At 38.6% G+C, this 286826-nt stretch overlaps 6 protein-coding genes and 1 long non-coding RNA gene across 21 annotated transcripts; 3 read left to right on the forward strand and 4 right to left on the reverse strand.

Moving 5' to 3' along the window:
- Nucleotides 1-56965: 56965 nt before the first annotated feature.
- On the reverse strand, nucleotides 56966-123111 carry LOC125697346 (uncharacterized). Of its 3 annotated transcripts, XR_007378763.1 has the most exons (5): nucleotides 123029-123111; nucleotides 99938-100041; nucleotides 97595-97710; nucleotides 58864-58948; nucleotides 56966-57048 (listed from the first exon to the last, which is right to left on the reverse strand). It is a non-coding gene; the product is annotated as an uncharacterized LOC125697346 (long non-coding RNA). The 3 variants fall into 3 exon arrangements; XR_007378761.1 differs by lacking the exons at nucleotides 97595-97710; nucleotides 99938-100041; nucleotides 123029-123111 and adding an exon at nucleotides 59123-59218; XR_007378762.1 differs by lacking the exons at nucleotides 97595-97710; nucleotides 99938-100041; nucleotides 123029-123111 and adding an exon at nucleotides 59035-59142.
- On the forward strand, nucleotides 122359-186455 carry LOC125697344 (SPHK1 interactor, AKAP domain containing). Of its 5 annotated transcripts, none has more exons than XM_048954406.1 (12): nucleotides 122359-122571; nucleotides 139130-139232; nucleotides 146241-146351; nucleotides 163514-163573; nucleotides 167346-167480; nucleotides 169450-169705; nucleotides 169982-173693; nucleotides 176766-176945; nucleotides 178766-178852; nucleotides 180872-180924; nucleotides 181012-181196; nucleotides 184278-186455. In XM_048954406.1, the coding sequence occupies exons 1-12, from the start codon at nucleotides 122531-122533 to the stop codon at nucleotides 184419-184421; spliced, it is 5067 nt and encodes a 1688-aa protein (XP_048810363.1). In that variant the 5' UTR covers nucleotides 122359-122530; the 3' UTR covers nucleotides 184422-186455. The 5 variants fall into 5 exon arrangements, with proteins under 5 accessions (XP_048810363.1, XP_048810364.1, XP_048810365.1 ...); XM_048954407.1 differs by having other exon boundaries at nucleotides 169985-173693; XM_048954408.1 differs by lacking the exon at nucleotides 122359-122571 and adding an exon at nucleotides 122720-122822.
- Nucleotides 186456-189277: 2822 nt separating this feature from the next.
- Nucleotides 189278-207360, reverse strand: DAW1 (dynein assembly factor with WD repeats 1). 2 transcript variants are annotated; one of them, XM_048954801.1, is made up of 13 exons: nucleotides 207286-207360; nucleotides 206542-206614; nucleotides 203718-203862; nucleotides 200359-200417; nucleotides 199595-199717; nucleotides 198110-198209; nucleotides 197714-197821; nucleotides 196509-196615; nucleotides 194300-194402; nucleotides 192786-192900; nucleotides 191882-191958; nucleotides 190502-190664; nucleotides 189278-189858 (listed from the first exon to the last, which is right to left on the reverse strand). In XM_048954801.1, exons 1-13 carry the CDS (start codon nucleotides 207323-207325, stop codon nucleotides 189824-189826), a joined length of 1248 nt encoding a protein of 415 aa, XP_048810758.1. In that variant the 5' UTR covers nucleotides 207326-207360; the 3' UTR covers nucleotides 189278-189823. The 2 variants fall into 2 exon arrangements, with proteins under 2 accessions (XP_048810758.1, XP_048810757.1); XM_048954800.1 differs by lacking the exon at nucleotides 189278-189858 and adding an exon at nucleotides 189884-190158.
- Nucleotides 207361-216154: 8794 nt separating this feature from the next.
- CCL20 (C-C motif chemokine ligand 20) lies at nucleotides 216155-218207 on the reverse strand. The gene is made up of 4 exons (XM_048954404.1): nucleotides 218091-218207; nucleotides 217724-217838; nucleotides 216932-217009; nucleotides 216155-216631 (listed from the first exon to the last, which is right to left on the reverse strand). Exons 1-4 carry the CDS (start codon nucleotides 218170-218172, stop codon nucleotides 216604-216606), a joined length of 303 nt encoding a protein of 100 aa, XP_048810361.1. The 5' UTR covers nucleotides 218173-218207; the 3' UTR covers nucleotides 216155-216603.
- A 10134-nt stretch (nucleotides 218208-228341) lies between these two features.
- On the forward strand, nucleotides 228342-236543 carry LOC125697341 (thiamine transporter 2-like). The gene is made up of 7 exons (XM_048954402.1): nucleotides 228342-228482; nucleotides 230740-230782; nucleotides 230914-231096; nucleotides 231385-232201; nucleotides 233662-233854; nucleotides 234980-235121; nucleotides 236358-236543. Exons 3-7 carry the CDS (start codon nucleotides 230947-230949, stop codon nucleotides 236535-236537), a joined length of 1482 nt encoding a protein of 493 aa, XP_048810359.1. The 5' UTR covers nucleotides 228342-228482; nucleotides 230740-230782; nucleotides 230914-230946; the 3' UTR covers nucleotides 236538-236543.
- A 70-nt stretch (nucleotides 236544-236613) lies between these two features.
- On the forward strand, nucleotides 236614-249925 carry LOC125697342 (thiamine transporter 2-like). Its single transcript, XM_048954403.1, has 6 exons — nucleotides 236614-236724; nucleotides 239499-239666; nucleotides 242735-243551; nucleotides 245157-245349; nucleotides 245820-245961; nucleotides 246710-249925. Exons 2-6 carry the CDS (start codon nucleotides 239517-239519, stop codon nucleotides 246830-246832), a joined length of 1425 nt encoding a protein of 474 aa, XP_048810360.1. The 5' UTR covers nucleotides 236614-236724; nucleotides 239499-239516; the 3' UTR covers nucleotides 246833-249925.
- A 119-nt stretch (nucleotides 249926-250044) lies between these two features.
- Nucleotides 250045-286565, reverse strand: AGFG1 (ArfGAP with FG repeats 1). Of its 8 annotated transcripts, none has more exons than XM_048954395.1 (15): nucleotides 286291-286564; nucleotides 278191-278284; nucleotides 267477-267592; nucleotides 266779-266941; nucleotides 265631-265787; nucleotides 261693-261812; nucleotides 261012-261083; nucleotides 259871-260080; nucleotides 257565-257748; nucleotides 256817-256896; nucleotides 256463-256555; nucleotides 254184-254231; nucleotides 252691-252846; nucleotides 251208-251299; nucleotides 250045-250843 (listed from the first exon to the last, which is right to left on the reverse strand). In XM_048954395.1, the coding sequence occupies exons 1-15, from the start codon at nucleotides 286455-286457 to the stop codon at nucleotides 250784-250786; spliced, it is 1812 nt and encodes a 603-aa protein (XP_048810352.1). In that variant the 5' UTR covers nucleotides 286458-286564; the 3' UTR covers nucleotides 250045-250783. The 8 variants fall into 8 exon arrangements, with proteins under 8 accessions (XP_048810352.1, XP_048810351.1, XP_048810354.1 ...); XM_048954394.1 differs by having other exon boundaries at nucleotides 252691-252849; XM_048954397.1 differs by lacking the exon at nucleotides 254184-254231.
- Nucleotides 286566-286826: the final 261 nt, after the last annotated feature.

A 286826-nucleotide genomic window follows, 5' to 3' on the forward strand; every position in this document is an offset into this window, starting at 1 on the left:
ACAATTCAGACAGTCCTGCTGGCTTCAGATGTGACTACTTTTGCATTCAAATTCCTGAATGAATCAGGCCCTTAATCTGCATATATTAAACAAATTACATTCTACATTAGGGAACTCTGAGGACTTGCACAATTATCTATTATGGCAATATTTAAGTTATTGTCAATGAAACAGATAGCTTAATACATGCGTAAAACACAGAGCTTCACAACTCATACAAGAGCAGTACAAAAATGTTTCTGTAGCAACAGAAATTTTAGTTGCAGATTTTATAATATCATGGAATAAGCATTTCTGAAAGATTATTCATCAATGGAAATGTGATGTGATTTTATCTGATTTTTCTGCAGATGTCATCACTATTTGCTTTAATAGCTTCACAGCATTATACATCACTGAATAAAATTAATTTTAATGAGCTGTCACAAAGGATATTTTAACTATTTGGGAAATTTAAAATGCTTCCAAAAAGTCCCGTGCAAAGTGCAGACAAAAGGTGAAATTATTTTCTCTCTCTTTTTTTTTTATTTTTAAAGTGCATTTTGACAGTTATCTGAGGTAATGCAACAATTCCAGGGCCTTAAATAGTTAACCTGAAGGGCTACACATTGCATCCACAAGTGGCAGGGGGCAAAAAAATTTAAGACAGAACTTAGAATTTTTATCTGCTCTGTAAAGCTTTTTTATTTTTTCAGAATTGCTCCCATTATAGTAGACCTGACCCCAGAACACATGGAAAGCACAAGCCATGTGGTGGCTTAGCTTTACATAGCCCCACTTACTTCAGTAAGAAATTCAGAATCTGAGGAACAATTTTCACATGGATGATGATTGAAGAGTCTCAATTCCCTTAGTCCATAAAAGCTGAAGAAATGTTATTCTAAATCAAAGGAATTTTCCCTTGGGCTTGTCAGAACTCTCCTTGCTGTCAATTCTACAGGCACAGAGTTCACTGAAGTCCTGTTTGAAACACTGTCACAATCTTCTTATCATCACCAAGTTCTGCATTCTAAAATAAGTTAACAGTACTTATTAATAAGGTAATAAGCATTGGACCTGGCTGGACCGAAATGGCCTAACAAGCCGATTTCCTAGTAAAGTAATGCTTCCACAAGATGCCTAGGTCTGTCCTTGCCATTTCTGTGCTGAATTAATTGACAGACTGTCAAGATCCTGGTATAAGTGTGTCCTAGAAGGATGCACAGCTGGGACCTAGAGCTGGGGAGAAACATCAGAAAAAGCTCTGCTTTTTCTTATCACTAGTTGTTCTTCTACTTTGCTGAAGTTATTTCTATGTGACATTAATTATCCAAGAGGTTTGTATCGCTAAGTAGATCTGCGTTATTTTTTGGAAGAAGGCAGAAGTTGACCTGAGAGCTGAGGGATTTGCAGGCAATTATTTTTCAGAAATTAGATTTCATTAGTTATTCAAGAAACACGCTAACCATAAAAGAGACGAGAGCACTATGTGGAGAGAGACATAGCAAACCATAGTGTTCCTCAGGGTAATACATCTGGAGTCCCCAGATGATAGCTAACACAGTCAACTCAGAACTCCCACTGATCTAGGGGGACTCCAATACTCAGTAATAATACTTGTGATACTTCTCACTTTTTCAAAGAATCAAGAAATAGTTCTTTTCTGAGGCAGTGTTTCTCTTTGTATCTGTGTTATTCCTCATTCTGTAATGAATACAAAGTAGTTACTGTAAAACACTGAATGATTTATAGGTTATTCTGATCCATGATTTAGCACTTCTCAAGGCAAATAAACTTTATATAGAAAAAAAAGCCATTGCTCGAAATATTATTTCAAAGAACCTAAATCAAACTGCTCTTCTTTAATAGGATGCGGAACTTGCTCAGCATCAAAGTTATCTTTCGTTGAAGATTACTTAAAAGCAGGGAAGAGATTTGCTAAGCAAATCTACTGTATCTACACATATCAAGACAAAAGAATCCCTGAGGAGCCCAGAGCTGAACTGAAAACCATCTTTAAATACTTCACTGAACTTTTAGGATGCCAGGCCTCTGAGGTACCGTCTGCCTTTAGTAGCAGGTTGGAATGCTCACACCTTTACAGGCAGAATTTAAGGCTCCTTTTTTTTCCTCTCAGGATTAACATTCCATGTTAGCATTCATAACATACTGCTGGGACTACTCATGTCCCTATCCAATACCTGTTTCCTCCTCAAATCTTGCTCCTGGCCACCAGACTCATGTACTCCTTGTCCAAGCACAACTACAGCTTCTCCTGACTCCAAGCAAGCCTCCTAGAAGTGAGGGTTGCTGTCAAAACTCCAGAGCATTTCACTTGCCAATTAACTCCACCATTCTTGATTTTGGAAGAAGCTGCACTTAGTTTGCAACTTTAAGACATAAAGAAGACAAAACAGACAGAAATGACATCCAACAGTTCATGTTTCTACCTGTGCTACTTCTAAGTAATTTTTTTTTTTTTAACCTCAATTTTATGTATTTTTGAGAAGGCTGCCTTAAATCTCTCCTATGTATTTTAGGAGCAAAATTTATTTCAATGTATTAAAGATTTTTTTTCCTGCTTGTACAGGCAATAAATTTAGTGCTACAGTGCTAACTGTATAAGTGTGTGATACACTAGGTAAGCGTATCACCACTATAAAACAAGTATTAAGACTTCTCAGCTTTTTTACAGTTCACTGTTGTTGTTACACACTGTTTTTATGCACTGCTGAATAGCCATAAGGAAATAAAATCTAATATAAAAAAAAGAATTTACTGAAGTGGTTCTTTTCTGCCTGTTTTTTCCTCTTTTTTTGCCCACCACATTCTTGTTATTTTTTAATTTTACTTTTTCTTAATATAGAAACACACTTATAATTTGCAAAAAAATATAGCTGGAAAATTCCAGGAGCCATTGCACAAGAATTCAAACTTTGGAAACTTTTTATTTCTTGAATAACAGAAAGCAGGAGGTGGAGTTTCCAGCACAGCAGTAACTGCTACAGCACTTCTAACAACAGTACTTTCTAGCTCTGATCCATGCAAGAGCCTACCTGCAAAGAGGACGCTCAATTCCAAAATTACTATTTAAATAATTACGGCAACAGAAGTGAATTACAAGTATACTGCAAACTAAAGGAAAATACATATGCAAAAAATGGTTTTTATCCTACAGTTTCCAGTGCAGAGCTCTTGCAACGTCCTCTGCTAGAAAACAAACAAAAAAAACCTAACAATCATTCACTCCAATATGATAGAGCCTACTCTTCATCTGCTCAGAAATCCTCCTCATCTGACTTCCATTTAATCACATTTGAAAATAACAAAAGCTTTATGTACTGTAAGAGACACATCTACAACCTCAAAATAAGTTGTTTGCATTGAATGACTAAAGACTACATCAAAATAACTATTTCATTCTGTGTGGTTTTTTGCTGCGTTTCTCTAGTGCTACTCTGCAGTAGAGAATGTGTTAAATATATGGCCAAGGCTTCAGAAAATCAGCATTCAGAAACCTGTGATGAAACCTTCAATTTTTCCTTGGAGTTACATAGCTTAGTATGCAGCCATATTGCAGTTGGAATATTAACAATTCTGTATGAATTGATGCAGAAAAGAACCAGTAATTGTTTTAAAAAAAAAAAATCCATTAAAATGTCTGTAAGTGAACTATGAGTTGCTAAAATAACAACTGACTACACAACAGAGCTGGTTGATGAGCTGCAAATCCATGAGGAATGGACTGATAGCTGGAAATGGGCTTCACCTTCAGTTTCCATTATTGTTGGCCTTAAATTACTGTGTGGTTGGTTTAGGCTCATTTCTATTCCATTTGTTTACTTCAGAGAGTCAAAATAGTAGAAAAAGCTAACGAATGTTTAAACTGTAGCATTAGGTAATTACTATGAAGAAAAACGTACACAATAAGAGTCAAGATGGGAAAAACTGGTTACTTTAAGGTATGTTAATTTTTACTGAGGTTCATTTTCATGAATGAAAGAAAACTCAAACAGAACTTCAGTGAAGAATGAGCTTGCAAGCCTGCATGCTATTACAGATCTTCAGGGCTACATTAAATATTTGCATGTGGTATAGAGAGACACGGAGAATTAAAGACGTAATTCAGCTATTAAATATGATCAACATATTTTCATTAAATTCAAACACAACAACTTACAAAATACTGCATTTCATCAGCAAGGGTCTAAGCAAATAAAAGTTTCCCTTTTTGCAATCTTTGTTGTTAGAGGAGCTTTATAACATATTCTGGAAGACTGGATGTATGTTTAAGACCTGAGGATATCACTTTTGCTGACCCAAAACTTCCATAGACGTGGGAGGTGGATTTTCTTGCTATGCCTGGTGTTGGAATGGGATCTTTTTCTGACATTTGTCTTCACTGCCTAGTTAAATACCCAGGTGATTTCTTGTTAACTTTAATAAAAAGCCACACAGAAGGCAACGCACAGGTAAGTGCAACTATAGAAACTATATATATATATATCTCTTGTGAAAGTTCAAGTGCTACTTCTTTCTTTATAACATAACAAAATTGCTCTTCTATGTACTTTCCCCATTAACAGGGAGAAAAAAAAATGCCTATTGCTTTTTTTGAACTTCAGGAAACAGTGGAGGATGAAAAGTATTCACCAAGTATCTCTTTGGCAAATCATGAAAATATCTGTCAGCTGGTGCTGATACAATGACCAGTCTTCACTGGCAGACAATTAAAATGAAAGGTTCTCAGCCTAATTGCTTTTGAGCGTAAGAAGAAGAAAGATCAAGTTAAGAGGATTGGAAACATCACCCAAAGTCTCTTTGCTGCTAAGTTAAATCCATACTACCAAAGAAAATGATTACTGTTACCTGCCAAAATCTATGAATTAATTTTATTCCTGGTGAATCTCCTGTTTTCACTGATACTGCATGGAAAGTATTCTGGGTACAGCAGATTTTTTTTTCCTCGGAACTCAGGGACAATGGAACTGCAGAAGCATGTTGAGTCTTGGTACCTCCAAAATAATGGAGGCAAATGGCAAAATAATGGCAAACTGACAAAAGTAAATCCTACCCTTTTCCATTCCCTATGATTCAGTAAGCCACAACATAAGCAGTTATTGACTTCTGCTAAGATAAATATTGAATCTTAATGACTAAAATCTAAGCAAGATAAAATGGTCTTAATATTTCTTTGGGTAAATAAATTCTACCCACACTTTGGCAGCCATGACTATAATGAAGAATATTTTTGAAATTAAAAAAAAAAACCACTGATTTTTTTTTTTTCTTCAGATGCAGTGGGATTTGACTGAAGCTTTAACAACTTCAGGAAAAGAGGGGAAAACCTCTATAGTTAAATAACAGTTAAGCATATAAGGATCTATTGCAAATTCAACCTGGTTTAGAGTCAGATCTACAAGAGGATTTTGTAAAAAGAAAGTTTGTTAGCATCCACATGCCAAATCAGTATACATTGAAGAGAGAGATGGTGATGCCAGAAAAAACTCACTCCTTCACTGGACTCTGGTTGCAGTTAATGTACATTGTAACCAGGTATTCATCCTTGACCTGAGCTCACATTAACTTCTGCAAGTTTATCGTAACAACAATCAACACAGCCTCTGGCTGAAATTTAAATAAGTACAGACTTCAATTGAAAAGTTGTGTATGCTGCATAACTAGTCTTTAGTATGCCCTTGTGCTCCTCTGCACTTGAGCCTCTTCAGTAGTCAAATTAAGTAACTGCATGGGAAAACCCTTCTGATTAATAAATAAATCTGCAGAAGGAACGTACTTCAGCCTTCCATTCACTTATGTATTTTCAGGTTGCTTTACATAGATCATGGCAGTTTGTTTTGCAGAGGTCTTGTTCACACACTAAGGACTAGTCCAGACAAGGTAGTCCAGCATGATAGTCCATGTATGGTGAACTGTTTTTTCTTGTAATTACAGACAGCTTTGAGAGCCTCTGTAAACTTGCTTGCTCACAAGTGCCATGGAAAGATTTTTTTAAAGGAGTTTTTAGGTTTTCGATTGAGTTTTCTCGCCCCTCTTCAGCCTGGTGGCTCATTGGCCCACATCATTATTTTTATGGGCCTGTGTGGGTGTACAGCTATTTTTGCCCAAATCGTGACTGGACTGTTTGTGGGCTTAAAGGCAGGCAATTAGTTACACTTCTGTCCCTTGAGTTTCCTGAAGCTAAGAAGGGAAAAGCTGGCAGGAAAAAAATACACTTTGAATGAAGGATAAGAACTATTTTTACTTGCAACCTATTATATTTTAAACAAACGAACACTGATCTGCTTTTGATTTCACAAACAAGATGGCTTGAAATTAAGTTAAAACTGTCACTGACTTTCTTTATTTCTTTCTAACATCTGTCTTGTGTTTGAATTGCAAAGGCAGTTCTGATAAAGCCAAGAAGGTTATTGTGCACCTATTAAAAGTGTTAAAAAAAACCTGCAGATTTTTGTGTGCATGTCCTCTTCATAGCAGAAAATAAGAATTTAAAAATAAAAGCAACCTAATAAATGGAGAAAGATGGTTAGACGTTCTTTACTTCTCTAAAACTGCTTTTCTTTACCTGTCTGTATAATGTGGAATATTTTGAATGTTTACATGTCTTGCAGAGCATTAGAACTGTATAGTTGGTTTTTTTTCTCCCTCAGAAATGCAGATATTGCAGATTAAAAGAGAAATTTCATATAATGAGTTTTATTCAGCACACATCACTTCTCCCCACTGTCAGGTGGAATTAAGTTGAGGCATACATGTCCTATGCTGGCTTCTAAATTTGGAAAATCTGAATCTTTCTTTCAGTTACAGATGCTCTGCTTCTTAACATCACTGCTAAGATTACATACTGCAGTTCAGAGAGGAAGGTATCACAACAACCATTTCCTCTCCCCTGGAACAGGCTGTTCTCATCTGTTTCACACACAAAAGATTCTAATTTACTGCTTACCCCAGATGCCCTGCTGCTTATCCCTCATTTCATCTTCTCTGGACTCTGAAGAACATAGTAGTCATTTAATAAACGATGATCTATGGGGCTGACATGAAACATATTGCTATAGTGGATTAGCAAAAGTATTTATTGTTTGGAGGGAATCAACAGAACAAGATTCTTCGATGCTAAAGCCACCTTCACTGACACCCAGCCAGTCCCCAAGCGATGGCCATCTTAGAAGACAAAACTCTCATTCACTTCTTCTTCTACCCCAGCATGATGTTATAGAGCACCAGCAGAATATCCTTTTGAGCTATTCAAGTCTGCTTTCCCAGCTGTCTTCCCATTGTACTTGCTTACTCTCAGACTACACACTGTAGAGGTAGAGGGAGAAACACTGATCTTGGGCAAGCACTGCTGAATAATAAAAAAACACTGGTGTCTTATCAACAGCTTCAGCCACAAATCCAAACCACAGAACCACATGAGCTGTAATGGGAAAAAGTTAACTCTGTTCCACTCAAGCCCAGAACACTTGAGCTGCATGCCTTTCATAAAGATCATTTATTCTATTCTAGGAAAGTACAGATATGAAAAACTCTTTCAATAAACCAAAGCTCCACTTAAAAGCTGAAGAGCAAGGGGAGTTTATCTTCTCCAGGGACATAAAGCCAGTAGCAGTCAGAAAGCAGGGCCCTCACCAGCACATCTTACAAAGTAGGAATATGAAGTATGAAAGGAGCATTGATTGCAATATTTGGATGAATTAACATAGATTGGTTTCCTGCAGATCTTGTGAAAAAGAGAATAAAGGAAGGCAGGCTGCCCTCAACATTGAGAGCTAGGGAAAGCTTTTGCAAAAATAGTTTTATTATCTTAAATGTAAAGGCATTTGTGACATCAACAAAAGGAAGGGAGAGAAAGCTTAACAGGCAATCCCAGCATCCAGACCTCATCTTAACAGCCAGTCTTAGGAACAGGAATTAGACTAGAGGACATATTTTTTTCCTATTATAGAATTTCTGAAAATAATTGACCACATTGTTGGCAATTTTCTGTAAACAGATAAATACTTTGTGTTGATTTGACCTCATGCAAGGAACTTCAATGTGATTTTCCACATTCCTCCTTAATTGTCTGCACTGCACACCATAAAGTTGCATGGACATTACAAGAAGTGCTGAAGAAAAATTTGAGCTCTATCCAAGTGTAATACAAAGCTAATGAGTCCACCACTGATCTATAATCCAGCACCTTTGAGATCATTTTACATGCAGTTATTTAAAAAACAATCAAACATGTTTTATAGCAGTTTACTTAGTTTCAACATTTAATTTTTATAAAGCTCTTCGCTAATTGTTCCTCCATCTATTCTCATTATTTTGTAGCTTTAAAAAGCCCATTTAATCCTCAGACGTCTTTCTGAATATAGAGAACCACCATGTCTGTGCTCCATGCTCACCAGAGATACTGGTGTCTTTCTTACGGCACCAATAATCTGAAACCTATAGCTCAACACAGACTTATTAGAAGTCTGTTCCAGATACAAATGAGCAGCCTGGAAATAAAAAACAACATTGTTTCCTTCCTCTGAAAGGCACAAATCTATATTCATTTGTATGGCCGTGTATTGTTCACTTTTTCTAATTTCCAGCAGCAGGAATAGTGTATTAGCAGGGCTCCATGGGCTGTGTTGACCATTCAGTTGCAAATGTTCTGTCATAACATTTATTTCTTCAACATGCTGACTCTTAAACATACTGAAATTTCTACAGAAGCTCCAAGAAGAACTACTTGCAGAAGCTACTGAAATGAGCTTTCCTTTTTTTCCTTAGTTTGGTATTGGAATGAATACAAAAAATGATTGATAGAAATAGCACAGGGCTTATTTTAATTTTGTCTTCAATACAGCAAGATAGTTCTGATTTTAAGTAGTATTTTATATGCCTATTTTTAAAAATCCCCAAGTAAAAAGTAGTTACTTTGAAAAAAGATTTAAAAAAAAAAACAACAACAGAACCAATACATACATAGAGAAGGTTATCAAGCTATGATTAGATTTATAGAACTTCAGAATTTGAGATGATTTCTGCAATGTTCCTCACGTGATGCTGTCCTTTGCAACTAAGTGTAACTTCTGACTCCATGTCTCTACTTAAATAGAATGGAGGTGACTAAGTATAAGAACTTCTTCATATCAGTTATTAGCAGTATTTATCAGATGCTTTTATGAACCTATTTCTGCCAGCACAACATTCTAACCATTTTTAACTGGGACACTGACCTTTTTTCTTCTGAGAACTAATCTGTATAGCAAAGGGCAATTACAGTCCACTTTTAAAAATGGTTTGTGCTCAACATTGATGAAAAAGCTATACAGCAGATAAAAATTAGATTTACCATTTCATCGCCATCGCTCTCTCAGAAGAATCAGGAATCAGTTCATTTCGCTGGGCCGAGTTCTACTGCTCAGAGTTAAGAATTTATGTTTATACCAGTGGGAATGATATGTGGTAACAACTGTGAAATTAGCTATAGTTATTATCTACTTTTGTCTCTCTCATTGTCAATGCTGCCAATCCTAAACTTTTTGCTCGGATCATTACACCACGTTGTTGTAGATAAACCTGCAACTTCCTTAGATGCAGGAAATTTGGAAGTCTGATTTTCAAATGCAAGTTTGTAATTGAAGGCAACAGGTGCCACAGCAAGCCAAAAATCTCTTCTGAAACATACAGCAGCCTTTGAGAAACACTTCTGACAGCAACCTAAAGATCCTGCAGCTATGGGCTGACGAGTCTCCATCAGGCCATACTGACATGACCCAAAGCCCTCCCAGGACTCTAGCTCCTATTCTTAAAATCCCAGTGCCCATCAGGCAGAGCACACTGAAAGTCATCAGCACCTTTATAAACACAGCTTTTTTACTCTTCATTAATTTCTTCAAAATCTACAAGGATTTAGAGGGTCTCGAATCTTTGCAGTTACCTTGTAAGGATTTGGGGATATGGTGTCTGTTTTTCTCCAAATTTCAGAGAGGGACACAGGATTCGTAGGGTGTGAGTTTTATAAATATACACATTTAAGGTTGAATATTATATCCACCTGCCATTTCCTTCATTTTCTTTTTTACTATTTTTACTCTACTGAATTCCTACTGAAAGGAGAAATGTCTCTTTAATTTAGACTTGACATTACAGGTTAATATTTCTGTCCCTTGATGGAGCACAGACAAAAGCTGTTTGAAAACATATCATAAGAGGCTGCAGTCTAGACAAGAAGATAGCATGGGCAATGAAACGTGACCCAAAGGAATCCAGCACTGCATTCAATACCATTTGGAAATGACAAAGAACTTTCAGATGTCTTGATGTGAACAAAGTGTCCCTTTTGCACTGGAAATACAGAGCGTAATATGCCACTGGTATTTTATGTTGGTGCTAATGTATGTTATATTTTCATTTGATCTAAACATTCAATAGTACCAGAATTCATTGCATGAATTTCTGTTGCCCTAATAGACCAAACAGAATCAAGGCAGAAATAAATACATTTCTCCCTTTTACACAGTGCAGTAGTGAAAAAGAAATGTTGGTTATGACAAAGATAATATTTGATGTGAAAGGAGGAAGAAAGTTTGAACTGTTCTAGCCCACTCTTTCCTGATTTACATGTATACACACACGCAGTAACAACATTCTTCTTGCCTTTACGGATCTATTTTCAGCACAAGATTTCATTCCTGTTTAGTGCTACCACTGTGTCCTTATTATCTCTCAGTTCTGATGAACATGAAAAAAAGTAACAAAGACTAATAACTTTGATAGGGATATTAAATTATATGCTTCTGCCTTAAGCCAATCTCTAATGATTAAAGACAAATAATATGCAACAGATGAGAACAGATCATATCTTTCAGCAGAAGAGAACAAATCTTACTCTGAAAGACACTGCGAATTTCCTTCATTTTTTTTTCCTGGGAATGACAAGTAGGACTGAAGAACTCTGCTTTCATCATCTGTAGCTGTGCATTGCTACAATGAACTGGCATGGTGAGATGCGTTAGAGACACAGAGATACATAGACCAGAATAAAGGCAGACAGAGAAAGAAAGATAATTTCAAGTCCATTTTTCAAAAAGAAGCTTTACACTAAAGATTAAATTCAGATACTTGCTAACGTAAGCTTCCAGTCTGCAGGTGCTGGTAAGAACTCGAACATGCCTCAGGCAGTCACACTCAACACTAAATTCAATGACACCTGTATACCACAGATGCTTGCACACCAGCAATGACAGACACGTTTTACATCAGCCAAAATTCAGAGCTCTGAACTTATTCCACAGCTTGACTTTCACACTCTCCACTTCTTTCATACTTACTGAATAACAAAACAAAACAAAACTGCCTTAGTTTTAAATTAATCACATTGAGTTGATATTAGAAAAATGATTATCTTCCATTTTTGATCAGGCCAGAAGCAAGCATTTTTCAGTAAATTTCCCCTCTGTCTTCTACTCTCCCACAGTGCAAATGAGCTGATTAGGGTAAGCAAAACATTCAACAGCACTATGAAAACAAATCCAGTGAGTCTTCTAGACAGCCTTCAGTCAGCAACATCTTACATGACCACAGTAAAATCTACCAGGATCCCCAACAGGGTCATTGCAATTAAAACCTATTACAAATATAAAAGCACCTTTTTTATTTATGGCCAAAGCTATGACGTGTTTTGCCTGTAGCATAAATGAGGAAAGTACGAATTCAACAAGTATAACAGTATCTTGCTAAAACTAAGCGATTCCAACATTATAAAAACAAAATACTATTTTGCTAAGTTTCTCATTATCCTCCATTCTGTAATAAGAGAAAGGCTTCCTAGAAGTGAAAGGAGATTTTTGGAAGATTTTACGATTCTTAACAGACAAGAAAAAAAAAAAGCATAGAATTATCATCCAGTACTGTAATTATCCCAAAAATACCTTTGAAAGACAGCACTTTCACAGTGCCCAAGGAGACTCAATTATGTGCTTTTGGAACTGCTGGGTCAAAAGAGTATTGTTATCTTCAGCAATTACTAGAGGCAATGATTTAATCCCCTTAATAAAATTCTTAATGTTCAAAAATGCCCTGCCAAAGGAATTATCTTATGTCAATGTGATTAAAGTCAAATTTTTCACTGTTATTTACTACAGTAAATTAAATGTGAAGACGAAGGAAAAAAATCCTCACGTAACAAGCTAATTTCAAGGAAATTAAAGAATTAACAGATTTTTAAGCTTATTAAGATCTAAAACTAACTTGGAAACTCAGAAAAATCACTAATTCAAAATTCCTACTCCCACCACAAAGGCATGAAATACTTTCCTTTAAATGAGAAAAATTGATAATGATTTCAATATTTTGGAGCTCACTAGACATTCCTGTAGTCCATATACATTCACATTAAACTCTTTGAAAAAGTTATACTATACGTCCAAGTACAAAGCAGCAAAGAATTTAAAGGCCTGCACCTTGTTAAAAACTAGATTGGAAATTAATAGCATCATTACACATCGCTGCACAGACATTCTTTCCCCTTCAGTTTTGTAAATGTAATTTGTGCTCATTTCAGATTCTCAAAGTGTGCCCTTCCTGGGATGCAGTGGTGTTGATTTGTGATGGGTTGTGTTATGTGCTGCTGTAGCAGTTTACCTTGCTGACATTCCTTCCAGTACAATCTACAAGACCTCACGGAAGATCAGAATCATTTTGTCAGGTAAATCAAATCAATAGCTAGCTTATAAATACACACCAAGGGATTTAAGTGACTGAGTTTCAGACAGCGCTCTCTGAATGAAACATTCTCTTTCCTGGACTTTCTGCTTGTTGAGCACAGTATTGAGAGTGACCAGGAAAGATTTCGGGATGAGTGAAATTCTAATAGAAAATAAAATCATTACAAATGTCTATATATTTTCAGGTCCAGATACAAAACTACAGGCATGATGGCTTGTAGTACCCAGCAAGTTATACAACCTGTGATGATCACACATGCAAAGTTCCACAGAGACCAGACACACTGTTCTGTCCATTATGTCAAACCTGGAACAGGTGAATTGAGTTCAGATACCACATGTATCATTTCCTTTTCCAGCTTGAAGTTTTAGATTATTTTTAAGACATGCCTGGCTGCTTTGCCTTCCAGTCATTGGCTTTTTTGAAAAAGCATCAGCTGAACATGTCCCACAACTACAGAGTATATTAAACTGATGAATCAAACCCAGCTTGCAACCATGAACAGCAAGACTTGTTAAATTCTCAGCCTTACAAAAATCTGTAACCACTTCCAATTCAAATGCACACCCACCTCACACTAAAAGCAGGTAATGATCACCCCATTTGTTTCATTCAAACACATCAGGATTTACACAGGATTAAATCATATCACAAGGAACTTGATTGAGACCATACTGACTTGCACATCTTCAGAGCATGGATTGTATTGCAGACAACTCCTCTGAAGGAACTGCTACTGTGTGGAAAAAGTGTTCTCCACTCCGACACAAGTACAGAGCTGCACTGTCGCAGAACCTTTTCAGAACTGGTTTACAACTTAAATGTGTTAAATCTAAGCAGTGAGATAAACAGACAGATAGACACAGGCAACATACAAAAGGCTTAAAATCCTAATTGTAAGAAAAGTCCTTATAAGAAAAACAGCAGATACAGAAGCTTTGAGGATTTTACTTTCCTACTAGTGGCTTCATCTCCCCTATCAATTTACTTTCAAAGAAAAAACTCACAAAAATCTCTGGAACGTATTAGTTCAATGCATTTGCCTCATCACCAAGGCCAATTAGCACTTCTTCATTATCACTTCTTATGATCTTCTTTTACTGCCATTCCAAACAACAAACATCATAACTGAAGATACTTTCAGACTTTCGAGTCATAAGTGAAATGAAAAATGAATATTATTCAATATAACCACAATGGAATTAAGTGGACAGAATAGGTGGGGCCTTCTGAAAACTCAAAAAGCTTTATTGTTGAATCAGTTTTTGTTTTCCCTGCAACAATGATACATAGAAAAGAAACAATCTCACCTGACATATAAAGACAAGTTTCCCTGCACTGAGGTCCTTTTGTCCCAGAAAGGAAGATTAGACCTAGATAATTAAATGTGCAATTTGCTGCAGCTACTAGGAGGAATGACAGCGCACTGAAATTACCATTTGCAGAGACCTCATCATCTTGAGAAAAGAGCCGCACGTTTATAAGTGGTTCATCCCCAGAAGATTTATCACAAGTGATGAGGAAATAACTGAAACTATTTGCCAGAATATCCTAAATAAGCGAGTTTCTTACATTTTAAAGACTTCAGTATCACACCAGCTATGCTTAGTGAAACGAGATCACGCTAACCACTGTTAGAAAATCATGACTTTCTCAGAAAAATTAGAAGTATATTCAGTAAAAAAGTTACTTATAAGTTGGAACTCAACTTCTGATGTAGAGCTTGGCCCAGAGCACAGCAGAGAGCAGAGCTGTCCCAGCCCTGCAGCCAGCAGTTCAAACCAGCTCCACACTTCCAGCACCGTTGTGCTGCAGCCAAAGGTACTCAGCCTATTCCTGCTGAAAGCAATTCAAGCAGTCCAACTATACACCTCTTCAGCTCTAATACACCAGAAGCCACTTGGCTGAAGGTGTAATTGGTAATACAGCCAGCACTGAAATAGTAACTAAGCTGTTAACACTCACTGACATCCTTACCTATTGAAACAGATGAGCTAAATCCTGCAGACACAGAGGGAAGAGCCTTTAGTGTCACAATGAAGAGCAGATTAGTTGCTACACTGAGTGAAAAGACTGCTGGTCCCAAGCTCCCAAGTGACCGCTGCCCATCCTCTACCTGCTCCAACAGGTCAAAATCCATTTAACTAAATGCACTTGAGAAGGGTTTGGTTTTTTTTAAAATATATATTAGCAAAATGGTAGCTAGAATCTTTTGATTCAGATGCAAGAGGAGCAGACATAACAGCAGAGACCACCACCCCTGTGGGAGCAGCAGTTGTGGTCCAGCTCACAGCTCTCAGGACCAAGCATACTGCTTGCCTTGCACTCTTCTTAGTGAGCTACAGGCACAAGAACTCCCACATCCAGAGAAAAGAAAGAGAAATAACTAGCCAAGGAGGAAGGCACACTCCAAAGGGCTCAGTGATTATGCAGATAAGATGCATTTATTTCCCTTTCTACTTTACAGTTCAGATATAAACGAGAGCCATTACTGAACACAGCTCTTGTCAAAATACTCTCCCTAAGTCTTTATTTCCATCTTCTGTATCTATTTCCAGCGTGCATTAAAATAAATTGGGTTCATTGGCACCAACTGCTCTGATCTCTAACTAATGCTACTTTCACATCTGAAAATAGCTCAAGTTTATTTATAGCAATGTTTTGTCTAACAAACTGCTGATGTCAACCAACATTGTACAAAAAGAATCAATGACCAGGCCTAGATTGTTTTCAACTATAGACAAAAAAGTTTGACAAGGCTGATGATAAATCAGGATGACTACGCAAGAAAGCCTCTGGAATGTACTGGCACTTCAATTTTATTAAGAAATTATAAGCAGCCTTGAGGAATAATGTTTCCATATGACAGCTGTGCTGTGGAAGGGGGGTGTGCATTTTGATTATAAGAGCTGTCTTCACACCAGCTTGCTTCAGATCTTCAACATTCAAACCTTGTACTTCATGGCTGAAACGGCACGGATACTGAAAGTTCCGTTGCCATCCCAGCCCAATAGCAACAGTTAGACCTGTCCTATATCTTCTGTGTAGCCACAACAAAAAAGAAATTGTTATTTTTTGGGATATTAAGATATTTCAAGAATTCAGTAGCTACATTTAGAAATCATTTACAGAAGTAAATAGTACTATCATTTTCTGTGGAAAGTTTTTTAAATCTTCAATATTTTCCCTCCTAATAGCTCAGTTTCAACACAGAATTCTGCCTTTCTGTGCCATGGCTAGCACCAGAGAGCATTTTTTCTGATTAAATCAGGAAACTCCTGATGATTACTGATTCATTTTGTAGAAGTTCTTAAGTATATCAAAAAAATCAGATCTCACTTTAAGAAATGATTGTTTTCACCTAGACAGAATTCCCTTTACCAGTGCCACTGCACAATTTGGGGTGACAATAAAACATAATAAATTCAACAGTTTAGTTCATTTTAAAAGTCTGAGCAAAGTCAAACACCGGAGGTGTCCCAGAGTGTAAAAACAAAGGGAAGATGCTTATCTTGGAGCCCTCAGAAGGAACTTCTTTTTGTGCAGTACCTTCACAATCCATTACGCCCATCTGAAGCTCCAAAACCATCTCTAACATAAAGGCAAAATCAGAAAGCCTTAACTCTTTATCTTTGATTCTTCCCCCCCCCCCCCCCCCACACACACACACAGAGTCAGTTTAGAGCTAGTTTGAAGATACCAAGCATACCATCTCCAGTCAGAACAGCTTATCAAGTGCCCCATCATATGAGTACAGCATCATGGCACCCGGTCACCAGTTCTGTGTCATTCTATCACATGGATCTAGCAGTAAAAGCAAAGAAGTAACTCACAGATGCTATTTACAGCTTGTGACACCATAAAAGATGTAAGCAGTGGTCTGGGTTAAGTGAACAGAGTCTGACTCTATTAGGTCAGGCTGATGTGTGCACAGTGACCCACAAAAAAAAAAAAAAAAAGAACCGAATGCTGTTGAGTCTATGGTGCATGTATTTTTCCTTCAAATTAACAATTCCACATTTCTCCACATCTACATATCAATGACTGATCCCTTGCTGCTAAAGTAACCTTGAATATACATACAGCATTAAGCAAAGGAAAATTAAATGCATTTTGAGAGTGTGGTAACACAGCAGCTCATCAACTTAGCATACAGGAAATGCTCACATCAGTGAGAAATCCTTTAATAACATTGAACAAGATTAAGCATTAAACCAGGGATGAAAGGGTATGGTAATGCTTATCTACAACTTAAAAATGGAGATGCTAACTTCAACTCAGCACTACCAAACAGGGCAATGTAACAGAGAAGGGATCCACAGATTTGTTATTCATCAAGTCCTTTCATAAACTGGACCCTTTTATGACTAAAATCTGCTACTAACTCATTTTTCAATTCACTGCTTCTGAAGGAGCAGAGAATTTTATATATATAATATATATATAATTTTATGAAATTGTTATTGAGGTCAAGCAATACAATTTGGAGAGTGAAATTTGTTCTTCATTATAACACATTTCATTTTACACTGGTCAGAAACATTTTTTAAGAAAACCTACCCTCACACGTGCATTATTTGCACTGAAGTTTCAGTTAATTGCTTTTCTTTTTCCTGTTAAGACTTAAGTAACGTCTGAAAATTCCCTCTGGCCACTTCCATCCAGCACACACAAGCTTGCTGCCATTCCTTGTTATCTGCCACTCACAAATGGAAGTCTAAACAAGCAAATTTAGTGAGGGACACCCTCACAGCTCCGTATGTCATCATTCCATAGCATTCATTTGTACCACACAGAAGCTGCTTATTAAGTGAAGAAGTTCCTTATTAAGTGAAGGCATGCTCCCAGAGATCAAGGCAGAAACCCCACTCACCCACAAACAACACGCAGGGCACTGACCATCCCCTCTTCCAGGAGCACAGGAAGGCTACCCCAGCTTTTTGCATGTATCTGACCTGCTGCTCTCTCTAGATGGCTTCTGCATCAAAGAACTGCTGCCAGATGGTTTTTCCTCATGCTTGAAGGAAGTTTCTTCCCTGCTCCCACCTGACAACGCATCTCCAGCAGCAGACAGCTATCCAGGCACACTGACAAGGACCTGGCTCCAGGTCCTATATCTTCCTGTTCACAGAAAGTCTAAAACCTTGCCATCACTTTTTGCACTATCTGACCTTCCTGCAATCAGTGCATCTCACAGACAGGGGAAGGTTTTCATCTCACAACAGGCTGAAAATAAGGCTCACAGGAAGAAAAGTGAGAAGAATAGGGGCCACAAGCAAAAAGCAATCAGAACCAGCAAACTTCATGCACCTGAAAGTTAAACCCTGAGTCCAAATTTGTTCAGGCAGCCAGTGAGAGGTATTTCATTGCTTTCACGCCTAGCTACACACACACAAGGGAAAGCCAATATATGGATAAATGCACACATATAGTTAGTATGCATGTAATAGCCAAGTATTTAAGACCAGTCATAGTGTAGGACTATCAACAACAGAAGGTTTTGTGCAGTTTTAGCTATGAGCAGATGCCTAGCCCGCAATGCAGGATAAATGTGTACATCACATTTCCCTCAACAATTCAAGAACTTCCAGCTACAGGCTGCCCTGCACTCACAGCAGTCACTGTGTGTCTGGCAACCACAGTGGCTGCCTTTCCTGTGAAGTTACTACTGGGGGGAGGAGCTCACAGCTAAGCCAGTCTTTGAATGGCAGCTCAGCCCTTTCCGGCTGTTCTGAGGCTGGTTGTTGCCAATGACCTATGTCTTGCTCTCAAATTTTTCCAATTAGATATAAAATAGTTTGTTCCTTTGCACCATCTCCAGGCCATTCCTGGCCTTGCAGATATCCACCATACACCCTTCACTGTTTTTGTTTTGTTTGTTAGAGGTTCCCCCCGCCCCCAGGAAAGTCCTGGCTAATTTAGCTGATCCTAATGCAAAGCCATTCCATAAATTTGATTATCATCTTCCATTTTGTTCTGCATTTTCTCCAATTATAATCTGTCCTTTTTAGATGAGTAGCAGAGTTCAAGATGCAGACAAAGCCTGGATTTATATGGTGGGAAAAAAAGAGGTTCTCTGTTGCTAAGTCAGAAGTCCCAGCATTCAGTTTCATTTTGAGCACTGCCAAGCAGTAAGATGATGTTTTCATTGCATTTTCGCAGCCAGAAGAACTCATTCCTGAGGTTTCCATCAAGGGAATCTTGTGAATTGTTACCCAACAGAAGCAGTGGGTTCATTTAGCTTCTTGCAGTGACTGAGCACTGAGCACGGCCTCTTCTGCCAGGATCCTCTGCTGGCCCTCAGACTTTATAGCAGGCTTCCACTGCCTGATGTGCTAGAAGATTTGTTTTTGCCTTAGATTCCTTTATCTCATGCTTCCTCAAGATGTTCTGAATTGTTTGGGGTTTTTTTTGGGTGGAGAAGACAATAAAATAGTGGTGCTATGGGACAGTGCTCTTCAAGCACTGAATTCCCTCAAGCAATGTGCACCATGCAATCTGTTCTTCACAATGCAACATTTAAGGCTTAAACTGCAAACTATATATCTGGATGCATTTGTATTACTTGCATACAGGCAGGCACCTGCTCCAGAGCCCAACGTGCTAGTGTAGGTACACACACCTCACCCTAGGATGCTGCACCAACCATACACTGTACCTTCCTTCCCATACCTCCCTGCTCCATTTATCATTCCTCTTTTGTTTAAAAAACACTGCAGTTAATGCCCTCCCTTTGCCAGACTCTTTACAAAAAGTAGTTATATTTTTCATGTATAATGCACACATTTAATTGCCTACCACACAAAACACAGTCCTGCAAATGCACAGGAGAGATCTTGTCAAAGTAATGAATAGTTGTCCCCGGCCCAAGAAATGATTGATGGACCCTTACTTTCATTTGTTTCCTGGCTTCTTCCTTAGTGGACTTTGTACAATAAAAAAAAATAATCAGAAATTGTTTTCTCAATAGCCACAAAATGCTGAATGCACAAACGCTCTCCAGCTCCATGCTTCAGCCCCTGCTGCTCCTCAGAACACTGCGCTATGCCTGTGGCAGAGCTACTGCATGCAGTGCATTAATCATTGGGGAACATGGTGCCAAGAACTAGGTAATAGCTTTGCTAACATTTGTGCCATTAAAGATCAGGAAATAAAAATTGAGCTTTAACAATCTTGTTAAAATAATAGTTGTCCTAGGAGAGCTCAATACTGCAATTGTTTGACAGCACAACAGTTCAAAATGTGCAGGTAGGCACAAAGCACATGAAGCTAGGGCTAGTAGCAGCTCTGTGTTGTTACCAGGTCAGTTTAGGGCTCCTTGCCATGCAAAAGGCTACGTGCACACACAGAGGGCTCTCCAGAAGCTCAGCCATCAGCAGAGGTACAAGTGGTGCCAGTGGGGAAGAGCTATCTCCCCATTTTTTCCAGATGTATTTTTTGAGCTCCATGGTTTTTCACTTGCTGCTTTATACTATACTATGACTTTCTTTCTTCACAGACATAACTACTGTTTTATTTTTACATTTAGTTTGTGACGTATTTGGAAAACATGGAGAGTTCTACTGCATTCACCCACACTGCAACATCCTTTATTCAGTCCTTAACTGAATAAATACTTTCCATTTCCTAATGTAACAGTCATGTGGAAAATTAAATGAATGGCAAAGAGAAATGGTTTCTAACTAAAAGAAGGGAGATTTAGTTTGGATGTATTAGATTTTGGATGTAAGTAGGAAGGTTTTGGTTTTGTTTTTAAAGGGTGGGAAGGAACTGACATAGAAGAAAATAAATTTGGAACCATAAAATTTTTAGCTTCTAGCTGAGCTCACATAAAGGAGAATAAAGAATCAATGACACTTCATCACTAGAAAGCCAGTGATGGGAGAACTGCTCCTTTCTGACAGGAGCTACTTCAAATTTCCCCAGTCAACGTCCTGACCTGGTGTGGAATTGTTACAGCCCAGGCACACAGAGTTCAAAGCTAATCCCTAAAAGACCAGATTATAAACATTACATCCACAACAGTAAGCACTGAGTTGTTGTCTTGAGTCTGTCTGCGAAATTGGCCAAAATTCCAGCTGCCACTGGAGACAGATTTCTCTATTTGTTTTAACCTCAATATTTTGAAGGTAATCTAATAATCCACTCATTAAAATTCAAAGAGTTTAGACTCATAATCTAATTGCTTAAATACAATCAAAAAGCATGTTTGTTTGTCTTTACAAAGCTACAGCACTTCAGTCCCATAACACAGCATGCACTAGAAGAAGACAACAGAGTTTTTTGTTTAGTCTGGTAGAAATACAAAAGCAGGGCTAACACAACAATCTCAAAAATACAGAAACACACAACAGTTTTAAGATGGACTCCGTTTGAGTTCACTCAGTAGGTTGCATATCCTTATCTCTGTACTGTTATCCCAAAGCCTTGCACCCTCAATCTAGCCCATGCCTGCGACAATAAGACATGCTGATTGATTCTTACCTACAAAATCAGTATCTGGAAATAAGCAGCCCTTTAATCTCCATGTAACACAATAGAAAACACAACAAAACAGCAGAGCAACAAGGTCCCAATTCACAGCAAGCCTGAGAATGTACTCAGACACAACAGCAGCAGACACAGAATTAAGATAATTAAAACTGCCTACCTTTGAAAGGCCTGTAAGGTCCTCAGATACACAGGGATCACAGATGAGATCCCCTTACCTCCCCCGCCAAACCTTAAATGAGGTCTGGGAAGGGGTGCATCCTGGCTCCACCCCTTCCAATCACTCAGGCACATTGCATGCACCTGAGCTCCCCTGGGTCTGCCTGCCTTCCTACCAGGTGCTCAATCAATGCTTCAAGCCATGACTCAGCATTTCAGCTACACCCTAAAAACATGCTCAGACTTTCTTTTCAATGCTTTCCCCACGCTTTGTGTCAGAGAGTTCTGGATCACAGAGCACATCCCTTTGCTCTCCAACAGTGCTGAGGTGCAGCAATCTGGAACTGACTCACATCACAAAACCTCCACCCCTCTGCCAAGACCCCAAGCTGTTCACATTTTGTTTGTAATGCTCACTGCTGAGAATCACTGTCATAAGCCATTCCCTGGGCTCCCCTTCCTACTATGTCCTGCTGCTGCCGCTTCTCTTCACACAATTACTTCACTACGATTACACTTCAAACACTTTCTTTCTCCCTTTTAGTCATTAGTTATTCATGTTTCTCCTTAATGCACAGAAAGTCTTAATACTCTTGTCTGAGTATCACTAGGACCTACAGTTTGCACATAAAAATAGGTACATTCATAAGCACAAGGAAAATTTGTGGTTTGGCAGTGGGTGCATAGCATCCTTACCTGCTCTTTGCATCAGCTCTGCCTTTGTAAGAGGCATCTTATGCCACAATTCTTTGTCCAACCATTAATTCAGTGTGCTAAGAGAAGCAATCTCAGAATTTCCCTCCCAGCAGGGTTGGAGTCATGGCTAGTAAATGGGAAAGAAACACAAAAATGTGGAGATAAGTACTAATAGCTTCATTTTTCTATTTTGATTTTCATTCTCAATAAAGTAGGAAGCCCATGAAAGCATCACGTGATCATGCTTGATTATAACAATGAACAGTGTCATATGTTACACATAGGAGCACCTGTTCAGTTTCAGATGGCCTGACTGTGGAGAGCATGAGTTTACCATAATAATAATGTAAGACTGCTTATATGGGGTTGATGTTGCACACTCCTTCCTCCCTGAAAAGGGAGGCTCATGGCTATACAGACATGATACAAACCATGCTGCCGGGAATATAAGACCTTCTGGGGCAGGAGAAAGAGCGGCGAGTGAGTCTGCCTATTTCTGGAAATCCTAGAGACCTCTGGGCAGAGAAACTACCCCATGACTTCTCTGCAGACCCATAACTCTCTTTTCCAACAGATGATGAGACAAAAGTAATAGAAACTGAATTTTGTTGGGATTTCTCTAGAGACTTGCTTTTTCCTGTGTAGATTTCCATAGCTGCATATGACGTGGCAAGGCAGTACCTTGCAAAGCTGTCTATAGTATTTTTCAATATGGATGTCAAACCATACAGGCCTTCACTCACTGCTCATCCACACATTGGTGCAGAGCCTGTGGTGCACAGATTCTGACATGTCTGTGTGCTAACAGCAAAAGGAATAAATAATAAAGAATAATAAAGTATCTGAGTTTTCAAAGAGTCTTTCATCCTAGCTGGTATAAGATCCCCCTCACCTTCTGAGATTTCTATCCGTGGTATGGTCATTAGAACTTTGAAGCTTCTTTTAATTAAATCAGCTAGAAAATGGCCTGAGGTTTTCTACTGGTTCTCTCCAGTGAATAAAATACAAAGCCTGTTCTAAAGTGTTTCAACAAACATGTAGAAATTTGGGTAAACTAATTACTTCAAGTGAAAAAGAAAAAAGAAAAAAGAAAAGCTGTGTTTTCTCAGTTTTTGGTAGAAAAGTCAACTGCTTTCGAAATTATTTAGGATCTCCCACAAACTGTATGTAATTTGAAAACTGTTTTTGTGTCATTAGAAGAGAAGTTATTTGCCTCGTCCTACCTTTCCCTGCCAAGCTTTATTTCTCATTTCTCGGTATGATCATCAGCAGAAGTTTATGAGCACACACAGCATTCTTGATTGATTCAATAGTACATCAAATTCTGGCCATAATAAATGATACTGAGAATAGTTTCTTCTCATTTTCTTACAAAACAAACTGTTCTCTCCTTTTTGTTTCTTTCCTGATGATTCTAAGAATGTCATATCATTTCCACTTCCTTGTTGAAATGTTTACAGAGCAGGTAATGAGCAGTAGGAGGTGAAGTCTCTGCTAACAGGAGTGAGGCTCAGTGGAAGTCTGCAGCAGAGGCAATTTTGTGAGATGCAAAATTTGTAGCTTTGAGCTCCCTACATGATATCCCAAACATTCTGCCTTTTTAGGGCTGAGATTCTGTCAGACGTATTTCATCTGATCATATTATACTGATTTATTCCATTTTCCTCATAGTTCATTGTATACAAACCCATGGAAACCTAAGACTGTTGCAGCTTTCTCCTGAAATCTGTGTCAACAGACTGCTTCAACAAGATTTTCTGAAGTCACCATGCTGTTTGGCATTCAAACACAGTAATAAACTCTGTAACTAAAGTTTGTGTACTTAATTATTTGAAAAAGAGGTTAATTTAGGCTATTTTGTCTGGTCTAACAGAATTTACAACATAAGCCACTTCTCCAGTGTATCTGCAACTACGAAAATGCCTGAAAAATACGGATCTTTAGACAATCTCAGGTGTCCAGAAAGCCAAGGTTCTCCTTATTCAAGTAGGCATAGGTGCAACAATCAGCACAAAGAAAATTATCCTCTAAAAATAGACTAGCCCATTATCTCACTTATCCAAGTGTATTACTCAGATTGCTCCTTTCAGCCACCTACACCTCTCTGAGAAAAGATCAGAAATATACTGTATGCTGTTCATTCCTCTTGCCCATCCCTCCATGCTGCTCCCTGAGCAAATTCCTGGCATTGCCCACTTCTGTGGTGTGCCCATGGCCAGGGAGCTCCTTCTGCTTGGACCCTCAGATATCACAAAAACAACTTTGATTAATCCGCCTGTAATTCAATTCATCCCTTTCTTTATTCTCTAAATCATCATAATGCATTCCTTACTTCAAAAGTCCAAATATCATTGCTGGAATATACACATCCCAATGAAATTCAAAATAGTTCTTATTATATATAACCTTTATAAATATATATAATTATATATATATATATAATATATATTTATATATATATAAATATATATATAATTATATATAACCTTTATATATATAACCTTTAAAAAAGTGTAAACGTACTAAAATAATAAGCCAATTGTCAGACATGACTAAAGGAATAAGAAGTTTTCCTGAACACTGTATGAACAGAGTGACTGATTTAATATTCCTCTTTGAAACAGCTTTCCCTACAATATATTAATGCATTTTTCCATCACAATGGCTAGATTCATATCAGAGAGCAATTGCACTTCTTTCTGTAAACAGAAACAATTTCTAAGAGCACTATATAAAGGGCAACGGATAATTCTCATTTATTTATAAAAGGAAAACCTCTTAATAGGCTGGTGGAAGAAGAAATAGAAGGAACAGAAATCTAGACCGAAAAAAAAAAAAAAAAATCACATTCAGAATTCTCTCCCTTGATATAGAAGCTCTTTGCTTATTTGTGCAATAGCAGCACCCTGCTGCAATCTCATGGGCTAACACAGCATGCCTGTGTCTTCAGGGCCATAGAGGGATGGACCAAGATCTAGCCTGAAAAGCCATCTCACAGGAAAAAGGAGAGCCTTTGATCAGATAGACCTCAGGAAGGTTACAGTCTTCCTTTCCTCATACTTTGTTCCTGGGAAGAGCCTTGGTTTCCATCTCTGATGGAACCTCAGCATTGTCAGCTTAAATCAGCCCAGTAAAAATGAGCACCAGAACAAAGAGAAAGTTGAGCAGCTAATTGAACCAGGTGTTACTGCTTGCAGTAGTCATCACATGGGCCTGCCCACGCACGCCTTAGAGCACATCAACATTCTCACAAGCTTCATGTAGGCATCCACTGAGATCCAGAGCCTGCTGATGCTTTGCCTCCATTTTTGCATATGACTAGCATCTGGATACTTTCATCTTGGTGAAGGTATTTAATATTATTGGTTGGCTAACTTGCAAACTATTTCACAGTGAAGGCTTACATTTCTTCCCATCTTTAGCAAGTCTCAAAGTAAAGATTTTTTCTGCTTTATTTCCTTACTCACAGTTGTGTTTTGGACCAACTTCAGGATTAACATTTGCCTTTGATGCACAAGCTACCTTTCTAAAAATAAAACTTCTGATTTTCTTTTTGCTTTTATTTTATGATAGTGCTTCTACAAGATCTATAAACTATTTAGCTGTTGTCTAACAGTGTTAAATAGAATAGCTTTTCCAGTCTGCATCAATTTTCTTCTGCTAACTTATTTGATTGTGCAAAGTAGGGGTTTAATAGCAAGTGCTTGAAAAAGATACATCCAAAAATACTGCCCCAGTGACTTAGTTCTGTAAATACTATGACAAAACTATGCACACTCTGAGTTCAGAAACGTAATTCACAGGAGAAGAATAAAGAGAAACCCAAACCATGTTTTGGCAAGTTGTTGAGTTTGCCAACAGAAAAAGGTTTCTTCTATCAAAAGATAGAAGAAAATTTGTCATACACAGAATTTTAGATTTCTGATTGTCTTTGGCCCAAAAGGGTATTTTAAACTGAAAGGGAATGGTTATTTTTCTGATGCTCAATTAAAAGCAATTAGGCTTTTGCACACTGCTCAATATCAGTATCATAAACAACTGAAAATCTCAACTACTCACTGTGGCTTTCCAGATGAGTTAATAGCAGATTAACAGTCTGAGTGACTCATCCTAAAAATTCTTTGAACCATGTATTCAGTCAGACCTACTGGGAAATGAAGCATTTTGTCACAGTAATGAACCCCTTTTAGCTGTAGGAAATGTTTAGCTGTCAGACAATGACAGTCTTTCATTTCTTGCAACATTACATATCCTCCAAGATCCTGTGTTCTAATGTACAAAGTATACTAAAAAGTAAAAGAAATTCAATCAGAATGCAAAACTGTATGTTTTCCATAGACACATGAAGGCTGGTAAATAGCACAAATAATGAATTTGTCACCAGTACAGCGTAAGAATGAGTCCATGTAAGAGTTAAATAATAAATTGAAACTAGTTAGCAGGTTATCAGAATACTGAAACTATATGAGTGGGTTATCTAAATGCATCTCTGGCTGTCTAGGTAAAAGCCCATTCTGTTTCATTGCAGTAGAGGTAAGGGTAATTCTATTATTCCAATTTTTGCTTCCCGTTTTCAGAAAACCTAACAACTATCACAATAAATGCACTTTAGGTGCACATCAGAGTCACTGATTTCTCCATATTCAAGACCTATGAATAATTATAATCCCAGTGAACTAGAAAAGTATCGTTAAATCTTTTGAACATGATCTTTTTCTTTGGTCAAAAAACAAATTATAAGGGTGTGTACAGTACAGTGTGTACAGTAACCCTGAAATGATTAAGAAATGATCATTTCTATTCCACCATCCTTTCACTTTTCCTCAGCTAAGACTGCCACCAGATGCAGGACTCCTTGTTTCCACTATCAGGAAACCATCATATAACCTGAGCCATTGCTCCTTCAACATGCTGCAGTCTCTCAAAAGAACCACTGGTCAGTAGATTATAGAAAAGGGTTAAAAATTGACATGAGTTCATTTTTATCTTTCTGCGTAGACACTGCATGTTCTGATAAAACTTGGAAGAAGCACGGGTTTAAAAATGGCATAGCTGTCTCTGATTTAACATTACTATCACATTAAAATGAATGACAGGAAAAAGAGAATATATATAAAGCCACTCTCACCTTGTATGATGCATGTTATGTTCTCAGAACATTTGTTCCTGCAATGCAAGGCTGTCAAAAAGCACCAAATGCATTTGAGGGGACAAACCAAACAGTGGTTCCCTATACAAAGAACCAAATGCAAAATGGAAAGGAGGTTGCTCCAGTTGGTAAATAACAAAGGCATCACAGCCTCTGTAGTCAGCTGAGACTAAAAGCTGTAAAGATGCCCTTTCAGTAAGAGGTGCAAATCCCTACTGACTCACAAGGCGTGGGAAAACAATATGGGAGACTGTCAAAAACAACATTTCTCTCACCAGAAGTCACAGGAGACACAAACTTCAGTCATTCAATGTTCTAGTTCTCATCTTATTTCTCTTGTTTTTTTATTTTTTTTTTTACTCTAGGTAATATGAAGTTATGCTTATATTTTACATGCAGATCATGTGCTGGGAGAAACATGCACCCAAGAAATCTTCACACAATAATATACAAATGCACACAAAAAAGTTTGATTCTTGTGTTCCAACAGCCTTCTAAGTCAGAATTGAATTCATCCACCACATTTCTGTATTATTATTATTATTATTACTGACCAGCTGGATGTTAGCAGGCAGGCTTCACACCTACAGTTTTAGAGTTAACATAAAGTATTAGAAAAACAGCTTATAAGTTGTTTCTCTCATCCCTTAGTTGATTTAGAACAAATAAGATACAAATTTCAACCAGAGTGCAAGCCATATATGATAAATGGAAATTTGCCAAGCATGTATCATTTCAGTGGTAAAATATGCACAAAAATTCAATATGTGATAAACGTGATAAATAATAATATATATGATTATAACTATTATCATTAAGTAACAATAAATAACCACAACAAAACTATTTTCCCTTCTACAGAATCTTGTTATTCGGCATGATTTCCAGAAAATATTATTGCAATTCAGAATGCACAGGTGAGCTCCTCTGATGGACACTGCAGTAAACTGAACATTCATCAGGACTAGGTTTGCTGAAGTTTCCGTGCACTCTAAGCAATGAATAAACAACATAGTTAACCTGGGCAAACAGCAAATAGGAGGGCCTTACAGTCCTGATTTGAATTATTATTACAGGAAATCTTTCACTGTGCAATTGTTTCTCTGTTCTGCATTTGGTTTTGGAAGTAGCTTGACTGTTCACCTCTTTCTTTTCTAAATTGGATCATAAGAAAATAAATACATACATCTCAAATAGTACCTGTGTTTTTATGGACTTCTCAAAGCTGGACTAAGCCTCGTATTAGCATGCTTGATTTATTTTTTTTTAGACCAGAGTAGAGTGAGCTAACAGGTTACAGAAGACTAAATAATGAATAATTTAATCAGCTGCATCATAATCATATATTAGGAATACTGGAATCATAGAAGCATAGCATAATACAGGCTGGAAGTCTTGTCCAACCAACTACTCAAAGTTGGATCAATTTAGCAGCACTTTACAGCATCTTTGAGCAACTTCTTTTAATTTCGTTAAGGGTAGTAGAAAAAGCTTGGAGAGAAAAAAAAAAAAAGAGTAAATCTGAAGGTAGAGACCTCTTGAATGCATTTGTCAGAATACACATGATATCTACCTACATTTTCGGAAATAATTACAGCTGGCAATGGCAAATACTTTTCAGAGCAATTGGACTTGATTTTTATAGGTCTCTTCCACTTGAAATAATTTTAGTTTACCATTCTTAAATATTACTATAGCAAGATAAGGCGCAAGAAATAGGCAAAGCTCTAAGCAAAACAATAAAACATTATTAGTTCTCAGATACAATACTGTGATATCAACCCTTCACTTCAACCACATACTGTCCTGTACTTTACTGTGAGGTACAGAAATTCAGAAGACACTCATGGAACATGCTCAGAAAAGAAGAAACCATTTCTGAGTACAACTCACAGAAGGTCCCAAGGGCCTCACTCAGAAATCTGGAGACAGAATTTCAACTGCTGGCTTTTTAAACGTGTTTTCATTAACTCATTTCCATTCATCTTCAGAATATGAGAGAAGCTTCTTCTCATTCATACTCTATACTATTAAAAAAACCCCAGGGAAATTTATCTTCTGTAAATGACTCTATTAAGTGAGCAGAACAATACTGCATGAATGAAATGCAGGAAAATCAAGTCATTGATTTTTCAACAAGAAATTATGGTTTTCTCTGCCGTTACCCATTTGCTTGATGGCTTTATTCTTAGATATGAATATATGGAGCACGGCTTTCACGAAGACCACACAGTTCCTTGCAAATCTATGTTTCTTGCATTATGGTTTTAGTTACTATTTGCCTGACAAAAGTGATGTAGATCAATGGAGAAATGTAACTTTTGAGGTCATAAAAAGATACAGAGATTAAAAACAGTGGCAATTGCTTGGAAAAAAAAGGCTCAGAAAGGTCTGAGATTTAGTTTCAGTAAGAATCCAGCATGGAAGTAATGATGCAAAAAATATCAAACTACCATGATTATTATGTTTTGAAATCTTTGTTCACTATTCTTCATCAAAATACCTAATGTGATAATCAAGACCTCGTTCCTATCCTCCAGAGATTACAAATTACAAAAAGAGATTTTTTTTGTTAATTGTCTACACAGTGATGTTCATGCCAAATAAATCATTATTATGCAAGACCCTGTAAAAATAGAACTACTAAAAATACTCTTATTTGCATGAATCTTGAAGCAGTATGAAAAAATGCATTCTCTCTTTGGGGAATGCATTGTGTTTTTGGCCCAAAGCAAAACATCACATCATATCTTATAAAATTTCTTCTCCCTAGCTTCTAATCTAGAGAATTTATAATGCCACTGCCATTCTGCTCTCATCTGCTGTAAGATGGAGCCCCAGTAACATGGTCCTGGATGATCCAAGTTCACTTCTACCGAATCAGCAGATCTGAAGACATTTGTGTCCATCACGCAGAGGAAGCAAAACTCTCTGTGGGTGGATTTGAGAAAATCAGTATCTATTAGCATAATTCCAGAAATGTCACATCTGAGCTGGGAGACAACTCAAAATTAGACACAGAATGACAATTACAGAGGGATCAAACAGATCTAAAATTAGTTGTAACTTCTGGGATAAAATCGTATTTATTGTGAGAAAACAAAGTTATTCATCATACATCTCATAACAACTGATCAAACTGATCAGTTTGGAGAAAGGTAAGAAGAAGTAAGTAAATGACAACTGAAAAATAGAAATTAAGTTTGTACTTTTTTTTTTTTGTACTTCCAAAAAAGCAGTAAAGAGCTTTTCCTGGGCAATTGTTCTAAAACGTTCAACTGTTTATCTTCCTTAACAAGAGCACTGCAAAGGAAATACAAATAAAAATACATCAGAAATCTCTACCGAGGTAATGTTGGAAGAGTAACTGAATGGAATTAGAGAAAAGAGTTTCCCTTCTTACCTCCACCCTGATTTTTCTATCTATTTTTCATATCATCAAAGTTTTATGTCACAGTCACCTTAAAAGCCCAATGAAAACAATGGAATTCCACTTAAAATGCATGTAAATGTCTTGATTATTGAAATGTCAGCTTCCAAAAAACAATAACACCAACACTGAATAAACAGCCTTGGGAATCACTCTTGCCATGGAAATTAGTTACCATGCAAGCAGCTTAGAATCAGAGACTAATGCAGCAGCTAAGCATAGAATATAGGTTTATGCCATCAATTTTGTATTTATTTCATATCACAAGTACTTTTTTTTTTTTTTTTCTAAACTAGTGCCGTAAGCGTCTGCTGTTTTATACATTATTCACATAAATGACAGGATTTTCTTTTTGATAGTCTGGAGAAGATACATACAGCCATATCTGCTCTGTCTCTATTCTCCCTCTGGAATTCCAAAGGCAGCAACTCAATTTCAGGAAACTTGGATCTAGTGAAATAAATTTACAATCCACTTCAGTTCTTCACACACAAACAAAGAGAATATCTGCTTCATGGTTATTTCAGTCAGTGGCAAAGCTTGCAGCTCAGTACGCTACAAAAATTAAGCCTGAAGTATGTCATCAAAAGACATTTCTGTGGGAAGAAAGATGGTAAAGAGGCATTTTTTTAGGAAAGAAGCAAATACGGCTTACAAGTTTTGGGCACAACAAACATGAGAATCTGAGGAACAATGACAATGAAGAAGCAGAGTTGTCAAAATGAAGAGGAATATGGAAAGGCTGAAGAAGCAATGCACTGGGGTTAGGTGATGGGATTTACCAGTGGCAATGGCAGGGTGACAGATTTCTAGCTCAAATGAATTGAGCTGATTAATTAGACTGATTTTTCTGTGGTTGCACCGCTGCCACTAGAGCCACGGATCTGTAACGAGTGCACAATGCCTTTGAAGAATGCCTACAGTATCCATTTTTTCTTCAGGTTATATTGACCCCTACAGACCTTAAGGAAAGGAATATTACAGTCAAGTACATGTAGAACATGGTCTCTCAGAGAAGTCACTATCAGCTGATGCACATACACAATTATTTTTCTTGCAAAAATCTCCTAAAACCCAACTGATTTATTGTTCCTACAGAAAACCTACTGCTACACCAGCAGAAAAATAGGCTCTGGTCCCAGCTGTGAGGAATTTAGCCAGAAGCAGCCTCCATGCTTTACAACACCAAAACGTACAGTGGTGGTGCCTTCCTTAAGCATTTGCAAAGCTCTCTGCAGTGAGACAATTCCTGCACTGAAGTATCTTTAAATTTAATGAGGCTGTTATTTTTAGTTACAATTTGTAGAATCCTATGACATATTTTTGCAGCAATGTAATCTTTCATTAGTCACGGAGATGAAAGCATTCAATTAACTGTTTTGACACGACTGTATTAATAAATCTTCTAGTATTTTCCCAAAGCTAATACCTCCTTAAAAATTTCCTGGAAGGATTACATATATTGAGGACAAACAGAAGTACTGCTATAGCCAGTGTGGACAGAACTCTCAAAAATACACCTGGGCATCTAAAAAACATTATAAAATACATTTTTATCACACAAGAAAGAAGACAAAGATCTTCCTCCTGTAGAGAACATTATTATACGACACACAACAGCCTCTCTTTCCATCCAGATCTGAGCCATTCAGGTAAATGTAGCATACTTCTTTCACTAGAAGCTCACATGAACTGGACCAAAGAAGGTACATAAATTCCTACAGAAGATGCCTAGATTACAAACCTGGAAGTTTTTCTTAACTACATGCACAGAACCTTCAAATGTCCCAAAGTCAGTGGAGCTACAACTGTTCATGAGGAATACATGAAGTCATGAAAGGTCCCCAAAAGCATGCGGCTGTGGCCTTAAAGACAGAGATCTATTCAAAGCACTTCATAGAGATTTTGGTTCGTGTCTTTTGAGGAATAAAGTGGAAAGACACATTCTAAAGCATTCCTCTATGTTATCACTGCAATTCAATAACATCTCAAAAATAACATATTTAATATCAAAGACATGTCCTTTCAAGACATCAGAAGTCTACTGAATGGAAGACAACATCACAAGATTTTCCCACCAGTTAGCCAAAGCCATCTCTGCTGAGCTTTGAGTGCATCTGAAGCTGGAAGATTTTCAATATTCAGTATAAAAATATATAATTTTTATCATTAAGACAAAAAAACATTCCATAAATCTGACACATATTAATACGTACTAAGGCAACCGCACTTTTTGAGGTCAAATACCTTTTGGCTTGATTTCCTGATCTCTCGTTATACTACTCTCAACACATTTCTAAAATTCAACTGCTTTGTTCACATAACTCTCTTTTCTTTCCCTAAACACAAAAGTTTAGACTGCTTACACCTAGCTAAGGGTTTGTTTGTTTTCTTTTCAATGGCTACTTTTCTACTTTATCTGCCTTCTCACACCCTCTGCCCCTTTAGCCATCCCCTCTACAACTCCCATCAATCAAGATGACTAGATTTTGGTGACAAAAAATGATAATCTTGTCGTTAAAACTAGCTACCTGAGCTAATCACACTGATCTTCAATTTAAAATTAAAATAAGGAAGAAAATAATATTTTTTCAAATAATCACATTTTGACAGAATTCAGGAAGTGCTCTTTCTGTATCAAAATGATCTAGGTGATGCTCACTTTTTGAATCTAACAGTATATACAGGAATGTAACTAATGCCATTAAAAAAAATCATTGCAAATATAATATGTAATGAACAAGAATTTAGTCTTTTTGTTTTTTGAACTCACTTTCCCATTCTCCAAAAGACTAAATGCTCTCTAATATCCTATGAGTGAGACACATTAGATACATTATAGATCAAAACAGTCTTGACTGTCAGATACACCTAAAGTGTTCAAAAAGCATCTGAGTCAAAGACTGCTGAAGTTCTCAGGCATTTTCTATTCAGCAGGCTTTGGATTAAGTCCACATTGACCACAGTCACACAGTCTGAATTAAAACAAATGTTCCTGATCAGTAACGTTAGCAGCAGTTGAATGTACTGATGAAATATTAATTCTGCCCTTTGAGAATGTTTTATAAGAATGATGCAAAAAAGCATTTGATGAGTAATTGAAGTACAAACACAGGGGCCACAAAATTAGCAACGGTGTTGAATTTTGCATAAGGAACCACAAACAAGGTCTAGGAACTGAATCATACAGATAAACCGAAGAAATGAATAAGGCTGTTTTTGAAAGCAGCAGAGTTATAAAAGACCTGAAAAGAGACTGCAAAAAAATTACATGGTCCAATTCTCGTTTGCTTCCCAAGTTCTCATGCTGCATAGACTGTAATGGAAATACATGTCGTTCATCAGAGTTGATGTCAGAGGGCTTGCATCTGTACCTGGGCTTTCATTTTCTTGAATTCAATCACAAGATTTCAACCCAAAGTGGAAAACTCCCCTTTCCCATTAAATAGAATATCAGTTCTACTGATAATGTTCAAGGGATGGAGACACACATAGTTCTTAGTTTTTCTCTTATCTGGTGAGTGAGCACAAAAGGGCACAGTCTTCTTTACAATTCCAGGTTCTCTTTAATTCTCTGTTAAACAAAGAATGAGATTCAAGACACCAAAGACTCAACTTCACCTACTAGAGATGCTCTTTAAGGAGTTTCTTCTCAAAGGAAGAATGGCACACACAATGACCGCAAGTTGCCAAGGTGATCATAAGTAGAGAGGAGATGAGCATTATAAAATGCTAGAGCTGTTGTCTCTCCGGTCTGTGAAACCTTAATAAGATGAAGGTATAGTGATCATTCCTTAGGATATATGATTTAAAAGGAATCTTGTGAAAACTTAGAGAAGATCCCAAGAAGAAGGAAACTTTATCTTGGGTATATTTGCATTTTCTAACAACAGTCAAGTGAATGAGGTGAATGGGTGCAGGTAGAATGACCATCATATGTGCTGATCTCTGTTCCTAAAATTGAAGTGGTCAGGAAAAGTGGTCAGGAAAGAAGACCTGCAAGGAAATGAGAGGTAGGAGGGGGTGGGGAGTATCCCACCTTCAATGCCAGGGACATAGACCACTGTCTCAGGGATGTTTCCAAGAAGTGAGCAAGCAAGAAGTGAAGTTATCATATCTTTAAAATACAGCTTGTGCCAAGGAATCTTTTTTCATCCAGTACCGTTCCCCATTGTATTACTAGGTAACTGTTCCATAAAGTGTTATATACTTAAAAAAACAAAAAATTATAAAAGTAAGAAAAGTCATATTAGTTGACAATGCAAGGATTCACAGGAACTACGGGAAAATAGATTTGGGAGAATCGGTGCTTGAAGTAACTATACCAGGCAGATGTCACGAAATCTGCAAAAGGCCGTTTTCCAGTGGACAAACTACTAGAGATCTGTGCCAGATACAGAGTGCTGATGACAAGGAAAGGTAGGTTGTTATTAATAAACACACTCCCTAAGAGGTATGTAGCAATTTCACATCTGAGTGAGCATGGAATTGCAGAGGAACAGGATGTACAAGATGGCTGTTTGCACAAATTCAAAGCCAAATTATATCATCAGTGGGAACGCACATTCAATCAGAAGCACACTTGTGCAAGTCTCACCATGGGTGTTTGCAATCTGGGACAAACACTCCAATACAAAGGATCTGGCTGAAATCCTGGATGGAAAGCAAAGTATTTTTGACAAGCACAGCATAAACATACGGAGATAGGGAGCAGGGCCAGGACACCCCCCACATAACTGGTTACATAAGTGATCATTATACATTTGTAAGATGGCGTTCTAAGACATAAGAATACTTTGTTAAAAACTGTAATCTTATGTTTATGCACTTACATGCTTATTACATAACATGCATGTTTTATGTACCTATTTGCATAAGCCTATGCCTGAAAGAAACTAGTGTTAACAAAAGGACATGACTGGATGACCAACAGTATTCAAATTACGAACTCAGACCTAAACAACCTGTTTTTTAGCTTCTGATAGCCACATTTGAAGAAGACATCACCCCTGCAGGCAGCCAGTAGCAAAGGACATGTCAGTTCAGGATATGTTGTCAGGCTCGAGATTCAGGTCAGTGGAGTAGCTAGTTTCAGGCTAGCTTTTGTTAGATAAAATACAGACTGCCATCAGCAAGTAAAAAAGCATAGAAGTTGAGGTGTGCTCCCACCATGCTAAGCTGTAGGCCATAGTTGCATAAAAAAAAAAAAACAAAAAAAACTGATATGTCTGGGGCTAAGTCAGGGTTCTAGCATCCTTATTTTCCATAGATAATCAATGAAAAGAAAGTATACTCAGGCAACAAATTGGGTAAAAAGCCTTTGAAAGCCCCAGTGAGGAAACCCTAAATGACAGCTAGAGAGCCTAGAGACATCAGCTTTGTCAGGTTTAGGTGTCTAGCGCTTGGCATTTCACTCTAACATTCTTTGCCGAAGACGGAGTACCCATTCCACCCGCATGTTTCAAACTCAGCACACATAAAGGGACATGCTGGCATGAAATAATCATCAGTACAGATTCACGGTAGATCAAACAACAGGAACATGTGTTCTGTTCTGCAAGTTCATGGTGGATTTAGCCAAGAGGCGTCAAAAGCATAACAAATGTTTCATGAATCTGGAGTTAACTGGATTCCTAATAACAGAAAGCACAGCACATGAAGAGTTTTCAGGTTCTCAGAGACAGAAGAAATGCTTCTCGCACAACTCTGAAACCTATCTTTACCTAACAAAATTCAAGATGGCAACAGAAATGAGAACATTTCTAAAACCATAAAAAATGTTTAGTACCTCTGTATAGACAGAGCTTCTGCAGAGAGCTGACTCAATGAAAACTGCTTCTCATCAGCTTTCTGGAAGACAGAAGAAGAAACTTGGGTAACCTGAATACATTTCAAGCATTTTAAGTTTGTATATTTGCAGAAATGGTGCAGATTTTTCAAAGGCTTTAATATCAATATAATTTCTTTTAACTGGAACTGGAGTTTCTTGCCATTACTTTGTGGGTATATATTAGTACAGTTAAATTCATTTTTTCTTTATGGCACTCAACTTAAAAAAGTATGTACATCCAGAAGGACATGACTAATGATGCAGTCAGCATCTAGGGAAAGATTCAACTTTATAGCAAATAGCACGCACCACAAAGACTCATATCCAAGAGTTCTAAGCAGAGGAGAAATGAAGAGATACGAAAACTTATGAATGGCTCCTTAGATATACTCATGGAATAATTTAAGAAACAAGTAAACTTGATGCTGTTTTGGTATTATACGTCCTTGTTCAGTGAAAGAATTGGGATTGAGACAGATCCTTGACAGATCCTTTGGGAGGTTGGAACTAGGTGATCTTTAAAGTCCCTTCCAATTCAAGCCATTCTACCATTCTTAGTGACATGCCAACCTAAGTATATTTGCTAGCATTCTTGGAATGGATTTTTATGCACTCTGCTGATAAACATATATAGTGGTTCCCTGAGGTGCTCTGAGGCATAGTTTGTACGTAGTGACCATCGAAAGAAAAAATGCTATCTTTAATATCAATTAAGTCTCTTCCCATAATTTTTCAGATTTTGCATTGACTGAATACTCTTCCATGTTAAGAAGCATGAGGTTCATTCAGGGGATTGCCAAGGATTTTACAGTCTTTTGAGAAGAGAAACAGATGGCCCCAGATAGCCGAGTACTTTGAACATGCAGTAGATTAGGGAAATAGAGCTACAGCTGCCTGGGGATATATACTACAGAATTTTAAAAGGTTATTAACTGAACTACCACAAGCTGAGAAAATAACTCAAAAACAGATGCAATTACTAATTGCTCACTTGAACTTTGTATATGAAGTTATTTCAGCAGGAAGAATGTTTTAATGCTGACTGACTCTAAACAAAAGTTTGAAGAGAACATCGTTTTGTAAGATTAACAAGGCAATTAGAGCTGGCACTGCTTGAAATTGTCTGTGAATGCTGTACATTTGAATTCGTTAGTTGACAGTAACTGCTCAGATCCATCATCAGCAGGAACACCTTTGTGGTAGAATCAACACCAACAAATTAAACTGTACATTTTTGCTGTTTCACACATAATTAGGAGAAACAGAATAAACACATAAATACCAAAACAGGTTTCTAATGTTCCAAAAACAGATGAAAGGAGCAGAGAACTTTGTATCTGCTGCTACTGTAAGAGTTATAGGACTAGAAGAAATCTGCTACTGTGAGGCAGCATCAGCACTTATAAGGTACAAATATCCCTCCAAGAAGATGAACAGAAACATAAACATTTTTTTGTCTGCCAGCAGTGTTAAAACACAAAGTGTCTCACTGCTTAAAGAAAACTGTGTTGGTTGTAAAAAGAAGCATACACACACATGCTTCTTTGCAGCCAAAACAGCTGCTAAGAAACATCAACAAAGGAAGATTCTCTGAGAAATATGTTTCTTACCAAGTGATTTAGAAGTAACCTATCTCTGGAGATATGAAGAGTTAGCTTAATGGGGTAAAAAGAATAAGCCATTTTCTCCTGATTGGAGCCCTCCTACCTCCACCAAGATAGGATTTATTCAAGAGAAACATCCAAGGGAGAAAACAAAAATGCCCACAGGTCAGCAGGAATGCCACTGTACCATGCAGACCAGAAACAAAATGCTTACTTCCACATTTCAATACTGTGCAGCTCAGATGTTTCAAGGATCTTCCTACAAAAGGCTATCAAACAACGTAAGTGACAAATGCTAGTACCAGGATATGAATTGACAGACATGTTAGAACTAATTTCATAAATACTTAGCAGGAAACAGATTCATAGAAAGCCAGCACATTCCTTACAAGACAGCTGAAAGTAGAGACAAATTGATATTTGTTTGAAAAATTATTAACATTGAGCAATTCAGCTGGCTGTCTTAGTCACTGTGTTGAGGCTCTGGGATGGAACTCCAAGATGAAATAGCAGAGCCTTCCCAACATACAAGGGAATCTACCACATTCCTGTTGGCATATGCAAAAAATGCACACACATGAAACCTTCAGGACCATGCTGTCCTTATTAATGTTTCCAAACACACTCTGAAACCTGCAGGTTAGTGCTACTAATTTAAATACGTGGAGCCTTTGCCATTGTCTGTATCAAAATGTGTGCCATGGCAACCAATTTCCCTTTCAGCCTGAGTTTAAATGTTCATAGATATGGTTGCACTTTCCTGGCTGTACCCTCTCCACCACACAGAGCTTCAGGTTTTACTGAAAAAAGTTCCAGCATTTCTTTTTTCTTCATAATGCCCATTTGTCCCTATGTGGAGTTGCAGCTGTATATTCATGTGGCAAAATTACAGCAATAATTGTCCTATTTGGCCTGATCTTCTAAACATCCCTAAGAGTCCATTTCTTCCTCCAGTATACATACTAGACTGACTTATCTAAATTTCAAGCAGTTACACTTTCTCCACCCAGATTATTTCTGCTTGCAATGGCAAATACATACAAATAGTTGTACTTTAGTTTGTACTAAAGCTTTCAAACTAACATTTTCTTCTATTAAACCTTGTATTTGTGAGCTAATACCAACTTTCTTGCTTTCCACCTGAAATGCATACTTTCTTATTTGAGTACCTGTGTACATGCATCTCATGAGACATTTATGTGTCCCCAAACTAAAAGTTGCTCCCTTCAATGTTTTACCTTCCCATTGTGGCCTTGTTCTTTCTTACAGTGTGTTCCAAAATCTACCATAAGAAACCTTCCAGTATCTCTGCTTTTGATAAAGCAGCCAAGACTTCAGGCACAGATGTAATCCCTGACTGAGCATTAAGAGTACACTAAGCTTCTAAGCACTTTTTCCTCCAGGATCAGATGAGTCAACTACTGCTTGTCTTGATAGGAGCTTAACATTGGCAGCTTCATAAAGAACTGAGTGAAAACACTCTTCAACATAATTTATATTCCAGATGGCAATGTAAACACGCCAGCAAACACCAATAGACTTTTGTTTTTTTCTTGAAATCATTTTATATTTGATGATGAGATGCTGTGTGAAGATCAAGTGCCATGTTTTGCATTTTTTCTGCTCACCAAAGGGGTTTATTTATGTACATATACTCACATTGTTTGGGAGTGACATGTCAATGGGGTTTCACCAAACCAGGATACTATCATACTGAAGACTGAAAGGTAAGTATATTTATTATTTCCTATTTATGTATAATAATATAATTTTTATTTTAAGAAAAAAAGACATTTGTAGTATACTATGACTCCCTCTACTGTTACTCAATTCATTAAAATAGAAAATTAAAAAGAAGAGAGAAAAACAGATTAAATCGTAGATGCTGTTGTCATAGTTCCTGATTATGCTGCAAGAGAGAAAACTTATATTTTCTGGGGCTTTGGAGTCACCCATTACCAAATACCTCTCCATAGAGGTCAGCTGGGCTCTGCCCAACGTGGTCAGCAAAGTTATTTTTTGCTTTCCACACCATCTATCCAAGGGTTAGCTCACTAGGCTTCCTTTGAAGCCATGTGTTTTGCCAAGTAGGAAGTAACAAACATACCCACCTGACTATACTCCCTTCCCACACTATTGAAATCACATCTTCACTAATCTGCTTCTACATTTGGATTATACAGTTACATGCAGCTGAAGCACAGATCAAAATATGCACAGCAATTCAATAATAATAACAGCAATAATAATAAAACCAGCACTAACTCTTGCTTAAAATGCTGACAATTCCTGTTAATTTTCTAGCCACCAGTAATGAGATAACAGAAATAGCTGTAATCGTTATACTATTAAAAAGTCTGCATTGAAAACCACTGTACACATTATATTTTGTTTTAAAGGTCAGATTCTAATATCTGTGTAAACAATTATTACAAATCTTCTGCAATAAGTTTTTGCACAGTATATCTTTTTGGAAACTTTCCAAGACAGAACAAAACTTACTTCTAGCAATATCTCTGCACCTGTCACATCCCAGGAGCTGGAGGCAATGAGAAGGACAGGGGAAGCCTATAGTTGCCTTGCTTACAAAGGAGACTTAGGGCAGACATGGCAGCTGATCACGGTCTGGCTTCAATTTCTGCTTTACTCTGGAAATGAAGTAGGCCACACTGGGCCTACGATAGGTATAGACTGCTCCATTTTCTCTGTAGGCCCAGCTGAGACAGCTTCCCAGGAATGAGCCACCAAACACCTCATTGTCCTACACCTGCTGTGTGATTACACTCACGATGATCTGCTTCATAACCTTCCCCAATACTTAGGTCAGGCTGACAGGTCTGTAGTTCCTCAGATTCTCCTTATGATCATTCTCAGAGATAAGCATCACATTCATAAGTCTCCAGTCATCTGGGAGCTCTTCGGTTGACCAGGACTGATAAATAATGGAGAGCAGCTGGCAATCACATCTTCAAGCCATCTCAACAACCTTGGGAGGATCCTACCTGGTCACAGAATTATGACAGTCCAGGTGGAGCAGCAGGCTGAAGTCTCCTCCTGAACTGTGGGAAGTTTTTTTCTGCTCCCTATCCCTGTCTCAAGCTGGGGCTTGAATATCCTAAGGATAACTGGTCTGACTAATAAAGACAGAAGAAGGCATTGACAACCTCAGTCTTTCCTCATCCTCAGCAACAGTATTCCCTGCTGCGACCAATAAAGGTGGGAGATTCTCAATGGCCTTCCTCTTGCTGCTGATGTATTTGTAAAAACATTTATTGTTATCTTTAACAATGGTAGCCAAATGAAGTTCTTTTTTTGCCTTTCCAATTTTCCCTTTGAATACCCTAGCAACATCCTTGTACTCTCCCTGAAGTGCCTCATTCTTCTTCCAAAGATCGTAAGCTCCGTTTTTCTCAGCAAAAGCTCCCTGAAAAGAGCCAGCAAAGCAATGATAATATGCTGGCTTCAGCACAAATCCCACTCTAGCTCAGGGAGAGGTAATAAGACCAAGGTTTGACTATGAAGTAGCACAACCCCTTTGGGCATGGAGTGCTGCTAACCCACTAGGCTATTTACAGTTTTTATGCTGCTTTCTGATGGCAGCCCTTTCTGAAAATCTCCTTCCTCAAAACAGCCTTCACAACAGCAAGCCAGCACACCTGTCACTCCCTGCATCTCAACCAGAACTTTACTGCTCAGAATGAAATTGATGTTTAAAGACAATTCCATTTAAGTGGAATTTTGTTATAAGATAAAAACTGAAATGACTGAAGAGATTTTGAAATTGCATGTTTAATTTCTGTGAGCTGAATTATTTTACAAGACAAATTATGGCTGCTTGGTTTGTTGTGCTCTCCAAATAAAAGAGGTCCAATTCTAGATGCTGCATCTTCAAATTAATGTGACTGATGGACAACAGGCTGTGGTACCAATTTAGTGATAATGTCAGAAGCAAGTTACCAGCAGATAAATAATGATACTCATCTAACAACCAGGCAGCTGAAATATGCCTTGCTCAATGCACTACACAAAGACAGATTTTCTGTACTGTCCCATTCAATTACTCTCCTCTTCCTTTTTGTTTCCTAGCAGATAATTGGTTTTTAAGAGAAGGGTACTACAATTTCCATGGCTTCATTTCTCTTCTCTTACTCTTCTGATTTCATACAACCACTCAACTCCAAATCTTACACAAAGTCAGCCAAAGCCTTTCTAAACTCTCTTGAAGCCAAACAAAAAATTCTTCAAAAGCTAAGGGTTTTTCTTCTGCTAAGTGCAAAGCAACCTGCTAGGAGCAAAAGCAACATCAAACAGTCATTTAAACACACCTTCAAAATGAGAATAAGAAACTGGTGATTGTTTCTATCCTATTATTAAAACTATCATTGAGAAGACACTCCTGCAACAGCCTTTCTTCTGGAACAAAAGGAGATAACATGCAATGTGGGACAGTCTAGATATTTTTTATTGAAAATTGCCAGAGAAATATCTCTTCAAGATTCATAATGTGCATATAGATGACCTGTTTTCCGTGACTTGCTGTTGCTGATTTTTATTCCTCAGCAGAAAGGGTGTGTAACAGCTTACAGAAACATGCCTCATGATTCTATCCCTTTCTTGTACTAGAGGGATTCACTCAACTAGCTTCTGTGAAAAACCGAACCATTAGTTATTTACTTATTTGAAGATGGAGCCCTGTTTTCAGTGCAGAAATTCAATACTCATAAAACTCCCTGGGCACTTTACTTCCTGGCAAACACCTCACCATCAACCAAAGAAACAGAGCACGTTCACAAATCTATGGATTTCCCTTCTCTTCCCAAGCAAAGTTGCAATACTGTCGACAATTTGCTGATTCTGAAAGTTTGGTGCCTAAAAATATGCAGGCAGTCATGCTGGGAGTGGAGCCACAAACTGAAGAGCCAGTACCAGCAGCAGAGCAGCACCTGTGACGTATGACAGCACATCGGTAAGTGCTGTGGTTCATTGCTACTGTGCTCCAAGTACATCCAAGTCACATTTGACCAGCAATGGCTACAGTTGTATAGTCTACAGATACAAAATAACCCACTCAGCCTTTCCAGGCTGGAAATGCTTGTAGTCTGTAATAACATCAGAAAAAGCACTGGAAAACTCACTAGCTTTCTATGTACAAGGCTTGCTACCTTGAGAAAAGAATAGGACCAGCCTACGGAAAGATCAGAATGGTTTTCACCTCATTCTTCCTCTGAAGAGTTTATCAGATCTCTCTGTTCAGAAACAGCTCGGGAGCCTCAAGCTGCTGAAATAATTCCCAGGAGCTGCTTTGGACCTGCTCAAGTGTGTAGCAAGAAAGCATAAACATCAGCCTGCCTCTTCCACTTACATCTGCAGGCTGTTTGCCCTTCTGTAACACTGGAAAAGGAGACATGGTGCCTATTTTTACTGAAGGTTTATGCGTTCGTGTCCAGACATAAGGCAACTTGCATCTTGTTTTCATTTATTTATTCCACAGCCCTCTATAAATCTACACAGCAGTACTATTATTAGAGCAGTGCACAAGTGTAGCACATACAGACTTTAATCTGGTCAGCAACCACTACATTACAGCCAAAACACTGTCTTATTTTGGAGCTCAAATAACAAGATAGTACAGAAGGAAACATATGTAAGTTAAAAAAACCTTCAGCTTTTGCCAATGGTTTGAGTGGAAGTCAAGAATTCTCAACATATGAGAGATTTGCTGCAGTCACAGGCACACAACACATTTTCTTCCTAGCCTGTATCTATTGCACAGGAGTGCTATAACATGGATTTCTGGTATGATCAAGGAGTCTGTGTGACTTTTGATAAATAGCTGATTTTCCTGTTTCACATCAATTCTGCTTTGTCCTGCACGGAAACTAAAGCATTATATCCATACAGGTCTGCAGTCACTTCTGTGATTGCTCACACATCAGATGTGTTTTACCAATCTGTAAGATTCATTAATTAGGCAGTATCATTGTCACTCTAATGCAGCATGACTGTGGATGCTTCCACAGCCCCCACCCTTACCTTAGAATTAATGATACCTAAATACCATTGTGTCAACTTTCATAGCTCGAGAAAAGCAAAGAACCTGAGGGGGAATGTAGGCTTCAAGGAAAGCCATTTATGTCTGAGGTCTGTTGAACTCACGTAATAAGACTGCCTCAGGCATCTTATCTGTCATATTAATCTGTCAAGTGAATGGCTTATTGGCTTATTTCATAGAGCAAAGTGTCTCATTGTGTGGGGACATCTTGACTTTTATATGACCTGGCTTTCCTCCTGAACAGCTAGACTTCAACTTATTTAAATGCAAATATCTTCAGGGCAGCTTTCAACATCATCAGTGTGTAAAAATCATCAATAAAAGGAGCAAAAAATGACTAAAAATAATAAATACGAAGCACATGAGAGATTCTTAGTTGCTTCCCGACCTACTTCCATAAAATAGAAAGCACAGCAGGTGTCTGGCAAATTGATTTCCAGGAGTGCTTAGAAGGCTTAACCTTCTTGCACTTAGTCATTTACATTACTCCCCTGCATGTTTAGCCCACTGAATACTTTCAGCTTTCTGGGCATTTCACCTTACTTTTCATTAGAAAAAAAAAAAAAGAGCATATCATTGACCTAACACTGTTCTATGATTCACATCACTCCAATCTGTTTTTCAAGACAGGGATGCAGGAAAACTAGGCAGGAAGTCCAGAAGGCATGGAAATATGTGGTCTGGACCTTGCAATAGAACATCTCAAGCTTTCCAGAGACATTGTATCTACAAAGGCAGTCCCAATCCCTTAAGGATTTCAAAGTAATAAATAATTCCAAGGGTGGACTGTTTATAAAGAGAGACTGCACTGTTCAGTATTTAGCCTCCACTTACCTGCCTAGTTTAGTGGAAAGATTAAAGCTCTATTAGCTTCCAGTGCCTTGGTAAATCTGTACAACAAAATCAGCCTAATCTTGCTCAAGTAGATACTGCAAAAACGTATATAATCCATTCTTTCTGAAGGACACTAACAGAACAGACAAGAAATAAAAAACAAGCAAACATACAAAACAAACCATCACAGAGATGATTATAGCAAATATCGTGCAAGTGGTGACCTAAAATTATTAATCAGAAAAAGAAATGCAATCATGCCACTGCACCAGTGAAGAGCGCCTACTGAGGAAGAGAATATTGGGCACAAAAGGAGGCTCTACTCTGGCAGACTTCATCACAGGGACAAGCACTGTTTGGAACTCAAAGTCAAACAATAAATTAGGCACAATATTTTTTAAAAATAAGACAAAGAAGAAAAAAAGATTCCTCTTATCTTTTGATAAAGACAATCTATCCTTGAAGATAAAATGTACATCTACCTTGTCATGCCTACTCTTTTCAGTTCATTTCATACTCTGATCTTCTCTGATCACACATGTTTTATGTATATTAGTCTGTGCCTGGGTGCTATTTTTGGGTTGGATGAAGTGGTTTTCTTTCAGTTCTGTGGTTCATCTGGGGACAGCTTGTTCCAAAGACAATTCTGTGACAACAATACGCTTAAACTGCTCTGTCAGATTTAACTTCATCTGCTCCTACAGAGTCCATCGCTATCCCAGCAATTCTTGCACCCTGAAACACTCCTCACAGTCCCTCAGTGTGAACCACAGTGTGGTTCACTGGAGTGCCAAGCCCTTCTGCCCCAGTTTCAAGGCTAAGAAGAACAGGAAAGCATGGTGACTCTTCTCTGTCCTGACACACGACCAAGAAGACTCCGGTGATGTTAGATAAGATGTTAGACTAGACAGAACAAATGCACATCCTGAATATTGACTGGTGTACATGGCACTAACAGCTAATAAAAGATACTATGTACATGTAAAGCCTACCTGCCATATGACAGAAAGATGGAAGAAATTCAGAGTAGAAAACACCCAGTTTTGCAGCCTAGCAGCTCACAATACAAGAGAGCATGCTTTTTTCACAAAAACTGCAGTCTCCATACTCCACATCACTGGCTTCCACCACAAACTCTAGAAGAAAATCCAGCAAATCAGCTTGTTTACAAAATAAGGAGTTCTAATAAAAATCTTTGGAGAACATCCTGTGGGAAGATGAGGAAAAAATGACACTAAATTTCAGGCTAAGGAGTGCACCAGAGAAGCAAGTGTCCAGTGTAAACATACAATACACTGTTCCTTACAGTAGCAACAGATCTCTTCAAAGGTCTTGTCTAAACGTAGCAAAGAATGGCAGAGACATTGTTCTAGCACTAGTAGTGATCCTTCCTTAACCATTTTTTACCCCAACATCATACTGTCTAAAACATTCACACATGGTCAGCCTTCAGCTTTCTCTGCCATAGCTGAAGTTCAAGAGGTCACACACGTGGTCAAAGCACACAGGAAATGTGTTTCAGTAAGGCCATGCAATTAGCATCCTGAAAATGAGTAGTTCTTACAGCTGATTCATTCATAGGGGAAAAAAAATACAGCATATGCACACAATTCCAATTTTGCTTTACTGCAGGTAGGACTTGCTAAACTTTGAGTAATTATGAAATAGAGATAATAAGCTTTGCAAGGTGTACCTATGGAGAAAAGGATTGCAGACACACAGAATTCTCAGTGAAACTTCCAATTATAAAGCAATGATGAGAAATGCATGTAGATGTATATTGCCAAGGGCATTGAGAATCTAAATGTGAAGATTAAGAACGAAGTTTATTTCCCAAGAACACTTACTCAAGCAGTCAAGAAATTTTGCATAAATCCATTAACTTTCTATAATAAAAACAAAACACCCAAATGTCACTTCCTAAGCAAATTACCATCTTGGTTCTTGAACAGAGAAATGAGCATTATCACTTAAAAGAAGCAACACATTTATGGGTTCAAATAACATCCAGAAAGTTGTGTGAAGAGCCATCATTTTTTAGGCAGTCATGTTTCCAGATCTGAACCAAATTAATATTTCTTACTATACATTGATCAAACTTGCCCTCTGAACTCAGCAGTCAAAAATGCCTGAAAGGCAATACTCTCCTGGCAGCACATCCCAAGGGCACATCCTGCAACATCACAGCATCACTGGCTGTTCTGGAACTTTGAAAATACATTAATGGCCTATGGTTGATGAGAACCATTCAGCATGGTATTAAAACTTTTTTAAAATACTAAAAGGGTGGAATTTCTATAAGAAGGAATACTACATTCCAAAGTCGATTTTTTAATGTTAAAGCAGAGGATTTGTTCATATGCCTGAACTGATGGGCTATAAGTTCTTTGATATTTGGCCAGCTGATGTCTGAAATGACAGGAAATTACAGGTGATAGGGTATATATATAAAATCCTACAGTTTACTTCCAATTCTTGATTGACAACGTTTGATGTTAATCTCAAAGTGTTTTCCTAAAATACCCATATCGTTTTCAAATTAACAAAAAATAATCCCACCAATTTTTGAAATACTTCCCTTTCTCACTTGGTCTGTTACACAAAGAAAATACGTTTGTTTTTAATGAACAAGGTGGTAAACAGTTTTAATCTGCTACCTGCATGTACATTCACTCCTCTGAATACCATTTCTGCAGACGAGTTATGGCCTTGAGGGTATCTCAAAATCTTTGCACAACTCATTTCCCAATTATATACCTACTGACATACATGACTGAGTCACACAAAGATTTTGGATCAAACTAAACCATATGAGGTGAAAAAATCATCTCTCAGGATAGAATAACATCAGGACTAGTTCCATGTTGCTTACTTGCAATTAACAAGCCTTTCCTTAGTGATTCTGCCAGAAGCCTACAGTACCTGGGTACTGCACTGCAAATAGTTACCAATACAAAGTTTTGTCAGTGACTGCAGTTCCTAATCCAGCCTATTCTGCAAAATTAAAGCAGTGGCATAATCATTATTCAGACTATAATGAACAAATAAGACTTTCTCTAATAAGACTCCCTTCTGGATTCACCAGAGGAGAGAAAAAAGGTAAAGATTTAATTACTGGGAGGAAATATCAAAATAGCTTATACACTGTCCTACACAATAGCCTGGGGAATTTCAACTATGAAAAGTACTTTTTCCTTTAAGATTTTGAATGATCTTATGGTCATACTGAAAACTTGTTTTCATTTCCACCTGAACTTCAAAGCACATGAGATGTTAGACTTTCAGAAAGAAAAGAAATATATATATAAAGAAGAAATACCTTCCTGGAAAAACATTCACTAATGGAAATGTCTCAGCCCCTGTGAAAGGTCATTTTCATGGGGAAAAAGTGAATATATCAATCGCTTCTGTGCTGTCTTCAAAGGCTATTTGAAATGACTTTCATGTATGTCTGATTAGCAAAGGTGGAATATAACACCCAAGGCACCAGTAGGGTTTTCTAGATTGCTATTTTCTCAGAGGCTCTTTTAAATCCAAATATAAATTCAAGCTGCTGCTTCACTTCTAAGAACTGGGAACAGCTGAAAAAGTTTCAGACCAACAAACTGAAACAAAATATAGCATTATTATATCACATTCTTACGAGTTTTGGATACTCATTTTCCAAAAATGCCACAGACACAAACAGAAAAGCATAACTAGTTCCTTGAACAAACAGGAATTAAAAGAACTATAGCAAGTGGCACCTCCTAGAAAAGTTAGAAAAAGGTTTCATTTGTATGCTAATTCCACCAACTATCATGTTTATTCTCGAGAGGAAGGCTGTTCTCTTTGCTTATTAGTGGTATATTTGCATGAAAATGTGATCTATGCTTCTTTACTGCTCATCTGCTCTTCCTGCTTATGCCTCATTTGACAACACAGTTGGTTTCTGCAAATGACTGTTATGCCAAGAAGAGGATGTTGAACTCGATTGTGGAGGAGTTGCAGGAGCAGAGAGAACACTTAGAAAGAAATATCCTGTTTTCATTAACATCTGTTGATCCATAAAAACCTGAAAGGAAAAAGTAAAGGAGAACAAAGAGAGAATAAACAAATCCCACACAGTCAAGTCAGAACCATTCCAGGAGGAAGAAGCAGCTGGACCAACTTCCAAACAAGAACCTGTGAGAGAACAATGGTACCCAAAGGGGTTTGAGGACTTGCATTGAAAGTGAACTTGTATCAGTATTCACTTATATTCAGTACTTTTATACTGAATTTAAAAAACAGCGATAGTTGGGATTAGACTTAATCCTCTCTCCCCACAAAGGAGTACATTTGCAAACAAATTTGCATTGTGCCCATTGGCGTGGCTTTACTTAAGCAAAATATTTTTTTGGATGATAAAATTCTAGCTTCAAGGAAATTGATGTTTTTCTCAAGATACAAAATGACAAAAGAGTAAAGGCTGAGCATACTGTAGTCTTGATTCTTTCAAATCAGCTGTCTAGAAATGAAGGCTGATGAACAGTACAGTTCTTTCTGATCTGCGAAGCTTTTTGAGCACTCAGCAAGTCTTAAAGTAAGTTTGGCTAGTACTTTGCAAAACAAGGGTTTCCTCTTTTTGTTGTTCCATTGCAGGTTGTATACACTAGGAGTAAGAAAAAGTGAAATGATGATTTCTTGAACACTGAGAAGTACATTGTCTTTTCTCTCCCACAGATGAGGCTTGCATTAACAGTGATAAAATCCTTGCAGTCTGGTCTTTCAAATTGTCCTTTTCCCTGACTCAAATGTTACACAGAAGTAAATTCCTCTGGTAACATTATTTTCAATATTTTGCTATGTAAAAGTAAAAAGGGAAATATGTATTACTCATAAAATGCTTTCAATGGAGAGACATTACCACCAAACTTTTGCCTTTCCTGCAATATCAGATCAATTATACAAGATTTCAGAATTTCTAAGCCAGAAATAAAATTGGAAAAGGTAATGTCTTTATTGTCTGTAAGAACGACACCTTCTAATCTTACAGCACATCCATCTAACCAGTTTGCCAAGCAAGCTGACCTAGATTTGAAACAAACAGCATCTAAAAATATAATGCTAAAATAAGTAATGCACAGAGAGTTCTGCCATCAGCAACACTACAAATCTGATAAGAAGGACATTCTGCTATAAAAGCACAGCCTTTTAGTTATATGCCAAACTTCAGCTCAATGTATTTAATGTAAGAATAAATCTTCTCTTTATTTCAGTGTGGTCAAGTGAATAAGATCCCAACACACACCAATCAAAATGTCAAATTTATATAAAGGATTTACCAGAATATGTAGGGTGAAATGTCAGCTCTGCTGAAATGCACCAAAATATTGCCACTGACACAAAGAGCAAAGTTTTCACCCAAATCACTAATTCGAACTGAGTGTGGAAGCTGGCCCTGAAAAAAAGAACTGACCTCTGAGATCTGTATTTTTGAACTGGTCTCTAATTCCTTCAGTCTCTTCTAGCCTCCATGTTAAAAAATTCTGGACCTGATAAATTCAGTTTCCTTTTACTTCATCTTCAGTTTTGGGCCCTCAGGCATTTCTGTCACAGTAAAGTAAAGGACATGCTCCAAAATCCTTACAACTTAAGTCAACAAATTAAGTCAATTTGCCTTGTGTGATGGTCTGTTCTTGCCTCTAATCATTTATGCAGACATGTCTTGCACAGGAATTATCCATAAAAGAATCAGTGTTGTACCTCAGAGACATTCACAGGACAGCTAATGCTTCCGGTCCTCTCAAAATCCTCTCCTTCATTTTGTGGGAATCAAATGTTGTTTCTGCATTAGAATTGTGTAATATTATTTTTATTTTATGATCTCCGCTATCATAGTTCTTTTTGGGAGTCCCTCTACTTAACTTGGGGAAGATCTCTGATAAGTTTACATCATTTATCTTGTAGACGAACCTTCCCAGGAACACACTCTGTATATAGGTGTATAGATGCATATTTTGTCATACACACTGCAAGAACATCCCGCACAAGAGCAAACCAGAGAACAAGCCATGCCATGCCCGAGGAAGCACCTGAAGAGACATTGGGAAGGCCTGACATCATCCCCCAGTGCTCTTTGTTCAACGATGATGACTTTAAAGAAAATCACCATATCAATAGGACAAGGAGAGCACCGAGACATCTTGGAAACAACAGGATGACTACTGACTGGCACCAGATAACAAATAAATTAACAAGTAAATAGCAAACGTAAACCTTCTGATAAGATTGTGAACCCGGAGTACCCAGCCACTGGGGAAACAGGGGAGGGGGGAGGCAAGGGGGAGCAAACAGGGTATAAAGGCTGTCATGTTGTGTCCATAGGCACGCTCCTACTTGCGGGACGCCCGCCATTGCAATCGCGAATAAATTCTGCTTTATCAGAGATACCGTCCTGACAAAATTACTTGGTTTATTTCCAAAAATTTGCAAAACCACTCTCATTCCTTGATCAGAAAATTGTACCTTGGCAAACATTTAAAAATTCACTTCCTGCATTACCTGCATCTGCAGACAGCTGTAATCCAGATCTCAGCCACAGAGCTATGTTAAGTCTGCTTCTTTTCCATTTGATTTTCCATTTCCAAGGGAATAGCTTCTGCTTACTCTTAAGCAGAACTTTTTATTTTCTCATTGCATGGCCACTGAACACTTACTTTTTCTATTTATGAAAATCCACTGAAGAATTTCAGTTTACACAAATTAATGTGGCTTCACTGAACTCACTGGAGGGTCACCAGCCTGACCCAGTGGAAAATTTGTTCTGGCTTTTTCAGATGTTTGCCATCCATTTTCATTTAGCTGAGTATAAACCTGACCACAGCTCATATTTTCTCCTGTCCATCAGACCTACCATTTCCCTGCCACAAGATATATAAGATGCACACTGGTGTTTTTAAATGAAAGTTTCCTCAGTAACAATAGAAGCTGACATTGGAGGCACTCTGCTTGTGCACTACAGCACATCTGAGCCCTGTTGCCAACTCGCATTCCTCCCCTACTGAACTACCGTGCCTGCTGCATTCAGTCACCAAAAAAGTTCATAACAATGTTTGCATCTTATTTGCATAAAATATTTATCGTTTCCCACACTAACACAAGGCTTTCTGAATGTTTAACTGCATTTAGCGTGCAGACTCCTGGAGGAACTCAACTGTGGTCACTGTATGGCCAGTGATAGGCTGTGATAGGATGCCAGGATTTGATTCAATCAGTTACACTGAACAGCAATGCAGTGGGCAGAGCTAAAGCATGCAGTCAATTTAATTTATATCAGTTCTTAGAACACCAACACAATTTCACTGTAATGTCTAATATCTGAATGATGTCTCCATAATCAAGCAGGAGCTTTTTTCTATCAGTTGATATTGCCATTCAAAATAAAGCAACAGGCCAGATCTGTAGCAAAATCCAAATCCCTTCAGACTAGCTGGAGGGTTGACCTAAGAGTCAAGTGGCATTTTCAGAAACCAGACAAGAACATCAAAAAGCCTCCAAACAGTGTGGAGACCTGCATAAAAGATATATGTGTGTTTTCTTTACTTACACACACACACGCAGGCTCTACGCACAAGTGGATGCCTGTAAGTGAAGTGACACAGTAACAAACAGCCCAGACTGTGTACAAACAGTGAAGGATTCAGCTACAGCCCAAATGAACCTACTCTTGCGTTCCTCCTGTACGTTGCAGAAAGTTTTCCCAATAGGACAGAAAAGCACAGGAAAAAAAAAAAAAACAAGCACTGTCAAAACAAGGTTCAAAAAATGGTTCCCTGTAGGATAACCATCTTATATTCTGTTTCATAATTGCTTCAGCTGGTATGGTTTCAGCTAGGAGAAACTTCTTTCATTTCAGCAAGTGTCTTGCTTGACAATCTATCACCTTACTGAACACAATTATGATGAGTTAAGATGGAATATTCTCTAGGTTTAGTTTCAAAACAAGTTCTAAGTAGGCCATCTGAATCACAGTGTCTGCCAAAAGGTCAAATTAATATGATTTAATCAAACGTGTCTTATGGGGACAGTTTGCAAATGTCCTAAACAAGCACTTCACAGCATTAACACATTAATAGACAGCAAAAAGGTACTCAAAAATATGCACCCTCTATTTAGCACACAGAAAAGAAATACCAAGAAATAATATGAATTTTTTAACTAATCAAATACTGCTTGTTACATGATGCTATTGGCCAATTAATAAAATATTTAAATTCACTCCATATATCTACATAGGAAATTGATCCTGGCAAAAGGGCAGAATCAGCAACAAATGAGGCAGTGTTATAAAATGGCGTTACCTAAGAGATCACACATTCACTTATTTAAGGTATTTAATGTAAGTTGTATTTTTTTTTTTATATGGACTATCATTTTTTTTAATGCAATTCAATGAAGCTTTGATCTCATCAATTACCCTGACCATTACTTAAAAGGACAAATATCTGCACTGAAGCTAATGACATCTGTCATTTCTCTATTACTAAATACACCTAGCAATGGCTGCAGAACTGGAAATTAAAATGGAATGATATTTTCATCACTGTTGGATTCAGAGATGCTTTCTTAAGGCTCCCTACAATGCCAGGACTGCTGGACGTTCCAGTTTCTTTGGTCAGCCTCAGCCTCAGCACAGATTATGTATCACTGAGATCTGTAGACCTAAACTTTGTCCCTTCAGGACTCCAAATTTCACTGTACTTATAAAGATGCCATAGAAATAGCTAGAATAAATAAAAACATAAAGGTGCTAGGCCTCCCTGCCTCAGCTCTTAATTTACAAATGACTTGAGATTACTTGTCTAGACTCATAGGATCTAGCTTCTTGGTAGTCAACTCATACAATATGCTTTGTTCTCAAACTAGGAGGTAAAAACTATTTCTAAATTCAAAAACTAAGTAAAACCAAGACAAAACAAAAAACACCACAGCTAAACAAATAATCAAAACAACGCAAGAAAAATGAATATTCCATCTCATGGCACTGAACTCCTCTGTTCTGAATTATTTACCTGAGTATATTCATTGTTTCATTAGAAGCTTAAAAATGCCATAATGAATGGGACCACAAAAGAGAACAGCCATCAACAGAAACAAAGCAGAACACTCTGCAGAACGTGGTGAAATCAGACTGCAACTCATACTGCTGCTAGGAGCAAAACCAAACACAAATGTAAACCTGTGTACATACATATTTGAGTCAGTTTTCAACAGTTTTTTTGTATACTCATTCTAAGCCAAGAAATAGAGCGAAACTAGAAAGTCTAATGCATGGATTCATTGTAGGCTTCTGTCTTTTTCCCCCCAGCAAAAAAACCTTTTTTGTCTTAAAATTGTTCTAGCTAGTTTACATTTATCTAGGGCTCTGCACAGACTAGATAATTAATTCCATTTTATTTAAGAAGAAAACCATTTTAGTCTCAAACACTACTTTCCAGAGCAACCTGATATGAAGAGCTCTAATTATTAGGATCTGAGGTGAGCTCAGATGCCTTCTTTCTGAAAATAATCAAGCTTTTGCATACCTGAGTAATTATTTCATTTGTTTAGTGACATTTTCATGTCACTTTGCCCTGCAGTACTATCACACAATTTAAAACATTTTGAACTTTGTAGTTAATTGTTTCTAACTCAATTGATGATGTGTTCTGAAACACTGCTGCAGGGGTATAAAAAAAATATTTCCCTGTTATGGCTACTAGAGGTAGAGGTTGTCAGTTTGCTAATTTTTTTTTAAGTGCCAATCAATGAAATTCACAATATCAACAGTAATTGACCAAACATGTTTAGAAATGTTGATTGTTTAAAGCACTTTTTCAAGTTTCACCATATACAAATGGGATTTTGAATCCCATTTGAATCCTATTTTGAATCCCAAAAAGCCCTCATAGGTTGACAAGCACACAAATCTTTATACACTTAGCTATTAATGCTATCCACAGAACATTTCAAGTGACAAACGTAGAACATACTTACAGAATTTCTGGAGTGAAATATTAGGTCTCCTGATCGCTCTGATTCATGTCTAGAAGGAATGATGTGATACTGAATCAGTGATAATGATTACTTCTTGCTTTTTGCCTTTTTTACAGCACACAAGGAGATAAGCATTTACTCTGAAAAAATGACTGTAAAGTTAGGTAGCTGAAAAAGTTAAATAGCAAAAGCTCAAGGAGTCAAAAAGTTCAGGCAATTCAAGAATTTATCTCCTTTCAAGTATATTTTAATCCTTATTCTTCCACTACATTAACAATTTACTATATGCTTTTGTTCTACAAAGCAGGTTTAGAGACGGTTGGCAGGACTCTGTTTAGTCATCAATTAGAAGTATAAATAAAGAAGTCATTATTTTACACAAATTTGATTTTTATATCAAAACCCAAACAAATACTGCTTTTCCAGTGTAATATTATCCACCACACATAAGCAGGGGAAGATATGATTATACACACTGCAGTCTATAAAAAGAATAGACGTGAGTTCTACCACGAAGAACTGAAAACAAGAATGTCTTTAGAGTACAATACACTCTTTGTTGGCTCTCCAATAAACACAAACAACTCTGTGCTAGATCCGGCAACAAGGTGGAACCATGTGCTGTGTTGAGAAAGCTGCAGCAGTCTCCATTCGAGGCATGTCATTACAGAGCCTAAACCTCTCAATAAGGCCAACAATAACACTTCAAGTGTTATGCTTCAGATATACTCCTACAGTCAAAATGCTTGTAAAGTTACTGAAGAATCACAGCACAACATTTTGATCTATTTTTCCTTGAAGTCACTCTGTGAAGTAGAAAACAATAGACAACTATTTCTATTGCCAGGAAATTAGAAATAGAATGGCCAACTAAGTGAACAAAGGCCTAACTTGCAAAGATGTAGAGGTGTCTATAAGACTGCTAAACCATCTAAGCAGCTCAAGTATTTTGCAATCATTGAAATGACAGCAGGGCAATCCTTAGTAGTTTTATTCTTAAAGTTGTTTTTATGTTTATTCAGTTGTAATTTCTTTTTGTGTTTTTCATTTTCTGTTTTTTAACTTTTTAATGTTGATACCTTTGCATCTACACTCATAGGCAACTGCATAGCATGTACAGGACAGAGAAGCACTTTGTCCCATACCATACATATGACTAGTAGGAAAGACTTCTAAGCCTCCGGTGCTGAGGTCTGTCTGCCAGGATGAACCAATGTTTCTTACTACCAAGGAAAGGATGTTCTGTGATATTCCAGAACCCTTCCTGATGTCTGCCAGGCTCCAGCAGAGTGTGGTCCTGCCATTAAAATGGATGGGATATTGAGAGGGACTGTCTAAATGACGTTTCCCAAGGCTCTTGGAAATAGCTGCCACCTGCAGTTAGCAGACAGGAGAAGGAGAAGGCAAGAAATACGATGGGCAAATCTTTTTCCCTAGAAAATTCCTTTCCTAGAAATTTCTTGATGCAGAAAGACATCCAGAATTTGGGAAGGATTTCTTGACCCACTTCTCAAGGAATCCATTCCATATCAAGTTAAGTTATTCAGGTTTGGCAGCAGAAACATTTAGACCTCTGTGCTCCCTTACCTTCCTTGAAGGGTCAAACTCCCCTCTAATGTAACTACTGTGATACAGCGGAAATGAGTAGAGCCTTTAGCACCAGCACACAGACTGTAAATCAGATGGACCTACCTTGCCATGATACTGCATGACCTTAACAAAAAACAGACTCAATAGTTTGGCCTGAAGAATACAGTAAATACTAATAACAGACAGGAAACTCAGGTCGGGTCTGAGAAGAAATTCAGATGCCATGGTGCTGGAGATTACTGCCCAAGTGTTGGAGTGTCCTGCCATTCATGGGACACGTGGGGAGAACTGGTGGGGAAATCCAGGATGGCTGAAAAGGGAGCACCTTGGAATGGTGCTGCTGAACAACATTATTCAGTACTGGAATTTAGCAGAAACATTCTATTTAGGGTATCAGAATATGCACTGATCAGAAACGGCTACTTGCCTTCAGCATGTTGCAATCACTTGGCCTTCTCATGTCATCCAAAGTTGCAGTAAAGATAAGCAGCAGCTCTTATAATGTTTCTGATTGGAAAAAAAGAGACAGATCCATTTTCAATACAGGGATTTGTCACTCAAAATATCATTTAGGGAAATAATTAAAAAGATATGGAATTAAAAATTGATTTTACAATCTGTGTGGTTTATTTGCCTAGTAAGCATTATCTTTCTAGATCAGATTCCCAGGTTTTGTTGTGGATGCAGTTTCCACAAATTCCAGTAGATTCATCCTGTGAGCATAGGGCAGCCATCTTCATCTCCACACATCTCCTCTTGCACATTGTGCACAGAAAGGACTCTGGCTATCAAAATTAATAAAATAAGCCTTCTAAACTTAAAAATAAAATAAAATAAAATAAAAATCCCTTTCTAAAAGCAAAGACAAGGGAAAAAAAGGAAAAAGGCTATTTTACAGAAGCATGAAGCATATTATTATTCTCCTGGCTAAATCTGCTCTAGTCAGATAAGGGTATTACACTTCGCTATGCACAAACAGAGTTGGGAATTTTCATGGTATAAGGCATGTTGGAGTAAGAACTTGGCACATGAGAGCATTTGTTATCAGAAAAGCCAGCTTCTTTATTTACCCAGCAGGTTGTGGTTACAATTTGCCTCATCCAAATTACATGCCAGACAGTACTAAACCAAAAATATACAAAAATGCCAGTGTATATAGAAGAGTATTAACAATTGAAACATATACTGCTACATAAATTAAAGTAAAATATATCTATATCATTTAGAGATTCAAACAATTTCCATGAGAAATTGTAACATTCACTTTTTTCCCCGATATGTATTCAAGAAATTCAGCACATGATCCATTACTACAACCTTCTCCCAACACATTTTCTTAATGGATATTAATCAAAAGGAGCCTTCCTTGGTTGGAAATTGCTATCCAGACATTAACACCTGAATTACCAATCTTATATATTATTACATATCTTATACATATATATAATATTATACATACTACATATTACATATATTATATTATACATACATATATATAACATATATTATAACATTCCAAACCAAGAAAAAGGACCACACCACTGTATTTAAAGTGACAACCTGAGTCAGGATTTCTAAATTCTATCCCTGATTCTGTCACCACCTTAACATTCAGCCATTAATAAGCCACTAAATTTCACCACTGTACCACAAATACATTTGTGCAGCAGTATCATAATCAAATTTTGCAAATATCTTCCAGAAACACAAGTTTTACTATTAATGACAACACATACATCTCTCCTTGCTCTAATTTCAGACCGCAGTTATAAAAAATGAGTGTTATTTCTTTCATACCTGTCACAGGACTGAGTTTAATTTACTAATGCTCATGGGAGTGTCCGAGATAGCCAAATAGAGAATATGGATAAATGCAAATACTTCAGATCATCAGAAACACTTAACTGAACTACTATCCCAATACATAACTTAATTAATCAAATTAAAAAAAAAAAAAACACACTATTTAACAGGAATATGGTACATTAGGCAAAGAACATTCATAAAAGCTTTCATTTTTATATGCTTTAAAAAAATGCATAGGTATTTATCTGTGCATATACAATAATGATTATTTTCTTAATAATATTGCACAATTACGTTGCCGAAATCCTTTGCTCATTTTCAAAGTAACTTCCCCCTATCTAAATGAATTTGAAATAACTGAAGATGAACATTATTTTTAAGTATTCGGCACGAAGTTTTTTGCAATTTACAATGCAATCAAGAGCTTTTGCTAGATCAGATCAGCCAACTACAATTTTGAGGGTATTGACTACTTACACATATAGAAAGGTTATTGTAATATCTGTTTGCACATACCCATCAGAAAAGGATTGAGAAGGTTTCAGCATCCCTTTGTCAGTGAGATTAATGACTGCCAGGTAGCAAGTTACATCACAAAGACCTGAAAACATGGCAGAAGAAAAGTTACAAAATAATAGTAGTACAGTTGTCTTCTAAACTGATACTTTTCATTAAAAACAAACATACACCACAAAAAGAGTGAGCATGTTACAGATATAGAAGTTATTCAGTGAAATATCCACGTTTTTAAATATATCTATCTTGAAGTACATACGACACTCCTGTGGAAGAAATGACTCTACTGTTAGTCCCAACGATGTACTCAATGTCAGCTGTGTGTCGGCCAATCAACTCCCGCCTTCCTTTCAACATGCACTAATTGTACTGGTGTGTTTGACTTGTTTAAACAGCAACAGTAATTAAGCCTCAGCCACACACAGCTGCACTTTTGGTACACTACCCAATACACAGAGATGTGTTTTAACTGACTAGGACTCCAGGAGCTAAGCGAACTCCATTAAGGTCTTTTCCCTGAGCCCAGTGCCTCCTCCCAGAGGTCAGGGCTTGGGTCCAGTGTGGCACAGGCTGGCCCAATTCCTGCAGCCCTCAGTTAGGCCAACAGCAGGGCCCTGCTCACAAGGGACGCTCTTCCTTCCTCCTCTTTGTGTTAGGAAAATATCCTGTCACTTTAAGAAATGTTCACAGAACTCACGGAGTGAAAAACACTGCTAACCTTTGAAAACTAATTATTTCTGACAGCATTCTAGAGTTGTTTAAACAGACAAACAGAGCTATTACCCGAAACAGCTGTGCTGGGGTGCTGCCTGTGCCTCAGTTGCCCTTCCTGCCCTACATGGACTTACTTGCACAGGGGTCTTTGCACGGCACAGAACCACTGCATTGCTCTTCCTCCCTGCCACCTGCTCAGCACACCCTGCTGGCAGCCCTCGTGCAAGCAGCACTCCACGTGGGCTGTGCCTCACACCGAGGCCGGCCAGTCCTGCAGCGTGAGCGCCGAAGTTCACTCTGTGCCTTGAAAGGCGAGTGATTCTAGCAGCAGTCTGTGCAGCCTGTGGCTGCATCAAGGAAACAAGTTCTAAAGCTGAGGAGCCCAACAAAGCAGTGAAACCTGATTTTTGTAATTATGTACAGCAATTACACAGGAACCAATGTCTTTTTATGTCAGGAGACTGATTAAAAGCCAGATTCATTACTACTTTCCAGTCGTTTCATACTTTGGTGAACAATTTTAAAGCTTTGAGAGAACAAACACTCGCAATTTCACTTTGAAAGGTTAAGACCAAAGGGAATTGACAGCTGAGGCAATAACTTTATTTTCTGAAAAAACATACATTCTATGAACTATCATTAGATCTGTGGGAATAATTGATTCATCGGTCTACCAGCCAAAAGAAAAGAAGAAAGAATTCATTTTTGGTTGTCAGCACCTCCTCTGCATAACAGTGGCAGTGCAGCAGAGACCATGGTCGAGGCAGTGGCTCCACATGCATGGTGGTGGTGCTAGACCCTAAGTGCCAGCTCTCAGAAGCGGTCTGCATTCGCCAAGCAAGGTGGAAGGATGCAGCTTGCTTCACGTTGTTGACAGGCATTTGTAACTGAACTGAAGCCAAATCTGTTTCATGCTCAATTACTAATAGTTTCTCAAGCATTGTTAATGACTGAGAACTGCATGTCCCCAGTCTTCAGCTGCTCTTTTTTTCCACATTTCCCCTGATATTGCCTGATAAGGAAGAAGACATTACGTGCTGGAGCCAATCTAAAGACCATGGTCACCTGTACAGATTAAACTTCACCTCTCTTAGAAGGGGGGGGGAAGCCATCAAATGAAAATTCCTGATTTCATAAGAAAAGAAGAGCAAATGACCGTGACTTCTGTATTTATTGATATCTTCTCTAAATGTTGTCATGCTTTCCTCAATGTAACCCATTTCTTTTCCACGTTAAAACATCAAACACAGCCACAGCACTTCAGAATACTTCTCTCAGCACATAAGGGAGGAGTCTTTCAGAATGTTAACCCAACAAATACAGAAATCTTGGTCCTTCTCTCACTGCATTTCTTATCAATATAACATGTAAACAGCAACTGACGCTCAATACAAAATCATATTCATAATATAGACTATGAAAGCATATATTTTGGGTTGGAGGAATCCCAGGCATCCATACAGACAGGAAGGAGCGGTTCTGTGGAGAAGAACCTGGGGGTCTTGATAGATTAAAAGCTTATTAAAGCATCTATTTTAAAAACATGAGCCAGCAGTGTGCCCTTGCAGCTAGGAAAGCAAACAGTATCCTGGGCTCCATTAGAAGAGAGGTGGCCAGCAGGGACAGGGAGATAACCGTCCCCCTCTACTCTGCTCTTGTAAAGCCCCATCTGGAGCACTCTGCCCAGGTCTGGAGAAAAGAAGGCTGAGGGGTGACCTCATTGCAGCATTTCAATACCTAAGGGAGCCTACAAACAGGATGGGAATCAACTCTTTGAAAGGGTAGATAACAACAGGACAAGGAGAAATGATTTTAAGTTAAGGAAGGGAAAACTTAGGTTGGATGTCAGGGGGAAATTCTTTACAGAGACAGTGGTGAGGTGCTGGAACAGGCTGCCCAGAGAGGCTGTGGATGCCCCGTCCCTGGAGGTGTTCAAGGCCAGATTGGATGGGGCCCTCGGCAGCCTGGTCTAGGATTAAATGGGGAGGTTGGTGGCAGGGGGGTTGAAGATTCATGATCCTTGAGGTCCCTTCCAACCCTGGCCATTCTGCGATTCTGTGGTTCTGTGATGTTATCAGTATCAGTTAAATAAAACAAGGATTAAAAAACACTGTATGATGTATTGCATTAAAAGCTTCCCTTCAGCCTTCCATAAAATTCTCCATCAGCACTGCCAGACATAGGAATTCTGGCTCAGCTTACATATAACTTTAACAGTCCTTTACAGAAGCACAGGAAGGAATAATCTGCAAATTAGTTCATGTACTGCACAAGAAATAAATCATCCTGCTTAACTGCATTAGTGCAATCCCTAAAGCTACATGATGTGCAAACGGTATTAGCACCCACCCCACACATTTTAAAGCAGAAATATTGGTTAACCTTGCAAATCAGCTGACAGCTTGGGATGCAATAAAAACAATACGTATACACACAGAACAGAACACCAAACCAAACCAAACCAAACCAAACAGAAGCCAAACAACAAGGAAAAACATCACGCACAAAACTGAACTACCATCAGCAGGCTCCTCATAAGGCCAGACAAGACTGGACAAAATGATTTATCACAGCCTACAATTAAATGGTTCATTTTTTTCAATTTCAAAATTGATTAAAATCTGATACTGGATTTTGTGACAGTGGGATGATTAGGACTAAGGTCACTGTCCAAAGCTAAAATGTTCTATCTGGTCTTAAAGTAAGGTAGGTAATTTATCCTCATTTCATAGAAGCCTCTACTCAAAATAGCCTGAACTTCTGCATGGAAAATATACGTTTATCATCTAAATGTATTTTTCTACTAGTTCTAGACATGAAAGGAGGAGGATTATTGAATCTTATGGGTGCAGTTTCATGATCTCGTTAAATCAAAGCATATCTACGTTGCAGAAATAATATAAAATTCTATTTTTTCAATTGTTTGCTTTCTAATAAGAAGTTGGGGGTTCACCAGACATATAACAAAGGAGACAGAGAGTTACAAATTGGCAAAAAATAGGGCACAAAGTGGGAAAATCCTGTCACAAAAGTAAGAGTTTGCCTAATTCATATTAATTTCGTCATAGACATATCTGAATTCATCACATATTTCATTGATTTTTCTCTATCTTGTGGAGGGAAAAGACTTCAGAAGCAACATCAAATCTAGAAAAAATTTGGTAAGGATTCCTAGTATATGCTCACTAAAAAAACTCATTCTTCTCAGAATAACAGATATGAAGCTACTTATTCATTGACCATGAGATAAAAATGCAATTAAAAAATTCCCTTCATCAAGATCTTTATGCAAATGTGTACATTTCTAAGTCTTTTTGTAGTCTTAATTACATGTCGACCATGAATATAAAGACATCCCATGGGACTGTGAGTCTCATATCCAAAAATAACTTCTCAAATTGCCCAAATGTATTTTTATTAAGTTATTACTAACATTTAGTAAATTTGTAACAGCTGCATACATTTTGCCTTTGAACACAGTCCATATTCATTTAAACATACTGTGAACATATTGACAGAGGCTGTTAGGATTAAAAAATGAATGGCATCTCAAATTTTGCGTGGACACTGCTTGCAATAGGGAGTTTGGCCCAAACTGTGATGAACTGCTCTAATCCAGAGGGGCTAAGCTCCCTACCCACAGTGCAGTACCAATATAGGAAAAGTGTCCTGAAATGTAAATTAAACACATGAATTTTTAAGTGGGACATGTCAGGTCAGAAAAGCAGCAAGAAGTGACTCAAAACAATAAGCTGTGTTTGATGCCATTCTAAGGAGAAAAAGAAAAGGAGGAGAGTGTTACAGAAACAGTGGCTTGTACAAGATGCCTGTTACTGCTTTGTCTAAGTCACAGGCCACTACTAGGTGAGGCTGAAGAAGAAAGGAGAGGACGCAAGAGCATTAGGTGATGCAGGTTTGCTCCTAGAAGAATTTCATGTTTCCCAAGGTTTTTTTATTCCAGCGTACATTACAGACAAAAATCTAAATCCTATTCTAACACACTGCTTGTTTTCAAGGAAAGATAGAAACAAAGCTTGTGAATACAATGTAAATATGCAGATTTATTTACAGAGATAGATGCTCACCCGGCACACTAAATTTATCCTACGTGGCATCATAACTTCAGGTGAGTGGTTGAACATCAACCATACCTGTCAATGATGTTGATTCATGCAAGCCCATAATCATAGGGCAACAGAGTGAAAATGCACTGTATTTTCAACTGCAGATTGTTTATTCCTTCTGCCTCGCAATCTTCATCCATTAGCATGGAAGCGTGTAGGGAGTTCAAGATATTATTTGTTCATCTCCAAAGTCTCCTTACCACCAGTATAAAAATAAATAAAATTGATCAGTCTTGCTTCAGTTAACTTTTCATTTCTAACTGCAGTGATGAGTACTCAAATGCAGCTGGGTTCTGGTCCCCCCTGCAAATCAACCAGCTGACTTTATTGCGTTTTAGCTCAAGATCACGGTGACCAAAAGATTGAACACAGCAGGTATCTTTCCATTTTGATTCACAGAAAGGCAACAATATTTAAAGACTAGGATACAGACTGACTAAAAGTAATTAAGCTATGGCTTAGGTGAAAAAGATGGCAATTCTATGGAAAATTCAATAGAATAAAAAAGGCCCAGTAAAATACTACACTTTATTATCCAGCGAAGGAGTCTTCCTGAGAAGATCTCCTAGTTTTTGTCAGTTGCCCACCATTTTTTTGCTATTCAGAAAACATGCTGCTTTTTGAAGACCATGACTAAAAACTTTAAAAATGCGCATATTATATTTTTTTCCACTATTCAGTATTCATCTGCTCTCTTCTCATTTCCCCAACCTTTTCTCCTACAGCAGCAGCTGCTCCCCAGTCAACTGCTCAGGTGTCATGCAGCTCACTTGGTAAATCAATAACACCACAGCTTGAAAGATGGGCTGCGATGCATGCTTTTTAGGGAGCTGAACATATGGAGGAGCCATCAATATAAAAAGCACTCAGGCCAACAACTTCCACACTGCATAATAATATCAAATGACCATTACGATCAAGTGATTTGACTTCACTTTCAGACTGCTTTTTTTGCTTCTCCTCCTTACTGTAGATCCAAAAAGTTCATTTCATTCTGTTATTTTTAATAGAAGAAAAGGTCAGTCTCAAAACTTTCCTTCATGTCAATATCTGTAACATAAAAGTTATTTTTCCCCAAGTCTTTAGTTCTTCTATTTAAATGCCAGTATAATCCAAAGCCTGCAACAAGGCAGTAAGAGCATACATGAGAACTGTCCAAAACTGGGCCCTTCTTATGCCTGCACATGTCTTCACTTAATCCAAATTGCTGCTACTGAAAGAGCCTTTGAAACCCTGCCTTAAACTACAACATCAGAGCTAGCTTCTAAAATATCTGAAGAAGCTTCGTCTTGCTTGTGACACATATTTTCTTTTTCCCTCTCTGCAGTTGGGCATAATGCAGCTGCCATTCTCTTCACTCACTTTCCTATTGCAAGGAAATGTTCTTCTGAGAAGGGTTAGCTTGATCGGTATTTAAACAGAATGAAAGATACAGTGAAGCTCATAGTGGGAATACCATTCTTCAATAAAAGACCAGGTTCGATCATCTACTATACTACACTGTACAACCACTATAGCTTTCACTGTCCTTTTGTACAGCACAATTTGGCACAGGTTAAATTTCTTCAAATATCAAATCTCTGGTTCTTGTCCAGTTATGTGTTCTATTATATGCTCACAAGCAATTACAGTCATGCAAAGAGGAAAACAGTAAGTATCCCAAAGTGATGGGATCTCCTTCTTTAATCTTCAAGACTACTGAGGCAAGAACAATTCCATCCTACAGTGCTCACAATCCTCCAACAAACCCCCAGCTAAATCTTCCAAACCCGTCACAGCCAGCACTAATCTCGGCTCTTCCTGGTGATAATTTCCTGTAACTTCTATCTAGCAGATATTTTAACACTTTCCATTACATCAATGTTGTGAGAATTAAAATATACTCAAAAAGGCAATGGAAACAAAGACTATCAATTCACAAAAACTTTGCTGATTTATCATTAGCTCCTACTAATTTTTTAGTTCAGTTCTTTTGGTGTGTGTTGTTTTTTTCCCCACTTGATCCATTTACTTCATTTCTGACAGAAACAGAGCTGTAAATTATCACAAAATTTCACAAAACCTAATGAACAGAAACTCTATAATGCTGATATCACATCTTATTTTAAGGACAAAAAAAAAAGTACCTAACACGTTACCTCAAAGAACATAAGCATAATTAATTATTTTATTAGTTGATAGTTGGTTTGTAATGTAAGGTTTGACATTAGAGCAGATCTACATTGTTGCATGTGATTTGCTCAGTAATGACTTACACTGGTCCAGGCTTGAGTCACTTTGTGTCCGTTTTGGCTGAAGTGTAGTACATGTAGCCTTAATGCTACCTGCAATATCCACTGAATGGATTCCGTTAGCAGAGCAGAGAATGAACCTGGCCCTACAATTCAAAATTCAAGTATTTTGCTGTCATATTCATTGATCAGTACATTTTGCATAAATACAAAATTATATGCATAGATTATGGAGTAAAATTCTGACTTTTCCATAAGCGTTAGCCCTTATACTCTCAGATGTGAGGACGTGATAATTTGCTAGCAATTTACATCAATACCAGAATCAACAGATGGACTTTCCTAAGCAGTAGAAAGGAAGAATGGCTGAGCTGGAGTGCATTGCAGTCCCCAGAACTCAACAGCAAGTGCAGAGACAAGAAGAGAGAAACCAAAATCAAAATATTTACAAGTCAGCCTCTCCCTCAAAACACCTGGGGACAGAAAGAGTTGTGTGAGTCTGTCTTTGAGATGCAGTTTGGCCTTCAGAGAAAACATCAGACCATGTACCTTTTCTAAAGCTACTACTGTATGAAGACTCTAGTCCTAATTATTCCTTCTCATATTGCTTTTTTGTTGTTAGTTGTTTTTTATCCATTGTTATTTTTTTTTCAAAATTAAAAAAGCAGACCGAAGTTGCATACTTTTTCCTTCCTTTCAGTTTTGCTTTGAATGTTAATGATGAGAGGCTTTTCTGCATGCTTATTACTTCTGCTTCCTCCTGCCAGGGTTATCTGCCAGTGGCATCACTGAGCTACTTCAATCTAGGTTTCCCTAGGTCCTGCAAATTCCCAGCATATCAGAGGTTCAGATAGCTAAGTTACCCCACTTGACCCTGCAATCAGCAAACAAAAACTGGAGGTTTAAAGAACACTAAGATACTCAGTTGGTCCTACGCGCTTATTAGCAAAGCTGTCAGATCAGACCCTCTCATTACATGTTTTAAGACTTTCAACTCTATACTTCATCATGAAAAAAAAAATAAAGAAAATCTAAGAATATCCACTAATTCAGGTTTTTTATTTTCTCCATACAGTGCACACAGCACTGGCTAACAGCACCAATGAACATGCACAACTGCTCTGCTAATATTTCAGAGAAGAAAAAGGGTGTTCAGCACCAAAGATTCTACTTCATTAGCCTCTGTCAGCAAATGTGATCTGAGCTGCTGGTATCGCACGAACATCAGAGCTGCTTGTTGTAGCTTCAGAAAAATATCAACTCCATAAAGGGTTAATGTTTAGCTCATACTCAAAAATGGATCCCTGAGACCTGCCTTACATTTACAACTGCAGTTTAAATTTCACTACCATTCTATGTGGAATAAAAACTAATAAGAATGTGTATATGCTGCTTTCAGACACCTGAAGCCACGTTTCTTAGAAAAGATCATTGCGTTTCTGCCTGTTGCAGTGCTGCCGTCAGTGTGCCAAACGCACCCTGGATCTTCCCAGAAAAGAACAGTTCCTGCAGCTCCAGCCCAGCAGGTAGCATATCAGTTGTTCTGCACTGATTTATCTGATCAGATGTCAAAAGCTGAATATCAAAGCTAGGCTTCCTCCCCAGCTAACTGGGATGACAGCATTACTCACTCCCCCAGCCTGAACAATTCAGAGCACCAGAACATGCTGGTCCCAGAGCAAGGAAAGGAAAGGATGCATTTATAACTGGAAATGACCGAGTCCTAACAAGAAGCAGAACGATTCCCAGGGAATACATATATTTGCTGGATCAGAAAGCCCAAATTCATGTTACAGAATGTAAAGATAGCCATAGCATGCCATTTATTTCTCCCTTGCTTTCTGGGTAATTTATCTGTCAGAATATAGCAAAGCTAATGGAAAAAAGAATTGCACAAGTATTCTGCTACAGTCTCATGGAAGAGCAAGTCTCCTGTTTCACTTACTCCACTATGAAGAAGAGTAGCATTCAGCAGAACTGCCATATTTCCACATTAGCATGGTGATTTTGTGAAATTAAATAGAAAAATACCAGTGCCATAATATGCCTGTGTTGTGGAGTTCCACCAGCATCTTCCTTCTGGGCAAATAGTGCACCTTCAGTTATGTCAAATTTACAGTTTATTTGTCAAATTTATACTGAATTGTTTGAGTTGGTAGGGACCCTTAAAGGTCATCTAGTCCAACCCCCCTGCAATGAACAGGAACACCTACAGCTCCATCAGGTGCTTAGAGCCTGGTTCAGCCTGACCTTGAATGTCTTCAGGGATGGGGCTTCCACCACCGCTCTGGGCAACCAGTGCTGGTGCCTCACCAGCCTTATTGTAAAAAGCTTCATTGTTATATCCAGTCTAAATCTTCCCTCTTTTAGTTCAAAAACCATTTCTCCTCATCCTATCACAACAGACTCTGTTGAAGTGTCAGTCCCCTTCTTTCTTACAGCCTCCTTTAGATACTGTTCTCTTTGAAACAAAAGGAATTCTTTAGTAGTACTGGGCAATTGAGGGTAGTAAACATCCACCTGAATACTCTCAGTCATCAGAGGTAAAAAAACAGGGAGAAAAATCAAGCAACCAAGAGGCGTCACAAGCAAAAGCAGAGAAAAAGCCAAGCTCTTCATCAGCACAGCCCATTTGGATAACAGCTTCTTTTACATCAGCAGCCAGCAATGGAAGCCTTACATAGCAAGGGAATTTGAAAGAAATCAAACATCAGATTTTGAGGTAAAGAAAGTCCTTGATAAAACAGGCATACTCATCTTGAAGTTAACTCTGTATCACCCAAGCTTAGGCTAAACGTGCAGCCCCTCATCACAGCTGGTACACTGACAATAATCTAAAACAAATTCCCAAACAGCCAGCAGCATTCCTCATTTCAGACAGACCAATCAGCAGAGCAACAGCACTATTTGAAATTATTTACTTCTTCACTAAGATAAATTCTGCCACCTCTTAGAAGTAATCTCTCTCTTTCACTTTTGAAACAGTAGCTCCCGAAATCTAAAAAGACTGACAAAGAAAAAACTTCTGAGTTCTTACTCTGCTTCTGCACACCATTACCTTCTCCCAGCTGGAGCTACCGGGAGAGAGATTGAATCACCCCAGTTGCACTGGCAGCTGAGTTAGATTCACTGGCTTCAGCTGGAGCAAATTAAGACAATGAACAATGAACCTCAGAACTCAGAGTTCTTCTTTTCTAAAATCCATGTAATGAATAGGATCGATCTAACTCATAAACAGAGCTTGGAGTTGATTGCTTTTTTTATTATGCATACAAGAAAAGTTTTAGTGTTGACATTAAATACCTTTTAAGATATTCCTTCTAGAATACTGACCAGAACAACAAATCTGTGGATGTTTAAATAGATGCGTATTACTGTAGGTTTAAGTTCAATCTGTGTGAAATTAGATTGAAAAAATTATAGCTAATTATTATGAATAGCTAATTTGCTCTCATGTTCAGTCAACAGCAAAATTCTAACCTTCATTTAACGCACACTGATGAATTCTCTACCAGGAAGCAAATTCAGGATGTGTTCCAGAGCTTTAACTGATGAAGGACTAAGGTTTGAAATGGGTAAATATTAAAAGAGAAAGGGAGAGAGAGATGGAAAGTAAAAGTCAGGTTTGATTTCTGTTTGCTCTTGTTTTCCCAAATGCCGATGTTTGCAGCAAAGTACTCAATTTTTCCAAGACACAAATAACAAGTAATTAGAATAATTCCTGTTTACTTCTGCTACCTGTGTAGCATTTACAAAAGAAGAAATAGTTCTGCAACAAAGCACAGAGCCCCTCTGCTTCACCAGAATGAATACGGAGGGAGAGAACATGAGCGCTCTGTGGGGACTGCGTATTACGTGAGCTCAGTTACCTCCACGTTTGTGAGGAGGAAAATGACTGCAGAATGCAGTGTGTAAGAGGAAAACAATTCCACAGGGAATGGGCAATGGAAATTCAAGACTAGAAGTGGAGAATAACTACTTAACTACTTAAGTAGTTAATAAAAGCTTGTTATGATTAATAAGATTATCAGAAATAAGATTATTGTTAATATTGCTCTGGTTAAAACCTACAGGTTCTATTCACTTATACTGCAGATAAATCTGCCTTTGGCTTTCTAATAAGTTTAATTCATGGAGAAGCCCTATGGATTTCATTACTTCAGCTATTACATACAACTTTAAAATTAACTCACATGCCTTTTTTTAAAACTCATGTTATCACTTGTATAAAAATCAAGTACTTTGAAACAACAAGATCTGCAGATCTCCTGAATCAAAGCAATTCCCAGCTGTTACTACAGACCAGTTTTGACCAGTGGACTTCTTTAGGTACAAGGTGCCAGGACCAGATGTCCCTGCAGATCACAAGCGGTATTTGCCAAAAGATACTAACCAAGACAGTTGTGAGATCTTTTTATCCAATCAGAGTGGATAGCATTTTTTTTCATGTATGGTCTGTATTACAAATTTTCCTCAAGATAACATCACACGTTTCTAAAGCATGCAGTGTTAAACCAAATTTACAAGAATTTTACCTCCCTTAAAGGAATAAATACAGCTATGCAGTGAGCAGACCTGCTCCTTCTGACTTTAGAACTGTGAGATCTCTTTCATTTCCCAGAGCTATTTAATTCTAATGCCCTGACTTCACATTCAAATGGACAGAAGTTTTCTATTTCAGTATAATATAAATCAATATGAAGAAATCCCATATGGCCAAGGCAACCCTGAGCAGGCAGAAATGCATCACAGCAAGCCTGAGGTGCTCGCTTCAACCCCAAGACAATCTACCACACAGTAGAGTAGAACAAAAAAACCTACTGAAGACAAGAAGCACAAAAGAAAGGTGCAACCCATTTTGCTGATCATTTCAGGTAAATGATCCTTTTGGTGGATCCAGCTTTTTTCACCATTTCAACTAACTCTGGAGCTCAGAGACATGAGTCAAACATCAAATCTAGAACTTCTTAACTGAAGCAACTAAACTTTCTGGTGAACCCAAAGACCAACTATTAAGAGTTACAGAAATCCCTTATAACATCAACCAAGTATTAAAATGGTAAAGGAATTTTGATGTCAACAAATGAAAAATGACATACATGGGAAAAATCTTTCTAACTCCACAAATGAGAGCATATCTTTTAAATTCAGTATTACAATACAGATGGGAGATTTCGGTCTTCTAACAGAAACTTCTGTAAATATTTCTTCACTGCTTGACAGAACGAAAAGATAACCTCTGAAAGAACAATTGGAAAAAGACTAAAGAAGCTTATGCAAAATAATTTTACAGTAGGTGACCAAACCTGATGCTGTGCAACCAGAAATCACTTACAGGTCAATGATAGAGGCACAAATAGAACACAGTTTGTCAGTCTTGTGTGCACACCTCTATGAACAGGGTAAATGAGCAGTTAGGTTTACATGGAACATTTGGGCAAAATCTCCTCAGAATCCATACAGACTTACAAGCAGAGAAGACTGCAAATGTTACAGCCTGCCATGAAGATGAACGACAGGATGCACTTTGCTCACACTCTCATTTTTTTCCTTTATTTATTACCAAGCAGTGACAAGTCCACATTTCTTTCTAGCCTAATTGGGAAGGCTTGGAGCCTTTGACTTATAGCTAAAAGTAGTTGAGAATACTGTTCAGCTTTTCTCAAGTTTTCAGAAAACATACTAAAGAGGCTTTCTGCTTTTCCTCCTCCAGAATTCATAGAGCCAGTTCCTGATCATTTTCCCCACTCTCATCTTTCTTCTAAAAAACTCTTTTTGACATATTTTGTGGTTTTGACCATTTTGAAAAGCATTTTATTTAAGACATACCATAACACTTTTTCTCTCTTGTTCTAGCAAATAAGTGAGGTGTTCTTAGATGAAAGACATGCAAAGAATTTACAATTTGGTTATTTCCACATCTCAATACACTGGCAATAAGAAATGGTGAAAATTGTGAATTTTGCACCAGACAAGAATCTGCTACTCTTGTAGCATGTATTTTTCTTCAGCTAGGGAAACACACATCTGTGTCCTTGTGGCATATCTAAAGGACCATATAAACAGGAATAATAGGTTTTGCATATTTCTGTTCACTGCATCTATACAAATATTAATTAATAAAGCTTATTATCTGAAAGAAGTTGTTTAACAGTAATTTAGTGAAGTGTATAGGATTCTGGGGTAGTTCCATTCTTCTACTTACAACCAAATAGCAACGTGAATGCATACTTAAAAAATTAATAAATTAATATTTTTCTCAGAAACACACATTCGTATCCATGCATTGTATACATATCTTGAAACCAGAACTTGAACGTTTCTCCATTTGTGCCAGCCCTTCATATACAAAGAAATCCTACTTAAGTTATTTTCATGAAGCACCACTGCACCTATTGATCACTGTTTTCTGTGGGCATCAGTACAGAAAACGTTGCTTCTTTGGCAGAAATTTCTTCCAAGGATAATTCTCTTTCTCAAAGGGAACCTAGTAAATAATACTTTTGCCTCTTTTCCTTCATGACACAGGTCTTTCTGAAACCCTAACCTGTTTCTCATGATAGTAATATCACTGAAGTTGATTTTTTCCCCTTATCCAGATCAGACTCAGCTGATAAAGAACAGGAGAGGAAAACAAACAAAAACCAACATTAACAGCAACAACCCCACCTACTACCACGCAGGTAAGGGTTCTGCATTCCAACTTGACATAGTACTCTAGTTTGAAAATGACCAAATTCAGTCAGAAATAGTTTCTCCATTTTCAAAAACAAATTTGAGGACTAGAATTTTGTTCTTGCAGAAGTTATCCAACAACTTTGAACCCAACTCCCTTGTAGTAGGCGACACTCCCTGCACAAAACCAGTTAGAAATGGTTACTGCACAGAAGTCACCTGTACCATATAAAAGAGAAGTATGGGATCAAGCTTCACTGTTAAGTATAAAGATCACTTATTAGATGTGCATAACAAACATAAGGTAGCTAAATGCATGCATATTTCCTTTCTTCTGTAGTAAATACAGGCATGCTCACACAATGGGACTCTTGAACAACTTCCATAGCATTTATACTGTCAATCAGTCCTATTTGATTTCATTCACAGAACTTTGAAAATAGACAGCCAAAAAAAAGCAGCCTTATCTGAGTTATCAAAATCTCAAGACAGATAACGAATGTGTAAAGACTTTGCCCTCCCTTGCACCTACATAGTACACACAGTCACACTGTAACGTATAGTTAGAAAAGATTTAAAAGGTATCTGTTTTCTCCAAAGACTAAGAAGATAGCCGAAAGGCAGAGTTGAAGCTGGCCACTCTACATGTCAGCTTTCTGCACAACATATGCAAACCATCCCTGTAGCTACAGGACAACTGATGAAAGCTGAAAGTCAGCCTTCCAGCTAAAAGCAAACCTTGTTGGGAAATTAGCTAAGAGGGACACAACAGCTGCTACAGCTGTCTTTATCATGTGCCACTCTATTAATTTGTTAGTGAAAAGATGCCATACCAAAGCAGAGTAATATTAAAACCACACAGAAGAGAAAAAGTCCCTGGATTCATTTCTGATCACACACCAGTTTCATGTTGATACCAGCCAGATTAAGTCTACAAATCCAAATATCATCAGGCTTCGCAAGTTTTTCCTCCTCATAAGAATAATATTTATTCTTAACAGCTAGATTTAACCTAAGTTATTCCTTTGCTCATACTTGACGGTTAGCCTTTATATATAAATAGAAAGATTTAATCACAGATTATTCAAATTCAAAATATGTCATATTCCTAAAACAGAGCTTCAAAGCTAGGAACAGAGCTAAGACATATACTTGGTCATTTAGCACACTTACATTTGCTCTCTAAACTAAAGATGCATGAGTTGTTCTGCTGCTGTGATGTTACTGGATTCAGCCACATGCCTACACCTTGCGAATAATCCATGTTTTCTGCCAATGTTGCTTTTTTCCACTTGTCAAGAATTCAGCTGCTTTGTCTTAATAAGTCAGTTGTTAGTCCATTCTCAAAATAAGGACACTAAAAACAACAGGGAATTCCTCAAAAACAAACAACCATTAAAGACAAATGCTACGCTGGATGTACCTACAGAGCTGGTGAGTTTGAAGCAAATCGGCTTTTCTAAAAGTGAACCTACTGTCCTCGTAAGAGGTACAACAAATGCTAGGAGGCAGAATGACAAATAAAAGACTGTCCATCTGTCAGTGAACAACAGTAAATGTAATTGCAACTCTGCTGTTACAGAAAAGGATTTTCTGTTTTATTTACTCCACTGTGTAAACAGAAGTCAGAAATAAATATTTTAAACACTAAACAACATTCACATTTCTTGTGCAGCCCATCCACTTTTCACCCTAGCCTCCTTTAGAAAAAAATCATGCAGAGAACTGCAGTCAAGCATAGGAGTTACATAGCCTTCATTTCATCAAACAAACAACAAAAAAATCACACTCATTAGAGCTATGTATAATATTGACCTCCTACCCAAGGATATTATAAACTTTCTCTTTAAAGTTACTACTGACCATGTAATCTTTATGAAAAAAATATTATCAATGATGTGCAAATGTTCTGTAACATCAGATCTGCAGAAGTCTCCACACAGTTGATGGGTTTGGATGGAGGCTGTTAGGCAGTTGGGTGGTGCTTGCTCAGTGGCTTTGTGGGACCCAAGGCACGGGGCTGAGGAAGGTCAGGGGCAGCTGTAGAACGGGCTTGCCATGGAACATCTCTGTGTGACAGAAGACAACCATAATGTTTTCAAGTCCTGTCTTTTACTTGTATGACTGCAATTACAGGATCACTCATCACTCTGTGTTGGACTTTCATAAATATCTGAGATACTGAAGCAGCATTTCCTTCAACGTACTTACTGCATATATCATAACACATGAGACCATAATCCCTGCTATTAGAGAAGGATCTGGGCTTCCTCCAGAGCTGCCATTCAGTCAGACGCTCCATGGGAGAACAAGAAAAGGCCAATGGCTTACTGGGGTGCATTAAAAAGAGCGTGGCCAGCAGGTCAAAGGAGGTGATCCTCCCCCTCTACTCTGCCCTGGTAAGACCTCATCTGGAGTACTGCGTCCAGTTCTGGGCTCCCCAGTACAAAAAAGACAGGGATCTCTTGGAAAGAGTCCAGCAGAGGGCCACGAAGATGGTGAAGGGCCTGGAGCATCTCCCCTATGAAGAAAGGCTGAGTGAACTGGGTCTGTTCAGCCTTGAGAAAAGGAGACTGAGAGGGGACCTGATCCAGGTCTATAAATATCTAAGGTGTGGGGGGCAGAATGGCGAGGCCGGACTCTTTTCAGTGGTGAGTGGAGACAGGACAAGGGGAAACGGCTGGAAACTGGAGCATAGGAAGTTCCGCACAAACATGCGCAAGAACTTCTTTACAGTGAGGGTGACGGAGCACTGGAACAGGCTGCCCAGGGAGGTGGTGGAGTCTCCTTCTCTGGAGATGTTCAAGACCTGCCTGGATGCCTACCTGTGCGACCTGCTGTAGGGAACCTGCTTTGGCAGGGGGGTTGGACTCGATGATCTCTGGAGGTCCCTTCCAACCCCTACAATTCTGTGATTCTGTGATTCTGTGAAGAGCCCATACAGCCGTACAGCCCCTCCCACTGTAACTCACCAGACACACACTAGTTCAAGATAAAAAGTAAACAGCCCAGATTCTTCTTGTGAACAGAAATGTCACTTCAGAAGAAGCATCAGAAGGAATAAAGGGATTGGAACAGTCCAAACATCCAGCCATGTCTTTCTGAGAGTTACATATACTTCAGAGAGGGGTATGACCTGAACTGTTGTTCAGAGGGCCAGTTGGGAGGGCAACAGAAGGCAGCACAAGGTAGGAGAGGACACAGGGCTGGCTTTTCAGCATATGGCCTCAAGTCTTCCATGAGCAACTGAGCCCAGGTACATCTCTGGCAGCCTCTAGAAAAAAATCTGTTCCTACTGACCCTGTCAGAATAAACAAAATAGAACTAAATTAACTAAACCTGTTAAGAGACATTTAAGACATTAATGAAGGATACTTCCTGATGTTGTGTGAGATTTACGCCAGGAGCTACAGCTTCCACCTCACACCCTGCTCTCTCTCCCCCTCCCACAGCCCAGCCCCACACCACTGCTTAAAGCACAGATGCTCTCCCAGCAGCATGTTGCTCTGCTGCCAGGTCCTCTGCCTTTCTTGCTCTGCCACCAACTGCACCCTTCTGGGGGACCTTCTCCTGCTTCTAATATGATGCATCTCTAGTCAGGGATAAAAGCACTTCAGCAGGTCAGCCTGCATGCATGGGAAAAATTGTGTTTGCTAGAGCATGATCAGAAAAGAGGAAGACTGACTGCACACACTAGCCTCACTCTGGAACCATTATATTCCAATTTCAAGAAAAATCTTGCAAATGGCTGTTTCATTTCACAGGAAACACTAAAAGTGTCTTGAAAGCAATTTTGTCTTGTTTCCTTTTCTGGATTTGGCTAGTGAAATGAAATATTTTGAAAATATCTCCCTCATGACACTCATTTAAGAATATCCTCAGCCATTAAAGAAATGTGAGAAAAGGTTGATACATTCTTGTCTCTATTTTGAGCCTTTCTGCACTCCTCTTTCTTTGTTGGTGGCAATGGGCAGTCAAGGCCGGGCTAGGGTGGTGTTCAGCTTTCAATGTGCTCAGGGTATAAACACTACATTTTGTCTCTGCGCAAAGCAGATGAGTCTTCAAACTGGGTATGACCAGCATTATCGTAATGATTTGGAGCGCTCAGAAGCTACATACAAAGCCCTTACTCAGTGTAAAAAATAAATGACTATGTGAAAGGTTTATATTTTTCGGATAATTTTATCTCTTAGAAGGTCTAATGTCTGCTCTTACTGGTAGAGATATTCTCATTTAACTTAAAGTATTTTGCCCTCTTCCAGAAATAAATGAAAATATTTCAAACACTCAATTCCCGTTAAGTGGGAATTATTTCTCGAGGTGCTCAAGTTACTCTTAAAAATGGGAAACTTGACATATTCCCACCTAAGATGTTAACAGCAATTTAACTTCCAGCTAGAATAGTTTTTAAGTACTCCATTTATTGAATGTAAATATAAATGAACCACTGTGTTCACATCAATTCAAACCAAATACTTTGGAATTAGCTCTTTGTATTGCAGTAAGTTATCCTGCATTCCTTATTAGCAAATTTAAGTGAAGCATTATTACTTTCTCTCTGAAGATCCTTTTCCATCTGTATGTTCTATGGCGTTCTCTCCTACACGATACATTTGCCTTTCATAAATATTCATACACCTAGAAAAACACTCGAAGACCAAAGTCAAAAGAAAATGAACCCAAGAAAACAAAATTCATTAAAATTCATCTTAGCAAAAGAATGAGAGGATAAACACAACATTATTAAAGAACGTGGTAATAACACAGTGTTTGTGATTTCTAGCTCTTAAAGAAGTAGTTGAAGAAGCTTTTTAATATAATTGCACAGAGAAATGCAGTGCTATGGATGAACATTTATTTATTGCCTGAGATAAGTCAACCTAAGTGAGCACATAGGGTTGCTGAGAGCTGTTTGCTGCCCAGTCATGAACAAAACAAACATTCACATATATAAGCAACTATTTCTCTAGCCCTCCCACTATTACCAGATCCATTCATTGGCTCAGTTACTCTTGGCGGCGCTGAAACTCCTCCAATATAACTTTGTGCAAATTACAACTATTCCTTTCACATTCACTAGTACAGTTGTTTCTCTCTCAATATTTGGACACATTTCTATGCTATCTTATGAATATCATCAGTAGTGATAGAGTACCCAGAAATACTTCTGGATGGTTATTTCATCTAAAACTTTGGCTGCAGCCATTCTTGCCACCAGAACTCTTGAAACCTCTCAACTATCTCCCTAGTCTTCTGGAAACACCAACTTTAACAGCAGATTCTGACAGCCCAATACTGACAGTTCCCATTTCAGCCTGGGCAGAAGCAGAGTTCTTGCTCCCAGTCTGTGAGTTGGATGCTTCTAGTAAATTGCTCTTGATAGTTGAGACAGGATAAGACAATTCACCTCATTTTGAATCCTCAGCTTGTTGTATGCAACACACTGGCACTGCTGTTTTAAGACAGGCAGGACGGCTTTTACAGGTGAGGTTCCATGAATTACATCATTCAGGTAACCTCATCCTTATTGTAACTACTAATAAAGTTAATTAGTCACAAATCTGAACGAATCTGTGCTTTAAAATTGCTTTTCCAAGTCTTTTTACTTCCTTTCTACATGTGTATATGACACTACATTTTAATTATTTCACAATATAAATATCAAGAGGGAGGGAGTTTCTTACATATTTCAGTTAAATGAGATCCATTTCTTCATGGACTTGAATACTGTTTTAGACAAATCCATTGACAGCACATTTAATCAAGCAGTTTCCTCATAAGGCTTGAATTTGTTTCATTCATTTTTGAAAATTTCACTTGCTTTCTCTAAATCTGATGTGCACATTTTCTCCAGCTATATTTTGAGTTTTCCTGATGACAGTGCAACAGACACCAGTGGTACTACATGGATTTATTTAAAGCCTAACGCAATGAGAGAAGCAAAGAGTATTCCCTAAAATTAGAGTGCCTGTTTCCATAGTGACAAGAGCATGCAAAAAGAATTGTTGCATTTTGACTTTTTACAAAGTCAGAAGAAAGGACATTTTTATATTTTGTTCATCAAAGGACAGACTCCAGCAGTTTTCTATTTATGGGATGTCACCTTTAGGCTCACCTCTAAGCCTTATTTTGTTCAGAACACAAATCGCTGGTTAGGGAGCAGGGGGAAGGTTCACATTTATATGGAATGTGGAGGGTTTGCACTGCTAATGCATAGTTTCCTTTTTCAAATAAAACAAAGCAGAGTTTGTGTATAGAAATAAGATTTGAAGATAGCTAGGCTAATGTTCAAGCAGAATTTTACATTCAGCTTCAGGAAACACACACTGGTCCTGATTTCAAGATTGCTAGCTGCAGAAGATCAACCCCAACCCAGACATTATTCCAGTTATATATTATCTTTACTATTGTCTCTAGAAGACAAAAATAAATAAATTTGAGCGTTAGAAAAAAGTTTAAAAAGTTGTAGAATGATTTACTAAACTACATACTTGATTTCCTGAAACCACCTATTAAGACCTATTTTCTGACCCTCTCCCCATTAAGATTTGCTTGGAATTATTGTCCCAGGATTTGATGCAGTGCTCTGTGAACAAAAAGAGCTCTGCTAATTATAAAGGATAACCTCATGTCCCTGCTGGAAGTGCCCTCAGTTTCTACTGTTAATGATCATGCTGGTCATTCTCATCACTGCAACCTACTAAGAAGTCTGTCTTTGAGATATAGCTTCACGTTGTCGTTATATTGTCTGATTGCTGATTTTTATGCCAAATACAGGTGATAGTTATTTTCTAACTATTTTGTTGTTAATAGTTGTTTCTAACTATTAGCTACTTTGAAAAGCACTAAATAACAAATGTCACTGACTTCAGGAACCAACAAAGTACTTTCTTGACAATTACGCCATTTAAAATCCCTAGTATCAGGTTTTCTATGAAAATAATGATATCAACAGTTTTGTTTTCATCGGTCAAACTTGTAGCATAATCAGAAAAGATGGATCCTTTCAATTAACTATTTTATGGTCATTTAGCAATTTTGGTTTTTTATTATTGTGATCTTCTTTAAATACTTTATTATTGAAAACTGCATCAGCTATTCAAACACTGTTCCAGAAATCAGTGACCAACTGGTCATTTCTCTCTACCTTCAACCACCAAACAAATGGCATAGCTTTAGCTTTCTTCCCTTCCAGGCATTCTTCCAGTGTTCTGCACAGCTCCTCAGGCAGCCTGAAAAACTTTGTGATGTGAGTTTGCTATTGAACTCTAACTCATTCTACCATGTCAATTCTTGTACATTAAGTAGTTATATTGAAGAAATGCATTCCTTTCCCTTTCAAATTTATATTCATATAAGGGAAAAAATAGTAATCAATGCACTCCCATTTAGAAGAGGCAGAAAGCAGAGCTAGAATTTTTTTTGTCATTCATATACTTATAATTCCCTATTATCCTTTAGTCTTTATCCACATATTTAATCCCAGGACTTTTGACATAACTATTCATTGTCTATCTTTCTGGGACTCTAATCCTAGTCTTGATTGTCTGCCTTCCTCTTTTCATTTATTGTATATTCTTATCTATTTTTGTATCTGCCTTTATTCTTTCTTTCTTTATTCTTTCTCTAAGAGACACTGCACAGTTACAAGCTTATTCAATTAGATGCTGATGGAGCATTTAATAAAATATTCCTATTTCTCAATTACCTTTCATAACTGATTAATTTCTTTTCTAGACAATTCTCCTTTATCGCTATTAAAGTATTATCATTTGTTGTCCTTCTGTGATGTGTATTCATGCACTATATGCACCATAATGCAAGTGAATTGCTGATTTGGATTCCTGTGCATGAAAAGAATAATTTCATAATTATGTCCTTTTCAATGATGAAGTACAAATATAACTTTCCTGTGTTTGATGCACTCTCTGACATATATTTCAAGGATAATAAAATTCCAGCAGCATAAGAATTATATCATCCATCTCTCATTTGACTTACGCCAAGTGACAGCTTTTTATTCTTCAGTATATGATAGAAAGGCACTTGATAAGCCTGCTATTCAAACTTCACATGTGATTTGATAGTAACAATTTTGAAGTATACTTTGATCAATCTGGATATCAAGTCACAGGCATTCAAGATTCAATACCTTGGATAACATAGATGTAATGCCCCCCCTACTCATCCCAAGCCTCTTTTAAGGTTATAATCTCTTAACATTTCAGTCATATAATCTTCATCAGGCATCAGAGGTATCAGTAATACTAGAAGTAAAATTATGCTGATAAATAACATTAATTGTTCTTGGAATTGATATAGGAAAAAACTCTTTTTAAGTTTCTCAAATTTAATTTTGGAAAAAACACTTTGTATTCTTAGAAATGAGATGCAGGTCTTAGAAGTAAAGTTTTGTTAGTTTTAGAAGTCTAGCTTATTACAAGAGCATATCTGGTGAAAAAGTACAGAAATTTCAGCATCAAGTTAATTCCTATAGAATCTCAAACGTACTTCAGCTCGATTTGTTTAAGAATAATGGTTTGTCATGCTTTAAAAAAATTCTACAATGACAAAGCACTCAACTAATGAAGAACAAGAGTTTAGGTTAAAAAAAAAAAAAAAAAAAAAGCAGAAAGAGGGGTAACATACCATAGAGCTGTAACAATCAGTAGTACACTGAGCTTGACATCTTTGAACTTTACCAGTATTAATTTTCACTGCATTCCTACCTGACAGAACACCTTTATTCATGTATTTTATAGAAAGAACTACAAAGCAGAGGAATCATGATTTTTGAAGATCATATGAAAACAGAGCAAGAGAGCCAACATTAGGACAGGAATAGACTTTCTACACCAGTTTAATTGTAGTGATTTTCAATTCTCATACATAGAAAGGGATGGAAGAAAAGCAGCTGTTAGCCAGTACATGCTAGGTAACTACAGAGGACAGTGAGGGTGGAAATCAGCACAGAAATATTCAGGAATAGAACACGTTATTGCAATAATTGTTCTGGATAGTGAGTTACTAACAAGTTGTCAGTTATGTTATTTTGGATATGCATACATGTCCACGCATGCATGTCAACATTCATAAATGCTACTCCCATCTTTCTCTCATGCAGCTCACAAATTCTCCCTCTATAGAGGTAAGCACATCATCTTTTTGCTGTCATCCCACTGCATTTCACTGTTCTTGTCTCTTCCATCTCAACTAAAGTCTTCTCCCAACAACGCATTTCTATGATACACGGAACATGTCTCTTCCAGGGTGCATTTGCAAACAAGATTATTTTATAACAAAAAGCTCATGTTGAAAGATAAAAAGGAATGAAGTTTTGTAAGACATTACATTACATTACACTACATTACATTAACTATGCTTCGTATTTTTCCAACAGTAAATATTTGATGATTCATTACACTAAGAAAGGCCCGACTGATCCAAAGGCCTGATCCTCACAAAAGTATTCTTGAAATATAATAATGCTTGAATTCTGTGTGCTGACAGTAAGCACAGCATGGGGAAAAACTATGTCAGAGAAACTGAACGAAGGGTCACCAGTTACATCTGTACTGGTGAACAGATGTAACAATTCAAAATGAAATATTTTAGTCATAGAAAAACTATCTCAAGGTTGCCAGGAGACTAATGGGATTTCTGTATGTATGTGCTTGTGGTGCTTTATATATTTTCCAAATTAATCAGCTTGTTTCTACAGATGTCTGTGCAGTTCATGCAGAAAGGTCAACTGCAGTGAATCCCAGGCTGATAGACTGGCATAAAATTATTGAAATAATCTGAAACACTGCAGCTATTTAAGTTTGTTATAGAGTTGTTTCAATCTGTTAGATTGTTAGGTAATGTCAGTTTTAATTACTCTGAAAAGCAGAATTCTTCATCTGCTTTATGATTTGTTTGTTCATAACTGAGGAGATAAATTATAAATTAATCCATAAATACATTGGCAGTTGGTGGTACTGATGTAAGTATTTATACAGTAGCTTCTTCTATAAGGTTCCATCTGCTGTGACATCTCCACTTTAAGTTTGTCACCAAACTTCAAAGCTTTATAAACAACACCTGCACATTTAACTCCTTCAAATATTTCCCAGTGGAGCATTCAAACGTGCCAATAAATTAACATCTTTTGAATGAGCACATTAAGGCACACTTTCTGATTCATTTTTTCTCCTTCGCACCATAACTGGCACAGTACTTCATGGGTTTTCACTGGCAAAGATTCTGTGACAGGGATCAGGAAAGGAACCAAAACAAAAGAAAAAAACCTGTGAAATTGAACCTGTGAAAAGGAAGAATTTAACACTGAGCTGCTAACATCAGAATGAGAATACTGGAATGCAAAGCAGATGCCCACTTTTCTTTCACTGCTCTATGTTACATCATAGAATAGCAGTGTAGTTGTTTAACTGAGGTGGACTTCAGATAATGCTAAAGTTCAGTATGAGCAGACTGATTTTGTAGCCTTGAGCACAAGGATGTAGCCTTGAGCATAATTGACTCATGTGTATGTTCAGAAATAATCTAATGTCTTAGTAAAACTGCAATACTATCCATAATGGGGCTTTATGTCCCTTCCTCTCTTAACTGGTGCCTGCAGTTTTTCTTAGCAGTACATAGCATTACCATTCTCCATGCTCTTAGAAGATTAACACTGTTACATTTTTCAGTTTCACATAACTCAAGTAATATGAGAAATACGACTCATATATATATATTATATATATATAATATCTTAATTTAAAAAAAAAAAAAAGCTTCCAAATTCTAATGTTTCTTTAAGGGTTTGCACTTTTGTTAGTACATAAATACAACTAAAAGATTAGGATTACTTTTGTCTGTAACAAATGATTAATAAACTATTAAGAAACTCTGAATTTAGGATTTAGGCCATGAAACCTTGCAGTTCCCTAGCTCTTGTCACTGTGTCCTAGGACGTGTGCTGGCACAGGCTGTTCTGTCAAGAAGCATAGGATAGAGCCCCCAAACATCCCTCCTACTTCAGGGCACCCAGATCATGGGAAGAGGCAGTGCTGGAATTGGAAATGACAGTGGGATGCTCTTTTACAAATGCAGATGCGAATTTGCCATTCTGGTTTGTGTTCTGTAGGGAATCAGGGAAACCAAATGTGACAGAGCACTGCAGAAGAGCAATTCTACTTCACAGCATTTTAAAGGAAGAAAAGTGGGTAATGCTGAGGCTTTACAACTGTAGACACATTTTTCCACAAATAAACTCTGTATGGTAAGTAGTCAAACATACTCAGGCTTCATTTCAGGGTGGGAGAAGCAGAACAAAGCATGCAGTTATAGGAATACACTCCTACCCGTTGCTATTCAAAAGAAATATCTATGTACATGTCTTAGCTACCATCATTGACCTTGCCATTAACAAACCTATCCAGAGCAGATTTCTCCTGACAGTTCAGGTTCACCACATCTTGCAGAACATCAGCCCTTCCGCCTACACATTCTGACATTTTAAGAATATGAAATGATTGGTGAGTGTCTTATATTAGCAGGAAGGTTGCTCCTGCAGCTGTCCTCATTAAAATTTGCTGCAAAACCAAACCTCCACATGGTAAAGTTTTGATGTATGTTTCCCGTTTGCACCAAAACAAAACACATATCTCAGCAAAATAACTTGCTCAAATGATTTCAGCACTCAAGGAGATGGAAAAGACTCTTGAATTCCAAACACCAGGAGAAAATTGTAAATATTACAGCAATATAAAGACTATGCAGGAATAGGGAAGATGGAGGAATGGACGGGAATTCCACAGTAGAATATAAGAGATACTTTTGATTAAAGTTTTGCAAAAAGAGACCCGTTGTCACAGAAAGATTTGTTTCTATGACTTTGTGTTTGCTTGGGGAAAATAGTGCTGAAAAGCTTACAGTAATTACAATAGAAATCCAGAAAGACCAGGGCTTGCAGATTCGGTCTTACTGGCATTGCATAATAGAGGAAAAAGATTTAAAAGTCAAAGCCCAAACTCAGACGCCAGTACTTTTGTACTTATTACAGCTTCATTATCAAAGACAAGAACCTACTGCTCTTTGTACAGGGACAGTTCCTTTTCTGGGGACAGGCCAATTCAAAGAGAAATGCATATTTTATGCTCTCTCTGGGGTTTGATTTAGTTTTGTTATTTTGTTTGCTTAACAGAAGTAATAACGACTGGCAAGCTAATAATTCCTGTGTATTAAAACCAGAGATTTCAAGGCAGGTTATTATCAGGAAGTGATACAATCAGACAGAGTTATTATCAGTATAACTTGAAAGAGAAAGTTACAGTGATAAAAGTGAGTAAATTAGAAAACTAACATTTTTCTCTCGGGATTTTTTTCAGCATAAATAGCTGTCACCTGCATTAATTTCAGAGGCAAATTTAGTATAGCCTCATTAGCAACAATATTTCAGTTTGCTGTCTTATGTCTGGGGTTTCCAGGAGGCAAATTATGAGAAAAACAAATTTCAGGAAGGTGGAAAGGAGAAGCTGCTGTATTCCATAACTTAAATACTCACAAATAGCTAGGAATATGCCATCCAGTGTTAGGATAATTATGCTTCAATATTTCTGACCTGCAGAAACACGTAACAGCAGTGAAGAAGCAGCAATGACTAAATCAACCAAGGAAAATGACTCTCTCTACTCTCTGTACATGCTAGAGAACACCTGAATAATTTACCAGCCAGTTGTTCTGCTGTTTACAATTCAAGCATATTGCATACTACAATGCAATATGACAAGCTAATTAATTTTGCTAGCACTATATCCTCATTTCCTGTGTTCATTTGCTGTACTCACTTCCCTTTACACTTTGTGAGATGCATGTCAGCCTTGCCCAAGACAAAGTGAAAAACTGATCAGCAGGAGAAAGCCATCCCATAGCCTTGCTGCAGGCAAAAAAGCAGATCAGTCACCCCAAACCCATTTTCTTCCCTCCACCTCCTTGCTTGCTTTTCTCCCATCTGGAAGCATGAGCCATCATTCCCTGGAAAAGTGTCCAAGTGCCCTCAAATCTGACTAAATTCAGTAACACGAAGCAGCCATAATCTCACTGCCAGGAGCCCTCACGCCCTCTTCTACCCCAAAACATGTTTTGTGTCTGGGCCAGCTTGCAGCACTGTTGTGACTTGCCATGCATTGCACTCAAATAGGTCTCCAGCATGACTTGTGACTAAAGGCCTTGACCAAAGTCTGTGCAATTCAATAATCACATCCCCTGGCCCTAGGAGCCAGTGAGCTTGGAAATGCACAAAGAGTAAAGAGCAGCACAGTCCTTCCACTCAGTTTTTAAAGCCATGCTACAGACCTCAGCAAAACTATTCCTGTGGTGGAAGTGAACAGATGTAAATGCTTTCTTCAGCTGGAGCAGTAGCCTCAGTGCTTTACAAACAGCACGAAGGAACAGGCAGATTAGCACAGTCCAAATCCTCTAGAGGTGCAAGCTGCTGAAAGCATTTTGCTTTATCATTCTAAAAGCAAGGACAGAAGCTCTTAAGTGCCAATGTGCTCATCCCAGAGCTTGAATTGCTTTCTTTCCTCTTTTACTGAATTATTTTGGATCAGCCTGTGATATTGATACAGTGATACGCAATCTCACATCTCTGAGCCTCTGTATCGCTGCTAATCAGCAGAACTCAAATATTTCAGAGCATTTATAACAATATCAACATGAGGATCAAGACAGTATTCCTCCCTGAATTTGCCAGAACTCAGCCCAGAAGAGGCTGGGGTAACTCGTGGGGCAGGGCCCCCGACACAGATTGTTTACATGAGATTTATGCAAACAATATTCATTTCAGAACTTGTTGGAGATACAAACCAAAATTAAATCCTTATAAATTAACACCAGCCTAGCTGCATCTCTCATTTTGGACAAGACTGATACACATTTTAGTCAACGGCCAACTAGATACTACATCCACAAGACAGCTAAGCAAACTGTGGGAGATGCTGGGGAGAGGAGCACTGCAAGTTGGCAGAGGCTCCTTTCTTTCTCCTCCTTTCTGCCATTGTAGACTTGTCTTTAATGCTGGAGGACTCTGTAGAAGAATCAAAGGCGAAAAGATAAATGATGGAAAAGACCATTTATATTTTGCCAACCATTTTTGCAATTTTTTCTTCATACATTTCCATTCCTTATACACTTGCTAACAAATCTGTTTCAGCAGTACAAGAGTCTTCACTCCTGTAGGTGTCATACAGCATCGTGCCTCATGGAGATCTCTGTGGAATTAATTACTGCTTAAAAAAGTAAGAGGCACTTACAGAGTTCTTTTAGTACATGCATTTATAAATACTTCCAAGTTTCAATCAGTTATTACTATATGGCCCTCAAATGTTAGAAACAGTTCAAATTTGTATCTTTGTAAAGTTAAAACTTTATGAAGTTTTGACCTTTACATTTAAACTATTATAAGAAATGTTTTGTCTAGAAGGCTTTTTATTTTACTACAGTTATTTTATGTAAGGTTAGCTGTCAATTGCCAGTGCTATTTTCATAAGCCAGTTCTTATGCTCTTAACTCTCTATAACAAACATTTTTAACACAGTAATTTGCACTCTAATGCTTTCACATCTACCGCCTTACCAACAGGGTGAAGAAAGCAGCAATTAAGCAATACTCTATGCACACAAAAGCCCTACAGTATTTTATTTCCTGATATATTGCAATCAGCCACAGATAAAGCATAAGGCCAGCTTGTTCACAGCTTGTTCACCAACGTAAGAAACATCTTGCAATTTCAGCTTCCATTGGAAGCCTGAAAAAGAAAAGACTCAAGAGTGGTTCCAAATGGAACACCACCAGATTACTGGATGGTCAGAACGTTATAATTTCAAGCTTCTAAAAGGATACAGCAGAGAATCAATTTTCTAGAATTCACAGCTTACAAAAGCTTCAATTACTTGTTGAGTCAGTGACATTTGTTTTAATTTTCCCCCTTCAAGAACATGTTCCTGGTCCTACTGCAGTTAGTAACAGTGCTGCTAATGACCTCAGTGAGTACGGGTTCAGAGACACACTGCAGTTAGTCACAAAATAGCGATTAATGCAGAAGTATATTAAATGACATTATCAAGTTTATGTTTATTGCCTCTTTTGCCTCTTGATGAATTTCATATCACATTTGTTCTGTTTACAATTCAAGTATTATTCTCACATCTAGCTGCAGGAAAAATAACAGGCAAGAGTTCAAGAACAATGCCACTTCTGAAAATACAATCATCCATATTTTAAAAAGAGATTGCCATCAGCCCTTGCAGATGATCACAGGTGTCAAAGCACCACATTAGTACACTTCCTCACATTTTCAGTGAGAAAAAGCTCACCTGAGCATTTATTTCTCAGGTAAAAGCAATCGTTTTAGAAATGTTGCATCTGGCTTATGGTTAAAAAGTAAAATTAAAGTAAAATACAACAGTATTATATTGCTGCTATGCTCTCTTTTCTCAGTCTTTGCCGTTAGTGCTGAGCCCAAATTCTCCAGAATGTTCTTATATCTTGTATATAAGCTGTTTTAGTGATTACTTGAGTTTGTATTTGAAGCATTCATTTTTACTTCAATATTCACCTCATATGATTGTTTCTTTGAAAGATTTTTTTCTCTCTTGCCAAAAAATACATATATTTCTGTGAAGTATTATATATATATATATATTTATCAAGTATGCCACACCTTCATTTTCATGGGCATTGTAGCAAATTTTGGCTTTAAACAAAATTTAAGAGATAAAAGGAAACACAAAATGCAGAGAGAGATATCCAGTTAGCAGGAGAATATTGACTATGGTCCCATGTTCAAATCTGTTTAATTGAGAGCTCTGAATGACATAAAAGTGTACAGATTTACATAAAATACTATTCTTTTTTCTTCTTTTCAGCCTTAATTTACTAGGTACACACAAATGATGCTCAGAAGTATAATTCTTGATCAGCTACTAGTGTACTGTGTCCAAGTGATAGACTAAGACAACAGAAATCATGACTTTTAATTCTATTATCAGGAAAAAAGAAAATCAACTTTGTTTAATGTACAAATGCATGGTATTTCCCATTTTTAAGATACGCAAGGTTATCAGAAAAATATGTTAGTTCTTGGTATTGCCAACCCATAAACCCTACATAAAATATCGCTGTTATTAACAAAAAGAAAAGAAAAATGCAAACTTCAAAAAGGTACCATAGGAGCTTAAATATAAACACCTTTTGCATCAAGTTCTTCAGCATTTCATTTCACAGCACTGCAGTCTGTAGAAAGGAGCATTCCTAATATTTCATCTCTTTCCTCATTTTGCAGTGAAACAGCTCCCCGTCTAATGTTCGTGTGTGATAGCAGCAAGCACAGTAAATTAGAATTCACTCAAAGTAATAAGCAAAGAATCCTATTATGCTCATAAAGACAGCTTACATTTCTGTGTAGGCCTTCCTCTTGCTGCAGGTGCTCTGGAAAGCCGAGCAGTAAACTTGTCTTTAACATATGAAAGTAATCTACAGAAGGATGCAGGCACAAGCGTGGGGTAAAAATGGTCTGCTTGCACTGTGCTCCTGTCTGTTCCACACGGACTGCGGAGTTCTGAGAGGGAGATGGAAGGAATAAGATCCTTTTCGTCACAGCTATTCTGGTACAATGCAGGGGGCCAAACTTCAACAGGAGAATAACAAAAGCTTTGTTTTCTTCACCCCACATTCAATCTGTTCTGTCCCTGTTAAGTCCTTACTGAACACAAACCACTGAACCTGGAGCACTGTGCTCAGATGTGGAGTCACAGGACAAACACTGACCTCTTAGAGCATGTCCAGGGAAGCGGCCTTTTGGTACCTGAAGGGGAGCCGTAAGAAGGAAGGAGACAGACTCTTTAGCAGGGTCTGTGGTGATAGGATAGGATACTAAACGAGGGAAGATTTAGACTGGATATAAGGAGAAAGTTTTTGACAATAAGGGTTAGGCACTGGCACAGGTTGCTCACGGAGTGGAAGCCCCGTTCCTGGAGACATTCAAGGTGAGGCTGCACCAGCCTTAGCCCATCTACAGGCTGCAAAGTAAAATCAAACCTGCGCATGCCAGACAAAAAAAGATAAAATTTCCCATAACAAATTTTCTGGGGCATAAATTAAACAGGTACATTTTTGACACCATGTTTAGAACTACCTTGCAGATGTTATCTTTTATTTCTTTCAGACTTCTGATGTGAATTAACCTGTTTCATGAACTCCTCTTCATTAGCACAGTTAATTAACAACAGAAAATATTAAGAAAATGTGAGAGAGAGAGAAAAAGTGAAGACATTTTTAGTGTTGATGAACATACACATCAGTCTGCTGTGATTTCAGGCATTTTATATCTAGCCACTGTGACAAAAAAAGAAAATGTAACAGTGCATTTTTCTGGTTCCACCAGACAGCCTGAAATGGACTTACATTCTGAACGCTTCAAGGGCCCACAAGCTCTTTATCCACTTTGTAGCCAAACCCAAACAATCAGACATGATTTCACTAGTGATCAGGTATTTGCAGGCAGTCTCTAGGTAGCACAGATGTGCGCGCACACACACACAGAAGCACATCAGAAGTGCTCACGCTGATAATCACATGCTGTTGTTACACAATAAGTTTGACTAATAGGAGTGGGGGGATTTGGTTTTGCTGCTTCTGCTAGCCAAATCTTATCAGCAAAGGGAATCTAAACACTGCTTGCCTTCCATTTTGGTAACTTGTGGTAATGATGGCATTAGGATCCCTGTTCATGTTATTTCTGAAGCTATATGTACATATTCTTTCATGAGAACAATCAGGCTCCTCGTATATACAATTCTAAGCATCCCTCTCTTCTTTTTCTGCTGAATTATTTATGCAGCCAATATTAAGTCAAATATGCCTTACTTATAAATATTTCATATCAACTTAATGAGAAGTTCCCAGTTCCCAGTCACTTACTACTGGCCTAGGTAGATTACCCCATTTTTGCCTTCCACAGGATGCTGTTATGAGCAGTCCAACTGCACTGAACGTATTTGAAGGAACACTTTATGGAAGTGATGCATGATAAAATAGTCATTTAGAAAGGTCCCTCAATGTCATTTAAGGAAAACAAGATATCATTGGATAAGAAAGAATATCCTCTAGCAGATTAATAATTTGTTAAAGGATAAAAGGCAAATGAGAAGAGCAAACAATTCTCTTGTTAATGCTAAATTATTTGAGGTAGTAAAAACAGAAGACAACCTCAGAAGTACCCCAGAAAGATCTGACAGTGCTGAATGAGTGAGTAATTAAAGGGAAGATCAAATTTATCATCAATAAATGAAGATAAATGCTTGCAGGGGAAATATAAGAACAAAATGATATGCTCTAACTTATCTGTTCCCCTCAAAAAGTAACCTAGTATCTCTGATATTGCTCAAAATAATGGTTATTTTGATAAAAATATTGTTTCAATGCTCAAAGATCAAAATGTAAATAAGACGCCGGAAATGTTTAGGAAAAGAATAGAGAATAAAACACAAAACATCATTATGCTTTTATATAAATCCTTTGAGTGCCCATACTTTGAATAATGCATGTAATTTTTTTAACCTCACCTCCTGACATGCACAGCAAAAGAGAACAAAGGCTATTAGAATGACAAAATGATTCTTTGGATAAAACAAAGAGTAGAGTTTCCAAATGCTAAGGGAATTGCTCACTCTATACACGTCCTGCTTTTACGTCTGTAACCATAGTTAACCATGTTAACCACGTTAACCATAACACCATAGTATAAGACAAAAAGTGACTACACAGAGTTTTGTCCCAACACTGTAAAATTGCTCCTGAAATTTTATTTTATTTCCTTGAAGTACTATTACATCTTTGAGAAAGGAAGGGGAAAGAAAGCAAGCTTTTCCTGGGGGCAGATAGGAGGATAATGGTATTGATGTTTTCCTTTTTGGGGGGGGAAGCTTTTTGCTTGTTGGAGTCTCACAAGCAGCAGCTTATAAATAGGCAACACTACAATGTTTTAGATCACGTGGTTCATTTTTACAATAAAATTAGCCTGCTGCATACCCCAACACACTGAGGATAATTGGCAAAGTTGTAATGAGGTGGGACTCACAATTTGGATTATAGAAAGACTAAGCTGATGCTACCCTTTAGTACAGTAACCCACTACTCTGGAGAACAGCTGAGACCTGCAGTGATATCACTATTGCTTCCAGGCATACGGCTGGGACAGAACATTCACATGCTAGGCAGCCTTTCCAGCCAAATGTTTGCCCTGCCGAGCCCTTACCAGAGCTCTTTTCTACCGACTGCTACTTATCAAATAGAAAATAAATGCTGATTCCTAATTGGCATTTCCTCACTACCTGAATGCACACCAATTTTCAACTAATTTCTCTTTCACAAAAGCCAGTGCAAAATCTTTCTAGCAGAACACTCTCAAAACTCTCTACAGTCCAAAGGACTCATTCATGTTGCCCGGACGTGCACCAGGGCAGAGGCAGGCAGGACAGGCAGCCCCACAGCCTCCCCTCTCTCAGGCCTCCACTGGCTCACCCTACAGATGGGCTCACCCTATGTGAATAGGGAACTGGAAACACACTGAACAATGTGCATTTAGTTCTCCTTCACGTAACATCTTTGTGTCTCAGGACATTTTTTTCCCTGGTCTCCCTTTCCTGAGATACACAGTAGCAGTTTTCCTGAAATGTAATAGCAAGTTTCTGTTTTCCTTCCTAACTTTTTTATGGGTATTTTGGACTTTGTATGGGAGAAATGCAAGTGCACAGTTTTCAGAAATCCAATCACTTGCTTCAATTGCACTGATACATTTTACTGAATCTAAGGACAGCTCTTAAGATTCTGGCTCAAATCCTTCCTTTCGATATACATACTGCTTCCAACTTCTGCTCTAGTGGGAGAGCTCTAAGGAAGGATATGGTCCCACATCATCATCTTACTACATTCATAGCCCTTCAGAGTGCAGTAGAAAAAAAATGATTTAAAAAAAAAGTCATACCTAGAAAATGAGTAGCTTGATTTATTCATAGTTCTGTTTTCTCAGAATTTGGGGATTTATGTCATCATCATCTTACATTTCTTCCTACTAATGATGTGCTCTCAAGCTATTTCCCAATACATACTTATTCCCCTTATTGCTTTCAATATTGAACTGTAGTGACTTAATTCCACCTACACTACACAATACCCCCAAGGTTTCATCTTTGTTATGACAAAACCTACTGGCATACACTCATTCTTAGCTCTAGAAAGTTACTATTTTGTAAACTTAAGAACAAATTAAAGAGTAAAGAAGATTTTAGAACATTGTAAGAGTTCTTTGGAGAAAATAAAAATGCCTTAAGTATACCAATTACCACTGTGGTTTATACCCTTGAAAGGAAAGAAGCAGAAGTTTTGAGTTGCTTCCTTATACAGGAAATGAGCAGCAGTGCACTCACCACCAGTGTGCTTCTCACCCTACACCAGAGACTCTCTTGTTTGTAAACATCTTAAAAAGTTGCTGCCAGCCAGTGATGACTGTCCTCAGTATGATGGGGTAGAGACGTGTAGAACACACCGGCTCTGCCCCACCCCAGTCTCCCATGGGTTTCACCACCAGCATGCCAGTACAGCACAAAACATCAGCACCCAGAAGGGCCTCTGCTAACTTTCTCACTCAACTTCAAGAAAACAATCCAAACAGGCAAAGAAGAAACTGCATGCAGCCAGGTAATTCAGTCTATTCCAATACTGGCCAAACCTTTCCTTTTCCCAACCATATCTTCCAGTTACTCAGAAGGATTTGCAACCCACTTAATATTCTGAGGTATATCTCTGAAGATGCAGAGTTCTTGGACACTTGCCTTTCGAATCGAAACATCTCTAACATCTGGCAAAGTCCTGGGTCTGAATCATGAAGGCGCTTTGTAACAGATATTGCCAGGGTCACAAACACATGATTAAAATGGCACGTCTTTTCCTAGGAATCGTACTGAACAAACCAGTTTTCAGAGGCACAACCATAACCATTCCCACCACGTCAGGCAGAAAGGCTCTGCCCTGCTATGAAGAAAGCTTCCTGGTGGCAGAGCTGTGCAGGACACGTGGCTCCTTCTGCCCCACACCCAGCTGAGCAGCAGCAATGCCATAGGTACCCCAGTGAATCAGAGAGCTCAGAGGGGAAGTAAAACAAGGCAGAGATCAAATGAGTTCTCTTCAAGTGGCTTGGATTGCTCATGATCCAAGTACCAAGGGGTGAATCCTCAGCTCTGTGTTATCAGCCTACCTCCTGCACTATCCTATTTCTATTTCCTTGCCCACAACTGTTAGTCAGATTCTTCACGAATTCTTTCAACAGTTGTCTCCATTGACATATTGTGGATGTATTCCAATGTAAATGAGAAGCAAATTTTCACATTACTCCTGTATTTAATATATATACTGAAAATGTAGGGCACTGTGCAAGTCACCTTATAGCAATTGCAAAAACACATAGAGAGAATAAACATGATATAAAACCTATTACACCTGAAACAGCAACACACTGTTTTAAATGTCATGTGGCTGCTGTACAGAACATAAAATAGAGCTTTAAAAGACCAGAATCTGGGGAATTGACACTGTGTATCTGACACACAGATTGCAGTGGCTGCTCCATTTGAGCGCCTTTTAAAAAGAGGAATGAACCAAGATTGATACCACAGTTATACAGTTTTATAACTAACGTTGGTGAGCCATTTACAAGGAGTGCAGACACATACTGCATTTTAACCACAGAAAAAGACGTGTTTATAAATCCAGAAACATCTCCGTTGGGTCAAGCCACTACAGTTTACAGAAAGTGCAGAACTGCATGAAGTGAATAGCAGAAGTCTTAACAGCAGTTTTCTTTCTGGATTTCATCCAAACTAATAATTTCATTGTGGCTCTGCTTTTTCCATGCACTTTGGCTCTTATCTAAATGACATGTCTTGTCTGCCTGCCACAGTTAAGTACAGCATAGAGTCAAGGAAATGACAGAAGCATTCTGTGTTCTGCCAGACAAATCTCAGTAGGTAGGACATTATTTTTTCTTTTCGTTATTTGATAGTGCCATCTGTAACTCCTGCCAATTTCCATGTGTTTCTAAGGGCAACTGCTTTCCGTTTGTTGAAAAGAAAACAAGGGTGTGAAAGAGCAAACCATCAGGAAGTTAACAGTTAAGGGGCACCCATTTTTATGCAACTCTTAGAACACTCCTACCTGCAACAGGGAGCAGAAAAAAATGCCAAATATAATATATGTGAGGGAGTCAACAGACTGAGAAACAAATGCAAATTCAGAAAAAGATTTGTTCTCAATTTATACTTTTTTTTTTTTAACATTCCACATGACCTACTTTGTTCTTAAGGACTAGAATGGGTACCTGCTGGAACATCAGTTCAGGAAAACACAGGTTCATGTGGCTGGAGGCACAGTATGAACTAGAAAAGAAACAGCTTTTGTTGTTACCTATGATTGAAGCCAATTCTTTTCAGAAAAATAACAGCAAGTTCCTCCATGTTACCTGCTCCATGTTGAGACACTAAGACTACTGCAGTCCAGTAAAGTGGAGAAATTTTTAATACATAACAAATACATGTGTGCGCCTTCATATGGATCACTGCAATGGTTAGAGACTACTTGAGGAGTCAGGGTCCTCAGATTTTTCATGAAAAGGGGAGAGAGAAGAGAGACAATCTTCTACAACAACAGTGTTACTGTATATAGAAGACAGTCTTTTCTGGTAATCTTACAAGCAGAAAAAAAGTGGTCTTGCTCTCTGAATTGCTTAACAGGTTAACAAGGTTTATGCTGTACATTCAAGATCGTTGTAGAGGTTTTGAAGCACCAAAATGTTTCAGACGAACGTAGTTACATGCAAATTTCTACCTGACTTTTCCTCCCAATTAAATCAGAGCAGTCTTTGTTAGCAGGCCTCTCCCACTAAGTATGGCTTAGATGCCTGCATGCCAACTTTTCTCCCCCAGCGTTCCTCCTTCCACCCTGGGCACCACTTGAAAAGGGTATCTGACATCGATATAAGTTTGCAGAATAGATCAGAACACAAGTACTCTTTGATCGTCTCAATGGTGACAGGACACAGCCTGCAGAATCCTGAAGTTTCTCCCTAAGACCGGCCCTATAACAACCTTCTGGCATCACATTTTTTTTCAAACTGGATGCTTAAAATCACTTAAGTACTTATCCAGAGTTAGTATTAGTTACAAATGCTTAATAATGCTAAGAGAAACAAAGGAATTCTGTACCTAAAAACTGTTCAGTACCAAATTCCAAGAACATCCACAGGAGACAGTATATTTTCTAAACATAAAATTAGGAACCAGAGGCTAAATTTCAGGTTGTGATCAGGTTTAAGCAAGCACACCGGAACCACTAAGCCTTAATTCTTTCTTTATATGAGAGCTTGTGTTTTTTTTTTTTTTCCCCTCTTCCTTTCTTTTCCTAATCCAATCCAAGAAAAAAAAAAAAAAAAAAAGCATAAATCTTTGTCATGTAAGGTTTGGTAGAAGGTGGTAGAAGGTATCAGTTTGGATCATCTCTTCCTCCACTGCAGAAAGACTCAGAACTTAGATTTACATGGCAAGGTTTTGGTAGGGGGGAGAAGCTGCATGGGTATCACTCTGTTGCATAAATTCATCACAGAAAGTGGGATACTCTGTGGAATATACACAGGAGATTTGGAGTTTATTAAGATTCTCACGTATTAAAAATTGCATTCAAAGGAAGAGAGATTTTTTAAAATTTCACTCAAAAGACCTAAATATGTTTCTAAATAATCCTACAGAGCATCTCAAAGCCTTCCTTGCACTGAAAATAACAGATAAAATACTGCAGAAATCTAACCTGTTGCTTTCTATCCTAACGCCAAACATGTAATCACTCTTTTCAGGAAATGTAATTGAGTTAATACAACAAAATTTAATAATATTAAAATGCCAGAGCAGCAATTTGATATTAAATTCATTCTTCATGAAATTACTTGCTGCACATTGACAAAATCCAGATGTCTTGTGGGCTTATTCCTTTAAAATGATACATACAGTTCTGACACAAAGAAATTTAAAGAAATTACGTGCAGACTAATTTTCAGCTAATAGCAGAAACAGAAATCATGCTCAAAAACAAAAAAACCACACAAGTACAATTGTGAGGATTATATTGAACATGCTGATAAATGAAGTGTGAATAGATGAAAAAATAAATATAGGGGTTACAGAAGTCATAGTAAATTCTGTCCAAGAAACTCGCTGGTGCATTATATTGTCATTTAACTGAGCTGGTAGCATCTTGTTTCTTTGAAGCTGTAACTAGAACAGTATAAATTCTCATGAAGCCTCTAGGCACAGAGAGATACTAAGATGCACCTGTATGAGCAGTTGAACCATAAGCCAACATGTAAATTAAATCAACCAAGTTAGGGGAAAAAAAAAAAACAACTTTTTAACGTGAAAAAGCAAGTGATTCTTCAAGATGACTCAACAGCAGCTATGGACTAAATATATCATTTACTTTCTGATGCATTTCTTAAAAAAACTGGGATAGTATAGCAAGCTGGGAGCAGTTAGCAGGTCACATGCCCCTGCACTGCATACTGACAGTCACAAATTGGAATAGAAATAGAAAGATTGAGAGAAGCAGCAAAAAACATAGGCCATCTGCCTCCCTGAGTCACAAAGCCAGCTTCCATATCAGGACCTGTATCTGCTGCAAGAGAAGAAGCGCTAAGCATTTGCTCTTGGCCACTTCTCACCACACTCACTCTGAAGAAGAGCTGCATTTTGAACTAATTCTCTCTAAGCCTGCTTGACAGATTCTTTAAACCACTGTCTTTGTTAGATGTTAGAGATCTTTCTGCTCTTAGCAGCTTTTCAGACACAAGACCAAATTGATAACATCTGATCAAAGAAGGAAAAATACAGAATGCCTTACTGCCATGAAGAGTTCTCCACTCAGATCCCTTCCTATCCTGCCAGGATGGCCCATGATCATGACTTCAGCCTTCTGGAAAGAGATCGTTCCCCAGTCCTTCTTTTCTTAGTATTTCACTGTGAATATATGAAAACCTTTTCAGATCGCTGATCATGAAAGTTGGGCTATTTTTTTTTTTACCTAAATTTCTTCTTGGTGTAGCTAATCCCATTTCCCCACTGCATTCTGCAGTCTGACTCCCATATGACAAAGCAACAAGATCTGTATTAATCATATCGTGCATTCCACATACCGAGCAAGCATTGTATTGAGTTTATTCCTTCCATTATGTTACAAATCACTCATCCTCATCACTGTCCTTAGCTCCCCAATCAATAGCTGTCCAAACTTTGATAAAAAATGTTGGGTTTGTTTCTGCTAAAACCTAGTATTAGTGAAATATTGGCATATTTTGATGCATTGCTATGGGCTCTGACAAAGCACTGCCTTGCTAAAGAACACAAGTAAACTTCAGTCTATCCATCCTCCACTTCTTTATTGAAGATCATCCTACACACGTAGCAGAACTGTGATCAGAACTGAATATACAAGTGTGATAAAAACATTGTCATACACTTTCCCAAATTAAGCACCAAATCTGGAAAAAAATATTTTTAGGTTAATTGTGGAATATAATTAGCTTGCTTCATAAAAGCGTGGGCTGCATCAAATTAAAGAAGCAATGTTTTTATCCAGACAGTGTTTAAAGGGCAGATATTCTTAGAGTAGCTGACTGGGAACTTTTCAGCTGGGATGCATGAACACAGGGACAGGTCTATCATTTACAGTAATGAAAAGTCATAAATGTCTTTATTAAGAGTTATCTCCTGCATAAAGAGGAATAGGCTACAGAGAGGTTTCATAGATGAATGCAAAAGTAATAAGCTGTTTTTTTCATAAAATAACTCCAGACCAAATTGAGTAAGATGTCAGATCTAAATCCATCACCATTGTTCATGCTTCCTATCCCTCCCCAATCACTAGTGAAAGGATCTCAGTGGAATAATACAGTACCTAAGAAAAAAAAATGGCAAATTAATTCTTCACTGTTACTTCAGAATAAGCCCTGTTGTGTTGTTGTTTTGTTTTTTTTTTTTTTCCCCTTCCTTTTTTCCCCTTCATTAATATGAGAACATTGGTCCAGATGCCAGCTTGAGACCATGCTTTAAATGTGCACTATGGCACAGTCTATGCACAACGGTTGCAACTACCACAGCAACAGCAACACAATTTAATTAAAAATTTAAAGGCTACCTATTTAGCTGTTCCAAAGCTGTAAAATCATGCAATTCTGTGCCAATATCTCCCATTAAAAAAAAAAAAAGAAAGAAAAGAATAACTTTGTCTTTAAGACTATCTCCTGTGATAAGTTTCCAAAGCATTTAGGATTCCATTTAAGTGGAATCCTAAAAGAGGGCAGTATTTTATAGGTAAAAGATCACCACTCCAGAGCAGCACTGATGTGAGCACTGAGGCCAGTGGCTGATGGGCCTGGGGACATTTTAGAGTATGACACACACCTGATAATTTCTGCCTCTACATGTAAAATTTCCAGCAAACATATTCACTGAGGAGGAAGCTTATAAGAAATATAAAAGTCACATAAGCATAAAATCTCCTTTACACTTTACACAAGGGAGAGGAGTGCACCATGTTTTTTTTGGCTCATGCTCACTTCTCAGAGATACTATTAAGTCACAAGCCCCATATTGCCACCTGCCAGGAGGTATTTCTGGATCTCTTGGATCTTCTGCAGTAGAAAGGAAGAATTTGTAGCTCATAGGAAAACTAGAAATCTGCCTTCCATGCCTTAGAAATTTTCTATGAGAATTTTTGCACAAGTCTTTGGTGGCTGTTCTTTATTCTGGGCCCATAGTTTATGGCTAGAAGTAATTTAGTCACACGTCATGATAGAATCATAGAATCACAGAATCATTTAGGTTGGAAAAAGACACCTAAAATAATCCAGTCCAAATGTGAACCCATCCCCACCACGCACACTAAACCACATACATCCCTCAGTGCTGCATACCCACATTTCTTCAACACCTCCAGGGACGGTGACTCCACCACCTCCCCTGGCAGCCTGTGCCAGTGCCTCACCACTCCTCCTGAGACAAAACTTTCCTTAATATCCATTCTGAACCTCTCCAGGAACAACTTAAGGCCATTTCCTCTATTCCTATCACTGTTACTTGAGAGCAGAGGCTGACCCCCACCTAGCCATGATTTCCTTAGGTGACTGTAGGGAGCAATAAGCTCACCCCTGAGCCTCCTCTTCTACAGACTGAACAATCCCAGTACCTTCAGCTGTTCTCCACAAGACTTGTGCTTCAGATCCTTCACACCTCCATTGCCCTTCTTTGGGCACATTCCAAGGCCTCAGTGTCTTTCTTGTAGCGAGGGGCCTAAACAAAAAAAAATGTAAGGCATTTTAAAGCTCCTTCTGTCATTATGTTTAGCTAAGTTCTTTTAAATAATAAGTTGCATTAAGATTTCACAATTCTAATTGGAGTTTATGAGGCACAAATGGCTCCACCTGCCTTCCAGAAAGCTCTGAAGCACAAGATGGCATTATTTCCCACATTGCTGCTATCTCAAGGTGACAGCACAACCAGGCAAATCAGATGCTCTGCTGATGGGCTCCTGAACTCCGCAGCATTCAAATCAACACAGAGGAGGCTGTTGGCACCATGAAGCATTGGCCTGGAGCAAGACAGCCACTCAGCAGACAAGGATGGGCAGGGGTCAGTGCTGAGGGGAGGTGGGACTGGAGTGGACCTGGGCAGTCACTGAGGAAGCCAAAGACAGGCAGGGGCCAGCAGTGCAGTGTAGCCCCTGGGCCACAATGGTCACTGCTATTGCATCTTTCACAGCTATTTGCCCAATAAAGTCTCCAAGAGACAGGTCAAGGACACTGAATGGGAAGTAGCAGACACATTTTTGCCCATCACATTTTGTTTATTGGGCAAGTGTGAATTTCAGAATTTGAGAATATGGGACTCCATCTTAGATCCGTGAATCAAAGCTATGGGACAAAGCAGGGAACAGGCAAGTCACAGCCCCATGATGGGCAAGGAGATTGAAGGCTTTGTAAATTAGTAAACTGACACCTGCTAAGGATATATACTCACAAGCACATACTATTACATCCTTACTAATAAGAGTAGGACCTTTGGGAGGAAGGTTTGTGGGCATGGAGGGAAAGCATGCAGATATTTTCAAGCTCTGTTTTACAATCTTGCTTTCATGAAAATAAGTAATTAAAATATGTTCAGAAAATACTTAGAAACTGAGATATGTGTAGTTCGCATAAAGTGCTGAACAGGACAGTTTAGATTTCTCCTGTTAGATAGCACATCATATTTTACACTCTTTTATTTCACAACATATTTAACATCACACAGGTTAGACCTAACACTGACTGTGGGCCATGGGTTTTTTACACTTGTTCTGAACTTTCTCAGTAATTAGTCCATCTTTAGCACTACCGAGTTCCAGCCTGCAGGAGACTCTGAAATAAATCATTTTAATTAAATCTCTTTCTAAAACTCCCCTTGTGATTCATCCATGCCAGCACAACACTTCACCGTAGGGTGGCCAACGTAATACAAGTAAGGTGAACACACAAAGCGTGTTTCAGACACCTTAATTCTAGGAAAAGAATAAAATGAGAAAAGTATCTTGGTTTGCTGAAAAAAAAAAAAGGCTTGATTCCTTCAATAACATTAGCATTGAGCATTTTACACATCCCAATTCCAACACAGATTGAGAAATAATAGGGGGAGTTTAGCACTGGGTTAACAGTTCTAGAGATTTTGGCTCAATAGGTGACATTCCCCCCACACGGCGCTTTGCACAGGTGACTCAGTTGTCCACATGCTCTTGCATCATTCTGAAAAAGACCAGACTACAGTTAAGGGCTGAGCACTGCTGGACTAATTTTAAATTTTTTGTTAATTCAGGTGCCTTGGTCACACAAAAACCATACAGCACATTTGTACGTGCTAGCACTGCCAGAAACAAGCAGCTTCAAATGTTCTCAGCAAACCTATCTGCAACTTGCATCCTACTTCCTTAGTTGCCTCCCAGATTGGATAGTCCAGCTTGCTACAGCCAACATGCTCTCAGGCTTTCACTACCTTAGCTAAAGCAGTCTTATACACACTATACTATCTGTTTTGAAGTGATATGCAGCTTATCTTGGCTCCAGCACATTTCATTCTAATTCATAAAGTTCACTCACCCAAAAGCAAGAATTCAGAACAAGGCCACAGAAAAAATATTAATTTCTGACCAGGCACTGAGACCAGACAATGGTTATTGGGGTTCAAGTAACTGAGATGAAATCTGTTTCAAAATTTCCTTTGGAAACGTTCCATAAAGCTGGAGGAGATTGGAGGTCTGCCTGACATGATTTGGATCTCTGTAAAATCAACCTAAATAGCAAAATGAACATGGACTCTGAGGGTCATCTGAGGAATTCTTTAAAGGTAAAGCTTTGCATTCTGTGCTTATACAAGCGAGCTTTGGAGAGAACACACACAAAAAAGAGACTTTTATTTGCTGAAGAGTTGTTTCCTTCACATCTTGTAATCATGAATTCATAATTTAGTGATTTAATACAAGCAAGATGGTTTTATTTCAATGAAAAGTAAACAACATGTACAGCTGAACTGCTAAGAAATCAAGATCTTAAACATTAAAATTCAGGAGAGTGGAGCTAGGCTGGAGCATGATATTGATGGAGTTGTTTAATAAACACTCCTGTGCAATATCAAGACAGTGTTGCTTGTTCTCTATTCTGCTTCAAGTTTTGTGCTATTTGGTTTGTTTACGAAAGGCTCAGTTTCTGACAAAAGGCATTAATTGAGAATCCTAGCTTTCATCAGAAGCAAAGAACACAATGATTTTCATGACAAAGTAAATTTCATAGACTAAAAAACTCAGCTGAAAATAGGAAGAAAAATACAGTCCCTATCCCGCATTCATCTCCTCCCAGCCGACCTTCCAAACTTCTGGTTTCTGAAACAGCCTGGTGGATTTGGTGATTTTTTTTGCTTGTTTTTCTAAATCCTTGGAGTAACTAATATTGAAATTTATGCTTGGCATTTTATTGCATTGTTTCCAGCAGAACTGGTATGAATAAATTCAATTCATTTCCTAGTGTGGATAACTGTATCTCAAAAGTTAGAGATCTCTTCAAGAGTTTTATTATTTTGCACTGCTTTTCATATTGCAAACACAGCAGACTCCAACAGTTACCCAAAGGAAGGTTCATAGCGTTGTTTAACTCGCCAAAAACAACAGCTTGCCACTATAAAGCAAACAAAACAAGGCTCTACATGCAGTCACATATTGGTTATTTTTATCTTTCTGGTCATGAGAATGTTGGCAAACAAACCTTGCTTTCCTTCAGTGAATAGTTTGATACACAGTTGTATTTACAGAGAAATCTCTGTCCTTAAGCCCCCCAAAAAGATGGAATACGACTCTAATCACTTTCTAATGCCAAAATTCTTGATTGTAAGTAAATCAGTAAGTAGCAGTAAGCAGCTTCTAGTAAGAATATATTCAAATATATAAGAATAATAAGAATATATTATCCAGCAAACTGCAAAGTCATAGAGATTCTCATCAATAAGGCAGTTTCACCAGGAAATTTCACAACCTCAGACTATGTGAAACCAGGAGTATTCATGCAGCCTACAGGTAACACTGCAATATCTCTGAAGTATCTAACATTGTAATATACAACTGTTATAATGGAAGAATCAGACAATTCTATAACTGTGTTATATTTCAGAAAACTGAGCTGAAGATTTCCCACATTGTCTTTCAAACTCAGCCCTTCAGTGATGCATCCCACACTGGCAATGAAAACAAACAGATTACAACAATAAAACAAATGCTAAATCAGAGGTATTTAAGTCATTTGCAAAGATTAAAATTAATTAATTTCTATTAATTAATAATAAATCTACTTTTTTGCCCCTTTAACAAAAATCACTATGCAAGTATTCAGTAGTTTGCTTTGTATAGGTGTTCTTTGTCATCAGTAACTTATTTTTCACTCTTAGCAGCAGTTAATGACCACGCACTGGCCCTGGGCAGTTCCATCCTAGGCAGCTGAGGCAGTGGGCACAGTTCTGCAAGCAGAAACCCGCTCTGGCTACTGGGTTTCAGTGCTTCTGTTCCTATCATGCATACAATATGGCAAGGAAAGCAAACTGGCAGGTGGGACACAAGCCAGGATTAGGCAGTGAAAAAAGCACAGAATGAAACAGGTGGAAGTCTAAAAGCAGAAAACTGTTTTTCTTTGTTTTTATCCTCTTTGCTGAAATTTATTGCCTTAATATCCTTTTATATAGCTTTTGTGTTATGAAGTGGAATGTTTTCCCAGGTTTCTTTCCTTGACCTATATTTACCTATGTATTGCCTAACTTAAAGGCCAAGACAGTCACATAAATAATCATGCCTTCATCTGACAATGTGAACATATGAAAAATTCCACAAAACTAGGAATCCACTTCTGCAGTGTTCTCAGTAAAGGATGAGGTCCAAGTCCAAAACAGTTTTTCAATGTAGCCATTCTATCAAACACATACAAGACATTCCAGTTCAAAAGGAAAACTAGATATCTCTATTAGTGCTTTCTTTTAGTTGTAAACATCTCCTTTGTGGTAGCTGTGATGTTGATAGGTATGGAATAGCTTCCTATTGTTTGGGACAAAAGGTAGGACATATCCACAGATGAGAAATGAAGAACAAAACAGTACTTCCACACTGAAACCCTTTTTAGACTCTGTCATCACTAACTTGGAAATACACATTGGAGATAGCATTTTTTATAAACGTGACTGACATTCATGATGCTGAAGCAGCAGGTCATTAACCTCCCAGCTGTAAGTAGATTTAGCCTATAATATAAAATCATTTTCCATAAGACTAGATTTAAAGAGGCCTGTACCAACATGAGTAACTATAAGCACATCATGTAAAATTAGCTTTAGTACAACTTAATTCATTTGTCCTGAGACTAGTGGATGCTGCAGAGGCACTTTTCTGTACCTTTCACTAGCTGTAACTTTGAGTCTCACAGGATCCCAGAACTGGGGCTCAGCTTCATCTTCGTGCCTTTTGAAGAAATACTCACTACATCAAAACCAGAGAGCCAATGCAATTATATAAGCGACTGAGAGCACTGTCTCATTGTCCCAGCTCTGCATGGACACATGCAGTCCAAGCAGAAGTTGGACTGAATTCGGTGAGGTTGGCTTTGACTCAGTTACTCAGCACCAAAATGTGCCCAGTGAGGACCTCTGCGACATCATCACGGAAAGTTTTCTTGAATGGGCAATTAAAATTTTTGTAGTCATGTTATGAAAAAAAGAAAACCAGTCAGGTGAATACAATAGCTGCTGCATGCTTTGTGTGCAGTTATGTTTCAGTTACGTCAGCAACTATGCATCTGTCAAGGAAAAGTCATTTCTTTCACAGATCCTCTGATGGAAAATCTACAGATAAAATCCTTTGGAAGATGCCTGTTCAGTCTAACCACAGGATCAAATGCAATGTGTGAGCAACTGCACTGCTCATTTCATGCCATCATAGAGAGATGTGAGCAGTCATTTACCTGCCCAAAGCAATGCTGCTGCTGCAAGAGCAGTCTCTGCAGCCTTGGCCCTAACAGTCCTATGGCCACTTCAGGCAGCTGACCACTCTACATCATCTCTCCTGAATGAAACATTACTGTATTTAAAAAGCTGAATAGCTGAACACAAACATCTTTTTGTCAACTCTTCAATCTGGCTTCAGAAATCCCATAACAGAATTTACTTTTCTGCAAAAGTTTGCATAGAAGCACTGTAAATTCAGACCAGAGGGCTTTTACTACAGGAAAACAAGCGTGTATATCATTTCACTGCATAACTTTTCAAACACAGCAAAAGGATGAAGAGTATCCAAGTTCAGTACTGATTTTCATGAGCTCATAGAAACATTATTCCTAAAAAAAGCACATGTGTAGCAAATTTATACTGCACTGCAGGAGCACGATGGAAGAGGGAGAGCACAGGAACTCTAACTAGCTTCCCAACCCACTGAACAAGACAGCAGTCAAACAGTTAAATAAAGAAAGCAGGAGGCCTGTATTTGGCAGCTCATCTCTATATACAGCTCCTTTTCAGAACAACAAATAAAAATGCCTCTTGTGCATTTCAATCCACATTCTTCATTCAGCTACACACACACTTGACAGACTCAGTACATGGCTGAAATTTTCCATTTCTTATTTCAACCATGCTTGGCACTTTTCCTAAGAGAAAATACTTGCAGTAACTATCTAAAACAAACAATCAAAAAACAACACACATGCACACACACCTTTCATTTGTCAATCTTCAGTGCTTCCATGCTCTAGACCAGGAACCTTGGATTTGGGAGAGTAATGTGTTTGTGCATATGCTTCAGGCTGTGCCATGTTTGCATAAATATTAAATCTAAGAAGAAATGTCATGTAAATAAACTCTGAAGCCTGCTGGACAAGAGAGAGAGAGAGAGGAAGAGAAAAAACTATTGTGTGTAGTTCTGGTCCCTCTCTCAAGATTTAGAGCTAGACAAAATTTAGAAGAAAATAAGATCGCTTAAAAGATTGAGAATGCCATTTATAAGTGACTAAGGCACTGAAACTAGGATAAGCAAATAACAGACATATGAGGTAGGTCTGCAAAAGTATGAACAAGAAAGATAGAGTGAGATGACCTATTCACCTTCTCTTTCAGTGCAAGAACTATGTGGCTTCAGAATGAAGCTAGAAAGGGCTAGCCTCTAAACAAACAAAAGGTTGGGTTTTTTTCCCATACAAAAGTAGTATAGCTACGGACCTCCTTGCCGTATTTTGATGATATTATGCAAGTTTATAAAGATTAAGTAGAAATTGGATAAAATTATGAGACAGATACCCATTGGCATTTCCTGATCACATGGACAACACAAGACCTCAAGATGTCTCTGTATTAAACATACTCAAAGATGGGGAAAAGATGAGAGGAAGCAGATCACATATGTTTATTTTGTTCTAGATGTTTGCTTTTAAATTCTGTTGGAGGCAGAACCTTGGGCTATAATTTCTTATTATATATTAAAAAAAAAAAAAAAAGACAACTGAGAAAACAACCAACAAAAACCTCTGTATCCAAATATTTCTATAATGCTACCTGAAGGGGTTGTAAGCCACAACGAACAGGCAATAGGTCTACTGCTGGATTTCTTCAGACTGAAAAACAGCCTGAAGTAGACACGTCTCAGAGGACTTTGAATGGAGTGCAAGTTTGTATTATTTTATATTTTTACTATTTTCAAAGGCTGATCTGTCCTGACTTTGCTACTTGCATACATACTCTAGTCCTGAGAACAATAAGGAAAAAAGGAGGAAAGTGATTTGGAGTTTGTCAGTTTACATCCAGAGAAGCCCCAAATACCAAAGGGGAAAGTCAAGCTACTTAGTTTTCAACTATTACATAAAGCAGGCAACTTGTCAAGCATAACAAGGAAAAAGAGGCTTCAGTAAGCTGTCACAGACAGTGATTCAGAGCACTGAAGTTCACCACCTACTCAAAAGCCCTTCAAAGGTGCTTCCAGCTCTCCTAGGTGGATTTAGAGATAAACTGGCAAACACAGAAATCCAAGTAAAATGGTTAAATTTCAGCACATAAATATTCCTTCTTGTGAAGACTGGAAATAAAAACTGAGCTTAAAAAATTCCTATCAAATAAATTGCTCATGATAGCTCTAAGATGGCCCAGGAATGGCGGTATTTTATCATGTCATCAGATCTAATAAACAGAAAATGTAATTGAGTTACTCAGTGGGCAGTTTGACTTGATTTTTCATTTATCTTTGATGCATATAATTCCATCTGATATTAACAGCAGAGAAGGTTGCGCTGTGGCAGTGCAATAGATGATCTCATAGTGTGTATTTTCGCCCACGGTGTAATGAAAGTAGCAAGTCATGATACATGAGCAAGAGCAAAGGATGAGACTTTCACTTGGAGGTTTTTGCAGCATTACTGACATCATTAGGCTTCTGCTCTGTAGAAATCAGTTGGCATTTCTCAGAATAATGGAGCAACCTTCCTTCAGCTAAATGCTGGTGCTAATTCAATCTACCCTGAAGATCTAGACAGTCTATAGGGGTTCATTTACACATGGGTAAAAGGGCTGAAATCTGCAATTTTTTTCCCCAAATCCAAGCCCTCTGTACACGTTCTTTCAGTTTTACCATCTGTACACGTTCTTTCAGTTTTACCATCATTAAGCAACCTTTGCCATTAGATCTTCTCAACAAACGCATATAAATTGCATGAATGCATGGATTACATGTTTTCACAGGTGCATGAGCTACATCAGCTAACAGTAGCTTAGCTTTCAGAAGCACAGGCACACAATCTAGGTAAATGCCTTGCACAACTCCACTCAATTCGTCTTCCAGAAGACCTTGGACTAACGTATGTTTGCAAACTTTTAATTGTTTACTAATCTTTTTATTATGTTGTTGTTTTGGTTTTTTTTTCCAATTATTTTACTATATTTTTTTCCAGGCTCAGTTGAAAAGTTTGCAGCTGAAAAACTCTAAAAGCTAAATACTCTTCTATGACAATAGACAGCTCAAAGGACAATATAAACATAGCAGAATTTACCTGTTTAGGAACACAGAAGAGAATACTTTGAACTTGATAAATAAATGAAGCTATGCTTATCTTCCCCTTACTGTTTCAATTCCATGAGTACTCTGTTTTTGTTTTTTGTGGATATTAGAGTGCTGTAATGATGAAGTATTGCTACCCAATGCTCTAAAGCACAGGAACAGAATACCTGCAGCAGTTATAGAAATGTCTAGCACTGAAAGTTTTTAAGAATATGTCGGAGAAACTGCTTCTGAGAGGTGCTTAAGTATAGCTAACACTACCTTCAGACAAGTGGATCATCTGTCATAGTTTCTTCCACAGACCCATTGTGTAGAATTTCATGGCATAGCAACATTTAAGTGACAATAAATTTATAAAACACCAATTGTTTGGATACTTCAGGATTCTGTGCAACTATGAGACCTTCTGAAGTCCTTCCAGTCTGAGTTATCCTGCAGTTCTCTATATAGCTGTACGGGTTGCTGCAAATCAAACTGCTCCCATTTGTACTTTGCTGCGATTTTAAAGAGCAGAAAACATCAAACATGGAGAACTATAGAGGAAACTGGTAACATGCATGCCTACATACAGACACAGCTCTTCTCACACACCTTCATACCCATAATCTTGCTGTGCACAGACATCCCCCATCTGTTTCTCTCTACATGTGGTTCTGCTTAAACTACCCCTCTGTTTCTCTCAACAGTTCTCTTTTCCTCTGGAAACAACAACCGAATTTCAATAGCTTCCTCTAAGTGTTAAGAATTTGTACACATCCTCAAAGATTTTCACATCTAAGTCAACTATATTTACAAATGAACATTCAGAACAATTAAAAAAAAAATTGAGTTTTAATTTGCAGTAACAGTAGCAACTCTTGGCTGCTACAACAGAACTTCTAATTAATAAGTAGCTTTTTGAGGCAGTAAATATTTTCCCTATTTGTGATAGATTATGATGATGGGATACATTGAATGGGCTTTTAAGATTTCAACCCTGTAAAGAAAGTAAAGTCAAAGAAATTATCCCCTTATAAAAAGTGACACATTCTTGAGTTCAGCTCTCGGAATAACTAGCTTTATAATCTGACTAGTATAAATGAGCTTTTGATAAATGGTGTAATTTACATGTACTTATGGCATTTTATAAACCCACACAATTTTTTCCTTTCTCTAGAATGTACTTCTTAGCAAGGATTTTCTGACAAGAAAAACAAGCTCCATGACTCCACCAAAAACAGAATATTTGCCTGTGGTAATAAGACATCATTTAGCTGTACCCGAAGTACCACTAAAACCATAGTCCATTTTTCCCCTAAAACTTAAGGACTACATAGATGTCCCAAAGACAAAAAGTAGTCTTTTCTTAGGAGGTAGGAGAACTGAATTAAGATGAGAACACCATGTAAAACACGTGCTTCATACAAAACAAACTCAGCTGAGCACAGCAAGAGGTTTGTGTGAGCCTGTCCTGACTGATGCAGGACAGGGAGCAGAGCAGAGCTCCGTCTTTGTATTCCACTCACAAGTCAACCACTACTCAATTGTTTAAACCTTAGTACAGACTTTCCTGCTGTTTTCCTTTAAATAAACCAGAAATTAGGAATGAAATCACATCTTGCCTCTAGGTTTGTAAAAATTTACAAGCCAAAGCTCCAGTACTGCATGCAGAGATGAGCCCTCAGGAGAGCCCTCTCCTGATCCCACTGCCACAAATGATGTGAGCACTAAGAGCACTTGGTTGTTCAGGGAAGGAAGCAGGCTCTAGGCACCTAAACAGTTGTGCAAAATTACACATAACTAAGTTATTCAGAATTGAAAACAGAGTTACTGAATGAAAGAGTTTTAATGCAAGTGCTCTGCAATTGACATTTTTCTGTATAATTGTGGTTTTTAAGAAATATGCCAAAACAATTATTTTGTGAGTCCACCTACAAGAATGAATAAAAACCAATTGATTAAGACTTTAAATACCATCGCCCTGAGTATCTTGACAATAAATAATAAATTAAATATCTCTGATGTGACAAGCTTTAAGCGACTTTAGTAAGGCAGAAATAGCAAAGCTTTTCAGTGTTCATAGCAAGAAATGATTTTTCAGTTTAGGTGCATGGCCACATTTGAAGAGGAAAAAAAATCAACTTTTAGATGAAAGAAGCACAATGAATTAAGAAGCAACTGAATTAGAAGCACAAGCCACAAAACAACTGTTTCTACTACTTCAATAACTGTTGGCATCCACTCCTGGAAAATTCCACACAGTGAAATACTCTAAGCTTTTCTGATATCACATAAGCATACTAGCCAGGCTTGCAGGACACCATTCCCAACTGTTAGTCACTGGGAAAGCCAACCCAGCCCAACAGGACTGATGATTATGATCATATCACATTTGCATGCTGAAGGAACAAAAATTATAGAGAAACCATCATTAAGTACATAGTGCATCATAAGTAACGTGGTTTAAAAACTATATTTTAATAGGAATATTCCAGATGAAATCCAATTAAAGCCAGACTTATCTCTAGAACAAGAGAATATATGATTTTTTCAGACCATAGCATCACAATTTAAAACTCATACAAATTGCACATAATAATTACTGTCAGGAGCTACACATGTGACTGACTGCCAAAAAATACCAAGCAGGTGTCATGGTCACTAAGAGCAAGATGTCCAAAATTAGTATAAATCTTAGTATGCATGTGCACACACTGAAACTCAGAACACAGCAGCCATATGGATGGGTTTAATGTGCACTGAGAAATCAACAGAGAAAGAGTCTGCTTGCTCTTCATTCTCTTTTCTGAGGGCATCTCAAGAGTACTTAGTGAAAGAGATGTGGACTTAATGAATTACTTTGGTGACATCTGTCTGTTCCCTGAAAGCCTGGTTCTTTGGGCAGATCCAGAGCAGCGGAGGTGTTACTGGCATGAAAGTGTAGCAGAATATATAGCAAACAAGTTCAGAAGCTGGAAAAAATCACATTTCTCATGTACCATACAGATACAGAGCATGCACACACACAGATGTGGTACATTATTGTGCGGTGCAATAAGTGTGCTCCAGAGAGAGAAGAACAAGAAAATGGATTTTAAAATGTTTACTTTTTCTGCAGGATTATCAATCTGATGTGCCTTTAAAGTGGCTTACATAGAACAAAGCATTGTCCCAATTCCAGATCAGTAGGTAAATCCAGTTCCAAAGGTTATAACTGAAGTCCAACTTCAGTCTGCAAAAGCAAGTGGAACTGGCATGCTACTTTTGATCCTTTGTTAATGAGTGCAGATACAACAGAATGACAAAAAAATCCATGAAGAAAGTGAAAGATGAGACAGTTCAAGATTACTGAGTTATCAATTACTGACTGACAGCTGAACTCCTAAAAGTCCCACTGGTGCACTTCTCCTTGTATGACAGTCACTATGGAGCACTTGGATAATGTTGGCTGCTTTCGAACATTTGTGCAGTTAAAATCCAATGTAGGACTTTTAGGGAAAGCCATCAAAGCACATCTGTGCAAAATGTGACTGTGGTAGAATTCTATGGCTTCGCATGGCAACTTCACACAACTCTTCTGAGCTCTAAAATTAAAATACCATTGATGGCTTTTTAAATTGTAATTTTCAAATGAATTATGTAATAACTTGCAAACTTCAGTAAGCATCAAGCTGCAACTTTACACCAGATCTTAACCTCTCTTTCTGACTATAACTGACTTAAAATCAGAAGTGCATTGAAGATATTTTGACAAATTTATTATATCAACATTTGTAGCCTTGATTTCTATTAATTCTGCAAAATGCTATTCCCTTCCCACTCCAGTGTAACACATGTAACATGTCATACTTGAAAATTAATATGGTTCAGCCTTGGAAAACGGAAATGTTAGCAGCAAGTGCCATAAAATGCAATTCTCAGAAGTTTGCATGATGAAACATACCATTTTGTCAGACGTTTTGCCATATTGTTATTTTCACCATCTGAATATCAATATGCAATAATAAACTTTTAATAATAACCTTCTCATTGTGTGTGCTTTTCCAACTGAGCCAGCCTCCATTTTTCCAGGTTGAAAGCTTATTCTTACCTTCCCACACATCTGTATTGTCACCAAATTACTGTGGCCTGTTAATGTTTAATGAAAAGGCCATCCTGGTGACAGGTCTCAAGACCACCTGTAGCTGCCAGACCCAGCTACATTTCAAAGACTGCAGAAGCATTATGAATACAAGACGAATAACTGTGTAGTTGGAAACATCACCTACTCAGCAGGCATGCAGTGTGGCAAAGGTTGTCCAAGCGTGTGGCATTATTCACACACTGCTCAGGAGCCTGATGGCCCCAGACAGCTCTGAAAATACTCACTATCCAATGATAATAGATTAAAAATAATACAGAGCTTCATTTCATCTGTTTGAAACAGCTTCTCACATAGCCATTGCAAATGGATTTTTTTTTTCACTTTAGTTTTTTCATTATGCCTGAAGTTGGTTTTCTCCAGCTATTGGTGTAGTTTGAGCAAACATAATAAGACCAAACAAGTGACAAATTAGCCTCCCCTAAGCTGTGATAGATCCCCTTCTGCAGCAACTGCAGGATCTGCTAATGGAGATGAAAACCCACTGAGCTTTCTACATTTGTGTCAGAGAGGATAATGCTTTCCTTAGCATTACTGTGGTCTTAAACACTAGACAGAAAATTGGATTCCTGAATATGCATGAAAATTAAAGTCATCAAAACAAATCGCTGATAAATGCAAGATAAGCTTGAGAAATTCAATTTCTATTGGGGGTCTTTGATATAAAAAATATGTTAATTTACAATTTATTTTTTTTTATGTGGTAAGGATGAAAACACATTTTGAACAGTGCCCAAAAAGCATCAGCTCTTGAAAAACTAAGTTCCATACAAAGCATATTTGCTCACAGCTAAACAACAGTCCTTTTGCCAACACTGTAATAGTTTCTTGATGGTTAGGGCTGAAGATAATATTTCTTTAGAACTGCATTGGTCCAACAGTGAGCAGAATCCAATCAAATGTATGAAGACAGATTTAAAGACACTTTCAAGGTACGTTTGTAGTTTTGCACAGACAGCTAATAAGCAGCTAATACTAGTCAGTGAATAATTGCTAGCAATATCTTCAGCAATTACAAAGACTGCCTATAATCCAAACGGTATATTCTGACATTTTTCACATTATCTTTTCACTTCAAAAACTAAAACATTAACTTTAAGATCCGTCAATTGCCACACCTGCAAGGTGGGAAGGCCTTAGAGGAAGTACATGCACAGAGCACATGTTTCTCTCAGAAAGCTGCCGGGACCAAGAATGCCTGCATGAGGCTCCCGGGATTCCAACTGGAATTTCGTAGGGCAGGCAGGGTAAATGTAAGGCTTCCAGAGGGAGCCAGCCACACTGCATGTGCCAGGCAGAGTCTGGGCACACACAGCAAGCCTGACATTTTCACACATCAGACATGCTCTGCATGTAGTGATCAACTGAGTAACACATTTCCAATAAGCTGTTTCTACACACCGAGCAATTTCTCAGCATGAGCACTGCAGGAATATCTGGGATTTCCAGCAGACAGTAGCCTGGAGAAAACTCAGCACAGCAGCTCCCCTTGGACTGCCAGGCTTCCAGAAATACCAGACAAACAGTGAATCAGCCCAGACAAAAAACAGCAGCCTGAGGAGAGTTCAAGGCAAGATCAAAGTGCATGCATGTAGAAATGAGATAGAAAGTGCTGACAGTTCTCCAAAGGAACTGCCCATTAGGCTACTTTTGGGTTCATCTCCTGCCGTGATCCATGCATGTACTTTTTATGCTTCTCTTACAGAGGACTTGGAAGCATATGATTACTCAGTTACACGTCCCATGGATGAAGCTCCTCAAAAGACAATGTGACCCTTAAGTATATTATAGCCTACTAATGAGAATTGCAATACAAAAATGAAAGCTGCGGACCTAATTTCTGGAGCATTAGAATGCACATGGCCATATAAGCAGTTCATCAGGGTACGTTCCAATCATCCCAGATATCCTAAGACAGCATAAACCAACTTTTCAGAAACGATGCTATTGTATGGAAAAGATTCTGAGATTCGATGAGGTACAAAAGCACCAGGAGAGCAAGGGAGCAGAATTCACCGGGGAAGGTGGATTCCTTCGCATGCTCCCAAGCTAACTGAGCATTTTATTCAAAGAACACCCTTCTTAATATGTTGTCTCTTTAAGCATATAGTCATGAGCCAGAGGTCAAGTAACGAAGAAATAGATTCCAATTATGAAGATACAGATAATTGAGCGCTACAAAAACATACACACCAAAACACGTGAAAACCAGAATAACTTGTAAGTGCTTTAGAGCTTTGCAGAATAGTTTCCTCTGATGTTATCTAACTTCTAGGTAACATGTTACTATACCAAAAAAGTGAGATGTAGTTTAAAGAACAAAATGCAACACTTATTTCCATCTCTTACTTTTTCACATCAGAATATCATAAATTTAATTCATGATTCCATCTCTTAATATGCTTTTTGAAATAAACTTTTAAAAAATACCCTTTTCCAATTTTCCTTCTTCCCATATAGAAAGTAAATTGTACTGTAACATCAGTGTAACATCAATCCTATTCCTTATGCATGGCCTCCCATCCACTCCCAAGAACATCCCGTAATGGATGATTCAAAGATCCCACAACAATTTACTCCACCGACAGACAATCTTTAGGCTTCCAGTCCTTCATTTAATCAAGTTTCTTAAGAGTCTGGAAATATCCAAATATTGCCACCTGCCAGACAGCAGACATTTAGAACAACTCAGAGCAATTAAGAATAAAGAAAATTCAGTGAGAAACAAAAGAAAACATTCTGGAAATATTTAGACAATCCAAGAATCTTGGTTTTTCTTTTTCTTGCTGTACCTCTAATTCTAATTGCCCTCCACAAATTCATAACCTACACAGGATGTGATCATGACTCTTGTCAGACAATTACTACAGCAATCTAAAAGCACTCTGAATTATTGCAGTTCAAAATTTTACACAGACATTAGAAAGTAGCTTTTCACCATTTCCCTTTATATCCCCATCTTATCCTCCCCACCAACACAGTTGGGGGGAAATAAAGTGTTTCAAAATTGCATATAGAAGTTCATGAAACGAAATAAATTGTTGGGCTTTAAAAAAGTAATAATAAAATTCCACTTCTCTCTCTACCATTCATTAGCAGTTCATCTCATTCCAATGAAGTTCCACTGAGCTTCTGCACAAGTCACTATTCCTCAAGCATACAGTTCCCTAGAATGGTCTTCAATTATTTTTTCTTTAAATGAGGCATCCTTCTGACTTGAGCTAATTCCATATTTAGCAATTAAATACAGAATTCCATGCGTCTTGCTTTGTTTTTACAGCCCCCGTACAATTCAGGTTGGACACCTCAAAAACGTATCGTGTAACTGGCAGTTCTTCAGGCTTCCTGAGAAGACACACAGGGCACTGCATTATTTATTTCCTGTAAATTTCATTAGAAAACAGAGCTGGACTGAACTACGTTAGAGGGGCTGTGTAGAGGGGCTTTTATACCAGTGGCTGAGCTGTACTTGTTACAGTGGAAATGCACATTTCAGTTTAACAACTGGTATTTATGATTCTGAAAATACCATCAGCCACTATGGCGATGCAAATTGATTTCATAGCCATCCTGAAACAAATGTTTAACTCCATAGGATTTTGTACATGACTGTAGGCATTTATTTACAATCTCTGCTCCAACAGCTATTTAAACAACTGTGCATGTTAATTTAGTAGCAAAAAGTAACAAAATCAACAAAGCTCAGTGGTTTTAAGTCCTTCTGGAATGCAATTAAGGTTGCTTGCTTTTTATCTTGAGAATTCAGCCAGAGATGTCCACTATGACACTGAACAACAAGTCAAAGATCTTTTTATTACATCTACATGTGTGGGGGTTTTTTTGGCTTTTTTTTTTTTTTTTTTAATGAAGAGTAGCTCCTCTGGTCTTTCATACACCTGCGTTTTATTGTCAGCATATAAAGGCATTTATTCAAATGGATCACATGAGCAATTTCTTATTCCCATTGCATTTCATGAATAGCTAATGCATGCAGAAAATAAACACACAGCAGTTGGTGTACGCTTACATGAAAGATCTATGAAAAAAGCAAACTATTTCCCATCACATTTTAATTGTACGTTCCTGCAATTTACGCAGTTTTAATGCCTCAATGGCCATTTGTGGGAGCACAGAACAAGATAGCTATTGAGAAATCTTTCAAGCCAGATTTTCTGCATCATTCACACCAGTCCTTGAATTTCCCTTTTCAGCCTCTTTATCTGAGGTCTTTCATTTTTTTGTTTTTGTTTTCTGCTCACCCATCCACATGAGGAAAAGCGGATAGCTCTTGTTTGCACTTCTATAAGGCTTTTTTTAGTATGTCTTCGTCTTAAGTCTTTCCTTCTCAGGAAATACAAAATATAATTCCTATTTAAAAAGTAACTGCTTCCAGCCCTTAAAAATTTTGCTCAAGTTAATAGTATTTTATAATAATAATAACAGCTTTTTATGAAGCCAGAGGGAATCAGTACTTTGGAGAACTGTGGCCAGAAGTAAGATAAAACTTTGAAAAATAGTTTAGTAACGAAAAATTCCAGAGACTTCCAAAGAGACTCAGAATTCCAGATCCATTTGCAATATTTATTCAGAAGAACTTAAAAATTCTATGTGTTTTCAAAAAATAATCTGCACCAAATAGTCACAGTCTTTTGCGTAAGCACACTACCTCTGGAGTCAGCCGAAAGTGCACTGGGAAGCACACAGCACTCATGTGGTGCATCCTCACAGCGCAGGCAACAAGGTTTGGAGGCTGAGAGAACAAGGTGAAAGCAAAAATGGTTTTTGAAAACCAAGGACGGCACAAATGAACACAAAAAGTCTTTATGAATCTCTTTCCTGTCTACTCTATATGCATCACCACCTCCAGTGGCTCAAAAGACTTCTGTTAATGCTGCAGATGATGGTTTATTGTCTACAAGCTGATTACAGTTATCAGATTCCAGCCCAATTTAGTGTATCACTTTTAACCTAAGAGGAACTAAACAGCCAGGTTTGTGTTTATTGCAAACATTGGTTTCTTTCCTTATGGAATAGTATATTTCAGATCAGCTGAAATACTCAATACAGGAGCGCTCTGGCTTACTGAAATAAGCCTGACAACCAGACCATTTTCAGCATGGTATCTTCAAACACCTGGGAACAACTTAATGTGCTTGATTTATCTTACAGAATTTCATCTTATCTCTCCTTCTTTTCCAGGAATGCATGTACACTGAAAATGCCACCTACATTTGCAAGTTTTTTGTAAAGAAGAGACAGAGGGATGAATTAGTAGGTTTAATATTTAGATTTGTAGATCAACTCAAAGATTTTTAAGTTAATTTAGGCAAAAAAAAAGTACATCTTTCTATCACAGCTATGTATATAGGTGAAAAATAAATACATCTACTATTCATGTGCTATGATAATTATCTGCATTTATTAAATAAGGAGGCACGCCATCCTGTCTGGGGCAAAGTGACCAATCACACTGATGATTTTTTATTCGTTACATCAAGCAGCAATTTTTGCTAGCCAGCCTTGCTGCAAAGCTTCTGGCCATTGCAAGTGAGAAGCTTGCAAGCTAGATCTAATGCAGATTAAAATCATTCATGATATTTATTTATACCTGTCTTTGCAAGGGTGAAAAAATACTTTGATCTAAGAAGATTTAAAAGAATAAAACTATCAGACAAAAAGATCTTCATCCAAAACCTTAACACATACAAGCCAACTATCTAATCTTCAATGCAAACCTTTTAACTAATAGAGGAATAACTACACATCCTCCAACATGTGTGTGCATCCATTGATGTGCGTGTTCCAACTGTACAGCAAACATGGGAAAGACTGTAGAGAGGTGCACCAAAAATACTATTTGATCAACACTAGAGCCAGTACACGCTCTCTACAATTACCCAAAGGGGGTTGTGGTCGATCTCTTCTCCCATGTAAATAGTGGTAAGACCAGAGGGAACAGCCTCCAGCTGCACCAGGGGGGATTCAGGTCAGACATCAGGAAACAACTCTTCTCCGAGAGTGTGGAGTCACCAACCCTGGAGGTGTTCAAGAAATGTTTTGATGTTGTTCGATGGCCATGGTTTAGTGGGAAACATCGGTGAAAGGTAAGCAACTGGACTGGCTGTTCTTAGGGGTCTTTTCCAACCTTGGTAATTCTGTGATTCTAACATTAAGATTAGGACTTAACTGTCTTACTGGATTAATTTCATTTCTTTACTTTCTCTATTATGCAAGAGAGATGGTACCTGTACTGTGGACTAGATAGCGTTAAATTTATGCAAGAATAATTATGTCTCTGTACAGAAAATGCTAAGATATTGAGAGGTCCTGTTTTTCTAAACAAATATGGCATCCAAAATTTCCCACATCCCTACTTATAATCAGGACAATTCAAGAAAAAGTAGCTCCCAGGATGAGCAAAGTGAAGTGGAAAACAGAACTCTGTTTTCTCTAGTCTCCAACAAAATTGATGTATTCCTGGAAATGTCATCCAGTTACAGCTTCAGTACAGACCTGATACATTTCCTGGGGAAAAAAAAGAAAGAAAAAAAAAGAAAAAAAACGAAAAAAAACCCCGCAAGTTATGCAAAAGCATAGTTTTCAAGGACATTTTTACAGCAAGTGAACAAAACTTCAAAGTCAACTCAGAGTCTCAGTATAAGATTGACTCCCTCTGCCTTTTCAGCAATGACTGACATATTTTCTCATGTGACAGTCAGCTCTGTTTGGAACTATTGTTTCAGTTTCTGTCAGCTCAAACTGACAACCCCACAGCAGTTTATTCTATCAGAAAAGCCGATTAATTATTTTCAAGTAGCTGCTTGGAAATTTTAGAAAAGTCTACACCTGCAGAATCTGAAAGCAAACAACAGGAATAGCCTGTATTCTGCAAAGGCACTCTGTGACCACAACTTTCTGTTACTCCATATGAGAACACTGTCCTAAGCTGACATAGAGAAGACAGAGTAAAGTAACTAAACTGCCACATAGACTCTTCCTGATGCCAACTCATATCTAAAAGCTGAGGAAAAAATACACTCCCAGTGACAGCTCTGAAATAAGTCAACGTGTGACAGTAATCAGTTCTGTTCTACCAAGTCAAGTTCCAGAAAAGGGAAGAGGTTTTTCAGGCTATGTACCCATACCATCAAGCAGTGAGAACAACGGCACAAAGTCACACACAGCCAGTTGCTCAGAAATCAAGAGTAGGGACATTCACAGGAGAGGAGAGCCGATGACCTAAATGAGGGCATTTCCAGTAATTGTGAGGAAATTCAAAAGATAAGGGCTGGCTATAAAAGGGTGAGAAGAATCAATAAAGCCTATGCCTGTACAAGATAGGTTAGCAGAGTTTTTGCAGGATCGTAGAGTCAGATAATAAATAGCAACTAACACACACAAAAAAGAGAAAAGGAATCAAATCACAGGATGACAATGAGACTGTTTCAAACTGACTGCTAGTACATGATAAAAATCAAAGCAAGAACCAGCACACGTGTAATCTCAGTGCTATCTGCTGGAATAAGAGACAAATGAGTGGCAGGGTCTATGATGGGAAAAATGTGTTTCAGAGCCATATCACATCCAGAACAAAGACTAAATGCGCAGAAGAGAGTGAGCAACAAATATCCCTACCACTGATCAGGGAAAAACTTCTCTTTGTGACACAGAGCTTTTCCTCAGACAATTCACAAGAACAGGCAATCAGAAATGAGACTGGAAAAGGCTTTAAGAACTTCTGGATTGCAAATATCACTAACAGAAAATGGGCATTTCCTTTCTCCAGACTATCCTTTGCTGGAAATCTGTAACATCCAGCAGTACTGAAGAAGCTGTTCTGCAACCCAGAAACAGGAATGTGAAAACTGTTGCCTATCAGAGAAGAATAGTAAAGAATGAAAAAGGTTGGAAGAAATAAGCAAACAAAAAAAAAAAAAGGAGGGGAGGGAAAGTAAAAGTAGAAAGTGAGAGAACAGGAAAGATATGGAGAGAATTGTGTGTTGTGAGGGAACGAATGAATAACAGAAAAGCTAAGAGATGGGAGACAAACAGAGGACCTGTAGGTATGTAATATTTGAGCCTCTTCTCCATAATTTAGGAAGAATTCAGTAAAGTATAAGATCGGTGGCTTAAATGCAGCCTGAAGAGACACCTCAGTAGAGTCGGAGTGGACAGTAACAGAGGTAACAGTAAACATCTGGGACAGAAAAAAATACTTAAACAGAGGCAAATAAAGGTTAAGATCATGACAGTGAAGAAGTAGCAGACGAGCTACCGAATGAGGAAGTGTGTGAGATTAGAAGGCAGGTGGCAATAGGATTGAATTTATCAGAACGGCAATGCTGTGACAAGGAAAATAGGACACTTAAAATACAAAAACAGAGATCTGATGCATAGTCATGTACAAGCGATTTAGAGAAGATGGATGAAATTAAAGTAACTGATCAAGTGGAAGCTGATAGAAAATTTTAGGCACTACATGGATAGGAAAATAGTGCCTATTAGAAGAGAACTGAAGGGAGACAAAGTCAACAGCATCAAGAGATGCAACAGACCAGGGAGTTTAAATTACACCAAATCATGGGGCATGTGTGGTGACAGCCAAGGAGGAGAAAAGAAAGATAGCACAGTGCTGCAAGGGCGGTTTCTGAGGAGCTGATGTTTAAACATTGAGCACAGTGAGCATATTGGTATGCTCACAGGTAACATGTCATCCAGTTTCAAGAGTGAGCAGAACTCATGTTTCAGCAGGTAACACCTCTGATTTGCCTGCCTCTGAATTTCAGGACTTTCAACTCACTCACTCGGAGCCCAGCCTCTGGGCTGCCAGATGGGCTGGCATCAGGCCACCATGCTTCTTTCAAGTGCTCCCCTAAGAGGCTCCACTGGCTCAGTTTTCTCAGCTTCTCCACTCTCCACTTACAAGCCAGCACCTATCCTAAGCTTTGATTCCCATTTGCCCTTGGCTACCACAGTGTAGCTATCATATCTGTTACCTTCATTTGTCACCTAATGAGTTGACAAATCGACTGCTACAACAGCAGGGATAATCCACACCCTCAGCACAGTCTTAAGAAGGGTTTAAAAATTAACACGAACTTTCTCTTCTGGGTTAAACAAAAGGCAATGACAACAAACTCATCTAGTAGCCTTTCTGAAGGATGAAAAACAGCTGCTCCAGAGGAGTTAGATGCGAAGTTTGTTAGATTCATGCACTGTAAACTTGAACAGAGAACAAAACCTGATGTAATATATATAATAATTCCCTCTACGTGCCCCTTCTAGATCTCAATAAGCTTCGTGACTTCCAGCAACTAAAGGGAATAGCAAGGTGTAGACAGGATACTGGAACAAAGCATTTAAAGGACAAAAACACTGAGTCTCCTGAGTACAGGGGAAAAAAATCACTGCCAAAGTATGGCTTTGGCTGCCATCATCTCCTGCCCTGCCTCTCAGTCTCCGAATTTATTCAGCACATCTCTGAGGCCAGTGATGACTGAGGAGCTGGGCTCACTGGACATCAGGTGAGCTTCTGGCAGAGTCTGGATATTTACAAGCCCTGAGTGAAGGTTTCCTGCGAACCCAGCACACGCTGTGTCTGCACCTCGCCTCGCTGGGGCTCCGATGCTCTTAATCTTCACCCCTTCAGAATTTTATGACTAGCAGTCAGTTCTAATAGCTGTAAAGGTTCCCAGACGTGGGCGCACAGACACGACAAAGCTGAGGCGCAAAACATTCAGCACCGACTCAGAGGGAAGAAAAAAAAACAGTTCTGACAGTAGAACTAAATGAACCAGCCTGAAAGAGCGCAAAGCCGGGCTGCGACGTAGTGCCCCGAGCAGGCTCCCTCTCTAAATTCTCGAGCGTCACATCTCAGACGCAGACGGGCAGCACCCGCCACGTGAATCACATGGGCACGGGGCCGGGGCAGCAGGACGCACGGCGGAGCGCAGGGAGCCAGCAGCTGGCGGCCGGTCCCGGCTGCGCGGCACCAGCGGAGCGCGGAACCGCGAGCCCCGCACGACACGGGACAGAGCCAGCGGGACCAGCCGCCTGCAGCCCCGGCCATGTTCCGCCCGGCCGCCCGCCGCCACCCGGCGCTTCGCAGGTGGGGAAAGCCCCGGCGATGGCGCTCGACTCCCGAGGCGCCGCCCGGGGGAGCGCAGCCACCGCGCCCCGAGGGAGGTGTGAGGGCGGGAGGGGAGCGGCGGGGCGGGCAGGGGAGGAGTGAGGCGGAGGGCCGGGCTGCCGGGCGCCGCAGAGCGCCGGGGCCGCGCTCCCGCCGCCCCGACTCCGCCGGAGCCGAGGGTCCCGCCGCCGCCGCCGAGGTCTCGCTATGGCCGGCCGCCCACCGCCCAGGTAGGGCCCCGCTCTCCGCCCCTCCCCGCGCACCGCCGCCGCCTGAGGGGAGTAACGGCCCCGCGCGCGCCGCGCCCCGCTGCGTAACGGCTGCGGGCGGCGCGGCGAGGAGCGGAGCGGAGCTGTGCGCCCGCCGATCCCCGTCGCCTGCCCGGTGAGTAACGGCCGCGGGTGCCGCCCGCTGAGGCGTTCCCGGAGTCCCTTACCCCGCACGGGAGGTGGCGAAGGAGCGGCAGCGCTGTTCCACCGCCGTACCGGGCGGGGGGCGGAAGAGACGCGCGGTGCCGAGCCGGGCGGCGCCTCTCCCGCGGGCGCGGGCGGCACTGGGCTGCGAGGGGCCGTGGCCGCGCCGGGACCTGCCCGGAGGCGCGCAGCCGCCATGCCTCCCTGCCGCGCGGATAGCAGAAATTAAAGTGAGAAAACGAGGATTTGGTCCTTTCTTTTCCTATAACAACCGATTTTCCTGCTGTAGCGGTGAGTTGATCCATGCTTAATAAAATACTTTCGGGATATTGTGCTCCTATGAGCGTACGTCCCCTACTAAATCTGATGCTCTCGGTGACAGAGGACCCTGCGGCCGCTGTGCTGCCGCTACCCGAGATCCACCGAACCGCGTTTATAGCACTTACGCAAAACCCGTCCGCGGAAAACTTCCTGCAAGAAAGAAATCGATGCTCAAAGAGGAGCAGCCTTTTGGAGATACGCGGTGCAGTTAGGCGTTATCTTCGACATTCACGGCTACATTGTGTTGTGATGATTGCTGGCAGGTGAAAGTAGCATAGAAATCGTATCATCTTATACTTTTATCTCCAGCACAGCCTGTAGTATATGCTGCAAATGATGTACTTAGGTTTGTTTGGGTTGTGTGGTGCCCGAAGAGAGAGAGCAAACAATATTAGGAAAAAGTTTGGAGAAAACACCATCTTAAAGAGGAAGGTGGTGAAACAATACAGAGCTGCCTGAATATTCAGCAGGGATTGGTTGCACGCATTTATATGAGTGATAATTGCTTGTATGAGAAATTGCTTTTGCAAGAAGAATAAAAACCTTTAAAGCAACATCTGGAGGAGAGCTAACTTAATTGGTTTTCAGATCAATAGTTATTTACAGACCAAAGCTTAATAATGCTGTTATACTTGAGTCTGAATTGCCTGGCCTAGGAATAGCCCTCACCCTGAACGTTTCAGGATGAAGTTAAGAGAACATAAATATTTTTAACTCGTGGCTAATAGTTCTTCTGTGCAACTTCCATACACTGAATACCATGATGATTTTACAAACAATAGTGTTTTTTTGAAAGCCGAAATCAGGGAGACTGAGACTGAAGATCTCTTTGTCCTTAAATGCAATCTGATCTGTCATCCTTTATCCAATACAAAAGAAAAATTGCAAAACAAAACATTGACGCTAGTAATCTGGGTAAGAATAAGACATATTGCAAAGAGAAAGATATTGAGTCAGATAGCATGCTGCTTTCTATGCTTATGGTCTTGCTTTCATTGTTCAACACTCATCTCCTCAGAGCAATACAGCCATCTATCTTGTGACCCCATACAACTGTTGCTAAGCTTTTTACCACTGTACAGAGCACCTGGAGAAACCAGACCTACTCTAGATCTCTGCCATCAGCTCTTCACCTTTGCTAGGCCTTTTACCTGGAAAACACACTATTTCTGCAGCAAGTCCCAGAGTTAGCTTGCATACCTCTTCCTTACCAAGCCATAATTTTTCCTCCTGCTTCTTAAGTCAGCCTTCTTTACAACTGCAGGCCTCTTCTTCATCCCTTTTATCTCCTGCAGCTGGCATGTTGACAGCTGCTTGTTATTTGTTAATCAAGGTGAACCTCTATTTGCTGAAGTATGTAAGCTTTATACTTTCTGTCTGTCAAAGTTGATGATTGGAGCAGTGATCATTCATTCAGTCTAGGAAGACTTTGGTGGGAAAAAAAAGCTTGCTGGGAAGCTTTAGGACAGATAATTTCTCTTCATACACCTTTAGCTCATCATATTCCACCTACCTCTTCTGAAATGTTTGAGTTACTTTAATGGAAAACTATAGCAGCTGTCAAGAAGCACAAACAGCAAACGTTGGTGTTTGGGAAGTAGCTGTATAGACCTTACCAAAGGAAAAAAGTCTTCACTACCGAACTGTTATGGAATAAGTATTTTTTCACTTCTTCCCTGCAGAATCCCTTTGGACATTGGTTTGTTTCTGTGACTACTCTGCTGCTGATCTTAATCATGTACACTCAGCTTCCTAATGAAGGGCCTAAGCTCTGCCTTTCTTGCTGAATCACACACTGTGCTCAGTCCTTGAGTCCGGTATAAAGTTGGAGTGTGTATTAATTCCTGCTCTATACCTTCTCTTGCTTTGGCATTCATAGCTGAAGGCAAAAACATACAACTGTATCTGGATGCCTGCAGCTGCTGTGGAGCACAGCAGAGCAAGGTGGATGCCTTTGGGCATTCACAGCTAAATTACTTTCCAGCAGTAGCTCTTGGGGTGAATGCTTACCCTGGGGATCAGATGAACAGCTGCATGGGACTGCACAGAACTGGTAGCTGTCAGTTTTCCTTCAAGCAGCTCAAAGACATTTTTGACATCGCAGTTAAGCACCTGGAACAACAGATTATAACGATTTTTGTTGTTGTTGTGATGAAGCAACAAAACTGCATTAAGCCCTTAAATCTTCCAGCTTGTGCTTTGCTTCTTTAGAACAGCAGGAATTAAAATACTTGGATTATTTACATATAAGCCAGGAACTACTCTGCTTCCGTGCCCTGTATAAACCACTGACTATCTGGAATGCTGTTGCACAGTGGCCTAAGAAGGTGCTATCACTCCAGTTTGGTAAACTGCAGTTCCTCTGCTCAAGCTTCTGAAACTAATCCTATAGACATACACAATTTTTGGGCAAGCCTATATATCTGAAAACCGTATTAGCTGACAAAGAAATATGAGTCTTCAGGCACTTGTCTTTTGGACTGGCACAGACCTCCAACTCTTTTTTTTTTTTTTTTTTTTTTTTGTGAAAATTGGAAAGAAAAGGAAGAATAGGAAGTGTTCTTCATCTGAGAATCAGAAACAACAATGCAGCTTAGGAGCAATACTGGACTGAGAAGTAATTCAAAAGATTTAAAATGAATTCCCACACACCACAGATGAGAAATAGCAGATTTTATACTTTAAACGGTGAAAAGACAAGTCAAAGTATGGCTGCTTTTTCTTATACACTCTCCATGTAGTACAGAAAGTTTTGTATCACCAACATAGAACGAAGTATCTTCGGTACTTTGTAGTAATGCCTGGTGTTGCAGACTTAAGCACATAGAGCGCCGAGAATGGCTAAGAAAAGCCTTTCTGATTTTATTGGTCCCTGTTGGAAGCCAAGCACTTTTCACATTTGATCAGTATGCTAGACCTGATCGCAGGTGCAAAGAGAGAAGTTAAAATATTCAAAGCTAAGATAAGATCCAAGAGCTGCTGTTGTATCCGAGGTTTCTTACAGTCAGTAGGCGTGTGGCCCTCACTCATTTGCTTGGCAACTTGCGCAGTAGCACTGATGTCCCAGACTTCAGCTGACATCTGTTCCTGTAGTTCAGCAAAGCAGCCCAGGTTTTGTATAGGAGAGAGAACAGATTTGTCGGCTTTGTACTAAAAGGGGAAAGGATGCATTTAGGAATAATTGTTAAAAAAAACCTTCCATCTTAAAAGGAGACAAAATTGCAGGCAAAATTATGAAGTTCAACAGCAAAGGAATTAAGCTAGATCTAACAGTTTCTTTGAAAGAATCATTAAGGAGTTTAAAAACAAATAAACAGCAACAAAACCAGAACAGGATACAAACCAACAGGGATCAGTACTGGGAATTAATTTTGAACCACTGCCGGTGATGAGTGAAAAGAAGTAAGGAAGGACCAAGGCACTTGGGGTGGTGGGTGGTGGTTGCTGAGACTGCATAGCTTGGGGAGCCATTCTCCACATTTCCACCTCTGTGAATAGTGGAAGAAGAAATATATTAAAAATCTTTAAATAAAAGAGGGCAAAAGTAAAAATCCTCTAAACAAGAGTGTAATGACAGAAGTGTTGTTATTATCACGGTAACTGCATGCATTAGAGTGGTAGTTAATGTTACAAGTTTAATATTTGCTTTTATATTTATTTTATATTTATTTTATATATGCTTAATATTTGCTTTTCATTTGCAACTTAACATACAAATTTTCCATATGTTTTGATTTGAGTGGCCAGAAGATGTATCTAATGTGCTCGTTTGGGAGATTTGCCACCTTCCTACAGCGTCACCTTGTATTCGCAGTTTCCGATCAGTGGTGCAATTTTTGAAGTGACCTGCTGCATTCTGTTTTCATGTTTTCAATACTTTAATCAGTTCATTAATGTGGCTAACCTACACTGTCAGAGAGACAACAATTCTCAGAGAGACATTTTCTTCAGTGAGACCAAGAAGTTTGGGTAAAAGCAGAAGGAGCTGGAAGTGTCCACATTTTTAAGTCTGTGCATGAGAAATCTGATCTCTTGAGGTGTGGGGCTGTGAGGGAAAGGAGGAAAAAAACGTGCAGAACATTTATTAGTGTCAGTTTTATAGCTGTCTGTATTTTGTTCTTGTGCTGTTCATTTTTTGTGAGTTTAGGTTGTGAGTCTTTCCTGTAATGATGATGGCTTACCAGGTTAGCAAGCTTTTGCCATCTTTTTCCTCAGCCCCAGGTTAATTACTTTATTCTTTCTGATTAAATGTCATTTATTAAGCTAAGCCCATAGTAGGAGTGAGTCAGAATTAGGCCAGTGGGAACCTTTATCTGTACTGTGGATAATAAACCCCAGCGCTAAAACCCACTTCAAATCACTACCTGATGCAGCTGTCATTCCTCATCTACTTGAGCATATGAACATCAGAAATTAGAGCACTCACTAAAGAGCTGTATTTTAAACCATTAATGGCACCTAAGCAGACAGAAGTGAGGACAGTAAGTCACATATTGAGAGAACAGAGTGCCTTGTGAGCCAGAGGTGCTGCAGAGTCAGAGCAGGCTGAGAGGAGAGGCTGAGAGCTCAGTCAGGTGAGGATAGTGGTCTGAGATCACAAGGGTGCTGGCAACAGTCCCTCCAGTTAACAGTATTCTGTGCTAAACATTTATCAAAGCTCGTTCTGGAGTGCTGCAACTGTCTCTCAGAGCCAGTATTTTATTATCTGATAGTGGGGATACAGCTTCAGAATGAAGGATCTGCAACACAAGCAATAAATTTGAACTGAGTGTTCAAACTGCATGTTCTGAACACACACCTAGAGGTGGCAAAGTAGTTTTAGCTTTTGCACAGAAGGGAATTGAGTTAAAATGTTTTATACAGCAGAATAATAGCATTAGTTACCAGCTTACTGAAGTGGCAGCTCCCTTTCTTTCCATGATCAGAACTGGGGCTGCACTCCCCAGGAGATGGTCCATTCCCCCACCTATGTGCCTGCCCAACACCTGCAGGAGCAATGGCATCAAAACTCCGCACACGTATGGGGACCTTAGTATCAGGAACTTAGGGGTGGAATTTTTTAACCTCCTCTTTATCAGTGCATTAAGTAATCCTTCAAATTACATATACAGTACGCCTGCCCTTCTCCCAGCTTCCGACAGGAAAAATGCAGAGTGGATGTTGTTTTTCTCTTTACAGATAGTGCAAATTCGGTACACACAGATTAATATTATGATTGCTGGTATTTCTTTGGTGCCATGTATAAATTTTAAACCATCTTTTTTAGGATTTTGCATAGTCCGGTCAACCTTGGAATATTTTCATTAATCTCTTTAGTTTCCCTCATTAATTTCTTCACTTCAAGACTTGACTGATTATTAATATCTGGCTGCTGCCAATGCCGATGACACGTAATGAATAGTCAGCACTTTTTATCAAAGCTATGTTTTCTCTTGCTTTTGGCATTGAAATTTATTGTATTCCTAATAAATTCTGATTGACTTCTACCAAAGAAAAGTGCTTTTCTAGATCTCAATTAAATTTAATCTATTGCTAACAGAAAATATAAAAAAAAATAAATCGAACACAGAACCTGATGCTGCAGTGAGTATTTCCCAGTTAGTGAAACTCAGAACTGGTCATCAAGTCCTGTATAACTCTAACCAATTCATCTTAAAGCAGGGTTCTGTGCTCTGCGCTCTGTTTCTGAGCTGTCTGCTTGCACCAGCAGTTACCACCTTGCAAATATTACAGGGGTCATTCATTACTGCGAGAGGTTCTGGTTTAGTATGTGAATTGCTGACAAACTGGAATTCACTAAAAAAAGCATCTTTGTGTTACACTTAAAACCTCTTAAAAATAAAGCTGCACAGAATTTAGGATTCCTAGAATTGGAAAACTGTTTACTGCTTTCCCAAAAACTCCTTAGCCAACCATATGGTGGATATTGTATAGAATCTGTTGCTTTATAACAGCTGAGTAGCCAGTTAAATTTTTAGGTTTTTGTTTTTTCTTCTTTCTTCAATGAGGTTAATTTTGTTAATGAAGTAGCAGTGCAGTATATATGGCTTATCCAGAAAGCTTGAGCGTAGCAATTCAGCCAAATGACAGAACAGTTGTAGAAGGAAATGCATTCAGCAGCCCAAGGAGGTTGCTCAGTATTGCTTTGAGCAGTAATCCTAAGTCACTTGTGCTTGCTCCAAAAGTAATGCCTCCTATTTATTTGCATGGAAACTGCAACAGATCCGAGGAGCACAATAGCACTATTTGATAGAGCAAATTCTCAGCTACAAAACACTATTTTTGAACACAGTCACCATCATTAACTAAGCATTTTCACCAGCAATGAATGTGAGCCTGCATACTGCACTCATAAAAATCTGCACCAATGGAGGTTACCCACTGCTGCTGCTGTAACCACTGATGAAATGTGCCACATGCCGCCTCACTGTGCTCACATCCACTGTTCGGTCTCCAAAAATGTTCAGCAGAATGTCAGTGGGTGAAACTTTTTCTGCATGGAGGAGTTCAGTTTCACACCTTTGCTTCATACTCACTTCCATGTCAGACGCCATTCTGTCAGGCTGCCCCTCTGCTGCCATCTGTCACACAGCAACAAAATACAACAATAATGGCAGGAAGGTTCAACCTCTGCTGCCATCATGGGCCAACATAATAAAACAGTAGGAATTACTTTCGGAGCAGCCCTTGTAGTTTTTCTACAGTGAGCGTACAGGACTTGCACTTGCTTTCAGCGAGGAAAAACTTAAGGGGTCCTCATGTAATCTCTGTGAGATTGCATACTTACAAATGTGCCTCAGCAGTGGAGCTGTGACTTCCCACAGTTTCAAAGGAAAAAATAAACAAGTGCTGTCTTAGTTTATGGAACTGTGTTTAAATGAGATCCGTATCCTGTTTCCCTAGATTCATTTAAAGTTATCTATGCAATTTCAGTTTGAAAAGGGAAGATATCAAATCAGCAGCATAACAGTTGGACAAAACACTGATTGTTATTCTATATTGCAGAGCAATTTCTTCTCTCTCAGAGAAGGACATGTGTTATCACTGCAGACATCCAGTAAAAATGGACAGCTCATTTATTTATAAAAGGAAAATACTTGCATGCTGTGATGTTGAAATGAAAAACCCATTGTCCTCACATTAATTCTGGAATGAGACCCTCCCCTCAACTAGAGGGGAACAAAATAGAAGTAATAGCATGGCTACTGAATGGTTTAGTTAAATGCTCACATGATCTTGGCTGCACATTGTACCTGCCAACAAATTTAATCCTGTGTCTAATGTATGCCATACAGTCAGTGAAATCCAACGGCCACATCATCTGAACTGTCTCAGTGATTTTCAGGATATAATTTAGAAGTTGGTGTAGTTACCAAGTGCAACGTCTTGATGCTTTTTAAAGTGCAGCCATATTTCTAAGATGGTGGAAATCAATACTTTATGTTACAGAACAGACATCTGAGTATTACAGAGATACGTCTTCGGGGACTGCAATCAGTAGCAGATTTTTATTTCATACAAGTAAAATTAATTCATAAGCAAATGTGTGTTTGCTGAGTGCAACAGATGATTTTCTTAGTCAGAAGGTGTGTCTTTGAGCATGTCATATGTAGAAAAATAACTGAATAACTACTGGAAAAAAAAAAACAACAAAAAAAATGGAGGCAGAGCATAAGCCAATAATACATTTAGCAATCCAAGTCCAATTTACAGGAAAAAAAAAGAAAAGACCAGGTTTACTTTGGATACCTGGCCTGTATATTATACTATATCCTTTTCCAGCTGAACTGATTATGGTGACACCCCCCCACACACAAATGAAACAGTAGTTATTTTTAAAAGCTGGATTTATTTGCATACCTCCTTTCTTGTTCCTTTTAATAAAAAGGAAAAAGGGTGCGGTGGTGAAAGCAGTTAAATCTAAACCCACCCAAAGACATCTGTCAGGAGTCCTCATCTGCTCTTAGTGAAGCTCATAGGAAGAGTATGGCTGGTGCTGGGCTCTGCTGAAATAGCAGCGCACTTCTGCCCAGAAACACCTTCAGTTTAATTTGTATTGTGAGTTGCAATCATCCAGCACTTTAGAGTGCATTACATAATGCAAGAATTTTCCCATTATCATATATATATATATATATATTTAATTTTATTTTAAGAAGCCTGGACGAAATAACAATCGTGATGCAGACACACTCATCATGTGTGACTCAACTATTTGGTCAGCTTCACTAAAGACCATTCCTTAGACTATGGTGCAAGTGAACTTGTCTGTATCTAAATTACCATCACTGTGATAGGACAGAAACTGCTCTCCTATCTTCAAGTACTAACATAAAAAAGAGCAAGTAGTATCAAAGAGAAATGTCTTCTCTCAAATTCTCTGCAACCAAATCTCTTGATTTCTTAGCGGATAACTGAAAACTCATGCCTACCCATAATCTGGTCTATATTCATGCCTTACGTGTAAATACAAGGATACTCACTTAGCAGATTCTCACTTAATGACACTGCAGGTAATGATAAGTTTGTCTGAGAGCCCATCCTGATCTCAGTCAGCAGGGTAGATAGCCCTGCCGAGCCCTGGGCATCCCAAGAACAAGCCAAAGGTTTCAGGCCCAGTTATCACAACAATTTCATAGTTATTCTGAAATTCATTGTAAAGTAATGACTAAAGGAGCTTTGAATTTTATACACATTGTACCACAGTGAAAAAGAAATAGATAAATTAAAATTCATATCTCAGTGATCTGATTCATTGTTAGACTCTCAGAGATAATGTCCTGTGTTCCCTATATAGTTAGAAAGGCATAGGGCATAGAAAGAAGGAGGATTTATCTGGTAAGAAAAACCCACAACACTAAACAATCATGGTTTCTTGGACAGAGATGTTACACTTTCTTTATGCTAGTGTAAGCTACAAAAAAATTGAGAACGCTGCCTTTATGTCTGCCGTTCAATCCCACTAAACACAGTATTGTCCATGGGAAAAAAAAATAAAGCAAAGGCAATGTTTGTAAGATCTTGGTAGAGTTATATAAAAGCATGTTTTGTATTATTAGAAGCCAAGATAATTAGGATGGCAGGTCCATTTTATTTAATACACTGATAATGTTAGTGTGATTAAAAAAGAATCACACTTCTCAAGCATTTGTTTTGAGACCTCATTTTCTGTAATTTTTCAGAAATTGCTGTTGGTTGACATATTAACCTGGCATCAAAACTGAGAAGATTTGTGTTCCGTTGGATATTGGTAGGAAATCAGAATTGTTCAGGAATGTTTCAGACATGTAAATTATGTAAAAATACGTTGTTTTGAATAAGCAATAACAGAATGTATTCTTCTGTGTTACAATAACTTCAGAATGTACCCTGACGTTTTAAGTAGGTAGCTTATGAATACAGCTGCAGGTGGTCATAGAAACAATACCGGATTGAAGAGAATAAGAATTTTCTGAGACCACTGGAGATGAAGGCACTTATTTTAGACAGCTGTTTTACTGCTTGGGAGCCATTAGTTAAAGTAAAAACATATTGCCTTTATGAACACCATTATAACCTTAGACAATGTTTGGAAAGATTTAGCTGAAATCAAGCTGCCTTTTTCTGTTGTTTCTGCAATAGCTGTATCTGGATATATTGGGTTCAGTCTTTATGTTTCTGAAATCATCTTCTTGATCAGCACTGCCCACTTCAGTTAGGTGCATACAAACTAAACAAGTTGAAGCATCTTTCCTTCAATGAGATTTCTTATCTCTCCTGCAGTCAAACTCTCAGCTGTGCCTCAGTTTCCCACCTAATGGCACTGCAGTGCTGGGTATGATCTCCTCGATTCTGGGTTAGAAAAGCAGTCTCTGGTGATATTTCAGCCTATGTGAATTTAAGGATTTGCTCCCTAATCTTCCCTGTTTCAGACAGTCTTTTTCCTCATCAGATCTTGTCTAATTGTTCTCTTCTAAAAGTCCTCCAAATTAGGAACTCTCCAAAAAAGATGGCTACCAAAACTGCATCCTATATGTCATTCTAAGTGTTTTTCTTCATTTAACTCATGCACTCTCACAGGAAGAGATCTCACTGTTCCTCTTGTACTTCTTATGAAGCTGCTTCTAACCAAGAACCAAGCCTGTTTTCTCTAGAAAGTTACCCTAGCAAGTAGTCATTCTTCTGCAAGCATAACAAAGGTCCACCAGGAATTGCCCTTTTTTTTTTCCCCCTAAAGTCAGGTAAGGGAGAAAGGCAGGATGCTTTCCAGCTCTCTGTAAAGTTCCTATGGATTGGCTCTCTGTCAGAAAACTACTGAAAGAGTAGCGAGACTATCACAGAAATTGAAAATAAAAAAGCACTTACCTGCCATTCAGCTCCTGATTGTCAGCTCTTTAATCTGCACCTTGCTTGAACTTTAGTGTGATGAACAGTGTGAAGTAGTGGATAAAATGTTGCTATTTTTCCTTAAATAATTCGATCAGTAAATAAAGAAAGGGAAGAATATTTCTCACTAAATTGTGCAACTTTTTCACGTTTATTTTTCCATAAAACTTTTCTTTTGTAATATTTTTTAAAACATGTTTCATAAGAAGTCCAGGCATTGCTAATGCTTACAGAGGCTCCGAGATTTGTTTGTTTTTTTATTACTATTAGGAACAGAAAAAAAGGGCAATCAGGGCTGTGTAAACATGGAAGATAAAGACTTTTTTATTGTGTGGTGTACAGTAACATGGGCAGTTTCTTCTCTGTACTTTTCATTAACACATAGCAAAAGACCTCGTTTTTTTTTTTCCAGTGATAAAAATGCACTGATAAAAATGGAATGTAAATCAAGAGTGCCCAATGGACATGACCAAATGAGCAATCTGAATATAAAGGCTCAATGTTCTACTCCTTTTTTAGTGCACCAGTTTTACTAGCAGCCTGGTTACATATCGGACACTCATGTCTGATACTGAAGTGTCACTTTTTTAAGCTCCCAGTGGAGTCAGTAGCAGCCAGTGGAGACCAAAACAAGTCTATGAATGCATTGCAGGATCAGGCCCTGGTATTGCCAGTGATTATATTCTGCACATGGGTTCCAAATCCATAAAAAAAATCAGAAAGACATTTGTTTGAGGTATTTATAGAGCATCTGTTTGACTAACCATCTGTGCTCTGATTGAAGTATACACATGGTCCAGACTGAATCAAAACCAATTCTGTGGATTAAAATAGTAACTTTGACAGTGCTACATCTAAAGACTTTACTGCTAGTGACTCTTGACCTATTTACATGTAAAGGTAATTTTTAAAACTGTAAAATCTGGAAGGTAGCATAAGGAAGAGCGTGACTAGTGTGCCTACTTCAAAAGGCTTTGGGCTTTGAAGTGAAGAGATGCTGCTTGAATGCTGCAAGCCTTTCCAAAAAGCTATTTGCTTAGGGCCTGGATTAAGCTAGCTGCCTCCCTGTTTTTCAGTTGCTTTTGGGTGTCTTTGTGAATGCAAAATCAAGAATATGCTGAAGAATTTAGCCCAGCTCTCGCTTGTGTCATAGTTTATTGAATTTGCTCCTTAGAAACAATTATTGAGCAGCAGAGTTTTTTTAAGCAGGTTATGCTTGTTCAAGATAGTACAAAATTGAAGTTTCTGATATTATTTCACAAGATTATTTTTCTTCAGTGATAACCTGGGGAATTCTTTAATTTACCATTTTTTGTGATGTAGCACCATCTGCCACATCTGCAGAAAAGGTAATTATTTTTAGAAGCATCTGTGGGTTTTTTTTTTTATTAAGTATTGAGTCATCGAGGTCAGTATTCTTGAATTATTCAATGTAGGAAAATAGAAGCATTTGTTTTGCATTTTGGTCAATAACAAAGGATGATTTTTTATTACTGTTGGTGCCATAAATCTCATAGCAATTTGCTGCGGGCTTCCGATTTCCAAGAAATTTGTTTGCATCCTTAGTGAGAGCATTTAGCTTTGTGGGAAAAAGAATCAATCACAATTCTGATATCGATAAAACAGCGTCTGGTGGCAAATAAGGGACTCTGGAAACTCTTCTATTAATGGAAATATTATACTGAAAATTGCATACTTCTCAACACTGAGCCATTGGTCCAGGTTCCCAGTTTCAGATTGGAAATTGTAAATTAGGATCTCTGCCACCAAAGGAGAAATCATTCTCTCACAGGATACAGAACATTTTAGTAGATATTACAGGTTGCACCCTCTACTAAACACTGTACTGACTGAAGTCCCTTTGACAGATTCCTTATTAAGTCTGTGGCCTTCCACAATAGCTCTACATCTGGTGAGGACATCTAAGTCAGATGAGCATTCTCCATCAAGTCTAGCAGAGGTGAGAATTCAGACCTGAAGCTTTCAATAGCTTGCTTTATCTTGTAGTGAAAAGGTGCTTACCTGTGCCAGATGCCTTGGAAGACTTGTGCTTCCAAACTCCTGGTGTGCTGAAGTAATGAGCATAGTGTGTGAATGCAGAGTTATCGTTTGATGATGATCTGACAACATCTCTGCAGCAGTTTCTTTCAGCTTTCTGCTGTTGAGAAACTAATGAGAGCAGGCAACTTCTCAAAGAGAGAATAGTTTTCCTCTGGGGAGCTGATGAAAATTGGGTTTATTTTACTTTACTACAGACTGAGTGGTCTGAAGAGAATCTCTTAAGAATTAAATCACGTGCATATTGAAAACTAAAGCTTAGAAAGGAGCCTATTGGATAAGAAAAAGAAACTTTGATCAAATTGATTGACTGTTGAAATAATTAAAAAAGAGATGTTGAAAAGCCAAACCTGAGTTCTGTGTTGAATGAAAGACCCATGACACAATCCAGTATGCTGGAATTGCTTGGGTTATGCAAGATGTAAGTGTATGACACTGGTTGGCCAAACTGAAGGAACTCAGCTATATGCTCTTCTACATCAATTAGTTTGTACTGCTGCGTATTTGCTTCACATGATACCTAGAAGGTGTTCATTTAACTTTCAACAGAGGCCGATGAGTGTGTGTAGTCTAAGACTACTCCCAAATATAACTCATAACTTCGCATTTCTCTGTTAAAATTATTTCAGTCTGTGAACCCTGACTGTGCGAACAGCTTTGCAAACAGAGCCTGGAATTCACAGCACCAGCACAACCTTAGATTTGAACTGCAGTGCAGCACAAGAATAAAGATTTATCTCTGCAGTTACAGCGCAGGAAAGTTGAACCTTTAGACAAAAAAAAAAAAAAAAAAAAAAAAAAAAAAAGCAGCTATGGAAGTGCTACAGTTACTCCTGACTGTGATGTCCCTTGTCTTGGGATACAGAGTTGCTGGTTCTACCTGCTCACCGATCGGTCAGTTGGGCATGAGGACTAGGATAGCTGACGAGAATTTGGGTTTACCAGATTTCAGTAATTTCAAAGGCTGTCACTCTTTCCTGTCAGATCTTAAGTTTGAGATGAAGCCTCCTCTAGAACAGGTAATGGCATTCTACATTTATTTTACTCATCACATACCTTTAATAAACATTGTCGTATTTGCAAATGAAAAGTGGTATTTTGGAAAGGACACAGATTTTAAGATGCTAGAGATATGTTTGCTTTCCACATGATTGGGAAGCCTGCTTTACTGCTGTATGGAAGATGTAATGCATTAGAGCATGATCCGGAGACAGCACAATTTGTCAGTACTCCAGAACATGACTCCTTAACTGTTTTCCAGCTGTGCTTTAATGCACTATTCTATCTGTACTATTTAATTGAGGTCCAAAAGGGCTCTCAGTTAGTGGCTGCACTGCCATCTTTTTTGCGTTTAGACTCAGTGACACTTTTGGCACTGTGAGTTCAGATACCTGTACACAGCATGATAGAAAGCCAGCAGTCATTGTCAGCATGCCAAGTCCCTGCAGGGCAAAGTAGTGGCAAAACCACTCAGTCTTTCTCTCATTGAAGAGCATGAGAAGACAATGAGCCTTGTTCTCCAACCTGCAGGTCAGACTTGATTTGTAATTTACTATGAGATTGCATGGGGGATGCATCTTATAAAAAGAGGCAGTGACAGCTTCTGCTGGGAGTACTGGGCAGAGTACAAAGACTGCAGCTAGTCTGACTGCGGAGTTGTGAAGGAGGGTACTTCACGTATGCAGTATTTGACCCTTGAATATCAAGTTCTTAGTTTTGATTAAGATATAAAACCATAATGACTTTGTATGTTTAATGTCCCTCATTCTTCTAATGGAGGGTAAGGCTTATGAAATGCTAGTTTGGTTTTTCAAATGCTAGATAAATTATCTACATAGTGTGAGCAATGGAGAAATATCCTGTAAACAGCCAGGACTCCCACTTCTAGATGTTAGGACACTGGTGTCTCAGAGTGTGTTATGGGATAATGCACTTTTCAAATAAAGTCAGTTAACATTCTGATCTCATTTATACACGTGTATTCCATCCTCCCATGCAATTCATGAATCTTCCTATTAGCAATTTGTAAGTACTAATTTGTGTATTTTTCATTCACAGTCCTAATTCCAGAACACTTTTTATTTTTGCTTGTTGATGTTTTTAATAACCTGGAATAACTATGGAATAGCACTTCATATATTGCCCATATATATATATATTCCCTTGTTGACATGGGAAATTACTTAGGGAGTACGAAGATCCATATCTGGTCCTATGTTTGTGAATCTTTGAGAGAAAGGTAGCCTTGTTGATGTTTGCCTGTGGACTTGGGTAAAAAGCTGCATGTAGCCTCCTAACTCACTGCCTTAAGCTTCAGCAAAGATGACTTAGGAAAATTTGTTTTAGATTTTATTTGAGCAAACTAGGTAATTGCACACGGTCTGTTATCCTGTCAGTACTGATGAGAGATTATTAGGTAAGCCTTGGTAACCTGGTTGCCTGTTAGGGTCTGTCTGCAAGTGTTCTGTATCCTCTCATAGATAGTCAGCAGTAAATTGAAAGCACTCTAGAGGCTCAGTTTGGAAAGCAGAACTTGATGGTGTTGAATACCCTTTTCCTAGTAAATTCTGGGAGGAAGAGACTTGGCACTGTGAGATCTTTAATGGCTATCATGTTACGTCTGGAGAGAGAAATTCTACCGAGGTTGTGGCAATTCCGTTATTGTATAGAGGGAGATGTTGCAAGATTGGCCAGATCTATTCCAAAAGTAAAGTGTGAGGGGTGGTACCAGTTGTGAATGCAAATAATTTGGCTGCGAGAGCTTATTGTTATGGTTATGTCTATCACATCAAGACAATCCCAAGGTAAACAGGGGTGTGCTGTGTACGGCTGACTCACAAAACAGACTATATGCATGACTTACCTTTGCTCTGTACCTACCATATAGCAAACGATTCACCCTGGATTACATAATTCAACCACTTCTATTGTGTTTTCTTACATTTTAATCCCTACCCGTTACTTCTTCGATCCAGGCAGGTAAAACTGAGGATAAACTGCAGCCAGTGCTTCTTTTTATGATTAAGCTGAATGAATGTAGCCAGTGTTCTATATGCTCTTTCAAGCTGCTTGTTTATGAAAATAAGTTAGTGCCATGTTTCACAGTACCATTCAAGGCAGACGAATGTAATTAAAGGCAGCTATGTGTCGTCCTCTAGTCTTCAAAAGGCATTGGTCATATTCATATAATGTACTTCCAAAAGTAAAAATTAAGGTCATAAATGGAATTTTAATGTCACTAATGAGGCTATAGAAAACTTCTTGTAAACTAGTTACTTCTCTTTAATTAATTGTATTTTTTGTATAATTTGAGTTATATATGTAACTGAGTCACTGAAAAGATTTTTGGAGGTTTCTTTTGTATGTTTTTTGTTCTTCAGCAACTTTGAATCTCCACTGATGCAAGAAGTCCCAGAGCACCAAGGCAACAGCACAGATAGTTCAGGAAGCAGTTTGGGAAGCACTGTCACAGCATGTAAAAAGGTAACTTCCAAGTTTATTTTATTTTCAAAAGCATATATATCCTGGGTTACAGCTTTGCTTTCTAGCATTTACTTTTATTGAGGAACACAACATTTAACTGATGCCTAAAGAGGAAGAGGATTGATACAGAAAAATGAATTCTGGACGCTGTAATGGTATATTGCAGTTTTGTGTGCATGGTCTATACTTGTCTGGCTACAAAATATATGTGTGTGGGAGGTACATTTCCCTTAAGTATTTCTCATTTTTCTCATTTTCTGGCAAAGTATAAAAATCATAAAGAGCACAAATAAATTCAGGACTGCTCTGTGATAGCTTGCAAGTTTCAGGAACCCAGCCTGAGAGTCCAGAGCTTAGCTTCCCTGAGGTCAGTGTGATACAGGGTCCTTCATGTAATAGAGCTTTTCTGCCTTCCCTAATATCTTAGTAGAGGATTTCAGCAACCAAGGAAGTAATACAGATTTGACTGCTGCTGCTTTTATTGCCTCAAAATGGTTTTATATGAGTTATTTGCTTTAGAGCATGGGGGAGGAAAGGAAGCAGTGCCTGTATGTATTTAGGATTAGTCAGGTATGACTGACAGTAGTTTATTAACGTAGGTAGTACAACTGACAATACACGAGGGAAGTCTCTGGATGCCTTCATCCACTCTCAGGGTCAGACTGTGGCAGAGCAGTCCAAGGGAAGGCCATTCCCTAATTGCAGAGAACAGGCCATCTTTCATCTCTCAGCAGTAACCACGTGAGTTCGACTATTTCCCATAGGCATTATTCTAGAGCTGGCAAGAAAGCATCTGTTTACCTCAAAATATTATAAAACTTCTCAGTTCATTTAGTTTTCCCATAATTCTATTTTTTTTCTTCCTTCACTACTAACTGTAATGCTTTTGTGTTTTTTGTTTTCCAAAATAAATAGATAAACATGATGAAGATAAAGATTTATTTTCCTTATCCTTTCCTTTCCTTCTGAAAACCACGCTGTGACTCTGGGGGTTGAGTGTTGGCTGTCCACTGAAATTTCAATAAATGTAAAACCATTGAAATAAAAAAACCTCAATAGACTAATTTGTATGCTGGAATCGTGCATCTCTTACTCATGCCAGCAAGGCAAAAGACAAAACAGTAGTACTTTATTTGTTCAAAGAGTTTGCTTATTTTCAAAAAAATACATGATTTTTTAAAAATGCTGCTGACTGTAATTGGAATCTGTAGAAATGGGCGTAAAATTCATAATGTTGCTGAACATCCTTCATTTCTTCAATCTGAGTTGGCTATTTTATGTAAGACTGAAGGACAGTGGCACAGCACTAAAAAGTGTCACCACTGTGTTTATGAATGTTCCCAGCATGGTCACCTTCAGAAGCATTGCTTCTACAGACCTACCTTTAGCTTTTGATTTAGAGCTGCTTCATCTGTCTGATCCCTTACATTTGAACTTTCCACTGCAATACGAGTCAATTTTATGATGTTAGACACACTAGAAGAAGTGATTCACCTCTGCCAGCCCTTCTGGCAAACAGCAGGGTAGTTTGGGCTTCTTTGCAGCTTTGTCACAGTTTGTGTTGCTGTTCTTTTTGTGTGTGCGTGTGTGTGAGAGAGAGAGGAAAAGGATGCAGAATAATTGAAGTAAGCCATTATCTTTTCTTTTATCCTGCATTAGTTACAGTAGTTTTTGAAGTCAGTTATGTAATTGGTGTTGGAGTGAAACTGTGAGTTCCTGCTGCAAGGGAACAGTTTAAATGGTTCACTTGCAGGTTTGAGTATTTTCACTTGGTATGAATGAGAATAGCTTCTGTCAGGAACCATATGAGATGTGGTCTTTTACCACAAAGACCAATCTGAACAAATGCAGAAGATGTGCCTTGTGATAGTTCATCTTATTCTGTATGTCCCACTTCCATATCTTTTTTGATGAGTAGTAATTAACCAAAGCAATTAAGATGATCAGCCATGAAGACGCAGATGTTTCATTTGTGGAGCAGAGCCTATTTAATGTTATCACAGTTAGAGATATTTAGTGTATGTCTTATGATCTAAATTAGGGAGCAGGAAGCTGTTACGCTAAACTTGTATCCAGTATTTTCCTCTGGGAAAGAGTGACTTTTCTAATCTACACACTGCTAGAGGCTGATTTTAGTTCATTGATTCACAACACAGTGAGTAATGCTGACGGCTTAGTCTCTAGATAAGAGTGGAGAACTTTTTTTTAGAACCATGAATTACTGCTGATTCCACATTTCGTGCATGATGCAAATTCATCCTGAATTATTTTCTGAGTACAGTGATCTGCTCTGAACCAGACATACAGCAGCGTAGTGCGTGCAGCTGTTAAGCGTAAGTGTGGTCAGTGAATAAAGTTCTGCTTTCACTTGTACCACTGGAAATCAGAAGCAACCTCACTGAATTCAGCAAATCCCATGTATGCCAGTTTGAATTAGCCTGGAACTTGTCTCAGCGAGGTGACAGTGAGGAAAACTGCAAGATGCGAGGAGAAAATTTTCTTAAGTGATGCTGTTTGTATTAGAAGTGCAGGCTGTATAAAAGAAAGATGGTGAACGACCGCTGGAGTAGTACAAGTTCAGGTTTCTTATCTTTGTTACAGAGCTGCTCAGTATAGTTTGAAAAGGATCTAATTGCCAAAATGGCCATCAGAAAGTATGGGAACAGTTATATCTCTGAGGGATAACTGCTCACACTGAATTTCATTAGTTACCCAAAAGATTAGGCAAGCTCACTCAAGCTTATACACAGTTGACCACTGCACTCATACATAATTGTAGTATGAGGACTTCAGTGTATTTCTTAAAAGCGTGAATATTCATGCAAGTTTGAGCACATCTGCATTCTCCCATTTTACATAAACACAGTTAATAAGTAGAATTATCATGCAGTAGTCAGATTTTAGAAATATTAAATTCATTTTGCCTATACTTGTTTGTCTTTGACCATGATAATATTGCTGTCTACTGCCAAAGAAGCATGCCTAGAAGTTCACAAGGATTCAGTTTATGGACTTATTGCATTACAGGAATGCATAAACTTACAGTGATCTGCATTGTGAAATGGCCCAAATTATCCTTCCTCAATAGAAATGTTAGTGGGAAAGTTCTGAGAAATAACATATCTGTAATGATCGTAATGCAGAAACTTGTATTTCATAAGATAGAGCCTAAACTCATCCAAAATCTCATCCCAGCACTGCTTAGTCAAATGTCACCTTCTGTCCTCAGAACACCATTCAGATAAGTGTAAAATCAGAGCAAGAAGTCCCCATCCATATGCTTCTGCATGCCTCCCTTTCTCACAGTGCTGTCTTTTCTGAGAAACTTCCAGAGGCATTCCAGATGACTTTGGGCCTACTTGTATTTGTTAGATTGCTGACCTCCTCCACATCCTATTGCATGGTCTGGAGTTTATCCTATTTTGCTTTTCTCACCTATCTCCTTCAAATTCTAATTGCTGAAAATGGTCTTCTCAGACCTCCAGTAGTAAAAATGCCATTGTGTCCTTCACATTTCTGACTGCATTTTCAAGTCGGTGTCCAGCACTGCTTGTGCACACATGAAAGCAGAACATAGGCTAGGGAGAACACCATTCTGCTAATGCTGCTCATCTCTTCAAGGTTACTAAAAATCACATAATGCCATAGCTTCCATGTAATAATCTCTACCCTTGCCTTAAAGTGTATTCTGAAAAGTTGCATACAAAAAAATAAATGCATTGAAAAACCTTGAAATTAATAAATAACCCTGCAGTGACCCTCAAGCTTGATAGCAGTGACCTGACCTGAAACATTTGTTCCAGAGAGTTATTGCTTCTGATAGTGCATTACCAGTATTTGCCTCCTGAATGGAAGATAGATGTGCCAATGGTGATTTAACATCCACGGGAAGAAAAGCAGGTGAAATTTGGAATGCCCATCTCATTTCATGAATTAATCACCTACAGTATGCATCTGCTATAATCTAGCAGTTCTGAAGAGAAATATTGGTTGAGCACACCAAGTACTTTGAGAAAAAGGAGTAGCAAGTTTTTCGGAAGCTTGTTTCTGTGTGATAATTTCTGCCTATTGCAATTTCTCAGAAAATGTTTGAGATTTGGGAAAGAAAGATCAGAAGCTGTTAAGACTAAAGACAAATTCACTAAGATTTTTTAAGGAAATAAGACAAAATTTGTTACTGAGAAAGCTATTTCAGTTAAAGAGCACTATTTCCTATGTACTCAAATCATGTCTAAGAGGATATTCGAACTTCAGTCCTTGAGCTTGAGAAGATCTACGATCAGATGAAATCTGAGATCAGATATATATGTGTATGTAGGTACATGTATATGATGGAATTCTTTTTCTTCATAAGATTTCTGAAGATGGCACTTTTTGGAAAAAATACTTGATGCAATATTTTACCAACCAGTTTGTAATGTTTCAGTAGCGTTTCTTTATTAAAAAAGAAAGTTTACAGTTTATAAAGCTAGAAGGAAATTGTTTCTCTGCTATATGATATATGCTGTTTTTCCCATCTAGACTCAGAATTAGTTATGGTGGCATGAATCTATTCATACTAAGACAGTATGCTATAAAATGTATTGAGTTCAGAGTCACTGAACTATTAAACAAGATCAGCCAGCAGTCTCCAGGAAGAAACTGGTGTAGATGGGAAGCAGTCACAAGTGTTTCTCAGAACAAAGTCTGTGGACACTGTAGTTTTCCATATTTTGTCAATCCTAAATTTGTTTTCAGAAGAAATCCTATAGCAGGGCTAGATTTTGCATCCTACCCTTTTGCAAAAAAAACAAAAAATAACCATAAAGGTGCAAAATCTTTGTAGAGGGCACTGAAGGAAGGTGCTGAAGCAAGGCCAGGTGTATGGGCTCCAGTGTTCCTTGTCATCCATCCCACAGGGAGTGCAGTATTAACTATATGACTTTCTGACAAGAAGTTAAAAATTAGAGTGGGTGTTGGTCTCTGTGTGGTAATAAGCTTACTTCTGGATTGCTCCTGAGTATTAGAAAATTGTATTAGCTGGCCAGATCAGCTTTCCACACTCATTCATCTTCCCTGAGAAATGAAGAGGCCTGACAAGTTCTTCTCACTTCATAAGGAATTGATCTAGGCTTAGAAAGTAAGTGTTCCTGAAGTAGGACAGAAATGTCAATGCAAATTATGCAGTAAGATAGTGGAAAATACTGTAGATAGATTTTTTTTTTTCCAGGTAGGACAACAAAGGTATATTTTGAAATATTATTAAAGTCTAAATGCTATAGTACAGCCTTTTTCCACAGTTGCCAGAAGTACAAAGAAAATATACATCCATTTCACAGACATGCTTCTTAACATTTTTGCCAGGTATTACAAGCCATATAAATTGTTCTATGAGTATCATTGCTGTTGCTGCTATTATTTCCTGATAATAAGAATTTCAAAATAATACGAGTTCCTCTTTTTCATGGAAGAATTGTGAAGGATGAAAAAAACTATACCAAATAGTCAGCCTGTGGATTAATTTATCCAGACAGACCCATTCTCCTTTGCTTCAGAACGTCCCATTACTTGAAATATATGCCTAAACTGAGTTTAGAGAAGAGATGCATCAGCTGGGCTAATAGGCTTTTTGTACAGTCAGAAAGCACAGCCCCTCCAGGAGGTCAGCATGCATTTCTGTTGGCTAAGAAGATTTCTCAAGTTGTCCATGTGAATAACTCCCCTTCCCACGCTTCACCATCCTCAACTATTTGTCCTTTGTACACTATTAAACAAAATTGAATACATGGAAAGAAACAACTTTTCAGTTTTAACACAGTCTTGTCAGCCTAGAAATTCAACCCCTAGACCATCTGTGCCTCTCAGTCCCACTTTCATCCCTGATGGAAATTAGGATAAACTGGTCTAGCCTTCATTCTCTCAAAGAAGGGGCAAACAGGAACAAGTGATTCTCAGTGTTGTCATCGGTCTCTTTTGCTTGTCATGGATCTTTCTATAGTGACTCTATAAATGTAATAAAGTACAAGCCTGACTGTTTAATGATATGTCTCTTTAGTCCCAACAAATTGTACAGTCAGACTCTGGCTGTGTTGTTGCTGCACAGTTCCTGGATGGTCTGGGCACAACCAGCCCCGATCCATGAGTCACTTCCAGACTTACTGGTATTTCAAAGAAATGTGATGCCATGCTCAAAATGACAGTCCTTTCTGAGCACAACTTTCTGCAGATATATTTCAGTAACATTGGAGGTCTGTTTATTAACAAGGCAATTTGACCCACCTGAAAACTGTGCATAGTTAATACAGGGGCAGCAAGGAATTTACTTTGATCTGAATTATCAGCCTTGCAAAACTGACGTAGCCTCTTTATAATCTGCAGATATCTAGTCTAACTTTATTTTTCTTCAAGCAAAGCTTGTGGCATGTGCTGTAAGGCTAAGTCAATACAGAGAGACTGAGCTCTCTCTATGAAAAAGCTTTGATCTAAGGGTACTGACCTAGCTCAGTATTCTTCACAGAAAGTTTCAAGTGCTTTAGCTTCTCATAGAGCAGAAAAATATTAAGAAAAAAAGAGATGGTAGCCTAGGCAGTCTCAGAAATGAGGCTGCTAGCAGAATGAATTGTACAGATCTATTTTAGACAAATAGACACAGTAAATCATAAAGGCTGCAAGTTTGTATACCATAATATAGATAAATGATCAGTTTTCCCAAAGTCAATGTTTATCACTGTAACATAGAACAAAACTCCTAGCACTATTTTCCAATAACAGTGTTTTATTTGTTGGCGTTATCTAAGGCACCTCCTTCAAGGACTTTTAGTTCTGAGAGAAAACTGTCCAATACTTTAGGGGATATATGTCACTCGAATCCCAGGTACATCAACTGTATAAGTCTAAAGGGAATGGGAATCCCAAGTCTTGCCTCCCAAAAATAGGCAAGATTTTTGTTGAGAGCCAACAACAGAGTTCAGGCATGGTAGGACTGAGTAAATTTTAAATTATTTTAACAATTTTTAACTGTTTTAACAGATCCTCTGCAGTAATAGCCTGCTAGAATCAACAGACTACTGGCTACAGAATCAGAGGACACCATGCCAAATTGGCTTTCTGGAAGACAAGTCAGAAAGCAACTGTGCCTCAGTAAGTACACAGTGTAATCTCCTGTGGAGAAATGTCCATTGAGAGCTTTTTGAGCAGGCTGTGGGGGCGTCTAGTGTACGTGTTAAAAGAAGTCAGTGACAAACCGACTCCAAAATTATGTCAATGCATTGATAGTTTCTGTGATTTCCAGATTTCTGCTAAAAGCAAATATCCAAAGCAAAAAATGCATACAGATTTCTATGCAGAATACATTAATAAAGATTGCTTCAGAGGTTTCCCCATATTTTCATTATGCATTGTGGTCAGCAACTAAGTACAGAGAAAAATAAGCTAAAGAGTAAATCATTGCAGACTGTAACTTGTTAATGGAAAGGTTGGGAAGAACAGATGCTTAAAAGGCTGCTGAGTGTTCTTGAAGACATAGAGATACAATTAAGGAGAAAAGTCTTTCCATATTTGATGAGGAGAAGCTGCTAAAGAACTCAAATAATTTGCATTTGAAATGAAATTTAAATCTCCATGTATTGTGGTTTATAATGCAATTAAATTAAGAACAGCTTTTGGTTAAGCTTGTATTTGGAAGAATAAGAGTTGCATTTCTTTACACACCATCTTTATGAAGATGAATGACATTACACTGCTGTGACTTTGTGTTTTATTCAAGAAAGGACTCAGGAGAGCAGAACGTTACCAGAAAGAATTACTTAGAACATGTGTTTTTAGAGATCTCAGGAATAGTATTAAAGGTGAGAGGGCTAAATGTCATGCTGTTCATTTTGGGAACTATGAGTTCCCAAAAGATACAGGGATCAAAATGTACAACTTAAGTATGTGTGATGGTAAGCAGCCACGTAACATACAAGGTGAGAAACTGAGCAGATTCCTGTGTCTCTGCTTTGGATGATGATGGGTGAAACAAGGAGGAAGATATTTGTCTTAGTTTCAGCTGAGGTGGAATTGTTTTCTTCAGAGTTTCTGATGTGATGTTATGATTTGGTTCTAGGAGAAAAATGAAGTTGATACCACACCAATGTTAATAGTTGCCTGCTAAGCCAACACCATTTGTAGTGAAGGGCCCAAGGAGATGGAAAGGAATGGAATTAGGACAGCTGAATTAAGCTGGCCAAAGTGATATTCCATACTGTGTGACATCAAGTGGAAGGAGTTTTGAAGGAGATGAGAGTTCATCTCTCACTCTCTTCAGGTGCTCAGGGAGCTAGCTGGGCATCAGTCAGGGGATGGTGAGCAACTACTTGTGCATCATTTGTTGCAAATGTTTCTATACATATATAAAGCCATAACTATTTTTATTTTCCTTTTCTCTATCTCAGTAAATAGTTTTATCTCAACCCATAAGTTCTATTTTGCTTTTTTTTAATTCTCTCCCTCGCTACACTGGGAAGGAGTGGAGTGATCTAACACCGGTGTGGTGCTGAGCCACCCATTGCGTTAAAACACTACAATATTAATGAGCAATGTTTAGTGGCTATATGACTTTTGTATTCACAAGGCAGAAGTGGAATTTACAATTTTAAAATAAAACTGAAACATCATGCATAGGGAGCATTCATTTAGAAGCTAAGTAGTTAAATGTGATTTTGGAGCATCTCTGTTCACACCAAAAGAGGTGTTACTGTTAAATAGTTACTCTAAGTGTTATGAGCAGAACTGAAGTTTTGTTCATATTCCTGTTTAATTTACTCTAAGTGGCAATAAGGGCAGAATTTTAATTTAAGTCCTAAAATGTTACACACCTAATGCAGTACACTAGGAAACTTTCACATATATCATCAAACTTAATATGTAGACTGGAGCATAAGCACACTGTTTATGTTTTTCTCCAGAATTGTTCTTTCCATCTCAGGTATGCCAGTGGTGTAGTTGGGTGGGCACAGTGCTTGAGCAGACTAGGGAGCAGGGGACACTTAACCACTGCGTGAGGATTAAGCATTAGTTCAGCATTCTGAAGTTAAGCATTACTTCAGAAAGCATTTCATTCTGAGTCCTTTCCTGTATCTGTTATTAAATGAGTGGAGACTGCAGGAACAAAGAAGGACATGAACATGGAGCAGTTTCCCTAGTTTCTCCAATAGCCAGCAAACCAGATTGCCATTAACAGAAAATACATTCTTCTCTTTCGTGGAGATTTTATAAATTGCCATTGCCAGCAGTGCCAGAGATGTTTTAAAGTTGCCATTAGTTTTGCACAATGAAAAAAGAAATCTACTATATCACTTTTCTTAAAGATAACTAGTAATACATTTAGCTATAATGTTCAGCTTTCCTTTGGAAGAGTTTATGTGTAGTTATGTCTAATCTCACTATAACTACAAATGCAACAGGACTATATGAACACTGATTTCATAAATGTTGTGTTCATCGTCTCCTATTACAGATTAGCACATTTAGTACAAGTAAAAACAGACTCGTGCCTGTGCTACACATGCTCACCAATTGTACTAATGTTGATTCATTTAAAACATTAAACACTTAGCTTTAACAGACTTTTCCATAGAGAGATTTTTAAAGAAGAATGGGCATTTGATTACATGTAATAGTCCATTAAGTTCCAAGCTATATATTATGATATGAAGATAATAAATTGTGTGAGAGGAAAAGTATTTCATATTTGTTGGACATCTTTTTCCTGGGCTCTGAAAATAGGAAAGTATATGTGGTTCATTTTTTCATTACATCAAACTCTGGTAGTTTGTCATACTAGAAGAAATACTATCGCGTCCATATTTAATCCAGTGGTTGTGGATGTCTGCAAAGATGAACAATAGAAGTCATAGGAAGAAATAACAACTAAATGTGATGTCTGTTCTCTGTCTTTATGCCAGCTCTGTGGTATGTTACCTATTAAAAGTGTTATGTGTATTTTGAGTATGACATGAACAGAGTTTGAAAGACTATCGTGCCCTAATTTTCTTTTTCTACTTTCAGTAGATGTGTAGGAACAAACTTCTGTCCAAATGTGTGTTTGTGTTTACACTTAGAAAATCGAATGAGTTGCACTGGAATTTAGTGCAAGTGGACAGGGCTAATTGTGTTATTAGGACTTTGTAGGAAGAACTCTCACAGAGGCTAATCAGGAAGGGTCAGCTGAAAGAGGGATCTGTGAGCTTGAAATGGAGGCCTGGTGAGAGAGAATGAAGGTGAATGCTAGATTGTAGTGTGATGTTCTTATAAAAGGTCATAACAGATTATTTTAAATGTCCTGGAGTTGAAGTGTGCTATCCCCCATACTTCAGGTGATCCTATTAGATTTTGCTATGCTGCCTACTTGAAAAGTTTAGACTCCTTTGAAGAATTTCTACACTGGTGCTATGAGGGTATGGAGTAGAACATGAGTAATTAGCAAACATTGAATTAAATTATGATTAACAATGATACTGCTTTGCAACAATTTACTGCTGCAAATTAAGTACATAGTTTTGCACTATTTTCATAATCAGATAAATTTTCAGTGTAGTTTAATTACATAAGTCTTGTTGCATTTGCTTAAACTGAGAACTTAGTCAAAATCTGTCAAATAGAATAAAGCTCATGGATTTATAAGACACAGTCAGTCATTCATAAACTGACAAATGTGATTAAAATATTTGCAAGGAGACTTTTTTGTTATCTCACAGAGAGACCCTATCAAATAGACTTTCATGCCTTTGCCCATTCCTTTGTTCCAAACTATCCTTCTCACTGGACCTATATCAAATATTCTCTGCTTTGGACCTGCTGGTAAGTAAACCTTATATAAAAAGAAAAACCTGATAGGTAGTTTGTCCCTAATTTCCTTCCACTGAGCTAAAATATGTATTTACCAATACTCAAAGTGTTTGGTTGGTTTAGGCTAGTACATGTTAGCAAACTGAAATTTCTCCTTAGATGATTTATTGTTTCGTCTTCCAGCATCATAGAATCACTGAGGTTGGAAAAGGCCTCCAAGATCATCTAGTCCAACCATCCACTTACCACCAATATTTCCCCACTAAACATTTCCTGAACACCTCCTTGGACAGTCCATTATAGCACCTAACCTCTTCAGGAGAAGAAATTTTTCCTAATGTCCAATATCAGACGCTACTAAAGCACAAAGTCTTAGTATTGCTCACAGAAAATTCATTTATCATTCTTCTTCAGAGATTTTAAGCTTTGTCATTTCTCTTTTTAATGCCTTTGCAGTAAGTAAGCCTTTCTGCTCCCTGGCAACCTACAAGAAACTACACTTGAGAACTGCTGCTCCAAGAAAATACAGCAACTTTTCCTTTTACACGCAGTCCTACTCTGTTGCACTAGATGTTCACACCAGAATACTCCATTCAAGTATGTATATAATGTATATACATACACACAGAGAGTTGTATATTGGTTAGATCCACCCCAAGGTAGCATCAGGAACACATGGCCAGACTAGCAGGAGAGCAGAGGACAACCGAATGAATTTAGGTCAAATTCAGTGCTGCCAAAAGACACTCTTATTTAGTTACTGGGTCTTCTGCCACATGCACTGGTTCTACAAGCCATCTCACAATTGTTGGAGGTAGACAACAGAGAGGGGAGGATGACGTGAGTAGGAAAGCAGCAATGGGACAATAATAGGCAACTGATGCTGCCTAGAAGAACCTTAATCCATCAGTAGGTGGAGGAAGAACTGCAGCACGGAGTTGTTAGCGGGTTAGTTGAGTACGGGAGAACACACTTGGTCTAGAAGACAGGCACTAGCATCTCAAGGAAAGGAAGCAATGACTATTTTAGTCAAGAGTGGCAAGACTGTTGCCTTGGTGAGAAAGGAAGCAGACGGTTAAGAAAATAAAGATGCAGTGTAATTATGGATCATATTTTCTGTGATCTCTCTGTTTAATGAGATAATGAAGCATGTCACCTTAAAAGCTGGGTTTGCAGAACTGACTGCTCACCTTGATACTGCATAGCTTGGCCATCCTAAGCAGATGCTTAGCATCGTCAATTTTATAGCAGCTCACTATCAAGCTTTTAAACAGATTCAGGGGGAGGTTAAAGTTGCCATTATACACTAATTTGAGCTGGCTGAATCAAGGGTTTTACGGTCTCACCTCTTTTCCCAACCCCTTCATCTTTTTTACTGCCTTCGCATTTGTGTAAATATGCAGCAAGTCAAGTGATATAGAAAAGGAATTGCAAAATTAAGAAATTAGATTTTCTAGCCAGTTCTTCCTTGAATCAACTCACTGTGTTGTCAGGCAAATGCCAGTACTCACTGAAGTGATAGGACAAAAACATCCAGGAAACAGCTCTTATAAATGAATCCGGACTAAATGGTAGCTTTTGCAGAACAGGAAAATCCTTGGCAAGGTGTACTTTAAGAAAAAAAGAGTGCATTTTTCAGTGATTAGTATTTTCTATCCTTTTATTTCACACAAGTCTTTTTGAAGATTTGACATTATGCATCTCCAGAAGTTTAGGTAGAAATATATCTATTTATATTTTACATCTACTTTTTTGATACTGGAATAACTTCAAGGTAACTTCTTTGCAAGAATGCTGTTACTAGGCCAGAGTGTGAAAATTTGCGCGCTTGCGGCACAGATCTCTTTTAGTCATGGCCTCTATCTCCAGATACTTTCCGGAGTTTCCAGAGGAGAGTTAAATGCCTTACTGAAGGATGGCGATCTAGGCTTACAGGTGATCTATGCTTTCAGAGAAAAGAATGTCTCTTCCCATGTTTGGTATTCATCAGCAAGCCAAGTATGGAAATGCATTTTTGAAACCCAAAGGAGACTTTTTGTTTGTTTTAAATCAAAACCATATGTATGCTTTCAGGCAGAATTCAGGAAAATCTTTGAATATGATTTTGTGAATACTGACCACACATAGTTGAAAACATTTTTGTTTTTAATCTTGTTTGAATGAAAATGAACATTTCCTAATAAAATTAGCAAAGACCTACTTCTCTTCATAGACAAATCTACATACCAAGATGCTTACTTTCACTTGCATATACACCCTCAGCAATTTGTCTTATGGACAGGGAATTACAACAGCATTTATTATACCTTTCACTTGTTAGTTACTCAACCGTCTTCTGTAACAACATTGTCTCTTTCGGAAATCAAAATCCAGCCATTGCGTTTCAGATCTAAGCTATAATTACTAGAGATATTTTTAGTTTTAAGTTTCATCTTCCTATTCAGCCTGACAATACCTTAATTATATCCTGACAAGGAATAGGAATCAACAGCTGCAGACTAAATGGTGTTGTTGAGTCTTGGCCCTTTCTTAGACACATGTGGGTGTTCATGCCTCTGTGGTAAGGACTAGCACCTTCCAGAGAGCCCCTTTCTAACTCACAGAGAAACAAGGACGCCTCTTTTCAATTATTCTCCACCTTACGGAACCCTGGAGGCAGTGACCTCTCCGTGGAAGGGGTCAGTTGTATGCTCTGCAAAATATGTTTCTCCTTTTGGTCTTATGCCTATTAGTCTTAGAAGTGCTTATCTTTACATATGAGCTAATATTCAGGCAGAAACGAAATATGCCTATAAAGAGTTGCACTTCCACATTTTCAACATCACATATACACATTTCTGTGGAAGCTTTCAGTTTCTGTATAAGAATTTGAATGGGGGAAGATTCACAATAGCCTTTCTTCTCTTTTCTCTGTAGCTTTAGACTTTGGTGCTCCTTTATCACATTCCTGAATCTCCCGTCCTCTCTCCTGTCCCTCTGTGACACTCTCATACAGCAGTAGTGTCCTATCTGTATTTAAGAGAATCAGATACTTAGCCTCACTCTGAGATGCTTACCCTAACTCTGACAAAGCTATAAGTAGGGTTGCCAAATACTGGAAGAATCATATGCAGTATTGCTGCTATATCCCCTTCAGCATTTCATACTATCATTTCATCACTGCCTCCATGATCTGATTTCTCAAGAGCTAGGATTGTTGTGCTGCCTTCAGAGTGAACATCTATTACTGCTTGCTGCTGTTGTAAACATAGGCTCCCTGTAACATGAACTGCAGCGTGAGGCATATAGAAATTTGTTAAACATTGAGCATACAGAGCACAAGAGAAAGCAGATGGGGCACGAGGCATAAATATTTACTGGCATATTTTCTTTAAGTCATAAGTGACAATTAATTACATCCAACCCAAAGGAATAAGTCTTAATGGGAAGAAAATATTCACAGCTGGTTTTGAAGCAATAAATTATGATGATTCCAGATGATTCATTGCTGCAGTCCAGCCATTAAAATACCAAGACCCATAAATCTACAGAGTCATTCGAGATACGCACTTTCTGAAGAGTAATTGGGACTGAGTTTAATGTATATCTCTTGCTGAGAATGCTTGAGAGGTTATAAAACATCTTTCTGACAGCATACAGTGCTTACCTTAAAGAACTGTGGCTGGGCTGGGGAAACACAAGCAGGTCACATTAGAACCTAATTTGAATGAAATTTGAAACTCCAGTGACTCACCAAGAGCAGTATAGTCTGGGAATGCTTTTGGAAATAATCCATTAGGGCTTGCAGGAGGAGCAGTTGGAAATCCCAGCTGCACATTATATAGCAATTGTACAGTTTATGGGACAAACTTTAACATAAGCAAGCCTCCTGAACCATATGCAAAAGATAGTGCAGCACGTGGGGGATTAAAGCAAAGCAGACAGAGATGTGCTCAGGCACTTTAATTTGCAGTGCTTGTTCACAATAACTTTTCCTTCTCTTACAGCAAAGGCAGAGGAAGATTTTTAAAAGGCTTCCTTTTTTTTTTTTTCTTTTTTTTTTTTAAACATTGTTGCCATGTTCCCAAATCTGAATTCTGCTGAACTGTTTAAGCCTTTCGAGTCAGCACAGCCTTATTTGCAAGAGCGCAGGTTTGCTGTGCACATACAGCCCGTTTCAGGTGTGGGTGGTCTGTCCATTAAACTCCACAGAAGTGCCTCAGGAGAGATGCCATCACTAGGGACGCTTGAAGGTGTTTAATTTTCCAAAGGAGAAATGAATGTTTACAAGTATGCTGCCTCTCTCTTATAGGGAGGTACAGGAGCACGGTACAAAGCTGAGATAGGCACAGGATGAAAGAGTCCCACGAGCTCCCATTTCAGCTTCACTAACACAATGTGTCCTCAACAAAAGTACTTACGCTACATCCTGCATCTGTGTGAGAGCTACACGACCTCCGAGAGAAGGACAAAATAAACTAAATGGTTAATACTGTTTGACAGTAAAACCTGTAGAGTTCTATCTATTGTCTATTTAGATGCTTGGATTCTGGAATATGAAGAGAGTAATACGATTTTTTTGGCCATCTGAGTGAAAATACAAAAGAAGAAGGGGGAAGATAAATACTTTTTCCACTTATATCTAGAGTGGAAAATAGTCATCTTCTACTTATCCAAAGGACTGTACAGTAAAAGAAACTGCTGGGCAAACAAACTACAAGCAGGGAGCGCCACGGTCCTGTTTTGGTGAGAATGGACTGTTTGCTGGTTTGCAGTAGTCTGGTCTCGCTTTAGTGAGATCAGGAAGGCACCACTGTATAAAGTGGGGCATCCCTATCACAGAGACTTTTGTGTTATTTAGTTTACAGTGCAGAAAGTGTGCACAAGCTTCTTTGTACTCTGGAGTTACCACCTCTGTATCTGTATGTCCTTATGCCAGCATCTGCATTGCACGTCTAGTACTTCCAAACAGATATTTTTTAATTCCTACATTTTATAGCTGGTTCCTCTGACAGAATCATTTTGGCAAGCGTGGAAATTATCATTAGACAAGCATTACATCCAAATGCTAATGGATAATTAGCTCTGTCTTCTACAGAATGCTTTTTTTATTTTTTTTTCCTGAATTGCTATCAGGCTATTCCAAACATCTCCTGTAAGATACTGATCTAAAAATCCTCTTTAACTATATAACGGACTGAATTATACTGCGTACAAAGAAGAGCTACATTCTTTATACCATTCCTAATCTTGTATTAATCAAACAAAAAGTTGAGCATACTAGTTATAACTGTTAGCACCTCTAAAAAGAAATAATAAAAGCCAGTGGCAAGATTTAGTGAGAGAGGAGGAAAAAAAAGAAATGAAAGGAAAAGTAAATTGAAATAATTGAAATGAAAAGCAACAACTGGTGATTTTTTGTTTCCTTATTTCTTACAAAATACATCAGAGCTCTACAAAAATTAGATGCCAATCTTTACAACACATCATTTTTCAGATGGCATTTATCTCTGTGCTCAGAAAAGGAAAACACTTGGAAATTATCTAATTGCTTTCTTCCATCCCATGACAGCACACCAATTCAGTAGCAAGGTAGGCAATAAAACCAAGCCTGCATTCCAGAGCCACTCAGAGGTGGGTCAGAAGGAGGCTAGATAACAGTGACAACAAAAAAAGGAAATTTTAAAGTGGAGGAACGCTACAGAATATTAGCTGACACTCAGCAAATTTCAGTTGGCAGTTGTGATCAGTTGGGATCTCTCTCTCCCAGAAATTATAGGACAGTAACTTTTCCTTTATGTGCTTTATAATGTAGGAGTCACAAATCCTACTGTTCTGCTTGAAGAGGTTTGAAAGGAGCGCAAGATGGAAGCTAAAGGAGGATCAAACATTAGGCAATATGAAATTGCATGCACAGGAAAGCTACACACCCTCTTACTTAAAAGAATTCTCATTTCCTTCTCACTAGGATGTGTGTGACTGCGCAGTTACATCTTTAAACAGCTGAGAAATTTGTGAGCAAGCCTGGGTGAGTGCAAAGCCCATCTGCCCTCAGACAGCTATTCTGAATGCCTCCTTACTGCTCAGTTGGCTGCTGGCTGCAGAAGAAAAGCTCCTTTAAAGTACCTAAAATGAGCAGTTTATAACACAGATAAACACACATACCCAGTGACAGAGTGAGAACACAAGGAACATACTAGGGTTGGATGGAGTTTCTTCTATCTTCATGCCTCTTTTTCTATCAGTCCCCAGCTCAGCATCCCTAAGCTTAACTTCTGCTGGAAAAAAACACTTAAATTACACATGGGTGCTTTGCCATGTGTTTTATTCTTCGAAATTCAGGAGTATATAAATTATATACACAAAATACATGTGCCCTGTGAAACAAGTGATCCACTGCAGCTGTTCACACACTGTCCATTTTATCATCACGTTATTAGTGTAGGACTTTTTTTTTTTCCCTAGCATAATAAAGAAAAGCTCACCACCATCTGCGAGAAGCAGGGACAGGGGCTTCTGTGCTGTTGTGAGATTTACTTTCTCAAAGCATCAGCATAAGTCGGAGAATAATCAGGAACTACATGACATAGTATTTCTAAAATTACGTTAAGTGTTGCAGGACACCGGCTCAGGCTGAGGTTTCCAGCTCCTTTTTCAGAAAGATCCAGTCAAATCCTCAACTAAATGCCAAGGTTTCTCATCTCTTTGTTCCTTTATAAATAACATGGGAGCTACAAAAGCCATGACTTCAGTCATCACTGTAGGATCTTCTGAACTTCCTTCTGTCACACAGTAATAAGAGCCCAAATTAGGGGATGATCCTTTTAGCCACAGGGAGCACAGCAGGGAGCCTCACATCCTGTTCATAGAGTTATTCTGTAACTGCAGGCTTAAGAAACCCTTAAGGAGAGCAGATATCTTCCAAATAGAGGCTTGTCTAGGACTAGAAGACAGGTTAGACCAGAAGCATTTTCAGCTTTGTCATTTCTGACATGATAAATTTGAAGCTAGGAAATTCTTGGTTTGTTTTAGAACAAACTCCTTGGACAACCAAGGGGTACTTTTTTTCTCCAGCCACACATACAAGTTGCATTTATATAGCTATGCAGAAAAAACTCAGAGCCTAGAATATAGATAATGATAAAGCTGAGGATCCAAATGACTCATGGGCAGAAAGATCTTTATTTCTGTCTGCTACTGTTTAACTAAGCAGAACAACAATTCTGCAGATGTGTGGACTGGACTGTGAGCTTGTGCAGGTGGGTGAGTGCAGAAGTACAGATACTTTGCCTGACGTGCGTGGACATCAGTGACATTATTGACAGTTCTGATGCTATGGTCTTCTCCTCCAGATACCAACAGATGTTTAACAGACCTTTCATGTTCTCTTCAACTGATGCTGTGCAAACGTGGGTAATCTAATTTTCTAAGACTTTAGGAAGAATCAGTGTCAAATTTGGCAAAATGACATTTCCCACTTAAAATCAAGTAAAGTAGTAAAGCATGAAGTATATGCATTAGGCAGTTTAGAAGAGTTCCTGTCCTGTTTACTAAACAGTGTATCTGGGGAAGATAAATCCTAAATTTTTTTTTTTCTTCTTCATTTTAACTCCCCTAAAAGTTGTTTAAAGGATCTCTGTGAGAAAAGACACTTTATCTTTGCTATTTCATATTGGATTGTGGAAATCAGACTTCAACTAGGGCAAAAGATACACATAATTAGGCAAAACATGGTCTCAAATAGAGGAAATGTGTGCATAAAGATAGCTTGACAAAGTAGTTAATTTTGTTTAATTTATTATTATTATTATTATTTTTAAATAAAGAGGATACCCAGTATTACAGCCACAGTAAAGAAACATAATTGCAGTTTCTGCTTGCCTGTTTACCAACAGTAATAATTTCAGGCATAAATGAGAGCAGTGAAAGAGTAAATTCCAAGTTGAGGGAGGAGCAAATAAAGGAGAAAGGGAAAGAAGGAAATTTCAAAGTTCAGTCAAGCCTTTCTTTCTAATTATGTATTGGCATTTTAGGTTTTGAGAGCATATATTTAAGATGTCAAATCAACTGACTTGATGGATCTTTTTAATGTGAGTGAACAACATATTCTCTGAGAATGGTAGGCATGGTGATTCATGATTTCATTTTCAAAGAAATTTGAGGGATCCGAGATGGTGGTATCTTAGACACTTATTTTATGGATGCTTACACAAAATAATCCTCTAAAAATAGTCAGAGAGCAAGAGAGGACATCACCAAAGTAAACCCTTACTTATGCAAAAGCAGACAGAACTGCAGGCCCACTCCTCTCAGGAACATATTTGGCAACAGAACCTCCTCTGATGGCTCTAATAGGTTTAAATAGAGACAGAAGAGTCCAGTGTCTTCATGCAGCCTTCTCAGCCTTCCACGGCAAGACTCCGTCAGCAGAAAAATAATCATTGGGCTTCAGCTTTTCACAAGCTGAGTGCCAAGCCTTGATGGTACGTGGGATGCAGGTGAGAAGATGATAGAAGGATGAAGGGTGGGCTGCCTTGATCAGGAGACAGACTGTGTGACCACCAGTGCTGAGAGGGAAAAGGAGGAACTATTGCTTCTACCCCACCAGCATTCCTGCTACTCCCGTGCAGCACACAGAGTAGTATCTGACGCACTCAACACGCCATGCAAAGCTACCATTCTGCATGCTAGAGATTAGACTGTAATTTCCAATCATAGCACAGCTTGCAAGGAAACACAGACAGCGTGAGCCCATTTGATAGTTTCTGGATGGCATCTAACATTATTATAGTTCAGGTGTCCAAAGATAAAAGTACCTACATGTCTCATGAATATAGGTGGCACTGGGAGACTGTAAGTGCACTGTATAGATGTGATTTCAAACTCGCCTGCACAACAGAGAAACGAGACATTGCCACAGCTACACCAACATTCTACTGAAGGAAAAACATCCATCAGAGCCTCTCAAGATGCTAAAAAACTAAATTTGAAATATTAGCACAAGTAAGCAGGCTTTTTTACTTTTTTAAGTTCCAGTGCTCACGTAGCCAATCAGAAATTCAGCTGTTTACACAGCACTTCATAAGCACAAGAATGCGTAATGCTTCTTGTTTTAGTCATCTTGTTGCTTCAGAACTCTACCTATTTATAACCTGTGTAACAGCTGGGGCCGAGCTGTCCTGGAATTCATAAAAGTGTGTCTGAGCAGACAGATGCTATGCAAGTCTCCTTCAGCAGAAACAGAGGTCAGTCCTTACAGATTTAGTTTGACATGACTGAAGATGTTGGCAAACCATGTGTTATCTTGATTATAGAACTTCAGGCAGAAATTAAGAGGACAGATTCATGAACCACAATGGGAACAAAGCCTGCAGCAAAAGATTGAGCGAGGGAAGCTGGAGAATTGTCCCTTGGTTTGAAACATGTTTGCTGATTCTGGACTAATTTTTGGCAACTGAAGTTTCAATGATTTCTATGAAATCCTTTCTCTAGAAGCTTCTAAAATTCGGAAGTGCTCTTCTATGAAGTTTTATTTTTGGCTTCCTAGAAGCAGCCCTGTAACTGGCTGATTGTTCTGGTCTGTACTGAGATTTCAGTAAGAAGTGGTAGCCTGCCTGAGCAGGAGGTCAAAGGAAGCAGTCAAAGAAGGAGCAGGACTGGCTTCTGTGCCACCCACAAACTGGTCTCACATCCACACTTATTATTTTGCTCAGGAACAAATCCTCATGGAAAATAATATCCCCTGCAATAGTCTGATTGAACCATAATTTTTCCACGCCAACATCTTTATGCACAGGAAATTGAAAAAGACAAAGTTAATTTAAATATAACTAAATTATTGCATCGATTATGGCTTATTGTTTTAGATTTATCACTACTTTATTCAGACTGGCCCTAAAATGAGATTTCTCAGCTTTGTTAGCTGCCACATTCGTATTATCTAGTCCTCTGAGATTATGCTTGACATTTAAATGGGCAGAGAAGCAAAGGCAGTAAGCAAGCATAATGCCTAGCAAGAACTTAATTTAAGAGGAATAATGTTCACATAAGTCTTTATGGGAATGTACAGAACACAAGCAGCCTCTTTTCAATAAAGACCTACCAAGCCTAAATATTAAAAAAAAAAAAAGTTTCCTAGGATCCCCAAAATTACGAAAAGATTTAATTAATCATTATTGAAAGGGTAACCTCATAACCCTTTAGAGCACTTATTAAGAAATCATCTTTTTCGTATTTTCTTTGACTTCCTAAAAAAAAAAATTAATCATAGTTGAAATTCCATAGAAATTACAGGATTCAAGAAGTGTCATTTTTAAGGAACAGTCAGCTTAATACTTAAGGGGCCCATGCAGCAAACTACAGAACAAAGCGCTCCAAGTGCTTTCATTTAGCTTCACATTGGAATAATTCATTCAAGCAAAAATGAACGCAAGGAGGCCTTGCAGATCAGCGCTTTGATAAGTATCAAAACAAGCGATCTTCAAAGAAAACCTAAAAATTGATGTCTGCATTGCTAGAATTGCTAGCAAAAGACTTTTTGTTGTTGTTTTTGCCATTGTAATAATTGTAAAAAAAAAAAAATAAAAAAGTAAATGTCATTGGTCATTTTCAAAGAGGAAAAAATTACTGAAAATTTCTTGTCAAAATACATTGCCACTCCTTCTCTGTTTCCTGCGAGTTACAGTTTGCTTCAACTCAGACAAATGAAGTAAAGCAATATTTTTATCTTGAGCTTTTGTTGACTTCAGCTCCAAAGGGAGACCAACGTGCAGCTGTACTTCCTACAGAACAGATAGGACAGCTTATCAAAAACAAAGTATTGCTCTCACGTGAGCAACTAGGATTTCCACCCTGAAAACATAACTGGACTGAAGGTATATTATATGTAACTATTAGGTAAGCAGAAAGTGGAGTTATTTTTCAAGCTAGTCTAATCTTCAAGCACTTCTAATAACTAATCAAGCATCTCCAAGAACAAATATCCTTACAGTGAATTTCCCAGACTGCAGCAGTGCTGCAGAACCTCCTAGGATGGAGCTGTACAGATAATATATGATGAAACGATCGTCTAGCCCCCCCCCACTTGCTCAAAGTGGGGCTACTCTCCAAACAAACAGTAAAAAAGAAACAAACTCACACACACATAGAAAGTAAATCAGTCCTTCAGCCTTTCACTGGTGTGAAACTACTTCTGTGTAATTAATTGCCCACAATTAAACCTGTAAAATCCATACAACAGGAAAATGCTAAGAGATGACACTGACAAGACTGTGACAAATCAATGTCAACAGAAGTTGACAAGTGTATTTAGAAACTGGATTCAGTACTGATGTGCATTACATAATCATTTCATTGGATTCTGAAAAATTAAAATGATGACACAAACAGAATATGACTGAGTAATGAATACTCCTGCACATATTGTTTCTTCCTGAGGCATCAGTGAGTTACTTGCCATCCATACCACGTGAAGCAGATTATTTTTGGCTGTGTGGAACAAACACATGTTTAGTGTAACAGTCTGCACCAGTGCTAGAAGTATTTGTGTATAACACAGGATTGTGTAAGATGGCTAGATAGCAAATGACAATGCTCAGCTTACAAGAGTCTTTGGCAAGGATGTACATTCACAACTGCTCCAACAGAGATTTTACACAAAGCCTTTGCACCTAATCCAGTGCAAAATTAGACCTCTCTGGGCCTTTGAAGCAAAGCTCCTAAGCAAGAGCCTTGCCTTCAGCACAGCTGTGAGTGTTCTGGAGGTCTAGAAACCAGACATACACCTCCCAGTGCTCTCCCTCAGCTGCCAAACAAAGGGTGTCCTGAGCACAAGCCCTGCCATGCACCTGCAGTCATACAACCACGTATCACTGGAGCTTTTGTGTGTACCAAAGCAGGTCTGCACCACCTGCATGCAGAATGACCACGTGCAAAATCCCAGTTGAAAGAGAATTTTTTTCTGTATAAGAAATTGTAGTATGTTCAGAGCATTATGCAGCTACCACACTGTATTGCTAACGGGTTTTTTAATACGCTCTGGTTTTGACATTTTTGTAACTATTTCTTAAAACTTAGCCAGCCATAAAACACAGACGAAAGTGGCACACCATGACTGTTGACAATGTCAGACAGATAAATACATTTTCTCTAAATTGAAGAGGTGTTGAAAACATATGTTTTTGAGTTCACATGAAGATGCATTAAGTCATTAAACCATTCTAAAGGGCAGAAAGCTTGCTTTCTGAGTTTTGGGTTCTTTTGGTTCACAAGAGGAGGTCTGGCTGGATCTTTCCATCCGCTGTGCTAGCTGTTAGTGCAGATGGTCATAATCTGTACATATGGTGCGTGCATATATAAACCGAAATCAGCGTTGTCTCGGGTTATAAGCAGGCACACAGAATGAGCTCGGATGCCTGACACAAGAATATTGGTAAAGGATATAATTCAGAGCATTTTACTTTTCTAGGGGAATTTCACATGGAGCTCGGGAAATAAATATTTGCTGGAGGGCGGGGGAGAGGAAACAACTCTCAGCTCAGAAAACACAAAACCTGGATCACGAATTTGTTTGGAATCAGGTTTTGGCTTTAGCTCAGCCCTGAATCTGTGCCAGACTTTGGTTTAAACTGAAACAACCCTAAAATTTCCCAAACTCCTGATGAGTAGCTACAACACCCAGAAGCAATACAGTTATCCTGACTTTGAAGTTCATGCTTTTAACTCAGAAAGAAAGCTGGAGGAGAGGATTCTATTTCTGAAAGAGAAAATGGCTTTCTAGTCACGTAAAGAAAAAAAAAAACAAAACCATCTTCAGAAGTTAAGTGACCTTCAGATCTGAAGTTGCTATTTAAGCCAATCTTTCTACCATTAAATGGTTGTTGAAACTGATGGTGATTTGAGAAGGAACGTAGTTAAAAACCGTACATTCCAATGAATCATGGGTAAATCTAACAGATAGGAAGCTGTTCTGCCACCTGTTGTAGTACCTGGTTAGCGCCACTGAAAACTTCTACTCATGAAGCATGGTTAAAAAAAAAAAAAAGAGCTTCCATAAAGCCCCACACTTCTCCCTTATTTGAGAAAAACTATAGGAGACATTCACAACTTACACATATACCAGTGTTTGCACTTATTAAACATTTAGCAGCACATCGCTGAAAAAAATTCACAGGAAAAGCAAGACATGAAGAATTCATCTGATATGAGCAAATACATTTTTAACATTTCCTTTATCTCTGTGTAGCTTCTGCAATACAGCTTATTGGAAATATTTGCCCATTCATCAGAAAAGCTAACTGTCGGAACAGAAAATCATGGCTCTTCCTTCTAACTCTTTTTTCTTTCTTAGTGTCTGCTCTGCTATTCTCCTTGCTAGACTCTTCTGCTATGAAAAAGTCTCACATACTCAGCTGCAAGAGTAGAAAAGAAACGTGTATTGACTTTGAAAGGATTACTGCCATTCTTGCATGACTAAGCTTCTACTTTTCTTATTACAGGTTTGTTTTGTGAATTTAGATGCAAACAGAGATGATTGCAGTAATGAACAAGTAAAACAGGTAACAGTTAAGGTTCTAATAGCATGTACAGTGGGTATATATATGCCAGGACTTTCCAAAACAAGCCCAGAGCAACGTTCTATGGGCAAATCAAATCCAAACTTTAACTTTTACAGAAAGCAATGTATCAAGAATCTTGTATCGTTTTAACACCTACCTTATTCCCATTCTAGAAACAGCTACTATATTATCACAGCCTATGAATTGACAGCATTTATCCTTTCAGTGGACTTCTTGCTCAGCTTCAGTTTTGTCAGAGAAACGAATAAGGATGTATCATACATCCAGTTATTTAATTTTATACAGTACTAAGTCAAAATCATTTCTGAAGTCAATCCTTGCTACTGCCAAAATTCTGACACTTCAATCAACTGACCTATTTCACTCAAACTGCAGGCGGTTTGAAGGAAGGACTAGATAAAACAAAACAAAGTGTGTTTGACCTGTTTTAACTGAAAGTTTGGAGGGATAGAAAAAGGAATTACACAGGCTGCTCTAGAAGTAGTGCCTCCTATCTGTTTTCTTGGAAACTACAGCAGATGCAAAGGGCAACATAACACTATTTGATAGAACAAATACTCAGCTACAGAACACTGTTTTTCAGCAGTCATTGCCATTAGCTATGCATTTTTGCCAGCGATGAAGAAGAGCCTATATGCTGCACTCAGAAATCTGCACCATTTACAGTGACCATTTCACAGCCGCTATAATAGTATCATTACTAGGAAAATGTTGTCCACACAATCCGTCTTTGTGCAAGCCAGAAGGCACCATAAATAGTGGATGTGGTATCAGCCAAGAGTGGCAGCATTCTTCATGATCTTAAATTGGAACGGGGCCTGGCATTATCACGATGCAAGAGAGATTCTCTTCTTCTCTAGCCTGATACCAGAAGTTTGAGCTTTCAGCTTTATCAGCATCAAGGTTCCAGGAAATCAAGAAGGATCACCCCTTTCCTACACAGAAAGATAGTGCACTTCACTTTACCTGCTGAGGGCTGCATCTGGAATTTTTTTTCTTCGATGGAGAATTCATGTGTCACCATTTTACAGACTGCCACTTCGATTCCAGATCATAATCGTGACACTGCATCCCATCACTGGTAATGATGCAATCCAGGAAACCGTCATCTTCAGCCTTGTATTGGTTCAGTAGGTCCTGGCAAACTTACATAGTGTTCTTTCTGTTCCTGTGTGAGCACTTGTGGGACACACGTGGTGCAAACTTCATGATGTTCCAAGTGTTTCCACCACCATTTCCAATGTAGATATTCAGCTCTACACACAGCTTCCGGGCTGCAATCCACCAATTCACAAGGATGAAGTGATGGAGATGGTCTTCATTTTGTGGTGCAACAGCTGTACATGACCATCCAGACTATGCCTTGCCTTTTTTGTTGCTCTCACCACTGCTGAAATGTACCACCCACCCCTCTCCATAAATGCCTGGCAAGTGTAAATGAATGTCAGTGAGTGCCATTTTTTCTGCATGAAGGAATTCAGTAACACATCTTTGCTTCGTAGGCACTTCTGTCAGACACCATTTTGTTTGACTGCCCCTCTGCTGCCATCTGTCACACCGCAACAAGGTGTAACAGAATATTGGCAGGAGGTTCAACCTCTACCACCAACATCTCCCTCTAAGATTGTAGGCCAACATAATAAAAGAGGAGGCATTACTTCCAGAGCAGCCCTTGTATATAATTATTATGATATATAAACATAATATATGCATAAGGAAAAAAGTTTAGTCAATTTACAGGTCCTAAGATGAAACACATCATGATACACTACTTAAATGCATGTACTTATACTTATAAGAAGTCCTGAAATCAGAGGAGTCGTATTTTAAATAATCAGTTTTGAACTTCAACCTCCTTTATCAGTTCATTTTATCATTCTGGCTTGGTGCCTGAAATCAACTAGCTTATAGCAGCAGTCTGTGGTAAGTGACCAAAGGGTGGGCTTCCTGACTGTCCAGGGAGACCCTCAGTAAAGTATTCAGGTTCATCTGTGGAACCATTTTAGAACGTAGAAGGACAACCAACACAGGGACCTAGCTACATCCTGCAAGTCATAAATTAGCAGGAACTGTTTTTCTATACTATTTTCTATGTCCTGAGTCTGTGTGAATTCAGATGTCAAAATAAATACAGCTTCTTGCAGCAGGAAGATTTTTCTGTTGCATCAGTGAGTAACTGCAGAACAGACAGGTTTAATTTTACTGAATCTACAGGAATAACTGCTTTTTAATGAGCAATGCTTTCACTGCAACTTAAAGTGTTTGAGGAATAAAAGCTATAGGAAATGAGAACTAAGAAAACATCAAAACATCTCATACTCAATCTTAAAAGCTAGATAACCATGTAAAGGCAAGTTAAGCTAGCTGTATGCAGCTACTCTTTCTTTTTTTCTTCTCATAACCAAAATGCAAGGTGCTGAAGTAAAAGATATTCAGAAGTGTGATGATTTAATACCTAAAAAAATCTGATAAAAATGCAGAAATTTAGGCAGAAGCCAGATACGTAAAAAAATGTATGTCATAACTGAAAGGTTATAATTTAAAAAAATAAGAAAAGATGAAAACTTTTCTGTGCTATAGTGGAAAGTCAAACTGAATTGAAACACTGAATTTAGTTATGATAAATATGAATATTTTGCCTCATCTGAAGATCAGTGTACTTAGTGAATTGCTCCCCAAAGTTGAATTTGAATTGCTAAGCCAGGAATTCATATCTGGTTTAATTCACTCTGAGGAGAAATAATAGTACTGCAAGTTAATCATTTTGTAGGTGAGAAGGAAGTAATCAGGTATCACTGAATTGCACAGTAACTAAAGCGTGGGACTGGATACCTGGGGACTGTGTTCCCTTAATGGCTTCGCCATTTAATAAGTTGTGTTCATGTAAAAAACAAAAAAAGAGCCTGTATTTAGCCCCTCTGTTAGAGGGTTATCCTTGATTTATTGTTTATAAAGCACACTGAGATCCACGGCCAAAAAGACCTGCTTTAAAAATACTTGCAGTTATTATCCTCCTGAGCTGGGCTCTGTACACTAACAAACACAGATCTCCCACCATGGCAGTGGGAACTTCTAGCAGAATGGAGGTGCAGATCTCCTGTGTTACAAAGCATCACTGATGTTATTGTTACTGCCATCTTTGGCCATAGCAAATAAATAACAGGACAGAAAGTGATGGCATTATTTTAAATGAAAGGTCGTGCCCTCTGAAGCAGCAAAGAAGTGCACAGTCCATCTATGTTTTCAATGCTTTTGTTACTCCACATTTAGTATTGCTCTAGTTTGATTAGTGATTTTCAACTAAAATTTCCCTCTGGTTTCTTGCTTTTATGCCTGGAGGAAAATAAAGCATTACTCTATTCTCCTTACAACAGTTACTGTCAAAACTGGAAAAGATTCAGTAACAGATACACTGTTCTCAGTCTCTCAAAAACTTTCTAGGAACACAAGGCAAAGCGTTTAGATGCGCAAAGACAATCAAGCTGTTCAATACATGACAGCATTAAGAAATGGCAGATTGTGCCACTGGACTGTTGGGCAGAATTTATGCTAACCCAGTGGTCATGGCCTGATGGCTCAAAAGAAGGAGCGTGCATTTTAACACTGCCAGTTCTACTTATGATGAACTCAAAGTAGCAAGTTTAAGCTTTCTGAAGGAATGCTGAAGTGCTATTTCATTTCTATATTTGTAGATATAATTATGCAACTCAGACTTCATTACCTGAGAGCAAAATTTCTTTTCATTCTACAGAAATTGATCAGCATCTCTCCAAACCTCCCTAAACTCATCAGTTCTATGAATGTACAACCACCAAAGGAAAATGAAATAGTCCTGCTGAGCGGATTAACATCAGGAAATCTTCAGGCTGATTATGAAGTTCCCCAGGTAGGAATCAAATCATCCTTTAGTAGAATATCACAGCTGTGAAGGAAGGAATTTGGAAACTGGAAAAAAAGAGAGTCCTTTCCGAGTGGACTGTATAGACGTTTAAAAACTGAGTGGGAGCTGGAAACAAAAAATAGATGTGACTACAAGAAATTAAGCATCTAAAGGAAGAGGACAAAGATAAGAGATCCCTCTAGATCCTGCAGATGTCTGGTTTGCAGCTGATAATGCTACAAGACATTAACAGCTGATAGGGAAAGGAGAAAGATGCAATACTGTTTCCATACACATAGCTGCATCAGGGCACAGCTCCTCCAGCCTCCTGTTCAAGTGAAGTCTTGCTGCCTCCTGTTTTTATGCCCAATCCATCTTGTCCCACACAGCCAAATCAAAAAAGAGCTGACAGTAGGACTTGAAGATCCTGGAGACTTCCCTAAGCCTCACTGTTACAGTGGAAAATATCAAGATACATTGACTATATCAGAGCTCATTTAACTTCTGTCAATGTAAAAAAAATAATAATAATAAATGCATTAATTAAAATTTAAAGGAGCTGAAAGTTCTCATTCTAGCTCTTGCTATTGCCAGTGAAATTCTCCATATCTGAAATTGCAGGCCAGAAATTCCTCCTACAGGCACCATGAAGAAATGATTACATTTCTTTAAAAGCATTTCAACACACGATTTCCAGAGGCTTAACTCATTATAAGTCTTCCACTCTTTTCCATTTTTAACATGCTTTTTTTTTTTTTTTTTTTAAAAACATGCCTACATGAAGAAAAAGAGTGAACAGTTCTTGGATAGTTTAGGTTGGGTTCTGATTTCATTAGTCTAAGTATGAATTGGGAATAATTTCATTAAAATTGTAGAGATGTCCTGGAGTATAAAATTGTCTCAGCAAACTTTAAAGCAGTAGGTAAATGCAGTTTTGTCTGCAGGAAAAAAAAGCAAAATTTAAGACTAACCTAAATTTGTTTTTGTTTTTTTTAAATGAGTAGAGGTTTTGTATTGAGGTGGGGTGAGATTTATTGGCTAGACAAGCAAATGCTGTGTTGATCCTTGTTATTTGCTCAGCTCTCCAGAGAATTTCATTTGTAAAGAGAGCTGCATCATTTTCATGGGGTTTCTTGAGTTAAGGCATGAAATTACAACCCGCAAAAAATTGGTTTTGCTTGACAGTGCATCCCATAGCACAAACATAGTGTCATGCAAGGATATTAACAACTTAGCTTTGTGGTCATATAAACATCCAGCACTCCTGATATCCATAAAACAAGGATAACAAATTATTTTCCCTCAATTTCTTTTCCCACCTTCCTCCTTAATTGTACACCTTCACTGACAAAGATTTTTTTTATGTAAAGGTTCAACACGGTGCTTTCAATTGGAGGTTATGCTGGTCTAAAGTAATAGGGTTTGGGGCAAATAAAGAACAAGAGGGAGAGGAAAATAAATTGCTGTTTTTAAATAGTTCCTAAGGATACCTGAAGGTGACCTGCTCCTTATTTCACCAGCCAGTACGAACAAGGCTGCCTTGAGAACAAGCAAAGCAGCAGAAATTATCCTGAAAAGCAATTCATGCCTACAAACAATTCCCTCCAGAGAGAGGTAATAGTAGGTGGTGTGAGGGCTGTAGTAATGGTGTGCCGGTAGCCAACTCCAACATAGCTAAAAGCAAGACTGTCATTAAAATAAGAGGCTGATTGAAAAAAAAACTTGGTGATATCAACAAAATAAGGGCACTCCTGTGATACAGCTGGGTTCTGTACTAAAATGCTTGTGTAACAGAAGATGCCAATCCAAATGGTCTTATTTTGGCATATATGTAACTGCACACTGTGTTAGAATCTAAATGACAAATCGGATTGCATCTTTGCAACAGAACATTCCTGAGATTTTTCTAGAGGAAAGCATAAAGCAAGTTCTATTTTTTAATTAAATAACTCTTTGAGATTCTTTTCCCCTCTAGTGTCCTTGGCAAGCAGATGTCTGCTTGGTTCAGTGTGCAAAGGGAGACAGGAAGAACAGTGCAAGCTGCATCATCTTCGAAATAAACAAGTTTCTGATTGGGCTTGAGCTTGTTCAGGAGAGACAGCTGCAGATAGAAGCTCATGTCTCAAAGCCTGAGGACGACACAAACTGCTCAGTGTCCTCAATAGAAGAAGATTTCCTCACAGCATCTGAGCATCTCGAGGAGGAAAACGAGGCTGATGAATATAAAACTGGTAAAAGCAATGAGGCCGAGTGTAATTCTGCTATTGTTCATTGGCAGAACAGCCATGGCAATTGTTACAGAAATTGCACTTCATGTTAATTTATGCATGTATTTATATGTAATTTAGAAAAAGGATAGCCATTCATACTTTTAAATTGTAGTTCAGACAGAAGGATAATTGTTTGTATAGCAATTTTACAGAGCAGTAATGTATTAGTTACGCAGCTATTTTTGTTTTAAAGATACAGGGTACTCTGCAAAGACTAACATCTTACTTTTCTTTCAGCAGCCCATGAAAAAATAAGTGTTTCAGAAGCATCTTCTGATGTCAGAAAAAATAAAGGAAAAGGATTTGAAAGTCTCCACTGCAGAAAAGCCAGGTTGCCATTAATTCTTGAGGGGAATTGCATTAATGAAGATAATACAGCTAGTAAAGTCTCTGAAGCCGTACATATTGTGGCAGAAGATGGCACCTCACAACCTGAAGATAAGCCAGAGCAGGACATCCTGTGTCAAAAGGAATTAGTGGGAAGAGCTACATCATCTCTCAGTACTGAGGATTCCTGCTCAGTGAGTGTATTAGATGCATCTTTAACCAAAATGGCTAAAGAAGAGCTGGGGCCTCTTTATGACTCTACAGCAAAACCCAACAGTAAGGCAGAGGTAGAGGATTGTGCAGGTGTTAGGAAAAGCGACCCTCCCTTGCAAAACAAGCAAGCAGCTACAGGTCAGTATGCTACAAATTTAGCAGAATCTGTTCTGCAAGATGCATTCATTAGACTATCACAGTCTCAACCCACTTTCAGTGAGGAGGCTGCAGTCAGCATCTCCGTAGGAAGCTCCTGCAAGTCAAAAGATGCATCTGCTTCTCGATCATGGAATGAACTTCCAAAGATTGTCATAGTGCAGAGTCCAGACAGCAGTGAGAATGTGCCAGAGTGGCCAGGGTCTGCCTTCCCAAACCTGTGCCACTGGACTGAAACAGAAAGCTCTGAAGTTTCAGATTACTTCGAAGACGACCATTCAAACAGACACAGCCAGAGTGCACTGGAGATGGCTCTGGCTTGTGCAGCAACTGTCATTGGAACCATTTCAAGTCCACAGGCAGCAGAAAAATTCAGAAGGGATCAAGAAGCTGCAGACTCTAAAAGCGAAACAGGTGATAATGAAGATCTACACACAGATTCTTCACAGCTACTTGAAGACTGCACTAGCACAGAATATTCATTTCCATCTGCACTGTGTGGCATGACTCAAGTAGCAAGTGCTGTAGCAGTCTGTGGTCTGGGAGAAACAAAGGAAGAGAAGTACCCTGCAACTTCGAGTGGGCTGCTGTCTGCAGCTCAGACTTCTGCAGCCATTACTCTTCATTGTAGCATAGCTGTAGGAAGCAGCATGGAAAAGCTGAATGATAGCATTGCAGAGGCCCTTCTCAAAGAGGCATCAATAATTTTGACAAAACCCAATACATACAAAAATGTAGGGCATTTTATGGAATCCATAAATGGAAGAATTATTGAAACAGCAGCAAGGCCACGGATTCCACACTCCGATGAAGTAATCAGAGATGAACTGGCACAAAATTTATCCAATATTATTCTACGACATTCTATTGAAGAGGTCAGAAAGAAAAGAGAGCTACAGTCCCGTTCAGAAAACAGCTCAAGTACACAAGACATTTTCATGGAGACTGCCAATGAGTTGCTTTTTAACGTGATATATTTCACTTGCAAGAAGATAAACGACATAAGACAAGTTGAAGAGTGTTCTCCTCTCTTTTCTGAAGGCCTGAAAGGCAAGAAGGTAACCAGAGTAGAAGAATGGCCAACACAGGCAACTGCATGTGAAACATCACACAGACCCCTTGATCATTCTGCTATTAAGCCATTTGGTACATCCTACAATGCTAGCAGAGACACTGAAAATGGTATCAACGTGAAGAAAGTTAGCATGAGAGATGCAAATAGCAATGAAAGTGCCACCCTGAATTCAGAGCTAACAAGTAAAGCTATTGGGCATAATGCACTTGTTGCAAAAACATCTCCCAAGAAAAGATACCTGAAAAGAACCACACGAGACTGTTACAAGTCCCCAAATCAGGGTAACATTCAGAAGAAGAGAGACTACAGATCATTTTCAGACAGAGAAAGTACCTTTGCAAACAGTGAATGCAGGCATGGTGTTCAGGAGCAACTGTCTTCCAGTGTCGCCATGAATGCAGAAAACCAGGCCAAACATAAGTGTGATGCTGTGCTAAGTGATGAAGTCCAAGTTAGCTTGTCTTTGTTAGGAAACCACGTCTTACTTCCTTCTCAACCTGCACTACAAGTGAAAAATACAAGAGACAAATACTGTATAACAGATTTTGCAGAAGAATTGGCAGAAACAGTGGTCTCTATGGCAACAGAAATAGCTGCCATTTGTCTTGAAAATTCAAATGGAAAGCAGCCCTGGTTCTGTGCATGGAAGAGAGGCAATGAATATCTGGTGACCCAGAGTATATCATGCAGAACTATGAAAAGGAAAAAGGAAACCCATGCTAATGGCTCAGTTGTTCGGAAGCATAGGGCACCTCGGCTTAGTGAGATCAAAAGAAAGACAGATGAGCATCCCGAGCTGAAGGAAAGGTTGATGAATCGAGTAGTAGATGAATCTATAAACCTGGAGGACACACCAGATTCTGTCAATATCTTTGCAAATGAAGTGGCTGCAAAGATCATGAACCTCACTGAACTCTCCGTGGTTGACAGCATCTGGCAAGGTCCAAACCATCCCAGGAACAGGCTGCACTGTGAAAGATGGAGCCGAGCCAAGGCGTCAAGCTGTGAAAGCATACCAGAGGAGGATACAGATTCCAAGGCCTCTGTCAATACTCTAGGCCTAATGAATGCCTTTGGTCAGCCTGTGAGCCAGACAAGTTCCGTCTCAAAGCAATCTAGCTGTGAAAGCATTACAGATGAGTTTTCAAGATTCATGGTGAACCAAATGGAAAATGAAGGAAGAGGCTTTGATTTATTACTAGATTATTATGCAGGAAAAAATGCAAACAACATCTTGACTTCTGCTTTGCAACAGGTTGCTAAGAAAAACGGTCATCTTAACGTACGACCAAGTTGCCCATCTAAGCAGTCCAGCACAGAAAGCATAACAGAAGAGTTTTACAGGTACATGCTGAAAGAAATAGAAAAGGAAAATAAAGATAATGCATCTTCCCCTCGGAATTCAAAGGACTGGTGTGGCAGTTTGCTACCACCCTCCCTGCGATCACCTTTTTGCTTTAGACAGTCCTCAGTGCCTGATGGCAGATCATCAGGTTCTAGACTGACAGTTAACATCCCAGTCAAAGCAAATTCATTAGATGGATTTGCCCAGCATCACCAGGATTCCTTAAGTGTACAGCCAGTCAGTACAGTGGCTTCTTCAGGTCTTTGCAAGTCTGACTCATGCCTGTACCAAAGATGCAAGACTGACCAGATAACAGATATGTTGATTCATGAGACGTGGGCAAGCTCTATTGAATCTCTAATGCGCAAAAACAAAATCATAACAGATGAGGCAGAGGTTGCAGAGGCAGATCATTTTCACAGCGATTCCCCACCACATGTGCAACAGTATGCGAACAGACTGGCTGCAAATATTGTTGAAAGTGGTAAAAATTTAATTGTTGTCCAGCAGGATGCCTTTGATTCTGCAAGCCAAGAACACATGCTGGAAAGCAAACATCCCCAGAGTGCAACTCGGATTCAAGTAGAACCCAAAAGGGATGAAATAAATTTGGATGAGCAGAAGGAGCACGTGAAGAACCCTGAATGCCTCCCTGCAGGTCAGCACAGGGAAGTGCCTTTAATTCAAATAGAAACTGATCAACGAGATGAGTCAGATAAAGACTCTGAGTCCTTAACTCTACATGAACTTTCTGAAAGGGAGCATCAAGGCAAGGAAAAGCCTCCAGAAGCTTATACTGGGAAGCACATGGTTTCCAGTACCCTACTGAATAGGTAGGTGACCAAACAACAAAACAGCACGTTGCTTTGGTGTTTAATTTCCCAGTGAAAATTAGCTTGGTGATGGCAGAAAGTAAGGGAAGAATCACTGTGGAAGAAATAACCAGAGTAGAATATCTCTACATATCCTCAAATTACATAAAAGCACCAAGTGACACATCAGTACTAATTTGTGTAGCAAACATATGCTGAATATAACTGTGTTATGGCTCTGAGGTTCAAAACTAATACTGTATTAATGAGCAAGTTTTCCCTAACAGATACCTAAGTCTTCCTTAAATCAAGACAGGACAGATTTAAAAAGTTGAGCTTTCATTTGACATTTGTTGATATCTCAATTTAAGAAAAAAGTTAAAAATTAGGGCAAACGTGGAACAGAAGATAACTGAGTAAGAGGTGAAGATCTCTACTGTGCTTATGTTACTGATGTTTTGTGTTCCTGGAAACACAACCAGACTTCAGAGAACTTGAAGTTCAGCTTTGTGCTTGCAGTTTGGAAGAAAAATTAAAATTCTTTAACACAGGCAGAAAAAAAAAAAAATAAAATTAAAAGCACCCTTCAACTACCAGCCTTCAACTTCCTGGCCAGTATTCAAATAAAGGGTAAAATTTCATTTCAGGGAGTCCATACCATGGCCTACCACCCTCTTGTTACAGCTGTACTCCTGTTGAAGAATTTACATCTTTGGTTAAGGCAGAAAGAGCACAGTGGAAGTGCAGAAGATTGCTATGGATGTTGTGAGGTTAAGAACAAGACAGTCTCTCAAGACATTACCTATTTTTAACTGTACCTCTTAATCATATTTATTACTTAAACGGTAACTAAGCTGCCTATCACTTGGAGATTTTCAGCACCCCATTATCTCAGAGTGCTAGAAAGATGCTTGTGTTCAAAACCATTCTGACAAAACTCTACTTGAAGTGAGAAAGCACATACTTCTCTGTCTGTGGCAGCAATTAGGTGGATAATTACAACAGTCTAAATTCTTTCATACTGGCTCCCTCCCACTCACCTTCCTCTTCCTTCAAGCGTAACCTGCTTTTAAAATACATTTAGAAATCTGTCTATTTGAATCTGTTTGAAAATGGAGTTATTTCCTGCACAGTTTATGAGCCATTTACTAATGTGCTCCTACAAGGTCATTAGTCCCACAGAAATCTCACATGTGGGACCAAGCAGATCGAGTATTGTCTGCTTCCTGCCCTGTGTTAAATAGCCTCTAGGTAATACTGTCACCTTGCTGCTTGGCTGCTCGTGATGATGAGCTTTGTGTCCAAGAGATCGGGGATGACAGGTTAGGTTGTCCAAAAAGATGATAACAACTTGGTAGATCATAGACCCTCAGGCAGATACACCCCCTTTCTCTCTATCCAGGAGGCTGCTTCTCTTTCACTAACACCCAGCATTAATGCAGCAACTTCTCAGTTGTCCCCACAGCAAGAGCACAGCAAAAGCACATATTGACAGTGATCACATCTCACTATATTCTTAGTCAAGTTAATCACTTGCAATACAATGTTTGGGTTAATCTCTTCTTTTAACTGAAGTCAGGATGTTTGCTGACATCTACAGATAAAAGCCTAGAGAAATTGTCAGTTTAAGAGAGATACTCTAGAGCTACATAAAATTTTCTTTTAATTACAGAATTGCAAATGCAAACCCATAAATATAACAAAACTACAGTTTTGCTTTAGCTATTACTCTGGTGCAGCAGTGATTCATTATTTATATTCCAAGAAAAGAGATGCTTCTTTTAATTATTAAATATTTTTCTGCCTGCATAACAAAAGACCCCTGGTAAATCCTACAATATCCAGTTTGCCTCTGAAAAGTTACCTTAACTATATTTTTATGTATAGATATATAATTTTACATTTGTGTCATATAAATATGCACGTGTGTGACAAACACATCAAGCGTGTAGAATTAGAAGGCATTTTTTCCTATGTTCTCCAAATTCAGTACTGGAAAATACTTTTCCACAGTGAAAATATTTTTCAGTTTGTTTTACTTTTTAGCTTCCTATAAACAGTCTGAATGTTGTCTTTCCTGTATTGCTTTAAAACAGCTGACTTTGAAATGCGTTGAGTAAAAAAAAAATAATAATAAATCTGCGTGTTTCTGCTGTATTTAAATAAATCAAAATGCATTTCAAGCAATTCAGAAAAACATACACAAAATAGAAATGAGAGTCTTTTAGAAGGTAGCATTATCAGTGAAGATGCTGCACAAAATATTCTTCATGTAAGCTTGAGTGAGGGTTAAAACAAAAGTATCACAGTAGAATGATCTAATCAGAGATCCTGCAGAGCTCAGAAAAGATGAAGTTGGATCCATCTAATTGCTATTATTTTACTTCTGAACTGGATAATATTTTTGTCTTCTATTATATTCTATATTTTTATGATTATAACAGTTCTGAATTTCTTGTGCATATATAGTACATTTCTACTTTTGTCATACACCAGTAACTGGAGGATAAAGTCTGAACATACTATACAGAACTCAGGGCAGAACTTCAAGTGCTAATAACTAAAGCTGGCATTAGAAAAGCAGGCAAGGATACCACATTTCTGACTTTATCCTCAATTATACCTCCCCAGCTGAAAAATATTCATGAGTGTACATATAACTAATTTTAATTAGTGGTCCAATAGAAATAAAAGATCCCATTAAACAAGCAAAAAACCTTGGCAACATATGCTGTCATTATGCTCTAGTGCTTAACCCCCATATTTCAAACACTGATTGGCTGAAGGACATTAAGATCTCAACTGTAAGCAGTTCTTTCTGTACAGATTAAACCTTTCCTATTCATATTGCAGTACAGGGCTTACTTAGTTTTGTGTTAGTTTATAGCACTCGTAGGAAGACCATTTTTAAAGAGCATTCCCAGCCATGTGTTCAACTAGAGTTCATGTAAGAATTGTCTAGACAATTGAATTTGTCTAGCCTCTTGCATCTGTACAGTTTATGCACCGTGGTTAAACTGAATGAGGAGCATTACCTGAAGATTGGCAGTACCAGTTTTCCTGTATTACCATTATTCCTTGCCACCCTACCAGCAAAAGCACTCAGAGCAAACCAGATGCTGAAATCACAGGAGAGACAAAAGCAGCTGAAGAATTTCCAGTACACCTCAGCAGCAGTGAAGAAAGCACTGGCAGCTGGTCCCAGCTAGCCAATGATGAAGACAATCCTGACGATACAAGTAGCTACTTACAACTCAGCGAACGATCTCTGAGGTACGAATACTGTCTATTCTTAGTATGCATTATACTTTAATCAATCAAGCCTATGACTTGATTAGCATGTGTCAGGAATGAGGAGTAATAGCTCAAGATTTACTGAGAATACTATAAAGGAAGATCAGATGATGAAAAAAGCAGCCACATCCTGATTTTAAACCAGGTCTTTGTATTGGTAAGCAATTAGATTGAGTCAATGAAAGCACGTTCTTGCTCAACCCTGTGCAAGTGCCTCAGTCCTACAGTGAAGGGCTACCAAATAAACTAATTGTTGTGGCCTTTCCTTTGCTTTATTTGCTACTATTTCCACCATGCTTATCATGGCATCTGCTTAGCTGAGACTGCTGTTCCCAGCAAGTATCTGTGCAGTTAAGGAACAAGTAGCACCCTGATCTGCATAGACCAGCATGGGGAACAGCTTGAAAGAGAAGGGCTGAACTTGCCCTGAGTAGGCATGAATTCCAGTGCCCCTATTGCACTGTAGTGCGTTCCTCCTTAAGTCAGGATGTGTTTAAAGATGTTACATGTACTCCAGGGACTAGATAAAGCGATGTTAGTTTGACTTCACAAACTTCCACAACTTCAAATTGAGCAAGGTCTTTTCTTCACACGATCTTAAATTACATTTTTAAATACTCTCAAGTAATTACATCTTTCCTGTGCATATTAGGACAGAAAGAAGAGAAGAGAGTATGGTAATGAAGCAAGAAAAAGGAAGTCTGTTAGAAATCACTGTTGGCTAGCAGGAAAAATACTGAACAAAGCATGTCTGTCAGTATGAGTGAACATTTATCTCATTATTCTAGTATCAATCCTTTGACAATATCAGGTTATAGAGAGGTAATGCATTGTGCCAATGAGCTAAAGCTCATTGAAACAAAGTGTTACAACAAACCTGAACACGTGGCATTCTGATACTGACTCAAAAACCTGATAGAGAAAAGAACTGTCTGGTCAATCCCTCAGATGTAAGGAAAAACACTTAGTTTCTTTTCTAAAATAAATTAAGTGGCAAGGCTTACTTAACACACAGAACAAACTGGTGCTATTTCATAGCAAATTCACAACCTGTTTTTCAGACTACATAAACATTCACTGTCAAGTTTATAGCAATGTTATAAAGCAAACATACTGTTTTTCCCCCAGATGCTCTCAGTTGTTTTACTTCAACTTTGTGAAGTAGTTAAAGAATGCTTCAAGGTAGTAATGGTCCCAGGTAGCACTGGCTTTAAAATTGAAAGTCTTTCAGAGTAGCCAGAACCCTAAGGGATTATCACTGTACCTGTGGGTTCCATCAGATCCCGAATAGCATTTGGGATAGGATGTAATATACTGAAACAGACGCAGCACAGGATCACCCAACAGGTAAGTAGTATGATAAGCAGCCTTGGCGCACACACACACACACCCTCCCACTCCTTGACATAACCCTCAACTTTCAGAGGTATCTGAATCTCTGAAGGTTTTTCCAGGACACCTCTGTACTTGGTAATCTTTTCATTTCAGTGGCACATGCAAACTGTTTTCCTGTTTGATTCCAAATGCTTGTTGCATAAGCCATTCACAAGAAGATAGCCTACTATTATTTATTTTCAGTTCACAACATTACTTTGCTACATGATCTGCCTAGAGCTATTTTAATAAAACCTCATTACTTTAAACACATTAGCATGCTTCATTCTGAGAACCACTTGATGAGCACAGTTGTGTTTGTAGAACGTGGGACAGACTCCTCACTTTACTTTCTGCAGAAAAATAATGCATGGAGATATGTTCAGTGAAGCTTGGCACTAATATTTAAACTTTTGCTTTGTCAGCAATGGCAACAGCAGTACAACTAGCAGTCTTGGCATTATGGACCTGGAAATTTATCAGGAAAACATGCCACCTTCTCCTATGATTAAGTAAGTAGTCACTGAAGTGAGATTTGATGTTTAGACTAATTTTAACTGCAAATTGTTTACACCATCTAAGATGTGCCAAGCCCTGCTTTGCACCTGCTGCTTAGCCTACCATTAGTTTCAGAAAGGTACACATGCAGGTGTCTGTGGAGTGTGACAGCATTAGGCAGTGAAAGATTACAGGAAAAGCCACCCAGGTGGACGGATCTCTCAAGAGAACACAAATCCATCAGCTGTTCTACATAGAGGAGAGCTTTCTGTCTTCTGGGTATCTATTTTACATTGTGTGAACTTTCTTCTCTGAGTAACTTAAAGTATTGTCAAAGCTTTAATAGAACAGCTATTAAGATCAAGTAAATAAGGATCAATTAAATTGAAAAAGAAAAGAAAGATACTCTTGGAAAAATGCTAGTATTATGTCTTAAGTATTTTTCTGAGCATATTTCTACTGAGCACGCAATAAAATTGTCAAGAGATGTGCAAGTATCTGCCTAAAGAATCTAAGACCCTGGGACAAGGTGTGACCAGCCAGCTGGTAAATGTCATGATGCAGACAGGGCACAGCCACTGTAGAAGCACATGGACTGTACATCACACATTGAATACAGGAACTTTGACATCAGATCTTCACAATTACCAGAGTATCCTACAACAAGCTACCTTGCTTTTGAGAGGCTCTTTTCTGTAAGAAATCTGGATGTTTGTATTTTCACTGCATGCATTCTCTCTGAGCTACCAATTAGGACTCTAACCATATCAAAACTTTCACATCTTAACATTAGGCAAAGGCACTTCCTATATGAATTCCTAATGTTGACCCAATTGGTCTCCTTTCTAAAGACTACAGGGATACATAACCGATTCCCCATTAGCTTGCAGTGGCTACTTTCAAGCGTTAGCCAACAGGGTTGAGATCCTGGCAGAACAGATGTTGTGGAGAACAGCACCACCACTTGGAGCAATTTGTCCTCACCCAAATCACAGTCATGGTACAGAACTCAAATGCTACTCAAACAGAAAGCTGGAAAAAAAAAATCTGATGGGAAAGATGCTGTTAGGCAGCTACAATTCTAAGTCATAACAAAACATACATTGCATGCTGCCATTTTATTCTTTCACATCTGTAGTAACTTATACCTGATCTTGATCCTTTGAAGCCTTAGGGAAGATTCTGACAGCTTGTGGAAGAGGGTGGTAAGGGTAGTGTCTCCCATGTGGGAGACAAAGCCTTACACTTGTGTTGTTCTTGGTTGAGGACAGGATGGGATAGTCCAGAAATGCATAAGCTATCCCTATCCCTCCAGAAGCAAGGGAACAACTACCACAATTATAGCTTCAAACCTGTACTTACAGGTTCCTACTAGATGTGTATGAGCAAAGGGCTTTATATTCAGAAGTGAAAACTGAAGCAGTGAAAACATACCTGAATTTTGTTCCCTATAGTTTAACAAGAACAGTGGAACACAAGAAGCAATAGTCTTCTGAGGTTTTTTTTGCAACATGAAACAGAATTTGATTATCCAAACAGATAATATATTTTAAAAGAGCAGTAGCTGAAGTCATCAGTAGTTTGTGTTTAACTTTGAAAAACGCAACTAGAAAGCAAGACTTTTTTGAGTTTCACCCAAGAAGTATAGCACTGAAAAATGCAGACATGGCAAATTCAGTATTTTCCCACAGCTTATTAGAAAGGTTATGAGACCTGCTGTGTCTTACCATGATGTCATCTTCAAATAACATCAAAGGAAATACACAGACTCTGATAAAACACAGTACATATTGCAACCACTGTAAGTATTTCACCACATTACAGGAAAAGCACTGCGAGTTCCTTGTTTTTTCTTGACTTACAAATTAAATTACTGTAACATTAGGCATTTTATCACATAATACACATCATCCTGCATAACTTTTTTCTTGCAGTTTTCTAGGTCTTAGGGGGAGAACTTTAACCATTGTGAAGGAATGTTATAGACTGTTCCTAACTATCACTAACAAGCCCTGTTGTTTTTTGTTCCTAAGTGACTTAGCGGAAGAAAAGGTTTTCCTTAAAGAACAGACAGATAATACAGAGGGTAAGTTGAACCATTTCAATTACAACATACAATTTGAAGTTTAAAAAAAAAAAAATTGCATAATAACTGTTGAGATTGTTTTTCCAGAAAGTACTTCTGGGCTCTCAGTGGGAACAGCCAATTATCAGAAAGAACTCCTGGTGATTAATTTTGACCTGGAACCAGAATGCCCCAACGCAGAGCTGCGAGCCACCCTACAGTGGATAGCTGCTTCTGAACTTGGAATCCCAACCATCTATTTTAAAAAATCTCAGGAAAACAGAATTGAAAAGGTAGCTTTTACAGAATTGGACATACTGCTATTTCATTTTGGTCACAGTAGCAACACTCTGCTCACAAAGAACAAAATTGCCCCTAACAGGTTCTTGGTGATAGCAAATGAAGTATTCATGAGTAGGCCAACAGTCATATACAGAAGGAAAAGTCAAACTCACCCAACAGGCAAAGGGATCTGTGATACTACTCCTCAGGAAGCAGCATAGGTCCAAGGGATACTTTCCCCTCAGTGGCTGACCCTTACATGATCCCAAGCTGACTCCACCCTGGTGCTACCCCTGCTGATGTGTAGGGAACACAGGTGCAAACGACTTGCTTGTGCTCCCTGCGCCAGCCACAACTCTTCACCAGGTGCTCAATCAGCAGTTCGAGCCATGATCCAACAGTTCGCCTGCCAGCAATTGACTTAGTGAAGTTGCTGAGCTTAGAAGCAGATGTGAAGTCACAGCAAGATGGGAATACTACTGCTTGTTATAGAAAGAGAAGATTAAATACATTGAGATATAAGGTTCATAGAATTGTAGAATCATAGAATGGCTTGAGTTGGAAGGGACCTTAGAGCACATACAGTTTCAACTCCCCCCTCTTGTGTGCTGGCTGCCCCCCAGCAGCTCAGGCTGCCCAGGGGCCCATCCAACGTGGTCTTGAGAACCACCAGGGATGGCTCACCACACTCTCAGGAAGAGATTTCTTCCTAATGTCTAATCAGTAGCTGCCTTCTTTTAATTTAAAACCATCCTTGTCCTACACTCCCTGATAGACTCCCTTCCCATCTCTCTCATTCCTCTCCATCTTTCCATGGTTGCATCTGAAGGATTCCAGACAGTTTATACGGAGTTTAAACACGTATCTGCAACAAAAACAAAACAAAACAAAAAAACAACCCACAACCATTTGATTGCAGACATCATATACACAAAGTTCTGCAATTCAGAGCCTACCAGCAACAAGAAACAATTATGACTTAATACATGGGTTGTACTTAAGATTTAAAGCTTTGAAATTCCCCAGTCCTTCTACAGGCTCTGCCTCACCTACTGCTCTGATCATGGCAACCTCAGGCAAGTAGGAACTTGTTTCTGGCTATCTGACAGGTTTACGTTTGAGGTACAGCAGGGCCTGACACTTCAATTTGCAATTAGGTGAGAACTGCTGTGGCCAAATGCACTGCCTTTACCATTGCTTTGTGCTGGTAGAAAGGAATTGCAGTTCAGTGAGAAAAGTGTATTGCTCAAATGTTCAGAAGAGACTAAATGCAAGATAAAGATAATCTGTGCTAGATTGGGCTCAGTATCTCACATAACGAGATCTCATGGCATCTGCATCAGAGCTAGTTGAAGAGAACGGGAAGGATGGACCATCTGTATAGGTTGTATTGTTACATTATTCCCAGCCAGAGAGAGAGTTTAGCAAGGGTGGTGACCAACTAGCATTTTTAGCAGACGAATATTTGTGATCATACATCTCTTTCTTGGAAAATCAGACTGTTTCAGATCATTGTATAAAAATTGTGAAGCATCTTCCCTGTCTCAGCTACAACAAAAGAAAAAAGTTATGTATATCAGTACACTTTAGCTCCTATACAGATGTAGCTTAGTCTCCACTAATCTTCATTCTGAATGCAAAAGTTTGTTTTCAGGCAGAGACAGACCAGAACTGAGAAACATCGAGTTATTAGTCCAAGGTAGGACACAGAGAGATAAAAACCAAAATGGCCACAAGAAATGAAGACTGTTTCTGAATAATTAATGCTCACTGGAGACACCATGAAACACCACCTTCAGCATTTCAGGAATGACAAAAATTGCCTCCTTTCCAAGATCAGCAAGATAGCTCAATCCATAAGGCTTACATAAAGTGTCACAGTATACAAAACAATTAATGAAAAGAGTATTATAAATCAGTATTTTCATCTTTTAAAATAATGTCTATGTGAAGATCATTTCGAGTAGCAGAGATATTGTTTGATTTTCTTGAGTACTTGCATTTGGCTATCATAAACATAATTTAAAATGCATTCAGCAGCCACCATCCAAATTGCATCTAATTAAAGAAACAGCTGTCAGCTTTACCCATGTGCTTTGGCAAACAGTTAATTCAATTGCAGGAATACACTAGAGAATAATGAAGCACATTCTGCCTACAACAGCGCTCTTGGAAATAACTGTGCCTATTAAATATTGTTGAAATACATATTAAAAGTTTAGGCTTCGGTATGTAAATAGCAAACAGCTACACTAACTGGAGACACCATATTTTCTTGGGTTGTTTAAATGTAGAAGTTGTGAGCCAATTAGATATTGATTGTGAAATTCAAGGAAATGAAAAGCTTTGATTTTCATTTATATGCTAGAGGAAAAATCAGACCAGATGTATGACACTGTAAAGCCTGTTATTAAGAACAAAGTGGACAAAATTCAGAATTCCTTACAGCTGCTTAAGAATATATATTTAACTTGGTTTAGAGGCAAAGAAAAAAAAATGCAAATGCATATCCTTATGGTGATTCAGCCACAATTGTAACAAAAGATTTAATGTGACAGAAGCTTACCCAGAAATCCCTCTCACCGGTAATATGTGAATATTAAGATGTGGGATGGATTATGTGAAAATGCAGAAACTTAAATATAACTCAAAATATAACCAATGTAATGAAGGATTCTTTTTCTTTATAAAATGGATAGCCACAGTTTCATTTTGACTGTGAGATATTGATAACAAGGAAACTTGTGATTCTTTAGCAAGCTTACTTTCACAGTTCTCCATCTAATTGCAAAAAAATAGGAAATAATTGATGAGAAGAACTGATTGAGAAAACGTCATGAAATCTGATCAGTCTCTGAGGAACAGTGGAATTTCAGAAATGAAGTTCTCAGTGTGCTATAAGTAGAAAGAGCCCTTATGTTACCCTTATGTTACCCTTATATTACCGTGCATCCACTCTGTGATACAGCAGCGCACTTACAAAGCATTGCTTCACAGCAGTTTGTATGTGTTTGTTTAACACCTCAGCAAAATGTTAGCCAAATGCTAAGTGGTGGTGTTACTTTTTTTGTTTGGTTTCTCCTTCAATTTAGTTTCTAGATGTTGTGCAGCTAGTTCAACGGAAGTCCTGGAAAGTGGGAGACATCTTTCATGCTGTGGTGCAGTACTGCAAGCTCAGTGAGGAGAGCAAAGAGAAGACACCAAGCCTGTTCGATTGGCTCCTTGAACTGGGTTAGGAACAATTGCCTGTTCCACTTCTTTGTTTTAATCCAGCTTAAGTAAGCAGTGGTTCGTGTAACACTGATTTCCAAACATCACCAAATAAAATGAGCAAAGATATATAAACTACAGAAACAGCACCTGTCTGTTCCACAACTGCACTGAGCAGAGTTGAAACCAAGGTGTATTTTATCCTTCTGTATCCTGAGGGATGCTTGACATATTGTGCTGTAGGATGTACTGTGCTAGAAAAAGATGGATTTATTAGCTTTCTGAATTAATGGACTTAATTTACTTAATGAATTAAGTAAAACTTAATTGAATTTCTAATACATTCCATTTTCATCAATTTGATTAAATCAATCAGCTGAAACAGGATGGTATACTAACATTCATTTTTAAAACAATACTAATGTTTGTACAGTTTTAACTTTTAGAACCTGAGTGTGTTCCAGGATGCACAGAGAAAACCATGCCCTTCAATAAATAAAACATTTTAAAAGAAGTCTCCACAGTCCTCTGAGAGGTAAAAACTTGTGAACTCATCAGATCTTTGAAGTCAAAAAACAGAACAAGAAGCTGCTGAAAACACATTTCACTTTCTTTCCATGTGATCATTTCAGCCCTATAGCTGGTTCCCATTCCTGTCCTTTCCTCAAGGGAGTACAAATCTCAATTAGTACCCTTAAAAAGCCTCCTTTCTTTACACTCGCAGGCAGTGCAGTTCAGTACAGCTGTGCTTGGTATGTCCCCAAGTACAGCTCTGCGAGTCAGGGTAGTGGGTTCCTAAAGCCCTGTCCCCACCAGGTGACCTCGGGCGAGTCACATCACCTCTGTGCCTCAGTGTCCCTATCCAGTAAGAGGGAGCGATGATACGGAATGTGTTATGTGAAGTGTTTCTGTTTAAAGCACTAAGTAACGTGCTGTGTGTCGGTTAGAATACTGAAAAGAAATACTAAGTTTAATCAAGTAAATCATTAATAAGGTAAAGAAAGACATATCTAAAAAGAGTGCTGTCTTGAAATAAAAATCTTCATTTTTGTAATTTTCAGAAAGTCAAAACAATTGCTACAATTTCAGCACATGCCTGTTCATTTTGGATATGTGTTGGACTGTGTATGATAGTCCACATTATGATGACATTTATATAACTGTTTGATAAGATATCCTATGGTATCTTCTCACTGAGATGATGTTCGGTATCACGCACTCAGTGATACTCTCTTGACTCTGCCAAAGAGATTGGCTTTGAATTTAAAGGTAAACATAACTTATCACATCAAAGCTCTTCTGTGATTTGTTTCTTTGAAAATCTTTATATTTTGCTTCTCCCTTCTTAAATAGCATAATAGAAAGCCTGCCTGCCTTTCCAAATCAAATATTTAAGAGATATTTTATTTTCCATATAATAGTATATGCTTCTATAATATTTTTGGGAGGTGGGGTGAAAAGAAGAAAACTATCCTTTTGCACTAAATATTTTTGAAGATTTTGAAGTAGTTTTAAGTAATTTATGAAAAAAGAGCCATATTATTCTCAATTTTATCTTTAGAACCATTGCTAAATTTGCATGATTTCATCACTCATTTGTTAAGAAATACAGACTGTCGGTGAAACCTATTACAGAACATTAAATAACATCTACATCTCTGCAATATATGAAGTCAGTGGAGGTCTCTTTACTGTCAAGATAAAGGTCAGTTTGTTGCATCTACTCAACCTAACTGCACTACTGGAGCCCATTCCTAGAAACTGCTGAACATCCACAGCTCATGCTAACACGAGTGGTAACAGTGAATGCTCAGCATTTCCAAGGCTGAAAGTTAGTAAAAAGCACTGGGCATTGTAAAGTGCTTTGATAGAGCCAATAAATGGGAAAGTGTATTTATTTTTAAGCAGATACAGTTAGTTGTCAGTATATAAATTTTTGCTGTGGTAGAATAAATGTTTACTTATCCTACAAAGCACAAATATCATGACTGAGTTGTGTGATGCAGTTTTCTCTGTACAGTAGTTCTCAATGTTGCAATTTGTTCGGAAATAAATTTATGTTCTAACATGTGTTGTCTTTACCTTTCTAAAAATATTTTTGACCAATTCAATTATTGTCACGTCATCCCCGTAGCTTGTCACAGCAATGCTTCTGAATGAAAAATCTGATCCCTGGCCATAACTGAGCAAGTCAGAGCTCTGGCTTTCCCCACATTCCACTATTCAGGTGGTACAACATTTATTACTATCACTATTACACATTCAGTGCAGAGAATTAACTCCAGAGTAAGTGATATTCTCAATCCCTATTATTGCTTATCTGGCCTGCTTTCAATAACTGCTAAAGTAGGCAGGGAAATGGGGGAAGCAGACATTAAGGACTTTCTTCTGTTCATTGATTTGCACAAATATTTACACCCCCGATGTCTATTGGGAAGGTATTCCTGATGCTAAACAGAAAAGGAAACCAACAGCTGACTTAGCAGAGTAAATCAGAACCCGAGTTGTTCATGATTAAAAAATGCTGAAACCCTATTATGCTTAGGAGATACCTGACCTCCCACCTATCAGGGAGCAGAATCTGGCCTGTAAATACATGAATTCAAACACAGGAAGATTAACTACTGAAAAAAAAAAACTTTGGGTTTCAGTTTGGTTTTAAGTAGGGTGCTTTTAATGTTGGGATAATTAGAAGCTGAAATTTCCTCCATTTTGTCATAACACTGAAGTTACCTTAAAGTCATCTGTAAATTAATTATTTTATTGTGGTCTGTGATAAAAACTGTCACCTGTTAACATCTGTCCTATTAAATTCAGCAGACCACTATTCTGGAGAGGCTGAATTAACTGCTTTTCTAGTCCAGTTTCACAAAGAGCTGCATAACATGAGAATAAGAATTTCACAATAAATCCTACACTCTGACTTTTAAAATGTCATTATAAAACAACAACAGAACCCCACTCCATTGAAGTCAAGAGCCCACATAAGTTACTTAATAAGTTTGGGGAAAAAAATCCAACTGAGAAGGAAAGCACCCAGACAGTGGCCAAATAAATAATTTTAATTCAAGCCAGTGTTGTTCCTAAGCCTTCAGTACGTGTAAAGAAACTTTAATTTTTCAGTGCTCTGAAGGCACTGCCATCACTAGGAAAGTAGCTTGCAGCCATCAAGCATTTAGCAGGACAGACAATTATATTAGACAGGTGGACTGTCAAACTAATTATATAGCATTTGTGATGAAGACAAGTCTGACAAGTCTGGCTGAGGGGTACTGTGCCCTCCTCCCAGCTTCAGCTGAAAATCAGACAGAACGGTACAACAAACTGGAAAAACGTAACCAGGCAGGATACATTTCATACCCTTTCACTAACCACCCAGGAAATGCAAGCAATCCTACAGGAGGAGCTGAAAAGGAAGTTCTCACAAATTATCACTTCCAAAGCCTGAGTGGGTATGACTGCAATTATTGTCATTTATTCAGAAAAGGCCTTGAATCCCAAGAGATGAAAAAGCATACACCAAGAGCCACTACACCTCATATGCTTACATTGAAAATCCTTGTCCTAGTCTTGCAAAATATATGTTCTGCCCTGGAAAACTATCTGATAAAATAAATTTATATTTCCACAACAGTAACTGCTGGAATGATTCAGAGATTGAAAGGACAGAAACAATAAAGCAAATCTGATTTCTACTGTGACAGCACACCTTGCAAGCTTCCTGCAGTAATGCTGTTCAGTAACATTGCAGGGGGTGAAATTGCTGTGTTACAGGAAAATACAGAAAATTTCACTCTGCTCCAGCAGCCCTGTGGTTACAGTGGTGCCTTGGAAAGCACAACGTATGCAGAAGCGAAATGTTGTGATAAGATTAAAAAGGTATAAAGATAATAAAGTTAAAGGTATGAAGATAATAGTAAAGTAAAGGTATAAAGATAATAAAGTTAGAGCACACACATGAAATTTTGGTTGTGGAAATGGAAGTAAAATTAGGGGAGCAGATCAACCCGATTTCACTGGCAAAGAATGGTTTCAGGATGAGGAATCTATAGAACGCACTGCTAATGTTCATAATTTATTAAATCTACCTTAAGGTGCAGAAACCATTCATATGATGGTATACTGGAAAGTACTGTTTAAGGTTTTATGAGTCAGCACACTTTTCAGCTGTGCTGTGAATAATACGAGATGTGAAAGCATTTCACATTTGAGCAAGAAGCCCAGATAACTTAGCCTGAAAAGCACTCCTATTCATTCAGCAAATCTGGAGAGAAACAGAAATAAAGACCAGGGAGCATCCAAGTTCAATGCTCAGTTTGTAGAACCACAGACCAGTCACAATTTTGTGGTAAAAAAATATGGCAAGACCTGGAAGTCAAACACTACCACAGATGTTTGATTCATTGAGAATCTAGCATAGCATAAGAGAAAAATTAGAATAGAACGCAGAAAAGAACACAAACTTAAAGATTAAGCAAAAATGTACTTCCAAAGAAAGTTTATGCTCAGAATCCACTTCACAGCTCATGTCGTGATCCTTAGCTCCAAATCTTTGATGCGCAGTTTTTCAGAGTCTCCACTTAAACTCTTTTGTTTTACTGCACAGAAGAATGGAAGAGTGGAGGATGAGCAAAGACAAATGAAAAGATGTGGGCAAGCGGTGTAAATAGCAGGCAAGCAGTAGTTTAATAGTAATGCAGCTCACAAATGGTAGCTAATGTTTGTTCCTGGAAATATCAAGCAGGACATTATATTTACAAGTAAAAAAAAAAAAAAAAAAAAAAAAAAAACTAGCATTTTAACTCAATATTTTAATACAATTTTTTTTAAGAAGTACTCAAAACGGGTATCTAACAACACGTCACGAGTGCTGTTTGGTTTTTTGTTTATTTAAAAGGTTACAAGGAAACAATGACACAGAAGAAACAAAGAAACAGGAGCATCCTACTGGATTCATTGATACATTAGCTTCTCTCAGATAACTGACAATGGAGCCAGTGGCATTGTGTGAAAAGGCAACAGGCAGGAAACAGGAACAAAGAAAGCATTCCATTTAAACAGGAATGAAAAAAAGATATTTTTTTTTTACTGTGAGGTTGATAAACAGTAGAGCACGTTGCCCAGATAAATTGTTGAATCTCCATTCTTGGAGATATCCAAAAGTCACTGTTGTGTTCCTGGGCAGCATGCTGGCAGGATTACTGGACTAGCCAATCTCTAGAGGGCTCTTTGAAATTTAACTATTCTGTGAATCTTTAGCTACCAGGAATCAGCAATTCAAACCTACAAAAATTGAAGTAACTTGGCTACTTGAGCAGAGCAGAAACACAACAAATGACTAAAAGTAAAGCATATCTGAAACTGAGTTTATTGACTACGGAACTCAGGATGTAGGCACATACCACACTGCATCTTTCCTTGTCGTCAGTCAGTGCCATACTCTACAGGTGTTATCCTTGCTCCCTAGTAATAAACACATTTTGAGGGAATTATTTAGCTGTATTGCACAACACACTCAACTTTGTTAACAACTCAATTGACCAGCTACCTGGAAAACAGAGAAACCAGAAGGACAATATTTTTCTGTCCATGACTAGCAGAAGACAGCAGGCCCTGCAGCAGTGTTTTTCACTGAGATCATCTTGCACGTGGATATTTAGGGGGTTCAGTGCAAAGGTCCAAGTGGTCACAAAACCTGCTCACATTTTCCCACACAGGGAATTTTTGTCTGAAGTAACTGAAACCTGAACAGGCTGCGTTGTTCTGTAACCAGAAGGTACGCTCTGATTAAAAAAAGCGTTGCATCTTCCTCATCCAGAACTCCCTCATAGTAGCGCAGTACAAGAGCATGACTTAGACACTGCTCTGTGGCTACTACTTGCCAACAGGTGCTTTGGTACAATTTTTTTCACAGCCATATTCATTTAAGCTTCAGTTCCAAAGTAAGTTATAGCTTTTCTTGACTATATTTAAGCAATTGTTGGCAACCTACATTTGGGAGTGGCCCCACAACACTTTGCAGACTCTATTTTTTTAGCACAATAAAATTGAAAACGTGTTTCAAAACAAAGGAAAGAAAAAAGATAATTTGAGATACATTAGTTACCTGTAATGATTGTATTGCCTTTGTAATTGAAAGCACAGGAGAATATCTCATCAGTGTGGCCCTCTAATATCTGAAGGCAGTGTCCAGTAGCAGCATCCCAGAGTCGAGCTGTCTTATCACAGCTGGCTGTTAGAATACGATTGCCCTTAGGGTTGAAACATATCTTTAAAAAAATACAGAAAATAATTATATTACTTACCATGTTAACATGCCTGGAAAAGGAAGTGTATCTAGAGATTAGAAAATGAAAGCAGAAGACAGTAAATAATGTAGTCAGTTTTTCTGCTAAAATTAGCATCGCCACTGGCAGAATTATGTGGCTGGAAATTTTGTACAAAGGTCCATATAGAATGACCACACAAAAGGATCAAGATTTCAGATCATTATCCCCCAAGATCAGAATTGCTGTTGTTGTAACAACTTCATTTAAACATTATCACTATTTCAATGTAAAATATATGCATATTTTGTGGACATCTTTTTTAAACAATATATGTATCTGTAATATCCAAACTCCCACTGAAGGCAACTTATTCTTCAGTATGTCTTCATATTTTGTTAAAGGTTCATTCCCTAAATTGCATGCATTTCCTGATAATCAGATTTATACATATTTTTTTAAGAACTAACCAGACAATATCAGGTTTATTATATAATGCATTATTGCTTAATTATTAAGGGCAAAATGCCTGTTCCCCTGAATAACCATCCCAAGTGATCACAGCTACACAGAACATCTGCACAAACAGATTAACTTTTCAGCATGCTCCCAGATAAGTGGATTCTCACTTGCAGCAAAGAAATCATACCTGCCCTGAGGATCCTGATGGATACCCTCCCTAGCACTCACACTCTCACAGTACATACACAGCATATTTACATGACATTTACATTACATGACAGCTATCCATTTGAAAGAATAGGGAAAACTCACAAGCATTAAATAACATTTTTTAAAATAATATTCAAACTTCTGGAAGCAGCTAAATTCATTTGGAGCTGACCTTCAGCATCTACAGCTGAGATCTAGTCTCACTTCACTGAAGTCTTTCAGTGAAGTTCATGAGTGAACTCAAGACCAAGTGGATCTTGAAATGGGCTCTGAGCTTCCAAGTGTCTTAGGCACCATGTATTATCCCACAGAAATATGCTCTTTTGTTTCCATTCCATAAATCAGGTGTGCAGAGTAAAGAGCAGGAGGTCTGGTGGAAGTGAGCGATAAGGGTGATGCTAAAAATCTCAGAAGGCAGTAGCCTTCTTCACCAAGATACTCAAATGCTTGTGCTCGTTCTTTAACAGTATTTCTGTGTCATGGAATTAGTGGTGGCTTGGATGTTACACATAATTATATTAGAAAAGGTAAGATCACATACAACTTACCTTTGAAATCTCACCTCCATGCCCTTCTAGTGTTGCAATGCACTTTTTTGTTTCTGCATTGTAGACTCTTCCTGATCCTGTTGCAGTAGATTAGGAGCTACTTGTTATTGTTAAGTATGTATTTAAATAAAAACACAGAATCACAGAATCACAGAATCACCCGGGTTGGAAGGGACCTCAAGGATCACGTAGTTCCAACCCCCCTGCCTGGCAGGGCCACCAAACATACACATTCAGATCAGGTTGCCCAGGACCCCGTCCAACCTGGCCTTGAACACGTCCAAGGACGGGGCATCCACAACCTCCCTGGGCAGCCCGTTCCAGGGCCTAACCACTCTCCTAGTAAAGAACTTCCCCCTAACATCCAACCGAAATCTTCCCTCCTTCAACACAGTAGTAAGACCTCTGGTTTGATTTCAAAGGAAATGCATGACAATCTTAACACGCTTTCTTTCAAAGATTATTTCCGATATACATTCTATTTAGTAAGCTATTAATTATATTTAATAAGCTACTGATTGCATTTCAGAAAACTTTTTATATTGTCTTAAGCATTAATTTTGTAACTACAGCAGATGAGATCCTAATAGTGCTCCCCATCATCTGGTAACCTGTTCCTGAAAGTGCAAAATCAAAATAATGTGTGAAGAGAACATGGTATTATCATTATGTGCAGATGAATACAGAAAATTATTTATTGTGATTCCTAAAAAAAAAAAAAAAAGTAGGCGTGCTAAACAGTGAAAATTTTCATTGGGGAGAAATTCCAAAGTTTAAGCAAAACTTTCCATAATGCAACAAACAGAATCTGACCTATAGTCCCAACTCAATACTCTGCTTTGATCAAGCAAAACAAAGGAAAGGACAAAGATATTTTCATAGTAGTTCCAGTCGCTTCACTTACCATCAGCAGAGGCGGTTGCAATACGCTGGCCAGCATAATCAAAGCAGACATCCATTATTTCATCACTGTGACCTGTTAAAGTTGCTATATGTGCACCAGTCATAGCGTTCCACAGCTGCATAGGCAAATAAAGGCTATTTTTTTTTGCTTATTTTGACTAATACTTAATAGATGGTACTTAATAATACTTAATAGATAGCTAGTTGATCAATTAAGTGACATGTATAAGTACTTTCTGAGGCCTGAATGAATGTATTAACATGAAACCTGGATATAAATCAATAAAGAGTCGTGGTTTTATCAGCTTAATGAAGCACTGCATATTTTGTATTTCAGTGTATTGATTTCAATGAACCTTAAAAATACATAATTATTCAATCAGACTTCACTGAAATGAAAAACTCATGAAGAAACTCATAGGTTTTGCATTCAGTTACAAATTCTTTAAGGAATTGTATGTATTAGTTTAAAATAATGTTCTTCCATTTAGAAAATACAGAGTTTTATGTATCAATAAGACAATGAGAAAGCTTCCATAAAAAACTAAACAGAAAAGAATTCAAAAAATACAGCAAAGAGATACAAGAGCCCAAATTGAGGAAAAGAATAATTGTCTGTCTAAAGCACTACAATATGCTTGTGCTACCTAAAGAAAGTGAAGAGCAGGTGGCTTTTGTTTTTTTTTTTTTTATTTTTATTTTCCAAAATATGGGCATTTTGAATTCTTGTGGTTGGGAAGGTGACTGCACCACACTTAAAAACATCTTTTTGTATGATACTCCAATAATTTATCCTGAGGAATGTCTTTCACAGTGTCCAGCTATTACACATGGTATAGTGGGCTCAGAAGAAAGTCAGACATTTGATTCCTACATACTTGGAGTCTCTTCTGATTTTAAAGAGCTAGATTTTGGAAAAGTTACAGCTTTGTCTATTTTACAGCAAGTAAAACAAAGATGCCATAGATTTGGGTGCTCATTTTTAAATGTTGGCACAGTACTTTTGTCAAACTGCTGGGCACCTCCTTGTCAATATTATTTCAATTGTATTCAGATGAGAAATGGACAATCTCTCACCACTGAAACATAATCCTTCTGCAGTTTAACACTAACAATCACAGGCATTCATTAGAAACAATCCAAATGAAGAACTAGCTCCTAGTGACCTGCAAAAAGTCACATGTGTTGTTTGTGACACAAGTATCATGGGAAAAAAAAATAAAAAGAGTAAGACTCAAGGACATGAACTGCAAAATAGTCCTTTTTTGCACTAAAAATATAAATAAGTTGTAATGGCCAAAGATCACCCTTTAGTTTAGCTTCACTGGGTGAAATTATTAACTTCACTGTTATTAACTTACAGTAAAGTGTTTTAAATAGTCTAACGTGGTTTTCTGAACAAAAACAGGGACTCACCAAATTCTATACATAAACAGACAAATTATTCAATGCATTATAATGCATAATAAAAAAGCTTATGTACTCGGGTGTTCAGTGCATCCTCAACTTTCTTACCATGCATGTTTTGTCCATTGATCCAGTGACAATAAGAGAACAGTCCCAGTTGAACTGTGCACTGCTAATTTCTCCTCGATGGCCTATTAAAATATGCAACATCCTGCAAAAAAGAGAATTCATATATTTTGTGTATATTTTGATATATCAATATAAGTTATAACCAAGCTTACAAAATGTCATAGGTAAGGTGTCAAATCTTCCCCATGGTAGCCATTAAAGCAATCAAATGGAGTGGTGCAGCTCATTTAGCACCCCAGTACTGCATTAGTTCCATTTTTTCTCCTTGAGACAAAGAAGCAGTAAATAATCAAATGAAAGAGTCCTCCCTTTCTTCTGTTCCAAAACTACTTTAATGACTGTATTGCCAGTGAAATGACTTTTCAGTGCCAGAGATGGATTTATTCTGTTCATCTAGATACAAAGCACATATACCAAGTTTTTCCACATTACTCTCCCAATATTCTGCTTGAATTAACTATAAACAGTGTCTTTTCAAAACTCCATATCACTAACTACTCAATCTAAATCTTTTATAAAATCCAATGAAGGTCCAATGGAACTTAATCAGGTACTTAACATGAGCTTGTACCCAAGTAACAGGCAAATGACAGCCAAACTGAAATATGATGTCTAATCTTCATTAATCCTAAACTTTTTGCTGCTCAAGGACTGACAATACTAGTTACATGAAATTGTTTAAACAGCTTTAGCTGAATAGAGTGGTATAATTAGCCACTACTGCTTACTATGAATTAATGAACCCTATAAAGCATTGAACAGTGAAAATGATTAATTGGTGTGTATATTAAAAGATTAGATTTTATCATAATGTTAATAATATTGTATCGTTAATAGAAAATAGCTTCAACTAAAGGATAAACTAATGACTAGAAAAACAACCAAATGAGTTTAAGTATCTGAAATCTTCACATGCGATGTGTAAGGGTAACTAAATTAATATATATGCTAAATGAACAGTTCATAAAGCAAATCTCTAGAGCAACTGAATCCTCTTCTTGTTTGACAACAAAAGCTCAATTATATTCATGTTGTTTTATAGACTCTTCTCTTTTTGAAAATGTGAAGCTTGTATTCTACAGATCTTTCTACAGTAATACCAAATAAACAAAAAGAGAGCAGCGAAATTCAGAATTCTGTGAACATATTATTTGGCCAGCAGGATTGCTGTTACTGTAATAGCTAATACCCAAAATATTTAATCTTGAAAAGGTTTGAAAAAACTTTGATTTCCAAATCTTGAAAAGACAATCCACGGCCTAAGTGTAAATCTCCACTGAATAAGCAGAATAAATAGCACAGAACCATTATCTATCGGATTTACAATTAGGAAGAGCCCAGAAAACATACTGGTGAAATGCCATGTAAAACGTTCCATTTAAATGGAAACACATTGGGTTTTTCTCCAAGACATCACTATACACACACTTTTATTTACTAATTTCAGAGATATTTCACTTGTTTTCACGAAGAAAAGAAAAAAACAAAGAAGTTATACCTCTAAAAAAATAATAGAATATTTATCTTCATAAATTACTTTGTCAATAATCAGAACAATTATTTCGTTATTCTGCTTACAATGAGTTTCCAGATGAAAAAACACGAGGATTTATCAGGGTAATACAACAAGCTCATATTTAGTTATTTAATTATTATTTGTTGGCATTATAATCTAGACATTTTGTTCTCTACAGTGAGTGGGATCAAATTTTCTCCTCCTAAATATATACTGAGATACAGGAGTGTGAGGAGGAAAGTGGACCATCTGTTACTTAAAGTCAATGTGACTACACAAATTTTCCATGAAATATGATAGTTTTTTTTTAAATTATTATTATTTTAACTTAAATAGTCAGTTCCATCTAGAAATTCTAGACACCGACAAAACCACAAGTTTCCATGCTGATGAAATATTTTCCTGTTTGGAGCATCCACTGTGGTCTACCCATTGTGTCTGCCTCCCCAGTGCTCACGCATCTAAACCTGTTGCATACAAAAACAGTTGGTGAGAGCACTTCTTTCTAGAAGAACAAAGGGAACTGAATAAAAAAATGAAAAGATGAAGTAATACATACTCTAAAAAAGGCAAAAATACACCGTCTGTAATTTGTTTCATTTGTTCAACATTTTCTCTCTCATTTTTCATTAAATATGCAGTGTAAAATGATATTTATTAGTACTTTAGTACCTGCCAGTGACAACATCCCACACTCCTACTGTGCAGTCAAAGGAGCCGGTGATAATCCTGTCTCCAGTGGTGTTAAAAGACAATGCAACAATTTCTGCTGAGTGACCCTAAGAGAATTTTAAAAAAGGAGTTTGAGAATGCAAATACCACTTTTCTATTAACTTCTTAACTTTTCAGCAGCACAGTTCTTCACCACTTCAGAATATTATTTACTGTCTTGCCCAGTATATCACAATTTTAACAGAAAGCTCTATTGGACAGTGAGTCAATATCCCAACACCTGAAAAAAATCAGGCACACTGCTTAAGCAGTGAGCAATTGCTGGTGATAGGTGAATAACCAGAGAAGTGACTGATATTTTCCATATTTCATTTGAGGAGAATCACATTTGTTCACCAATGCATACTGAAATCAGATGATTCATTTACAGTAAATTACGGTATGGCCTGTCTCTGGTCTCAGTGGAGAGGCTTGGAAAAATGAGCATAAGCATATTTTTGCATTCATGTAAAATGTGTACATACTTGTACATTCACACATTCCACTGCTCTTTTCTCTCCTAAGGGCTCTGAGAGAAAGCCAAAGGGAAGAAAATGCCTTCCCCGCTCTATAGGCCACCTACACCAAGGAAGAAGCTGATACTCTATGTACTACTTAGGACTTAATCAAGAAAAACTGGAAACAATGCCAGCCAATCATAACAAGTAAAATCCTAGCAAATCATGTAGAGCAAAAAGAAATCATAATCTACTGGTAACTGAATAGTATTCTGCTTGTAGAGCAAAGACAAATCACAACCTACGGGTAATTGGATGGCTTTCTCATGCTGATGTTTACAGGAAGATAATCTCTGCAGATGCAACCTCTGACACTGATTTTTCTTAGAGTTATTTTATGTTACTTCAGAGGAGGTGATAAATTGCTGTATAGCAACATTTTAATTAGCAGTGGAAGGCATTCCATCCTATAAAAGTAATGTCACTGAAATGAGAAGACCTGTCTTTTGATAAATAGGACTCCTTAAAAAACACCATGTTCTTATCATTCTCTTCAAGTTTTCCTGATGTTTTCTAACTGTGGTCACTATGGGACTAACTGGTAACAGAAATTCTCAGAACATTTTGAAACAGTAGCAATATTTTGTGAGATAGAAAATTTTCTTAAAAGCAAGAACAACTTTAAAAACATAAAGAATGAAAACATACTCTTAAAGTAAATACTACTTCTCCTTTCTCTATATCCCATAATTTGGCAGTGGTATCCATGCTTCCAGTTGCCACCAACGTGCTTTGAAGATTAAACGATAAACATACCTATAGCAAGAAACATTGAAGAGAAAAAAGTGGGAAAAGGGAAAGCAGATAATTTATATACATTTTCTCAAAAGAAAGTCACAATATTTCTAAACAAGAGAACAGTCTGAACTAATTTAATAGTTCATGACTTACAGAAAAATTACAAGGCTCTTCTGACTGTTCATTTGGAATGCAAAAAGCCCTTACTCCAAAGCTCCTGCTTAAATCCACTGGACTCACAGAGACATGGAACCCAAAGACATGTATGGTGTCATAAAGGAATAAGAAATATCCTTTCACACTCACTATTTCTGCAGTATGTCCTCTGAAAGTATGATAACATTTTCCTGTTTCAGTACTCCACAATTTGCAGGTTTTATCAAAAGATCCAGTGGCAATCTTGTCACTAAATGGAAAAGCACTGTTTTTATTTAGAAGAAAAAAATCTAACTTCAAAGACTCACAGTAGAACTCACAGCAACAATATCTAGTCTTCAAAGCATGAAAGTGTATTTCTTCAAACTGTTGCTTTTAGTTTAGCAATAGTTGATATTCATTAAATAGCAACGGTTCCTGTGTAGATTTGCAAAGCAGAGAATGGCAGCTGGGACCTTCTCTGCCTTTGCTTGTGTGAACATAATGAAGGGCAACCGCCACCTCTCCAGCCAGCAGCCATTCCCTCTGTGCAGCTCAACATGAGACAGAGGTGAATGAATCTGGAGTTCCTTGCAGGAAATTGCATGAAAAGCTTTATGCTCTCACATGCATTCTGCTGTACTACAAGATCCTAGAGCAGGATTTCACAAACAGAAGTTGATTTAAGGAGAAAAAATAACAGATAAACTATGAGTAACATTAGTCATGAAGTTTTCTGCTGTACCTCCAGAAGTATTTAAAAGCTGCCTTATTTCAACTAGTAGGGTTGGTTTGTTTGTACACTGTTAGAATCTGCTTTTTATAAGTAGAAAAGAGGGTGAGCTCTGCTCCCACTTAAGTTAGTGCAAGAGTTGTGAGTAATTGCAGCTAAAACAGAACTGAAGTGAGGTGCCAAAAAAATGTAGCAAAAGAGATGGTATTGGAGCCTAAAGATTAGTAGCAGAAAGTTGTTTTTTAATTTAAATTTTAATTTAAATGTAGCTCAAGGATCCCCCTCAGGATGCATCACTTCTACACTTCTATGTTATAGTCTAGCCACTGATCTTTGCACAGATTTTTGTCATACATCAGTTCATGTGAACTATATAAAACAAACAGGAAATAATTTCTATCTCATTTTGAAAAGAGGCAAAATGATTTACTTATACAAAAGCTCCCTAATGCAGAAAATTACAAGAAAACTTCAGTATGCAAAGAAATTCCCTTCATCTAACAGGTGACAATTTTGACCTAAGGCAAACAGTAACTGCATAAAACAGAAGATGCACATATGCATATTTGATATCCATACAGTGGCACCCTGTGGATCTTATAGAAACTACTCATCTCTGACACATTTGTATTATGTCTTAAATCACAGTGAATGCTTAATATGCATACAATACAAGAAATGGAAAAATCCACTTTTGTTATGATATTATTTTTCCTTAACTGAAGTAACAAAAGCTTTGAATTTCTAAATATACTTGAAGCAGAAAATGTTCCTAAATGTATAAATGTATATACAAATAACATACAGTGTCATCCTATGGTGATCAGCTGCAGTTGAACTTTTCCAACTTAGAATCTGAACTGAGACAGTCCATCTTATTTTAAATTATCGATTATGATTTATCTTAGAGAAAATGTATTTACCCATAGGGATTATTAAAAGCTATTGCATAAACGACGTTTTTGTGTCCCTCTAGTGTATGCAACTCTTCTCCTGATGCAGTATCCCATACTTTGCAGGTTCTGTCATAGCTTCCTGTGATAAAGCTAAAACAAAGAGAAATTTATTTACTGTGAATACCATACTGTTCCTGTACTCAAATAAGTGACTTCCACAGACTTCAGTAATCTTTATCTCAGACTCCGAATCTTTTCATTATTTCTAAAGTACTGACTAATGACCACAGAGGTGGTTCTTCTTTTTCCTTTGTAATATTAGCGATAAAAAAACCCTTGTTTCAAATCTTTAGTATACTTAATTAAAACACAAGCTGCTGTTTTCAGATTTTCAAGACACAAATCAAAAAACAATTAGGCATAGGCTCTTAGTGAAATCAGTCACGACAGAATTCCACAGCAGTGAAAGCCCCAAAGAGTTTATGCCAATGACTTTCTGAGCTTTTGGTGATACTTGCTCTGTTGCCACCAAGGTCCTTTTTTATGAAATATGGTAATCATCGATAACTGTCATCTTGGAAGAAGAAAAAGACATCAGCTGAATCTCACCCACTATATTTTGGCATCTCCCATTGGTTCTTCTATAGAAGATGAAAATCTAATCCCCAATCACACCTGAAGTTGTTCATAAACAGCAAAAAGATGCAAGCACTGAATTTCACTTACAATTTAATTTACAAGTACAAGACTTCAATTAGGTATTACATATCTAAAATTTGAAAAGAACTTACCGGGAACCAGATTTGTTGAATGCTACATTTGTCAGTGGCAATATATGTGCCCTTAGTACCTGAAATAGAAGGGGAAGGGCACAAGAGAGGAAAATATTTATATATATAAGAAAGTATATTTTAAAAACAAGTAAAAAATCAAATTCCTCAAAATATTCAATAGGTCAGTATTTTCTCCTCCTCCTTTCAGATTAGCAGTTATGTCTGTAATATATCAACCCCTCACTGAAACAAAGGCAAAACAAAAACCATCCATGCCTCAGCAGATTATTGCTGCAGATATTACATGGTATTGATTTCAGATTCTTATTTCACCTGAATGAAGTGCCTTTTCCCAATGTTTACTTCTCCTCTGCTCTCTCTGAGACCAGTGAAACAGCCCTAGGCCATGTCTGAAAGGCCAAAAACAAATGCCTGGTGACATCATTGATGAAAAAATATGACAATTAAGCCTTAGATAGTAAAACAACAGATCTGACTGAACTGAGTATTTTGAAATATGTACGTCATACATAGGATGCTTTTGGCTATTATATGATTTTGTTTCCAAAAACAGAAAGAACAAAAACAGATTGTAGCTCTATCTTATGAGATCATGACAGAAAAGCATAGAGAACCATAACAAAGTTACTTATCCAAACAAAATTCAAAGAAGGGACTTAAAATGGATTTCTGCCTTTTTTGTTTAGGTTACAGAGTCTACTGTTTTTCTAACATTGTTTCAAAGACCCTTTAATCAGACAACTATATGTGCTTCAAATACATTACCCTGTACCTACAGTAGCAGACTGAAGTCTACAAGCATATATAAAAATAGTTTCAGCTAAAAGTCAGTGTGTCACAATACTTTGAAAATGACAACGAAGGAATGTTTGACTGACTAACATGTAGCATTTGTTTACATTTGAACAACTTAAGCCTATTACAAGCTTAAGTCTGAAGAGTGATATTATAATAACATGGGAAATCACAGCATCTGCTGACAGTGGAGTGTTAAAAGTACAGCAGTGGTCCACTAGGTCTTCTCTGCAACACCATGAATGAAGAAGACATTTATGAGCAATGCTATTTAATCACTGACACATTACCACAATCTCTAGCTTTCTTAGCTGCCTGTCTCAGAGAGGAAAACAAAGGAAGGTCAGAGATGTTCAAGTCAGAAAAGTAGAAACTGATGGAAGGGAAATGACAATGATCAGGCAAAGGAGAGAGAGAGATACAGAAAAGGTAGGCTAACGTTAAATTTCAGATCACAGAATTAACACTATTCTTTCAGCTTCCAGTGCTGTAGTAGCTTCAGTCACAGAACTCCAAGCCTGCAAGAACAACTTGTGCAAATGATGTAATAATCAAATCCTAGGTTGATATTAAAAACATACCTCAGTTCTGCAAGTTACAGCAGTCCCTAAGATGCATGCCAATCAGTATGGCATGCCATTGCTACCCAGCAGTTTCAAATCTAAGAGCTTGTTACCATGGCTTGCTTCTCTGTGGGGTGCCCAACAAAACACTATTGCCACAATTACTGGAAATAACAAAAGGATGGGTTTACATCAGTGCCTATCTGCCCTCTTAAGATTATGCTCTTGTGCAATGGGAAAAAATATTTATTTCCAAACAGTGCAAACACTGAACAACGTTTTGGGAAAGAAAAAAAAAATCTTGCTCATACTGATCTCCTGTATTAGTATTTCGGAGAAGTCTGAAACTTGTGTTTCATTTACATGCACAGAGAAGTATGTACTTCTAGCTACTTGAGAGAAAGAATTAAGCCAGAACTGATTGGATTTCCCTGCTTGGAGTATTTCTAAATTAATCAAACATAGTTCTACACACAACAAACAACAAGCACATTATTTATTCTGAAATTTGGACGTGCAATTGAGTATTTGTCAGTCTCTGTGATGAGCAAAAAAAAAGGTAAAAGGTTGTGAAAATGAAGTCATTAGCACAGCTGAGGGCATACCTTAAAGCACAAGAAAGACTTAAAATTTAAGAAGCCTTGTTATACACACAATGCTCTGTTTTCAAGGTTGAATGCACAGATCTTTTGTATTATTTACTCAGATGTGCGATTCTGGTCAGAAGAATGGAAATTATAATACTTTATATGTATATGGCAACATTTCAAGCTCTCCCTTCTCCCTCTTATGTTTAGGGTAACAAGCAGTATTGACCAGCAATTTTTAACAGCTAGACATTGCCATCTGCTGACACAATAAAGGCAGAACATTTAATTATTTCTGATTGCAACATGCAATCTCTAGAAGTAATTTTATTTTATTTTGCACAGTTAAATACAGTTAAGTTTACTGTCTTCTGACAGACTAAATCCTGGATTTGGTGACCCAAAAGGTCGCTCTAGTCATTGCTCTTAAAAAGCTTCCCTATTTATAAAATAAACTTACAAACTGCAATTTGTAAGCTGAGATCAAACCATCAGTATTCAAAAATTTACAGCTTAAAAGGAAATCAGTTTAGCACAAAACAGCATGAACACAGTGACTATGATTCCCTTACTCAAAGAAAAGAAATATGAATGAAGAGTAATGTAAAAGACAAAAATTCCTTAAGCAGCGTTATTATGGGCCTTGGGCCCAACACTGAGATGATGTTTGGAAGGCTTGGCATGTAATTCCCTTAAAATTATCTCCTAGTCTGTTCTGCTGAATAAATTATTATTTTTAAGATCAACAATATTGAGTACATGACTAACATCACCTTTTTCATCAGCTTTCCAAGTACAAAAGATCAAATAATTCTTATTATCATTATTTCATGTATTATTCCAGTCCTATGGACAGGATTCACTAAATAAGGCTTTTATGAACCCTAACCTTCTAATCTGCTATTTTAACCAGTTTTTTGGCTCATCTTTTGGCTGGCAGAAAGTAACGACAACTGGTATGATTGTATGTATCTGAATACCTAAAACAAATATAAGTTCCACAGAATGAAGAACAAGAACACAATTCTATAAAACATATTCAGGGCCTTTCCCAGCAGCTAATTATTTGGATTCTACTTGCATTCTTTAAACATAACTATGGGTGTTGCTTGTTCACAGAGTCACTTGTAAAGGAAGGTAATTATTTGTCTCACACCCTCATACATAAGCCTGTGTAAATAGTGAATTGGAACAATTATACCTCTGGCCTTCTGGGGAAATTCCTGACAGGCACAACCAGGCCAGGTTCAGTCTCTCTAAACAGTAGAGAGATGATCAAAAACACCCAAGAAATTAGTCATAAAATCCAAATTTTTGCTGTCAGGTACAACGCCCAGCTGTAAAAACATAATCACAACATTTCAACTGAAACCCTCAAAATCTCCAATGTCATTTTAAAGATGTTTCTGACCTTAAAAAGATAGAATTTGTGGTCCTCTTGTTCCCCTAGTTTCTCTTGCAATCTTTGTACTAAACATATGACATGTTCCTTGCAAGAAGCTGTGATGAGAGGTTCTTCTTTTTGAATTTCTTCTACTAAGGTGATGATATCTGTGCTAGTTAAGAAGAAAAAGAAAAGCCTATTTCATCCTCTGGTAATTATAAATACAAGCATAGTATTTCTTGCAGAGAAACTAAAGCAAGGAATTAAACAATATGCATTTATCTCACGGTGTAATGGCTTACAGAAATATGAATAAATCTTTCCTGGTTTCTTTACCTCTGTCCATCTTTAGTAAAGCATTCCAGTAAGATTTAACTTTTAAAAATTTTAGCTTGGTAAGAACTTTACTTTCTTGAAGGGTTTCCACAGAGGGTCAGACATGGGATCTGTGCATCCAGAACTGACAGTTTGGGAATACATATTTAAAGTAAAGTGGAGCTTCATAAATTCCCAGTGAACTACCCATGAAGTAGCAACAACATAAATAAGATGTGGAGAGTGTTAAAATGATCTCTCTTTGTGGCTTCACAAGTGTATGTCTGTTCCTGTAACTTTTATTTATTATAACAACTTCCAAATCATGGTCCACAGTTCACTAGTGCTCATGGAGCACCCAAGAAGTAGTTCATCTTCTCATATCATCAAACTGCTGACTCCTGACCATCCGTGATTAAACAATTGACAATACCCAGCTGTCAAAACACAAACACACACTTACAACTACTGAGGAAGCCCAGACTTTCTGCCAGCACATAAGTAGAAAATTGACTTCAGATTTCAATGATTTAAGGCCTCTGAACAGGAGACACTAACATCCCCACTAGTCAGTGTCTTATTAGTGTTTATACTCTTGCTAATACATGACACCTTGTCTTTCACAATATGACTCATTTTATCCAGAGTACTGTGCTGAACAGTAGACAAAAGACAAAGTAGACACGCAGACAAAAATACGTAATTTTTAAACATGGATATATAGCTTGCATATGCAAGCTACATTGACTACTAATTTTGCCCTCTTGCAAGAACTCTTTCCTATGAGTGTTTGTACCAAGAAAGACAACTATATAACATCATGTCTTTCTGCCTAACAAACTCAATGGATTTTGCCACCGTTAAATAAAGTTGCCATTTTTTTTTGTTGTTGTTTTGAAATTCTTCCTATGAGAGCTTGCTGAGTAGAGCATAGGTAGACTGTTATGACCAAAACTGTGACTAAGGCTCTTAGCTTTTTTTCTTCTTCATTTTGGTTTCCTAGAGGAAGGACTCACGTGGAAAAAAAAACCAGAAGAAACAGTTTGAAATCTGCATAAAACCTGATAAACTTTCCATGGTGTTGGAAGCCAGCAAAAGAGTTCTATGAAAAACTTCACTAGATATGACATGGAAGTTCATGAGTTGTCCCATAACTTTTAGGTGTACAAATATTTGATGTGAGTGAATGGAAGAGCCAGACTACTTGTAGTAGTGTCAACTGAGAGGACGATGGTCATAAACAAAACAAAAACAACAAAGCAGGAAATACAGTGTCCATTCAACTCCCTCTCCCCCAGAGACAAAGAAAAGACAACAACTTTTTTGGACACGATGGTTGTCAAACAACAGGACAAGTTTCCCAGAGAAGTTGAGGAGTCTCCACCTATCGGGATGTTCAAAATCAAACTGCAGAGTCATGTTCAACCTGCCCGAGTTGCCTGTACTTTTTATGTTCTCAGGAGGTCCTGATCAACCTAAACAATCCTCTGATCCTGTGACATACTACATTCTGTAACTGACTGCACAGCATTGTCAGTAATGCTGGTGCATGAGTTAGATATAGCTGTATTAAAGCAATGTCAGCACAGTAACTTCTTAAGTCGATATTATCAGTGCAACAAACATATTATTCTTCACGGGGAAGACAGAAGAGTTTCCAGTTGGTGCCTTCCAACTGCCCACAAGCCAGAGCTAGAGGTTTTTGAAGACTGCTCCCTGTCTTGTAAACCTCATTTCCTTCCTCATTAAGCTATCTCTGTCTTTTATGTTACTTAAGGATATCCTGTTAAACTTCAATCCATACTTTAACACACTCTGTATTTTTAATTCTTCAGTGTGGCCTATCCTTCACCTTTACATACATCACGATCCTGAAACTTCTTTCAATACGTGCAGATGATTAGATCACTGGATTATGTTCTCTTGTTCTTTCAAAGAACCCAACAGCAATTAGGCTCCTAACAAAAGGAAATTTTCTGTTTCATTTCCACACACGATTCTTACTTTCTCCACACAAACACAAGAGAGGAAATTATCTGTCTTACACTACCTTGCTTGTGGTTGTTATGAGGATTAACGAATCAAGAGGAGAGCTCTGAACTGACATCCAGTTAGTTCCAGTGATTTCAGCAGAGGTCATGTAAAGCAGCGTATGGGGATCTGAGTCAGACCAACTATTTGAAAACACTCTGAAGTAGCATTACAAGACCTAACTGTTGCTCACTGCAGCATTACAAAGTAAGACACGGAAAAAATCACTGTCTCTGATGGCTTAGTATAGGCATCTTGGTAACTAGCATTCTGTGAGAAATACAAGAGGCTCTAACTTTGAACAGTAGCACAAAGCAGGATGGAATACAAAATTTTCTATTTCAAGTGCTAGGAGAATGATTTGACTGTGCATTTTCTTATCTGTGTGTGTGTTTTAGTGAAAAAAGACATCACTGACCTCAATTATGTTTAAAACTGTCAAATACAGTTGTATGTGAATGCTATAAAACAGCAAACAGCTCTGCTTTCTGAAATAAATACTTACTCAGGACTAAGATCAAGCAGATCTATAGATCTGGTCTTCAGCTCACCACCTTCTACATATTCCAGAATAATTCCTTATTGAAAAAAAATTAAGTAAAAAAGTTATAAACATGTCTTAATTAGATGGTGTGGATTCCATAATGCACACAGTTCCCGTGGCTAGCAGGAGGCCGGGCGCTCATGCAGTGCTGAACAATCCTGAAGAGATAACAGATATCAAACATCCCTACTTAAAATATTTACTCTCCATTTTCAATTCTAGAAATTAAGAAGCCTTCCGAGTTTGGTTGGGTATTTTTTGCGTTATTTCACCAGCGCTCTTTTCAAGCAAGCCGTACTGAAGGCACTCGCTGCAGTTCACTCTCCCCGCGCTGTGGGAAAGCAGCTCGCGCTGCTGGCTGCCCGCAGAGCACCGCGGGCGCCCCGAGCTCCAGCGGGAGGCACAACGCGCCACTTCCCGCTGTGAAACAGCCGCTCGCAGAACTCTGCCGCCCCTCCGCTTCCCGGAGAAAGGAATAACTTGGAAGAACTTTCGCACCGTTCTCGTGCGGCCAAGGCTGCGAGGCGCCGGGGCAGCCGCAGCACCCACCCCGCGGTGTCACCGCCGCACGTGCACGACCCGCTCCGGCCCGGCGCTCACAGAGCACTCGGCGGGAAACCGCCGCTCCCCGCGCGCACACCCGCTCCGCGCTCACAGCACCAACCCCCGCCCCGCGGCAGCGCCCCGCGAGCCCCAGCCCCGCACCCGGCGGGAAGTAGCGCAGCAGCAGCCGCTTCAGCCCCATCTCCGCCGCCTAGGGCTCGTTACCACGGCAACGGCCAAACAGAGCCTGCGCGCATGCGCCGCCGGCTGCCGTCACCTGGTCGGTGCCGGTGGTACCGCTGTGTCCTGGCCAGGCACCTCAGAGTCGGTACTGCAGCGTTTTCTGCCGTCTCCACGCTCAACTAGTCCTGATCGCCCTGAACACCCCAACAGAAAGCCTGCGCAGGTCCGGGCAGGTTAACTGCAACAAGTTTAACAGCAAACAAGTTTTCATTTCGTGGGTCTCACAGCACAGCAACGATGGGGCCACCTGGAGGGGGTTCGGATCAGTGTTCAAGCATACGTGACTTCTGCAAAGCAGCTGTGGGGCTCCCTGCAGGTTGACTCTGAAGGCAGCCCTTTGGTCTTCGGAAGCCCGGAAGTTAAACACAATGGCAATTCCAGGTTTACTGTGCGACACGACTGGAGTTTTGGTTTGATCTTTTGTCTTATTTGTACGTGGAAGGTCAGTTATCTCAAGTCAGATGGGAAATATTTTTATTGAAAGCAATTAATCTAAACAACCTTCCAACAGAACTGACATAGAACAGTCCTGTTCAAATATGACTTGGTGGACTCACAGCCTTTTGAATTTGTGTACCACGATACTTATCTGTCCTGATTAAAATTTCTGAATATAAATATTTTTCTTCTAACATAAGTGATGCTAACAATGAACCTGGACATGCTTCCTACATTAACTCCTTCCTCTCCATTCTTTGTAAACACAGTCATGCAGCCCATTTGATACCTTCAGTATTAGTTAACACCAACTAGAATTTAAAATCATAGACTATCACAAGTTACAAGAAACCTGTAATGAACATTGAGTCCAACTCCCGGCTCCACCGGGACTACCCAAAGGACTACCCAAAAAATCAGAGCCATAGGTCTGGGAGCACTGTCCAGAAGCTTCTTGAACTCTGCAGGCTGTGCCCACTTCCCTGGGTGTTCCAGTGCCTGACCACTCTCTCGGTAAAGAACATTTTCCTGGTATTCAACCTGATCCTCTCCTGTCGCAGCTCCACACAATTCCTTCAAGTTCTATTGCTGATCACTAGACAGAGATCAGAGCCTGCCCCTCTGCTTCCCCTCGACTAGAAGCATTACATTTACATTTTTAGTCCAACTATCATACAGCAAAAATGAGGAGTACTTGCTATTTTAATTTATTACTATTATATGCATCTTTTCAGTTCTGTACTTCAGAGTGATATTTACATCAATTACTATGACATTCTCCAGAAATATTTTTTTCAAGATTTTGTTTATCATTTACCATAAGGTTTTCTTTTTTTTTTTCTTTTTCCATTTTTCATAAGACTCAGGAAGGACAAATACAGCCCAGTCTGCACACGGGCGAGGAAAGCGGAACGACCGCAGAGCCCCATGACATCAGCACCTGGTGGCTCAGCACATTCTCACTTTGCCTTCTTCCTGTGAATCTCCATCCAAGCAATGCCTCATAGCTTGTCTTCACCCTGGAGTGACAAGCAGTCATGATGCAATCATGAGCAGTTGTCATCAGGCAAATCAGGCCTTGACACTCATCCCTCTTCCCTGGTGACATAAAGGCACCGACATGATGGCACTGTATACTCTGCTCCAGTAGAATAACTAGAGAATATTGCTGTCCTCCTGAGCACTAAATAGCTATTCTATGCTGAGATGAGGTTTTTCCCAGAGTGCCCTAGGACAGACCTGTGTGCAAAACAGTTGGTAACTAACAGTAAGTTTTTCTGACAAAACAGAACTACAGCTGAGCAGAGGTAGGATTACCCACGGAGACCAGGCAGCATAGATTACAGCTATGGTGAGTAGAAGCACTTCAACACAATTGCCTGAGAGCAAGCAAGAACTCTGATGATGCACCCAGGTAGGCAACCTGATCTGAGTCCAAGTTCTTAGACTACTAAAGTAAAATTATTGCCTGAGATTTTGTAGCGTCCAAAAGGTGCACACGGCCACTAAACCAGGAAAGGTCATCTTCAAAGACCATACACACACCATCTTGGAGATCCTGTACTGATGTTGGAAAGAGCATACATCAGTTGCTCCCATATGCATTTTTGCTTTTGTAAGCAGTTTGCAGGAATGGCAGAAAGCAGCTATGTACTGTAGACCTCACTGAATATCAGACAATATTCAAATGCCTTTGAAAGGCTGCAAAATACACTGATCTGGAGTGCTGCAGGGAGCTGGATAGCATGATGCAAAGTTAATACAATTACAAAGAGTTTCCTGTTGAGAAATCTGGGTTCTTTCTGCCAACACAGATTGGCAGAAACAGATCTCTATTTTCCTGAGCCAAAGTACCATCCTAAGAAGAATAATATGAAGAAAGTGTTTTTTGACTCAAACACATTCTCGCTTGCAGAGAAGAGTGGGTTTTAGGCTTCCTGATTTAAACTTGCATCGTGACCCACTTGTTCTGAAGTAGGTCAGTCTGCGGTATGCTGAACTAAATCAGAAAGGCCAGCACAAGAGTAGTCTGAGTTAAGGGAAAAATGTAGAAAGCCACTTCCTATTTTTGTTATGTCAGTAATAGGCGCAGTGAATTTTTACTAAGGGGAGTTTTGCTTGCTGTCCTTTCTCATAATTGCAAGGTCTGTCAGATGCAGTAAGTCTGTGCTCCGATATTTCCTTGTTTCTGCTTGGTGAATTATATGGGTTTAGGTAATTTTTTTCAAGGTTGTTCTATTCTAGAACGGGGTTCCTGCTTCCTGCTACTCAAACACATATCCCTTTGTGCTTCCCTCTGCATCATTAGTACACCTTCTCACTTCTGCTCTGTTATTTCCAACACCAATTATGGTACCAGAGCCATGAAAATGTCAAAACTCTACGTAGCGTGGAGATGATTTTCTAGTTTTCTGTTTGTGAGTTAAGAGCTACTCTGGGAGAAAGAGCTGGCAGCAAGTTACATGTGTGTAAATAAATACACATGGAGAGAAAGAGTTGCTATTCACCTAAGAAGTACATCACAGGTTTCTATTTGCAGATACACATGTTGTTCATCTATGGTGAGGTAGTACAGGAAAAGAACAGTTGATCTGTTCGTTGCTCTTTACATCCATCTACCAGTTCTTACAGTTTCCCTCAGTTGAACTAATTTTATATATTCTTACTTCTTTTTTGTCAAATTTTCACTTAGCTAAAAAGAAGATTTCCTTTCCACTTTTTAAGAGTGAGCTTTCTTTCTTATCTTCATCTAACCACACTAATGGGTAGACTTGGCACCAGAAAAGCTCAAATTAAAAAACAAACAAATTATTTCCCCTCCCCACCCCCCCCAAAATATATATATATTCATCTTACCCTCTCTGAGAAGAATTCAGAAATGCCTTTCTTCTTTCTTTCTATGATCCAGACTGTGTGGAGGACCCTTCAGTTGAGGATAGTTCTTTATCAGCTCGACAAGATGGCAAAGCTGATGGCATCAGGTAATTATGCAACTATTCTGAGGTCAGACTGAAAACCAGTGAGTTATCCGGGTGCACCTAGAGAGGAAAATGGAGGAACACTTCTCTTGAAGTTACCTAACACACAGTTGAATCAAACCAGTTTGAGTAAGGATGCAAGCAAGAACTCCAGATAAATAACAGTATTTCTACTAAGTCTATAATAAAATTGATGAAGATAAGTAAGAAAAGACCCGTTATGTTAGAATACAGTTTCATAAATGTCAAATGTGTTTCTTTCACCACTACACTTGTAATTAAAAAAAAAAGTCAATATCTCATTTGGTCTTTTATATCTCATTTTTATAATGCCAAAATGAAGAATTTCATAAAAACCATAATGTTTTCCACATTTTTGTATATGTTTCACTAAGTATGAGAGTTTTATTATGTTGTCTCTGTGTATCTTGTATTCTAATTTTTCTAACCATCATTTTTATGTAATTCATATAGTATCATATATGTATATCATACATATATCATTCATTCAATGTAATTAGCATTAGTACAGCACCACTACCCACTTTAAAATTAACACAGTATTTTTGCCTGCACTTGTAGTAATTTGTAGCAATCCTATAGATTGAGCATCTCTGAGATTTGCATGATCTGAAACAGTTTATATATATACACATATAAGCTGTTAATATATATATATTAATACATATATATATTTCCCTCTGAAAGACATTTATTCCTAGTCAAAACAATCTCAAGTTTTCAAGTGCCCACTGGAACACGTAATCATATTTTTCAGCCAGTTTTAGTAAATGTAATTTTTTTTTTCCAGGTCTGCATGGCATTTTACATTCAGGTTATTTGTATTCCTTACATACAGCTCTGTAACAGAGTCACATTTGAGTGAATAATTGAAGTCACTATACTGACCACTCCACAGCTTTGATTTTATCTGTCACAAAAAAATTTATCATTCTCAAATTCCCATTTCCCTACTTTGTAAGTTTATATTGATCTCACTAGCTTTGTACCTGACCAATGATGCTGCAAGGATATTAAACACCTAGTTTAATCTTGACACTGTAATTGACAATTTCAGTGTGAATTGGGCCACTTACTTGAACCCACCTCTACTGACACAAGTCTAATTAGACTAACTGTTTAATCCATGGCACCTTCATATTTCTCTGAGGTGTGAATCCAGAGCATCTTACAGATTTGTGTTGTTCCTCTGTCCTTGACTCTTAATGATGATTTCCACTGTCATTTCAACATTTGTTATATGAGTTCTTAGTATATAGCTTATTTCCTTGCAAGCCACGTTCCTTCAATAGCCATCTGTGTTTTGATTTTTATCTTTCAGGAAATACCAGAAGATATAAAATTTAAAATTAAATTGTACCAGACTGTCCTACACATAAAATTATTTCACCTTGGCTCATGGCCACACAGTCACAGGAGACAGTCTGCATCACAAACGTACCTAAAGGTTGAATCTGAAATGAGAAATACTGTGCTCTGATTCGTGCATTTTGGTACACACCTTCACTAAAGGTACAACCCCCCTACTTTCTGTCTAAATGAATCTTTTTTCCTAAGTTACTTTATGTCGGAACCATCTTTTAACCAGGTCTTATCATTCAGGCTTTCTCACCAGGGAAGTCCAAGCACCACGCTCTTCCCATTGCCATGAACTGATTTGTCTGCTTCCCCTCCTTTCTTTCCACAAGTGTGTCTGACCAAGGTTAGGTCTTCTTCACAACGTTCAAACTGCCAACTAAATAAAAGCGTATGTGATATCTTATTATAACCATGGGTATCTTCTTATTCACCATGGCACAAGAAACAGTTCGTGTTAGCACCTGAACAAGGAAAATCTCTGGAGTTTATGGGCCATTATATCCATCACAGGCAGTAAAGATGTAAAGGAGAAAACAAACAGACAAGTGAACATAAACGAGACAGAAAAGAATGTACACATCTTCAACTTGAATTAGGACTGCAATTTTTTGACTGAAAAAGTGGCTCAAGATCATAATTTCTGGTAACTGAAAGCAGTACTCATTGCAAGAAATATGGCAATAACACTGCGCCTCTAAATTTCAGCAACCACAGCTACTACTCAAAAAGCATGTGTAGGATATCGAGTTGAGTTGTTCATCTTTTGTTTTCCAAGGCTTTCTCTGTAATTCTGAGTGCTAAGAAAAAATATCTCTTTTCAGAAAGGTGAAGCCTGAGAATTTCAAGTAAATCAAGATACTTCAGGAGATGAGCTAATGTGAAAACCCAGTACACTGGAACAGTCTGTGTCAGGAATATGGAAATGTAAATATGGATACTTACAAATGAAATTGTTACTTTATTTTGGAAGTATAAACTGAATTAATGTAAAGAAAACTAGAGAAATGGTGCTGTAAGTTTGTTAATGCCATTTAATATTAGTATTTAACACTGCTTTTCCTGCAATATATTTGCTTTTTGATAATCGTATTCTACATTCTGATTCCATTACATTAATTATGTATTTAAGACTGCACAATCTTTGAATAAAGCTGTGAAAATAAACTATTTTGACAGAAGACTCTTAAGAGCTTTATTTTATGGTAGCTACATGAGAAATGCACCATGACAACTCTTAGGAAGTTATCTGCACTCCTTGCACAACGTACAAGGAACAAATTCATCAATTTTAAAACCTTAGAGAGGATTGTCACACTGGACAGCAAAAACTGACATCTCCGAGAACCACAAAAATAATAAAGATGTAGAAACACACTTTTGCATGTGTGTAAATGTATATGACTACATTTGATTAGTAAACTTGCCATAGGTAGTGACTGCTTTTGATCTGAAAACTGCTTTTATGATTCATATTTTGATAAGGGATGTCGCTTGTTGCTTGGTATTTGAGATAAGTCTTCCAGGGTGTTACACAGCTGAGATCAGCACACGGAACACTTTTTACAATTAATCACCTGTACTGTTTTGGTGTTTATCCAGCTGGGAGTATGCCACTACAATCAAATGGCAGTTTCATAAGCCTAAAGCCTTTCTAGGTTCATATGTTCCCCAATCCACTTCTCAATAAAATTACAGCTGAAGAATGCATTCCTGTTCAGAAGTTCAATTACATGAGGGCATGTTGGTGCTGGTAATTGAAAGTAACTGACCAATTGTCAACACCCCTGCAAAAGAGCTAGAAGTGTATTTGTCACTAAGCACACCTAGTAATGATTGATTTTCAGTGAGATAATGTACCTGAAATCATGCTAACCTCAGGCTAAGAAAAACATACTTACTATTTAATTTGAACTCACACATGTGTTATGACCTCCACTTTGTGCAGACAGCAGGAAAAAAAGTGAGAAACAACAAAAAATTAATCATTAGGAGCCACAATCAACTGAACAGTAGTTGAACAAACAACTTGTTAGTACTTGCCCAACACATGAAATGCAATAGGATTTATGTTTAAACAGCAAAATGAAATCAGAATGATTGATACTCCTTCAGAAAAGAATCACTGTCCACACAACACTAAGCTATTGTTGTCATCAGCATCTCTGCTGCCTCTCATTAACGTATACTGTTTTTTTCAGCATCTGTAAACACATAATATGCAGTGGCAGATAAAGATGCATACTAAGATTCATACTAATCCTCACTGGATACATTTTTCTACATGCATTTTTTCCCTGAGATAATTTCAAAGGACTATAATAGATATGACAGTATAATATTTAAACAGTTTTTCCCATTAACTACAAAAAGATCCGTATCCAGAACTGGAACAGATTCAAATGCAGTCATTCATGCATTAGGCAATACTAATCAATGTTGGTTATACTGCTTTCTTCAAATTAGAAACTTACACAGTAGCAATATTGTCACGGTTCGGCTGACAGCTGCTCTATGTAACTGACGAGAACCAGAGGAGGCATTTTGCTGCGTGCAGAACAGGTAGCAAACACAGTTGCTTTGCAATGAAGTGGGAGACAAACCTATTCCCAAGATAGTCTCTGAAAAACCTTGAATTCTGACACTTTAACACGAGCCCATTTATTGTGCCTACACCATTTCCCAGTCTGTAATTCAGCTCATGAGCATTTTGAGCCTGAATGAGAGCCCACCCCAGAGCTTGCAGGAGTGGGGCAGAGCTCTGTGGTTTGCCTCAGCCCTATCAAAAAGTCCTGGGAATTCCCAGGCAACATGCTGGATAATTGCTTATCTGGGAGGGTGATAGGTTCTTACCTGATATTCTTAATGTAAGGAATATGGAATCCACCTGCTGGAGAATAAAGCAAATTAATCACAGTGCTTTACCCACAGAGAATCGCTAGTTTCCAGATTTGTAGGTCCAGAAGCAGATTGCATAAGCCCCGTCAGATTTTAAAAGCAAAATGAACAGCCTTACATTCATTAACACCATACAAACCACCTCTGTGTCCTTGAGAGAGAAGCTGAAAAATAATTTTAAACTTAAAATTTAAATGAAATGTAAATTAATGTTTCCATCTCTATGACTAAATGTACCAAAGGCCAAGGCATAGATTTATCTGCAAAACATTGGTACTGACATTGAGTACAGTTGCACAGCCTACCTGGTCATGGAATCATAGAATCATTTGAGTTGGAAGGGACCCTTAACGGGCGTCTAGTGTAACTCCCCTTCAATGAACAGGAACACCTACAGCTAGATCAGGTTGCTCAGAGCCTTTAGACATTGAAAGATCACGTACCTGAAGTCTGTGTGAGCCACGTAATAGCAGCAACAGAGCTGAGTAGTCTCCCCCATTTACCTGGCCCCACATCCTACCAACTCCTTGAAGATCCTTTACTTTTGTCATGCATCATTTACAGTGTGTTAGTGGCTGCAGACACCAAGAATATTTCATTATGCTAACATGAGGAAACACAAAGGGGAAGAAAGCACTGCAAATTTCTCCTCTAGAGATGACTAAGTTGAGAGGAGACTCTTACTGTAATCACAAGCCTTGCCAGTGAATTAGGTAGAAGCTTACTGATGTAAGGTTTCTCCTGAACAAATCAGTAAAAGAAATTCCCTCAAGTCTCAGTAATGTGAGATTGAACTAAAAATGGGTCTTTGTGTTAATCTTCATACACAGCCGCTCCCCAGAGAAGTGGAAGGAGTTGTGTACTATGGATTTCATAGCTACCCACATTGCAAACAGAGCGAGGTGAGCAGAGGCTTTAACAGATGTGAATATACTTGAAATAAACTCCTTTGCTCTTGAGCACCTGTTAAAATAATTACTCAAGGTGAACTCATCACCTCTTCTAATGACAAAAAAAAAAAAAAAAAAAAAAAAACACACCTTACCACACAGTGCAGTTTTTAACATTTATTGTTAACTCCAGTTTCCATTTTTTTTTTTCCCCACAAGCACTTTTTAAAACAATAGCCTAAAAGGTACTATCATGCTAACTCCAGTTAAAAGGAAAATTCTGGCACAAGATAGTGCCAAGAAGTAAAAAAATAAACAGAATAAATAACCTTTACAAAGATTTACAAATGCCGAGCAACATAACAGTACTATGCAATAAGCCTAATACAATTCATGCTCTGTACAATAGCTTAATGAAGTCTTTACTAAATAGTAATCGTGTCGTATAAGTAAACCCAGAAACTTCAACAGAATGCTTAATTCAAGCAAAACAGCGATGCAATATGAATCAACGCCAGAAGTTCAACGGTTCCAAAGAAGCCAGAGATAGTGGTGAGTAAGCACACAACAGTGTACAACATGACAACATCAACCAAAAGGTTGAACCCAGTGGTTCTTCAGCCACATCTGCGTTTAGTTCCCTGCTGGAAACTGTATCACATTGACATCCTCTTGAGCTTCTGGCTGTGGAAAGTAACAAGAAATTGCACTCAAATTATCACCTCAGCCACAGATCAATTACAGGTTTCTCTCTACAAGCTATAGCACCTACTGAGAGAATAGCTCATATAGAAGAAGAGACACATGGTATGACCATCTCTGTGAGAACTCTAAATAGGAACAACCACGTATGACAGGAGGTGGAAAGGCTGAGTTCATAACTGCCATCAGAAGCAGCCTTCAGGAAATGTGGAGATGCAAGAGAAAGACTTCTATATGTGCTCTGTTTTCAGCCTAGTACTATTTAGATATTTAGATCCATACCTCAGGAAAAGAAGATGCTTCTTCACCCAGTCTTCCTTAGGATTTACACAGGCTTTCAGTCCCTTGTTGGTGTGAAAACTGGGAAAGAAATGATGATAAGGAGATTGGTAAATACACATTAGAAATCATTGATAAGAAATACTCTGAAGCTGCATTTAATCAAAAACATGTATCATAGTTACTCTGTGTAATGAACAATAGCACCTGCTTTAGAAAACATTGGTTTGATAAGGGATTTTCCACAATGCCTTCAATACTACATGAACAATGTAGTATTGTTCCAATTAAGCTTACATAAAAAAGCTTCATCTGTTTCTTGTAACATAAAATTGTGATCAATTTGTTGTAATTATTGAGACCAAGAACTTTGCTACATACAAGAAATATCCTGTGAGACTGAAAAGAATATTTCCTGTCATGCTAAGATGTCAGATAAACATTTAGGAGGGCTAAAACATCAAGGAAAAAATTCTGATCTCTGTGAATTGAGATGTCTCACTTGAGTTTGTTACATGATTTATGCAGGATTCTGTCAAGGAAACATTCTGTGTTGGCAAGGTACCTCAGGTAGAGGGTCAAGGACATCCTTGCCTGCACAGTGATTCTTCAACAAACTAATTATGTAGAATGATTTTATGGCTATCCCATGAGTTACTGGTCCCTGTCTATTGAGAAATCACATTTCTACAATTCAGATCATTGTTCCTACCCCAGCAGCCTTCCTAAGGTTAGTATATGACTGCCAGAAAAAAAACAAAACAACAAAACAGGATCTTCTGAAAAGCAACTTACATGATGGCATCAATATCACAGACTTCACCAGAGAGCTGTTCAGTAAAGCCCTTAATGACCTTCCGAGGCAGACGGGCTTTGGTATATGACAGACAGCAATCTTGGTTGCTTTGTGCTGGAACAGAAAAACAGGCATGTCAATAAGACCCACTTGGACCACGTTGCCATGCTTCCTAGGTTATTTGTTTTTCAGTTTCCTAACTATCTAGCTCCCCTTCGACAGAAAAGTTGGATTAGGCTGTATGCTTTACTGAATTAATCCCCCTCTCCCTCATACTGCTGCTAACATGCACACTCTAGCACAGCTGGCATAGTGCAAAGTAGCACAAGAACCGCATCCTGAGACAGAGCGCCCAAGCTCACTCACCCTGGGAGGTACTGCACAGCAGCAGCAACAGCAGCCCCAGCAGAGAAACCAAAATCAAACTCTTGGTGTGGAAGATAGGCATTTTCACTCCAAGCAGCAGCTGTGCTCCAATGAGTGCTCCTTCGCCACCTGCCTGTGCTGCCAGCCTCAACACTTCTCCACCTGCTTATAAAGCAGCTGCCAGAGCCATGGGAATTCATATGCGGGCGGGTTCCGCTATCATCACTGGGTTTCCCCACGGCAAATTCCATCATGCCCAATACAACCTGAGTGCTTCTTCCTGGTGCTATAACCAGAGATAGCAGCATGCTGGGGACTTTTTTTTTTTTTTTTTTTTTTTTTTTTAAAGTAGGTTATAAGATTCAACCCAGAAGAGGAGGAAATAAAAGGTTGTGAGGTAATGGTTCTGTGGGTGAAACATATATTTTTAGGGGTAGGAGTGTGGGTTGTGAAATGAAGAAAGTAAAATGTAGGTAACCAAATATTATTTAGAGAAGCTGTGTCTTTTCTGTGCCCTAGTTTGATAAACCCAACCTGGGCGCAGAAGGAGGTGGGCCTAGTCCAAAAGGGTTCATCTTGTTACGGTATACTCTTAGAAACTGAGTGACTATCCTTAAAGATGCCAAAGGACTAAATTAGTACTTACTGGATGGCCAACACAGTAACATCAGACCTTCCAGATGACTGCTTTTTGAGCTCTAGATTGCAAAATTTCTTGGGCTTCATTGAGGATGCTTGGAAATGGGTTTGTTTACAGTTTCTTCTACCATATACTCACTGTCATCACTTTCTGCCCATTTGTTACACATCTGAGCTATCCCTCTGGAAATAGCCTGTACTGTTTCAAATGCATCAACACTATTTCACAAGTCACAGTTGTATCTTCTTGCCTCCCCAGGCCAAACTGCACTCAAGTATTGATTACTCCTGAACATTCAGCCAAAACACACAAACTTTAAAGTGCCTCATGTGGATCGGGAAAAACCCATATAGTACACTCTGAGCTGGAACTGAAGATTGTGCTATTCCTGGTGCCATTTAGTGACCCATGTGAAAGGAATGTGATGACTGCAGGCCACATCCTGTGGAATACACAGAAGCTGCTACCAGCTCCAGGTAGTTATGGGCTAAGCTGAGCTTCAAGTGGCTTCTCTTAAGTTAGAGCTCAAGGATGCAGACATAGTTTGTTCAGAATTATATACCTTCTCTTCTTCATAGACTGTCAGTACCTCTCACAAAGTGTACATTCATGTTATTCCTAAAAATGTAAAATTTTAGAGATAAATAAAATTCAACTTTAGAACAGATTTATATTCAGATAAATCCATTTCTCCGTACTATGGCCAGAACTCAGGGAAGCTATGGCACGTGCCTTGCTGCACACGTCTCACATAAGTTAGAAATGCTCATGCTCAGTGCCACTGCCATTGGTCAAGGGACAGGAAAAAAGGCAATAAATATCCCGTACTGCTCTATAAAACTGCTTTATGTATCATGGTAGAATGCCATGTAAACACATAACTGCTGAAATCACCATGCTCTCAGTATGCCTCTTGATCTGTTCTATGCACTAGCTGTCAGCACTAGACAATGCAACAAAATGCCTAACCAGAATGATAAAACTGAAATGACATGACAGCTTTTTATTTTCCTTAAATATAATAGTTAAACATGAATAACTTATTTCAAAACTAACAGATACTAAGAAGTGTCAAGTTGGCAATGAAGGATTCTCTATCATCCCCACTTTTTTTTTTCCAAATGGTTGTCCAGTGAAAGCCTGTAATTTTTTTATTTTTTTTTTTAAAGCAGGAAGTCACACCATCTGTCAATAAGATATGAAAATTAGGCATTGGGTTATCAAGCCTCATTCCTCTGTTCCCACACTCCTGTTTCACTCTAGCATGGAAACTAGGAAACACTCCACCTGCCTCGGAAAGAGAATTGTAAGATTGCTGAAACATTTTCTCATCCGTAGATTTGCACTAAGCAAGCAGTAAGCTAAAAAAAAATTACTTGTAAAACTTTTTTCTGAAAAGGAAGATCCATCTGTCAGAGTTCTCTCACCACAGCTTTGACCCCCCTACCTACTCCGAATTAAGTACAAGCAGTTTGGAGCATACTGGAGCAGTGATGTAACACAGCTAATGCTCAGCTCCTGTCCTTGGGCAGTTTCCATCCCGCCTCCAGTTGCTATCAGAGCCCTTTGCTGGTGCTGTGCCTCGTGTCACAGATGGCTGCTGTGCCATGGGTGTACTCCTTTTACCTCAGAGTTCATCTGATTAAAGAAATTGGATCGAGGTTAAAACAAAAGTCATCATAAGGGCCTCAGACTCAGGTCCTTTTAGTACTTAGTTTATACTCGATTTATTTGCACAGTGTAGTTAAAAATCAACAAAAGTTGCAACGCAAATGGCTGAAGAAAGCTGCCTGGCAAGTCCCGACTTACCTAGCTCATAACCATATCTTATCTGTCTTCACATTTACAACATAATCATAGGGAAGGGGAAAAAAAAAAAAAAAAGACAAAGGAAAAATAAACTGGTAAGTTTTACATCTTCAAAGAAAATGGAAACATGAGTAGCAAGCTCCAATGCAGACACTAAAGGTCTGCTAGACATCTAGCTGTGGGTGGCCAGCACAGGCCCCAAACCAATGCATTTAATGTCCCAACACTGATGTAGTTTGGGGGCTGCACAGGCAGCCTGACGGTAAAGGGGAGGAATTCCTCACGTGAGGAATGCAGGCCAGCAGCACTCCCTGCACCCGTGCCACACCTTGCTGCCTCAGTGAGGTGCGCCATCTTGGGGGAGGCCGCAGCTGTGTGGGCAGGGCTGTGCCCAGAAGTGTCTTTGGCAAAGCACAAGAGGCAACGGCCACAGGCTGGGAGAAGGGAAATTTGTATCCCACAGTGGAAAAAGCATCTTCACAGCGATGGTGATGAGGCACTGGGACAGGCTGTTCAGGAGGGGATGTGAAAGCTCAGTCTGAATACCTTAAAACTTAACTGGCCACAACCCTGTCCTAAGCATGATCTTTTGTTTGAGTTCCTCCCCAAACTGTAGTCAAGCCCACCTTATTATTATTTTTTTACCTCCTGACATTTCTGCTAGGACTGTCCTTTTCTTCTTTGTTTCCTACCTTGTTTCTTTCTGACATTTCTTTTGTTAAAAGTTTCTTGGCTTTCTCCCCTACTATTTTCCCTCCTTAGATCCTTTCACAAACCCTCCTCTCTCCATGTTGATAAGCTTGCAGTAGAACCAAATGCCAAAGCATAAATCCACAAGGTTTTCAACCTCTTAAAATTCCTCTGCTTTTGTTCCAGGGACCAGAAAGAAAGTTAGGGAAGCACACCACATTCCTACTGTATGCCTTTTAAAAGATGATGTGAAGGCAGACTAGATGCTGAAGCTGCAAAGCAGTTCAGTTAGAGCTCTAAAAAGAGCAGAAACAACAGGGAAAATAGCAACTTTTCCAAGGTAATACTGGGAAAACAGCAGTTCTGAGCAGTTTGAGGACAGTAAAATACAAGATCTGGGAAGACAGCTCTCAGGCTCTGGCTGCAAAGCCACTGCCTTCATGTCCCCTCTTTCCTGCATCATGAGACTGTTGTGTCCACGTCACATGCTGCTTCTTTTATGCCAAAGGGCTTTTACCCACAACACCATGCTCTGAAATTCTGAAGTGACTTGAGAATTGAACTTTGATAAACATTCCTGTGCCAGTGGAAAAAGGGAAATTATTTCTAGAGGACAAGCGTGCCCCATCACTCTCCCCATCACAGCGCAGTGGAACTGAACAGCACGGAAGCAGATCTAATTTCCCCAAGTACATATGAATTCTGAAAATGAGACTATGTGTGTTTTCATGCAAAGTCATGCATGTGTGTAGCTGCATACACATGGGGAATTTAGAACTGCTCATGATTTGGAAAACAGCTTGAAATGTTTTGAAAATGCGGGCCCACAATTGTAACCTGTTTGACTAAGTGGTTCTGCTATGAGATTCTAGAAGTCAGACAAGTGCAAGGCCTAAAGCATACCGTTAACTACCCTTAATATTAACACAGAAGAGGGATTTTATAAATCACTGGTTAGTATGCTACAGCTTACAGTCATTGTTATATGGGCTTAGGTCTAATAGCAAATAGAATTGAATAAAACATCTTTTACCTACAGTAATGTTAGATCCTGCCTATATCTTCACCTGTTGTCTAAAATTAGAATTATATTGATAATTTTTAATTGACTGGCAATTTACTAAAACTTCCATTCTTAGCTGTTTACACAAAGAGGTATTTTAATATATACTACTGTCCTTGGATAGACTGCTGAAAATGAATAATTATAGCAACACGGTTGATGAACCAGGAAAAGGAGAACTAAACAGGAAACTCCCTTCTGTAATTTCCAATTGCTTAAAACACAGCAAAGGGCAGGAGAAGGCACTAGTTCAAAGGAACACATGAGCAGAGCCAGAACAGGAGATTTAGACATTGCATAATTTCAGTGATGAAATATACAATAAATCCCAAGCACAAAAGTTCCACACATAACTTGTTCAGTCTCTCTAATGTCACTGTGATGCAACAGTGATTTCATTATGTTTAGCAATTGCATGACTGTATGACAGAAATCCTTGTATGAAGGAAGAAACCAGCTTTCACTAAGTATGTGTTACTCCTTGTTAGGAACAGTTTACAAATAATACTGAATGAAAATGGTTTGATGCACTCACAGGCAAATCATATGCCTGTTGGAAGAAATGAACCTCTGATCTTATGAGAGTGTAAGCTATGAAGAGAATGGTATGATTTGATTTATCAAGGTGCTGTTTGCCTGCTGCTTCTTACTACAGGACCAAAAGCTGAATATCTGGCATTCTATAGGAAGATCTCTCTAGTTCAAAACAATGTTATTCTGTCCTATAGTCCCTTTTGGTATTCAATCACCTTTTCACAGATGTAGACCTCTGAAAGTTGAAGGCAAAAAAGAAAATTGGAATGATGGATGAAAAATAGCCAGCCTCCACCCCACTCCAACCCTCCACCCTCCCTCCCCCCCTAAAAAAAAAGCTTCCTACCAATCTGAGCTGTTGGTTACATTAAATTTGCTGCAGTACAACTCCATCTTCCTTCTAATTTATGAAGGAAGAAAGGAATCTAAAAAATTCAGGTACAATCAAAGAAAACATTACAACTAATGTTTCTGAACACTAAAGAAGTCAAGAACTGCTTTTTTTCTGCCTAACTTCTACAAATGTAAGGAAGAAAGAAATCACTTAAGAGGACACAGAATATATTACCCAGAATGGTTTGGGAAAGCTGTGTCATTTGCAAACAAAAAGGAAATAGCTTACAAAAAGTGAGTGCGATTTACTATCTTATAACATCCTGGAAAACACACACAGCAATCTTTTTGTACAGGAGTCATCTTACTTCAACTTTGCATGTTTGTCAGTGCTTTTCCAGTAATGTTGCATGGTTGAGAATATTCCAGAAATGTACAGAATGCAATGATCTGGATAAGGAGAGAGTAGTTGGAGCCAAAATCCACAGCCTGAACATCAAGTTGCTTTCCAGTATTAACAAATGTGAGTTTGCACTTAAAAATATTTTGAAGTATTTAATGCATTCAAAAATATTCAATTCATAAAGATAGAAAAAAGTGTCATTACCCTTGGTGATGATGAAGGAGAGAGGTGTGACATTTTCCAGATTTGTAGAGAAGAATAGAGACAGGCAAAAAAAAAAAAAAAGATAATTAATCTTATTAGAAACACAACTCCAGGTAAGCTGAATCTGCTCATGAATCAGGTGAAACCAATACAGGTTTGTCTAAAAATTAGAAGAGAATATTTTATAAAATCTGAAGGGAACTTTTCTCTAGCAGTCTGTGGTTCTTTTCTTGAACTGACATAATAAAAGGAGAGAAGGAAGAACCAAATAATGTGAAGTGGTAAAGTTTTGGGCTGACCTTGAACTCCCTGACTGAAGATTATACCAGACTTGACATTTAGAGCATTCCATCTCTCCAGGCTGCTAAGTACATGTTTGACACAATCAGGATTTTGTTACGTATAACATGAAGACAAGCATAAAACTTTCCAGTAACACCTGTTTGCTTTGGATTGCTAAACTAGGGGAAAAAAAGCACAAATAAATTGCATATATGTTAGTTAATACCATTTAATGGCTCTGTCAAGGGTGTTAGCAGAGTGGCCGTGGACACAGGGCTTCTCAAGTGTTGAAATCAGTGTAGCTTTTCAGCACTAAGCAGGTACATTATGGGGACTTTCCTAAGGGGAGATTTAAACCATGGTTGCCTAAAACAGCTAGCTCGGGCTTCCCTGTCCTACACTTTTCCCAAGGAAGCCACAGCTCTAGGTCCTTCCACTGTGACTTTTCCAGATTCTTTTGTATAACACAATCACCTTGCTTATCTGCCCTATGCCTTTTAAACACCTTCTGGACCTTAGCTCTTCAACTCTTGATTTCTGTGAGAGGTGTTTTAGGGCCCTGGCAAGAACAGTGTTGCTTTAAGTTCCTTTAATAAACATTTGCCAAGGTCTTTGTCCTCTCCTATGAGGCCCCCCCTTGTCGGCTTCAAGCATAATGTACTTGTTATTTCCAAAATCTGGTCTGGATGACCCTAGCCACCCCACTGGACTGCTCCTGTTACCTGCCACAGGGCTTTTTTGCTGAGGCCCATGGCTGGCATTGTAAGGAACGTGCTTTTCCTAGCCACACAGGATTGCTGACAAGCTTCAGGGTCTCCTGGAAACAACAAGAGATCATTCTGCAAGAACTAGAGCCAGAAATTCTGCTCAAACACAAGACATTCTAAACCAAGCACTCTGGACTTGACAGAAATCTGCTAATCCAAATGAACTGTGCTTAACAAGAATGTTTTTGCCTGGACTTTTTAAATCTATACTTCCGCAGATCAGAGAATGGTCCTTTTTATGCTTCATGTTTGCACTGAGGGTCCTGCAAATGGTAGCCATACTGCCAGCATAAAGCATAAACTACAACTGCTGCCTCTGACACAACAATGTTTACACTCTCACCTGGGACAAAAATGCCTACCTAATATTTGTCCAACTACAAGTGTTTGGTTACTGCTATCCAAACCCTTCTGAGCTGGCAAGGAATCAAAGTGTTAAAAGAATCTATTAGAAGAATCTACTACTCTAGAATCTAAAATGATGCATATGTAATTTCTCAAATGTCATTAGAGGCTTAACATTAAATGAAACATCCAGCTAGCTATGTGCACTTGTCTAGACACAACACGTGTTTTTCCAGTAGGACTTGGGCAGTCACAATGATTCAAATTCTTCCACAGTGCCTATAGCATGAGATGCACTTTGAGGGGAAAAAAAAAAAGTAGAGCAGAGGTGCTGAAACTTCCTATCGGAGTTGAGTAAATGTAAATTTTTACTCTGAAACGAGATATCCTTCCATGACAACAGGACAAAGGTAAACTGCCACAAGTGGGAGGTTTGTAGGATAAACAGGTCAAGCCTACAAAGGAACACGCCTCAGAAAGTGATCTTTCAACATGGGAAGTTGCTAATAAATTCTCTCAGGTTTTTCCTCCCATCTCTGTGGCAATCCACAGCAAGTCACCATTAGTCACTAAAAGTATTAACCAACTCAGATGAGATTTGCTTGACCTAAAATATCATTTCCTTTGTGCTACTTAACCAAAGATGAAGAAACCATGCAATGGATTTCTAAAACACCACTTAAACTGTTCACTGAATTAAATTGTATATCATTACAAAGCAAACAAACAAAAAAGGAAAACAAAAACAAACAAAAACACAAATAGGATGGCAAAGTTCTCAGGTCCAGCCATCAAATAGAGATAATTCCAGGAGACTTTTTTTCATACAGAACACATCCATGAATGACCAAAATTCCCTCTAAATTCTCAAGGTGAAGATGAATAGATAATTTTGTTCTTTCCTGATCTACTAAAAGCATGACTTTTTAAAAAATTAGTATTATTTTCTTTTCCTCTTTAGTTGCAGACTCAAACAATTACTGCACTGAAATGGAAAGAGGTTTTACTTTCTGTCAGAGATCAGTGAGAGTTGGCACAAGCTCTATTTCCAGAGACTAATGAACATTTCTTCAGACCCAAGCCAACCCATGTGTCATGGTTTTATGATTTTTGGTCATCAGTATTCCACACCACAACATCATGTAATGCATTGGGGGTGGGGTTTGATATCTGCCGAATGTTCGTCCGTCGGAGAAGAACTACTTTTCCCCAGGAGACTTTGCGGTCAGCAAGGGGATATAACTCCAAGCAAGGTCACCTGATCCTTCTTCTTCGCCTGCTCTTCGCTGTCTGCGCTTCGCTGTCTGCGCTTCGCCGCCTGCGCTTCGCCGCCTGCGCTTCGCCGTCTGTACTTCAGTCACTCAACTGGACTGCACTTCTCACCCCAGCATTGTGGTGAGGTCTATACAATTCAAACAGACTCTCTCTCTCTCTCTCTCATTGTATTTTACTAATACTATATTTAGTAAAATCATTTGTTTCACCTCAGATCAGTGCTGTTGTTTTCAAGTATTTTGGGGTCCCCTGCTTCCCCTTTCCCAGAGGCGCGGATCCGCAGATCCCTCCGCCCTGCTGGTCACGGAACTGGGCCGGACCAGCCCATAAACCGTTGACACCCATGGACCTTGGCTGGCTCACTAGTTGGTCATGTGGAGCTCACAGCTTTTACAGGAGTAAATTGGGGTTGACCCTGTTGAGAAAATAGGCCGTAATTTTTACTGCACTTGGTACTTCATGAAAGTGATCTTTCACTCATATGAATAACATGTGGTTCATATCAAGAGAGAATTAAACAAAATTTTCATATTAGCCACAGAGAAATATGTGTTTCAATCTTTTTTTCTTTCAGAACTGAAGAGCTCAAAGCCAACTCGTGAACCACACCAACAATCAAAGTGATGGTGAAAGATAGCTTGGCAGTTGAAGCAGAAATTTGACCACATGTCTGACTGGGATCATTTATCCAGAAATACCATCAAACTGCTGTTCTTCCTAGAAACACTGATGGTTTCCATGACAGTGAAAGAGCTGATGGACGTACTGTCTCTGGGGCAGAGGAAAAATAGACCCCATACAAAATCAAAAGGGGAAGATGCCTTAAAGTTCACATAGAACTTCTAAATGATTCATTTTGCAGAGAACTGTAACAGCAGACACCTTCACAAGCTAGAAGATGTTTGCTTTCCATTTCTGCCCTCTGGCTCCTTTGGACTATATCACTTTTCATGCCTCAGCTAAGTGCTGCAATGGAACAAATTTCCTTTGTGCCGGAGAAAAAAATTTCTAACACCCCACTATTTCTAAGCTTCCCAGAGTCTGACAGTTTTCTTAAGACAGGAAGCAATCCGGAGAGCTGCAGTGCCGATCACTGCAATGCAAACAAGCATGCCATACTCCCTATAAGGACTTGGCAGGACTCCCAATGGGACATCTATTGTAATTCAGGTGGTACTTTCCCAGCCTTTCATGAACAGAAGGGTTTTGACTTGTTACATTTAATTCACCAAAGAAAATGCAACTAAAGAAAATCCAGCGGTGACTTATATTTCACAAAGCTGAAGACAATAAAGTTAATTTTCCTCTACCTAATAAGAGAAAACTAAGGAGGATAAAACACTCCTGGCACAGCACAGTATACAAAAGAGGAGCTAAAGCATTGCTCCACAACCAGCTTACGTTTACCTTGTCATTACAAAAACTCATCACAAAACTTTTACATACTCCGGGCTACTTTGCTAGCATGTTCTAACAAGAGCTCCAGGCCTTCCTTATGCAAACACATCAGTATGCCACCACTAAAGTCTTGCCAATGAGAAGAATGAAACTCCCAGTGACACAGAACAATGATGAATGACAAAGCTCTCAGTTCCATCCCGCACTGCTACCAGCAGCCACTACCCTGTGTGGTGCAGATGGGAATGTGCACTCTAGCAACATGTGAGTAAGAGCGACTGCTCTGGTGCTGTCTTTGTTAAACATTTGGAACAGATAAAGAGGAAAATCTTTGGGGAGAGGATTGGTGCTATTTGCTTTTCATTCAGTCAACCATCAAACCATATTTTCAGTGTCAATTTTCTGCTGCCTTTGGGCAAGAAAAGGCCAGGATTATCTGTTCTGTTCCTTTAAGGATGTTGAAAGTGAGCCAGTGGGAAGTGTTCTCAGAGGTGGTGTCCTCAGAACAAGTTGAACTACTAGAACAGGACAAGCAAGGAAGCCAAATAGAATCCAGAAGCTGCAATTCACAGAGGACAGCTGAAGACTGTAGATCCCAAAAGGGGACCTTTCGTGTGGAAACAAGAAAGGAGGGGCTCAAGCACACAAGGTATGATTATATATGAGCTTTGAAATCAGAAATCCAACAGTGATGAAAGAAAGATGGAGGGGAGGAGAGCACTTTGGTGGGGAACTGAAGGGCCAAGCCACATAGGAGAAGGGCTGGTGGCCCTGGTACCAAATAAGAAATGATGGAGTGTACTGGGAAAACAAGAAACAGGTGGTTTTTCTGTGGCTGCACACCAAAGATTTTCATCAACTCTCCAAAACTCAAAAAAACCAAGAGTTATAAAAGATAAATTGATCATCAGGTGTGAATAAATGAGAGCAAGTCTGTTCTCTCTGTCTTAAGCATGAACACACAGATTTTGATCTCTCAGAGGTTTGTGATTATGAGTGCAGAAAGGAGCAACGGTATCAGTGGCTGGCAGAGCCAAGCTGGGACAGCAGCAGAGCTCTTTGTGATTCTGGGGTGCAAGGTGAGTGTGCATACTGCTGCAAAGAGAGAGGTACTCACCTCCTGCTCCCCACAAGCTCCTAGCACTTCCTGGCTCTGCACATCTGTTAAATCGAGGGGGGAAACTTCTCACCTGAAGTATCTGTTAGTCATGCAAAGGTTCCTCCAATAGTAAACCTGCTGTGCTGGGGAAGGAAGGATGCTCACACCAGGGTGCACCTGAAGATTTCTTTGTACACAGCTCAAAACAGAGATTGCTGCACGAGATGCTAGAACCTTACCACAAATGGCCAGTGTCAGAAGGCAGGTCACAGCATTGAGTCCCAGGAAATGCAGCAGTCCCCAGAAGTCTGCCCATGTCCCACTCACATCTGAAGACGTGGGATGTTTAGAAGGGTCCATGAAATCTGCCACACTTTCACTCCGTATGGCCTACTGGGTATAGAACAAACCCAGCAGGACCTAAAAGAGACAGGCATATTTAACCTGAGGATCTAGTTTGAAAAAGAAAAAGATACAAACTGGGTAAGTCACAGAACTAACCTCTGTTGATGCTCTGCATTGAAGTGCAAGAAATGCTTTTCAGCCCCTCTTTCTGATGCCTGTCTCAGAGTCTTTGTGTGCCACATAAAGCATGCATGCGGTGTCAGAGTGCTGTAAGGCATTAAAGGTTATTCAAGAAGAGTAGGAGGATGTTTTGGTGACCAGTTTAGGCAGAGCCCAAAGTCATCCTTGCCAAATCCACGTTCACAGCACAGGCAACTCCAACAGCAGGGAATGAAGAAGGGGCAGAAATGCCTTTCCTTGAATTCTATGGATGTATCGCGAATTTTTCTTGAGACATTATTTCTTTGCTGGGGTCATCTTGCCCTCTAGTGGTTCACACTATAGAGCTGACATACAGCTGTAATTTCTGCTGTAAATCCTGCAACATTTATGCAGAAGTTTCGCATAAAATGAAATAATTCCAATTCTGCTTGATTTGCACTGTTTCTATGCTCATCATTAGGAAAATCTGAAGTCATGATATGAAGTTATACAAGATGTAAAATGCTTGCTACCTCATTCTTTACATTTCATACACCAGGCAACTTCTGTACCCTATGAGAGGATCCTCCACCCAGCCAGCCTGGAGTGACACTGTCGACACATGCACAAACATTTTCATTTGGTTTGGAAGAAGCCTTCCTCATTTTTATCTTTTTTTTAATCTTAATTTCTGAGGAAAACGGTGCCCACAAAATACTTCTATTTTAAGACGAAGACAATATTTTGCCTGAAAAAAGTTGTTAGGAAGAATAACAGAGATGACATCGGAAACAGAGCAACAGAAATAGCATCTAGAAATAGGAACCATACAGAGGGCTCCAAAAGATAGACTGCATAAGTTTAGATTCCTGATATTATCTAGATCAACATGAATATGGAATGTAACTTACACTGTACTCATTTCCTCTGCATGCTCCTACATCATACCCATTCTCATTTCTCTGGCTCTGTCCAGCACAGTTGCAACAAGGTTTAATTTATTCCTTAAGTCTCAACTAGAGAAAAGAGCTGAAATATCTGCTTCATTTCACTTTAACTGCTATATTTGTTAGTGACTGACCTTCTGGGCTCCGGTTCTCCATAACAGCAAAGCCAAACATCTCTGGAGGAGGGGGGAGGGGGCACGGAGAAAAAACAGTGATTACAAAATAAGCTTATTATTCAGTAAGGTGCTTGGTTGAGATCAGCCATGATGTCAAAGAATCGCAGTACTCAGCTATCTTCATCTAGGAAAGCTTTTTCTGTGGTTAGCTTGCTCAGTACAGAATGAACGATAGTGTAATTTGTCTCTCATTTACAGATCTTGCAAATCTTCATACACTGTCAACAGAGAAACAGCAGAGGTATGTAGAGAAAGCTTTTCACTTTTGAGCTAAGAAAGATGTATTCCAGATGCCAACATTTAAAGAACACTACTTAGCACAAGAAACCAGAAAATATATTGAATGACAAAACATCTTTGTGTTTTGGGCAGTGTCAGCTAAGAAATCTCCTCCCCAGCTTTGCCATGGGCTGCTGGAAGAATAAGAAAAGCAATACCTGGACTTTTCCCACCCTGATCCTCTGCCTCTATGGATTCTTCTACATGATGAAGCCATCAGAACCTTTTCTAACCCCTTACCTAACTGGACCAGATAAAAACTTGACAATAGATGAGGTATGATTTTCTCTGCTTTTTGTGTTCACAAAATGAAATGTGGAACTTTACACAAAATTTTAAACGGTCTTGGCAGGTTACAGTTTGCAGGTGGCATAAATGAAAAAGATCTGAAATACACATAAACAGGGTTTGTAAAACTTAAGATTCAGTACTCTGTTTAATAGACCTTTGATGCTTCAGAACACAGTTTCTATATATGACATCTTTTTCATCCCTTCTATAAATCAATTTAAATAAATGAACTTATTTTCACCAAGAAGAATAAGATATCTTCTTCACTTCCAGGTTACCAACCAGGTTTTCCCAGTTTGGACATACTCCTACCTCGCGCTCCTTGTCCCTGTCTTCCTGATTACTGACTACGTGCGCTACAAGCCCATCCTCCTCCTCCAGGGCATCAGCTTCATTGTCACGTGGCTCCTGCTCCTCTTTGCACAGGGGCTGGTGGCCATGCAGGTGATGGAATTCTCCTACGGGATGGTGACAGCCACCGAGGTTGCCTACTACGCCTACATCTACAGCGTCGTCAGCGCTGATCGCTATCAGAGAGTGACGAGCTATTGCAGGAGTATCACTCTCGTTGCAGCCACCCTTGCTGCTGTGCTGGGACAGCTCCTGGTTTCCTTAGCAGACGTATCCTACTTTCACCTCAATGCCATTACTCTGGCTTCCGTGTCCCTGGCCTTTGTGTGCTCCTTTCTCCTCCCAATGCCTCAAAAGAGCATGTTCTTCCATAGGAAAGGCCCCTCAGAAACCCTCCCACAACCAGACAAAGTTGTGGCTGGGCTCAGTTCCAACACGTCATTGAGCTGCCAAGCGGACAAGGACTGCGCAGCTGCTGACACGGGAGCGACTCCAGCGCAGCAGGCGCAGCAGCCCGAGCCCCAGCACCACGTGCTGAGAGTACTGGTGCAGCTGGGCAAGGACCTGAAGGATTGCTACAGCTCTAGGAAGCTGCTTTACTGGTCCCTGTGGTGGGCTTTGGCTACAGCAGGCTTTAACCAAGTTGTGAACTACATCCAAGTGCTGTGGGACTTCCGAGCCCCATCTCACAGCTCTGCAGTGTACAATGGAGCTGTTGAAGCAGTGGCAACATTCCTGAGTAAGTTACATTCTAAGAATCAATCAAAGGTGGCATCTAAAGTTTTACTTTAGAACATCTTTTTTGTTCTTTTTCATTGCAAATGCTGCAGGAAAGCAGTATACAAGTTGTGCATTCAAAAAGTTGTTCTTTGATGTACAGAATAGCACAAATGTGAGCAAAGCTGTTGTTCTATATGACTGGGGCAACAAACTTTATCCTACTAGTATGCAGAGAGCATAAATCCCATGCATCTTACATTCATTTGAAGGCACACTTGCCTCTTTTGACAGGGTTTTGAGTTTTGTTTTCTATTCTCTCCACAGCCTCGATGCCAACCAAGTAGCGCTACTGTTCCCATAGCAATAGCATAAAGATGAGTTTTCCATAAATATTTTACACACAAAGAGCATATACCTCTCATTAAGAGCTGTCTCTAGTGAAATGTTCTTGCACAGCAAGAAGCAAAGAATTTCAGTCATTTCAAGATACGGAGATTCACAGGAAAAAGTGATTACTCAGTTCGCAATGGTACTGTTGTTAACAATTACTCTTGCAGTGGGAGCAGATGTCCACACTGCACAAGCAGAGTAACGTTATCCAAAGGCAACGTAAGAGGATACCACTTCGACTTGGCAGCATTTCACATTCATATTGTGCTGCAGTAGAAGTAATTGGGCTGTGATGCAACAGAAAATTTAGATATATATTCATTGTTAACTGGCCTTTCACTACCCTTACTGTCATTAAGGAGAACCAAATACTTCTAAGTTCAAAAATTACTCTAATATGGAGGTAAGCAGCTAATGTAGACCAACTGAATGATGCACTGAAAACACTTAACTCCTATGGTGCCTATTCCATGAGGAAAACTTCTCATGGCAATGCTTACTTTTCTCATTGCAGAGGTTTTTAAATTGTATGAGATCCCATAAGATGGTCATCTGGATGGCTTACCTTCAAAATAGGTGTGTTTTTGTAGGAAACCCACTAAAATCAAATAGCACCTCCCCATTCTCTTTTTTTTTTTTTTTTTTCCTGAGTATATTCATTGATATTTTACAAAAGTCCTCCTTTTTTGGGTATCTTAGCTCCTTATTGGGCTGCACAGACCTAAACCATTGACCTACGAGGAAACAGCTTGCTAGCTTGTCTGTAGTGTAAGCTCATAGAAACTAGGAGAATTGTTCCTCAAGCTCCAAACAGCATTCAGAAATCTCTTCCTAGAAGTGCATGCTGCCTACATGCAAATAATGAATCCTTACACAGCTTATCCAAGAAGTGGAATAAAACACAAAGAAAAGAATGGCAGATACTTCAAACTATTGTCTAAAAACAACCAGTCATCTGCCCAATTTCAGAACTAGTCTACTTCATTATTCAATGCTGCCTTTTTGTAGGTGAGGGTGGCAAGCCTTAGTGATACAGGCAATGTAACAGATGTGATGTTTGCTTCTTTCTTATTACTTTGTATTTTCTAGGCTCTGTAGCATCTTTCACGGTAGCATATATGAAAATGAACTGGGACCTATTTGGAGAACTGGCATTAGGAATCTTCTCCATAATGGATGCTGTTTCTTTATTTCTCATGCACTTTATTACCAATATCTGGGTGTGCTATGCCAGCTACCTAATTTTCAAGGCAAGCTATATGCTCCTTATAACAATAGCAACGTAAGTATTAACGCTCACAGCTACCATGACTTACATAATACTTACAATACTTTAAGTTTACTTTGGGCATCCCTCTTTTTACTCTCATCTAGTACGAGATGTGGGTGTTCAGGTGAAGACAAGGACACTTAAGTGTCTGCTTATGTTCTAAGTATCCTTCTAAACAAACATAAAGAAAAGCTATTAAAAGAGCGCTCAACAATTGCCTATGCAGAAGTTAAACATAGTATAAGGTATATTTACTACTAAAGGCCATAACAGCAAAGCATAAGTTACTTTCCCCTTGCACATATGCTGGCACAGGAGATGCAAAGTGAACCACAGGGACAGCACAACCATCTTGGAAAACCATCTTCTAAAATCCCCTTATATATATCAGACTTTGCTGATATATATAATCCTCAATGATATTACAGTGTAAACATGAAATAAAAGAGTATGGGGCATTTAAACTCAAACAAGACATCTAATGAGATCAAGTTATTTTGTTGTCAGAAACTGAAAATATAATATATGTAAAACATTTTTATTACACCATTTATTGTATTGATAGCTTGTTTTTAGCATAAAATTTTTACCATACTACTTCTTTAACAAATAGCAAATGCACTTTTGTGTCAAAACCCGTAATGATGCAGTCAACTGAAAAAAAATAGAGATAAAAGTACAGGACATGACAAAGCAATACTCATCTTTAACAAAGTCAATTAAACTTTCCACTTATATTTAGGTGGATTTTTAGTACATTATAATGGATCACACCTGAACTTCTTTAACATATTCTACAGAAAAAATCATCAGAATGCATCAGAAAGCTGCGAAAATTCAAAGCATTCTGCAGGGATATTTGTTCAGATAGAAACTTGGGAGGTAAATATTGCTATGAAAGTCTGTTGCCAAAACAAGATTTACATCAGAAAAACTGGTTAGAAGATATAACTGTTACCATGGCCATTATTTCTCTTTCTTGCCTTAACGAATAGTCTCTGTCTCAACCTGTGAGTTCTAATTTTTCCCCCCTGATTCTCTCCCCCATCCTACCTGGGGAGGAGGAAAGAGCACACAGCTGCTTGGTGCTGAGCTGCATGCTGGGTGAAACCTCAGCACCTGCCCATCTCACCATAGGTTCCAGATCGCAGTCAACCTGAGCATGGAGCGTTACGCTTTGATGTTTGGGCTGAATAACTTCATTGCAATGGTGATTCAGACCATCCTTACAGTAGTTGCTGTGGACTCAAGAGGCCTGGGACTGGACATCGTGACTCAGGTATGTGCTTGTTAACTTGCTTCCCTTTCATTATTCAGCCAATTCATCTTCAGAAGTTTACAAAAAGAAATTATAATGCAAAGGATAATGTAATTCCCTTTCTTCTATAGAAATCAAGGCAGCATATCTGGTGTTAGCCTTCCTATTTGCCTTTTAGTGCGGCTTTTAAGATATTTAATGATGAGAAACAACTTTTTAAAGGCGATGACTCCACACCTTCAATAAGTAGGCCCTGATACCTAGCTTTTGCTAATTCATAGGGCATTGAATAACATCCTCTGCCCAAAAAATTAGGCTGGTTCTCAGATGTTGAATCAACATAATCCCACACTGTCAGGGGACCTCAAGACCTTGAGACAGCATGGATTATTGAAATTACTTCAGTTCAAGGACACTTGCCTTCTAATTGCAGCTCAAGAGTAAACCTGATCGATATCTCAAGATGAATAATGTCTCATTACCCGTGGCTTGGTCATTCAATTTGGCATGGGATACCCTCTCCCACATCAGTGTCCATAACTTCAATCAGACCAATTCCATTCGTGACAGTCAGTTGAAATTTACCAACTTCTGCATTATCTCAGTTGGCATCCAGGAAGCTGAGGCAACTTCCTGCTCCCATGGATATGAAGAAAATTAAAACTATCCAAATGTTCTCCATGGAGATAACAGAAGTTACTTGGATAAATGAAAGATTAAACGAAAGATTAAAGATTAGGTCTTGAAGATTAAGGACAGGAACACCCACAGACTTCATAAACAGACTTCATAAATAGGCCACTGTTATTGGAAATACTGATTCAAATTCGTATTACATTTACTGAACCCAGTGTGGTGATCCCAGTGAAATGTGCGAGTAAGAGCAGGAAAAGGACAAACTTGGACTCTTCACTTGCATGATTCATTACAGTGTGAGTAATGGACATGCTGTCTCTACATTTCACAATAATATAAAAAAAAAAAAATCCTGTTCCTATCCCTTCCTCCCTCTGATGTTTAATAGGAAGCATAAGGATTGGGAACAACGTGGCAGTTCTCCATTCTTCATAGCACTGCTTTCTGGAAAAGCTAAGATTTCGCTTAATGACAAAGCAAAAAGTTCAAACATTGAAACTATGCCAGAACACAGGTAAACAAAACTGTGTCTGTTTTCAGGAGAAGCAGTGTTTCTCAACCATGTGTTTTTCATCAATTTTTCTGCTTTTTTTTTTTTTTTTTTTTCCTTTTTCCCTCTAGTTTTTAATTTATGGCAGCTACTTTTCAGTCATAGCTGGGATTTTCTTGATCAGAAGCATTTGCATGCTTGTCTCAAGAAAGTGCAACAGGAAAACAGCGAGATTTTGGGAAGAGCCTCAGAACCCCACTGAACATGAATCAAAAGAGCAGACTGTAACTGGCTGTGCGACACGGCTGTAAGAGTTGGGCAGACCGCTCACGTGGCCAGCCCTCGTGAGAGAAGAGCTCCTGCTGCAGCATACAGGGAACCACTGTGCAAGAGGAACTTACAACGCAGCCCCGAAAAGCTACGCTGAATCATTGCAGTACTTCCTTGCAACATATGCCAGATAAGATCAACATAATGGCACTGTACCAAGAATAAAAGATAAGTTACTTTAGATTCTTATTTACTTTCCTATAAATAGCTTGATAGCAGTAGTTTAGACATAAAAAAAAGCACAGTAACCACCTTGGCGTTATGCTGTGCACAGTTGGAAAGATCGGAGTTCACTCTGCTTGCTTGTCTAATTCTTGCAACCAGTGTTGCCAAGCTGCTTCCATGCACACTTGCTCGTGAGTACACATGAGCCTATTCTCTACTTCTGCCCTTTGCGTGTACCTTATTCTGAGCTGAGGAGGAAGATATTGCATCATTATACTCTCTCCTACCCGAAGACAGGCATTCAGTGGTAGATGACTCCCTTATAATTCAAAAGCCCACCACAGAAGCAGGCCTTGTGCACACAAAAGCTCAAAGGCAGTTTGCACAACCTTCAAAACTCTGCAATGCCACAGTTACTGTATTATCCTTATCTGAAAGCAGCAACCTAAGCGGTGCACTGAATTCACAGCGATCCCAGCATGGAAGGGTAAAAAAAATTTGGATTCAAATCTCCACAGACCACTGAAGGTTGGCCGTGTCCCTTTGACTTCCACACTTAAGATATTTATAAACATTAATAAGATCCCCTCTGAGTCTTTTTTCTCAAGGCTGAACAGACCCAGGTCTCTCAGCCTGTCCTCATAGGGGAGGATGCAGTGTGGAGGCAGAAAAGAGAGGTTATAAGTGAGTTTGCACAGTAAATACTTAGTTTGATACAAAAATATATCCACATGTTAAAGTTATTTCTGTACTGCAGTTTGCTTCAAGCTTGCAGTACCTACATCTAACTAATAAAAATAGAAAACACTTAGCATTTGCAGAATATTTTTCCTGTGGAGAGACAAGATACCACATGTACAAACATTTTTGCTTTTCATAAACTGGTCCATCCCCTGCAACCAGCAAACTATCCTAAATATCCTACTATGGGAGTGAGAGGGGGCAGGAAAGAAGTTTGCTTCAAGTCTCACGAAAATCAGTGGGACTTCACCAAATGAAGGCAGCTTTTTTTCTAGTCCATTTGTTCAGTGCTGTGCATTGTGTAGATATCCCCAGTTGCAAAGAGGCTTTAAGTAGAACAGTTTAACCAATGCAGTATAGAAGGAGATGTACTTACTCTCTGCTAAACAGTACCTTGTTACTACAGAACTACGCATGTGGCAAAAAGGAACTCGGAATTTCCTCAAGCTGTCTTCAGTACAAAAAGTTAAATATCTCCCTACAGGTAGCATCTGGTAAAAGGAAAAAGCATTGGCAACATGCCAAACTCTGCTGTTATGTAAAAATGTATTAGCAGTAGTAAACTTCAGAAAAGGAGCTAGAAAAAAAACAACCGATAGAAGTAACATTAATTGTTTAATTAAAACAATTATTTAATTGTTTTAAATTAAAAGTTCCTCTGTTTTGAGTTGGTCACAGCTCGCCGTCTTCCATGCACTGCCACTAAGGAGTAAAGGAACCAAGCAGATAGTATATGTAGCTTTTAGTTATAGAGAGCACTGTCTTCCAAAAGCAGACAAGAATATACACTTACATTCCTTTTATACGCTTACATTCCTGTCCTCTAGAATTTCCAGAAGATAGATTCTGGGGTTGGGAGTTTGGAGGAGTATTTGGGAGGGGAAGGGGGATAGGGAAGCTCTTAGGAGCATTAGGAATGACAAGACAACAGAATCATAATCAGCAACAGAAAGGTAAAGCCTCATGTTATCCTGAGTTTTCAGCAGCAAGACAGTGTTGACCCAGCAATCAGCACTGGTTTCATCCAAGCGATTGAGATGCACGCGTCCTGCTGTGTGTTCATGTACAACACACACGCTTTGAAGAAGCCACAATTGAGGTTTGGCAGGCACCAGCAGGGCTTTTTAGATCTGCAGGAAAGTGAAACTTGGAACAAATCCACCTCCCCTTACAGCTGAGCTGAACATGAAGGGCTCATCTCTCCTCTAAGCATGCCAAAGGATTCTGCATAACCATCGCTGTCCCAAGTGACAGCCCCAGCTAAGAGCAGCACCAACTGCCCTTGAAGCACCACCGGTTTGGGGGACAAGTCTTCCATTAAGATACAGTCAAGATGGTGAGGCCCATTCTGGAAAACCAAACAGCACGAAAATTGCATCTTTTCATTCAAAGCCAGGAGGTATTAGGCAAGCACGGTGTGGGCTAGCAGAGAAATCCTGGCCAGCAGCCACCTCTCAGCCAGCCAGGTGATGGACCACCCCGCAGTGTTTTCTCCACACACTCACCTGTTATTGGAAACCAAGATCTGAATTTAGGGCTGTTTTTTGTAACCTTCCTCTGAGGTCGCAGCAATGCTGCCTTTATATACTATTCAGACTAAGTATTTCCAATGTTAAGACAGAGCTCATAGCGTGTTGTAAGCTGCCTGGGAGCTTTTATTGCCTACAAAACACTTTCACCTCAGTTGTTCTAATTGACTCTCAGACAGACAGCCTCCCTGAGCATGCTGAGAATCTAACATTTTGCTCAGCCTTTATTCAGAAATGAGACTGGAATGGAACTTGATTCTTCCACTGAAATGCATCTCCTCAATTCTAAGTACACCACTGAACAACACTTGACATGACAGAGGCTGAAGTCCCACCACAAGTGCACCTTGATCCAAGCTGTTAATTTACAACTGTGTTTGTGATTAGGAGGAAGTGTGGGGAAAGAAATGTTGGCAAGTCGGCTTGGTTAAAAAGTAAACTTTCAGATGAGGTTTTACCAATTGTGAGCAGTTTCTTGACAGATTTCTGGTGCGTTTGCTTTTTCACTGCGTTCTTACACAGATTATGGATTGCTGGAAAGGAGCCATATGCAGCAGTTGGATTTATCCCACGCTCATCATCTGTGTGAATGGGTTTTTCTCCACAATGAGACCTTCGGAGTCTTTTCTCACACCTTACTTAACTGGACCAGACAAAAACCTAACAGTTGAGCAGGTACGTAACTGTTCTCTAATGTAATAACTGAAGTGTCTAAAGCAGTAAGCCTTTGGTTATTGCTGTAAAGGAAGAAAAAGCGTTCAGCAAAACACATATTTTATATAAAAATTCACGTTTAAGATTGTGCTGGAGAAGGATAAGGGTTCTCCTCTTTTCAAGCCTCTTGGTATTTAAAACCACATTTGGATGTTATTTGAATAAATGGATTCTTTCAGCAAAATCAGGTCAACCAGATCCCCTCTCCCAAGAGAAACCCAGGAGGAGCAACACAGATTTATTTATTCTTATTGTGGCACTAGTTAGATTAACAGTGAAGTAGTTTTGGAGAGAAAACAGAAAGGCTTCCACTGATAAGATGTCAGATTATCACCTACAAGGTCGGCTCTGAAAGTAACGCCTCCTATTTTTTATTATTAGGTTGGCCCACCACATCAGAAGCAGATGGTGGGAGTACAGAGGTTGAAGCTTCCCACCAATGTCCCTTTACATTCTGTTGCTATGTGACAGGTGGCAGCAGAGGGGCAATTGAAAGAACAGTGTCTGACATAGAAACATATATGAAGCAAAGGGGTGTCAATGAATCTCTCCACGTGGAATGAATTACACCCACTGACATTCATGGACACTTGCTGAACATGTATGGAAACCCAGCAGGGCACGCAAGCACAGTGAGGCAGTGCATTTCAAGCAGTGCCAACTGCAGCAGTAGGTCATTCCACTGGTGCAGATTTTTACAAGCGCAGCATGCAGGCTGAGTGTTCTTTGCTGACAAAAAAAAAAGTACAGCAAATGGTGGTGACTATGTGGAAAAATAGCATTTTGTAGCTGAGAACTTGCCCTATCAAATGGTGTTATTGTGCTGCCTGTATCTGTTGTAGTTTCCATGGTAATAAATACAAAGCAACACCTTCAGAGTGATCTACACGCATTACAAGACTGCATATTTGTCTATGCAAGACAGATTCGCATCTTAAGGTATTTTTAATTATTTTTTTTCTATTTACTTTTTTTTTGTTCTTTAAAGCATGCTTCTAGAGCACACTTCGTAACAGAAGAGGACACAGTTAACAAGTGAGTCATGAATTTAATGATATAATTAGAAAACACAAGCTTCATACACCCACATACTGCAAGTATGAAGAACAGTCATTCCTGACTTGCCCTTGCAAATGCTAAGGCATAGCACAAAGACCAGATTTCCTCTGAAAAATGTATTTATGGGATTCTTCTTTTGTGGAGGGAAGAGTAACTTATTTGTTTGTTCTTTTGGGGAGGTATTATTATTATTTCTTCCTTCTAAACCATAAAGGGAAATTATCTGTGTATTTCATGTAAGAGAGATCCTGATAGGATGCCTTATTTCTGATCTCATCAACAATCTACTCAGAACTGACAGTACAGACTTAGCTCTTTCAGTTATTCCATGGATGTCCAACCTTTTGGCTTGCCCGGGCTGCACTGAATGAAGAGAAATTGTCTTAGGCTTCACATACATTAGTAGCTCCAAAAGCAATGCCCCTTATTTATTTCCATGGAAACTACAACAGATACAGACAGCACAATAGCGCTGTTTGATAGAGCAAATTCTCATTTACAAAACACTGTTATTCAATACAGTCACCACCGTTCACTGTACTTTTTTTTGTCAGCAAGGAGCAAGAGCCTACATGCCATGCTTTTAAAAAATCTGCACTAGTGGAGATGACCCACTGCTGTTGTCACCACTGCTGTAATGCACTGCCAGGCCTCCATACACATTCAGCAAGCGTCCACGAATGTCACTGGGTACCGTGGGTTCTACATGCAGGCATTCAGTGGCAACTCTTTGCTCTGTGTCACACACTTCCACATCAGATGCCATTCTTTCAGACTGCCTCTCTGCCACCATTGTTGGGAAGGTTCAACCTCTGCTGCCATACCTCCAACATCCACCTCTGACATCATAGGCCAACGTCATAACATAGCAGGCATTGCTTACATGACAGTCCTCATGCAATATATAATGTTATTAATGTATGTAAAGTAACAAAATTAAGATAAATTTTCTACTATTTTTTTAAATTACAATAAAAAAAAAAAGACCAACAAAAACATAAAATGACTGGAATTTTTTACCTTCTCTTTGTGAAACTAAAGCATCAGTTTGGTTCAGTGGCACTGGCTGCATCTCTTAGTAAATTCTCCAAGTCTTCAGCAGAGATTTTTTTTTGGATGAAATTTGACTGTTCCTGTGCTTCATCCTTGAAAACAGTTATTCACAAATGTATGAACTACCAATAAGAGATGACACAAATAAGACATGACTCTGGAATGAGGGGTATTTCTCTCTGGTAAGACGGCTTATAAAGGCCTGGTAAAAAGACATGACCAAATCTTTGATTGTATCTCTATAGATTCCATTTGAGAATTCACAAACAACATTTACATTGACTGAAAAAGGAGTTGCAAATAGAAAGAAATTGATGTGTTGTTTTTTTTTTTTTCCTACAATCTTGAAACTTCCTGTGAAATTCCTTCACTAAAATGTAAAGTATGGCTGCATATTTTTTGCTGTTCACAGAACGGTGTTTATCCTATGTATCAAAATGCATGAACTTACTTGCCATAATTTGAGCTGGCACTGCAGTGCCCCATGTCCTGGTTTCAGCCCAGACAGGGTTCACAGCACACTGCTATTGGGGTGCTGCTGAGGGCCCAGGCTGCTCAGCAGGGCACAGCCACCACTGCGATGACAATTTATTTTCAGGCCATCAATGCATAGAACACCAACCAAAACTTACTCAAACAGCTTCATCAAAAACTTATTTACTTTTTAAACAAAAAGTAACACATGAAGACAACCCAGTAACAGCTACATGTATACTACATACAACTCCAGTTCCTAGTTCAAAAGGAATGGCTTTTTTTGTCTGTTTGTTTGTTAAATTCAGAGATGAGGAGAGGCAATCAGAGGTATATGATTCAAGCAAAACATAAAACTGAATGGGTATTAATTTTCAGCTACTTCAGGGAATTGAATTTGATGCAAGATAGATTTTGCTCTGACACAAGTATGGTTCTTCTAGGTTACCAACCAGGTTTTCCCAGTTTGGACATACTCCTACCTCGCGCTCCTTGTCCCCGTCTTCCTGATTACTGACTACGTGCGCTACAAGCCCATCCTCCTCCTCCAGGGCATCAGCTTCATTGTCACGTGGCTCCTGCTCCTCTTTGCACAGGGGCTGGTGGCCATGCAGGTGATGGAATTCTCCTACGGGATGGTGACAGCCACCGAGGTTGCCTACTACGCCTACATCTACAGCGTCGTCAGCGCTGATCGCTATCAGAGAGTGACGAGCTATTGCAGGAGTATCACTCTCGTTGCAGCCACCCTTGCTGCTGTGCTGGGACAGCTCCTGGTTTCCTTAGCAGACGTATCCTACTTTCACCTCAATGCCATTACTCTGGCTTCCGTGTCCCTGGCCTTTGTGTGCTCCTTTCTCCTCCCAATGCCTCAAAAGAGCATGTTCTTCCATAGGAAAGGCCCCTCAGAAACCCTCCCACAACCAGACAAAGTTGTGGCTGGGCTCAGTTCCAACACGTCATTGAGCTGCCAAGCGGACAAGGACTGCGCAGCTGCTGACACGGGAGCGACTCCAGCGCAGCAGGCGCAGCAGCCCGAGCCCCAGCACCACGTGCTGAGAGTACTGGTGCAGCTGGGCAAGGACCTGAAGGATTGCTACAGCTCTAGGAAGCTGCTTTACTGGTCCCTGTGGTGGGCTTTGGCTACGGCAGGCTTTAACCAAGTTGTGAACTACATCCAAGTGCTGTGGGACTTCCGAGCCCCATCTCACAGCTCTGCAGTGTACAATGGAGCTGTTGAAGCAGTGGCAACATTTTTAGGTAAGTAAAAACACTAGCAACTACTTCTAATCTGTCCAGTCCTGATGGCATCCTTCAGTAATGTCTTTGGCGCCTATTTCCTGTGAGGATCAAGGTGAAAGAACATAGTGTAAAAATTAAAGTATATTAACAGAAACTGCTCTAGGAAGTCTGTTTCAACAGCAGACTAAACATTTCAAGATGAGTGATCCTAGACAAACATTTTGTGACTGCATCCATATTCTGATCAGTGAGTTCATCTCCAGCTGTGACACCCAGAGAGGGTGAGAGCTGTAATTGTTTAGCAGTAAGACACGGGATTTTTTTAATTCACATAAATAGCTGAAGAGGGAACTAAAAAGGGTTGAGCCAGACTCTTTCCCACTGAGCCCAAAGCCTAAATAAGAAGAATAAGTAAATATAATAAAGAATAAATAAGAATTCTAGAATTGACTGAACACTGAAGCAATTTGCCCAAAGCACTAGAGGAGTCTCCACCCATGTTCAAAACCTTGATGCATCCTGAGCAGCTTGCTCAAATTGACCCTGCTCTGTGTAGGACAAGGCAACGTCCAGAGTTCTTCAGCCTCAGCTATTGTGATTCTCCTGCTACTACTTGACTCATCCAGACCACATCCCTCTTTACCTGTGCGCCTTGTGTTCTGTGGCTGCTTCAAAGTGCAACTTCATTTAAATTGCTGAGCAGTACAATTGGAGCCTCATTTCCAAGCTCACATCTACACCATTACATCTCCATACCAGTCTTATCTCAGGTTTCTTCTACATGGAGCTGTCAGTATATTCATACTGAATTTTGCTGAAGCTACTCCAAACCTTCAAGACTACTGGTTTGAGCAGCATTCCCAAAGGATGCTTTTGCATCCTGTAGGACTTGATAGTAAATCAAAGTACAGAAATCATTTAACACTAACAGGAACCTTTGGTTATTGTAGTTATGAACCAAAAGGAGGAGACCTACTATGACTTTTTAATTATGCTAAGGAATGCATACTGTCAGCAAATGAAGTCAATGAGTGTGCTGTCCTGCTTGAAGACATCTGGGCAGCCAGTAGTACCCTGTGGACTGTTAAGTCTCACAGCTGTATAACATGCCTAGATCAGACTTGGAGCTTAAGTTGCTTCCTACTGCACTCAAAATAAGGGGTTTTGATATACAGGATTATCAATAAAAGTTGACAACTAATGAGATTTTTTCATTAGAAAATGAAGCTATGCCTCAAAGTATGAAGGAATGCAACAGATTTCCCAATTCACATAAAGATCTTCATGAAATGAAATCCACTATACAGATTTTAACAGAAAGTGCCTGATGAGGCTGTCCTTACTCTCAGTTGTCAAAAATGGAACAATACACCACACACTGCTGCCTCCAGCCCTCAGCACCAGGCACTTCCTCAGAGTACTTCAGTCTAAGACAGCTCTACAAGCTAGGAAAAAAACCCAACAACTCAGAAGACTTAGACAACACTTGTAGAAAACAGATACTCCATTATCAAAGCCCATTGTGGCCCTAAGAAAAGTCTCAAGAGATCTGAGCGTGGTCCATTTGCACAGTTATGCCATAACTCTAGAAAGACAGTAATATTTATTATTTTTTATGTTTAGGTTCAGCAACATCCATGGCAGTTGGATACGTCAAAGTGAACTGGGATCTTTCTGGAGAACTGGCTTTGGGAATTTTCTCTGCAATGGATGCTGGTTCTCTGTTTCTCATGTTCTTTATTGACAACATCTGGGCATGTTATGCTGGTTACCTTGCATTTAAGGCATGCTACATGCTCCTTATAACAATAGCAACGTAAGTATAATGCACAACTGTTCAGTCAAGTTGATTTAAATCAGTAAAAATGTCATATTTTCACATTAATAAAGTAAATAAGTTTCCACTGAAATAGGATTTTTGAATAGGTAACGATAGGAGAACATTGTTTCCAGCTCACATGAAATCATGCTTAGAAGTACGACTCAATCATTACAACAGCTTATTCCAAATAAGTTCCTTCTGCTGCATTTAGCTGTCCAATGATTTATATGCAAGTTGTCTTTAAACAAGCAAGTCCTCACTTAGCAAAAATATTCACTCAAAATAGGTAATTAGGATGCACAATAGTATGACAAATAGAGGGAGAAAGAAAAACTTCTGCCAAAATGAATGTTAAAAACTTGATGACTCCATTGTACATGTGAAACAAGTCCTAAATTTCCTCCCATAATTTGCAAGCATATAAGGCTCACCATAGCTCAATTAAACTGTACACTCATTTTCAGGTTCCAGATTGCTGTTAATCTTAGCATGGAGCGTTATGCTTTGATGTTTGGCTTCAACAACTTCATTGCACTGGTGATCCAGACAATTTTAACCATTGTTGTAGTGGATCCAAACGGTCTGGGACTGGGTATCAGCACGCAGGTAAGCCAAATCACTCACACTTCTCTCATTTTCCTGCACTCCTCAAAAAGAGGGTTCTAATAGAAGTTTGGACTCTTGGAAGTATTAGGTGATGGGTTAGCTTAGAGCAGTTACTCACTTCAGAGACAGTGAACTGGTAGTAGATGCTACTGCCTCCCTGTCCTCCACTCCCTTTAGTGTTGCATTTCTATCATAACTTTAAGAACATCTTCCTAGAGCAGAAAAAATAGAATACCACCTATTACTCAGTTTCCAGGCTTACTATTGACAAGTTCATTATGAAAACACCCTAAGCAGAAGCAGGAACTAACCTGAAAAATACTTTATGGAGCTTTATTACTAGGATAATTTTTAGTTGGATGCACTTTCATATTACTTCAGTTCTGAAAATTCAGATTCTTTCTGCTCTACAAACTCAGAGTTTATACACACATGCACGAGGTCCAAGTCCCTAGCGTTCATCTTTTCAGAAAAGAACCAGAAAGTGCAGGGCAGTGGCCCTTCTCCATTATTGAGGGGGGGGATGAGAAGTAACTAACATAGGATTCTCCTCCTCTTCCCTTTGTAACAGCAGACTCTACTGAATGAGGTCAAGCAGGTGGACTATCATCATTTCAAGACGAGATCATTCAATAGCATGGGTGGCAGGAAGGGGAAGAAGGCAGCACAGGGTCTCCCCTTCAGTTATTATACAACAACAACAACAAAACAGTTCTTGATTTTCTTCATTTTTCTCCCCATTTCCCAGTTTCTCATTTACAGCAGCTACTTTGCGTTCATAGCTGGAATTTTCCTGATCAGAAGCATATACACCATTATCTCCATGAAATGCACAAATACCAGCATGGCTGGTGAGCCCACTGGTCATTAAGGAATACTGCAGGAAGATGAAAAGAATGGCTGCAAGCAACACTTCAGAAGACTGCATCATCTAAACAATTAACTAGGGGAAACTTAAAGCTCAACTAAACCTCTGCCTGTCACACAACCAACCAGACTTATGAGCCTCCAACACAAAGAGCTTCTTAAACAGGAAGATGCATTTTCCTGGTTTCCTTCACCAGTAAGTTCTAATACCAAACAGTCCTCAATCCTCCGTTTCAACTCAAATTCAATGATGCAGCCCTGATGTAAAAACTTATATTTTTGTTTGATGGATTGCCTCCCCCTGCTCTGCCCTCGTGAGGCCCACCTGGTGTACTGCAGAGGCCCAGGGCCCCAGCACAAGATGTGGAGCTGCTAGAACAGGCCCAGAGGACGACCATGGAGATGACCAGAGGGCTGGAGCACCTGTCCTACAAATAAAGCTTGGGCTTGGAGAAGAGAAGGCTCCAGGGAGATCTCATTGTACTTTTTCAGTAGTTAAATGGAACTTCAAAGCTGGAAGGGGACTGACTTTTTACATGGTCTGATAGCGATAGGACAATGGGAACAGCTTTCAACTATTGAGAGAGCAGAGATTTAGATTACACGTTAGGAATAAGTTATTTACTCAGAAGACAGCAAGGCACTGTCAGAGAAGAGATGGATGCCCCAGTCCTGGAAGTGCTCAAGGCCGGGCTGGATGGGGCTCTGGGCAGCCAGCACACAGTACAGGGTTGGACCTCCACGATCTTTAAGGCTCCTTCCAACCTCAGCCATCCTGTGATTTTATGAACACAATAGGAGAAAATTGCATACAGATGCCTGAATCTCTCAGTGGCAGAGCTTATAGAACATCACCAGAGAACTTTCACTTTTACTGAATATTTTAATTAAATGCAGTTTACTCTCATTTACAAGGCATTCAAACATTCCTGGGGAGCCTAAAGAAGCAATTGTCTTACAGCAGCACACAGATCTGTAAGACAGGTTGCCACAAACTTTCTGGACACTTGCACTTTTTCAACTGGAAGTTCTGACATGAATTTTTAAAGCAAGTTAATACAAATAATAATTAACCTTCCCTCACTCCACTTCAGCCCACAAAGATGCTACGACTGCATGTTCAACAGTGGATTCATACATTCTCACAAATGACCAAACACATTCACTTCAGGTTCCAGACAGTGAATCCCTTCTATATCTGAAGTTGTGTGACATCAAGAAAAATGCCATTTTGTTCAGGAAATGTTCCAGATGCAGTGACAGCAGGACTGTGAATCTGTTGAAGATTTCTTGTACTCATACCCTGGCTTTCCCTTTTAAAGGTCTGTCTTGATAAAGAGATCTTAGCTTAAACAGTCAGCATACACCTTCATTATGTACAGCTAATGGAGGTTTTCAGACATACTTATCTCTGGAAGCAAAAAATCTCCTAAGCTAACTTTGTATTTTTAAGCAAGCCATTGGCAGATACTTCAATTCCTATACAAGGCAGTCTTACTTAAATAAAAACACTTAAAGGTTTAGATACAAAGACAGCTTATCAGTGACTTCTTTCAACTACATTCAGTAAAGGGGCACTTTGGAGTCATTTCTATCAGATAGCAGCAGTTTTCATTATGTTCCACTGCCACAAACTACCACAAAGTACAGATTAGTTAAGAGCAAGAAGTAATTGATATTTCCCCCTATTCAGCTCACAAGGAAACCTTAACAATTCATTCCTCTAAAAACACTTTTTAAAAACAGCTCGAGCTTCCCTTTATGACCCAGGAAGTTCTCCTTTCAGAGACAAGCACTTGTTCAAAGCTTAGTTACATCCACTTAGATGAACCAATTTGGATGAAGGAAGTACAGGATTGTTTGATTGATTCAGTTCATTTCTCATCAGTAAGTAACTCTAAGCATTCCACAAATCCTTCTAAGTCCTTGCAGATGCCCACTCTTTACTGCATGTGTTATTATCCCAATACAGATGCCAACAATAGAGAAGTCTAGTTACTATGCTAAACAGCAGTGAAGCATTGCTAGCACCATGAAAACCCTCAACTGTTGGGAACTTGTTTAATGAATTCACCCAAAGAGAATTAATCCATGCACCATACTCCATCCATCAGCCCTTGTCAGAAGAAAAAGGAAGACTCCAAGTCTTTTAATATCAAACACAACAGGCCAGAAGAGACCTTTAAGCAAAGAATACTACCTATAAACTTCTTATATCCATTGTCCTTTGGGATCTCTAAAACTTAAAAGAAATAAAATAACATGGAAATTACCATTCCCCACACATAGGCAACACTAGTCAGAAGCACTGGCATATGAAGAGCATTTCCACAGGCAGTGATCATGCCTGCCAGTTCCCCAAGGGACAAGCACATCTCCACTCAAGCGGATGACTACAAAAAGTTTCTTACCTTGAGGAATTCTCCCATTTATTTCAATCAACTCACACACTACTTTTCTCAAAAAATCTCTAATAATTTGATCTCATTTATTCCTGTTATTCTGAAAGTTAGAACTTTATTCTTAAGCTGGCCAGAAACCCTCCTTTAAGCTTGAGGTCTGGGTACTCACAGCAAGTGCACAGTAATTGTTTAATTTCAGTGTTACATTTGAACAGAAGCCCAGTTATCAGTGTTCAAATTCCACCACTGATTACTTTGATGCACTTGCATTCTTCTTGCAACTTCTCTACCATAGATTAGACAAACCAGACATTTCTTCCTCTACAAATGCTATACTAAGATGGCAGAAAACATTCCAGAAAACTAAGAAATCCAATCAGTTAACTCAGTGTTCCACAGGAAGTCCTACTAATACACACAAATTTTAATAAAAAGAGAACGACTCAATCTGTGGTACCAAGGTCATACGTACTGCTGCAGTCACAACTAAGTCATGTTCAAAGACTCCACTAGCTGTCAGCAGTTATGTCTTTCAGCAACTAACCATTTTTCAAGTCACTACTCATCTCAGTGCTCTCAGTGTCCTTCATTACATAGCTATTATCAGAGTTATATAAGAGTTCATGTAAACTCATTCCTGATAGATAAGCCACTTCACTTGAACAGCAGGCTTAATCATGAGGACATATTCAAGACTGTAGGATATGAAAATTGAACTTAAATTACTTCCGAGCATATCATTTCTGATAGATCATTTGTGTATGAGATTCACAATACGAACATTCTAACCCAAATAAGTGTCACTGCACAGAAATAAAGCTACACTTCTTTTTTCTAATATTTATTTTTTTTTCCACCTGCAAACTGTAGCAAAACATGATCAGCTTTATTATGCAGACAGGTATCCCTCTAACATTAGAGATTTAGGCATGTATAAATAGAAGAGCTCTTAGGAAAGGAAAACATTTTGAGAAATGAACAAACCTTCAATTTAATTTGATGACTTCCAATACCAATGGTTAAAATGATGTAGCTCATTCATTCCAAGAGATACAACAGCACCTTAAAGTGGCTGATCTATTTCCCAGTAACATTTTTCACATAACAATGTGTTAAAGTTACAAATACTGATATGCACAAATAGCTATTTTCTAAGAAAAATATGTACAGTACTGCAGCATAATGAATGTGGTATCTGCAATAACTTATTAGCCAATTTTAATATACATGATACCGCTACTTTTTTCCTGCCAGTTCACAGGTCCAAGGATGTTACCACAGCCCTCTGTTTTGCACATTATTACCTGGGGAGGTGGGAGGGAGGGGGTTGATTTTCTTTGTTTGTGTGTGTGTGAGGGGAGGGGAATGACTCCTTGTTGGGTTTCTTGTGTTCTTTCCCCCCCCAAAGGTACACAATGCAGGCTTTCATTTTAACTTCTTAAAGACTTCTTTTGTGTTTAAAGCTAATATCAGTGAAACAAGACAACAGTGCAAGAGGCGCAGAGATGTTATGTGACCACATAAGAGTTCTTTTGGGTAAAGTGTCTATAAGGCTATAAGAAAGGATTGGTTGATGAGTTTCCTGCTGGAAATTGTCCTGTTGGGGCACCAGCCTGAGGGAAACAGAAAGAATAAAATAAGACATTTTTCTAAATCACAAATCATAAATACAAAGGTGTAAGAAACAGAGAACAAATTATCAAGAAATATTTCTGGTTTGTGTTGCAGGGTTTTGGTTTATTGTTTTCTTTTCTGTGTTTGTTTTATCTAAATATACATTATTGTAGGACTATAGTGTATAGATACTCCTATTTTGATTTGAGCAGCCTTACAAATGCCATAGCATTGTTATATAGAATTGCATTTAAGAGATTCATGTTGCCTTCCCTTATTTGAAGCAAAAAAATCATGCATCTATAATTATTACATATTGTGCCTTTTCAGACATGCACAAGTTATTAATATGCAACAACTTACCATAAAAGGGTTACTAGATACTCCAACAGCTGCAACTTGTCCAAAAGGAGTTACTACAGGCTTTGCCTGTCCAAATGCAGCAAAACCTGCACCTTTAAAAGATAACAAAGTATTACTATCAGTTATCAATCCTCAATTAAGTTTCAGTTTGAAAGCTTACAGCAAAAAAACAAAGGGAAAGCTTGGACTGCACCAGTCAGCAGGATTTTATCTTACCTAAGTAGTGTAGTTTTAAGAAATTTTAAATAGTAAGTTTTCACTTAGTAGCTCAATCTATTTAGTCTCCTCACATACACACTTTCATTTCAATTCTTAAAAAACCATCTATTAGCAAGATCAGTTCCCAATTTAAACATGCAACAGTCTCTCTTTTCCTAATCTCTTCTCTAGCCAAGTAACATGAATGTAGAAATTCAAAGACTAGAATTTTCAAATTCAATAAGAGCTTTGGGCATTGCAGCTGAAAAGCAACAAACTTAGTATGAAAACTTGAACAAGTTTGGCTCACAGCTTGCTTCTGTTTACCACTTCAGAACACAGCTATTAAGATCTCAGCACCCTTAGCTGAGGGCTACTTCTACACACTTCAGCTGTATTATCACGTGAGCATCCTTAATCTGCCTCAGTGTGCTGTCACACAGATAACACAAATTAGATGAAGTGATCCATATTCACTGCCCTCCTACAAAGCTTAGTGTAGTAATAGCAATGTAAATCATACACTTGTCTGCAGCGGTTTTCACTCAGGTAGACAAGAAGCCTAAATTACATCTGCTTATGTTTTCTCCATAAGTTCGCTTCAGTGAATTACTGCTTTTCTATTAACATTGCCATTAACAGTGCACTCTGAGATGATATTTATGAAGTATTCATACTATCAGTATTAGTTACTGCACCTTTAGATGCTAATGCTCAGGAGCACTGTGCAGAGAGCACCAGAGAGCTGGTTTTTAAAAGCTTAAACACAATACACATCAGCATCAAAAAGCTAAGTTTTTTAACAAGAGAAAACTTGCAAAAGCATAAAAATTATAGCTGAGTTTTTTGCTCAGTTTCAACTGTACAGAACTAATGAATTCCTGATTTTTACATACAAGCTTTGTCCAATGTTGCTTTATCATTTAGATTTTGGGCAAAAGCACTCTGATTTTGTCTTGCCTGTGCTCTTCAAGTTACAGAAAATATTACAACCTGTTGCAGGCACACTTAAATAAAGATCAAACAATCCTTGCATTTAGAACTGTTACATCTCTGAATATTTTAGTTTTATATCAATTATGGTAAAGTTTCAGTTACAAACTGCACACAGTCAAGCCTGAATGCTAACTACAGAGCCACAGTGCTGTGTGAGGGAACCCCTCGCTAATTTAACTACAACATTTATGTAGAAATAAATATGCACTCATTATCATTGACTTAGATTAAGGGTAACTTCTTTAAAACAGAAACATGGAAGAAAGTGATCGAGAGTGTATAGACCTACCATTTGGCTGCTGAGCAAAAGCAGTCTGTTGGGGGAAAGCTGCTTGGGTTGGGAATGTAGGCTGCTGGAAGTTGCCACTAAAACTAGTAGGAAGACTGTAGGAGGCAGGAGTTCCAAATCCTGCAGGCATGCTCATGGATGCAGTACCAAATGTTGCTGCTGGCAGGCAAAAAATAACATGGAGTTATTTGTAAGAAATCACTTTTCCCATAAGACGTTACTGTAATGCCATGTTAAGAGCCTCCAAATGACTCCATGGTCATAAAAAAGTTCTGTTTAAACCCCGCATCCACTGATTTGTTACCTTGGATCACCACAAATTTACTTTTGCACTTCAAAATTAAATGAAATCATTTAACATTTGCTAGATCCAGTACAGATAGGCTTTCTGAAAAACACATTGTTTTCCATACTTTCTACACTAAACACTTAGCCCTGAGGTTTTACTGGAAAAAGTCAGCACGCATTAGAAGCAAGCACTTCCAGGCAGCACAAGCCCTTCTTTTTTCTCTACCAAGGAAAGCACAGCAATATCTTCCTACTTCAAGCCGCATTACAGTAAGTAAAAAAAAGAAACAAAAACAAATACTCAAGGGATACATGCATCCCAAATCTCCATCCCATCTTTAGTGTCACTTTAAGGGAAATTCTCACCATGCACATTACTTTGCACACAAAGTTCCTAGTGCAAACACTCTCACTGTTGAAGTAAGACTTGAAACAAACAAACAAAAAAAACCAAATCTTTTCATCTGATTCTCTGCTGAAACATCTCAAGTAAAGAACATAACAGCACATATACAATTCTACATGCCTTCAACAAAAACAGGAGCACATCAAGTGCAAAAATATAGTAACAAAACCATTATTCAGTCTTTTGGGAGAAAACCTTTTGGTACAAATAGAGTCGAGTATTTTCTTCTAATTCAACAATAGACAAGACTACTTTTTCAAACTGATAAATATTAAATTTGGGGGCTTGTATAAGATCTATGTAAAAAAAAAAAATCAGGATATTTGATCAATTTAGCATAATTACTGGTTCAAAAATTCACCCCAAAAGTATTCAAGGGCAAGACATTACATACACAAACTACAGGAAAAGTGCACACAGAACTAATGTACTGACATTGTCAAAAAGTAAAAGTCAAAGAAACTATTCATCAGGAAAAGCTGATAGAACAGCAAACAAAATCACAACGAATTGAGCAGCAACTTGTACCAAACTTGTTAAAACAAGCGACAGGAGTCACTCAAATGGTCACTGTAGTGTGACTGTGGAGGATATCAATAATGGTTTTGTTTTAGTTGCTTTATAGATTTCTGTGCTCTTCTCTCCTTTTGTTGAGTTGCCAAATACCCACACCCACTCCATTATAAAACATGTAAGGCTTCTGAAATTCTACGCGCAGAGAACCAGATAGCTGCCAATAAGGTTTTACAAGCAAGAACAACTAGCCACAAGAAACTTTATACCAAATGTGGCCACCTACCAAAATGAGCGTGAGGAAATATGTGAGAGTGCATTGCTCCCGAGAGGCCTTATGGAAGCCACAAAGAGACCAGACAATGTCAAATCATTTATACACTACTGAACAGTAATTCTTAGATGACTACTAATATATATATATACATACATACACACAGCAAACAATTCAACCGTAGCATGACCTGTGTTAGATTAAGTCATGAGAAATAAATGCTACAGATCAGATAGCCCTTGTAATAAATAGTTCATGCAGAAAACATTCAACTTAAAAGGACAAGCCACAAGTTTACATCTTATATTGAAAGGGTACGATACTATCATTACTTATAGTCACCAGTTCTTATTTAGTACATTCTACATCACTACAGCTGAAAAGGTGCTGGAACCTCTGCAAGTCAAGGAAGGCTGTTTAGAAGGCAGAATGATAGAGCTGCCATATTTAAAAGATGATGTAAAGCAGATTAATCTAGTTGTCTTTCATAATTTGCCATTGGGTGGAAAGTCCAAGTTATCTCCTTCCTACTGAGAGAGTGCTGCATCTAAAGGCTGCAAAGCTCTTAAATAAGATCCAAGAGAGCAAAGATTTCGTTCATTAAATAGCTGAGCAAGTTAAACTAAATTGTATCTCAAAAGTGACTTAAAAACATTTTAGCAGAGGACATGAACACAATCAATTCAGCTTTAAGTCAGCCTGAGCAATGTAATTCAGCCTACCTAGAACTTTGATAAAGCACAATTCAATGTTAAAATATATACACATCAGCAGACTTAAGTCTATGCAAGTCCAATTAGTGCAGAAAAGCACTGAAGTTCAACAGTGCCTTCAGAGTGGAAAATTAGCACAGTATGACATCCACTTAAATCCATGACTGATGCTCTGTACATTAATGGAAGATTTTTGTTACTGATTTTTTTTGTTATTTTAAAAATGAGTAAGTTTTTTATCTATGGAATTACGATCCTACAGAGTCCACCAGAAGATTAATGTAAATTTTGAGTACTGTACATTTATTGTCACAAAAGGGGAAAAAAAGGCTATCAATTCACCTACTTCCATCTGTGTTCATTTCAATCAATTTCTGATTCTCCCACATTTAAATGGTTTTCTCTGCTTCTCAAAATTAAGTTTTATTCTAATACAGTTGAATATCAGCATACAGGCTCTGCATGCCTTATGTAAATTTCAGCTAAAGCAGAGTGAGACTTTCCATTTTGTTACAAAGCTGAAGAGTTTAAGACTTTTGTGAAATATATTCCAGAATATCAGTGCCTTGTTTTTAAATCCACCCCAAAAACAATGAGTAATAGCAGCAAAATATTAAATTCAGAAAGATACTGGATCAGAACATAGTTAATGGGGAAAAAAAAAATGAAGTTATTTCAAAGCTTCAGTTTCTCTGCTGTAGTGTATTTGTCAAAATCTAGGCACATTCTTAGATATGCCACCTCTTTTACCTCCACTTTATCCATTTAATGTCCTGTAGATGTAACAGGTGTAGATTAGTGAGTATAGAATAAATGAACATGTGAAAAACTAACAGCCAAAAGCTTCATAGAATGGTTTGGGCTGGAGGGGACCTTTAAGATCATCTTGTTCCAAACCCCCTGGTATAGGCAGCGACCCAGGCTGCTCAAAGCCCTATCCAACCTGGCATTGAATGCCCCCAGGGAGGGGGCATCCACCATCTCCCTGTGCAACTCACATCAGTGTCTCTCACCACCCTCACATTAAAGAATTTCTTCCTAATACCATAGATTTCTTCCTTCACCTGGTTTTAACTCTGGAGACCTTGGATTTGAGACCTTCCAGGGCTTGGAAATAAAAGCAGAGAGTGTGTAGAAAAATCAAGCGTACCAGCTTGGCAGCAGGGTTTTCAAGATCCCAGATTTTAGGGCAAGCTGTTGCGAAGCAACTTCAAAGCTAAGATGCTAGTCATGGATAGTACTCAACTGGTAATACACAAACTACAATATGGTACAAGTAGTATTAAATATCTTATGAAGATCACTTTGACATTTTGTGGTCAGAGTCCAAAGTTCCAGAACTGGGCCAGAAATTAGAAGCTAATACCCTCAGCTCTTCCCCTCCCCCACCCTTCCTCCCAAAAAAAACCTATCTAACAAAACAGCAAAACAAAAGAAAGCATCTCGACATCAAACACATTAGACTTGAAAACAAGTAGTATAGAAAAATCTTTAAGACAAATTCACAGTTACAAAAAAAGAATCAAAAGAGGTATTGCAAAAATTTCAAATCCTAAGTTCTGTGATTTTTTTCCTAACCTGTTGCTCCTCGGCTATTGGTCTGGAATGGATTTGTTGAAGGTGCCACTGGGGCAACAGGGGCAGCTACGAATGGATTTGTGGAAGGTGTTGCTGAAAGATTGAAAAACAGTATTTAATAAAGTCTTTTAAGAAATAGTCTGACTCACTAATGTGAGTCTTATAATATTTTTAATCAATAAAATCGCATGAAATCAGTAATTGATAATAAAACACTTAATTTGAAATGCATCACATGCAAAGACCACAGTACTTCTTTGTTGTCCTTTAATAACTTCAAAATCAAAAGTGTCACAGTATGGAATTAATAACTGAAAGTGAGGTACTAGTCTACCATGCAGAGTTATTACATACCTCCAAATGGAGCAGGCACACTTGAAGATGCAGGCTGTGTCTGTGAAGTAGCAGCCACGGGTACTGTTCCAAAAGCATTGCTGAAAATAATTCATACATTCAGAGAAGTCAGAACTGCTTGTTTAACCATTAAATGCAACTTTACATGCCGACAACGAATGTAAAAAAAAATAAAGGAATGCTTACACACAGTTTGCTAACTGCAATACAGAATTGCAATACAAATGCCAGGAATTGAGGCCCTGAGTCAGAGACTATAACTAGTGCATGAGTCAGAGACTGTAACTACTGCTGAGCAATAAAAAAAAGTCTTCTCCACCAACAGCAAGAGAATGAATATTGAATAGAGGCCATCAGGATAAGGTTACAAAACAAAAGCTTTAAGGGGTGCTTCTAACATCAAGAATAACTGTAAAAGGCATTTGGTATTTATTACTTCAGCGATCCAAAAAGAAGTGATTAGTTCTATTTGTATGAAAAATAAGAGCAATTTTTGCCACGGATGACGCTATGGTTTTTGGTATGCAAATACTCTGTACATAAATGTGTTACCACCTCAGAGGTGTAATACTCTACCGTACAGTACTGTTATTATCTAAAATAAAGGAAGAATTTTCAACATTGACACTAAACACAAACATTTCTTCACCTATAAAAATAAAACCAGTTGTTTAAGAAACAATTCTGAGCTGCTTTTCTGCATTTTGCTGAAGCCAATAAAAAGTCAATTACATCAAATAAGAAGTACCTGCTGACGTTACTGGTGGCAGTATACGCATTACTGGAGGTTGCGGTGGAGCTGAACACACTGTCTAATTCTGCTAAAGCTGCATACTTGTCTGAAGACGCACTTGACTGATTTGGGGCTGACAAAACAGGACCTGCTGATGCAGACACTACTGTACTAAAGCCACTTCCTTGCTCACTACCACCTAGAAAGAGAAAAAACAGATTTAAAATGAAGATGATGATTTTACTTTCCACCCTACTAATGTTAAGCACGGATGTATAAACTTCAAACTTAAATTATATATGAACTAGAGCATAGTGTTATGCTTCTACAGATATTCTGCAGCTCTGCAGTCTTCAGTTTCCCTAAAAAATAAGGACTCAATACTACTGTCTTCTTCAACTAGATAAACTCAGCAAAAAAAACCACCTTCAAGTAGCATTTCAGAACAAAACTCCACATCATAGATAAATGCTTTCATATACTATTTGCAAAAAAGAATTACAGAATAACTACAAAGGCTGCTCCAAAACTAATGTCTCCTGCTTTATTATGTTTCCCCACAAAGTCAGAGGCAGATGTTGGTGGTATGACAGTAGAGTTTGAACCTTCCCACCAATATGCCATTGCATTTTGTTGCTGTGCAACAGATAGCAGCAGAGGGGCAGTGTGACAAAATAGCATCCGACACGGACATGCATATGAAGCAAAGGTGTGTCATTGAATTCCTCCATGAGGAAAAATGGCACCTGCTGACATTCATGGACACATACTGAACAGTTATGGAGACAAAACAGTGGATGAGAGCACAGTAACAGTAGGTGGTGCACTTAACAGTGGGTCACCTCTGCTGGCACAGATTTTTGCCCCTCCCCGCATGCCAACAAGCACAGCATACAGGCTCCTGTTCATCACCGACTAAAACGCATAGATCATGGTGGTGACTAAGTTGAAAAAAAGCATTTGGTAGCTGAGAATTTGCTCTAGTCAAAGTGTTATTGAGCTGCTTGTACCCATTTTTGTTTCCACAGAAACAAACAGGAGGTGTTACTTTAGGAGGGACCTAAAGTTTTTCTCTTTAAAATTAAGTAAGCTTAAGTTTTCACTTCCTAGATACGCATTTACAAGCAGTGATAAAGCTGCAGTTTCTCAGCTAATTTCTACAGAAACAATGGACTCAAATGACTATTCTACGGCATCACATAAGTATTCCACAAGATGCCACCAGGCTTGAAGAACGACAATAAAGGAAAACAAATGGCACAAAACCAGAAATAACAATAAAGTATCATCTTTCTGCAGATCAAGAGAATCAATGAACTCTTAAGAGAAGATTTCAGAAGATAAGTAGGATGTGACACCTTAGCATCTCTTACTGAAGGGCCGAGCTTAAATTTACTTATCTTCATGTCCAGTGGAGTTCTACTATTAAAAGAGAACATTTCTTTGCAACCTTTATACTTTTATTCTTTACATTCTTTATCTGTGGTCATTCAAAAAGGTTGCTAAGCCAAGGAGACAGGACAACTTGACTGAATGTAGTCTTACTGTAGACTAGTACTGAATACATAATGAAGCTGAGTTTTGCATCCTTGCTTAAAAATGATTTAAACTCTAGCTTTGCCAGAGCTGTGTTAACTGACAATGAACTTCAATTAAAACCAAGCAGAAACTTTGATGTGTCTATACATTGATGGAAAAATATCCACAGATACTGTGGATGTGTGCAACTTCAGTGCTTCAGCAGTATCAGAACAAAACTGAGCTTGAATTTCACTAGCATTTGGAAATCTGCTTTCAAGACAGCATTTCTTTAGTGCACAAGGAAACCCCACAAGTTATTTTTAAGAATGAGTTCATAAAAAATTAGAGCAAAATCTTTTGGAGTCAAAGAGACAGGAAAGCTACCCTGGCACTCCTGTGCAAAAACTTCATTTCTCCATTTGAGTCTCTTCACCACAGATTTTAGCACATAACATTTTTATATGTTTATATGAAGGGTTTTTTTTCAGTATAATGTGCCTTGAATACAAATACATATATATACACACACACGTGTGCGCATGTATGTATGTATCATTGCATGATCCATCATTTAAATATTTAAACTAGAGTTATTCATCTTGATAACAAGTAGGTTCTCAAGCAGCAGCCTTTAGAAGATACCCTGGAGCAATGCCTTAAAGTCTTGTTCTTATACCATACATATTAAGGATGCACTGAAGAAAAACTGATAGCTTAAAGTTATTAATTTGACAGACACACCATCCTTAAGGGAAGTATAAAGTTTTAGTATAAGCATGTCAAAGAATAAAACTTATTACCTTGCCCTGCGCTGAAGATATTATCTAGATTAGCCAAAGCTGCATATTTGTCTGCTGACTGGAGACCTGGTTTATTCACTGCAGCTTTACTGGCTCCAGTTACTGTTGCATTGCTCTGAGAAGCATTGAAGGCTCCAAAATCAGCACTGGAGGATTTAGGGAAGTTATCAAAGTGAGCAAAGTTAGCATTCACTGATCCAGCACTTCCACCTGTAACAAAATAAGTTAAACATGATCGATGCTTTCTTCAGCTTTGAAGTGTTTCTAAGTTCTCTGCGGTTATCTGATGCAACATGTTCCCACTACCCCATCCCACAGGTGAGACCCGTCACTCCTATCCTTTAAGTTTACACTAGGTAAAAAAAAAAAAACAAAAACAGAATAACAGAAGCACCACCTTCTATGTTTTTTTTAGTCTGTAGCTCAGGGACAGAAAATTTTAAGTCACAACTATGTGCTGCTCATTAGCTGTTAAAGTAATTTCAGCAATAATATCTCACTAATGAAATACATATTCGTATGAATCTTTAATATTCAAAACAGAGAAGCTTCATTTTCTGTCATGTGTGTCTAATGGATAACTATAACTGGAATTTACTTAATGGTATGATGTATTTGGTCATTTTAGATGTCAGCCACCATTCTAGGCAAAAACCCAGTAGCCTAGAAGCCAAGAGAAGAATGATTCAATGCCAATATTTAAAGAGAATTGTGCTTTTTTATTCTCATATTTTCAGACTACATTCAATCAAGAAAGAGTTTGGGGCAGAGAATATATAAACCGGTTTCCTTTAAATCTAGTTCCCACTGAGATACCAAGAGATACACAAATCAATTTGAAAAAAAATCTGGCTTAGGTCTACACAGTTGAATGCGTTTAAATATGAAACCATGAGCTTCTATCTCTTCACTGTCCAGACTATTTTATCAATACAGGCAGGTCATATACTTAAAAGAAATGTTCCATTAAGAGTATCACATTTTTTAACAATTGCTTGAGGATTTCACTCATACCACAACAACAAAGCTTTCTAATAGTTTAATCAGTTAGGTTAAAACATATGCAACAGTAGAAATGATGATACTAAACTACAATGGCATAAAATGAAGCAAGCCGAGTTCTCCACTGTGTGGAACTTACTGTGCACAGCCTGGAGAGGAAAAGCTGAAGTAAATTCACCAAAACTGCAGCTAGATGAAAGCGTTCTGAACGCTGGACAGCCAGAAATTGTGTGTGGGTTAAAGTTAACATAAGGAGGGAGAAAGAAAATTTGAAAAAAAGTTTAAAACGACACCACACTCAAAAGAAAAAAAAAGAAAAGAAAGTCAGTCAGCCAAAGATCTAGACAAACAGCAAGTGTAAGCTCAAGCAAAAGTTTCAAAGCATGATCAAACTAAAGAAAAGTAAAAAATAAATCTTAGCAACTGGCTCTACACCTGAAGCCAAACACACTAAAATGTGTGCAAGTTACACATTGATGTAGGCATACTTATTTCTGCAATGTGCTCTTCGGTCTGAAGCTCTTCATTTGCAAGATAAACAATCAGTTCATGATCAAAAATAGTACTCTTTACTCAGTTATTTCAGGTGTAGAGCTAACAAACATATAGTGCCATAAAGATCAGACTTCTTAGCAGTGTTGGAAAAAAAAGAAAATCAACAGCAAACAAAGAATTAATTTTGAGTTTCCCCAGAGCTTCAGATGCATTCTGACTGCATTCAAGGTGGCAGGTGCAAGAAAAACTCAGCATAAGTATCTTCAAACAAAAAGGTAAGGGATGATTTCAATTAAGTATTGATCAAAAGTGCTAGGAGTTCTACCTGTATTTTGGGGCTGAAAAGAAGACTGACTTGCTGTGGGGAAACCTCCAAAATTACTCGAGCCACTAGACTGTCCAAATGCATCAAAGTTTGCAAAACCTGCATTTGCAGAGTTCTGCGCTGTAAATTGCAAAGGAACAAAACATGTTAATGGATATGGGAAACAAACACAAAAAACAGATGTATTAACTGAATTCATGGTCATGACAGCCACCAAGAGTTGTGTCCCATCTCCTAACTGATTTCACACCAGAAAAGTTATACATTACAATCTACAAATAGAAAGTTTTGGAACAAGCTTTCATGAATTATTTTCATAGACCTATGCCTCCTCCTCACTGATGCTACTAAACTGCATGAGCTGATCAACTCAGAATGTTTGCAATTTTGATTGATCAGGGAGAAACAACGGAAAGTAAAGATGTTTACCTCTCAAACCCAAATGTTAGCTTTCAAAACAGAACGTGTGGACTAACTGAACACTTCTTTGCAAATAAAAAAGTATTCTTGAAACATACTGCCAATTTGAATTCCTACAATACAACGTGCTTCTTTCCTGAAACCCTATGTCCTGGCTTCAGCTGGGAATAGTTGTTTTTCTTCATAATGCTTGGTATGATGTAGTGTTTTGGCTTTAGGAAAAAAACAAAATTGATAACACTGATGTTTTAGTTGTTACTGAGCAGCGCTGCACAGAACCAAGGACATTTCAGTTTTCCACCTTCTTGTACTTCCTCGCCACTGGGGGCCTGGAGAGAGCTGAGAGGAGATAGAACCAGGACATCTGGCCTAAACTGACTAGAAGGATGTTCCATATCATCTGGCATCATGTGAAAAACATACAGAACTGGGGGCAGTTAGCCAGAGAGGCAGCCACTGCTAAGGGACTGGCTGGGCAACGGTTGGCAGGTAGTGAACAATGGTGTCTATGCATCAGTAAGATAGCATTCATGGACTGCAACAACAAAATAACATCCAAGGAAATTTCAAATAGAATCTGTCTGTCCCTTCCTTTTTGTGGAATACTGTAAAAGGAAATAAAAGGAAAAAATATCCGTTTAATTTCAAATAGCTGAGCAAACATCAGTATACTCAAAAGGAACTAGGAGCCTAATTCCTGAACTCCATGTAAAGTCTTACACATACAAAACAGAAGTCTCTGAATTCTACTCTTTCTTCTTAAAATGAGTAGCTTCAAGAGGGATAAATTAAGAACTGCAATGTGCTCAAAAATGAAAGTGATGTTTTAAATATCGATGCATCAATTGTATGACTACTCAGACAGACCTTCAATTGACCAAATAGGATTCAATATGCAAGCGTCATTCCTACAATTATGACATTTCTCATTTTAACCTGCCACATGGATAAATATCTTCAATATCTCATGAGTGTAGTCTAAAGAACTACAACATATTATATTACAGACCACTGAACTGTACTGGATCAACTGACAGCGTACAACTTGCAAGCAGATCCAGTAGAGTTTTAACGACTCCTGCAGAACATTCTGATGTTGATCTTGCTCTCTTTCATGTGGTAATGTTTAAATCTGTGCTGAAGAGGCACAAAGGTAAAGACTGGGTAAGACTTGGAATTTCCTGTACTGGAATAATTTGTAAATCATGTTTTTAAGTTTTCAAATTGACCATCCATCCTAAGCACTCCACCCAAAAGCTCTCCACCCAGAACAATACTAAGTTCAGGAACATGAGCAGACTGTAAGTCAGCACAGACTCACAACTGCTATTGTGATTATAAATCAATAAAACAGTACAAAAACTTGCTGGCCACACCTATCTCCAATTTGACATGAAAATACAAGCTACACCCACAGTTCAGATTCTTCATGATGTTTGCACTACCCAGTATGGAATAAAAGGTAGGAAGTATTCGAAAAAATCCTAGTGTAAAGGAAACAATTACAAAACTGAAAAACAGTTCTCAAGAAGGCAGTAACTGTGTCGTTCTTTTTTCCAAATAAAGTCTCCTCTGTTGTTAGCGACAGAGTTATCCTGTGTCAAACCTACTTAAAATCACTTGTGCAGACAACACTCCAGTCTATTAGTTTGTAGGCCAAAATGTTGAGTCCCTTTTTGACACTCTTACCGGTATGAAGCTACAAAGAACAGTTACTGTAAAGAGATGGCTACCATCACCTTTACAAAAACTCATCGTTTTGCAGAAACTATGGGACTTAAATACAGGAAATTCACATGAAGTCAGCACGTTTTCCTCTCCATGCGAAACCGTATCCTGAGCCACATACATTAGAATAATTTGGGAAAAAGAGTGCCATACCAGAAGTGACACTTTCTGTACTACCTTTAAGCTTCACATTAGGCTTCACAAATCACAGCACAGTTTTTTTTTTTTTAACCATTTTCCTGTCAGCTGCTACACTTAGTCGTGCTTCAATTGCAAAACCAGTAAATTACATTATTACTCAGATTTTGTGTTCTAGAAATTATTTACTTGAATCTGTTTGGGGTTCTAAAACTTTCTGTAGGAGTCATGGGAAAGATCACAATGTAATAACTGAAACAGAAAATCAGTCATGACATCTGGACATTACTCAGAATTTTGATTTTTCAGCACACACTTTGACAAGAAATTAACCCAATCTTAATGCTATATTTATTCTAGAGCATTTATACTGTTCTTTTACCCATTCAAAAATGGACTAGAAGAGATACAGCAGTTTTACCTAGATTTGGAACACTGTACTGAAATATACCTAACACATGTGGCTTCTAGAATGTGGAAGTCCTGTTCAAGGTATACGTCAATACAGATTAATTCAGTGCAAATTTGAGAATAGTTAAGTGTCAACAGTAGAAATGTACAATATTGACCAGTCAGCACAAGTTTTCCCCACTTAAATACACCTTCAAAACAGTGATTAACATGAAATCTTATGGTAAGGATTTCACAAAACACACTGCAACAATTTCCTGCTCTTTATTACTGAATTCAACTAATTACGTATCATTTTTTGAAAGTTAATTTTGAGCAAGTCTTGGATGCTTTGCTCAATTCTTCAGGTGTATGACTGAAGCCCCCCTACTCACTCTTCCTTTCAGCTGTTAACAGTTTTAGGTTTCTGAGAATTCTCTCTTTTTCTTGTTGGCTTAGCAGCATTACTTTCTCTCAGAAAAACTAGATGAAAAGCTCATTCAGGCCAGGCAAGTAAAGGTACTTTCCCACAATTACAAAGCAAGTTCACAACAACATACTTCAGTGACTGCAGAATCAGCTTTTTATTTAGGATAGACTGCTATGACTCGAGATATTTGGCTGAAAATACACCCTGAGGGCTCAATATATTTTACTGAAGACATTCTTAAAGAATAAGAGCCTACTTCACCCAGTGAAGACGTGCTCAAGACTTGTTTACTCTCCCTGAAAGAAGAGAATACTACACATACAGGTTTTATTCAGTTTTCAAATAGAAACACAAGGTGGGGGAGATGGGGGAAATCATTTTTTAAACTGAGAGTGCCTTTGTTTTTCCTGTAACAAATTGACAGATATTGCCAATGCATTTGATCTCTTAGTCTTTCGATTTGCTTTCTTTCCATGACTGCCCTAATACTTTTCGAAAAGAAAATTAAAGGTCTAATATCAGCTTCTTTCTACATTCTGTTACTCATCCTTTCTCCTCCAAAGAATTTAAAGTTCTGTCAGTAGGCAGAAAACGTTCTAATCATACATATCATAGAAAATAGCTACAGCAACTCCCACTCCAAAAAAAATAACAGGATTACCAGTATTTGTGTCTTCTATTTCCATATAGAAAGATTTAAATGTAATCAATAAAACACTCTCAAAGCACAGAAATTAGATATAGCTTGTGAAAAAGTAGAATCCAGAGTAATCAAAAATTAAAACTACATTTTATACATACAAAAAAGGGATGTGTTGCTCAGAACACTTACCTGTATGACTGTTAAAGTGTGCAAAATTAGCAAAATTTGCTGTTGCAGTTGACTGAGGAGCAGGAGCAGCAAAGATATCTGAGCCAAGGTCACTGAGAAGGTCAAATTGTTTCTTTTCTTGTTGCTGCTGTCCTTGAGACCGGCCTACAACAGGAGACTACAAACAACATCCAAATTAGCTAAAACCAAACTGATGTTTTACCAAATTGGCTTTTACAAAATGCTAAAAAGAGGACACACTAAGCTTATTTAAGTCATTTATTCTTGAAGTTCAAGGTGCTGCATACAGCACAAGCCTTTCTCTTGCAGTAGGAGGAAGATGTTACTTTACAATACTATGGCAGCTTTTAAGTGAACTCTGCAGCAGACTTCTGGATTAAAGTATCATACAAGGAGAAATTAGCAGCTTAAAAGCGGCAGTGTCAAAATTATGCATTTCCAACTGTAAACACTGTTCAAATATGAGCAATAGAACTTTATTTTACAAGTTAGAAAATAGTTATTCACTGCATTCTGAAGAAGTTTTCAGAATTCAGCGCGAGGAAAATACTGAGGAACATCATAGGAAGGCTGCAAGCTCCAAATTTCCACTGTGAGTCTGTAAAAGGTCTGCTGAAGAACTGTCTGCACCCTAAAGGTAAAAACATTTTTTCAAAAGACATCTTTTCTTTAAAGTATGTACATAGTGTTGTTTGGCTTTATACAACAGCATACAGAGGCTTTCTAAACAACACTTGGTAAGACAGCCACAGAATACAGAGAAAGTAATAATGAACATGCATGTTTCTCACATATGTGCTCTTAACCATGAAATGAATGAATGTCAGCCATTTTGTTTCTTAAAGCAAAAAAAATACTTGAAATACAATGCACTAGATTCAGCATATTGACATATTTAAGCTAAAGACAATTGTAATTAGACTTGCCAGTCACTCAAAAAAAAATCTGCGTTTTGAAAATAATCATGAAAAAAATCATTTTTATTCCTATAGAAACAACTTTAAATTTAGAACCCGATCTGTAAACAACTATATGCTTCAAGAAACCACATAAAATAAGCTTAAATGGTTATAATATAAAAGCTACTCCTATGGCACTGAACAAGAAAGAGATATACTACTGAACAGTTCTGTCCTTTTGTTACTCACCTGGCTAGGTGTGCCCTTGTTTAAGTGCAGTGCAGGTGCAGCTTCTCCCAAGAGAGATTTGAGGGGCTTCACCTCAGGCGTGCTGCTTGTACTACTAGCAGAAGACCCCGATATGGATGCATGGACTGATGCCACAACCTTTGCTTGCTCTGGAGGAACATACCTACATCCAAAGGAACAATTGTTTTTACAAGTTTAGCATGAAAAGTTCTGTCAAACATCCACCAGGCTCAGGCGTGAAAACTGGTAGATCTCAGCTTTGCTGTTCTAACCACTAACCAAACAACAAACCATCAGTAGTTTGCAAAATGCCCGAGCTAAATGTCACAATTTTTCTTATGGACTAGAATGCCAAGTCATTCATTTTTAAACTTATTTTGTTTGGAATACAAACCACCCACACCTTCTATCTCTTAAGAAAAGCCTGCATGACTCCTACCTTACAGGGCTGTTGAAATAGAAATGGCTTAAGATAATGTCATCAATATGAACTACACACTGAGAAAGTTCTTTAAATACTTTTTTCCCCTCTTGTGCTTTCCTTAGGATATATGAATAAAAGTTCAATAAAGCATTTTACCCTTAGAGTTGTGCAATCTAGTCTAAAGAACACACAAAAGGGAAAGCACACTCAAGAATAACAGTCAATATTTACTTCTTGTCAGAAGCAAACACTGTAAATTGCAAAGCTATCTTACCATCTTTTCTTCTCATATTTTTCCTGTAGAAACTCCTTAACTTTCTGTGGATCCCTGAAGTCTGGAATTGCTGATGATCTATCATCAAATAGGCCTAGCCAAATCTGTTTGCACACCTTTGAAGATTAAAAATAAAGATGACTGGTTAATAACAGAAAATATCTTAGTTCAAAACCTATTGAAGTTTACGATTGCTAATGCAGTCAAAGCATTAGAAAGCGTGTGGCTGCACAGTTTTTGTTCCAGATCAAGCTTCTGGTGCAGCACGTTCTGGTCTAAATACTTGAAATCGAAAGACCATCTGTCTCTGCAGGGCAAGAGAATCCTAACATCCAATTTCACTGGAAAACATTGCTTTCACAAAGTATTTGCAATATGTTTTAATAAAATCGTCCCTCCATCTGAATGCTTCTTATGATGAACTTTAGCCCTTCTGTTTCACTTATTTCTCTACACAGCATTACTTGTACTTCACAGTTTGGAATCTGTTGAAGCAGTTTATGTTATATCATGAAGTCCCAGACAGAAGCTTTAAAATATTCTGATTTTACTATTTAAGATACTGTCTGGATATAAGATTTTTATTTCATTTTATTTTTAAACAGTCTTACCTTTCTCTAAACTTTAAATATCATTTTGGTATTAAATATTTTTAAGAGGCCATCTATTAGAGAAGAGGGAAAAAACTACTTTTTCTTTGATTTCATTTTTTAATTCCAGTTGTGAGTTAGAAAGATTCAAACCAACTGCAAAATACGTTTCAGCTTGAATTCCTGACAAAAAGGAAAGGTGACTGTTCTTGAAACCAAAAGACACAGAAGTTTTTGTACTGTTAAAAATCAGCACTTACAAACACTCCATAGGTAACCGGAACTTACATCTGAACAGCATACCAGACATTAGCTAACCCCTAGAAACAGACACTGCCATTTGAGATGAGATTTCTTCCAGAGAAGCAGAGTCAAAAGACTTACGATGCACACCTTTCTTCCCACACCATTTCTGAAATCATTCTGGCCATCCCTCTAAGCCTCCTACAACTGCTCTCTTCCATCCTTGCAATAGCATCAGGCCTTCAGCATCATCTCCAATGACCTTCAGAGGAAGCATGTACTCTAACAAGTATAGAAGCTGCACAGACTGACTGCCTTGAAAGCTGTCAAAAAAGGCATCAGCTGTGCTACTTTCACTACATCACTTTCCCAATACAGGCACTAACTCTGGTTGGGTGGGGGGGGGGGGGGGGAGGAGTAGAGGGAAGGTAAGGGTGAGAGGGTGCAACTTCACTCAAATTGGAGCAACTTATCTTTGGAAACACTGGCCATCAAATTTGATCAGTCATTTCAAAGATTTATCTGGACTAGACAGACAGCATTAGTACATATTTCACATTTGACGTCTCAATTTCATTCAGCTTGATTAAATCTAATACTCCATTGTTTACTGGATAAGGGCAAGCAATGGGAAACATTTAAGAATCAAAGGACAGCTAAGTTAATGATTCAAATACTCATCTAAAAATAACATTAGTAGCCTCTATTTCAAAATAAGTTCATCAGTTATACAGTACTCATTTAACAACTATATTTCAAAGAACTAAGTTTAATATACTGTTCAGAGTTTGCAAAGAAACAGTCATCATTTACCATCTGGTAATAGATGAAATGAAACCAAAGGTAACTGTGTAATACTTCTTCATATGAATAGGTTACAAACCACAGACTTGGTTAAACTCAAAAGCCTGGCCTAAAATAACAGCTAGAAGCATGAAACACTATTTTACACAGCAACAATCCTTCAGTCCATCTAAGCATTAATTCCACTGACAAAGTACACAAACGGAACACATTTACAGGTCTAGCTTCAGAAATCTGTAGATGATGCTCTGATGTGGGCCAGCAGTAGCATTTTCACGTTTACATTTGTACAACTGTACCAACTAGCAGCCAGCTGACTGCTAGGAGCAGAAAAATCCTGTTCCTGGAAAGATACAGCAGGAATTGGTGTACTGGAACTCACACAGTTGCTGTGTCCCCTAGTCCCTTCCCCAGTCCCAGTTTCAACATTTCAAGGAACATCCAGAAGCACAGATGGAAAGAGCTGTACCTAATTTTGGACAAGCCCCTGCTTTATCCTGCGACTCATACAAAGGGCTGTACACTGAACAGCAGTGTGCATCCAGCCTAAAATAAGATAATGAGCAAAAGAGGTGTTGCTCCCTACCCATTTCAGGCTGCTGAATTCTTCCCATTTCTTCTACTACACCAAAATCAGATCCAAGAAATTTATCATAATTGCCATGTTACATGCCACTAGTAGCAAGGAAACTCACTGTGAGATCAACTCAAATTCAAACCACGGGGTTTTTTGTTGTTGTTGTTTGCTTTCATTTTTTAAGTTCCTCTTCTGCCTCATCTCCACCCTGAAGTGCCTGAATATTCAGAGGGTGGAAGAATACTGCCTCAACTACCCCCTGAGCAATACTGGCTACTTCTAGGAGAAAGAGAGATCCTTTACAACTTTGGGTCATTACCAGCTACACAGCCAGAGGAGGCAACAGTTATATGTATACAAATAACTGTAGGACTATACAAGGAGGACTGCACTGTCCAAATACACTGCTGGTTTAAAATACTTGATGCAAGCTTCTTGAGGGAGTTGTTTCTTGCATGTTGAACCTTCAAGCTTCCAAAAACATTTCCTGGAGCAACTAATTTCTAAGCACTTTAACACAAAAGCAGTAACTGAATATGCCTTAAGTCATTCTAACAACTAATTAAACCTGGTGGGCACCCTTTATTGGCTCTCTGTCACCAGAAGCAAGGAGAAGAGTATTTCTAATACTTGTGTTAGAGGGGAATACCACAACACATAGCACCCAAGCAGAAAAACCCACATTTAGTCTCACATGCTGCAGCAAGCAGTGCTCATTTATTCAACAGTTTTCACTAATATTTCTACTACCGTTGAACTTTCACACACCTTAATTTCTTTATATAAAGGATTTGTAGAGAGTAAATAAAATGGGCTGGAAATCTTAAATACAAATGTGTCTTTTTAGAAAGCCTTTTTTTTTTTTTAAATAAAGCTTTAGTATCACATGAGAAACTAATAAAAGACACAGTTATGTCTATTTCTGTATGAAGTACCACCCAACGCTTTGAACATCAGCAGCCATTGGAAGCGAGCACAATAAAAGGCCTGTTGTCTTTGCTTGCTTGCTAGTGACCTGTATGCTCTTTCTAGCTATACTTTTGTTACTATCATCTGACTCGACAGGGATCCACAATAACACATTGATTATGCTTCAAGCAAGCTGTAACAGACCATGGTCAGCTATCTACCAAAAAAAAAAAAAAAAAGTGGAAAGCTGCACAGTATTGTTATAATTTCCAAGTTTGATTTCATCTCAAGGAAATATTAATTGTAGTCAGAGACAGAACTTATTAATGCTGTAATTTGAAATAGTCACCTTTCTATCATATTAAGCTAAGAAGTTACTAATACAATAGCCGGTGCAATGCAGTTTTATTGACCAGATTTTACTGTTTCTAAGCTATTTAAGTATTAGTCTTATAGGAAAGCTCAAGGAAGTGTGCTTTTTAAAATTAATGTTACATTATTTGAAGTTTAGCTGTGGTGGGGTATTCAGCACTTACATCTAGGGTATCCTATCACTCCCCACTTACCAGTTTTTTAAATCTCTACATGAATTTGACAGCACTTGAGATACTACAAGATTAATCATTTAAAAAAAAAAAAAAAAAGCAGAAAATCTGATCAGCAACTTCACTTGAGAACACTCCAGTATGAGCTCCAGTTCTATGTTCCATCTGGCCTGAGTTGCCTCAGGACACCTGGACAAATTAGCACACAGTCACTCACAGCAGGTGCTGACTTGTGCTCAGGCATTACCTCCAGCACATGGAAAAAAAAAAAAGAATAGGTGCAAAAAGATGGCAGAGGGCACAGAAAGCTTCTCAAAAACATGCTTTACGGGTTTAGATGTTCTGTTGAAGATTTTGAATATTAACTTACTATAAGAAAAAAAGAGAGAATATTAAAAAAAACTATTTATGTGCTTTGGGATATCAAACCCAAATTCCTTGAAGATCACATATTTTTTAAATAAACACCTAACTACCTCATACCTGAATCAGCATTGAAGGACTAAATAGGAAAATGCTACTGCCCAAGTTTCAAGATACATCTTAAGCTCTATTCTCACAGAATTACCTCCTCTTTTCTTTCTCAGACTGTAGTATATGAAGTAACCAAATCCATCACAAAGTTGCACAACTTCTCTATTGAGGTACCAGATCTGAAATGCTAAGGCTTCCTGAAATCCTTCTACTTATTCATTTTCTTGAGCTAGCCCTGGTTCAGCCATTTAACAGTAATATTGCTCTTTTCAGAACAGCAGCACAAATTAAAGCTTCTGCTCAAAAGCTCTGTACATCCACTAAAAGCTGTGCTATACTCCTCCTTTTGATAACCAAAGCTCTATTAAACAATATGCTCTTCTTAGATGAGAAGAGTCTGGCAAGTGAGAGCCAAGAGTAAACATTCAAGTTACATGGGATCCCCTAGAAACAGTGGAACATATCCAACAATCCATAATCATTGTCCACTGTCCCTGAAAAGTATAATTAGTTCATGTCCCACTGGGTCACCAATGCAGCAAGAAAAAAAAGACATGCTGAAGTCACAATGAATAAGTGCATGCAGTATGTGAAAGTCCAGTTTGTTGAAAGGTTGACAGATGGAATACTTGAAGTTTTTCTTGCCTCTACTTCTCAGTGAATATCATAAGAGCTGCAAAATAACAAGATAAAGCAAAGTTGAGCAAACCTTGTTAAGTGACAATAATTAGAAGAAACCAAGACTCAGAATAGCTATCCTAGTGTGATTTTAAAGTTTGTGAGGACACTTACAACTGGTTTGGGAAGAACAGCATCTGTTCTCTGCCAACAAGCTCCAGACCTGTAAGGGATGTCATTAGACATTTGGCAACTAGATACTGGAAAGTGCAGAATTAGATCAGCAAGTACAGCATGCAGCAATAAGAGAATCACAACCAGCTTCAACCTACTCACCCTGACCTAGATAAAAACCCTGGAGGTAGAAAGGCAGAAACTGCAAGCTGACATAACTTATCACAAAAAGGAAAAACTGGGCCAAATGCATATACAGTATGGTCCCTTCCAACTCCAAGAACTCTACAATCCATTGGTTTTGTTTCTTTGTGTCTATACTCAACAACTTTTCTATTTCAGGGATAAACTCTTTCCTAGAATAAATGCATTTACCCACCTTCTTTCCTATACACCTTTTATAGTCCCACAGTTTGAGGGACTGCCTTTGTTTTCAGCTTCTGCACAGCGGACTAAAGAACTGACACTACTCACTGTGTACCTGGTATTTTGCAAAACCAAGCTGACCAGAAAGGCTTCTGGTTTAAAACCCAGCCTCCTACTTTATTTCTTACTTTTAGGAGTTCCAGACAGGGCTCAAAGCATACCAATTTATCTGCTTCTAGGTTTGGATAGTTGCATTTGGTGGTGATGGGAGGATAACTATAGATTCATGTGGTGGGGAGGGAAAGACGTACTAAAAACTGCTCACAGAGAAAACAGCTGTATCCACTCGATTCTGCAGAAAGCCTGAGAATTTCAGAGTTCAGCTACTTCTGTTTTAGTGCTATGTATTTCAACCACCAAACATTTCACCATGTCATAACTATTTCACTGATATAGATCTCCTGTGTGTGTGGGAAGGCAGATATGGGAGAAACAAAGGCCTTCTGCTTACACAACACATTGAGCCACCACACTTAAATTCCTGTTAGCCTAGCTATGCTAGTTAGGAATCGTACAGATTCAGTTAGGCCCTGCTATGCAGTAAAAGGCAACATGGCAAGGATAAATTATAGTAAGAGACGTACTTCTGCTGGGAGAAGCTATACTTTAAGTAGAAAACACACACTGTTAGACCTACAGCAACAAAGCACTTCTTGTTTAGACCCAGACAACCCACTGCATGGGAAGACTACCTGTGTCAGACTTGTTTAAAAAGCTCTAATGAGATATTACCTTTCAGCAGTCTGGTAAACACAAAATTAGATCTCTCCCTCCCCCCAACAAAATATCGCATTGTGCACCCAATGTAATGCTGACAGTGCAAATAACTACAGATTACTATACACCAGAACTATGTTCCGAAACATAACACTCACCACAGGAAGAAAGATTTGGAAACAGTTCCCTTATGTAAGCAAGTTATAGCTTTGTTTAGTAGTTCAGCATTTCTAATGTCAATATTATTCATTAATCTCTGTAGGTTAAAGGAATTTTATACTGTCAGTACACAGATTTCAAAGACAGTTTGGGTCCAAAAGCTACAGCTGCTTTCATCAGCACAGTCCATGCTAGCAAATCCTGCTAACAAAGACATTGTTCCACATGCAATCAGCTCATCCATCTCTATATCGTATTAACAGAACCAGGGATACACCACAAGGACACCTGACTGCACAGCTCATGCTGTCAGGACTCATCAGGGCCAGCTTGTTACTATTCTTTCCACTCCTAGTTTCTCAGCTACTTTCCACAGTCAAGAAAATTCTAGGGCAGCATTTTGTTCAGCCCGAAGACTAGCTTTGAACCAGGCCCATACTGCTACCAGTTCTGGAGTTCCAGATCCTCCTGGAATCTACAGAGCAGGAAACAGGAAACAAACACTTGCATCATATCAGCTACCATGAAGTAAATTAGCTCTACCCCAATCTAAACCTGGGCAGCAGGTACCATTAAGTAAGAGTCACAGGAAAGCATACTTAAGCACTGTTAAACTAATTTCAGGCAGCCGAGCACACCTGCACAGCATTCTGCTCAGTAACTCAGGTGAGCATCCATCCCAGAGCAAAACAGTTTTTCCAAATAGAAGAACAAAGTCATTTGCCAGCATTACTAGGTTAGAACAAGCTATTGAGAAAAAGTATCTGGCAGATGTCAAAAACAGAAAAATTAACTATCACATATAGTGATATCATTATATCACTGCAACACTTTGCCTCCTATTACTATTTTTCATATGTGGTAGGAAGCTGCTGTACAGATATTCACAACTGCAACATTAATGAGATGAGTACCACGGCTGTATACCACAAGCAGCAAGTTCGCTTCCCACTAACACTGCTTTACTGAATCAGAGGTCTAATAAGCATCAGCTCTCCTTGAACGCTCGTAACAAAGTGAGTCTCCACACCACACACTCCTTAGCAAACCTACCATGAGGTATTAAAATACCTTCTATACTGCTCTTCATGAAAAGGAGAAAAAATCCTACACAGACAAACAGAATTGTCTTCGTCCTTCAAAACGACTTCAGAAGGCACACGAGGAATATCAGCTTGAAGACACCTCCATTCTCGCCATACAAGTGAGCGCACTGCAACGTTAGTAAAACCAGAGTCTGGGTGTCTACCTACAGATGAATAAGCACCACCAAAATACACATCTCTCCAAGTACAGCAAGGTTTGGCTTTGAACCCAAAGTAGTAAAAACTCAGCCAAAAGTTAACTTCACTAGGAAGATTCTCAATGAATATACAGGGAAGGAAGTAGTATCTCATGTTTTAAGAGAAGCTGCTCTGAATAGTCTCTTCTAAATGCAGTCTCTTTAGAGAAGCTTTCTAGTAAGCACAGCTTTAACCACGTGTGTCACAGAAGACAGCAATTTGTGACAACTGGGGAAAGTTACTATTTCAGGAACTAAGAAAACTTTACCCTTTGTTTTTAAGGGAACATCAACCTCACACAATACATTGACTCACTGACTTTATAAACAACTCCCTGAAGGACAGTGGAAAACTACTTCCTCCAAAAACAACTCACCACCTTAATAATGACTTTATCTCAGTGAAGGTTTGTTTAATGTGATTCTTGCTATTTTTCTTTCAACAGAGAACAAATTCCCTGTGCTACACCATGATCTATTAATCCAGAAATAGAAAAGTTTACTACAGAGGCCCTGGCTATATAAAAGTATTTTACACACCATAGAAAAACAGACATTAAAAACACTAAGTTGGAATAAAAACTTCATTTTTCTTCCAGTTGCAGAACTAAAAAGCTTAGCGCTGCCAACATTCAAAACATTTAGTGACTGTACTTTGTTTCTTACTGATCTCTAAAACTCTGGACAGTTTCATGTCTGAAGAAGTTCAGATCAAAAAGTTTAATTCCATAGCATCAGCACAGATGTCTATGTATATGAACAAACTAGACCAAAAAGAGGGTTTTTCGTCAAGTGAGATGAATTTCATCTACCTAATACTACCTAAGGTCAATACTAATACAAGAAAGTTACTACTTAACTACTGCAACATACAGCATGAGGAACTGAAAGCATGCTTAATTAGGCTTTAAACTTCTAATGGTGCTTAAAGCAGTAACACTTCAGCAAGCAATCTTAACGACAACAGAGGCACATCTTAGTTACTGAGGTAGCTCAGTTAAATCATTACAATGTTTTGTTAATGACAGAAATGAATACTACAAAGACATGTGCTTCTTGAAACAGTATGTCATTGCAGATATCTCAAGTGTATTTACGTTGACAGTAAATGAGGAATAAAATAAATCATAATTGCAGGGTAGTCAGTTCTATAATGAAAAGGAGGAACTATGCTGATCAACCGTGTTAGGACAACTGGTTTCAAATCAGTGAAAAAAGTCATCACATTCTCTAGCCATAGCAGATTTGGAAAAAAAAAAACTGAAATAAAAACAAATACAGATGTGTGTACATATATATAAGCTGCTCTGAAAGTAATGCCTCCTATTTATTTCCATGGAACCTATAACAGATACAAACTACACAATATCTGTTTGATAGAGCAAATGCTCAGCTACAAAACACTGTTTTTCAGCACAGTCGCCACCAGGAGCCACGCACTTTCACCAGTAAGAAACAAGAGACCACACATCACACTCATAGAAGTCTGCACTAGCGAAGGTACCCCATTGCTGCTGTCATCGCTGCTGAAACACACCACCCACCACCTCACTGTGCTCACATCCACTGTTGGGTCTCATTCAGCAAGTGCTGATGAATGCCAGTGGGTACCATTTCCTCCTCACGGAGCAGTTCAGTTCTGCACCTTTGTTTCATACGCACTTCTATTGTCCAACATCATTCTGTCAGACATCCCTCTGCTGCCATCTGCCACATGGCAACAAAATGTAATGAAATATTGGCAGGAAGATTCAGCCTCTACTGCCATACCACCAACATCCACCTCTGATATCATGGGCCAATACAGTAAGACAGGCAGCATTACTTTTGGAGCAGTCCTCAACTATATACACACATACAAATACATACATGGATGCATACTTTAGACCTGTGCATACATATACATATATGCTCATATGTTTTCCTTTATACTTGGAAAATGTAAACTCTAACACTGCTTTACAATCTAATCTTATGGAAAGAGACTCCTATATACTTTACCTAGACCCACAAAAGGTTCTTTATTGTTCTCCTTATGCAAAAAGTCAACAACATGCTGTAATATTTACATTGTTAAACAGCTTTAACAAACCATAGCAATTTCAAAAAGCTACTCAAAGATATTGAGGAAATGTTGTACTGTCAGGCAGTTTAGACCCCATTCCAGCTTTGTCTAGAGCAATCACCCACTGAACAGCTAACAACTAAGTCATTTCAACAAGTAACACTTATTTCTTAGGACAGGAAAAGAAATTGCTACTTGTATTTTCATTCTTAAAGCTGACAGTTATGAACGAGGCTAAGTTTACAAAAGTTGAGTGTCAGCATTTCAACTAATGATGAGCTTTACAAGAACACGTTAGTACAATATTCCACTGACTACAATCAATAACTCTTCTGAAACAGAATACAGATCCTATCAAAGTGAAACAGAATCTTTCCATATTTGGAGTAGAAGTCGCCTCCAACTTCTTAACGTTACAGCACAGTATTGAAATGCAAACCTCATCCACAAATTGAGGACAGCAACAATGGAATCCAGGGTTTACATTCTACAGAGAGCCCCATAAGATGCAATCCAATCTATACCAGATTTCATTTTCATTTATTAAAAAAAGTAAAATAAAGACAGTACACTAGAACTTCATTTCTTCAAAGCTGACAAGTCCCTCTAAACATACAAGATCATCTAATCCTTAGAGGAAATAATGTCTCCTTTTCCTTCCTCCCTTCAAGGGCCTTCAAAATACCATTATATTTTAATTGAAGAAAAAGGCTATTGAAACTATTGTAAGGCTTCCTAGCACCTACCCCACAGAAATACATCTATAAGCAATTCATTCATGTTTGCCATGGTTGATTCTTTCAGGAGATGCTGCTGCAGTCAGCCTAAAGGTCTGGACATGCAGAGTTTAAATAAATGCATAGTGCCTAACCTCAAGGAAAAGGAGGAAAACCTGTCTCTTAAGATCTGACCATGTGAACCTAGGCTGGTCAGGCTAGGTAATAGCACAACATTCTGATCATCAGCTACTGAAGTGAAAAGAGCACCTTAGGAGTATCACTTCAAATGAGCTTAGCTTCAAGACTCCTGAGTACTTGTTACTTAAAAAAAACCTCAGGTTTTGTTTAACTACTATTTCAAAGTTGAATATCAGAAATGCTTATCACTTGGTATTCTGTAATTAATACTTACTTCATTTCCATGTTTCTGCAGAAATTCTATTTCCTGTTGTGTGAAAGTTGTCATTGAAATTGACTTCACTCTGTGGGGTGGATTCAAGCCCCGTCTAAAAAAAGAATGAAGAAGTATTTTGTCAGTATTCAGGAAATTCGTCATCACACAATCACTTTTAACATTACAAACTGAAGCCAACTCATCTCAAAACTGCATTCAGAGTGCAAAGTCAAATAACTGAATTTTAGAGATCAAAGTTGCACATGCAAACTTATGAGGACAATTATACCTCTTTTGAAACCTTTATCTGTTTCCACAAACTTGTTCATCTTTTCCTTTACATCTCTCAATCTTGGGTCCCTCCATCATCATTTTCTTGCCCTCCCAATGCTCTTTCACTTGACCCCACTCTAACTGGAGTAGATTTCTGCCTGCTAGATTTCCCAGCTCAGACTTTTTTTCCCTCTTGCTCTAACCTCCCAGAACCTTTTTCTAGCTTATTTTTTGCCCCTCTGTCCACAGGTCTGTCATCTTCCTTCTGAACACCACAAGTAACACCAACAGAAGAAAGTCAAGTTTTCGACTGTGCTCTCAAAACAGTGAAATAGCTGAAAGCTGCAGCAGCTCTGCCTCAGACAAAGATGGGCACATTCTCACATTCATACACTGCTCAAAGCAGGACTAAAAGAAACCAAAAGTCAATTTTGTTGCCAAAGCTTGATACTGTCAAAACCAGTTCAGTCAAAACGTGCAAGCATAGAAAAATCCTGCTGAGTAACACAGCCAGTATAAGAAAATGCTTTCCCTTCAAGCTTTTTCCTTAAGTACATGCTAAGTACTGCTTTTTGCCCACAAATACTCGCAATTAAAATCAAACTGTGTTTTGTTCAATGAAAGGAAGAACATTACAGCCCACATATACCAAACAGTGGGGGCACCAATAGGTAGTACAGCCGTGTTACCTTAATCACGTCTAGATTTTTTTTTGATACTGTCTTAAAAAGAACATACACTAAGTTAATTACGAGATAACCACAAAATATTGCACTCTCTATGCATGCAAGAAGGCCGTCTCCAGAGAAGATGAGAAATGCTCTACAGGAATGTAATACAGGGCCAGCAAATGGCTAACAAATCAACTGATACAGTTAGCTTTGTTGCTTATATTTGTTATTTATTTATTAATTTAATTAATATTAAATTTTAATTTAATATTCATTAATTGGCAGTTTGGTTCAGATTGCCTTTAGGAATACAAACCACTGACAACTAATTTAAGCTGAGCAGCAGTTTTGTTTAAACTCTGATTACTCCAGGAATGTTAATTATGATGTCACTGTTCTCTGTCCAAACGAGAAATGATAGACCTAGTTTGCCCACTTGATTAATAAAAAGTTAATCTTTGTAGATAAGTTTAAAAAGTAGTTTTTCTTCAGTACTGAAAAGCCTAACAAAAAAACCTATTGTAAAGTTTTCATGCAAATTCACCTTGCTGTCTACATGCACTATAAAATTTCAATGCTGATTCTTGTGTTTAAAAAAAGAGAGTTTATTTCCACATGAAAAATTGGATACTGCTAGGAAGGCTAAGCACGACATATAGCTTAACCATTACTTCAAAAACTGTAGATTTAAGACGCTCACTGTTCAAAACACTTGGGTAAACACAAACAGTTCATTGTACCTTGCCAAGACATACATGAACTTACAAGTACTGGAAAAACAGAAGTCACACATGAACCTACTGGCCTATGAAGATTAGTTTCACAGAATGTTATTTGCCTAAAGCAAATTTTTTTCAAACCTGAACATCTAAAATTAGACTCCACAGTTCAGTATCACAGCAAGAAGGCACGAGATATTTAAGTAGGAAAACACATGTACCTGCTCTACACTGATTTATTAGGGCTCTCACAGCTTTTAGGAGAGCATAAGTGCGCCATCAGTTCTGTTAAGCACCACACTAAGCACATTTAAAGCACTGTACTAGATGGTGTTCAGCCTGACTAGAGGCTTCCAACACACCCCACCACCTCTCTCCAGTGCAGACTGCTCTCCTGTTTTAAAGTTTGTGTTATAAAGCTCAAGATGCCCGGATTTACAAGTTATGGCTGCAATGTACAAGAAGACAACTCATCTCTTCTACATCCTTCTGTTAAGGAGGGAAATACGCCCCATCCCTATAGGCCAGAGCCTAGCACAGAAGCATCTGATGTCTTGCATGATGGAAGAGCACACCACTGAATCACTGATCTAATAAAACGTGACATTCTGAACTTTAATGGTCAGAAATACAAAGTTATTGATCAAGCTGCATTATCATACATGAATAACTCTTAAGTTCATTTAAGATGGCCAGGGGTGGGAGAAAGCCTAAGACAACCTCCTCACATATTGGAAGTGCAAAAGAAATCAGCCTAGACCAAAGAGTTCAAGGGGCTGTATTGCACAGCATGGAAATACAACCCAAAACACGTGCACAGTTTCTTGATAAAATCACATAGATTTTTACAATCAAAACATCTTAAAAACATTTTTAATATTATTTACTACTACTAGCAAGAGTTACTTTCAAACATGCTATATCCATGAAGCAACTAGAATCTCCCTAGAACAGTCCAGTTATTGGATTTAGAAAGGAGAAGTCAAAACAGAAAACTAAGTACTAAAGCTCTGGCTTGCAAGTCCTAAGCTATATTACCCTTCCTTGCCTACAGGAATTACAGGTGATTCACAAGCAATTCAGATACCTCCAGGAGAAGCTTAATGGTAGACAGCCAAGTACAGTTATCCCTTAAGAGGAATTAAGGACATTTTTTATCCAAACATAGAAAACAAGAATTTACCTAATACTTACTTTGTTTCCTTTATATATTAGGCGAGCACTTTGCGCAGTTCTAATGCATCACAGTACTCCTATTTAACTTTAATTCCTATTTAAGGAGACAAATGAATTATAATCCTTTAGTCAGAATAATAATGCCTAAACTCAAATTGACCCCAAACATATATTTGTAACCCATACAGGTGCAGCAGTACCAGTTACTCCTTTCTGTGCTGCAAAGCTCCTCAGGATGACACTACAGCGCTTAATCCAGATCGCAGCCATCTCCTCAGAGGCACTTGGGAAGGATGACTGAGTCAGATGACCATTCTGCCAGGCTGCATGCAGCCAGCATGCCACAGCTACAGCATCCCACACTTCCATCCTGCTCATGAATACAAGCTTCATACTCAGAAATGATTATTCCTGCAGAACAGCACTGCAACCAGAACCTCCAGTTCTGAGACTGTCCTGCACTGACTTGGTCCATGCTGTCAGTGATAGTTCATCAGCTGGATACTATGGCAAACAGAGCAAGGTTGTCCTCCAGCAAGTACTGTTAGAACTTGTGCTCTAACAAAGGAAGCTTTAAGGCCAGCAGCACAAGACCACAAAGTCTGGGGATTTAAACATTCAACATTTAAGACACCATCAATGAGCACCAAAGGTTTGATACTAATACAATTTAGAGCAAGTTTTTATGTTGAACCTGTGATTGTTGGGAGAGCAGCCGTTTCTGTGCTCTTCTCCAACAAATGTCAGCAACATTTCAGAGAATACCAGACAGGGCTGGAACACAAGTTTCTATTTATAAATGCTTAGAAGTGGGCTTTGTCGGTTGGGATAGAGGGGCACTTCCATGGGAGGAATGGTGGGCAGATGGTTATTCAACACCATTAATGTCACCCTACGTCAGATTCTAACATGATCTCAGGTCTAAGCCAGCAAAATCTGATCCCCAAAGAAGAGGGAAGTTACTGAGGTAAAGCAAATGCGAGGTCCTTGCACAGAACCCTACATTCCTATGTGCCTGAAAATGAGTTTTGGAAGCCCAGTGTCACCACACTCATTGTTATTTCTACACTATTGTTATTAGCAATAAGTGAATATAAGCAGTACTGACCATTCTGGGTACATGAAGACTTCCCTGGAGACCTTCCATCATCTCACAAGTTCACTTTATTTTTAACAGCAAAAGACTTACGTACACAATCAAGGTTAATTTAGCCTTTTTGTTGGACTAAAAAAAAATCCTTCCTGAGCTGCACAGTATTTACCATGGCACAGACATTTATCTAGCTTTCCAGCCAGCACATAGAAAAAAGAATGAATGTATAGATACATAGCACAGAGCCATTTTCCAATGATGATAAGGAAAAAAAGGGACTGGGAAGCTACGCCAACAGTCAGAACCACCTTCACTCTAGCACTGCTCATTTAGACATTTTAATTTCTGCAGAATTCTTCTGGAGAAAGGGACAGCAAACCACAGCCATTACACAAAGATTTATTGTTTAGTCTGTTACTGGTATCAGCCATTAAACACTCCAATCTGGCTGATACAGAAGTCCCTCAGCCAGAAAGTTTTAACATTTCAAATAGGAATATTATAACCAGCCAACAGAAGGCCACATCATCCAATAACTGTAAGAAATTGGATAAAACAGCTTTTTCATTCCCCACAGTAACAATATGTTCTAAATATTCTTACTCGCTCCTTCCTGCAAGCCAGGAGTGCCAGCATCTGAATGAGAAAGTTCCCCAGGAGGTTGGAGGGGGGAGAAAGAGTGGTGCCAGGGAGGGGAAGGGTAGAAGAGGAGTCCAGATGATCATCAGCAGATTTTTAGAAAAGCTATCCACCAGGCAAGGGTACATCAAGAGTACAGAACTGGAAGTGGACTCATAGTCAAACAGGTAATCTTTTATTCAAGAATTTACAAACACCTTAATTTTTGATAACTAGGAGAAAGCTGAGCAGGAGAGCTGCTTGAAAGCAAAGACATACAAGAGACAGCTGAGAAACAAGTCAAAACAGCACGTGATCAAGACAAAGAGAGGATGTCACTATCAGCAGAATACACTACGGCATCCAAAAAACACTAGACATCACTACCAAACACAATGATGTGATGTGTATATTTCTACACATCTTGCATTCTTTTCCAACACCAAAAAGCAGGATTGGGCACTGCTTCCATGATTCTATGCAGCTTTCCTTCCATAGAAAGAGCGATTAAACAAGGGGACAAGCAGAGGTATTTCAACACTATCCCAAGCCACTACCCAAATTGCTGCGCATGAACTTTCTCCTGCATCCTCCATTTCGTACAGCTCGGACTTTACTCTGGTAAACTCAATCTGCTGGGAAAACTTAAGTCCTGCGTATTATGGAAAAAGACCCCCACTATATAATGAGCAACTAACTTGCTGTGATTCACCTTCAACACTTAAGTCAGAAGCAGACCTTAAACTCATTAGTTCTTTGCCATGTTCAGCAGCACTCGAACAAGCTAATCAGACTCTCTTGGAAGCATTTTACAGTCATGGCTTTCTTAAAACTAGGTCTGGTAACAAATAGCGTTGATATCTTTCTGTACACAGAAGCGTTAGTAGAAACCACTAGAAATTAATGACAAATCCCACATGAAGGCTTTGGGTTTGAACAGACTGAAAAAACACCTCAGAAAACTCCCAAAAAACCCTATTCAGATATCAGACTTCTAAAGTTTAGAACTGTATCTAGAACAACACACCTGTTGAAGTTGATACTGATGTTAGCAACCACACATTAGAATTAACTGAGTAACCTTTCTGAAGGAGACTCGTTAACTATCAGTCTTTTAATCTTGCACTGGGCATTTTGCCCTTGAAAAAAACAGTCTACTTACTCCAAGAATACTTCCTGTAACAGACTGGAAAAAAAGTTAATTAAAACAGGAAGCAATGAAAGTCATTCACATAGCATACAGGCAAGACCAAGTAATAATAACATTATAGCCTTACAGTAAAGCAAGTATTATGAGGCAGAACGCAAGCAGCCATTAAGAACTACAGAAGCAGCAAGACTTTTACGCTCATTTGCCATTACGTGGTTTCTTCCCAAGTCATTTCCCTGCACTGTGGAACTCTCCATTGAAAAACATTTGGAAATAAACAAGTTGTCTGAAGGTCTGTTCCAACAGAAATGTTTAAGAACAAACAAACAAAAAAAACCAGTTTCTAGTGGTGAGGCAGGACTTCTATCTCCATGCTGTCTCATTACCAAGAAAAATACCCCACTACCTAGGTTCTAAGGTGTTAACAAAAAGGATGTATGATCTGCATACGCAATTCATGAAAGTGTTTCCATGTTAATACGAAAGGAACACAATTTTATTTCAGTAGAAAAAGTCCTCTTAACAGTCCTTTGTACTCTCTTTAAGCATCAATGTTACGAGCTATAAGAACTAAAATCATTCTTTAACAGAAACACTGTACATTTGGAATAATAATATTCTAATAAAATGCCAATTGATAAGCATCTTTCAGAAAAAGCCTTACTTTCTTCAAGCACAGTAGCAACCAAGTGATAGCTAACTTAACAGCAAGTGACAGCTGTCCCTTGCTCGCTTGCTGTTTCATTGCATATCCTTCATGTTACTGTAAATTGGACTATGGACATTAGTGGACCACACATCACAGCCAACAGATAGAATGAACAAATCCTCCCAAAGCCACACAAAATATCTCAGCAGCACTTGTGATACATTTCTTAAAACTAAGAAGCCTGGAAAATGAAGAATATTCTCATTGAGCACTTTTGTTGTGCTGACAGTTTAACCAGTAAGAACATGTGCAACCATTAAATAAGCTCTGTGCAGTAGCTTAAAATAGTTTCACATGCCAGCACAAATAACAGTTTGCTAGCATAGCAAACAATAGCCAGGGCTGGCTGATTAAGTGCCATGTGTAAGTCAAAAGCAAGAAACTCTCTTCAGCTTCCCAACCTGAATATATTTTCTATATGCAAAAAGTCTACACAAAGCAGGGGGAAAAAAGCCTAACTAGCTGCGTGGCATAAAAAGCAGTTTGTTCCATGTGAATCCAGCACAGAACTTAACATGTTTGCTTTGTTTTGAGTCTTATTGTAATTAGCAACTTTGTTCTAGAACACAGAGTGCTTGAAGGACCTACAAGGGGTACTCAGTCCTTCTTAGTCAGGGACAGGACTTCATTCAGGTTCCTACAGATGTTTTACAAACTCAAAACCTTACAAACAAAAATAGGTATCCTCTGACATACCACATAGGCCAATTCTTTGATCCTGCTCAATGCCACAGAAACACAAACAAGCAAAGAGACTTAACTAAGCAAACAATAACATTGAAGTCAGTAGGCTTTTTCTCCAACTTATGTGTATGTGACTGACATCCTGATGACACAAACTGAAATTCAGAACTGACTGATCTCTGCCAGTTTAATTTCATACACACTCCAAGGAGGAGGAAGGGTGGGAAAGGGAGGAGGAGGACCATGCAGGAATGAGGAACAGGAAAAAATGCAATCATCTCCTTCATCAGAACCAATTCCTTTGTCAGAATTACGTATAAAGTTCACACAAAGTAATGAAAGATTAAAAGAAAAGTCAACTTTTTCTCATCAATCCTATTAAACCTGCTAAGGCTGGAGATTATCCTCCAAGCTACAGCATAGAGTAGTCTTAAACTAACGGCAAGCATCTATGAAAGGCCAAACTGGTGACCTAACACTGAAACACGATTTTTCAACGCCAAAAACACACGTTCACAACAGGATCGTCTGCCCACATCTTTCGCGTCACGAAAGCGAGCCGCTGGGCCACGCGTCTCCTCTGGTCCCAGAAGCGTTCTCCCAGCACTTCCCTACATCTTCAGGCGCGCTCAGGGCTTCGTTCTGCCGCCGCTCCCCCGCCCCCAATACCGGAGCAAAACGCTTACGCTCCCTGCGTGCAGGAGAACACCTCCTCGCCAGCAGGGATAAAGCCAAGGCCACGCGCGGCCGCCACGAACCACCGAGCCGCTGCCCGCGGGGCGGACTTTCAGCGAGCGGCTCCCAGAGAGCCTCCCGGCCGCCTTCCCCGGGCAGCCCCGCGCCGGCTGCCGTCCGACGCGGCCCGGCGCACGAAGGGCCGCCCCGGGAGAGACGTCGCGCCGAGCACTCGGCCCGCGTCACCGCCGCCCCGGAGCCGCGGCCAGGCCGAGCCGGGCCGGAGGTCAGCCCGCGACGGCCGGGCCGGCTCCGGCCGAGGGACCGCCCCGAAAGCCCCCCGCACTCACAGGATGCCGGAGCAGGAGGTGCACACGAAGCTGCCCACCGTCATGTCGGTGTAGGTGGGGCCGCGCTGGTCGCAGTCGAAGCACTTGCGGTTGGGCGGGAGGCTGCTCATCTCCCGCAGCAGCTTCAGGTGCTTCTCCTCCTGCTTCCGCTTGGCGCTCGCGGCCATGGCCCCGCCGGCGAGGGGACGGCCCGGCACGGCGCCGGGCCCCGCTCACACCCCAACGGCGGCGGCGCTCCGGGGCCCGGCCGGCCGGAGGGAGAGGAGCCCGGAGCGGGGAGGGGTGGGGGGGCGGGGGAAGGAAGAGGAGGAAGGGGCGGGGAGGGCAACCGGCGCCCGCCGCTGAACCGGGGCGGGAGCGCGGCGGTCACTCACGCCGGCTGGCGGCACCGCGAGAGAAGGAGGAAGGGGGGGGGAGGGGGCGGAGAAAGGAGAGGCCGGGCGGCGCCTGGCCGGGGGCAGCGGCGCGGAAGAGGCCGGCGGCGGCGCCGGGCCCGAGGCGGCTGAATGACGACGAGTCCAGGCGGAACCTGCGCG

Source organism: Lagopus muta, chromosome 9 (genome assembly GCF_023343835.1).
Source record: "Lagopus muta isolate bLagMut1 chromosome 9, bLagMut1 primary, whole genome shotgun sequence".
Taxonomy (NCBI): Eukaryota; Metazoa; Chordata; class Aves; order Galliformes; family Phasianidae; genus Lagopus; species Lagopus muta.

What these genes read in the sequence shown, in the direction of transcription:
- AGFG1 (XM_048954394.1), bottom strand. Translation starts at nt 286,457, where the DNA reads ATGGCCGCGAGCGCCAAGCGGAAGCAGGAGGAGAAGCACCTGAAGCTG. An exon ending in ACCTCCTGCTCCGGCATCCT is followed by an intron (nt 278,285 to 286,290) that starts GTGAGTGCGGGG and finishes TTCTTTTTTTAG; the next exon opens with ACGGGGCTTGAATCCACCCC. An exon ending in ACACTTTAACAGTCATACAG is followed by an intron (nt 261,813 to 265,630) that starts GTAAGTGTTCTG and finishes TGCAATTTACAG; the next exon opens with CGCAGAACTCTGCAAATGCA.
- DAW1 (XM_048954800.1), bottom strand. Translation starts at nt 207,325, where the DNA reads ATGGGGCTGAAGCGGCTGCTGCTGCGCTACTTCCCGCCGG. An exon ending in AAGTAGTATTTACTTTAAGA is followed by an intron (nt 196,616 to 197,713) that starts GTATGTTTTCAT and finishes AAATTCTCTTAG; the next exon opens with GGTCACTCAGCAGAAATTGT. An exon ending in AGGCAATACAATCATTACAG is followed by an intron (nt 190,159 to 190,501) that starts GTAACTAATGTA and finishes TTCTGGTTACAG; the next exon opens with AACAACGCAGCCTGTTCAGG.
- LOC125697342 (XM_048954403.1), top strand. Translation starts at nt 239,517, where the DNA reads ATGGATTGCTGGAAAGGAGCCATATGCAGCAGTTGGATTTATCCCACG. An exon ending in AGCAGTGGCAACATTTTTAG is followed by an intron (nt 243,552 to 245,156) that starts GTAAGTAAAAAC and finishes TTTTATGTTTAG; the next exon opens with GTTCAGCAACATCCATGGCA. An exon ending in CTCCTTATAACAATAGCAAC is followed by an intron (nt 245,350 to 245,819) that starts GTAAGTATAATG and finishes ACTCATTTTCAG; the next exon opens with GTTCCAGATTGCTGTTAATC.
- CCL20 (XM_048954404.1), bottom strand. Translation starts at nt 218,172, where the DNA reads ATGCCTATCTTCCACACCAAGAGTTTGATTTTGGTTTCTCTGCTGGGG. An exon ending in TGTGATATTGATGCCATCAT is followed by an intron (nt 217,010 to 217,723) that starts GTAAGTTGCTTT and finishes TTTCTTTCCCAG; the next exon opens with TTTTCACACCAACAAGGGAC. An exon ending in AAGCATCTTCTTTTCCTGAG is followed by an intron (nt 216,632 to 216,931) that starts GTATGGATCTAA and finishes TACTTTCCACAG; the next exon opens with CCAGAAGCTCAAGAGGATGT.
- LOC125697344 (XM_048954406.1), top strand. Translation starts at nt 122,531, where the DNA reads ATGTTCCGCCCGGCCGCCCGCCGCCACCCGGCGCTTCGCAG. An exon ending in CTGATTATGAAGTTCCCCAG is followed by an intron (nt 167,481 to 169,449) that starts GTAGGAATCAAA and finishes TTTCCCCTCTAG; the next exon opens with TGTCCTTGGCAAGCAGATGT. An exon ending in AGGAAAACAGAATTGAAAAG is followed by an intron (nt 181,197 to 184,277) that starts GTAGCTTTTACA and finishes CCTTCAATTTAG; the next exon opens with TTTCTAGATGTTGTGCAGCT.
- LOC125697341 (XM_048954402.1), top strand. Translation starts at nt 230,947, where the DNA reads ATGGGCTGCTGGAAGAATAAGAAAAGCAATACCTGGACTTTTCCCACC. An exon ending in AGCAGTGGCAACATTCCTGA is followed by an intron (nt 232,202 to 233,661) that starts GTAAGTTACATT and finishes TGTATTTTCTAG; the next exon opens with GCTCTGTAGCATCTTTCACG. An exon ending in GACTGGACATCGTGACTCAG is followed by an intron (nt 235,122 to 236,357) that starts GTATGTGCTTGT and finishes TTTTCCCTCTAG; the next exon opens with TTTTTAATTTATGGCAGCTA.